The sequence below is a fragment of the Peromyscus californicus genome, unplaced genomic scaffold, assembly GCF_007827085.1.
Source record: "Peromyscus californicus insignis strain IS unplaced genomic scaffold, ASM782708v3 Scaffold_18__1_contigs__length_77618521, whole genome shotgun sequence".
Taxonomy (NCBI): Eukaryota; Metazoa; Chordata; class Mammalia; order Rodentia; family Cricetidae; genus Peromyscus; species Peromyscus californicus.
Window position 1 is genome coordinate 67,680,881 of NW_026294480.1, and position 288,358 is coordinate 67,969,238.

At 37.8% G+C, this 288,358-nt stretch overlaps 4 protein-coding genes across 8 annotated transcripts; 2 read left to right on the forward strand and 2 right to left on the reverse strand.

Moving 5' to 3' along the window:
- Positions 1-7,229: 7,229 nt before the first annotated feature.
- LOC128113191 (basic proline-rich protein-like) lies at positions 7,230-35,669 on the reverse strand. Its single transcript, XM_052742783.1, has 3 exons — positions 34,415-35,669; positions 10,924-11,077; positions 7,230-9,516 (listed from the first exon to the last, which is right to left on the reverse strand). Exon 1 carries the CDS (start codon positions 35,667-35,669, stop codon positions 34,791-34,793), a length of 879 nt encoding a protein of 292 aa, XP_052598743.1. The 3' UTR covers positions 7,230-9,516; positions 10,924-11,077; positions 34,415-34,790.
- Positions 35,050-119,569, forward strand: Rasa1 (RAS p21 protein activator 1). 2 transcript variants are annotated; one of them, XM_052743647.1, is made up of 25 exons: positions 35,198-36,209; positions 71,577-71,729; positions 73,048-73,187; positions 74,108-74,174; positions 76,579-76,696; positions 79,542-79,573; positions 83,390-83,442; positions 86,150-86,300; positions 91,243-91,321; positions 98,256-98,376; positions 99,767-99,923; positions 103,794-103,881; positions 104,549-104,626; positions 106,048-106,205; positions 106,580-106,656; positions 107,775-107,947; positions 108,252-108,411; positions 108,884-109,026; positions 110,198-110,313; positions 111,332-111,418; positions 113,059-113,126; positions 114,924-115,012; positions 116,022-116,099; positions 117,523-117,657; positions 118,426-119,569. In XM_052743647.1, exons 1-25 carry the CDS (start codon positions 35,668-35,670, stop codon positions 118,507-118,509), a joined length of 3,147 nt encoding a protein of 1,048 aa, XP_052599607.1. In that variant the 5' UTR covers positions 35,198-35,667; the 3' UTR covers positions 118,510-119,569. The 2 variants fall into 2 exon arrangements, with proteins under 2 accessions (XP_052599606.1, XP_052599607.1); XM_052743646.1 differs by having other exon boundaries at positions 35,050-36,209; positions 117,523-119,569.
- Positions 119,570-119,780: 211 nt separating this feature from the next.
- Ccnh (cyclin H) lies at positions 119,781-145,061 on the reverse strand. Of its 4 annotated transcripts, none has more exons than XR_008219613.1 (11): positions 144,813-145,061; positions 143,481-143,603; positions 140,861-140,934; positions 140,566-140,634; positions 139,618-139,828; positions 132,180-132,343; positions 129,367-129,437; positions 126,368-126,479; positions 122,838-122,898; positions 121,882-121,995; positions 119,781-120,631 (listed from the first exon to the last, which is right to left on the reverse strand). XR_008219613.1 is itself a non-coding variant. In XM_052743649.1 (11 exons), exons 1-10 carry the CDS (start codon positions 144,927-144,929, stop codon positions 121,957-121,959), a joined length of 1,041 nt encoding a protein of 346 aa, XP_052599609.1. In that variant the 5' UTR covers positions 144,930-145,061; the 3' UTR covers positions 119,781-120,631; positions 121,916-121,956. The 4 variants fall into 4 exon arrangements, 3 of the variants coding, with proteins under 3 accessions (XP_052599609.1, XP_052599608.1, XP_052599610.1); XM_052743649.1 differs by having other exon boundaries at positions 121,916-121,995; XM_052743648.1 differs by lacking the exon at positions 119,781-120,631 and having other exon boundaries at positions 121,845-121,995.
- A 43,139-nt stretch (positions 145,062-188,200) lies between these two features.
- LOC128113288 (speckle-type POZ protein-like) lies at positions 188,201-189,564 on the forward strand. The gene has a single exon (XM_052742851.1). It carries the CDS (start codon positions 188,375-188,377, stop codon positions 189,455-189,457), a length of 1,083 nt encoding a protein of 360 aa, XP_052598811.1. The 5' UTR covers positions 188,201-188,374; the 3' UTR covers positions 189,458-189,564.
- The last annotated feature ends 98,794 nt before the right edge of the window (positions 189,565-288,358 follow it).

The window sequence follows — 288,358 nt, forward strand, 5'->3', positions numbered from 1 at the left end:
TAGTATACACAGGGTTGAAACTGAGAGCTGAATGATGAAAATGAGATAGCTAGGCAAAATGTTGAGTAAAGAGGTTTGTACATGAAGAGAACAGGAGGTACAAATGCCATGACATCAGAAAATACTTGCTGTTCTGTCATCTGAGTTGCTCACTGTGTCCAGCTACATCACTCCCTCTTCCTGTCCAGCTCTGTCACTTTCTGTCTGTCTGTACAGACCTCCATGGTTAACTAGTGTTGGAATTTAAGGCATGTGCCACCACACCTGGCACTGTTCCCAGTGTGGCCTTGAACTCACAGAGATCCAGACAGATCCCTGTGCTTGCCGAGTGATAGGATTAAAGGTGTGTGCTACGATTGTCTGATTTGTATATAGTGGCTGGCTTTTTCCTCTGCTCTTCAGGCAAGTTTTATTTTATTGGGAGACAAAATACATCACCACATTCCCATAAGAGAAATAAACAAAGAGAAAGAAATAACCCACCATGAGCCTTCATTAGCAGGCAGCCAGTGCCCAGCCACGCTGTGGTGGTCAGTCGGTGATTTGCACCAGTAGTAGTAGCTGCCAGGAATATGTTCTTCCCTCCTGAATGTGGGGACTGTAAGAACAGTGAACTGCAGAAACTGGGCCATGACACCAACACTCAGGGTCAGCTACACCATGTACAGAAAAACAACCAGAATAGAGCAAGCGGTGGAGACAGTGGCCGAGAGTAGAGTAAGAGCCTGAAGGTAAGACATGTCATCCATGTCTCCATGGACACCCTGGAGATAATCAATGCAGATGGCAACATCATTACCCCTGCCTTGGTGAGCAGGAATACAGAAACATGCTGGGTAAGTAGGGACTGCCTCCTGACTTGAGCATATCAAAGAGGTGCCTTATAGGCAAAGGTAAATGGTCAATGAGTCTTCTACACTCACTCAAAGTCTCAGTCACAGAAAACCCCTCAAGTTGAAAGAATGGGAAGAATAGTTCCTCCAAACACCATAGACAAAGTTCCACTTGGCATATGGAAAGTCTCTGACAAGGAATTCTAGCAAAAAGAGAAGTCCCACAAAGAAATCCCTCTCAGCTAGGGCACACTGGCATAAAATGTTTGAATTGCTGAGGTTATCAGTTTTTCCAACACCTACAGAGATTTCTACAAAAGACAATCAAGGTAGGAAGAGTCCCATAATATCTCAATTAGGAATAAGTCCTGAGTAAGGTCATAACATGTATTTCCATTTGTATGTGTTTAAAATTTTTACTTTCATTTTTTACTTAAACATGTGTACTTTATTTGTTCACTTGTTTTGTTTTAGCTGCGTCTCACCTGAGACGACTTCTATGACAACATCAGGACTACTGTACGGTTGCTGTATCCATCTCTGCAGCTGCGGCACCCGTCACTGCAGTTGGCTTCACCGCTAAGTAGAACTAAGTAAGGAAACCCAAGAGAAGACTCGTTAGCAAGACTCACAAAATTAAATAAAAAGAGGCAGTAAAGGGGAAGAATGAAAACTGAATGGCCCATTCATCACAACAGATGCACAAAACACAACAGGCACACATAAAATGAGATTATAAGCAACTATGATATCTCCATAAGCCCACAAATTCCTTAATACCAGAAAGCAAAGACAATGATATAACCAAACTGTACAAAGACTTCAAAGACATACTTTTTAAAGGCTCAATGATGTCATAGAGGACTTAAACTAATAAATGAAGCAAAGAAATCCAGTCAGTGCCAAGAAAATTAGAGAAATACATGAAATTGTCAGAAATTTGAGGAAAAATTCAAAAACATGGATGTGTATTTAGCAAAGAAGTTGATATTTTCAAAAGGAATCAAAAAAGATCAAAATAGATCAATCAATAAAGTAAGAACAAGCCGGGCGGTGGTGGCGCACGCCTTTAATCCCAGCACTCGGGAGGCAGAGCCAGGCGGATCTCTGTGAGTTCGAGGCCAGCCTGGGCTACCAAGTGAGTTCCAGGAAAAGGCGCAAAGCTACACAGAGAAACCCTGTCTCGAAAAAACAAAAAAACAAAAAAACAAAAAAAATAAAGTAAGAACACATTGGAAAACATCATCAACAGATTAGACCAAATAGAAAAACAAACTTCAAATGACCATATCTCAGAATCCACAGAACAGAAGAAGGGGCTGAAATAAATTTCATTGAAATACCTTATTCAACGAAATTATATGGGAGATTTTCCTACATGTAATGAAGGAAATGGACATCCAAACACAATAGTTAGTTAGGACTCCAAATATTCATTACAGAGGAAAACCTCTTCCACTAAGTCAAGACACCAAAAACACAAAGCATAGAAACAATACTAACGGGTACATAGTGACAAAGACAACATGGCATTTGCACAAAAACATACATGTAGTCCGATGGAATACAGTGGAAGACTCAGAAATGGACCCACACAGCTACAGCAACTCAGTGTTTGACAAACATACATTGAAAAAAATGTTTTCTCAACAAATGTTGGTGGGGAAACAGAATATCTACAGGCAGAAGTTTAAAATTAGATTATCTTTTATCCTACACCAAAAGCAACTGACAGTGGGTCAAGTGCCTTAATATAAGACCCAAAAATGTTTAAAGTGTAAGAGAGAAGCACTTTAAGATACAGACATACACAAGAACTTGCTGCAAAGGAAGGAGATCGCACAGGAAACAACCCCAATGTCACTATGAGAAATTTTAAGCCTGCACAGAAAGGAAATAACCACCAGTGAAGAGACAAACTACAGAATTCAAAAACACTGTGGCCAGCTAAACATCAGACAGGAGGTTAATGTCTCTAGACAACAGCAAGAACCGCAACAATTAAAAACAAAAAACAAAATCCAGTTTCCAATCAATAAATGAATTAATGAACTGAGCAGACAGTTCTCAAAAGAATAAACAAAAATGGTCAAGTAAATATTTCTGAAAGTGGTCTATTCTTATCCATCAGAAAATATGAATTAAAACTGCCTTAAGAAGTTAGGGAGAAGACTCCGGCAGAAAAGTGCTTGGTGTGCAAGTGCAATGAACTCATTTTGGATCCCTTGTACCCATATAAAGAGCTGAAATACTGGTACACACATGTAATCTTAGTAAAAGCAAGTTGGAGAAACAAGAGGCTTGCTGAGCAGCTAGTAACACCAAATAGTGAGCTCTAGGCTCCGTGAGAAATCTTATCTCTAAAAATTAGGTGACAAGTGATTAGAACATCCCACTCTGACCTCCATATGTGTGTACACACCTACATACACATATAAACACCAAACACCTACACACACATATAAATGTGCACACATGTTCATGTGTATACACACACGCAACTTTATTTTCATTTCCCTTATTGAAAATATTCTTTTCTCATACAATATATCCTGATTATGCTTTCCCTTTCCTCTACTCCCAGTTCCTCCTCACCTCCCTTCCCCTCCAGGTCCACTCCCTTTCTGTCTCTGTCTCTCTCTCTCTTTTTAAGATTTATTTATTTTGTATACAGTGCTCTGTCCGCATGTATGCCTTCATGTCAGAGGGAGCCAGATCTCATTACAGATGGTTGTGAGCCACCATGTGGTTGCTGGGAATTGAACTTAGGACCTCTGGAAGAGCAGCCTGTGCTCTTAACCTCTGAGCCATCTCTCCAGCCCTCTGTCTCTTATTAGAAAAGAACATGTTCCTAAGAGATAACAACCAAACATGACACAATAAAATATAATAAGATGAAGCAAAAACTATCATATTGAAGTTGGACACAACAACCCAACAGGTGGAAAAGAGTTCCAAGAGATGGCAGAAGAGTCAGAGACCCACTCATCTCACATTCAGGAGCCCTATTAAAACTAAACGAACAGCTATAATATATATGTCCTTGTAGTAGTATGAATTGTACTTTGGGTATATGCCCAGGAATGGTATAGCTGGATCTGTTTGTTTGTTTGTTTGTTTTTGAGACAGGGTTTCTCTGTGTAGTTTTGGAGCCTGTCCTGAAACTCTATCTGTAGAACAGGCTGGCCTCGAACTCAGAGATCCGCCTGCCTCTGCCTCCCGAGTTTAAAGGGATTAAAGGTGTACACCACCACCGCCCGGCCCTAGCTGGATCTTAAGGTAGATTGATTTCCAATTTTCCAAGGAACTGCCATATTGATTTCCAAAGTGGCTATACAAGTTTGCACTCCTACCAGTAATGGGGTGTTACCTTATACCACATCGTCTCCACCATGAGATGTCACTTATGTTATTGATCTTAGCCATTCTTACGGGTGTTAAGATGGAATCTCAGAGTCATTTGGATTTGCCTTTCCCTGATGGCTAAGAATGTTGAACATTTCATTAAGTGTTTCTAAACCATTGGAATTTCCTCTATTGAGAATACTCTGTTGAGTTGGTAAAAAAAAATCTTTTCCAATTCCGTAGGCTGCTGCTTTGTCCTATTGACAGTGTCCTTTGCCTTACAGAAGCTTTTCAGTTTCATATAGTCCCATTTATTAATTGTTGGTCTTATTGCCTGTGCTATTGGTATTCTGTTCAGAAAGTTATCTCCTGTCCTAATGAATTCAAGGCTATTTTCTAGTTTCTCTTCTATCACACTCAGTGTAATTATGTTGAGGTTTTTGGTATACTTGGACTTGACTTTTGCACAGGGTGATAAATATGGATCTATTTGCATCTTTCTATACACAGTCATCCATTTGACCAGCACCATTTGTTGAAGATGCTTTTATCCAGTGTATATTTCTGGCTTCTTCATCAAAAATATTAGTAACTTAATAGCACATCTGAAAAAAGCTCTAGATCAAAAAGAAGTAAGCATACATAAAAGGAGTAGATAAGGCCGGGAGGTGGTGGCGCACGCCTTTAATCCCAGCACTCGGGAGGCAGAGGCAGGCGGATCTCTGTGAGTTCGAGGCCAGCCTGGACTACCAAGTAAGTTCTAGAACAGCAAGGACTGTTACACAGAGAAACCCTGTCTCGAAAAATTTAAAAAAAAAAAGGAGTAGATAGCAAGAAATAATCAAACTGAGAGCTGAAGTCAATAAAATAGAAACAAAGAGAACAATACAAAAACTCAGTGAAACAAAAAGTTGCTTATTTGAGAAATTCAATAGATAGACAAACCCTTATCCAAATTAACTAAAAGACAACACAGAGAGACTATCCAAATTAACAAAATCAGAAATGAAAAGGGGGGCATAACAACAGACACTGAGGAAATCCAGAGAATCATAAGGACATACTTTAAAAACCTGTACTCCACCAAAGTGGAAATCTAAAAGAAATGGACAATTTTCTCAATAGGCACCACTTACCAATATTGAATCAATATCAGATAAGCCATTTAAATAAACCTGTAACCCCTAGTGAAATGGAAGCAGTCATTAAAAGTCCAAGCCAATAAAAGACCTCTCCAATTTTTTTTATGTAGACATTCAATGCTATGAACTTTCCTCTTAACACCTCTTTCATAAGTTTGGATATGCTGTGCATTTGCTTTCATTGAATTATAGAAAGTGTTTCATTTATTTCCTTATTTCTGTTTTGATTCATTTTTCATTCAGTAGAGTTTTTCAGTTTCCATCAGTTTGTAAAGCTTTCTGGTTTTTCTGTTGTTGATGTCTAGTTTTAATCTGCGGTGGTCTGATAGGATGCAGGGATTTATTTCACCTTTCTTGAATCTATTGAGACTTGCTTTGTGACCAAGTACATTTTCAGTTTTGGAGAAAGTTCCATGAGGAGCAGAGAAAAAGGTATATTCTTTTGTGTTTGGGTAAAAAGTTCTTTAAATATCTGTTAGGCTTATAACATCTGCTAACTCTAGTATTTCTCTGTTTAGTTTTTGTCTCAATGACTTGTTGATTGATGAGAGTAAGGTGTTGAAGTCTCCCACTCACAGTAATTTAAATCACAATATGTGATTTAAGGTGTAGTAGTGTTCCTTTTCCAAACTTGAGTGTCCTTATATTTGAGGAATAAATGTTAACAATTGAAATGTCAACTTGGTGGAATTTCCTTTGATGAGTATGGAGTATCCTTCCCTAACTCTTTTGATTAGTTTTGAAGGCTATTTTGCTAGATATTAGAATGGCTACACCAGCTTGCTTATTGGGACCATTTGCTCAGAATATCTTTTTCATACCCTTTACCCTAATGTCTATCCTTGATGTTAAGGGGTGTTTCTTGGAGGCAGCAGAAGTGGATCCTGTTTTCCCATCCATTCTGTTAGTCTGTGTCTTTTTGTTGGGGAATTGAGACCATTGATATTGATATATATCAATGAGCAATGATTGCTAAACCCTATTATTTTCTTGCTGGTGGCAGTGGTGGTGATGAGGGTGGTGGTGGTAGTGTGTGCATGCAAGTGTGCGTGTTTCCCTTTTTCGATTTTGTTAGTGTGAGATTATTTATTCCTGTATTTCCATGGGTATAGTTAACCTCCTTCTTTTGGAGTTTTCCTTCTTGTACTTTCTATTTGGCTGGATGTATTGATAAATATTGTTCAATTTTGATTTTACCATCGAATATTTTATTTTATCCATCTATGGTGATTGAAAGTTTTGCTGGGTATGGTAATTTGAGATCACATCTGTGGTCTCTTAGAGTCTGCATTACATCTATGACCTCTGGCCTTTAGAGTCTCCATTGAGAAGTCAGGTATAATTCTAACAGGTCTGCCTTTATATGCTACTTGGTCTTTTTCTCTTTCAGTTTTTAATATTTTTAATTGTTCTGTATATGTAGTGTTTTATTATTATGTGGTAAGGGAATTTTCTTATCTTGTCCAATCTATTTGGTGTTCTGTATCCTTCTTGCCCTTCTTTAGGTCAGGAAAATTTTCTTCTATGATTTTGTTGAAATATTTTCAGGACCTTTGAGCTGGGGATTTTTCTTCTTCCTCTATTCTTATTATTCATAGGTTTGGTCTTTTAATGGTTTTCCAGATGTTTTGTGTCAGGAAATTAAGTGTTTCCTGTGAGTAATGTATCATTTTCTTCTACCATATCTTTAATGCCCGAGATCCTCTCTTCCATCTCTTGTATTCTGTTGGTGAAGCTTTCCTCTATAGTTACTATTCACATTCCTAAGTTTTTTGTTTACAGGATTTCTTTAGTTTGTGTTTTCTTTGTTGCTTCTATTTCCATTTTCAGTTCTTTAACAGTTTTATTAGTTTCCTTTAACTGTTTGTGGTTTCCTTGATTTTTTTTTTTTTTTTTTTTGGTTTTTCAAGACAAGGATTTTATTCATTTCCTCTACAAGGACCTATTTTGACTTGGTACTGGCTGTTTCAAGGTCTTTTCTTGTGCCTCAGCTACGCTGGAATATTCAGACCTCCTCTGTAGGGTTTCTGGGCTCTGGTAAAGCCTTTGCAACCTCCAAAGGGACAAGACTGCCTCGTTTTAGCAATGAGATGGCTTCTTACAGATGATCCTTTGGTGATATTAGGATGGATACTCATGGGTGTTTAGAGGATTGGAATTTTTAACTATACCCATTAACCTCTGGAAAGGATAAAGGGGCTAAAGCTTGAGTTGATCACAGATGGTCAATTCTGCAACAAGTCATGAATGAATCTTCAATAAAAATTTTTTTTAAAAAAGTAGGCTTAGAAAGAGCCTCCCAATAGCTGATGAGTGGAAGTTCCTGGGGTGCAACTCCCAGCTTCACTCCTGTTCTCCCATACCTTATCCTATGTATCTCTCCCATGCATTTGCTCAGCTCTCCCTTTTTAATAGTTTTTACTAAAAAAAAGTGACTAAATATGAAGTTATTTTCTGAGTTCATTAGGCCAATCTTCTCATAGACTCTCCAGGATGCATAGTATGCTAGTATTGTGTTATCATGGAGCCCAATCCCAGAAAAAATGAGAGAACAAAGGGGTATGACACAAGGTGTGTTAGAATGAATACTTATCAAATTGTAACTGTTAGAATCAAGCCCAACTGATTACTTGTCATAGGGCATCATCCAAAAGGCTGTCTAAATCATTAAAACTCCATGAAATCTGTCAAAAATAAAAAGAGAAGAATTTAAATTCAGTTCTGTTTCCAGTTGGGAAAATTTCTTCCCACAGGAAATGACTGTCTCCTGGGGCTAACTTACCTATGCCTGCATAACAAATGGGTTCTATGGTCTCCCCTGATCAAATGCACCAGGAAGGTACAGACAGGAATGTGAGAGAAAATTGACATAGATATAGCACATGGTACTGTTAGCCCATGGCCCTGGGAATCGGTTGTCTAGGTATAGCAAAGAGCGTCTACGTTAGGTTAATTACAATGGTGGTGGCCAGAGCCGAAGGCGAATGTCTGAGGAAGTATCTGCAATTGACTGATACAGCCAACCACTATATAGCTACGTCTCCTAGCAAGAAAAAAATTAATTTACAAATTAATTCAGGCTCACCATGGAAAAGTTAAATATTTTATAAAGGAAAAATAAAAGATACATTTAACAATTTTAGAAATTATCTTCCAAAGTTTGTTCCAACTTCATTGCTAACATAATGGATATTTTACTTTTTTAGAAATTATTTACCTAAATAATACAAATATAATACCTTTGGAGACTTTTTAAAAATCAGAAAATAAAATTTCAAGTAAAATTCAATCCTTATATCTCAAGCTTTCCTATGCTAAACTTTGATTCTTACTAGAAACCCACATTCCATATGCATATATAGTATGTGTATATGAATAGCATATAAATTTTGTATTTTATTTCTATGTAAGTAAGATTACATATATAAATGTTGTTTGGGGAATTGTGTTATTTATTCAATTATACTTTTGACAAAATTTCCATTTAAAATATGTAGACATATGCAGGCTGATTTTATAAGTCTTCAAGAGTTGATGGCTGCTAGGAGAGGGAGAGTTAGCTTCTGTTAACATCTTATTGATACTTTTTCTTTAACTAGACTATCTACACTTTATCCTACAGCAAAATATCAACACTGTTTAATTTTAGCTCTATATTTGACTATATTTAATACTTGTTAGAAATGTTTGCTATAATTTCCCAATTTTTGAGTTTTACTTTGATTGCTTTTTTTTTTTTTAATTTTACTGAAATTCTAAAGCAAGTAGTTTACTCTCAGGCAGCCCGTGGTCATTCTATCCCATGAGCTCTTACATATATTACTTACATTCAGGTCTCTGGCATTTGTGCTTTAAGTTTGACAGAATTTGATATAGCATTTTCAGACTGTAATTTCTTTTTTTCCAGATATCAGTTCATTATGGAACCCTAGGAGAAAATAGTTCCCAACTGAGATTTTGGAAAAAGTTGAAGGAGCTTTTTATTCTCAAGGTTTTTGTTCTTCTAATTATCTCTTCATTCCTCTTCAAATTGTTAACAGAGGAACATGACTTCATTACACTTCTGAGGATGTTGTCAATTTACCTTCTTTCCCAAATAGACTTAAGAATACTATGAGTAGCATTACAAGTCAGAGGCTCAGGGTATAACTTAGAGTAGAGTGCTTATTCAACACAGGAACGGCCCTGGCTTCAGCCTTGAGAAAAAAAAAATAGATACAATCAGGCTATATTTTCTTCCAAGACCTGGGTTTCACTTACTACCTATGGGATGAGCTTGTCATCCTTTTATCATCTGCCTGTTCTTCTGGTGAATTTCTGTATACTTTAAACTTCAGCATCTTTAATCCAAAAATCTGAAAGTCACAGTGATACTCCAAAGTCCAAAACTTCTTGAACACCACCATAAAACTACAGTGGAAAATTCCTCATCTGACTTCATGTGATAGGTTGCAGTCATAATGCAGGAACAGTAAAATTGCCTCCAGTTACTACTTCTTTGTGGCTGTGATTTTGTACTCATTAAATAAATACAGGTCCGTAAACAACATGGAAGACTTCCATATATATATATATATATATATATATATATATATATATACATACATATTTGTAAATAATATTTTTGTATTTCTAATTTCTAACTATCCTCAAAAATGCAAGAATATATATAGTGAGAACTATATATATCAGACTCTTTGTTCTCTAGAAGAAGGTATGCATACTATATATTTATCTATGTTGGGATATTAGGCACATTCTATTCACTCCCATTTATACACCAATAGTATTATTTATGTCTGTATGTGTGTAGTTGTGTATATATACACATATGTGGAGTTACATGTACACATGTGTGCATGTAGCTGACAGAGGTGAATGTCTGGTGTCTTTCTCAATGTCTCTCCACTTTATTTTTGTTTGTTTTGTGAGACAATGTCTCTCACTGAAACTAGAAGTCTGCGATTGTGTATGCTGCAGTCAACTGTATTGGCTGTTCAGGGACTTCAGGGGATCCACCTGCCTCTGCCTTGTTAGTGCCGAGGTTTTATGGGTGTACTGCTGCACTTGGCTTTTTCCATAGGTGCTGGGAATCTGAACTCCCGTCCTTATGCTTACACAGCAAGCACGTTACTAGCTGAGTCACCTTCTCGCACCCCATATAGAACACTCTGGTTCTGTGACAGAGAAAGAGGTCAGACTCACACAAAACAACTGTGTTTTTAAAATCACAGCTGCACTCTTGGAAAGAGGAGCAGCTTACAGTGCAGCCTCCAGGCTTACTTCCTTTTAATTGCCTTTGCAAATCCTCCTCCTATCTTTTCCCAATTATCTCCAATGTTTGAGGAAGGCATTTTTAGCATCATGAATTCAGTATAGATGATCCATCTTTACAAAGTACCACAGATTCATTATTTCCTGGGTGTAGCTTTTGATTTCAATTGATACAGAGAGACAAAGCTATGGAATTTTTATAAAACTATTCACATTCATCATATTCCAAAAGATACTGAAAACAAAAGTTTCGTTTTGGGGTGGTGGTGGTGGATGCTAGGTGTGTTTGGGATTATAAAATAATAATAATAATACCACCAAACCATTACCTTGTAAAATAAAAGCAGCTTGCTGTGATTAAGAATACATTCAAATTTCATGCTGCATATGCATTAAGATAATGAATGAAAACAAATTTGTTTCTTTGACTAAGTCAGTTGCAACCCTCTTCTGAGTTCTAATCTTCAGTCACAGTGTGCTGGGCTGAAAAAAAAAAAAGAGTCAGTTTTAGTTGCTTCTCAACTGTTTGAATTTTAGCAACCTAATATGTCTATGGTTCACATTTGTTCATCTGGAGACTGGGGATAACAAGAGCTGTTGTGTTCTACTAGTGTACACTGAGATGGAAGTAAATGAAGCATCCAACTCACATCTTTATAAATCACAATACAGGCCATATTTTATACAAACACTAATATCTTAGGGTCAGAGTGACAAAGACCCAGCCCAGGGTGTTTTCTTCTTTCTGAAATTACCTCATGCTCTTGGCCATGGCTGCTGACCTCCAGGGCATTGTGCCAGAGATACCTTTTGTGTTTTTATTCCGTTTCTGGTTTCCTGTTAGCATTTTTTGCCTGTTTCATGCAAAATTCCATTCTTCACCAAATACATTTTAATTAACTATGACTTTTATTTTTATATAGGCAGAGTCCTGTTACTTGTACACCTACATTTATTAAATTTAAAAAGAATTCACAGCAAAATGGTTAAATACTGTCAAGATCAATAGGCCTCAAAAAGTATGGCAAAGACTTGAAAATATACTGGAAGAAACAAAGAAACCTATTGTGCTATCTTAATTATGAAAAAGTTATATTTTAGGCAGAAGTTTGCTTTTATAAAGAAAAACATTGTAATGAAAGAAACAACAAAATTTTATAATAAAATCTACTGGAAAATCTGTATGTAGACCTGGCAGTTCATTGTACTATGAGACATTCAAAGAAAACCCATGCCACTGGTGGCCCTTTTCAGCTCACTGGGGCAGTTAGGGCTTACTCAGACTTTCCCCAGAACAGCCACCATCTGCCTGATTAATCCATTTCCTTGGTATCCTGCCCATTCTTGCTATTTAAGTTTCTGTTCTATTCCAAGAAAGGCACTTGTTAGGGATGGCCACATGTGTTATCACTTGAGAAGTATATGATTCAAAAGAAATGGACATGTACCTTGGTATTTTACTAAGTACAGGCAGGAAAAGACTTTCTCAACTTCCTTTCCCTTAAATGCTAATAAATCATGGCATAATCTTTAATTTTTCCTCCCTACTACCAAACCTGAAATTCCATGAATCTAAAATAAGAAAGAAATGCTCAGTGTAGGCATTTTTGTGACAGACACATTATAAAAACAAACAGAAAAAATGCCATCTGTTAAAAAAATGAAGTTAATTGAATACTAACAAAAAATAACAAATGTAAAACATGTATGGTCTATTCTAATGTCTTAAAAAAAAAAAAAACCTGAAATGGGATGCTGAAAAAAGTGGTATAAATGTTTTTCCCTTCAACTTCCTAGAAAATACACTCCATATAAGTGAGAATTTCTCTCTCTCTCTCTCTCTCTCTCTCTCTCTCTCTCTCTCTTTCTCTCTCTCTCTCTCTCTCTCTCTCTCTCTCTCTCTCTCTCTCTCTCTCTCTTTTCTCTCCATTGAGTGTGTTAGGACACATAGCAAAATGTATTCATACCTCCTTCCACTTGCATATATGCTAACTGTATTATATATTAATGTAATTGGATTTTATAAATGTAATTAATCGCTGAGATCACTGACCTTATGATATAAATATTATTATGATAGATCTGACCCCATTACAAGAATCTTTAAAAACAGTCTTCTCTGATAATGATAAAAGATACCACAAAGAAAAAAATCACTGGCTAGCTAAAAGAAAGCAACAGCATTGTAAATATGGCCCTGTGTAGCAGAGAACAGTGGACAAGATCTGAGAGCAGCCCCCAGTGTACAATCAGCAAGGCATCAGGAAACTTAGTCCTGCAACTAGAGCAAATGAATTCTGCCAACACATAAACAAGCTGGGGCAATAGCCAGAGCCTCAGGTAGTAGAGCCAGCAATACATTCCAGTCTGCTAAGACCCAGAGCAGAGAGTAGCTAGGCAGATCTCTGTGTGTTCAAGGATACAGCCAGCATGGAGACACATACCTTTAATCTCAATACCAATCATAGAAGACCTGGAGGTCTGTATAGATGGGCAGTGACGAGGAGGTCATGTGGTTGGGTTTACAACCAATGAGAAGGCAGAATAGAAAGTCAATAAAAAGGACAAACACACAGGATGTAGGTCTCTTGCTGAGGAGGACAGCAGCGGCAGTAAAGGGTGTTGCTAGAGTTTCCCTGCCTGGCCCACAGTCAGGACAAATCTCTCTCACCCGCCAGTCCCAAGCCGCTCAAACCCGATCAAGTAAACACAGAGACTTATTTTGGTTTCAAACTGTATGGCCGTGGCAGGCTTCTTGCTAACTGTTCTTACAGCTTAAATTAATCCATTTCTATTAATCTATACCTTGCCACGTGGCTTGTGGCTTACCGGTACTTTACATCTTCCTTGTCCTGATGGCGGCTGGCGGTGTCTCTCCCACTCAGCCTTCCACTTCCCAGCTCTATTCTCCTCCTTGTCCCGCCTACACTTCCTGCCTGGCCACGGGCCAATCAGTGATTTATTCATTGACCAATCAGCAACACATTTGACATACAGACCATCCCACAGCAAAAGGGTAAGGTTTTTAGCTCTTAGCTATTGCTCTGACTTCTTGGGCTTTCATCTCTGCATTGGCTCTGTGCTTCTTATTTAACAAGACGGTTACATCTCAGAGAGTTAAATAAAAGCTCCTGTGAGTTTATAAATGTGTCTTCTTTCATGTTGCTGTATTAGTAATGATTTGTGATATAGCAATAAAAATACTATCTTACATCAGATATATAGTAAATAGTTGTGGAATGAATGGATGCATGAATGATATTTTAGTATAATACTTGGTAAAATTAAGATATTTTAAAAACTAGAACGGATCATGAAACTATATGAAAAAACAGATTAGTGCTGACACTAATTCCCAGTACAGGGCAGTGTCAGCACCCCGAGGAGACTGTTCCTTTCTGGGATTTCTTTATCCTTTTGACTAAATGTGTTTCATCAGCTGCTAACTCTACCAAGTATTGTCTATGCCAGGCTCTAATGACGTTATATGCAGCTGTATCCCCACGAATGATGGTTACCACACACAACATTACTGTGGTTTTATGACTAAGTTTTAACAAATACACATATTGTATTCTTCATTTATATTGATTTGATATCAGTATGTTTTTAAATAAAAACAAAATATTGGTGCAATACAAAAGTAAAGGTATATACAAGATATTTATATACTAGTCTCCCAAAACTCATTAGGATTGATCTCAAGATCCCTACAGATATCAAAATTCATAGATGACATAACATGATGTAATATTTACATATAACCTATGCACATACTTCCATATATTTCAAATCATTTCTAGAATACTTATAATATTTTATGCATGATTGTGCTATAAAAACATATGTGGGAGCCTATTCCTCGTGGCTTTACCCAGCAGGTCCGCATAGAGGATGATTAGGACCACGGGCCTGAGTGCAGGTGTCTGGGATGGTCTGCACTTGGCTGTGCTGGGGGAGGAGGTCTTTTGCTCCACCCCTTGGTCTCTATAAAAACCCTGGGGCAGCCGGGTGGTGGTGGCGCACGCCTTTAATCCCAGCACTTGGGAGGCAGAGTCAGGCGGATCTCTGTGAGTTCGAGGCCAGCCTGGGCTACCAAGTGAGTTCCAGGAAAGGCACAAAGCTACACAGAGAAACCCTGTCTCGAAAAACCAAAAAAAAAAAAAAACAAAAAAAAACAAAAAAAAAACAACCCTGGGGCAGAGACAGTCAGGGCCTGTTGGAAAAGGTTCTAGGCCCTCTCGAGGCTATCCTTTATTTTCTGTTTATCTCCGCAATATTCTCCTCAATAAATCTATCTAATATTTCCTGCTGCTCGCACTCAAGAAAATTCTGGGGAACTGTGGGGGTGGTTGGGTAAACGCCCCACAGAATGGCGCCATGAACAGGGACTAAAGAAAAAAGGGGGGACAAAAAAAGGGGGACTAAAGACAAAGTAATAGGGACTAAAGATAAAGGAAAATAATAGTTTTATTAGAGTTTTTGGTGAAAGTGTGAGTCAGCCCTGCCAGTGGAAAGGCATGCCAGTGTTATGGAAAATATATATATATTTTTATATATAAAAAATATATATATATATTTTTTGAGAGGCAGGGGTTTTATCCTTGAGAGAAAAGGAAAGCGGACTGGAAGGATGTCCGATGCTGCAGCGAAATTCTCTTCTGTCAAAATTTTCTATCTTCTATCCCTTTCTCAATTTCTATCTGTGAAAAATATAAGGTATAGCATAGTAATATAGTGTAGGAAAAACTTAGAAGTGTAAGATCGTGTAGAAAAAAATAAGGCAACTAGACAGAAAAACTACAATTTTCTAACTTTGGGGGCTATAAACGCAAACTGGGGAAAAATCTTTCTTTGGGCTTTTGGGGTAGTAAAACTCTTCTTTGAGTTTATGGGGAAGCTTTTGTCCTGGGGACAGCTGAAATGCTAAGTCCAAGCAGCAGGAGAAAGTGTTTTCTCCCTGAGGCAAAAATGGGGGTGTAAAAAGCCAAAAAGTTTGTTGGGAAGTTTTGGGAAAAGTTGGTCTTTCTCTCTTCGGGAAAAAAAAATCTTTCTCTTAAACTAAAAGCTTTTCTTGGAAAATCTGGGGGAAAATCTCTCTAAAAAGCCTTCATCTTTCTCAAAAGCTCTTAAACTTAAAAACTAAAGCCTTTAACTTTCTCTCTCAGAAGGACAAAAATTAGAATCACCTGAAGATATTAGTATGGGGATCACCTGTGATTAGCTCAAAGGGAAAACAACAAACCTCTTAAGACAGCAAAACCTAAGTTCTTTCAAGCTTTAAAAATCCTCCCTGCAATGCAGGAGGCAGGGACAAGTTCCTAAAAACCTCTTCTAAGCTCTGTCTCTTCAAACTAGTAAAAGACAGTGGGTCAGAGCACCCTGAGGGAAACACTTGGGAGAGTGTGGGTAAAGAGCTACAGAGAGCCCAAAAGGGCAGGAAACTTTACCTGAGAAAAGAAAAAAAAGCCAAGCTTATCAATTACAGCCAAGCTGAGGCATCAAGGGTTTTGTTTCTGAGTGAGCGTTTCAGAATGAAAAGATGCTCCTAATCTTCCTAATGCAAAGATCCCCTGAAGCATTGTATCCTTGCTTCTGAGCAAAAACCCAGAGGCGATTGGCCAGCGTCTCTGAGTTGGAGTGCATTTCAGGGATACTAGGGTTCCTGCAGTTGCAAACTTCCTGGAGCACAGAGCTGAGGCAGGAAGGTGCAGGACCCAGGGGAAAACTGCTAATAAACAACCAAAGCTAAAGCCGGTGGGAACGGCACAGTTGTCCACTTTCCTACAAGTCCCGGTTGATAGGTCCACAGCTGCAAAAAATCTGAGAAAAGCTTTCCTATCAGAGAAAGGACCTTTCTGGGAAAACAGTAAAGCTGAACTGTGTCTGAAGCAGTTGTGCTGCTGAGTCAGAACGCTGTCTGGGGGAAAAAGCCCAGCCAGGGCAGAACAGAACTATCCAGGAGTAAAGCTTTCTTTTCTGTCAGAGAAAGTACCTCTTTGAGAAAAGCTTTGTTTTAACTGACTCCCGATGAGATGAGGGAGTGTAGCCCGAAGGGGTGATTGCCTCTGGCCTAAACTCTGTCCTTGAACACCCAGACAAACACAACCCACTGGGGGACTGGACCAGGTGAAGGTCTGATGAAACAAAATGCCTGTCCTAATGAGAGTTTAGAAATGGCAAAAACCTCCCTTGTTAGATTTTCAGTCTGTAGGTAAACCACACAGACCCCGAAAACAGAAACGGACAAAAAAGCCCTACCTTCAGGAGCAGGGAAAGCTGCCACTGTAGTGTCGGAAACTGTTTCTGGGGTAGAGGGGATAAACTGAGACCAAACTGGATACTGTCAGGGAGAAAGACTCTGAAGAAACAGAAGGGACATAATCCTCCCCAGAAAATAGATGACCTGTGAAAAGCTGCTAGAATTTGAGGCGGATTCAGAGGGAGAAAAAAAGCCCCTACTTCCAAAGGCAGCTAGCAGAGGTACAGATCCGCAGACAGATACCTGAAGCTCTGCATCTGGGGGGGGGGGGGGGGGGGGGGGGACAAGCAAAATGAGAATAAAATCAGTGGGAGAAAAATCTCTTCTGAAGGAGCTATGGAAAAGCTGTTGTACATGATCTTGTTTTTCACTGACTAAGGCAAACACAAGCCCCAAGGAAAGTTGCTATCAGAAATTGCCCACCTCAATGCGCACTAACGAGGCAGGTGCAGTTCTGATTTGGGGGCCAGAGTCAAATGAAGGAGAGACACCTGTTAAAGCCAGCTGAGGAGAGAATAGGAATCTCTCAATGTGCCATAATTGAAAATGTAAAATGCTTGTTCAAATCTCCCATTGCAAAAGCAAAAAAACTTTGTACAAACATCCCGGGCAAGAATTTGTAAGCAAGTCTGGTAAAAGAGAACCAGTTGACTCTCAGACCCGAAAAGAACTATGGGAAATGACTGATACAAGGGGTGTGATATAAGGGACTGATATAAGGGACTGATATTATTATGGACTGATATAAGGGAAATGCATTCTGGGAAAGGTAGTTTTTCCACTAAAGATGGCGACATTGCCCTGAAACACTTTTATCAGTTCGAAAATACATTTATGGTAAACTTAAAATACAGCCTTTAAAAGAATAAGGGGGAAAGTCGTCTAAGAGTTTAAGTATCAGTTCCAATGAAAAATTGAAAGGATATGGAACTAGGTGCTTCGCGGTTGGGGGCTCCTTTGGTAAAATGCCTTATTTACCCTAATAGCTGTGCAAAGTTTTTACGGTAGTTGGAAGACAAAAAGCTACCTATAAGAGCAAACAAGCCACTTTAAAATCCTTTAAAAAAGGGAAAGCAGTTTATACACTGAACGTTGTCTTAGATATGAAGAAACTTATGTTGAAATTTAAAAAGCTCTTTGCCTTTTGAACAAACTGCTTGCAATGAGTAATTCTTTTGTAAATCTAATAAGGAGACAAGGAAACAGGCATTCAAAAAAGAAATGACTGCTTTATAGATGGGAAACAAACTTGAGAAAATCTAGCTGTCTTACACAAAAGAGTTGTTTCACCTGAAAGTTCCTTATAAGAAATCAATGCTAAGTATTACAGCTGCTAATAACATCAGGAGTTAAAGCTAATGAAGTGAAGTGAAAATACTAAATCCTGAAAATGTTTTTTCTCAGAGTAAGCTAATGAAGGATATGTTTCATGAAAGAACATCTATGTTCTTGACTCCTTTGAATATTTGGTGAAGATATTGGAACTAACAACAATCAAATCAAAATGTTTCAACAAATTCAAGACGCTATCCACAAAAGAAAGCTGCCATGCTTTGTGGGCCATATTAGAGCTCACTTCAATCTTCCTGGTCCTTTAGCTGAGGGTAATGCAATGGCTGATAAGTTAACAAAGAATAGTAGCAGTATCCCAAGTGGAAATGGCTCAACAGGCACATGTTCTTCATCAAAATAGCAAAAGCTTAAGAGAAAGTAATTCAGTCTTGCCAAAGAAGCAGCTCATCAAATAGTTAAACGATGGTGGGGTATGTCCAAAATATTTTCCTGTTTCTCACTTAGGGGTAAACCCTCGAGGTCTTCTTCTCAATCATCTATGGTAAGTGGATGTTACTCATATTGCAGAATTTGGCAAATTAAAATATGTACATGTGACCATTGACACGTATTCAGGATTTTTAATAGCTAGTGCACAACCTGGGGAAGCTACAAAACATGTAATTATGCACTGCTTGAAGTGTTTTTCGTATATGGGTATACCAAAAATTATTAAAACTGATAATGGTTCCGGATATAGTAGTAAGGCGTTTCAACAATTTTGTACCCAATGGGAAATCATACATAAAACAGGTATTCCTTATAATCCTCAGGGACAAGGTATTGTGGAAAGGGCTCATAGCAGTCTTAAAATACAACTTGAAAAAATAAATATAAAAAAAGGAAGAAATTTACCCTCAATCGCCACATAATGCATTAAATCATGCTCTTTTTGTTCTGAACTTTTTGAATATGGATGTCTATGAACAGTCTGCCGCAGATAGATTTTGGCACAGTGGCACCCAAGCGACTTTTGCTCAAGTGAAATGGAAGGATCCCTGCTCGAGATTATGGAAGGGTCCTGATCCTGTGTTAATATGGGGTTGAGGACATGTTTGTGTTTTTTCACAAGAGGAGAATGAAGCTCGGTGGTTACCGGAGCGTCTGGTAAGGAGCATGGAACTAAGGAAGGGTCAGCTCCAATGACGTTCCTATAAAGGAACCAGAATGAAAGTGGCTCGATTAGTTTTTCTGAGGATTTGTCACTGGTTAATGCAAGCAGTGAGGAAATAGAGTTCAGAGCTGTGCCACTTTTGGCTTTACTAGCTCCTTTAGAAAAATACTTTATATCACCTAATAGCTGTGCAGTATTTGGCGAAGAGCTTTACAGCAGCTAAGTACGGTAATTTCACCCTCAGCGTGAAGTGAAGTTTTTCGGTAGAACAAACCAAAAGTACTGCTGTAATAGAAACATTTGTCTGAATTGAAGCACTTAGGGGAACTACTATGAATTTGGGTGAAGGGACAGTCTCTACGTAAAAACTGTCTACCGCTGACAGTGCATCTCTGCTGGTCCAGAACGGCTGAGAGAACTTGGCAACTTTGGAGTGTGGCATCATCCTGGGAAGGTTACAGTCCCCTAGCAACAAATATCACAATTGTATAACAACACTCACTAAATCCCAGTGCTTTATAACAAAGCTGACTATAAACTCTAAACTTTAGAAATGATGTACGTACTTCCTGTCTAGTTAAGAGAATCTTTCTAATAGAGATAGTGATAATAATTAAGAGTAAGAAATAGAAAAAGATGAAAATAAGATATGTGAGTTTGTGAAAATTCTCTTGTTAGATCTCTGTGTTAAGAAATCTTTAGGTGTTTGCGAAGTTAAATATATGCTAATGGTAGCCCTATATGTTTGTAAAATAGATCTATAGAGTTCCTTTAAGAATATAAGCTTGCAAGAAGTATCTAATGTAGTCTTAAGACATGTAGTAATAAGCTTGTAATAAGAAAAGATGCTAGTTGTAAATGTAAGTTTAAATAAGTACATAAGAAGTAATAAGAAATAAATATATTTGCTAAAGTAGTTCTATAGTTCCCTTAAGGAGTATAAATAAGTAGATGTTAATACGTTATATGTGAGTTTAAAAGTGTAAATATTAAGTGTGAATCTATGCTTAATGTATATGGTGAAAAAACCTGAGACACAGAAGTAGTGTCCTAGCAGACTGCAAAGCAGGCAGTCTGAGCGGTTTTCAAAAGTTCCAGAAGCCACTAAGAAGCTAAGAATGGCGGACGCTAGAACCAGCACAAGGCATCCGCAGCTGAGATCCGTGGAAAATCGACGCAACACAAAAAAACCTGAGCTAACATCAAAAGCGGTGCGGTTTAGAATACTACTGTACCTAAAAAGGTCTCTGTCTGTGAGAACAAAAGTTGCAGAGACGCTTGTTTGAACCGAAATTGTTAACTGCAAAAAGTTTTGGTTGAAAAACATCTCTTCATATTTGGAAGTGAAAGCCTGATACCAGAATTTATTTCTTGTTTGAACTTTTTGAACTTAAAATGAGATAAAATTACAAAAAGATTTTGGTTATGGATTTCTCATATTTGGAAGGCTAGTACCAGAATTCATCATTTGAATTTTAAGACTTAAGAAATGAAATAAACACTAGAGATTTCATTGCAATGCGACAATTTTGAGTTTATTCATAGTAATGACCTAGGAACTGTTTGCTGGAATTGGGTTAAAAATGGAACTGTTTAAATGAAGAAATTTATTTCTACCTAGAATCAAGATGCAGTTTTGTGTATGCATATATGCTTTATTAACTGGTGATTCATGAATTGTTTTGTGGAACTGTTTATGTAAAAATGGAATTACTTATGGAACTGGTTTTGTGTTACAAATGGAACTGTTTAAACAGAAGTTTGGGTTTTATAACTAGGCTTGAGATTTTGCTTAAAAAATTATAAAAGGGAGAGTTAAAATTCCTTAGTCTATTTAATTTAAAAAATTTTCTTTGAGTGGATTAATGTCATGTTTTGTTAGTAAGAAATGCAAATGGGGTATACTAAAAGACTACTTTTAAAGTGTGTAAAGAGTTTTATTAAGAAACTGCTTTTGGATGTTTTGCTAAAAGTTTTCAAAGTGTTAATGGTTAGATTGAAAATATTGCTTTTCAATATGGGTTTGTAGGAATTGTATAAGTTTGGGTTCCTCTAACTAGGTTTGAGATTTTGTTTAAAAAATTATAAAGAAAAGGAGGAGTTATGAGATTGAATTATGTTTGCAGAAACCTATTGATATTAATGCACCCTGGATTTGTGGAGTTAAGGAAATATTTAAGTTTGACGTGAATACACTGAAGTTTTTCCTATGTTCTGTTAGCAAGAAAATTAAATGATTAAGAGTTAAAGTTGTAAGACGGAGAAAATTGTTAACTATATATAGCACCATATATGCTAATTCAAATGGTTCTGTTAAGAGTTTGTTTTGTTGTAAGAGTGAGAGAATTGTGACTATGTATAGCAATATTTATGTTAACCTGTTAATGGTAATGATGAAGCTAAGGGATTCTTTAAGTTTGTAGTCACCTTAAGAGTTTTTGGTTTAGAAAGGGCTTGAGGCAGCTAAGACTGCTGTAGTCAACTTGGACCTAATTCAAAAGAGAAATGTCATCTTTATCATCCTCTACTCCCATATTGGGAGGTGTAACAGCTATGGAGATTGCTGTAAGCCATTAACAGTTATTTTGTTTATATATTAAGAAAGGGGGACCTGTGGGAGCCTGTTCTCGGGTTCCTCGAGGCTTTACCCAGCAGGTCCTCATAGAGGATGATTAGGACCACAGGCCTGAGTGCAGGTGTCTGAGATGGTCTGCACTTGGCTGTGCTGGGGGAGGAGGTCTTTTGCTCCACCCCTTGGCGTCTCTATAAAAACCCTGGGGCAGAGACAGTCGGGGCCTGTTGGAATAGGTTCCAGGCCCTCTTGAGGCTATCCTTTATTTTCTATCTGTTTATCTCTGCAATATTCTCCTCAATAAATCCTTCTATCTAATATTTCCTGCTGCTCACACTCAAGAAAACTCTGGGGAACTGTGGGGGTGGTGGGTAAACGCCCCACACACATATACTGTAATGTTCAGGGAATAAGAAACATTCTTTATGTTCAACATAGATGGAAATTTTAAAGAATATTTCCAACTTACAGCTGCTTAAATATATAGATGCATACATAACCTGTAAGTATTGAAGCTTAACTCTATATCTCCATTTACATTTTTATCTTTCAAAAAAGTAAGTTTAGTGTATATTAGTCCACAATACCACCTCAACTCTATTTTGAATGTAGGTATACATAACATATATACACAAATTTTAGTTGAAGAGACACAGATTACTTCATTTAGAAAAGCTGTACTGTTAAGTGTATGGTTGAATTGCAGCTAATTAACTGAATTAATACTGGATGGTGATGCAGAAAGCTCTGAGAGAAGACCAGAAAACCTGCTAGGAGACTACGTCCTGCTGTGGAATAATCCTTCTGTACACTGTGTGAATTATGTCGCTCTGATGGGTTTAATAAACAGGCCGACTGGCCAATAGCTGAACAGGATAAAGTTAGGCGGGAAAGCCAAACTCAGAAGGATGGGATGTGGAAGGGCGGAGTCAGAAGAGTCGCCAGCCAGAGGGACAATGAGTCAGACACACGAAATGGGATAGAGGTAAACGTCACGAGCCTCGGGACAGCACATAGATTAATAGGAATGGGTAACATTGTAAGAGCTAGTTAGTAATAAACCTGAGCTATTGGCCAAGCATTTATAATTTATATTAAGCCTCAGAGTGATTATTTGGGAGAAGGCGGTAGTGACTGGGAAAACTCCGCCTACAAATGGCGTCCAAAGTCCAGGGCCACTTATATCCACATAAACAAAGCTTGAAAAGGTTCTAAAACCACAAAAAAAAAAAAAGAAAAAAAATCAAACGCAAACATAGATTCTTGGTAACTATCATCTTTCCTTGGGTAGGCCCTGCTTGCCGGTGGCAAACAGAGGCATACATAGCTCTTATAAGACACAGCAGCTGCCGCGGCAACTCTGAGGAAGAACCTGCTGGCGGTTTGCCGCGGCAGGCACCTTTGCCGCAGCACCTAGCTTGTGCTGACGCAGCCAGCCTTTGGGAGGCCCTGCTAGGGAACACTTAAATGTGGTTTATGAGCAACGGGCAGCACACTAATTGGTGACAGCATGGACCCCCGAACTCCCCAGAGCTGGGGCAGTAATCCCATCGCCATGAAGCTAAGCTCTCACAGACCAAGGAGCAAGGCAGAGCCAGCCACCAATGTGCAGCTTTAAAAGGCTCAGGTGCTCAGAAAAACATAGAGATATGCAGTAAAGACAGATTCAGACAAAAACAAAACCTCTCTATGTGCTTTACAGTGTGTTTAAAAATATACACAGGCTTGGGAGAGAGAAAGGAAAGAGCATACACAGCCATAGATTAAAAAATATATTTTTTAAATAATAAAGTCCTTAAGGGGGGGGGTAAAGTAATATCAAAGAAAAAAGACATGTAAAGATGGAAAGTACACAGAGTCTGGATACAGTATGTTATTGTTTTGTCTTTGAATTTTTTAAATGCTGTTAGAGTGAACCATCCTATATATTTTGAAAATGTCTTACCTTCAAAATGGAAGTCAAAAGATATGTTACTTTGGGAAAGAGGTTCTGCTTTTATTTCCATAGGAAATAAAAGATTGTGCATTCATTCAAAATTAAAGATGGTCAGGTTTGACTAAGGAAGAGCCTCTGAAAATTCTGGCTACAAACATAAAGAAATTTAGAAGAGCTAGAAGACACATGAAGTATATTTTACCTGCTCAAACATAAAACAAAAAATCATTTTTGGTTGACTTGTGTACAATGCACAGTCTATACTTGTATTCATGCAGACAGAAAAACAGAGAACAAGTTAGACACACAAAATGGGATAGAGGTAAAAGCCATAAGGCTCACGGCAGCACATAAATGAATAGAAATGGGCTAAGTTGTAAGAGCTAGTTAGTAATAAGCCTGAGCTATTGCTGAACATTTATAATTTATATTAAGCCTGAGTGATTATTTGGGAGCAGGCGGTTGGGGCAGGAAAACTCAATCTACAGTGTTTCCTAGAAATCACAGAGAAGATTGACTCACTATATCTCAACAATATGGCTACCTAAAGAAGACCCCAAAAAGGAAAATACCAATAGCCAACTAATGTGGAGAGAGAAATCTCATAGAACACCGCCCTTAAACCACAAACCATAGGCAGCTAAAGGAAAGTGGAGATGAACTTCCTAATTGGGTTTTTCAATACCAAGTTGTCAGTCCTAAAATCATATACTCACATACAACACTATGTGGACTCAACAGGGATATATATATATGTGTGTGCGTGTGTGTGTGTGTGTGTGTGTGTGTGTGTGTGTGTGTGTGTGTGTAATAATAAATAACAAAAAAGAGGCTATGAATTTAGGAGGGAGTGAGGGGGGACATGGGAGGGGTTGGAGGGAGGAAAAGGAAGGGAGTAATTATGTAATTTTAATTTCTAAAATATTTAAAAGAAAAAAATTAAAATAAACAATATAAATGTGAGTATAAAATATAAATCAACAAATTGGAAAAAAGTGTTCATCCAACAACATCATAATACAATTATTAGGCAAAGTTTTCTTAAGTGGGACATGAAAAGATATTAAAACTAAAACTAGGGAAGGATAAATTGGGTGTGCACTAAAGTTTGTGTGTTTTAGTTTTTTTTCTCATTTGACAATTTCTTACATGTATAGAATGTATTCCAATTCCTCCCCCATACCCTAATAATCTCTACCCCATTCCTATCTGTCCAATATTTATGACTTTTTGTTCTCTGTCCCATTTGTTTAACCTGGACCATCTAAGTGAACATTAGATTAGAACTATCCACTGAAGGCTGGTGGGTCATCAGTGGGTATTTCTTCTCCACACTCTCATCTCCCCTATCCTCCTACCTACTACCTGTTTAAATCTCTATTTGTCTTCATATTACATATGTTCTGTAGATGTAACCAACTGTCTTATTAAATAAGAAACACAGACCCGATTCAAAAACAAAAGCCAAAAGGTCAGAACTAAGAGCCTTATCCTTCCTGCTTCAGCCAAGAGAGCTCTCTGAAAAGGACCTACTTCCTGTGTGTATGTCTTTATATAGTCTAGCTGTTCTGCCTTCTCATTAGTTGTAAACCCAAACACGTGACTGCCTCGTCACTGCCTGTGTGTACAGGTCCTCTATGGTATTCAGATTAAAGGCGTGTGTCTCCAATGTTGACTGTATCCTTGAACACACAGAGATCTACCTAGCTCTGTCTACCAAGTGCTGGGATTAAAGGTGTGCACCACCACCGCCATGCTCTTGCTATGGCTCAAATAGCTCTGACCCCCGGGCAACTTTATTTATTAACATACAATTAAAATCACATTTCAGTACAAATAAAATACCACCACAATGTTCTACTATTTCCAGTTCTTTAAGTCACTCCTCTCCCAATAGCCTCTTTCTAATTTCTAGGCTTCTACAGGCACTCCATATTTGAACACAAAAATTAGAGGTATAAAGCTAGGCTCTACATGAGAAAAATGTTAAGCCGTTTTGTTGTTACCTGGTTTACCTAACTCCATAAAATGTTTTCCTGGTTTTATCCATTCACTGGAAAATAATTTCTTTCTTCATAGAATAAAATTTTATTGTGTATATGTACTTTTTTCATTGTCCTTTGATACAATCAGTGGGTTGACATGTAGACTGATTCCATTCCCTACGTTCTGTGAATAGAGTGGTAATGAACACGGACAAGCAAATTTCTACAGTAAGATATGGAGTCCTTTGGGTATAGGTTCAGGAATAGAAGAGCTTGTTATATGGGGTTTCTATTTCTAGGTTTTTGAGGAATCCTAATCCTGTTTTTCATAGTGGCTACAGCCTCTTGTGTTCTCATCAACACTGAATAAGTGCTTTTTTTTTCTTTTCCTACATCCTCTAAAGCATTGTCTGTTGTTTGATTCCTTGGTGGTAGCCATTATGACTAGCATAAGAAAGAATTTCAAAGTAATTTTAATTTGTATTCCCCTGATGCCTAATGATACCAAGCATTTTATTAAGTGTTGATTGGGCATTCACATTTCTTCTGTTGAGAAATCTCTGTACAAATCTATACCCCATTTTTTACTAGGCTTATTTTCTTGATGTTTTGCTTCCCCCCTCCATTTTTATGTACTTTAGAAACTTATCCTCTGTCAGATGTTTTTCTCTCATTCTGTAGGGCACATCTTCATTTAATTGACTGTTTCTTTTGCTTTTTCAGATGCTTTTTAGTTTTATGAGGTTCTATTTGTTCACTGTTCATTTTATTTCCCCAGTTACCAGTCTTATTTTGAAAGTCTCACTTATGCCTTTACATTATAGCATGTACCCTGCCTTCTCTTCTAGCAGTTCCAGAGTTTCAGGTTTCACATTGAAGTCTTTGATCCATTTTTAGTTGATTTTTGCAAGGTGAGATATAATGTATAGTTTCATTCCTCTATATGTGGAAATTCAGTTTTTCAAATACCTTTTGTTAAAGATGCTGTCTTTCTTTTAATGTATAATTTTGGTGGCTACAAAAATCAGGTTGCTTTAGTTGTAAGAACTGTAATCTGTGTCTTCTATTCCAGTGATCTATGTGTCTCTTTTTGTGCCAGTGCCATAGTGGTTTTGTTACTATAGCTGTGCAGTATAACAAGATCAGATACAATAATGTCTCCAATATTCTTCTTCTTGCTCACAATTGCCTTGGCTGTCTTGGATCATGTCTCTGAAGTGTTTGAAGAATACCTATCTATCTAAAATATATGTTTAAACTTGAAAACATATCTAATATGACTACAAGTTTGATTATTATAGATGACTACCTACTAACCTGTATTTTTTAATTATCTTAAATAGCTTTCAAAGACTAGAACTCTACATTTTTAGGTGAGCTGCATAGGTACAATACCTTAAACAAGAGTAGAAACATATATACATACCAATGTAAAATATTTGAGACTAGTGGTTAAAAGTAGACTGAAGAATTCACCCTTTTATCCCATCATTTCTATACTATATCCTTTTTTTTTCCCTTCAGAAAGAGATCCCTGAATCTAATCTTCTTTGTTAGTTTTTTTCTGACCATTACCAATAACAATTTGTAATCAACCCCCTCAAACAATGACAAACATCTGTAACCCATCGAATGACCAAAAACCACCTACTCACCTCTTGGGAATGTGGGTGTCATGTTCTCTAGACTGTTTTCTGTTGTCCTGGGGTAATGACATTTTTAGGGGACCCTGAGAATATTGGGATAATGGTCAAGTCTTGGGAGAGCTAACTATATTATTTCTTGTTTAGCCTATGTTTGTTGGAAAAATACAGGGGTTCTCTGAAGTTTTGTTTGGTATTCTGTGAGGCTGGACCATCTCAGCTAGCAGCTTTAAAGTTGTTCTGGAGGCAGAATTTTGAGGAAACTGCAACAGAGGCATTTTGAAAGGCTGGATCACCTGGGGGTACTTGTTTTTATTGGTATCTTGTTCTTTTGTTCTGAAAACACACAAACTTTTAAAGGTAACATATATATCTCCATTAACACAAGTATGGAATGTGCAGTGTGCACAAGTTAGTTAGGTATGGTTTTTTTGTTTGTTTGTTTGTTTTATGTTTGAGCAAGTAAAAGGCATCTGTTAACTTTATAAGTTTATTTGGACTGTATAACCAAACCTCTATTCACACCATATGAAAGGATGGCATATAATAATAAGTCATGAGGATTCTATAGCCATCAAGATTTATCATGTCAGCTGGGCGGTGGTGGTGTACGCCTTTAATCCCAGGACTCGGGAGGCAGAGCCAGGCAGATCTCTGTGAGTTCTAGGCCAGCCTGGTCTATAGAGTGAGATACAGGACAGGCACCAAAACTACACAGAGAAACCCTATCTCAAAAAAACCAAAACGAAGAGAAGAAGAAAAGAAGAAGAAGAAGAAGAAGAAGAAGAAGAAGAAGAAGAAGAAGAAGAAGAAGAAGAAGGATTTATCATGTCTCATATAGTCTCAGAGCTGTTCTCATGTAGAGGAATCAGCATATACATCACCTGTCCTGTAGTCTTTCTTGGCTTTTTCTCTCATGTCTATAGCCAAGATGCTCAGGAGGCCTCCCTTGATCAAATCTGATCTTTATTAATTTTGAAGAGAACTGTAATTTTTTGTTTCCTGTGGAAACAAAGACGTGTCCTCTCCTCCAATGTAACGTATTTTCTGACTTCCATGTTGAAGACATTCTTAATATATAAGTTGGTTTTGTTTAGTAGTTTCTATAATCCAATGTCTCTCAGCAGCTATTTTTTTTTTGTATATTAGCATTTAAAAATTCAAAGTCAACAAAGAACCATATAGGATCCTGACAACCTGTGTATTTCCCATCTTTACGTGTCTTATTTTTTTAATATTATTTTACTCTCTCTTTAAAGAGTTTATATTTTTAAACTATTTTTATCTATGACTTCTTTCTCAGCATCTAAGCACATTTTTAAACATACTGTACCTTTTTAGAGGTTTTCTGCATCTGGACCTGGCTTTACTAAGTGCCTGCAGCATTCTCTGACCACATGAGACAAATCTTAAACTACCATGTCAGCTGCCATGGCTCAGCTTAGGGCATGGCACTCTCGAGATTGAGGAACTAGGAAGTCATGTGTGGATCCGGTTTTGGAACCGTTTTTAAAAAGCTTCCTCAGATCATATGTGGAAATACATGTCCCTACACTGGACATTACTTATTTGTTTTTATTGTATAGTTGTGTTAGATTATCAAAACAATACTCACTATGAATTCAGTAGATTTGGAAGTCAAGTAGTTGCACAGCGATGCTCAGGTAGAACAAACAATATAGCCTGAATCAGACACCTTAGCTAGATGACAGAGATGGAAAGGTAAAGCAGAGGTGTATTTTTGAAGGTGCTTCAGGTCATGTTTAAAATGTTGCTTACATACACAAAGAAGGTCAGTGGATGGGAAATGGAGTCCTACCTGCTCTGACACTCCCCTGTTCTTTACTGAAACCATTCACTCCCTTTTACTTTTGCTTCTACCATAATAACATGAAAAGAAGCCAAGACATTGAAAGGACATAGTTCTTGGGCAGAGGGAAATAATTGGCAAAAAAGAAACAATTTAGAAATAATGACAGTGAAAACTTTCTGATAATGAAAAAAAGCCCTGCAAAATACAGAAAAATAGAACATAAAGATAAATAGTAATAGGCATAATATTTTCAAAACAGTATTTTTTATATTTAAAGTTTAGGTTTTACTATAAATAAGTTGAATGTTTTAGATGCTCTTAATTTCTTTGAAGGTTGCTTCATTGCATCAGATATCAAACTATTCTTTTAATTTTTCCATGATATTTATGTTTTATAAATCTTTTTTAATCAGTAAGTTACATATAATAATCTTTGAATGAGAATGACCCTCATAGGCTCACATGTTTGAATACTTGGTCCCCAGTTGGTGGTGCTGTTTGGGAAGGATTAAGTGGAGTGGCCTTGTTAGAGGAGGTGTGTCACTAGGGGAAAGCTTTGAGTTTTCAAAACAGTGGTTCCATTCCCAGTGAGTCTTCTCTCTGCATTCTACTTGCAGCTCCCAGCTGTTCCTGCTGTCATACCTTTGCTCAGACATGGACTCTAACCCTCTAAAACTGTAAGTCCAATTAAATACTTTCTTTTATGCGCTGTCTTGGTCATGGTGTTTTCTCATAGCAATAGAAAAATAACTAAGACAAAAGTTGGTAGTAGGAAGTGGGCTATTGCTGTGATAGATCTGACTGTGTGGTATGGTCCTTTGGAGTAATGTGGAAGAGTTTGGGACTCTGAACAAGGGAAAACATTTGAACTATGTAAGTGCGGCTTAGTAGGCCATCCTAGTAGTATCTTGGAAGACAGTTGTTCTGTGGAGGTCCAGATCAAGAGGTTTTAGAGGGGAACAATATGGCCACTGGGATGCAGACCAATGCTGTGATAATCTGGAAAAGAATGTGACTGCCTTTGGCCCTTATCCTAAGGATTTGTTGGAGGCAGTATTGAAAAGTAGTAGACTAATTTCTTTGGTAGAGGTATATCTTGGTCCACCAGTGAACAGTGCTGAGGAACAGAAGTTAAATTTGAGATTCAACAGGATTAGGGGACTCTAGATCATAGTGCTCAAGAGTCCATTACTGGGCTTTTCTGAAATTTTTATTTCAAGATAGCTAAAGGTTCAAAGCAGGGACAGGGAAGTAATGATAAACATATAGAGAAATTCTCATTACTTTCACGAAGTGTGCTCAGGGGCAGAAAGTCTCACTATACCCTGATTCCTCACCTTTTGAAATGGTAATGCAAATTCTGTGTCATTGCATGTTGGAAAGTATGTAATTTGCTTTTGACTTTACAGGGAGTTACAATTAAGATGTCTCAGAAGAGACTTTGGACTTTTAAACAGTAGTGAGACTGAAAGGCTAAGGGGACTTTTGATGTTGGAATAAAGGTATTTGCATTATGATGTGATGTGGCTACAATCCTATGGAGCCAGGGATTGGAATGTGGTGGTTTGAATAAGAATAGGCTCAAATACTTGAATGCTTGTTTTCTAGCTGGTAGAACTGTTTGGGAAGGAGGGATGGCCTTGCTGGAGGAGGTATGTCACTAGAGTCAGGCTGTGAGGTTTCCAAAGACTCCTGCCATTCTCAGTGTGCTCTCTTCCTGCCTCCGACTTGCAGGTTAAAAGGTGAGCTCTCAGCTGTTTTTGCCATCATAGATTTGTTCCACCATCATGGGCTCTAGCTCTCAAAAACAAAGCCCAATTAAATGCTTTCTTTTATAAACTGCCTTGGTCACAGTGTTTTCTCACAGCGATAGAAAAGTAACTAAGACATTTTCATAGCCTGTATCCCTTCAATGTTATTTTTTCAAAAGACGTTCCTAATTAGGAAATGTGCTCTGAGGAATCATACTGGAGATCAACAAATGCAGTGGGGGATATTAGGTTAGAGACTAGGGCTTCTTCTTCAAATTTGCTGAGCCAATGAAATCTTTTGACATTAGATAAATACAGGAACCAATTGGCATAGCTGAGGATGTGCTTAGACACAAACATACTTTGGAATTCTTAAACACAGTTGTAAGCACTTTATTGCTTCTCACTTAGTCGTTCCATTACCGACTTTTCATATATCTGCTTAAGCACAGTCAGGTTCTCAGCTATGCTCAATGACTGAGTCAGGATTACCTTTTTATCTACTTCATGTATGGCAGATGCAAAAAGAGCCTGGAGTGAATTACATTAATATCTGAGTTGGCAATGAAATGAGAATAAACATACATTGTAAGCTTTCAATATCTCCTCATGAATGCCTTTTCCTAGGTTTTCATTATTTATCATTAAATACATTTACAAATACTAAATGACCCATTTTTTTGTAAAATCACAGATATAATGGATTATTTCACTGAATGCAAAAGCTGTTCTGCCTTCCAGCACCTCTCTAATACTCTCTGTGAATTTAATTAAGACTGTTTACTTCCCTTTGTTAACTGATGTTACATAAGTCCATACCTAACACTAGTTCCTGCAAAATACTTGTCATTTCCTTCTCCAAACAAATAATTCAGTGTTTAAATAAAAAGTGTTCTTCAATTTTTGACTCAGGAAGGTTCAAGAAATTTGTCAGGAAATTTAGGGGCTTATAAAAAAAAAAAAAGACAGAAGTACAACATGAAACAGAAATTAGCAGGAAAAAAAATGAGCCAAGTAGAAAAGGAAAAGAGGCCTAAGACAAAACTAAATCAAGAAGGAACATTAAATAATTTTGGACAAACTAAAAGGTTGTAAAACATAGAAGACAATAGAGATTTAAAAAGTGTAGGGGCTAGAGAGATGGCTCAACAGTTGAAGGCATTGACTGCTCTCCCAGAAGTCCTGGGTTCAATTCCCAGCACCCACATAGCAGCTAACAACCACCTGCAACTCCAGTTTCTGAAGCCCTTTTCTGGCCTCCATGGGAAATGCACAACGCCCTCTTCTGGACTCTGCAGACAACACATACACTTGGTACACAGGCATGCATGCAGGCAAAACACTCATACACATAAATTGAAATATTTTGAAAGTGAGTAAGCAATAGTGAAAGAACAAAGCACAAATTTGCCTGGCACTGCAAATAGGAATGTATATTATACATTTTACATGCACACACACACGTACACACACACACACACACACACACACACACACACACACACACACACACACACAAATTTACAAAGAGACTTACTAGTTCCTTCCTGCTAGTATGAAATTTATTTCCAAAGATGTGCAGTGATGTAATGCAGTGTTTATTTATGCTTTTAAGGATGGAGCTCTGTTAAAAGCAGTGCGCATGTCCAGAACTGAGCTAGGGGAAAAGATAGACAATGGACTGTTTCTGCATCAAAGTCTTCTAGTTACATATACTTAAAAGTAACTGGGGAAATAAAGAAGTGTGTAGGAGGTATTAGTCTGCATTAAATATTGATACTTGGGTGCTAATGGATTTTCAGAAATGGAAGAGGTAAGTTTCTGATTAGGGTATCGAGCCTGACCTGGATTTTCAGAAAGATGGCATTTGAACACATACTACAAAAGTAGAGGTGGTAACAGATAACCTAACAGTGAGTTCAAAACCTGCATCTAAGTCTGGTGGTTGTGATGAGCATTAGAGCTGGGGAGTAGGGTTTAAATACCACAGGTTTCTAACCTCTGGCTGTGAACATAGTTGGTTTTGTGGTTGTGTATTTGTGCTTCATGCACTCAGCAGTAGGCACAGGTGGGATTTTAGTTTACATTTAACAGAAAAATCTGTTCTAAGGAGGCCACTGTAAGAAGCAGTATTTCATTATTATTTTAATGATCATGGATCTGCTTCATTTTGTTCTTATTTGCTAACTGTTTTAGAATAGCACAGACCTTAGCAAACCAATAGCCACACCTTACCCATCCACCTAATAGATGACATATCGCCTCCTTGATTAGCATATTCTAGTATAGCACAGAAGTTCTCAACAATCACTGTCAGGATTCATTTAAACACAAATAGTGCGGTTTCTGATACAGAAAGTCTGAGGTGAACATTTCTTACAAGTTATTGGTCAGAGTTCTACCCTGAGTCATAGGTCCCTTCACTAACTCACTTTCCCTTTGCATAAGTGGCAAGTACCACTGTTTAATTAGGTTAGATTGTTGTTATAGCCAGAGTATACCGGAATATGCAGACTGATGATGGAAATGTCCTGCCTGTACTTTGTCATTTCCTTTAATGGTCCCCCCTCCCCCCCCCCCCCCCCCCCCCAGCTCAGCCTCTTGCCATCCTCGGCATGTTGATTTGGTCAAACTTAATAGAGAAAATATGATCAGTATTCAGCGGCATTCAACATGACACTCTCTCCTGGGAGAACTGAAAAGCTGGTACAATACATGAATCCTGAAGGACAAATTCCTAATACTGATAATTTTAAATAATCAGAATGACCTCTCTATATGAATTCCTATATACTATCTGCTCTCTGTATCAACAAACTATATATTCATGGGTGGCACACTCCTCATATAAAAACATTTAGAAAAAATTGCACCTGTACTGAACGTGTATAGATTTTTTTGCTCTTATTTCCCAACATTAACTACATAAAGGACATTTAAGTTACATTAAGTATTGTAAATTACCTAGAGATGACTTAATGCGTATGGGAAAATGTACACAAAGTATAAAAGGTACTAAGCCATAGTTATAATTTGGAACTCACCAGGGTCCTGGAACTTATTCCAGGGAACACCAAAAGACAATACAAACTCTGTGTGTGTGTGTATGAACTTATACACACACACACACACACACACACACACACACACACACACACACACACAAGGCGGACAAAACCTTTTCCTTGGCTACCTTAAGGGTGACAACGATCTGATGAGTGTAATTTTGGAAAGTTCAGACTTTGATATGTCTTGCAGATTCTTGCACACAATCTAGGACAAAAATACATTGATTTATGCTTTTTGTGGCACTTTTCCTCTTCACACTTCTTTACTATCTGACATGCAAACGTGTGAGAGGGACATTCGGTGAAGGGAACTGAAGTTTATAGTAGTAGAAATCTGGCTTTACCTCTGTTTCCACCTTCCCCAGTTTTCCCATGGCTCCTCCCATCGGTTGCCTTCTTGAGTCCCCGACACTAGGTTTGAATTATTCTACCGTGCGACAGTTACACGGCGATTCATAGCACGCCACGAAAAGGAATACACTACGAGCACGGCTTTGACCTTTGTCGCCGACTGCCTCGGTGGCTGAGGCGGCCATGTCTCTACAAGTTAGAGAGTAGGGGGATGGACCTGACTTCCTGGCACCATCCTTGCCTTCCCTCGGGCCTGGAGAGGAGGGACCTTTCCTCCTCGCCCTGGTAACAAACAAAGCCGGGGAAAGGTAGGCTCGCACGGAGGCCCTCGGCGTGGAGAGAGCCCGCCACGCGTCCCCCGCCCCGGGCTCAGAGGGAAAGAGTGTGCCACGCCTCCGGGCGCGCGCCCGCCCGCCGCCTGCTCGCCCGCTCGCCCGCTCGCCCGCCGCTTCCTGCCGGGGCTGCTCTTCCCTCTCCTCCCTCCAGCCGCGCTCCCGGAAGGCGCCTGCGCAGCAGCAGCAGCCGCCGCCGCCGCCGCCGCCCGCTCCCGGCTCCCCTCCCTTCCTCCCGGGCCCCGCCCTCCTTTCTCTCTCTCTCTTTCCTCTCTCTCTCTCTCTGTCTCTCTGTCTCTCTCTCGGGTTTCGCTCCCGAGCGCCTGCCCTGGTAGCCAGCCGTCGAGTCGGGTTCGGCGCGCCGCCCCCTTTCCCTCCGCCCCTCCCACCGCTCGGGTCTCCAGCCGGCCGGAGATGAGGCTGCGGCGGCCGCGGCTCGGGCTGCCCCGGCGGTGGCTGCGGTGGGGGCGGCCGGAACCCGGGCGTTGAGACGCGGCGGCGGCGGCGGCGGGGCTGCCTCGGCCGCTGCAGCGGGCTTCCCTTCCTCTCGAGCGCAGCCAGGAAGTTTGGCGCCCCGTGCATGTGTGCGCGTGAGTGTGGGTGTGCGCGGTGAGGCTCCGGGCAGTGCTTCTGCAGGCGCTTGGGCTTCGCTTTTATTTTTTCTTTTTCTTTTTTGCCCGCGTCGCTTCCCGTAAGGCAGCCGCTGCCGCCGCGGAGCTTGCTTGGGCTGTGGCCGGAGGAGGGGGCGCGGCGGCGGCGGTAGTGGCGGCGGCGGGCGCCCTCCTTTTGTTGTTGTTTCCTCTGCCTGGAGAGCTGAAGGGGGACGCGCCTGGGTGGGGCGGCTCGCAGCCCGGGCCTGCTGGCCCCCGGGGCTCCCGGGCGGCCGGGGTAGCTCGAGGAGAGCGGGCTTCAACATGATGGCGGCCGAGGCCGGCGGTGAGGAAGGCGGCCCGGCGACCGCGGGGGCCGGAGGCGGCGCGGCCGCGGGCTCCTCCAGCGCCTACCCGGCGGCGTGCCGGGTAAAGTTACCCGCGGCCCTGCCGCCGGTGGCCGCCGCCGCCGCCCCCTGCCCGGGGCTGGCCGACGCCGACCTGGCTGCGGCCCTGGGTGGCGGAACCGGATTGGGGTCCGGGTTCCCGGGGACAGGGCCAGTGGCGGGTGTCCTGGGGGGCGCCGCGCCGAGCGGCGGTGCTGCTGCTGCTGCTGCGGCTGGCGTGGCGGGTGCTGCCGCCGCGGCCGCCGGACCTGCCGGAGATGTTGCTTTCACCAAGGGGACTCTGTCGTTCCCTGCTGAGACCCTCGGGCCCGGTGGCGGATTCCCTCCCCTGCCGCCGCCTCCTCTGCTGCCCCCTTTGGGCTCCGGCCTGGGCACGGTGGATGAAGGTGACTCCCTGGATGGACCAGAATACGAGGAGGAAGAGGTGGCCATACCGCTGACCGCACCTCCAACTAACCAGTAAGTCGGACATGCCGCCTGCTGAGGGATTGTGGAAGAAATGGGCAAGGTGGAGCAAAACATACCATGCTCCCGCGGCTGTAATTGGTTTGGAAAGTTTTGAAGTTTCGGGTTCCATATATAGGGATTTAGTTTGATCAGTCGTCTTCCCTACAGGCACTGTCCCTGGCGTCCTCGTGTATTTATTGCTCTTCTGGGAAGACGTAAAGTTTTTAAGATGGGAAGCATGGGAAACTGTATCCAGTGAGAACCGGATATGGTTCGGCCCCTTCCTAATTGAGATAGTGTCCGGGATTCAGCAGAACTTGGCACTATGCTCCCATGCTCCCTGCTGAAGCTAGACACTTAGTGAGAACCATGAGTACAGGTTTAAATGGGTATTGCGTTAATGTAAGTTGGAAATTCATTGGTCAGAATGCTTTGTTTTTTGCTGCAGTTGCAAATCCCTACTTAAATGTGTACTGGAAGCGTTGTGATTCAGAAAAAAAACTAGATCATTTTAGAGAAGCAGGAGAGAATGGAGAGAAGTTCTGTGAATTACAGGTGTGATTAAGGGCCCACACACTGAACACTAACTTGTTCCTTAGAATTATTTATTAGTATTTGTGTAATACTTCTATACCGAGACATTATAAAAACGTTAAGATAAAACAGATTAATACTGCTCTCCGCACGTTGGTATTGATTGATACCATATTCTGTTTGGAAATTAATTTTGGTAGTTTATTGTGACATAATCAGGGCAAATGGCTTTCCCTTTTAAGTTGTCTCCTTACCCTGTTCTTTTCATGAGTGAAATGTGTATGTATTTGTAAATGTAGGTTGATCTTGATGAGGGGAAAATGTTGAGATGGGAAGCAGTAATAATAGACAAAACATGTTTTATGGAGCCTTCAAATCAGTCATAATTCACCTTTAGAATTTCAAAAACATTGGTGAATATTAGGAAAAAAGATTTGGTTCCTATATTGACACTTTCTGGACACTTGAGAAGTTTTCTTTGGGAGGGTCAGGGAAGCATTTTGTAATAGTAATCCATTTTTGATTGAAGCTACATTAATGCTCTTAAGTGGGTGTTGTGATTTGGAAGAGCACTGGTCAGAATGCTTTGTGTTTGATGCACTTACAAATTTCAATTTAGGTCTGTTTCGATACTTCCTAGCTATGGTGAAAGGATGTTATGTTCCTTTTATGCTATTCAGCACAAAGTGTAATCTCTCTTTCTAATTTTAATCGAATTTATGTCTGTGTATTGCAATCTGTCCCGGGAATGTTCTAGAAGTGTTAAAAAAAATTGCAGCATTGTGTGTATACCTTTTTGCCAAAATCATTTATGTTTTTATTGTAGTAAAATGCAGTTTTTAATACTGAAAGAATGTGGTCTTGTGCCATTTCTGTAATTGAATTGACTTAGGCATATTTAGAATCTTGGTTTTTTGGCACTTGGAGCTTTCGAAATTGTTATTCTGAGTGTTTGCATTGTGTATGTGTGTGCACTGTGACAGTATCCGCTGACAGGCCAGAAGAGGGCATCCATCAGGCTCCCTGGAACTGGAGTTACAGGTGGCTGAGAGCTGCCCTGTGGGCGATGGGAACCAAACACTGCTCCTCTTCAGCAACAGCAAGTGCTTCTAAACTGCTGAGCCAGCTCTCCAGTCCCAGTATATTATTCTTCAATTATTTCCAGTAGATTCATTTATTTTATTTTATTCTTTAAGACGGGCTGTCATTCTAGTGTAGGATGGCTTGGAACCTACCATGTAGCTCAAGCTAAACTTGATTTGTGGTGATCCCACTCAGCCTAAGTGCTGGGATAATGGGCTTAAGCCATCATACTCACTTTCTAGGTTCTAATGGGTTTTTACAGAGGAGTTTAAACCTGAGAGCAAAATTGAGTGGAAAGATACTGATTATTCTCACACTGAATTTTTAAAACTAAACATGATTATTTGGGGAAAATTTTGGTTGTGAGAAATCTATTAGTGATTTTTATTATTTAAAAATTTTTTTAAAAATATAAAATTTGACTGAGTTGTTCATATTCTAAAAAGTCCTCTATACTTCATATATATATATATATATATCTTTGTTATTTTTGAGATTGTAATTTAATTACATTTCTCCCTTCTCTTTCCTCCCTCCAAGCCCTCCCACATACACCTCCCTGACATCCTTCAAATTCATAGCCTCTTCTTCATTGTTACTACATGCATATACATATTTGTATACATGTATATTTCTGAATATAACCTGTTGAGTCATATATAGCTTTCATAATTTTTTTAGTGCTATGAATCAAACCCAAGGCTTTACAGTTGTTAGACAGATTCCTTATCACCAAACCATATCCCTAGGCAAATTTTCTAGTGTGTTTTTAAAATTTACCACTAACTACACAAATTCACCCCTTTCTTTCTTTTTAAAAATAAGATTTCTTCTTCGTGACACAGTCTGAGTGAGTTGTAGGGAAGCTCAGCTCCATGCTTATGTCAGGAGACGAAGTCCCCTCTTGTCTAGTGCAGCACTCAAGATCTTGGAGGTCAAAGACCCTTTTACAGGGGTCGCCTATGACCATCACAAAACACAGCTATTTACATCCCATTTATACCAGTACCAAAATTACAGTTAGGAAGTAGCAACAAAAATAATTTTATGGTTGGGGGTGACCGCACAATAGGAACAGTATTAAAAGGTCTTAGCATTAGAAAGGTTGAGGGCCACTGTACTTATGGTTCCATTATCATCATTTCTGTTGGATGTGTGTGTATGCAAGTATGTGTGTGAGTGTGCTCACGTATATGAGGATGTTTGTGCTTTTGTGTGTGGTACAGAAGAGGCTGTCAGGTGTTCTTTGTAACTTTTCACCTTATTTCTTTTAAGCCAGGTCTCTCCTTAAACCTTGAGATCAAATTTATTTTGGCTAGGCTAGCGGCCAGCACATTTATGTATTGTGTTCCAATAAATAAATAGTTCCCTCAAATAACAATATAACTTTCTTATCGTAAAAGAAAATTCTGCCTACTAATTCTTTTGGTATAGGGATACCCTTATTAGTAACTGGTTATTTTATGATTACTTTTCGGCTTATTTTTTTTAAATCAGGATCTCAAGATGTTGCCCAAGTTGAGCTTGAATTTTTGGTCTTAAGTAATCATCCTGAATGAGCATCCTGAGTAGCTGGGATTATAGGACTGGACACTTCACTGGCTAAAAAAACTATTTTACTTTTTTGTTTATATACTTATTTGAGACAAGCTTTTGTACTGCAGGCTGGTCTAGGGCTAGAATCCTTCTGTTGCAAGTATTGGGATTGTAGGTGTGTATTACATGCTGAGCTCAAATACTGCTTTAGAACAGGATTTCTTTAACTTTTTCTACTCTTGAACCTTTTTGCCCAGTTTTTACAAAGGTGTCAAACATAAAATAAACATATAAATCAAACAGTTACTGATAATAAGTCATAAAGAAATGTATTGTCAACAATTCTTTGATGTATGTATAATTTATTAAAGATGAGCAAATTGCAAATTAAAATAGATTTGTTTATTTTTATCTAAGGAATTAAATCTTGGCTGAATATTTGATACTGGTTTTATAGTTGTCAATGCTGAGCATGTTTCTAGTGGAAGAGTTAGGGTAGGAGAAAAGGCAAGTACAAATTGCATCCATAAGCATAACATGATAAACCACCTTTCAGCTGTACATTCCACAGCAGATTTTTTTAGCTACCATTGTCTGATATGATACTGCATATCAGTGCAGGTTATGGTGCATTGTTTGAATGTGTACTTAGAGGATAAGTGTAGTGCCTTGGAATCGCATGCAATGTGTTTTGTTTTGGAGTAAGTTAAAAACAGTTATTGTAAGGTAACAGCTTAATGATCACCTTTTTGTATGTCTTCACACATTCAACAGGATTTGAGGCATTTAGGTGATTGTATTTTTTTAATGAGTTAAAAATGAACATCAGAGGGCAAAGAGATGAGGGATTGTTCAGAGAAGTAAGATAAAAATTAGTCTATAGAGATATATAGGTAACCTTTTAAGATTCAGAGTGTAGTTGTTGAATTAAAATGCTGCAAGTCAATGGAAGAATGACATTAAAATTTCTTAGCAAGATCTTGTTGGAAAGTTTGATGGTTACCTTTTGTAGTATGGAGGGATGATCATTGTATTCATGATACAATGGTCATATTAATGACAGGGAACCCTTTTCTCAGGTATAGAAGCAGACTCTGAGTAGCTTCTTACGTTCACATAATTAGATAATGGTAGATCTGAGATTCTTACACATTTCCAGATATTTTTAGATTCAGAAAATATTCATAACTGTTGGCTTCATTTTGTTCTTTTGAGGGGTAGTAAGGCAAAGTCTTAGTACCCCGAATTTACATTTGCTAGATACTGGCGCACGCGCGCGCACACAAACACACACACACACACACACACACACACACACACACACACACACGAATGATTCACTCTTTCCTCCTTTCTTGCCATGTAGCTCAGGTTCCTTGGCCTAGAACTCTTATTTCTCTTGCTTCACCTTCTGATTGGGATTACAGGTGCGTACCATCATGCCTGGCTCACAGATGTTCTTACTTAATTTTTATAACTGTACAATGAAAGTTGATGCCACACTAATATGTAATATTGGGAAAACTTGAACGATGGAGAAAACACAGATTGTTTCTTATCCAAAATAATTGGGGCAAGTATTTCAAATTTCAATTTGTCAGAATCTGGAATGTATGTGTATATTTTATCAATCCAATTGAATGTCCTGAATTTGAATCCATTTATAATTTTGGTGTTTAGATTAGGGATAATCAATCTGTACTTTGTAATTGGACTTTTTGTTTGGCTCCCCAATAATGGCTCCCCAATAAAGTCCCCAACAGAGACTTTTTATTGATTATGAAAGCTCGGCTCATAGCTTAGACTTGTTTTTAACTAGTTCTTATAACTTAAATGAGCCTATTTCTATTAATTTCCTTTCTGCCTTGTGGCTTTATTACTTCATCTCCATAGTGCCTATCCTGCTCTCTCTGTACCTCATGGCATCTTCACCCTTCTTCCCAGCATCCTCTGTGCCTGGAAATTCTGCTTAACTGTTGGCCATTCAGCTTTTTATTAAACTAATCAGAGTGACATCTTCAAAGTGTACAAAAAGATTATTCCACAGCAGTACTTTGCTTATTTTTCTTTCTTTTGTCTATGATAGAGAATACACATACATACATGTGGACTATTTAAAAATTAATAATACCTTAAGGCTAGCTGTCATTGTTCTGGATTGAATTATGTCCCTGCCATTGTTCATCTTGAAGCCCTAATCTGTGGTATGACTGTATTTGCATATCGTGCCTTTAAAGTGGTAATTATATTAAAAGAGTTCATAGATGGCATGGTTCACAAATTTAGCAGGACTGCGGTCTTTTACAAAGAGATGCCGGGAGTGCACGTACAGAGGGTAGTTTGTGTCTTGATACTGAGAAGTTCACCATCTGGAGCAAAGGAGAGAAGCCAGCCTTACTAACACCTTGGTCTTTTCGTTTCTGGCTTCCAGGACAGTGCAACAGTAATTACAGTTGTTCAAGCTACTTACACTGTGTTGTTCTTGCTTGTTGTTGTTTTTCTTTTCTTTCTTTTTTTTTTTTTTATGGTAGCTTGAATTAAACCATGGTTAGTTCTGCATACTAAAAACTGAGTAGGATCATTTTTTTGGAGGTGATTAAAGAAACATTACTTTGAGAAGAGTTGTCTTTTTATTCCTTTCTCTCATTGTTGGAAAGAAAAGCTTGTGTTATTTTACCCTTTTTCTTTGTGTGTCAGTAACATTTCTCTTTTGGTTATATCTATGTTTACAAGGCACTTTCAGGGTGGTATGCTAGGAGACTGTCTGTGCTAAAAGATGGAAATATATTTAAATTCATGATTGTTATTGTATGAAAAGAACCTTCACATGATTATGATAGTTACTGAAAATCCTGTGAATGGGGTATTACTGCAGCACATTTTCTGTATTCGGTGTTTATTTTAACATTTGATTAAATTTTTTATTACAGCATTTTTCATCTTCAAGAATTTCATACATGCATACAATGTATTTTGATGCCTTTGACTCCTCCCCTTAACTACTCCTACATCCACCTTCACCCTCCCTTAACTTCTTGCCCTACCCCCACATAACCTGTTGAGTTTGATTTGTGATGCCTGTGTATGCATGAGTGTGAGGCCATCCACGGAGCATAGTTGACATACAGGGACCACATCCGTAAAGAGAACTGACCCTTTCTTCACTAGAAGCTGTCAACTGTCAGTAGTTACTCAGTTAGAGGGGGGTACCTCTACCAGAATGTTGACTGGCTTGGCCTTGTGCAGGCAGCCACAGCTGCTGTGAGTTCTTGAGTGCAGTAGTTCTGTCATGTCCAGAGGAGAACCATTTTGCCGTAGTCTTCCTCTGACCTCTGGCTCTTTCCATCATCCCCTATTCTGAGATATTCCCTGAGCCTTGGAAAGATTTGTGATAGAGATGTCTGGTTTATTGCTGAGTACTTCCTAGACACATATTCTCTGTACTTTGAACAGTGAACAGTTGTAAGTTTCTGCATTAACTGCTGTCCACTGCACAAAGAAATTTCTTGAATGACATCTGAGAGTGGGACTTATCTGGGTATGGCTATATATTTTTTTTAATTAAAAATTTCCCCCCATTTTTGTGTGGATGTATCCATGTGTGGGTGCACACACCACTGCACATGTATGGATCTCAGAGGACAACTTGTGGGAGTTGATTCTCTCCTTCCACCTTGTAAGCCCCGGGCATCAAACGTAGGTCAGCAGGCTTGGTGGCAGGTGTCTTTACTGGCTGAGTCGTCTTACCATCCTCAATCTTACTTTTAACATCCTCTTTCTCTAGTGCATCGGTCTCAAACTAAAGAAAAGGACTTAGAAAGTTTCCTCTTAATGCCTGTAGTTTTTGTAGGTGTAACTTATTAAACTGGGCTTGTGATCAAGAACCTTGTGTTAACAGAACCATGTCTATTCTTTGTCCTGTACTATGAGAATACTGATTTTTCAGTTTTTAAGTTAACATTTCTTTTGAGGTGATTGAACATTTAACATGACACTAAGAAAGCAGTCACAGAGCCAGGTGTGGCCGTGCACACCTTTAATCCCAGCACTCAGGAGGCAGAGGCAGGCAGTCCCCGAGTTTGAGGCCAGTCTGGTTTATATAGTGACTTCTAGCACAGCCAGAGCTACATAGGGAGACCCTGTATCAAAAAGCAAACCAAAACAACAACAACAAAAGAGAACAATCACTCTTTTTACTTCAGTATTATTATTTTTTTCTTTTGGTTCTATACTTTTTGAAAATTAATTTTGGGTTTTTGGAGATTATGATAAAAATATCACTTTCCCTTTCCTCCCTCCAAACACTCCCATGTATCCCCTTGCACTCTTTCAAATCCATGGCCTCTTTTTTTTTTTTATTAATTGTTGTTATATAAATATATATGTATATACATATGTATTTCTAAATACACAAATGTGTCCTGCTCAATTTGTGTCATGTTAGTTGTATGTATACTTGCAGGATTGATTGTTTGGTATGGGGTAAGCAATTGGTGTGCTCTTCCATTTAGGAAGCTTTATTTTCTCCCTCTCAACATTCCATAGTTGCTTGTGTCGCTGATGCTCTCTCAGGCTTACAGTTTCTGCCCCCTCTTCAGCAGTGTGCTCTGAGCCGTAGGTTCAGGAGATGGTTTGTAGATGTATGCGTGGGGTCTGGACTCCACAACTCTGCATTTTGATTGGTTTATGGTTTTCTGTAATGGTCTCTGTCTGTTGCAAAGAAAATTTCCTTGATGAGGTGGTGAGAACTACACTTGCCTGTGGGAATAAGGAAAAATACTTAGAATATAGTTGGGGATTATGTTGATTTATAAAGTGGTTTTTGTAGGTTCTCCTCTAAGATCCATGACTTCAGTAACCCTAGGTAGTTGGCTAGGTTTTGAGTACCAGGCATGATTACTCAGTTGTTGAATGAGTCTTAAGTCCAATTAGAGAGCTGTTGGTTAACCCCATGGTATGCATGCTACTACTGTAGCTTTAGGATTATTGTGCCTTCCTGGTCACTGATGTGGTTCATAGCTGTCATAGATGTGTAGGATCTTGGTTGCTTCCCTTCTTTGGAAGCTGTGTGGTGCCTTCTGGTACCATGAAAGCCAGTCTTCAGGGAAGAGGCATTTCAGGTCAGTTTCAGCTCAGAGGCCCCTGGACCCTACATCTGAAGTGCAAGATGTCTTTAGCTAGAGAGACTTAACCTTCTACCTCTGAGGGGCAAACAGAGGCAACAGCAATAGCTTGTAATGTTTTGGGAGTCTTTTGGACAACTTTGACCAATAGCTCAAAAGAGGGCTTCTCATGCCTACTGTTGAGGTTTTTGTTAGGTCATCTTTAGGACTTGGCACACTGTCAGCCCCGACTAATACACAGACGTTATGTGCATTATAGGCTTTTTAAAAAAGTAGATAGTTAATAGTATGATTCCTTATAACTTTTAAAACATCCATTATTTTACCCTTGTCCTTCCTCCTCCTGTATTTATCTCCCTACCCCCTCCCTAATCAGAGACACCTACCCCACCCCCCAGTTTCCCAGTCAGATCACTTGTACCCAGCTATTCCTCTCTCTCTTGCTCCCCAACCTGGCAATGGTCCCTTTTACTTACTTGGTTTTTATGATTACTCTGGATATATACTCATTTCTGAATATTTGACTCTGGGAACCTCTGGTGAGAAAAAACATGTGACCTAAGCCTTTCTGGATCTGGGTTACCTTACCCAATATAATCTTTTCTAGTTCTGTCTATTTACCTGAAAGTTTATGATTTCATTGTTTTCTTTACAGCTATATAGTATTCCATAGCATATCTGTACTATATTTTCATTATCCCCTTTCAGTTGTAGAACTCGAAGGTTCTTTCCATTTCTTAGTTACTGTGACTAGAGCAGCAGTGAACATGGCTGAGCAGCTGTCTCTAGAGTGTGAAGACTAGTCCTTTGAGCATATTCCAAGGAGTTAGCTGGGTCATTTGGTAGATTAATTTTTAGCCTTTTGAGAATTATCTACACTGATTTCCAATGTCTGGCGGTTTACAATCCCACCAACAATGAATGAGGGTTGCTTTCCCCCACATCCCCTCCAGCTTTTGTTGTTAATTGTTTTGCTGATCTTGGCCATTCTGACTGGGGTAAGATGAACTCTCAAAGGTGTTTTAATTTGCATTTCCGTAATTCCTAGTAATGATGAACATTTTAAAAGATATTTTTTAGCCATTCTGTTACCTTCTTTTGAAAAGTTCTGTTTAGATCCCAGGCCCAATGTTTGAATGGGTCGTTCATTTTTTGGCTTTTGTTTTTTTGAGTTCTTTATGTAGTTTGGATATTAACCCACTCTCAGATGAATATCTGGGAAAGATTCTCTCACAGTCTGTGGGCTTCCTCGTCATGCATTTGATTGTTTCATTAGCTGTGCAGAAGCTTTTTGGTTTCATGATGACCCACTTGTTAATTGTGGGCCTTAATTCTTGGGCAAATGGAGTTCTATTCAGGAAAGCCTTTCCTACACTTGTAGGTACTGCTTATGTTTTCTTGCAGCTATTTCAGGGGTTCAGGTTTGGGGTTTAGGTCTTTGATTTATTTGGAGTTAGTTTTTGTAGATATGGGTTGTATTGGATAGTTTTATGTCAACTTGACACAAGCTAAAGTCATCTGAGAGCAGGAACCTCAATTGGGAAAATGGCTCCGTGAGATTCAGCAGTAGGTAAGCCTGTAGTGCATTTTCTTAATTAGTGATTGATGGGGGAAGGCCCAGCCCATTGTGAGTGGTGCCATCACGGTGGTCCTGGTTTCTGTAAGACCAAAGGCTGAGTAAGCTATGAGGAACAAGCAAGTAAGCTGCACTCCCCCATGGCCTCTGTATCAGCTTCTGCCTCCAGGTTTCTGTCCTGTTTGAGTTCCTGTTCTGACTTTGTTCCTTGATGAGCAGTGCTGTGGAAGTGTAAGCTGAATAGCCCCTTTCCTCCCCAATTTGCTTTGGTCATGGTGTTTCACCATAGCAATAGCAACTTTTTTTTTTTTTTTTTTTGGTTTTTTTTCGAGACAGGGTTTCTCTGTGTAGCTTTGCGCCTCTCCTGGAACTCACTTGGTAGTCCAGGCTGGCCTCGAACTCACAGAGATCCGCCTGGCTCTGCCTCCCGAGTGCTGGGATTAAAGGCGTGCGCCACCACCGCCCGGCGGCAATAGCAACTTTTAATAAAACACAGGTCTAATTGCATTCTTCGGCACATAGACTTCCAGTTTTCCCAGAACTATTTGTTGAACATGCTTTCTTTTTTTCAGAGTTATGTTTTTGGTGGCCTTGTCAAATGTCAAGGGGCTGAAATTATGTGTGCTCATGTTGGGTGTTGGTTTTGTTCCATTGGTCTACATGTCTGTTTTTGTGCCAGTACTGTGTGTGTGTATATACATACATACATACATACATACATACGAATATACACACACATATACATATATATATATACACACATACACACACACACACACACACACACACACACATATATATATATATAATATTATTGCTGTGCCTCTGTAATAAGGCACGGAATTGTAATCATTCCAGCATTATTCTTTTTGCTCAGGATTGTTTTGGCCATTTGGGGTCTTCTATAGTTCCACATAAATTTTAGGATGCTTTTTTTATTTTTCTATTTCTGTGAAGAATGAGTAGCAGATTTTATTTGGGATTCCATTGAATCTGTAAATATCTTTTGATAAGATGGTTATTTTCATTATATTAATTCTACTAATCCATGAGCATTGGTTGTCTTTCCATTTTCTAATGTCATTCTCATCTCCTTCAGAGGTTTAAAGTTTCATTGTAGAGATCTTCCTTGACTAGGTTTATTTCCATTTTCTTTAAGGCTATTGTGAATGGTAGTGGTGCCCATGGTCTCCTATGTGTTTGTTGTTGGTGGATAGAAAAGCCATTGATTTTGCGAGTTGATATGTATACTGCTACATTGTGAATTTACTTTTTAGTGTCTAGAAGTTTTTTGGTAGAATTTTTGGGATCTCTAATGTATAGTATCGTGTCATCTGTTGTAGAATATATTGATTACATTTGTTTAATGATGCAAAGATTTGTTGCATTCTTTTTTTGTTTTGTTTTGTTTTTCAAGACAGTGTTTCTTTGTGTAGCTTTGGTGCCTGTCCTGGATCTCGATCTGTAGACCAGGCTGGCCTCCAACTCACAGAGATCCTCCTGGCTCTGCTTCTTGTGTGCTGGGATTAAAGGTGTGTACCACCACCGCCTGGCTGTTGCATTCTTTTTTTTTGCATTCTTTTATGTTGATTTGTTTTAACTCTGTGCCTGTCTAAAACATCTGATGATCTGATAAAGAGCTGAAAGGCCAATGGCAAGGCAGGAGAAAGGATAGGAAGGGCTGGCAGGCAGAGAGAATTAATAGAGGAGAAATCTGGGAGAAGAAGAAAGATGAAGGAAAGAGCAAGAGGGATCAAAGAGGAGGACTTGGGGGCCAGCCACCCAGCCACACAGCCAGCCATGGAGTAAGAGTGAAAGTAAGATATACAGAAGTAAGAGAAAAGAAAAAGCCCAGAGGCAAAAGGTAGATGGGATATTTTAAGAAAAGCTGGCTAGAAACAAACCAAGCTAAGACCGGCATTCATAAGTAAGAATAAGCCTCTGTGTGTGATTTATTTGGGAGCTGGGTGACGGGCCTCCAAAAGAGTTAACAAACAAACAAACAAACAAACAACAATGATCATCTGTAAATAGGAATACCGTGAATTCTTTCTTTATTTGTATCCCTATAATTTCCATTTGTTGCCTTATTGCTCCAGCTAGAACTTTAAACACAATATTGAAAAGGAATGGATGTAACACAAATCTTAAAAAGTTTTATTAATAAAAAACCTGGAGCCAGATATTGCGGTGAAAGTTGAAAGATCAAATGAATAGAACAAGCTAGCCACAAGTTCTTAGCGCTAGGAAATCCTCAGCCGAAGAGAGAGAGCTACTTCCTGTATACTCACGCCTATATACCCTTCTGTGCCCTGGCATCTTACTTTCTCTCTCCACCCAGCTACATCACTTCCTCCTTCTGCCCAGCTCTATCACTTCCTGTCTGTCTGTACAGACCTCCAGACCTCTATGGTTAACTAGTGCTGGGATTAAAGGCATGTGCCATCACACGTGGCTCTGTTCCCAGTGTGACCTTGAACTCAGAGAACCAGATGAATCTCTGCCTCCTGAACGCTAGAATTAAAGGCGTGTGCTACCACTGCCTGACCTCTATGTTTAATATAGTGGCTGCTTTTTCCTCTGATTCCCCAGGCAAGGCTTATTTGTTAGAGCACAAATGAAATATTTTTTCCTTTTTTTTTGCCTAAAATTAAAAAAAATTATAACTAATATAAGAAAAACTATATACAATAAGTACAATAACTATATATAGTGTATACAGGCAATAAATATATCAACAATGTCTAGTCCATTTGCATTTGACAAATTCAGAGAAAATATTCTGTTATCTATCCTATTTTGGAGAGTCCAAAATATATATAATTCACTTTCTATCCTAACTTGTATTACCAACCCAAAACTATCTTTTGATGTCTTTCAAACTTAACACACTTCACACCTCTTTTTGAATTGGTTAACAAGGAAAACTATACCTATCTAATTTTCAACTCCCTCAGAGACCCAAGAAGGAAATATTATTACCTAGTTAAACAGGAAGTGCAAACAAGCAACTTCCAAAAAATGTGAGGATTGACAGAAAGAACTGGCTGCCTGGACAGTCTCCCGAGATTTCTCTGCAATGTTGGGGCATCCATCTTTGGTCTGCAGGCTTAGCATAACTGACAGACTCATCTGTGAAGCAGGATTTCTAACGAGCTTTCCTACTTTGTCTTGACATGGATCAGCAGTTCTTTCTTTTGTGTACTGCTTGTCCATTTTGGACAGCATACTGTCAGCAGTTGAAGCAAGGCTATTTTGCCCAGTGGCTAACTTTTGTCACAATGAAAGTAAACTCCATATGGAGTTTCTTCAGTGCCCATCATCTTCTCTGAAGTATATTCATGCTGCCAGGAGCAGACATGTCTTATAGCCATTAAAAAAAGAAAGAAAATCTTTGTTATTAAAGCATCTTAAATGCCATACTCTGCAGATCTTTGAAGTGTTTGAAGATGACCTATCTATCTAAAATATATTTCTGCTTGACCTTGAAAACATACCTAATATGACTACAAGTTTGTAATGACTAACTACTAACTTTCATTTTTTTATATCCTAATTAGTTGGTAATAACTTTCAAGGACTAGAAAATTGCACTACATTGTTAAATAAACTGTATAAGTACAATACCTTTATCAAGATTAGAAATATATGTACAGTATTTTCCAACAAAATCAATCTCAAATTTGTATCAATATACATAATTTGTATATAATATACAAAAATCCAATCCAGTGTAAAATATTTGAAATTAGTAGTTGTCTTTTAAAAGTAGATTCAATAATCTACCCTTTTATCTTATCATATCCATATTCTCTCTTTTTTCTTTTCAGAGTAGATTCAGTAATCTACCCTTATCCATCATTTCTATATCTTTTTTTTTTCAGAGTAGATTTAATAATCTACCTTTTATCTTATGTATCCTCTTTTTTTTCCAAACAAGAACCCTAAATCTAATCTCCTTTGTTTAGCCTTTTTCCTGACCATTAACAATAACAACTTGTAACCAACCATCCAAACAATGACAATTATCCATAACCCATTGAAAGACCAAAAACCACCCACCCTACCTCTTGGGAATTGGGGTATCATGTTCTTAAAATGACTTCCTGCTGTCTGGGGGTGATGACATCTTTAGGGGATCCTGAAAAGAAAATTAAGAATTGTGGTCAAGTCCTGACTGAAGTAGTCTGTGAGACTGCATTGTCTGAGCCAGTTGCCTTAAAGTTGTTCTGTATATTGGAACATCTGGAGACCGCTCAGGGGGTCTTCCTTGATCAAACCATATTAGCTTGGAAGCAATCCATAGGTTCTCATCTTCTGTGGAAAGAAAAGCAGAACCTCTTTTCCAAAGCATTGTGTCCTTAGACACAAATTTTGAAGTCAGAATACCTTTAAAATATATATATTGGCCTAACTCAGCAGCCTTTACAGTCAGATATCTTTCTGCAGTTAAAAATCCCAAAGGCAATATAATCCAGACTCTCTGTGTAATTTCTATCTTTATGTGGCTTATTTTTTATATTACTTTTACTGTCTTTTTAAAGACTTTATTTTTAAAACTATTTCTTTATATAACTGTCTATCATCCTTTTCTCTCTTCCAAGCCTTCATGCATTTTTATACATAATGTAAACCATTTAGAGGTTTATTTCATCTGAATCTGTCTTTTTGTGAATCTGTTGCTTTAAACTGCAGCATGGACTGAAATGGCAGCCTTGGCTGCTGGCTCTACCCACCTCAATTTCCCAACGTGGTGTAGGTAATTCACTGCTAGCTCTGGGAACCGTGCTTTCTGCAGACTCTGGGAGGCAGTGTGTCTGTGCCTCTGTCAAGGAGCATGTAGCTCAGAAACTTTTTTTTCTTTTCTTTTCTTTTTTTTTTTTTTGGTCTGTACTTGAAAAAGCTAAATCTACCATGCAGTGCACGGCACGGCTTGGAGACACCTCTGTGTACCACAGTGGGAAAATGCCATGCTGTAGGTCAAGCCCACATGCTGCAAACCTGCCATGCTGTAGCTCTTGGCTTGCCTGAGAGGTACAACTAGGAAGTTGCTTTTGGCTCCATTTTAGAACCCTTTTTTTACAAATTCTCTCAGGTTGTACGTGGAAACTCCTTGCTCCATGTTGGGCAGTCAAATGTAGTTGGAAATTTCTCTGGTCTTGCTTTGCCCAGCAGTCCAGACAAATCTCTCCTAACCTGCGGTCCTGCAGCTGCTCAGACCCAAGTAAACATAGAGAGGCTTAATATATTTACAAACTATATGACCTGTGGCTTTAGCTGCTTGCCAGTTAGCTCTTTCATCTTTTTTTTTTTTACATTATCCTATTTATTTTTTCTTTTTCTTCTTTTTTATTATTATTAAGAGATTTTCTATTCATTTTGCATACCAACCACAGATTCCCCTCTCCTCCCTCCTCCTACTCTTTCATCTGAAATCAACCCATTTCTATAAATCTATGTTGCCATGTAGCTGTGGTGTTACCCATCTGCTGACATCTTGTTGCTCCTTTGGCAGTGGGCTTGCATGTCTCTGCCTCTGCCTTTACCTTTCTTCTTTCCTGTCTCTCTTCTTGGATTTCCCGCCTGCCTCTAAGCTGCTTTGCCATAGGCCAAAGCATCTTATTTATTAACCAATGGGAACAACATATATTCACAGCATACATAAAGACCATCCCACAGCAAATGGAGATAAGACATTCTGTCTTATTCTTAACTTTCAGTGGGATTGTTTCAAACCTTTTCTGTATTTAGGATTATATTGGCTCTAGACTTCCCATATTTGTATAGCTTTTATTATATTGACGTATGTTCTCTCTGGTCCTACATTCCCTAGGACTTTTATATGGCATGTTGGATTTTGTCAGAGACTTTTTCTGCGTCTATTGAGATGGTACGTGAGTTTTATCTTTACGTCCACTTATGTGGTTTATTATATTTTTTGTATATGTTGAACCATCTCTGTATTAGGGATAAAAGCCAATTTGGTCATGGTGTATATGTCTCTATTCTGTTTGCAGGTTTTTTATTGGGCATTTTTGAGTCTGTGTTCATAGGGGATATTGGCCTGCAGATTTCGATTTCTTCTTCTTCTTCTTCTTCTTCTTCTTCTTCTTCTTCTTCTTCTTCTCCTTCTCCTCCTCCTCCTCCTCCTCCTCCTCCTCCTCCTCTCTCTCTCTCTCTCTCTCTCTCTCTCTCTGTGTGTGTGTGTGTGTGTGTGTGTGTGTGTGTGTGTGTGTTTACATGGTTTTGGTATTAGACACTGGTTTCCTAGAAAAAGATTGGGAATGTACCTGCTGCTGCTGCTTCTTTCTTTTCTTTTTTAAATAGTTTAAGAAGCAAGGATTGGACTGGCTGTGGATCTTCTTTAAATGTCTGGTTGAGTTCTGCTATGAATCTGTGTAGTCCTGGATCATCATCATCATTAATATTTTTCTGGAAGGCTTTTTATTACTATTTGAATCTCTTCATTGTTATGAGTCTGTTTACTTCTTGACTTCTTAGTTCAATTTTATGTTTTGGTTGAATCTATTATTCTTACATATTTAACAGCTTAATGGAGTACAGGTACAGGGTTTTCAAGTATTTATAATATTCTGAATTTCTTAGGTCTCTTTGTAATGTTTTTCTGTTACTATGTGATTCTTTTAATTTGGAGCCAAAGGACTGTCAATCTTTATCTTCTCAACAAACCTTGTCTTAGATTCATTTATTTTTTGTATTGTTTTCGTTGTTTCCAGTTCATTAATTTTTATTATTTCTTGCCATGTACTGGGTTTGCATTTGGTTGATTTTGTGTCTCCAAATTTTTGAGTTGTACCATTGAGTCATTTATTTGTGCTCTTTCTGATTTTTTTTTTAATGTAGGGTTATAATTTTCTCTCAAAGGAGTGCTTTCCATATGTCCTAGAAGTTTTGTTGTGTTTTCATTTTAATTTAGTTCCAAGAAGTTTTTTAAATTTATTTCTTAATGATATGTTAATCATTTATTAAAAAACTTTAATCTCCATAAGTTTGTGTATTTACTAGAGATTTTTTAGTGTGTGTTGTCAGTTTTGTTTTATTACATTTTCCTCAGAGAACATACATGGAGTTAATTTAGTCTTTTTGAAGTTGTAAGGATTTGCCTTGTCTCCTAGGGTATGATCTGTTATAGAGAAGCTTCCCTGTGCTGCTGAGGAGAATGTATGTTCTTCAGTGTTTGCGTAGAATAGTTTGTAGGTATCAGTTAAATCCATTTGCTATGATGTCATCTGTTTAAATGTCATCATAATTTTTTGTCCAGATGACCTGTCTTGGATAAAGTGAGCGATTGCAATCACCTGCTATTAATAAATTGATGTTAATGTATGTCTTTAAATCCTGTAGAACACTTTCCTTCCGTGTGTGGGTGTGAGAAATTGAGTGTCCCAGAGTTTGGTGCATGCATGTTTAGGATAGTAATGTCTTGCCTAATTGTTATTTTGATTAGAATACAGTGTTCCCCTTTTCTCTCTCTGATTGGGTTTAATATGAAGTCTATTTGTCAGATACTAGGATAGAAATATCTGCGTGTTTCCTGGTCCCATTTGATTGGAGTACTTTTGTCCATTCTTTATTCTAGGTTGGTGCCTATCTTTAAAGCTAAGTTGTGCTTCTTGTAGACAACAAACAGGTAGATTTTGTTTTTTGGTCCATTCAGTCAGCCTGTGTCTTTTGCTTGGAGAATTGAGGTCATTGCTATTTACAGTTATTGAAATGTGTGTGTTAATTGTGGTCATCCTGTTGTTGGTTTTTAGTGGTAGCATTTTCTCACTGGTATTTTGTGTTTTTATAATTATAGCTTTGTACTTCTTTCCACATTCTCTTGGCTCTGCGCATTCCTCTCTTCAGTTCCGAATATTGCCGTCTATATTTCCTCCAAGTTTGGTTTGTTTGATATAAAGTGTTTTAGGTTGATTGCTTGTATTGTGGAACATTTTTCTTTGTTCTTTAATTGTGGTGGAGGATACTTTATGGGGTGTATTAGTCTGGTCTGGCCATCATAGTCTTGTAGGACTTGGAATGCATTGCTCCAGTTCTGGCTTTCAAAGTTTCCATTGAGAAATCATCTGTTATTATGATGAGTTTTCCTTTATATGTATTTTTTTGTTTTTTCTCTTGTAGCCTTCAATATACTTTCTTTGTTACGCATACTTAGTGTTTTAACTATGATATGCAGTAGGGATTTTATTTTCTGGTCTTGCCTGTTTTGTGTTTTATTTGCAGCTTTTTTCCTGAATTTTTTTTTTTTTTATGATTTTATTGAAGGTTATGGTCTATGACATTAGCTCGGGATTTTTCTCATGCATCTATACCTGTAATTTGAAAATTTGGTCTTTTCATGGTGTCCTGTATTTCCTCTATATTTCTTTCCTGTTTGTTTGTCTTTTTTCTTTTTCTTTTTCTTTTTGTTTCATATCCCTTATTTACTTGGTGTAGGCACTCTCCTTATCTTTCAGGCCTGATATTTTGTCTTCTTCGTGATCCATTCTACTTGTTGGTATTTCCTTAGAGTTTCAATTAAGAAAAATTTTTTTCCAAAGTCAGTTAAGTTTTTTTTTTAATCAAGAAAATACAATAAATGTGATATAATTTATTTTAGTTGGAACTTTGAGAAAGATTGCAGGATAGCTCTAGAGCAGAAAAACAAAGCCCTGAAGAGGCAGCTCATCCTGCATCCCCAGAGTGAGCACACACACAGCACAGTGCTGCAAGGATGGCCACAGCAACATCTGTGAGCACACAAAGGGAGGGTGTGTGTAGAAAATGAGTAAAAGGAGAGACAAGTACACTTCACCAATCTATGAACTTTTTTAGAAAGGACACACTGTATAACATATATAAAAAGTACTTTTAGTTATTAAAAAAGACATCTCAGTCCAGACTTTGTGTAATGCTTTTGGAGTCTACCCAGACATCTCTTAAAAAAAATAGTATTATTTATATAATAGTGAATTTATATTTAGATGGTATTTAGATGATCTTCTGGCTTTCAAAGTTTCCATTGAGAAATCTGTTATTATGATAACAAGACAGTAAGTATTCCCATACAACATACGTGCATCACTTCCTTGCAGAGACAGCTTAGGAGAGTAAGTATGGCCCTGATCCCCACTTTATGATATTTGTACCCATTCTTGAGTATGAGGACCTAAACTGCTACATTTTGCATAAAATGTTACTTGTACTTGACTCCTTCAAGCCTCCATTAATCATCCTTTGAGTTTTCTAGTTGGGTCTCTCTCTTTCTTTGGTGTTTTTTGAGGCAGAGTTTGTGTAGCCCTGTCTGTCCTGGCACTCACTTTGTAGACTAGGCTAGCTTCAAACTCTGGTGGACCCTCCTGCTTGCCTCTGCCTTCTGAGTGTTGAGAGTAAGGGTTTTGGGTTTTTCAATCCCATCTTAATTTCAGCTTGAGCATTCTTCATTGTCTCTATTGAATTATGTTCTCAAGTCTTACACTGTCTTTGTTATTTCTACCAGCCTTCTGTATGTGTTTCCTTGGGCACTGCTCAGGCATTCATTCTCCTTAAGTTCTTTCTCCTGATTTCAATGAGCTGTTTCCCTTCCTCCTTCCTTCCCTCCCTCCCTCTCTCCTTCCCTCCCTCCCTCCCTCCCTCCCTTCCTTCCTTCAATGTGTTTAAGATTCTTGAAATTTTTTGATGAAGTTTATGATTTTTCTTTAAAATTCTGTCTCCTAGGGTTCATCTAGGTCAGCAGTTCCCAACCTGTGAGTCACGACCCCTTTGGGGTCTTGGGTCACATATCAGACAGATATCCTGCATATCAGATATTTACATTATGCTTCATAACAGTAGCAAAAATTACAGTTAAGTAGCAACAAAAATAATTCTATGGTTGGGGTCTCCATAACATGAGGAACTGTATTAAAGGGTTGCAGCATCAGGAAGGTAGAAAACCACTGATCTAGGCATTTCTCTTTGGTAGACATTTCTCCAGGACTGACACAAGACACCCCAAGATCAAGTTCTCAACACAAAGAAGATGTATTTACCCCAGAGGGCTACAGGTCAGGGAATAAGAGACAAGGACAGGAGGAGATAGAGGACACGGGAGGGAGAAGGGGAAGGGAACACATTTGGTGGGGATTGGGGGGGTGGGGTAAAGAACTGCTCCCGGATAGAGAGGAGACAGACATGGCCCATAAGAAAATGGCGGTTTATAAAGGTAAAAGAAGAAACCCTGTGTTAGGATGAGGTGTTTAATTTGATTGGGCATGTTAATTAGGGATCCAAAGGGTGCTTTTGGTTGCTGGATTTTAATACTTTGATAGCTGGACCTTGGTAGCCATCTTCAGGAGGAGGTAGTGGCTAAATAAGGGAATAGACCTTGGTGTCTAGCTTTAGGAATGTAATCTAATGGTTTTTTAGCAAGCAGAGGGAATGGGGGACAAAGGCAAGGCCTGCCAGAGCCCTGTTTGTCATGCTCAGGCTGGCTAGAGTCTCTTCAACTGGTTGTTTTTGGAGAGGAAATACTGGCTTGATCTTTCATATTGTTCCTGTTTTGGGGAGGAGATCTGGGCATGTGAACTTCTTTTATTAGTTCTAAGTCTGATAAGGACAGAGCAGATTGGGAAGAGAGGATGTATGCATGGGTCAGGGATTGGACCTGACCTAGAGGTTGAAATGCTTGGGTGGAATGAAGTTAGATAGACAGAGGGTACTGAGCTGGTGTGCAGGATGTGTATTCTGATCTAAGCCTGGACTGTGGTAGTAGATCTGTCTGGGTAGAAAGGTTGGGTATTGTGTGGAAGTGGACTGTGAATTGCGGAGTGGGCAGGGCCAGTCCTGGTGGAAGTCAAGAGCTTTGTTTTTGAGCAGGCACAGGTGGTCATACTAGGCTGGGGCGATCTGGTAGCTAGATCTGGCAGGGTGCATGGAGGAAAGGGGTCAGAGAGAATCTCTAGGCTAGACCCTGGAGAAGGATGTGCAAGATTTGGCTTGTTTTGCAGTAGTAATATTATGTATAACTCACGTACAGTATCAGAGCAAGAAACTAGTATCCACTTACTTGGGTTTCATTAGCTGTGTATATTATGCGTATTTGGTGCTGTGCAGTTTTGTCACATATGGAGATATATGAAAATATCACCATTCTAAAAGTAGAGAATAGTTTTGTCAACACAGGTTGCCTTGTGTTGTACTTCTATGACTAATTTCTCCCTGCTTCTTCTCATATTTTTTCCTAGCCCCCCAAAACTACTTCCTGCTTTCCATTTTTTTCATTTAAAGGAGGTTATATAAATGGAAGCCTAATATGTCACTTCTTGACATTGGCGTTTGTCACTTAGCAAAATACTGTCCAGCTTCAGCTATGTGGTGGTATAGACTGGTACTTTGTTCCTTTTCCATTGCTCAATAGTATTCATGTTATGTGGTATTCACACATGATGTAGATGTACCTGAGTAACCAGTCATTCGTGAACATTTGAGTCCTTTTAGTTTAGGCTGCCATGAAAAAAGCTGCCGCAAACATTAATGTGTATATTTTTATGTGAATATAAATCCCTTATATTGGATAAATACGCATGAATGCAGTTGCTGGGTTGTATGGTAGCTGCATGTTTGCTTTTGTGAGAGCTGCCTTCTGTTTTCTCACCTTTCTATATATAGTCTTCCTGTCTTATTCCCCTGCAACAGGGTGTCTCACAGAACCTGGAGTCAGGATGGCAGCCAGCAAGCCTGAGTGGTCCTTCTCTGCCCCTCACAGTGTGGGGCTATACATGCTCACAGTCATCCCTGGCTGCTATTATGACTTATGGGATCTGAACTAAAGGCCTCTCCTGCTTGCACAGCAAGTGTCTTACCTACTGAGCCTCTTCAGCTTCTGCTTTGTCTTTTTTATAATCCCACTAGTAATATACAAATAATTCTCTTTCTCTGTATCTCTACCAGTATTTGGTGTCACTGTTTGCTAATTTTAGCCTTTCTAATAAATGTTCATGATAACTCATTAGGACTTGAATTAACTTTTTCCTAATAACTAACAATGTTAAATCTTTTCATGAGCATATTTGCTGCCTGTATATCCTCCCTGTTGAATTACCTCTCTCTTCCTATCTTTTGCCTTCTGCCTCTTTCCAATGTTTTTGTTTTTAAATTCTTTTTAAAAACTCCATTTTTTAAAGTTACATGTCTACTTATTTCATATGTGTAGTTGGAGTTTTCTCTCCGGGTCCCACCAAGCCCCGGCAGTCTGACAGCCCACTTATAAAATAAACACACAGATGCTTATATTATTTAAACTGCTTGGCCATTAGCTCAGGCCTGTCATTGTCTAGCTCTTGTTCTTATGTTCAGCCCATTTCTATTAATCTATACTTTGTCACGTGGCTCGTGGCTTAACGGTACCTTACATCTTCCTTGTCCTGGCTGCGGCTGCAGTGTCTCCCTCCCTCAGCTTTCCACTTCCCAGAATTCTCCTCTCTCCTTGTCCTGCCTATACTTCCTGTCTGGCTACTGGCCAATCAGTGTTTTATTTATACAGAGCAATATCCACAGCACATGTGTATGCATGTTCAGGTCCCATGATGCACATGTAAAGGTCAGAAGACAACCTAACTAGGAGTTTGTTCTCTCTTTTCATGCTGTGGGTCCTGGGGATCACACTCAGATTGTCAGATTTGGTGGCAGATGCCTTTACCTGCTGAGCAATCTTGATGGCCATTTTTTAAAAAATTGTTAAGTCTAGAATTTTTTTATTGTTAAGTTTCAGTAGTTCTGTATGTATTCCAAATATCAGTCATTCATCTTTTGTCTATATGGTTTGCAAAGATCTTCTCTCAGTCTGTAGCTTGTCTTTGCCTCTTCTCAATGGGATCCCTTGAAGAACAAGTACTTTTCTTATCCATGTTAATTATTTTCTGAAAATCTGGGTATGTAGTGATACCCCTTTTTATTCCTCATGTCGGTAATTTGTATATTTCCCTTTGTTAATCTTGCTAAGTGTCAGTTTTATTGATATGAAAGAATTTAATCATGTGCTTCCTTTTGTTCTCTGTCACTGTTTTGAGTCAGGGTCTCATCATCAGTAGGCAGCAGCTTATAGAAATTCTTTGACACATTATTTCACTCAAGTGCTTTTTGTTTCTTTTTGTGTATAAAACAGACCAGTATATAGAGAGATTATTTATTTGCCCCATGTCAGTTACGTTTTAGAGTGAAAACAAAATCATGGATTTAGTTCAGTGTCAGAATTATACAGGAGCTTAGATCACTGTGGAGAAACATTAGCCTTTGGATCAGTTAGCGCTAAGTTTTGTGAACATGTTGTTTTGTGCCTTGTGTACCTTTGAGAGACTCAATAGAAGAAAAATGTAATAATGTAGATGCTTACTGTGTTTTGAAGGCCACAGAAAGGTTTAGATATTGTAATGAAAGTATATTTGGGATCTAGACAATCCTTTTAATTTGTCAAGACAATTTCTTACTTTTGCTGAATGTATTACATTTGTATCTGTCTTTCTGCTTCTTTATCCTAATCTAATCAGTTACTAAGAATGTTCTGTTCTAATTGCTTTAGAATTTGGCCTTTACTTTTTTCTCCTTTTTTTTTTTTGGCTCAAACCCTACTTTTCTTTCTTTCTTCCTTTTGGGATAGTGTGTTAATTTTCTCCTTGATCCTTTCTTTTCATCAACTAAGTGCAATCTCTTGATTATTTATTTCAACCTAGGTAAAAATTAGGGAAACCATTATACATTCTGAAATAACACATGATGTGAGTCTAAAAGGAAAGCCTAAAGTTTAATGAAAAATTCCTTTTAAAGTTATTACTTGTGATGTGTTCTATTCTCATTTTAATTTTGTTCTATTCTACTTAAATATTGGTGGAAATCAGTTAAATCAAATTAAAATCTTCTTTATATGACTTTCCAGAGCTATCTTGTACAGTAAGTCTTACACACTTTCTTGAACCCTTTTGTGAATATCCTTGTCTAGACAGTAGTAGGTTTTAAACCCCATTTTGACAATGACTCAGAAATAGGCTTTCATCAGTGATGTAGCACATGTACATTAACAGACAGATAGATGGAGACAACAGTTTGATAAAGGCCCTTACAAATTGTGATGCATCCTATTTATAGTCCTTTTTTTTTAAATGAAAATGCTGGTCATGTAAGATGATTTCTTGACCCAGTACTTGGGGCTTGCACATTAAGCAAAAAACATTAAAATCACCTTAACCTGTTCTTCAGTATTGTTTCTTCTGTGCTCTACTGCTTAATCCGTAAGTCAGGGAGTTTTATGTCTCTCCATTGTCTGTTTCTCATGTCTGAGATACCCATCTCCTATAGTGATAGTGGGGTGAATCTTTGTTCTTTTGAATGTAACAGAACATGAAGTTGCTGTGATATAATTGAAACAAGCAAAAAACCAATGAAGTTTTGTCCAAAACAATAACTGTAAAAAGTATTTTAGCAGAAAATTAACCTCACATATATCAGTTAAGTTGATGTAAGAACTAGTGGGGGGCATCCCTCACCCCCACATTTCCCCAGAGTACTCTTGAGTAGAAGCAGCAGGAAATATTAGTTAGGAGGATAGAGGGGAGAGAAACAGATAGAAATACAAGGATAGCCTGGATCCTAATCCATCAGCCCCGACTATCTCTGCCCTAGGGTGTTTAAAGGAATGCCAAGGGATGGAGCAAAAGAGGAGGTCTGCACAGCCAAGAGCAGACGATCTCAGACACCTGTACTCAGGCCTGTGGTCCAGTCATCTTTATGTAGACCTGCTGAGTAAAGCCACAAGGAACCTGAAAATGGGCTCCAACAAGTTAGCTTATCAGTGATGTTATTCAAACCTGTGGGCTTCTTCAGTCTAAGAATGAAACCTGTTTCTGGTGCAGCTTTAATATTATTATTATGTTAGTATTTTTATTGTGTACATGAATTATTCATATTCTTTTATGAAGTCTGCATAAGCAAACTCCCCCATAAATTTTTATGTTAAAAAATTTAAAATTTATGCAAAACTTGCAGAAATATTGTAATAAATAATCATATATCCTTTACCTTGATATTTTTGCCTCATTTAATTCTTTTACTTTATATATATATATGTATTTATGCCAAACTAATAATCATGTTCTTTCTTAAATACTTTATGTACTTTTGTAGGAATAAGGAAACTTAGGAAGTTAAACAATCAGTTTTAAAATTAATACAATATTTAGATATTTTTGTTTCGAAAATGTTATTGAAAAATTTTTAGTGTCATGTTCCTTTAGTTTCCTTAAACCTAGAATAGTTTCCTCAGACAAAATTTTCAAAGTAGTCTTGCTGTATCTTACTTTGTAATTGAGTTTAGGTTGCTCATGCCTGACAAATACTCCAAGATCAGGAATTCTCAGTGGGACACATGCAGGGCACCTGCCTGCTGTTAGCTGTTATGCTAATGGATTACATAAATTAGAATTTAGTTGCTGTTGGATAACACTAGATGTTGCCATGACCTCTGTTAGTCTCTGATATTTTTATTGACTCCATGGTTTTGCCTTTTCACAGTGTCATACTGATGAGATCATATAGTTCGTTGCTTTTTAAAATGTGCTTGCTTCTCTTAATGTGCATTTAAAATTTTTCCATGTTGTTATGACTGAATAAGTACATTTTTTTTAAGATTTATTTCTTTATTATGTATACAGTGTTCTTCCTGCATGTATGCCTGCACACCAGGAGAGGGCACCAGATCTCATAGATGGTTGTGATCCACCATGTGGTTGCTGGGAATTGAACTCAGGACCTCTGGAAGAGCAGTCAGTGCTCTTAACCTCTGAGCCATCTCGCCAGTCCGAACATTTCTTTTTAACAGTGACTAGTATTATATTTTCTGGATGTACCATAGTTTAATTATTTATTGAGCTACTGAAAGACATCTTGGTTGCTTCCAAGTTTTGTCAGTTAGAATAAAACAGCTACAGAGTCATGTGCAATTTTTTTTTTGTATATTGTTAAGTTTTCATTTAACTTGGGAAAACACTGTGAAGCTCAGTTGCTATATAGAATATTGTTTTAATTTGTTTTCTGTTGCTGTCACAAAGTATTTGGGGGATGGGTACTTTTTAAAAGACAAGAGGTTTATTTAGGTGCTGGTTTGAGAGCGAAAGCTCAAGATTGGACTGCCCCATCTGTGCACCAGTGGAAATCCCCTTAGCTGTGTCACAGAATGACAGACATGGGAGGGAAATGAATGGGTCAAACACAAACAGTAGCCACACTTTTATAACAATGTACTTAGGAGATAGCTTATAAGACAACAACACTCACATTAATCTCATCCTGGGGAAGTGCCTCCAATGAACAATGAACCCAGTTATCTCCCTATGTTTCACTTCTTAAAGGGTTTACCACTTTCCCCTTTCAGTGCTGGACAATGAACCCAGGGCCTAGTTTATGAACTAGACAATGAACAGGGCAAGCACTGTTCCACTGAGCTAGTATCAACATATGGACATCAAACCTTCACACATATGGACAGAATCCTTAAGGGAATCTGTAGTTGGAAGTTTTCGCTGGTCCTGCCCGGCCCTGCAGTCATGACGAATCTCTCCCACCCATGTTCCACAGCTGCTTACAGAATAATCACCCAGAGGCTTAATATTAATTACCAATTTCATGGCCTATGGCAGGCTTCTTGCTACTAGCTCTTATATCTTAAATTAACCCATTTCTGTTAATCTGTGTTTTGCCATGTATTATGTGGCTTACTGGTCTGTTGGCATGTTGTTCCTTTGGTGGTGGCTGGTGTCTCTCTACCTCTCCTTTCTCTTCCTCCTATCTCTCTTGGATTTTCTCACCTGACTCCATCCTGCCCTGTCATAGGCCAATTCAGCTTTATTTATCAACCAATCAGAGCAACACATATTCACAGCATACAGAAAGACATCCACCACAGGAATCACATCCAAATCACAGTATATAGTCTACTTAATTTTATTGTTGTACAAGTAGATTTTATAGTGAGGGTAGTGTATTTATTCAAAGTATTCTTACACTAACGTTCCTGGTGTTAACTAAAAGATAAGTGTGTAAAAAAAGGTGCATTTTTTTCACAACCTTTTTGTATGTGTATCTTTGTTCATTTCTCCCTTTATTATGAGCAGGTTATAGCCTATAAAAATACTACACAATTATTATCAAAAGTAATGCTACACAACAGTTATTCAAAAGAAACATTCTTAGGCTGATTCTTGATTTTTAGTAATGAAATAGTTTACTACAATGCCCAATGTCCAGTATCAGGGCTTATTTTCTTGACACTATATTTCAAAATATGTGACTACCAAAGAGACTTGCCCTCCACCTTTGCAAAGATATCTTATGATCAACATTGAAATGTTTACTAATCATATTCCATGTATTTTCAGATGTCAAGTTCTGTGTTCTTTTTACCTTTAGAGTTGTAACAGAAACCAGATATTAGACACAGTGTTTGGTGGGTATTAATCATAAATCATTAATATCTGTGTAAATAATATATTATTTTCCTTACATGCTAACTAAAATTTACTGTGAATAATATCTGGGCCAGGTGTATCCAGTTTTGAAAAATTATTAATTATTGATGTAATTTTTCTTAAAAAGCTATATGCATTCAGATTATCTTTTTCTTGCGAGTTTAGGCAGATTATGTATTTCAAAGGATGAGTACACTTCATATAGATTTTTAAATTTGTGAGTAGCAAACTGCAATGATTATAATTTATTATCCTTCTGGAGTTTATGGTTTCTATAATAATACTTCAACTCCTGATATTAGTAATTTTTAGCTTAGCTAAAGGCTTATCAGTTTTTTGGATGGTGAAAGGACCAACTTTAAAATAATACAGGTATTTTTATGTTGTTTTGCATACATGTATCTTCGCACACCACATATGTATAGTGCCCTTAAAGGTCAGAAGAAAGTGGTAAATCCCCCGAAATGGAGTTAGAGATGGTTGTGAGCTTCCATGTGGATGCTGGGAATGGAACCTGGGTCCTCTGCAAGAGCAACAAGTGCTGCTCTTAACTGCTAAATCATCTCTACATCTCCTTTTTTGATGTCTAATGCTTTTTAAATGTTTTCTTAGAAGTTCTGTCTCCTTGCTTATTTATCCATATATTTGAATGTTTTCTACCTCTTTTGTTAGACTGCCCAATATATTATTCACAATTTTTTAAAAGTTTCCAGCCTAAGATTCCAGAAATCTTGACGTGTCTGGTTTTGATACTTGCACTGTCTTTTCAGGATACTTTCACTGTATGTCTATGTCCTGTGACCAGTGTTTTTAGTTATCTACTGTCATCCCCATCCTTAGTTTGGACAGAAAAAGGAGCTGGAGTCCATTATGTCTCTTCCTTTACTGGAAAGCTAAAGGCACTTGAAGTTTTTCACCTACCTACGTAGTTAGGCTTTGGTAAATTACATTTCTTTAAAGGGAGGCATTGTTAGAAGAGCACAAAAACGTAGTACAATATGGTAGTAAATTTGCGTACTCAAAGAATAAAGAATTATAAAGAAAAAAGAAAGAAAGAATAAAATTATTTTTTAAGGGAGAAATCATACCCTGTATAAAAAGTTAGCACATCTTTGGACTATACCGCATATAGAATGTCTAATTTTTAAAAAATTATATCCCTGTGGTAGAATGGGCTACTATATGTCTGGTCCCAGGTTCAATCCCTGATACTGAATAAAAGAAAAATGTTTTAAATTCCTGTTTAAGTTATGTATAATGGTGCACACCTTTAATCCCATCATTCATGTTTCATATTTAAGGTTGTAGGAGAGTTGCGGGTTCTTCACTTTTTGTCCAGTTCATTACTTTTTAAAAGGATGTATTCTTCTCTTTGGATTTTCTTAACATGCTGCACAGGAAACTGGAAGTGTTTTGGAAAGGTGTTCTCCCCCCCACCCCGCCAGCATCTTGCTGTGTTTCCCTAGATGGGCTGATAGTCATTGTGTAGACCAGATAGCCTAGAACGCGTGGTTCTTCTTCTGCCTCAGCCTGCTGAGTGCTAGAGTTACATGCATGTGCCCTATGCCAACTTACTTTTTAATACAGAGATTGGTGTAGCTTGAGTTTTCCTGCCTGACCCACAGTCAGGACAAATCTCTCTCACCTGCCAGTCCCTCACCTGCCAGTCCCACAGCCTCTCAGACCCGACCAAGTAAACACAGAGACTTATATTGGTTACAAACTGTATGGCCGTGGCAGGCTTCTTGCTAACTGTTCTTACAGCTTAAATTAATCCATTTCCATTAATCTATACCTTGCCACATGGCTCGTGGCTTACCGGCATCTTCACATGCTGTTTGTCATCATGGCGGCTGGCAGTGTCTCTCTGACTCAGCCTTCCACTTTCCAGCTTTATTCTCCTCCTTGTCCCGCCTACACTTCCTGCCTAGCCAATGGTCAATCAGTGTTTTATTTATTGACTAATCAGCAACACATTTGCCATACAGAACATCCCACAGCAGATTGGTTTATGGAAACTTGAACATCCTTTAAGAGTATAAGCAAAGAACAATGACTTATATGTACAAAATGTAGCAGTAAAAGAATAAAAATGGGTAGACAAGTTTGTAAAGTGAGTAGTTTTGTTCAAAATAACAAAAAAGATGAAATTTGATTGGTAACTTTTAATCATTCCGAATAATAAACATTCAGCCATTTAGTTGATTTTCTTGTTTTTACCTCTGTACATTTAACAATAAACAATATTATATTTTCAATATTAATGTGTTTAATTAAAACCTAGATATTGTCAGAAGGAAACAGTTTTGAACAAATACAAGGAATTATAGTCAAGTCACTATGTCAGCTGTTTTGTATAAGCATGCATTAACATTTAGTCACTGTGAACTGTGATATTTAGTGTAAGGAACTAGTAATGTTTGACCTTTTAGATAGTTAAATAACTTAGGATCTTGCGCATTTCAGGTATGTGCTTTTTGGAATCCAGCATGAATATTACTGTAGGAATTCCCTTAAGAGTTTAAATTTACTAAACTTCTTTCTTGTCTTAATTCAGTTTTTCCTAAATTTTCATGCTTTGTGATTCTTTGCACAGTTTCAGGAATATAGCAATAGCACCATGGTAATTTTCTGAGCATTTGGTGCTTATAAAGTAATACAGGGGAAGAAAATGCTTTGGAAAACCTGTTCGTGGCTTTAGTTCTCTTCATGAATTATTGTATTGAAAAAGTATATTTAAGTTCCCTTGATTCAGTATTTCTTTTTGAGAATTTGGTAGCATTTGCTTTTTTGATTCATAGTGATACTGATGCTTTATAATTAGCAAAACTCTTTAACGTGATTAATTTAGTATATAAATTTTATATATAGTTCTTTTCTGTATGTACTTGACACCCAATGTTTTTTAGCTACATACTTATTTATTACAGTCATATAAATTAATATTCCCAACATTTCAAAGTTAACAGTGTCAACAACTGGAAGAAATTTGTAGAGAGTGCTGTCCTCAAAGAGGGTCAATGCTAATTTCTGTGCCATTCCAGTTTTTAGTGTATGTGTTACCAAAGTGAGCATTGTATGTATTTATGTGTTCCTGTGGAAGAAGAGAAGTGCCTACCACTGTCTGATACTACTGGAAATTGTAGTGATGCTCCTGTGAACTGCCGCCACAGGACTGGAAACCTGTACAAATGTCAAAAGAATAAATGAATCTCAACTATGCAAGTGAATAATGTTAGCATTATGTTAGAGACAGTGATACCAATAAATTATGCTGTTTGTTTTGTTTTTTGTTTTTTTCTCCTTTGAACATAGGAACTGTTATCAGTAGGACAGTTATAAATACTTTAGTTTTAGAGGAATAAACTGCTGTGTTGGTGAATATTCTTAATTTTAATAGATTAACTTTCCTCTTTATGTTTGATGTGTTTTGAGGGTCACGTGTAAGAAATCCTTGCGTATACTTAACCATATACATATACTTTCCACATTGCTTTCTTTTTCATTAGAAGCTTTATTTTATCTTCCACTTTTTAGATTTGATATACATATGGAATAGTTTTTTGGAACAAGGAAATGATCAAGATTAACTTTAAAAGTAGATATTCTGTTGACTTACTTCCATCAAGTAAGAAACATCTCTTTTTAGTTTATTGTCATAGAGAACCCCATTCTCATGACTGAAATCAATCTTTATTTGTTCAGTCTACAGTTGCTCAGCTACAGTCTATCAGGTTCATTAGTATGAGAACTCAATATTATACTTTCGATTCTGATTTCCTCAATCCCATTCTTCAGTATTTCTTTTCTACCTTCTCAGGTTAACTTTTCCTGAGAAAAGTTTCTTGAGGTAGAAACTTTATTGCTTTCAGCCTTTATTTATTTATTTTTTTAATATTACAGATTTCTCTCTTAGTATCTGTAAGTCAAAATTGATAGACAATCTGCAACTTTTTGATTTGCTTCTTTGCATTAACAAGTTATTAACAAGTACAGAAATACTTAATTTATAAATAATTAGTAACCTTTAAAGTTTTAGGGTAAGAATAGTAATTCTTTAAAAATTGTACATTTACTTTGGCTTATGTCTTAGACTAGAACCAGGTGTATCTTTGACAGTCTCGACTCTGCACCTAAGATCTAAAAGTGGTGAAGGGACTTTCGACACCTCTGCTTAAAGAGACACAGTTATTTACTGTGTATTGGGGGGGGGGGGGGAGGGGAGTTGGTTCTCTCCTTCCACCATGTTGATTGATTGTGGAGATTGATAGCAGTTTGTCAGCCCTGAGCCATCTCACCAGCTTGAAGTTAATTTTCTGGTTGATTACATTTAGGCTGGGTAACGTACTCTGAGCATTTTTGGGTGTTTTTAATGGGGCTTGATTGATTCAGCTTATAGTCAGTTTTAGATAACTGCCTGTAGTCACTTGATGGGATATGGTTGACAGTTTTCTTTGTAGGTTTATTGCACCTTGTAATATTGTCATGGTTTGTATCCTGAGTGCTTTTTAATGTGCTTTTGCTAGCAATTAGGAACTTTCCCATTCCATTGTGGTAGTAGAGTTGTCTTTTTATGGGGTTTAGCTGTTAAAAATTATGTATAGTTGTGTTTATACTTTGCATATTTTAATGTTGGTACCTCTAATAATATTTCCTGTGTTTGTGCACATGTGTACTAGTATAACATATTTACCATTATTTTCAGTATTTCTGTGTCCTGACATTAAAGATTCATCTCTAATTTTATTATTTTACCCAGTATGATAATCTTGTTCTTTTAGTGGTTGTCCTAGAGATTACAATATGCATCATCGGTTTATTACAATCTCATTGAAAACACTTTTACTTTTTTTCTAATAATCCTAAGAACTTAGGACATCTAAACTCAATTTGCTTTTCTCAAGCTTTTTATATTATTTTGCATTTTCATTTACATATGCATTAATACTCACTGGACCTTATCATTACTCATAGGGTTAGTATTTATTTAGATTTGCCCATACGTTTGTCCTTTTAGTATCTCTTGGTTTTATACTGCCTTCCCACCTTTCCTGGTAGGATCATTTTCTTTTTCCCTATGGAACTTTTCTTTTAGTTTTTTTTTTTAAAACATCTGCTGTTAAAATTTTTAATTTCTTTTTGTCTGAAGCAATGGTTGTTCTTATTTCTGAAGGATATTTTCTCCGTGTAAGATTTCTAGGTTCAAAGTAATGAAAAATTTCCTATAAAAATTTGAAGTACTATATTTGTTAATATTTGAAGTTAACAAATATTTTCGCCGTTGTTTCTTGTAAGATAATGCCTTTCATACTCCGCTTTTATAGTTTAATCTTGTTTTGGATTTTAGCAACTTTGTTTGGCTACACCTTAATGTGAGCTAGTCTGCTTTTGTATTTGCCTGATTGCTTTTTCTTATTTGGCATATATGGAATTTGAATTTTTTGTGTTAATGACTTTCTTGGACTGGGAAGTTTTTAGATTTTTCTCTGGATTTTACTTTTTCTTCTGTTTTCTTTCCTGCTTCCTTTTTGGGACTCCTCATGTTTTGGTTTCTTTTTTATTGTTGTGATAAAACACCATGACCAAGGCATCTTATAGAGAAGCTCATTTGGACTGTGGTTCAGAGGCATGAGTCTGCGGCAGTGGGACAAAGGCGTGATGGCACATGCAGGAAGCTCAAAGGAGTGAGAGCAGACTGGGTGTGGCTGGGTCATTTCTCAAAACCAGCCTCCAGTGACACACCTCCTCCAACAAGGCCACACCTCCTCAACTTCCCCACACTGTGCCACCAACTGGGACCAATATGTAAATGCCCAGAGCTCTGGATGACATGTCAGTCAAATCACCTCATCACATGTATGCAAGTTATGTTGTATTCATCATTTACCTTCTCTTCTGTATTTTCTTATTTGATTTTGTTCTTTTGTAAGCAAATTTTCTGTTTTCAAGTTAATCTCTCTCTTAAAAATATGCTTAATTTCCTGGTAATCTCATTTAGCTCTTAATTTGTCAATTTGATTACTTACTTTTAAATGTTTTGATTTTTATGCTTCTATTTTATCCTTATGCTTTTCTGTTTCTTGATTTATTTTATATTTAATAAATTCATTTTCTTAATTTTTTTTGTGGTGCTGGGAGTTGAACCTTGGACATCTAGGTAACTGTTCTACCACTGAGCTATATTCCCACCTTGAATAACTATTATTTAAAAATGTTTCTTTAGAGTTCTAAGGGAAGTGGTGGGGAAATCAGAGGGGTGGGGGAAGGGAATGGTTTGAATTGATGTTAATGACAAGTAATGATAAGGAGCAGAGAGAAAAAGATGTAGAAACGTTAGGCTAGGCCTATAGACCTGTGCCCAGCTACTCTGGAAACTGAGTCAGGAGGATCACAAGTTCATAGCCCACTTAGGCTACAGAGTGAGTTCCAACCCAAACTGAACAATTTAGCCATATCCTGGAGAGGCATGGGGTGGGGTATGAGGTGATCTTCTTCTCCTTTTTCTCCTCCTCCTCCTCCTCCTCCTCCTCCTCCTCCTCCTCCTCCTCCTCCTCTTCCTCCTCCTCCTTCTTCTTTTTCATCATCAACTTGCTTGGATTGACTTGTTGGTTCAGATGGAAAGATCCAGCAAATGTTTTGTCTCAAAAATGGATGGGAGAGTTAGGAATGATTAATAAAATACTTTTAATCATAACACTGGACAAGTATGGCAAATGACCAAGGGCATATGTGTTCTACTTTTTTTTCCTCAAGTTTTATTTGAAATCCTAAGCAAAACCCTCCTTTTTTTTATTTCTCTTTGTTGAGATGACATCTCATATTGTTTGTGCTGACCTTAAACTTGCTATGCAGCCAGTGAGAATCTTGAACTCCTGATCCCCCTGCTTCTACCTCCCATGTACATGAAAACTGAGGTTGAATGAAACACCCTGTCTGGTTAAAACTTTCTCTGTGAGAGAAAGCTTTTCCTTTTGAGATTTTTAAAAAACGAGACAGAGGTAGATTAATATCCCTATGTAGTATAGTTTAAAAGAAGAACATAATGTATCCAGCTGTAGATTTATAAATGGGTTTACATTTGATAAGATCTTGACACATTTTGATAAGCAGAAGCAGGATGATGAGATTTTATGTGAAAGGATGTGTGTTAAACATTATCTGTGATACAACAAACATTCTAGTTTGGCTGAGAGGAAGATTGGAGTCTTTCGCAGTGGCCTTTGAATTGTTTGTACTTCATTTGCTTTGACGGTTTATAGTTTGAGCAAATAGTAAACTTAACACCAGCCTGAAATAACCAATTTTAGAAGAGACAGGCGTTGTGTAAGACAATTTGGCTAACATTTTGAAAGTTCCAGAAGAGTTCTGAACTAGTATGATCAGCTACACAACCATATAATTCAGGTAACAAAGAGTTCCCTGGCAATTGAATTTCTACATAAAAACATTTGTGTTTTCCCTCTGAGAAGAGTTGAGCTTAAATATATGGTCATGATATAGGTTGTCTTAAAATCCAGGGCAATGATCAATTTCCTATTAAAACAGGAAATTCAAATAGCAGTCTTTTAAATAGTTAAATAGTTTAAATAGGGTAGTAAGATTAAAATTAGGTAAATATTATTTTCTACTTGATTCCAAGTACTTTGTTATGTCAGATGGATTCCTTAATATATAGAGTTGTTGTAAATTATTTCTAATCACTCATCTTACTGAGTCCAGGAAAGAATTTAATACAATAAATGTTTCTATTTTGAGCAAATATAGGTAAACCTGGAGCCAAGGGGGTTGAGGAAAAGAAGATATTCGTTAATGAGATACAGGGTTTGACTGTGCAGAACAGATTAAAAAACCTTGTGAATCAGTGTTCTTAGGGAAATTGAGAGCAGGTGAAAAATGGAGTTAAAATTGAATTGTTCAGACTAAACAAATGTTTAAATTACATGTGAATGTTTAAAAGAGTATTATGTCTTTCAATCTGCACAGAAATTTTATGGTGACTGTTTTATTTTAGTTATTTGTGTTTCTCCCCTAGGTGGTATCATGGAAAACTCGATAGAACCATAGCAGAAGAGCGTCTCAGGCAGGCAGGAAAATCTGGAAGCTACCTTATAAGAGAGAGTGATCGGAGGCCGGGGTCCTTTGTGCTTTCATTTCTTAGCCAAACAAATGTTGTCAACCATTTTAGGTAAGTCTTTGTTCCTAGTTTAAGGTATTAATATGGCACTTTGGTATTGAATCTGACACATATTTATAAATATCTCCACTTTTACAAAAGTGAATGATATTGGTATAATAAACTTGATTTCAATTAAGTTATTTAATCAGTGATTTAGAGTAAATATTTTTGAAATGCTTAAACTTTTTGTTTAAAGATAGTAATATTAATCTTTACAATGCCAGTTTTGAAATATATTCCTCATAGGAATATATTATTACAGGTACATTTTGAAAAAAATGAAGGCTAAAATGAAAGAAATATAGACTAGACTATAGTAATAGTAATAGAAAATATAGAAAACACTGTATAGAGGTTGAAATTGTCCTTAGTTCCTTTAGCTTCACTATCTTGAAATTCTGTACATGTTCACTTTTGTGAGATAGACAGGTATGTATATTTTTCAAGTAAGGTGTCATATCTATATACAAATATATTTACAGATACTATATTTTTATTGTAGATAATAGAACACAAATCATCTACAGCCAGTATTAACTGATAAAATGTTCTTATGCCTTTGACTTTTAAATTTTAGAGTAAGTTTTAAGAATACTGTCATTCTTAACTACATATATAACTTTTTCACAAAGTTAATAAATTAAGAAATATAATTTCATAATGATAATATTTGATCATAGCTTTTAAGTAGCATTTTTATTACATTTTACATGAATTTCAAGAGATTTGTAAGCTACTTCTAGCCAGAGAAGTAAAATTGCTGAGTCTTAAATATAGAAGTGAGGGGAGATATCTGAGGGTAAATTTTAAAGTATTTGGTTCAGTTACATAATCGAGACTTGTAAATACGATGTCATATTAAATTTATAAATACTTAAAAAATAATACTAAGTTACTAGTGATGATATGAATAAGTGTTTTTTTGAAGTACAGGAATGTATGTTAATGGAAAAGAGTATGAAATTGACAAAATTATTGTCTTTATAAAACTTGGTTTTAAAAATTGGACATAGAAACTGGGCGGTGGGGGCTCATGCCTTTCATCCCAGCACTTGGGAGGCAGAGGCAGGTGGATCTCAGTGAGTTCAAGGCCAGCCTGGTCTACAAAGCGAGTTTCAGGACAGCAAGGACTGTTACACAGAGAAACCCTGTCTCGAAAAACCAAAATAAATAAATAAATAAATAAAAATAATAAAAAATTGAACATAGGTACTAGAGGGACATAGCCCCCAAGATAGAGAACCTGGGTTTAATTTCCACTCAAAAAAGAGACTGAGAAAGACTGAAATTATGTTTTGTTGTTGTTTTTTTTTTCCTTTACAATTAGGATTATTGCTATGTGTGGAGATTACTACATTGGTGGAAGGCGTTTTTCTTCACTCTCAGACCTAATAGGTTATTACAGTCATGTTTCTTGTTTACTTAAAGGAGAAAAATTACTCTATCCCGTTGCACCACCAGAGGCAAGTAAACTTGAATGAAATATCATGAAATTTATTTTCCAAAATCAGATAAATTTTGATCTAATTAAATTTCTTATTCTATTATAATTTTATAAGTATTTGTTTTATTTCTGGTTATAATGCTAGAACAAAAATCATAGTTTCCTTATTAAAATAGTTTTGTATTTAAGTAACTAGATTTTTAAGATAATTCTGTGCATTTATAGCTTACCGTAATTGCTAGGTAAGTTAAAATTATAAATTTTATACATTATATTATAAAATGAAGATTAATTTCCATGCCTTGTGTAGCTTATTTAATGATTGTTCAGATTAACTGAAAAAATCTGTTATATTTTTACAGTAATTTCTGTAAAAATAACAAGCAAGAGTAGTAAACATTTCTAGGTTCTCTATAGAGGCTCAGTAAAGATTAATTTGAATGATCCTATGGAGTTTATAATATGCAGTTGGCTTTAAGCTTTGTGTGGATATATCTTTTTTGACTTGGATACAGAGACAATCTTCCTTTGATTGTGTGCATAAGTTATGTATATGTGTGTGACTGTGTATGCAGCTCATATATGTGTAGGGCATGTGTGTCAGGGTTGCATGTGCATACTCATGACTGGTGGCTAGAAGTTGACATCAGATGTCTTCCTTGGTTGTTCTGTACTTGATTAATTGAAGCAAAGTCTCTAGATGAACCCAGGGCTTTTCAGTTTGGTTAGTTTGTCTTGATAGTTTGCCTCAGATAGGCCCTGGTCCTGCCTCCTAAATGCTGCGATTACAGGCAGCAGCTGCCACACCTGTCACCTGTAATGATTTTTATGTGGGTTCTGTGGCTCTAGCTTGGGTTTTCAGGCTGTGGGATAGGGGCTTTAGCTACAAAGACATGAACCATCTCCCAGCCCCTAAGTATTATTTTTAATGGTTTTCAGCCAGTAGAAGATAGAAGGCGTGTTCGAGCCATTCTACCCTACACGAAAGTACCAGACACTGATGAAATAAGGTATTTTATACTATTTCTTATAAGCATTTGAAAGAGCTAGACAATGAAGATTTATTGCTCTTAAACTAGGAAAGGTTTTGAATTTGAGGAAATAGGATAGCTATTGCCTTTAGTATTTGATCTGTTGTGTTCCCATGGGATGTCCTGTCTCTTCAGACTGAAGATACGAATCAGGGTGGCCACAGTGAAAATGACAGGAGAAATAACAGCTTTTTTTTTTTTAAATAAAAAAAATTCTGAGAAAGTAGAGTTCTTTCATAGTTTGTGAGTGGTTTATTTCTTTATTTATTTGTTTATTTTCTGGTTTTTATTACCCATAACATTTATACCTTAGCTATAAATGATACTGAAATAATTTTTGATTTTTGCATAGTGGGCAAATAATTTTAAATTTCAAGACTATTGTGTAACTAGAGCAACATAGTTTTTGTTTGTATTTGTATTTAATATGATTATAAATTAATTATAAAACTTGATAAATTATCCTTTTCTAAAAGCTATTTAATCATTCAGTAGAAATCTTGCTTCTTAACTATGAAATGGTTTGCTGCTTCTGAATAGTTATTGACTATATAGTTTCTCTTTGAAATAACAGTATGATAAAATATAAAAACTTTTTTTTCTGGTACTAAAAGTTTTGGAAATTATTAGAAAACACTTAGTTTGCATCTCAAAGGTTCCATTTTTACATAGTTATCGTCAATCTAATGACTTCTCATTTAATTCTTATTGATACACTTATTTGTGAGTTAATGTGAGAAAATGAATAAAAGCAACTAAGAGGAAGAAAGTCACTTAAGTAAGTAGTATTGAAATATAAGTTCTAGAAAATTTGTAAAGTTCCAGTCTGATCATCTAAGGCTGTAGTTCTCATAGTATATTCCATCTAATTGTTGATCTGAGACTCGAGAGTCCATGTGTATTCTGGGCTTCTCCAGAGAAGATTTACTTCAAGAATTGGAGGTAGATTCAGGAGACCAATGCTATAATTGCACTAAGTCCCGAGGCCCGAGGAGACCATGGGAGTCAGTGTAAGTCCGAGTCTGAGGACAGAACAGAGAGCAGCACTGGAGTGTGCTGTTTGGCTGAACAAAAAGAGCATCATCTGATCTTCTGACTGAGGAAGCAAAGTGCTGATCTCTTGTGTTTTGACCTTTGGTGGACATCTTTCTAGTATTTCTTGTAGTAAATGAGAAAACACTTCCATGTAGATGTAATGGTATGTGTCTGTTATCCCAGCAACTGGAAAAGTGGTTCTAGAAGGACTTTATTTATTTAGTTAAGTTGTAAAATCTGCTGCCATTTATCTCGGAAAATACTGGACACCATTAAGGAGGACTTAAGAGTCAAGATAGTATTATTCTGTGGCTCTTGAAATGAGAATGTTATGTGTAAGTTCTGCTTTGTACAAGCTTTGTTTTCTGAAATTTGAGAAATAATAAAGGTTATGATCATTTAGAGAAAACAAAACTGTCAAATATATCAGAAAAATTCATTTAGTAGAACTAAAATTTATGAGTATTAAGACAGAGAAAATTACTGAAAAATATATGAAGATATCTTATAGAAATATGGTCAATGGCAGCATCTAACCAGAAGAATGTTTTAGAGACATTTTTTAAGCCTGGAAGAAAAATTGCAAGGAATTCCTGATGGTTTTGTTTTATACTGATGACACACATCAATCAACAACTGACATCTGCTCATGGTGTAGAGCTTAAAAACATCTAGGTAGTAAAGAGGAAGCTAAGCTGTGTGCATCCATCTACTGTGAAATATGTAGTAGGGAAAGAAGCATGGATGGCTACTGACACATGTCTGGGTGCCATGCTTAGACAAAGAACACTGGACTCTGCACAGTAGGCATTTGAATGAAATAAGGTGTGATTATCAATGCTAAGTAATACTAGTGTCTGCATAATAAAATCAAGTGTGACTATCTAAAGGAAATTTTCTGAATTTACTTTCTCATATTTTGTTAATTATATATCGTTTTTTTATTACATTTGTCATACATACGAAAGAATAACAACATTGAAATTTAAATTGTAAAATTCAGTTTTCTTGGAACTACTTCTAATGCTTATATAATTGTTTATTATTTAGAGGAATTCTAATTTCAATCTAATCTAACAAAGTAGATAGTAGATAGAGGAACTCTAATTTGAATGTAATCCAGCAAACTAGACACCCTTATCAAACCTATAATGAAGTTGTACATATAATGAAATTAGGATTCAGATTATTAACTTTCTTTATTTTCACAAAAGATGTCAGAAACAGCTTAGAACTTTTAAATTTTATAAGTGTTTTTGCATTTTTCTAATAGCATAATATCCAGTGTGGTGGTTTAGGAATACTTCGATGTCCGTTTTTAAAATTTTAATGTCATTTGCTATTTTAGTTTCTTAAAAGGAGATATGTTCATTGTTCACAATGAATTAGAAGATGGATGGATGTGGGTTACAAATCTAAGAACAGATGAGCAAGGCCTTATTGTTGAAGACCTAGTAGAAGAGGTGGTGAGTTTCATATTTTCCTAAATTTCAGATCCTGAGTCTTTTATAAAAGTTTAGAACTTATCCATTTTCTGGGTTATTAGATACGGACAAATTTCTCGTGAAAGCTTTTAATTCATAAGCACAAAGAAATTTTAAGATGTATTTGGTGTTAGTAAATAATATTTATTTATAAGGAAATAAACAGTATATTAGTATGTTATAATATATAGCTGCCTTTGCAGAAAGTACTTCTCTACTTCTTAACTATCACTTGTACTTATTTTGTTATATTTTTGTGTTCCTATTCTTCATTACGTATATTTGAATCAGAGGAATTTTAAATGGTTTCAAATGTGTGTATAATTTCTAATAATCTAGGAAAATTTTAATTATATTACACATAAATAATCCCAAATTCATACAGTTTGAATATTCCCCTTGTTTTCTTTCCTATCATATTATATATTATTATTTATCTTAGTACATAATATAAATTGCCCCATATATTTTTAGATGCAGATCAGCATTCAAGCAGTGTTTGTGCTTTATAGACAATACTCACAGTACCACCAAAATGTATTAAACATTGTGATTTTGGAATTTACCTTTCCCTTTTAGATTTTGTGGTAGGAATGGCTTTCTGTGATCTTTAATGTCCCATTTCCCCTACCCCCTCCTCCCCCAAGAGTCTATGGACGATGGCAGAGTTTTGTTTTGTTTTTATTTTTGGCTACTGATTCTTTTGTCTGCCTATTCTGGCAACTAGATCTTGATTCACAAGCATAAAACATGCTGAGGAAAGTTAGAAGGAGTTATGGAAGTTATATGTGATACATCTTGTATTCATAGTTACATACAAAGCGAAAGATTTTGGATTATAATTTACAGTTCTTTAAATAGCGTTCAGAATTCTAGAGGCACACAGGCAGAGCATTCAGACTGAAGCACCTTATTGTCTGTATTAGTTCTCTTATAAACTTTTAGGTTTTGTTTATGTTAGGCTTCCTTTTGCCTATTATACTACCCTTCTCTATTCTGATTATGAAAGGGAGTGAAAATATAGTTGTACTTTAACTGAAGTATTGAATTTCTGGATCAAAATTAACAAAATAAACTTTAGTAAGAACAAATGAAGGTTAGCAAGTGTCTGCAGAAGAATAATAAAGAATAGTCCAGTATAGGATAAGGGGACATTACCTAACATGAACACAGAGAATGAAACAAAAAAGTTAATTCATTATAAAAGAACAGTGTGGTATGGTAGCTAAAAAGGAATATAGTCATAATGCAAATTATTCATTCTAAGAAATATAAGTGGTTTTTACTGTGATATTTAGTATAATTTTACACAGTGGGTTTATTGGAAGTTAGTGAATTCTTTGCAGATTGAAAAGCCGCTTGGACAATGTCTAGATAATGAAGATGTGACTGGTATTCTCCTCTCTGAAATTCTAACTAGGATTCTCTAAGCACATTCACATTTTTAAGTCTTACCTGTGAGTTGTATGCTCCAGGAAAAGGCATCTTTTTCTTGTTGGTGTTGTTCTGACTCACTGATAGATCCCCATTGCCTAGATTACTCTGGCATCTGTAAATTTGGGTAGATGAGTGTAATGTCTCCATGCCTATAAGGGTTCCTCTTCTTCACACTCTAGGCCTGTTGGGTTGCCTTGCAAAACTTAATTCATTGTTACTAGCTCACTTCAATTGTCACCCTCTTTTTTTTTTTTCAGAGATTTTTTTTCTAGGTCAAATTGTTTCTACCTTTATTTTCATAGTACTCATTGGTTCTATATTCCATTGTACTTAAAACATTTAGACCACTTTTTAAAAAGAGGGTAGTTATAATGCTCATTTTGTAGTTCCTATAGTAAGCATTCATTGACTTTGATTTTAGTCTGACTAAATACTTAGTAAGGAACTAATTAAGAGAAGTCCTTGTTAATATTTTTTTCTTTCATTATCAGTTCATTGAAAACTCACTGTAAGCTGCTACAACTATAGTTCAGTATATACTCAGTGTTTGGGGTGGTGGTGATGTTATAGAGAATAGCTTAGAATTTAATAAGATAGTCACTATTTTGGAATGAATAGTGTTAAAATAGCTTTAAATCCCAGAGTACAGACTAGAGTAAGATAAGGTTTAAAAGATGGCAGAAAGAGAGAGGATGTATTTTATATTCCACAGAAAAGAAAGTGCTCACATTTTAGTGTCAAATATTTGACTGTCAGGAGGTAGGATTTGAGGTAGTTTTGCTTAATGGCTTGCTTTTTTAAAACAGGTAGGTAGCAGTAGTTGAGAGGACATTCTGACAGCACTTATCACATCAAACGCAAGCTACAGAAGAGAGGTGAAATAGATTAGCAAAGGCGTAGTTACGTGTGACCATGACATTGACACCTAGAAAGTGGGTAGTATGAGGCAGGAAATATATACTTGAGGCCTATGGTTAAGGGCGTTTCTTGTAAAATAAATCTGTAGGCAGGAAAGAGGGTAGTAAAGTAAAGGTTTGCTTTAAAGGTGTGTGTCCATTTGGTTTGTTTATTCTTAAGTGCACATCTACAGTTGACACTAGGAATTCAGAGAGGTTGGAGGGGGTAATTATACTGTAGTTGGGACTACTACCTTAATAGTTTATAAGAAAAGAAGAAAGGGTCTGATTTAAACTGATGACAACATGGAGAGGAGAGAACAGAGAACTACATAGTGACAGTTCTTGAACGGAAACATCTTTTCTCCTAACAACTATGAAAAGTATTCTGGAGATAGTTTTGAAGATCGAATTCTTAGGAATTTTCATGAAATTAGATTAAGATTTAATTTCATAAAATTAAAAATTATGCTGTCTTAATCTCTTCCCTTTAGGGCCGGGAAGAAGATCCACACGAAGGCAAAATGTGAGTTTGTATTAATTATTAAAAGGAAAAACAATAATGTAAAACTGTAAATTAGAAAAATAGTCAAAAATACTTAATGAATTTTAGACTGATATATTTTTTAAATTTGGTTCAGAGAATTGATATATAAATACTTCTTAAGAATCTAATACTAAATTCTTAGTTTTAAACAAACAGTAGCCTATACCTGTATATGAATCTCGTATCCCCAAACTAAAGCCTTGTCAGTAAAGATTATGTTGCATCTTAATGACCAGTACAGCTCCTCCTATTTCCTCATTTTCTTACTAATTGTAGTAGTTCTTATTTTTGTGACCAAATCATTAATGAAATTTTAAACTCAGTTTTTAGTATGCATATGTGAGAGAACTTCTGACAATCTTAGTATAAACAAGCAAGGTCTTTTAAAGTAAGCCTTTTCGACTCCTTTTATGTGTACAGGATTCCTTCTAAAATCTTAGCCTTCAATCATATTCTATTTTATTCATATTATTTCAATAGAGTGTTCATCTATTATCTTTTCAGTGCATTTTTTTCTTAATCAACCTGTCAGCATTTATAGATGGTATTTAAAGCTTGCCACAAATGTTTTGTTTTCTTGTTCTCTAGCCATTAGAAGAGGAAGTACATTAAATTGAACATTCAACATGTAGTTCTTTTATTATCTTTTTATTAATAGACTATATTATATCTTATGAGTACATTCCTTTTTTTTTTTTGGTTTTTCGAGACAGGGTTTCTCTGTGTAGCTTTGCGCCTTTCCTGGAACTTGGTTTGGAGACCAGGCTGGCCTGGAACTCAGAGATCCGCCTGCCTCTGCCTCCCAAGTACTGGGATTAAAGGCGTGTGCCACCACCACCCGGCAGAGTACATTCTTATATTACTACTCCATATGGATACAAGTGCCTCCATTGCTCAACTCAACCTAGTTGATTGTGTTTGAAGTCTGTATCAGCAGTTTCAAATTCTAGTTAATGCTTGAAGGAATCAGATTCACAACAAAAGTAGATTGGAATGTGTGTGTGTGTATGTGTATGTGTGTGAATGAATGTGTGCATGTACGTACGTACGTACATACATACATATATTCCCATTTTTCTCCAAACACAATAATCCTGATCTTGATAGAGATCATAGTGCAAAGAATCATGTCTTTCCCTCTTGTCAGAGGACAGCAGCCTGAGTGGTAGCAAATGGCAATTGACATTAATTGTTTAATATTACCGATTATGAGAAGTAGAAAACTTGCAAGTTTTTTGCATGTCTTAAGGTGACCACTCTGTCTAGTTAATATGTGCAAGAATGTGAATTCATGGGGCATGTAAGATGGCTCAGAAGGTAAAGGCATTCACACACACACACACACACACACACACACACACACACACACACACTAAATGAATCTGAGTTCAATATTATGAAATCCTTTAGATTTTCAAGAGAAAGTGTAAATTCCTCGTATCCCTGTTTTAAGAGTACAGATCTACAGATGCCAGTAAATGTTTAAAACTTCACTCATTTTTCAATGTCAAGTATAAGACTTCACTGGGAAGTTTTCTGTTAATACGTTAGTCTTATATTTTTCTGAACTTTATGTGGTATTTAGCATAAGTTAAATTTTATGTTGATTTATTTTATGTATGTGCTTACTCTCTTTAGTATTTAAAGTAGAGACTCTGGCAGTGAAGTATTGGAAATCTTTTAAAGTATCCTTTAGGCACAATGAATCCCCTTTGAGATTAAATAGCTAGTATGACTAACTTAGTTTCTTTATACTCCACATTTTCTGTGTAGGCAATACTAAGTTCTAATAATTATTTTCTTCTAAAATATTTATTGACTATGTGCCTTCTTTTCAGTCATAAATAACTTTATTATATTCATTCTTAGTAGTATCTGGTATAACAGCCAACTTCTGCTGGGCACTCCAAATCATTAGTCTCCTCACATTCTCTGTTCTAATACTTAGAGTACCTGTCTCCTGTACCTTTTATTAGTCTTATTACCTCACTCTGCCCTTTGTAAACTTTTCTGGTGCATGGCTTTATTTTTTATCTTTATGTTTTACTAAGCTGCTTCCCAGGCGAGGATTACCCTTCAGTTGTTTATGTAGTTATCTAACTTAGTAAATTTACATTCAGTGAATCTTAATGTTCCTTACATATGCTGAAGACTTGTGCCTTTCTCCATTACTCTCCAAACTCCCCAGCACGTACTCATCACTGTACTTACTGTAGTTTTACACTGTTTTATCCTAACCAGAGTCTGAACTTCTTAAGAGCAAGGACTATTATGTTGAGTACAAATCATGTACTTTATAAATTATATCAGTTTTATACAAGAATAACTCCAAGAAATAATATTGCCCCTTTGCCTCAAGGTTATTTTCTTAAAGTTCAAAATATTATTCATCTTTAAAACTTAACTCTTAAGAGTTTTAAAACTCTCTGGGTTTTATTTTTACTGGATAGAAAACTCTAGGGTTGGTCTTGGATGCCATCTAGCCAGCTCTCCAAGAATATAGAAATCCACTCTAGCATGTGTAGTAAATGGTAGTTTAGCATTTACTTGAATGCAGTGTATAGTCTCATACATTTTAGAGCATTCTAGACTGTATTGTTTATTTCCTCTTCATTATTCATGTCTGCTCAGAGAGCATCAGGAAATTTGAATTAATAACTTAATGATTGGAATAATTTCTTTAAAGATTAATTTTTCATTTACTTGAAAATTAAGTAGTATTTTAACTTTCCCTAGTAATAGAATGATTAATGAAACAGAATGAATGCTCTTTAAGCCTGTTGCATTGCATCTTAGAGCACTCATGTTTTCTGTCTTGTAGTATGTCCTATACAGCTGGAACTTAACTCATTACTCCAAGTCATTGTAGACTTGAAGAAGATGCAGCAGAGTGGTAGAGAAGTGATCTGAGATTACCAGTGAGAGACAGTGGGATTTCACCTAAATAAGAGGGAAAACTTCAGGACTTTGACTTTTAAATGATTGGATTTATTTTATTTTTGAGACAAGGTCTTATTGTATGGTCCCAGCTGGCCTGGATCTCACTGTGTAAACCAAGCTGGCCTAAATTTATAGTGATCTTTTCCTCCCAAGTTCTCAGATTAAAGGGATGCACCACCACTCCTGATCCTTAAGTAATTTTTTTTAACATGTCATTTTATGTAAAGGTAAATACTAAGTACTTGAAATTTTATTGTGCCATATTTTCAGCTGTTACAGTTCATAATAATTTCTAAATGCTTAATTCCAGAATACAGATTATAAAATTCTTTAGCAGTCCAGTTTGATAGACTATTAGCTCAGAATTAAAAATAGGTTAAGTTCTTTCTGTTGGTATGGACTTGTTCTTTAACATTTTAATTTTATTGGGAGAGATCTTATGTTAAAAGAAAATTAATTTTGAGAGAGACAAGAAAAATAATTTGGTTCTGTCTTTATTATCTCCCCTATCCCCTACAAGCCATCCAAGGGAAAATGGAGCTGTGATATAAGCATGTAACAGATACTACTAGAACTCAAACCCTAGAACTAAAACCAGTATTTTAAAAAATATTACAGTTAATATGGAAATTGTAGTTTAAAATTTTACTTGACAGTTTCTAGTTTTTTGGTACTTTGTTGAAATAAAGCACAGTAAGTTTCTAAAACACAATAGAAATGTAATGGATGAAGTGTCATTTCGATCACGTTTATTTCATGTCAGTGTGAATTATGAAAACTTTGCTTACTTTGGAGTATATGAAAGCATCAGCATGTGGACTTTTGATTTACATGTCATGTTTGTTCTCTTTAAAGATGGTTCCATGGGAAGATTTCCAAACAAGAAGCTTATAATTTATTAATGACAGGTACCTTTGTATTCTTCAGTGTCTCTATTTATAAAGTATAAAATTGAAACAACTTTTTCTCATGTGCTGTGCTTTCCTTTACCATTTGATTAATACTTATGCATATTGTATTTTCTTTGCAATGCTTGGAAACCGATATTTTTCTGGTTTTTTTTTTTTTTTTTTTAGGTTAAAACGTACATGTCTAATAAACCCTGTGAAGTATATTTTTCTTCTTCCCTAGCCACTGTCCCTGTTTCCTTCCCCATGTGTTACAGCTTATGATCTTGTGATACATAAGTTTTATGTAGCTCAGGGCTATCCTACATATAATATACTTAGAAGAATACATAATATACTTTTTAATGTTAAGAAATGTTTTAAGAAAACATTTCATATTTACAAATACAAATTTTGTCATTCTTTTTATTGGTCATGTAAGTTCTAGTCTACAAATACCATATAACATGCAATGTATCAGTAGAGGAATTCCATGTTATCATTCTTTTTCCATTTATTTATATTGTACTTTTTTTTTTTTTTTTTTTTTTTTTTCCCCTCAAGACAGGGTTTTTCTGTGTAGTTCTGGCTGTCCTGGAACTCGCTCTGTAGATCAGGTTGGCCTCGAACTCACAAAGATCCACCTGCCTTTGCCTCCTGAGTGCTGGGATTAAAGGCATGCACCAATATACATTCTTGTATTATTTGTGTGCAGGGTGGAATTACATAATTGAGCCTTATTTAAAATGCATTCCTAATTTTTCTGATTGTTAGAGGAAGATGCCAATTAAGTTTACTTACATTAAGGGTTTATTATTTAAAGCAACAGTTCTCAACCTGTGGGTCATGACCCCTTTAACAAACCTCTATCACCAAAAATATTCATTACAATTGCTAACATTAGCACAGTTACAGTTATGAAATAGGAATAAACTAACTTTATAGTTGGGATGGGTCACCAAAACATGAGGAACTATATTAAAGGTTGCAGCATTAGGAAGGTTGAGGACCAGTGATTTAAAGTAACAACTATGTTACTTTGCTCTTTATTATTTACTGTTCATTGTGAGGTTAATTTAACTATCAGATATTTAATAGTAAACTATATTTGACAAAGATTGATGACAAGAACAATCTATTATATATATTTTAGATGTTGTGGTTCTTGAAAAATTGGTAGTTCCTGTATTTTATAGGGTACCCTGAAATAGGTAACTATAGTAAATAAATAGTAATTGTTAAATATGTGGCCTTAGTTGTTTTAAGATATATCATTACATCTTAAATCAATGATTTATTCACATATAGGATTTGAGGCAGTTTTTGAAGTGCTTAATGTTTTAACCTGTACTTAGTAGGTTCAGAAACAGTTTAAAATATGCCAATGCTAGATATAGAGATCAAGTTTAAACCAGAGTGCTATGTCATCAGCTTTTCAGGTAGAACCAAAAATACTAATTTTAGTGAGCTGTTAGTGTAGGTTTATATTTAGATATTGAATCACCAAGTACTTGAAGTATCCATTATTTTTTAGATGTCAAAACATGAAAAGAGCCAGGCGGTGGTGGCACACGCCTTTAATCCCAGCACTCGGGAGGCAGAGGCAGGCAAATCTCTGTGAGTTCAAGGCCAGCCTGGTCTACAAAGCGAGTTCCAGGAAAGGTGCAAAGCTACACAGAGAAACCTTGTCTCAAAAAAATCAAAAAAAAAAAAAAAAGAAAAAGAAAAGAATCTAAACATTTCTCACGTTAGTTTGTATTTTTGTTCATTCCTACACTCTTTTAGAAAGAGTGGACACTTTACCGAAACTACACAAGCACATTCATGTATAAATTTGCACATGATTCCTATTTTACATTGAAGAAGAAACAGAGTATCAGCATTGTCACCAAGAAATTTCTTTATCATATATTAAATTGCACAGTTTGTACAGGTTTTTATTATTTACTTATATATTAAGCTGAACTTTGAAAACTCAATATAAGAAGATTTTCTTTTTACTTCTTTGTATCGAACACCAATACAATTGATAGCAAGAGCCTAAGCTAGATGATTGGAGCTATTACTCATTTATACAAGAATTACATGTGATATTGTGTTAGTTATGCTGTCTTACAAGAGTCAATTCCTAATCTTTCTGTTAACCAGTATTTAACCACAAAGGAAACATTATGGTATTAGGAGTTATTGCTAATTGAAGATAGTCTTTTGTGTGCACCTTTTCAGGATGATACCTAGTGAGTAAATTATCTGATGTATTTATTGACTATGATAATATACTCAGATACTTAAGTTATTTTGAACCTACCTTTGTAAGCACTGATACCGTTATATAACCATTTGCTTTTTAATCATTAATTGGAAATCCAGAGAAAGTATAGACTATTGGGCAAAATGAGTTTAATTTTGAAGACTTTCTTTAGGAGATTACCATATGATGTAATAGTTCGAGTTACTGGCACTGTCAGGTGGTTCTTTCTGCCTTACTCCAGAAGTTACTGTTGCAGACTTTCAGTTCCATAGGTTTAGGAAATAAAACTAGTTAAGATAAATTAGGAACAATATGAGTGGTTGTAAATCATAAAATTAAAATAGGAAACGCTGTCCTAAAGTTTTATGATAAAAATTTACATGTGGTTATGACTTTGAATATACTTCCTAATTAGATTACTTAACATATTTTCTTTTTATTTGATAGAGTATAAAGCTAACAACTTAATTTTTACAGTTGGCCAAGTCTGCAGCTTTCTTGTGAGGCCTTCAGATAATACTCCTGGTGATTATTCCTTGTATTTTCGGACCAATGAAAATATTCAGCGGTTTAAAATTTGCCCAACACCTAACAACCAGTTTATGATGGGAGGTCGATATTACAACAGGTAAATCATGAAACAGATTAAATTATCTTTTATTTGTGGCAAAAATAGTTGGACTCAAAATATATTAAACTTCCTCAGTTTCTAATATAATAGCTGTAGTCTTATCTGAGAGTGCTTTAAACAGTATCAAACATGAATATTAATACTTGTCAATTCCCAAATATCTTGTTTAATAAAATATTTATGTATAAGCTATTTGTAGGTAATTCCCTGATTTATACAAATGTCATGTAATTGGCTTATTCAAGAAGTTGATACTTTTTGTGTGTCGTGATTTGTTTTTACCTCTCAACTAATGAGAAACTTTGTCTTTCTCTTAAAACGCATAATGAATTTTAGAAATTAGTAGAGGAAACTGTGATACAGAGCGGCAGTATTCTTCTGGAAAAGAAAAGATAATAGAGAGTACTATTGTTTCCTCTTTGGTGGGCTTGCATAATCTTGTTTTTAAAATAAATTTACCTGCTTAGCTTGTTAATACTGCTCTAGTATTCCCCATCTCAATTAGAATTCCCTAAATTCCAGTCTGAGTTTTAAATTCATAAAGCTTCAACAGCTGACTTATCTTGAAAAAACAAAAATCTAGTGGTAAGACCTTTTGCTTATCAGAAGTTTAGTGGACGGTTAAAAAAGATTGAAAGATATAATTTTAGATGTTTGCACACCTCATCTTATTAAGCTACTGAGTACCTTGGTTTTAGACATCTTCACCTAGAATCTAGTTTGCTAGAGTTTTAATTTGTCTTAAATTAGATTTTACCATTATCAAGGTTTTGGGAGACTTGGAACATACATTTGAAAGTATACATATGCAACTAAATTACTAAACATCAAGATTGAGATTTTTTTCCCCCTTTAAAGATTGTCTTAGTTAGGGTTTCATTGCTGTGCAGAGACACTATGACATTTAACTCGGGCATGCTTACAGTTCAGAAGTTTGGTCTGTTACCATGTCAGAAAGCTTGGTGGTATGTAGGCAGATGTGGTATTGGAGAGGTAGCTGAGAGTTCTGTATTTTGATCCACAGGCAGCAGAAGAGAGAGTGACGGCCTGGCTTGAGCTTCTGAAACCTCAAAGCCCACCCCCAGTGACACACTTTTCTCCAGCAAGGCCACACCTCGTAATAGTGCCGTGCTCTGAGTCTTTGGGAGCCATTTTCATTCAGGGATGGTACTACAGGATGATTTCATTTACACAGGATTAGTTACTTTGAAGGTTGTTTTAATCCAAACTTCTTTATCTCTGCAAACATGGAAAATCTTTTTAGGAACTGTGGGCTCTTGGTAAGATTTATAAAGGTAGTCTTTATAATTAGAGACCACAATGGAACAAGAAGAAATAATTCAGGGACTTTTTACAATTTTTACAAAATTATTAGTGTGCTTACAAAATGGTATTCAATCTGGTCTCTACCACTCCCCAAATTCGACTTCTTGACTTTTTTCCCTATGGATATATTAACCTTAAAATGCTCAGGTACCTTGTTTCTAGTTTTGTTTGTTTGCTTAATTCTTGGAATGAAATTGAAGGCTGACAAGATAGTTCAGAGTCAAAAACCAGATTCTTTGCAAGTCTGACACCATGGGTTTGATTCCTGGAACCCACGGTGAGAGGAGATAAACTCATTCTCAAAAGCTGCCCCCGACCTCTAGACACATGCCATGGTACACACATGCTTTCACGCACCTAGAATATAAAAATAAAAAGAAGGCCCAAATTAAACACAGAAAAAAGCATTATTAGTAATTTTTCCTAGGAAGTAATTGAAAAGAAAACACATTTTCTGTTACTTAGATGTGAATATCTGATACAATATTCATGAAATCTAACAGGCATACTATGATATTCTGTTTTCCCTTTAAATTTTTGCTGTTTCCTAAGTAATATTGAGCTACAGCTTTGACACAACTTTAGAAAAGGAGAGGCATTTAACACCAAACTGAATTCAGCATACACAAATTGACTAATCTATTTAGTGACATTTGCTGAATAAAAATTAAAGGACAAAAAAAATACCATTTCTACATTATTAGCGCCCTGAACTGTTAGAAAAGATGGTGTTCAGGTTGTAATAAATAGAAAGAAAAAACAAACAGGCATGGGAATCACTAAAAAGAGTATAATTTAGGTAATGGTAAAAAGGTAGTGGGATTTTAGTAAGACACTGAAGATTAACACTTGTGTAGTTTAGGAAGAGATGTACACAGTTTTATGTAATAGGTACTAAATTAAAGTACGTGATGTGTCTTTAGAAATTCGTTTTATAAATAAGTACTCTCCCAGTGGCTGCAGTAACTGAAGAAAATAACTTTCTCTTACGTGGCCACTATTGACTGCCTGTTGACCCCCAGCAAGGGGTGTCCCTCATGAGCCCTCCCTTCTCCATTTCAGGGTGTTTGAGTCTTAGCAGTGGTGTGCAGTTAATAGTTGATGATGGTTCACGAATGCAGTGGTCATGCCATCTCTGGACGACAGTCTTCAGCACTGCACCCTTCAATCAGTTCTTATATGCTTTCTGCCCCCTCTTCCACAATGTTCCCTGAGTTTTGCAGGGGAGATAAGATGTCAGATTATAGCTGAATGTTCAGCAGACAGTGTTGTGATTCTCAGCAGGATCTGTTTTGCACTATAAAAAGAACCTTCTTTGACAGATCTGGCAACAGCACTAGCCTGTGGGGATGAACATAGTTATTTAGAAGCCTTTGCTGTCCTGGTACTGTATAGACCAGTCTTACTTTGCTTGAACTTAAAAAATCCACCCGCCTCTGCTTCCCAGAGCTAGTTTCAAGGTGTGCTGCTGTGTTTGGCTTGGAAATGCATCATGTCCACTCCCCAGAACAGCAGCTGTACTATCTTCCCTGCTAGAGCCTATGTGGATGTGCATCATGTCCACTCCCCAGAACAGCAGCTGTACTATCTTCCCTGCTAGAGCCTATGTGGATGTGCGTCATGTCCACTCCCCAGAACAGCAGCTGTGGTATCTTCCCTGCTAGAGCCTATGTGGATGTGCATCATGTCCACTCCCCAGAACAGCAGCTGTACTATCTTCCCTGCTAGAGCCTATGTGGATGTGCGTCATGTCCACTTCCCAGAACAGCAGCTGTGGTATCTTCCCTGCTAGAGCCTGTGATGCTGCAGCCATGGGCTCGGTCAGCTTTTCAGTACCAGATGTGTTTCCCATGGAAAATGGTTGGTTACCCCTGTAAGAATAGTTGCCTGATAGGTTGACAGTGTGGCACAGGGGTCCATAACTAAGAATAGTTGCCTGATAGGTTGGCAGTGTGGCACAGGGGTCCATAACTGAAACTTGACAATTCTCTGCATCCACTTGCATAGCAATTTCTAGAACTGTGACAGGGAAGAAGCTTCCGGATTTGTTTCCATTTTATTTCTCAGTGTTGAAGGTGTGGCAGTTTCAGAACTAGAAGCTTCTTTCTCAGGTAGTTGTCACGGTCAGTCAGCAGTAGAGGTGATAGCCTGTATTGTTGGGGCCTGCCTCTAAGGGAAGCAGCCCCCTGCTGGCACTGTAGTTTTCATTTCATAACCTGCAGTTTCTGACGGCAGTTTTTTCCGCCCACACCGGGTGCTTCCATTTAAGATGTTTAAAATTTAATTTTAAACTTTCTTACCAAGAATCATTTATATAATCTGAAAACATTTTAATTGTACAAATGATTGAGTTTCACTGTGAAATTTCCATACCTGCATTTATCATGACCTGATTACATCTACCTTCCCATGCATCCATAGATAAGATACTTTTTACCTTAAAACAGTCAGCTTTGTGACCATGTCCAGCTGCTTCTTGTTCTTCCTGATTTTCATTTCTCTTTAAATAATTTTAGATTTACCCTATTTTCAAAATTTATTATTTTCCATATCTTCCTAAAAAAAATCTTGTTTTCATTCCACCTTTCTACTGTGTGTTAATATTTAGCTGTATTTATAGTTATTTTTATTGATCTTCATATTTTACTTTTGAATATTATATTTAATTTAAATTTTGTAGTATAGGAAAGATACTTGAAACTGTATCACACACACACACACACACACACACACACACACACACCAAAAAAAAAATACGACAGTTACTCTGTCATTCTGAAGAACTCTGGGAAGAATAAATCAAGAGGCAGGTTAACAAAGTCTTTTTGGAGACATATTTCTTGTGTATCTTAAAAATACTCCTCCATTTAGTATATAAAATGAAAGTTTAAAATTCTAGAAATTAAATATCTAGACATTAATTTGACCTACTAATTATAGAATATACTTTTATGTTTTACAAAAAATATTTGATGGCATCCTAAGCTGTGTTATATTATGTCATTTTTACTTTCAGTTTCATTAGTAACATTTCCCAAATACATAGAAACATTGTTGGTACTTTTTAATCCAAGTCTTTAATCCTTCCCTGCCACAGTGACAACTCTACAGGCAGAGGTCTGCTCCTTTCCCTTTTTCTTCTTTGACTTGTATCTTCACCTAACTACTCACGTGTTAGGACATAATGACAGTATAAGCAAAAGCAAGCATATGTGTGATTTGATGACAGAAGTTCTTAGTTTATCATTCGCTAAATAAATGCCATGTCTGTTAGTTCCTCATATGTCGGAAAGATTGTTTTTTCAGAAAACCAAAAGCCATAACTTGTAATCATTTTCTCAATGAATGTCGTCACTTTCTGAGTATGGAGTGTAGTATCATGGACTTGGCTGTGTGTTTGATATGGAACCACAATCTTTAGCTTACATATTCCAACCTGCAAACCTGTATTCGGAATATCTTATTTTTTTATAAAATAATGTGACTATTATGATAGTGTATTCTATTAATTATTCAGAGTATATGCTTTCAAAGACTACTTATGAATAGATAATCCTTGGTAACATGGTTTACTTGTATTCTAAGAAATTTATACAGTTATTTATTTTAACAGTATTGGGGACATCATAGATCACTATCGGAAAGAACAGATTGTTGAAGGCTATTATCTTAAGGAACCTGTACCAATGCAGGTCAGTGTTATTTTTTTCTTGCTTGAAATAATTAGCATCTTGTTTTAAACATGATTTTTGTGATGGTTATATAAATACTGATTCTGCTCAAACTAGATAAAATTTAAAGCTATGGATAATTTAGATTTCTTTAGGAAATGAATTCTAAGAGAATTTCTTATTTTTCAATTATGTTCACTTTAGATAATTTAGATAATTAATAGATACCAAGTAAGTCCTGGTAGCTTATTTCTCTGTCTTTGGTTTTTATTTTTATTACATTTGTTCTTAGACAGTTTTACACATGTGTGCATGCCTGCTGACTACTCTTATTTCTCACCTCTTGTCTGCCCTACCTCGTCCCCAAAAATACCTCTCATTCAGTCTGTTAATTTTGTTTTGTGACCCACAGAGTTTAACCAGGGCTGTCTGTATAACCATGTGTTTGGAGCTGTCCCTTGGAGTCATGCTGTGCTTAGGAGTGGTATCACAAGTAAAGACAGTGATTCTCACTTCTCCCAGAATCTGTCAATAGATCAGAGGTATAGAGTAGTACCTAGTGAGTCCCTCCACATTCTGTGATTGATTGTTGATAGGACCAGTCTAATATGGACCCAACATCGATAATTGCAGTTGTGGTGAATTGATAATTGCAGTGGTTGTACTGAGTCTAGAGGATGGCATTTGTTGCCTTCATCCCAGGGGCCAGGGCTCTCACATCTTCTCTGCTTCTGCATAGTAATGACTCCTGAGTGTTAGAGTGGGTGGTATAGTTCTGTGTGTGTCCCCCTCCCCCTTCCCCACAGACCTGGCTTGTTTGCCAGGCTTATAGTACTTGGTACCTTCTTGAGGGATGATAGCAATGGTGAAGACAGAATAACACTAGGGAAAGGAGTGAATTCTTTTTAGGAAAAATGGAGATGGCATGGTTTTCACAGCCAGTTTTATATAGGTTAAAAAAAATGGATGGAAGAGCCAGGTGGTGGTGGCGCACACCTTTAATCCCAGCACTTCTGAGGCAGAGCCAGGCAGATCTCTGTGAGTTTGAGGTCAGCCTGGTCTACAGAGCGAGATCCAGGACAGGCATCAAAACTACACAGAGAAACCCTGTCTCGGAAAAAACAAACAAACAAACAAACAAACAGGCAAACAAACAAAATTGATGGAAGAATATTAAGGCCAAGAGAAGTTTAAATTTTTTATTACTTCATTTGCCTATAGTTTTTGTTGTTTGAATCTTGGATGGTCTTATAATAAAATACCCAGAGCCAGATATTGAGGTGAAAGATGAAAGATCAGAGCAGCAGAGCAAGCCACAGCCAGAATCTATTACCTCACCAGCTCCACAAATCCTCTGACTAAAATCCTGAGTCCTCACACGAAAGGATCTCAGCTGAACTGCTTTAGTTCCTGTTTGCTCACGCCTTATATACCTTTCTTTGCCCAGCCATGTCACTTCCTGGGATTAAAGGCATGTGTGCTTCTCAATACTGGTATTAAAGGTGTGTGCCACCACTACCTGGCTCTGTTTCCAATGTGGCCCTGAACTCACAGAGATCCAGATCCTTCCTATATCCCTGTCAGTATTCTGTCTATCTAGATCTAACTAGTTTAAATCAGCTTTGAGTTTCTATTCTTTCTTGACAATCTTCTATTAATTGATCAACACAGACACTCACTTCTGTTAGCAGATCTGAGAGACCTTGACTGCTAACTGCTCTAGGTACTGCTATATAAGACAGTCACTTCTAAAACACAACCTTGTGTGGTGTATGTTTTTCTAGAAACTCCTGCTGAGATCTTTTATTAGGGGTTAGTAACCCAGATCGTGCATGTTATATCCTTAGTTCTCCTTGGCTAGTTGAGTTAGAAATGATTCTAGTTTGTCTCATAAATTCACAAGTTTTGTGTAGAAATTAAGTAATAAAATATTCCATCCTCAATTGGTACTTCTAATTTAATTTTTTTATAGTTAGACGTGTAAACCTGTAACATCATTTAGTATATATGATTTGTTTCATATATTTAGTGTGCTTAACTCTTATAATAACCAAAGAAACCTAAAGTTGCTATGCTTTGCATAAATTTCTACAAAGAGTTGAATGCCTCGAAAATTGTTACTATGAAACAAATGTATTTCTATAAAAGCAGTTAAATGTTAGTCATAGTCTTGGAATGAATTTAGGTTTCAGCAGAAGTTTGAAGAGTCAAAACATACACCTACCTGTCCTTTTATTGGCAGTCTACTAGAAGATACAAAGGCTAATAATACCCTTTTTCTAATGAACAATCTGACCAGCTGGCAGAATCAGTTCAGTCCTCACCTCAGTGGTACCCTGTATACCCAGACATTAGCTAAAATAGAAACAAGCAAGTCCTAGAACTGCTTCCTGGAGAAGACACTAGAAGGAAGGAGCTGGAAAGATGGCTCAGTGCGCAAGATACTTGTCCTTGAGCCTGACTCTCTGAGTTCAGTCCCAGGCAGACTCCAAATTGTCCTCAGACCTCTACATGTGCACTGTGCCATGGGAACAACCTCTTGGTCCTAAACAGAAAATAAATAAAAGCATTAAAAAATATAAAATTATAAGCCAGAACCTGGAAACAACCTAGATGCCCATCAACTGAAGAATGGATTAAGAAAATGTGATACATATACACGATGGAGTACTACTCAGCAGAGAAAAACAATGACAGCATGAAATTTGCAGGCAAATGGGTAGAACTAGAAAATATCATCCTGAGTGAGGTAACTCAGACTCAGAAATACAACATGGTATGTACTCACTCATAAGTGGATACTAGATATAAAGCAAAAAAACAATCAGACTGCAACTCACAGAACCAGGGGAGCTATATAGGAGGGGGGGACCCTAGGATGACTGTGGCTTATAATAAGTTTTGATTTTACTCAATTACTAGGCAAGCCTCAATGAAACATTTCACTATTAGGATAAGAATTTATACTGTATCAAACTGATAATAGAAAAATAAAAAAAATATAAAATTAAAAAAACAGTACGTTTTAGGTATTTTTCTATGCATACTAATGAATTATTCCAACAGTTTGGTCAAGTTGACACTATAATCATGCCTGTTTTATAAATAACAGAACTTAAACTTGAAAGGCTAAGTATATTTCTCAAGGCACTGAGTCATCCTTGGTTCTCTTTTCCCCATTCACTGTGTCAGGTCTGTTGGGAACATCTTCTTACTCTGACTTCAGAATATATTCAGAATATGAACACCACGAAAAATAGTGATTTATTTCATTGTGAGTGCCTTTTCCCCCTTAAAACATATAACAGTTGGAGTTATCCATTTAAAATGTGAGTTAGAGCTGGGCGGCGGTGGCATACGCCTTTAATCCCAGCACTTCTGAGGCAGAGCCAGGCGGATCTCTGTGAGTTCGAGGCCAGCCTGGTCTACAGAGCGAGATCCAGGACAGGCACCAAAACTACATGGAGAAACCGTCTCGAAAAACCCCCCAAAAATAAAAAATTTTAAAAAAATGTAACTTGGGTCCATTCTTATGTTTAGTACTTCAAGATGTTCACTATTTCAGAATAAAAGATAAAATCCCTTTTATGGCAGACAAGAAAATTCTATACTGATGTTTCCGTATTTCTGACCTACCTTATTCTACTGTCCTCATCTGTTCCTGAATTCATATTTTGGTCCTGTTTGAGATTTATAAATACAGTAGGATCTTTACTTCCTTTAGATCTTTGAGCTGGCTTTTCTCTCGGAAATCTACTTACCTTTAGTTACTCAAAATTTTACTAAAAAATTAGCTTCACAGTGAGATTTATTTAGAGACCAACACCACAGCTACTTCTGTTCTGCAAAGCACTCTACTTATTTTAACATACAGTGATTATGTATTGACTTTCTCTAATTAGAACCTACATTACTGACCTATGATTAATTTAGTGTTTTGAATTGGATTGTTGAATGGTGTTTTCTTAGCCATTGAGTAACAGAGTCAGAATTGAAGTCTGGCTACGGTAGCCTGTAGGTTCTGTTTTATCAACTCTCAGGGAGGACTATGTAAGATGAGATCTCTTTGTTCAGAACTGTGTAGAAAGTGAGCCAAGATAAGGAAACAGGCCTTGCTATCTATCATTCAGTGATTTATTACAACCTGCAAGTGAAGCTGCATTCTTACTCATGCCTTAGAAGATACCAGAGTCCTTTATGATTTGTAGGTCAGTATACCTTAATTTAACTTTTACACAAGCTGGAGAGATGATTCAGTTAGTAAAGTGCTTGCTATTGCAAACATGAGAACAGTTCGATTCCCCAGAGTCCACTTCAGCCAAAGCTGGATGCAGTGGTGCACACCTATAATCCCAACATGGAGACAGTGCAGAAGGATCTTGGGAGCTCTCTGGCCTACCAGTCTTGCTTAATTGTCAAGCTCTAAATTCAGGGAGAGACAGTGTGAGAGACTGTGAAGGGCCAGTACCTTGTCCTCAAGCCTCCTTACCCACACACACCTACATAACATAGAAATATACAACACTTATAGATTCCCTTGGAGTCATGTGTTTAAAGCTAAGCATGGATGTGGTATGTCTCAAATGATAAGTGTACCCCATTATACAGCTAACACACAGACTGTCACCATTGAAATAAAAATAGATGAGTACAAATTTGTATTAATACTAATTATCATCTGAGTATTTTAATGTTTAGGTTATTTATGTATGTAAGTAATTTAGTATATAATATATACAAGAAATGAAAAAAAAACCAAATAAGTTTTAAAGAAAATGTTAGGAGTGCTTAAATGTAGCAAGTTTTATTTCCCTCATGTATAGTCACAGCTTTCTTAAGTGAGCAAGTCTTTGGAGTACAGCTACTTGCTCTTCAGCTTTTCTGTGTGCAGACGAACAAGCTGTCTTGTATATTCTGATAAGTTCTGCTTATAATTACTCTGGTTTTTATAAATACAATGCGGACCGCAAACTATAAATATTACTAATGGGGTTTATCTTTTCAAAACTGATACTTTTGAAAGCACTGAAGACCATTTTTATGAAAGTAGTATTTATTGTTCTCTAATTGTAAAATGTTTTTATACTTAGAAATACCAACTTAGAATATTTCAGTGAGTTTTTTTTAATTCTATATTATAACTTTTACTTTAACAACCCTGTTATATAACTTGTTTTCAGCATTAATTCACAACCCTCATGAGTAAATTTGATATAAAAAATTTAAGGAACATTAACAATTTGTATATATCATAGTAAGAGATTTGGTTATCAAAATCAGTTTCCTCACAATAGAGTCCAGAGTATAGCTATTTTTCAAAATTCATTCATTGTTCTGGTAAATGTCAATATTTTCCTTTCATTTCCCCCTTACCATTCATAGCAGAAAATTAAAAAGTCTGAAGTTTTAATTAGCTGTTTTTAATGAATAATAACAAAAGGCAAAAAAATGTCCTCCTATCCCTTTTAAAGATGCTGTAATACCTGGCAATGCATTAAAAGTCAAGGGTGGTACAACACAGAGACTTATTTCACTATTGCATCCTTGTATCTTTACCAGGGATTGATTGGCAAAGCTTTTCTATAAAGGGCCAGGTAGTAACTTGTTAGGTTTTATGTCCAGTATATTTCAAATACCTAACTCTATCCTGGTAATGGAAATTTCAGCTACAGACAGTATATAAACTAATAAACATGTCTGTGGTCCAGTAAAAGTTTCTGTACAAAAACGGAGGACTGGGCTTGGAGCTGGGTCACTTGATGATATAACTGAGTAGTAGAGCACTTTCCTAGCATGCAGAATTCCCTAGGTTTAAACCACAATACCACAAAACAACAACCAAGTAAGAGAGATAATGGGCTGAATTTAGCATGCATGCCATAGTTTGTCACCTCTATCTGAGGTAACTGATGCTTCTGTTTCTTACCATCTTAGTACCCAGGCATAATTGCTGAGTAAGGAAATGAGACAGCAGAATGTCCCAAATAGAATAGAAAGGCAATCGTGAAAAATCACTTAATGTTCTCTATTTACAAGAAGTTGTATAGACTTTACAGAGCCTCCAAAAAATAGCTAAGTACCACAAAATAGTAGTCTTTCAAAAATAAAAGAACTACTAATAAAGAAATGGGAAGACTAAAATTTAGTTTAACATACCTTGATACAATTGAAAATTAATTTGTCTGGGAAGATCATGATTTTCTGTATTCTTTGGGACGTAATTCTGTAGGCAATGTAGTGATTAATGTCAGCTGTCTTATATGCATTACTAATGCCTGTTATGTAAAATCGAGCAGTGAAAATCTAGGGCTTATAGGAAAAATGGAGTTCAAAGTATACCATTTCATCTTTGACACAATAGAATAGGAACTGAAAAATGTGGTCTTGTTTTAAATATCCTTAATGAAAAAGAAATATGTAAAGGTTATAATAAATGCAGTACTTTAGTGTGAAAAAAGATGTGAGGCCATCAAAGGTATTGAAGCAAGAGAAAGCTGTGAAGTAGTGGAAAGAAAATTATCTTAATTCAGATAGCTTATAAATACCAGGTGTGGATATAACTAACTATGTACTGTATCATGTGTGCTGAGCTGAGGGTTAAGGTGGGGATGTGTCCTCATTCAACTGGTTAGTTTTCTAGTCTCACTTGGTATTTCTCGGAGATAAAGAACATTCACCAACATGAGTTTGCTCTAATTCACTTTGCCTCCTGATTTGCCAGTTAATTCTGGAATAACTTTCAAAACAGTTTCATTTGATTTAAAATACAACAAGCTGACTGAGGTTTTGAAATTGCAGTTGTCCATGAGACATATTCTTGAGAAATGACAAACCTTTCTGAGAATTTCTTTGTGAGATTTACATTTAGATTTTAGTTATTAGAAATATTTTACCTGCTTTTTCATTAGTGATTTATTTTCATAAATAATTTTAATAATGTTTCTTTACAATTCAGGATCAAGAACAAGTACTCAATGATACTGTGGATGGCAAGGAAATCTATAATACAATTCGTCGTAAAACAAAGGATGCCTTTTATAAAAACATAGTTAAGAAAGGTTACCTTCTGAAGAAGGGTAAGTCAACTTTTAGGACTAATAATTTAGGATTTTAGTGCTCACCATATGATAAGAGTCATAAATGTATTTTTTTAAATAAAAAAAAGTTTTTCTTCTTTTTACGTACCAATCCCAGTTTCCCCTCCCTCCCTTTCTCCCATCTCCCTGATCCTACCTCTTATCTATTCCTCAGAGACAGTAAGGCCTCCCTTGGGGAGTCAACAAAGTCTGGCATACTAAGTTGAAGCAGGACCAAGCCCCTCCCCGCTGTGTCAAGGCTGAGCAATGTATCCCACCCTAGGGAATGTGTTCCAAAAAGCCATTTCATACACCCAGGATAAGTCCTGGTCCCACTGCCAGGGGCTCCCCAAACATATCTAGCCACACAACTGTCACCCACATTCAGAGGGACTAGTTCAGTCCTATGTATGTTCCTAAGGTGACAGGCCAGAGTCCATGAGCTCCCACCAACTTGGATCAGCTTTCTCTGGTTTCCCCCATTATGATCTTGAACTTACTTGCTCCTGTGAAACCTCCTGCCTCTCTTCCACTGAAGTCTAGGAGCTCAGCCCAGTGCTTGGTTGTGGGTCACTGAATCTGCTTCCATCAGTTACAGGATGTAGGTTTTATAATGACAGTTAGGGTACTCACTAATCTGATTATAGGGGAAGGCTAGTTCAGGCACCCTCTCCACCATTGCTAGGAGTCTCAGCTGCTGTCATCCTTGTGGATTCCTGGGGATTTCCCTAGCACCACGTTTCTCCCTAACACCATAATGGTTCCCTCTACCAAGATATCTCTTTCATTGGAGAGTCATAAATATCCATAAAACTTACTGTAAGATATAGTCAGTTGTCTTGTCATTGATTATTAGTAACAGATACTTGTTTAGAGCTTACACATAGCATGTTTCAAACTTTAGAGATCAGTTTAAGTCCACATTTCTAAACAGGGTTTTAGAATAAGCTTGTATTCCAAGTGTGTCATTAAATCCTGTCTTACTTTCAGGCTCTCTCTATGGTTTCTTAGAGAAATTCCTTGTGGCACTTAGCCTTCAGGGTACTAACATTTTTATTTTATAGATCTACCTCAGTTTGACATTAAGATATTGAGGGGTAGGGTAGGTGCTGGTTGAAAACAATTACTCTAAGACAGGAATTTTGAGGATTTTATCATAATACAATTTCTGAAGACACAGTTAAAAGTATTCTGATGAATTCCACCATTCATTAATTCATTAAACAAGCAATAATAACAAGAAGCAATTTTGTATACAGGTTATAGGTATTTTGTAATTATATATGGATCTATTCTTAGAATGAAAATTGAAATATTCTTAATTTTTTTTTTGTATTCTGAAAATACTATGTCTTAGCTCCTAAAGACATTTTTTTTTTTTTTTAAACAGGCAAAGGAAAACGCTGGAAAAATTTATATTTTATCTTAGAGGGCAGTGATGCCCAACTTATTTATTTTGAAAGTGAAAAACGAGCTACAAAACCAAAAGGGTTAATAGATCTCAGTGTATGTTCCGTCTATGTTGTCCATGATAGTCTCTTTGGCAGGTAAGACACTGGTTTTCTTAAAGTGTTTTAATAATAAAAATAGTGGATATTTTCAGACCATTTGATGTATAAATCTATTTTAAGAGCATAAAATTATCTAAAATTGATTGATTTTAAGGTTTTTTCCTCAATTTTTGCCTAAGTTCTGTGTAAAATTTGACTCTGTTAGGCAGACATCTTTGGAATAGCATTTCAGTAGTAGGACTAGCTACTGAACTAATTCATAAATTCACTTGACCATGTTATTCCTTGTCTGTAGACTTGAATACATATTAAACAGTTTTACTTTTAAAAATATGAAGGCTGTAAGAAAATCCAGGGTACTTCAGCCACATGTGTTTTGTTTTTATATGAAGAAAACCGATCAGACTGTGACTGTTAGATATCAAAGAATATTAGCTGGCCAAAAGAAGACTTACGTTAAAAATATAAGTCTGGTAGGAAATATCCTCTTGGTGGGAATAACTCTAACTTCATTTATTTATTGAATAAATAGTGAACTTCTTCAGAAATAATGTAGAACAAAGAAGATGTGTTCTGACTGTTGGAAAACAATAAATATACATGTACCATCACTGTATTGTCATTTCTTGCTTCTAATGCAGAAATTGACTGTTAAGAGTATGACATTCTAAAGGTATCTTAGTTATGAATACCTAATGATACCAGGTCTGAAACCTGATATGAAAAGTTATGTCTATGAAAAAAAAAGGTAAAATCTCTCCTTTGAGAATTCAGATCTCTGTTCCTGAAATAGGCCAGTTAGTATAAACTTTTTATTGTATGTACCTTTATTAGGAAGTGCCTAGGAGATCAGCAAAATGTATTTCCTTTCATGAAAGTAAAGATACCCCATCACATAACAGGACAAATGAAATTAAGTTGATACCAATTGTATGTTATTATAAAGTACGAATATCAGAGCACAAAAGGGCAAATTTGTGAATGAGTACTGTTATATTTTAGCATGCTTTGCATATTCATGCTTTGTGTGAGAACATAGAACCTAATATATAGACTGTGCCATTCAGGTAAAGTCTAGTTTGAAAGAAAGTAGTAACTTTCTTTGAAAGGTGACTTAACTAAATATGCATGCTCTGTCTTCTGATGAAGAAATGTTGGGATAACACTGCTTGTGTACATGTTTGCCTGCATGGTTGTGCAATCTTCCTAGTTAGTTTGTTCAGTTTCTGTCTGTTTCTTCATATTAAACTTCAGATTTTTAATAATGCTGTATGTTATATAGGAAACATTTTACGAGCTTAAGTTGAAAGTTGTTTCAGTGATAATTATTCTGATGACCACTGTTGACAGAGTTATTACCCTTTTATTTTTCCACAGACTGACTCATTTACTCTGGCTTTTTTTTTTGGTTTTTCGAGACAGGGTTTCTCTGTGTAGTTTTGCGCCTTAAAAGGAAAGCTATTACATTAGATATTAAATTGTTTGGCAGTTTTCTGTAAACATTAAATTTTTTTTAACCTGCTGAGTCCAATTAATGCTGCCCATATGAACTTGAGCATGGACTCATCCACTTGAGCATATACCACCTTTTAGTGGCCACACTCCTAACCCTTCCCTAATACCATCAACTGCCAGTAGCTCCTCAGCTAGAAGTGGAGCTTTTGGAGCCCTCACTACTCCATGCTGGAATCTTTAACTGGTTTGATCTTGTGCAGGTTTTAAGTAGATAACTACTGTTGCTTGGGCTATATGCAACTGCTATGCCATGTCAAGAGGCCAGCATTTTACAACACTACTCCCCATTCTCTTATTATATTCTTTCTACCTACTCTTTATGATATTCCCTAAGCATTGGTAGAGAGAATTGATAACATGTCTCATCTAAGGCCGAGCAAGCATTCAGTTGCTTCTTCCCAGCACTCTGAACAGTAATGTGTCTGCATTAACCACTACCCACACATTGAGAAGCTTCTCTAACCGAGTTAACCATATTGATTGCCTTCCATCCTTTTCATTGTAACTTCATTTGTGTGTGTGTGTGTGTGTGTGTGTGTGTGTGTGTCTGTCTGTCTATCTATCTATCTATCTATCTATCTATCTATCTATCTATCTATCTATCTATCTATCTATCAGGGCTAATGAACCTAAACTTTTTCTGGATGCTTTGAAGTTTTTTCCTATAGAAAAACCGAAATGTGTCTACTGTTATATATTTTTTAAAAATTCTAATGATTATAGTTTCTTAAATGAGACCTGCTGTCTTTTATCAGCTTTAGAAAATCTCTGTTAGCATGCTTTTACAGTGCTTCTGTACCATTCCCTATCTTCTAGGATCTGCAATAAACATGTTGTACCATGTCCCATGCATCTAAATAGATGAGTTTCTGTGTTTTACATCTTCTCTTGCCATCCCTTCTTCAAGCTAAATATTTACTTTGATGGCTCACTATCTATTGATCTTCAGTTAAGTCTACTTACTAATTTTATTCCTCCCATTTTTCAGTTTAGAAATAGCTCTCATTTTTAATTTTTTTAATAGCTCTCATTCTCCATCTGTACTTACTTGAAAACTTTATTTGGCTGTGTTTGTCCTGTGTTGTTTTCCTCTTGGTTTTTTCATTCATTTGGTTTTGGCTCTATAATATCTGCTAATGTTTGAATGAATGATGTGTGTGAAAAGCTATGAGTAATATTACTGCTTCCAGAAGATATTGTTCTTAAAGCCTTTGGGGGGATCAAGTGAAGATTGAGTTCAAGGTTGGGAAGGCAACCTCACTTTGCTTTGCCCTCCTTATGTGAAGACACAGTCAGCTTCAGATGTCTAACATGACAGCCTGATCTTTGAAGGACCTGGGGTCCATTTTCCCCTCCAGTCACTGAATCTCCCGGATTGGGGCTACTGTCTCAACAGTGCTGCTCTTGGTTTAGCACATCAGCCTCACAGTCTATGGCCTTAGGGTTGAAAAGGAAGCAGTATGGGGAAAGTCAGACTCTCAAAATGAGCTTTACTTCTCAGGTTTCCCAGTATCGGTTGTTCTGTGTATCTTCAAATTGCTATTTGTTATTCCTATACTGTTTTCTGTCTGGAGGATTAATCTCAGACTATATTCAGATCAGAAATTCTTAGTTCATATTTTCCACTATTTTATGATCTTCCCAAAGCATGAAAAATGTTTTAAATTTTTAAACAAGTGTATATGATAAAATCTTTGGCTAAAATAATATAGAAGTAATATTTCTAAAATAATATAGAAGTAATATTTACTGACTTCTGAAAACTTACAGGTCCTTCCTTATTTTTATTAAGATTTATCCAGTTTAACTGTAGAGTCAGCACATTTCCAAAACAGATGCAAATTATTAAGTATTATAGAATTGTCTTACTTTTGTATTATAAAATTGTCTTACAAATGATTTGTAGTAGTTCATACTGAGGAAGACATGAACAAATGTTGTATACTACCTGCTATGCCATTAAACTTTAGAATAAGTGGTGTAGGAGAGATTGTGTTTTTGAATAAAGAACATTCAAACTACCTTCAGTCTGCTTAGAGACAAGCATTAACATTTTTCCAGTAAGACCATTCCTTTTTACTTTCCAGTGCATGTCCACAGTTTCTGCATATAAGTTATGTGTAGTCCTAGAAATTCTACTTCAATTTTTATTGCTTTTCTCTTTGATATATTTTAATATTAATTTATATATCTTTATTTTAAACCATGAAAGTACTAAAATTTAAATTTTGTAATATTTATGCACATGACATCAATCTGGCTGAACGAAATACCTGCTTCTCTAAATTAAAAATTATGACAATCTTAAATTATACTTTGTATTTTTAAAGTTGGTATAAATACTTTAATATTTTTTAAGTTTCTTAATACCTTTTTTGTTTGTGTTCCAAGGCCAAACTGTTTTCAGATAGTAGTTCAGCACTTTAGTGAAGAACATTACATCTTTTACTTTGCAGGAGAAACTCCAGAACAAGCAGAGGTAAGATCACTCTTTCCTAAACTATTGCAATCTTTGTGCTAGCCTAACTTTATTAACTAGGGTAGAAAACTACTGTGGTACAGCATTATGAAAGTATGTCTGAACTCTTAGTATTTTATTTAACAAGTGAGAAACTGTCCAAGTTTTTGTTTCTTTTTAACAAACACAGTGAAGGGTTATTAGGGATAAAAAGTGACGTTTAAAATTGACCATTAAATGCTCTACGAATTCAGTTGAGGCTAATCATTTAAAATCATTATATTTCCATAAGTTAGAGATGGTCGTCATATAATCCAAAATCAAGCAGCTAGTTGTAATATTTCTGGAGGGTTTAACTATATTTTGTACAAATATGACTTTTCTGAGGAGACTCTGTGAGAAACAAATGGGATGAAAAGTGAATGAAAGTGCCTTTGTTGGCAATACCAGATGACCGTGTGTGTCACTGTGGACCCTAGAGAGGTCCCTGGACTTAAGTATGACAGTGAGAAAACTACTATTGTTTTGTTTCTTGTTTCATTTTGCTGGGACAGAAAATTACAGTATAGTATATTGAGACTAGAAATGGAAGTCTAGGGATGGGAATGATAATTAAATATAAAGAAAGTAAATTGATAATTGGATAAACTCATGTATGTTTCTTTGCAATACTGTTGTTTTTTTGTAGGATTGGATGAAAGGTCTGCAAGCATTTTGCAGTTTACGAAAAAGTAGCCCAGGGACATCTAGTAAACGCCTTCGTCAGGTGAAACTTCATTGTGTCTGACTTGTAACAGTCCTATTTTCATATCACTTTGCTCTTTTTTTCCCTATACATGTACATGCTATTTTTGCCAACATTTCTTAAGAGTAGAAAAGTTTAGTCTTTCAGGAATTTTACAGCCTTGCTGTCACTTGACTTGGTAGCAGATTACTTTGTGAAAGAAGAGTTCTTTATATATGTATTCTGCTTCCTAGTCTATTGTGCCAACTTTTAAATAGATTATTTTTCGCTTAACAAAACAATTCAAAGCAAGTAAAAGAAACCCCTGTCTTGTGCTGCACCTCTTTCTCAGATGGAAGAAGGAAAGGTACTTCTGATCAGTTAATCACATGCACAGCAATAGCCTTGAAAACTTGTTTTTCATGATATAGCTGTTTATGAGACTGACTAGCCAGTCTTAACTAAAACCTAAATCTTGTGTATACTTTTATTTTTAGGAAGTTAAGCTAAGTTTCTTTTTCTAGATATGTACTATGTTATTACCTTTTCTTAATTGTTTTTATCATTAGAGATAAGGGTTTTATCCGTAGCCTAGGCTGGGTTTAGACTTGCAGTAATCCTCCTGCACTAGTGTCCTGAACACTAGTATTACAAGTGTGAGCCACCATAACTGGCTTATCCCTTATTTCTTGGCCTCACGTCTTTCTTTCGTTGTTTCATTAAAGTGGTCCCTAGATAATTGGAAGTAGCCATCTATCTAATGTGGTTGGAATTTTGAAGAAAGTTAAGATAGTATGTATTTATAGAGAAAAGTGACCTGTATTAATGGGTATTTCCAGTAAGCTTGTTGAATTTAAGACTTTTATTGGAAGTTTAAAAACAGTTATTATGAAGTAACTAAACCCTAGCCTTTGTCCCAAGGACATTTTGTGTGTGTGTGTGTACATATATATAAATATTTAATATACAGAAGTTGTCACATACCTTTGTACACATATAATAATAGCCAATATCTCGAGCTCTTTTGATGTGTCATTTAATCTGCTGTGGGTTGAAGGCTTGTTTCCAGTCCTTAACACAGCATGTAGTCTTCTACATTTTATAGATGAGTCAGAGTCTGCTTGTTGAGGATAGCACAACTGATGGTAGAAAGAGTGTCTAATAGTCGGAGGTAGATGTATGGTTATGGCCCCCATACTGATAATATATTAGCTCCTTGGAATGCATGTCTTTTCTGTAGCATCAGATCATAAAATTTGTGTCTTATAAACATCTTACCATGGACTCTTAAGTAGTAAAATCTCCATGACAAGCATACTACGATATTTGGAGTTTTGAAATGAGTAGTGATAGTTGATTAGCAAAGCTTATATTTTTCAGAATACTAAGAAAAACAAGTCACTATTTTTGGCTTTATATACAGGTCTTGAAATGTTGGGTATGAATTTCTGTGTTCTCTTTAGGTCAGCAGCCTTGTTTTACATATTGAAGAAGCCCACAAACTCCCAGTAAAACACTTTACTAATCCATATTGTAACATCTACCTGAATAGCGTCCAAGTAGCGAAAACTCATGCAAGGGAGGGGCAAAACCCAGTATGGTCAGAGGAGTTTGTCTTTGAGTAAGTCGTATTTTATCATATTCAATCTGTTTTTAGAGTCATTTTCCTCCTGCTGTTTACACATAAACTATCTGTTTCTGTTGTTTTAATAGTATTTTTTGTTGGATTTGTTCATCTTTATTAACAAAATGCCTTTGGACTACTGAAAAGTAATGACAAAATGTTTTCTATATTTTCTAGATCTGGTTTTAATGGGTTATTAGTGGTTTAGGAAGTTTAAGATTACTGGGAAAATGTTTAGTTATCAATATTCTTGTGTAACAAATAATATAAACCTGGTTTTATATTTATATAACACACTGCATTTTTTAAATGGAAATAAGGTAGTTTGATACTAGAACATTTTTTTCCAATTTTTCTCCTTGCTTCTTTAGTGATCTTCCTCCTGACATCAATAGATTTGAAATCACACTTAGTAATAAAACAAAGAAAAGCAAAGATCCAGATATCTGTAAGTTGATTACACTACTTTCTAAAGTAATGAATGCATGTTTTATTTATTTTATATATATTATAATATATAGTTAGAATTTATATATGAAATTTATCTAAGATGGAGATGAAACATATGCTATGTAGTCTGCTACTAAACGTTGACTGTCCAGAGGTGACGATTAAGTAAAGAACAAAATGGCCAAAGTGTATGTACTGTAGTCCTTACAATTTAAAATATACAATGTACTCTCCCTACAAGAAAATGGTAATGGTAATCATTTTTTGTACTCTTTCCTTTTTTAGCTTCCCCTCATTTTTCCTACATTTCAAATATTAAAAGTTCTGTTACAGACTGGAGATACAGCTCAATGGTAGAGTATTTGTCTAGCATGCAGTGGCCTGGGGATTAGTTCTCAGCCCTACAAAGAAAAAGATCGAGAATGTTCAGGTGTACTGGTTATTTGTTGTGATATTCAGTGCTCTGGATAGCCTATTCCGAGCAGCACACTTCTTCCCGTCCTGTTGGTAGGACAGATGGCGTGGGATTTAGTGATTCATACCAGGGTGAATTAGGTTAATACCTTCTTTTACAACTCAGGCTTTTAGGGTAAGCAGTGATCTGTACTGACAGACAGATCAAAACCTGAAGTCCTCTGAATAAAACGTGTATTCTGTAACTGTTTACATTCTTAAGTGTTTCTCGATTACTTGTATGATAAAATCCCAGTAATGGCACAGAAAGAAGCAATACTTTGTATTTGGAGTGTAGTCTTTACTGCTCTACCTTTTTACCTACCTAGCTAACTCAAATTATGTTCATGTTTGGAGTGGATTTTTAATTCCCCTAGGCTGTTATGCATCCTTGTGTGCAAGTATTGCTCACTGTTGTAGCACTTACACTGCATCCTCTTTTATAGCTTAAGACTTTTCCACGTACATCAAACACCATGTCTTAATCATTTCTTAATCCCATATCCCGAGCCTACCACAAAATGTCACATAGCAGGCCTTTAGTAAATGAAAAAAGTAACCAAATAAGCATTGGCTTTGTGATGTTATTGAAAACTTGCTTAATGGAGAGCATTTAAAACTGTAGAGAAAATGCATATGACCATAGTGGTTTTTCTTTTGTAGTATTTATGCGTTGCCAGTTGAGCAGGTTACAGAAAGGACATGCCACAGATGAATGGTTTCTGCTCAGCTCCCATATACCATTAAAAGGTATTGAACCAGGATCCCTGCGTGTTCGAGCACGATACTCTATGGAAAAAATCATGCCAGAAGAAGAATACAGTGAATTTAAAGAGGTATTATTTAGTAGTGTAATGCTTTTAATGGCATTACACATGAATATTAACTACTTAATAAAAATGCATTAAGCTAAATAGTAATGTCCTAGATCAGTAGTACACTAGTAGCCAGAGGTAAAAAACATGTTGTATGATTTTGTCCTTATAAAGCTTGAAACATATAGGCTACAAACTCACTCCATTTTTAACAACTGTATTCAATGTATGTGTTCTGCCACTTAACCTTATATATATTTCCCATTGGTCTCCAAGGATACATAATGCTATATACTTTCAGCAATCTTTTTTAATGTCATTTTAGCTCATACTACAAAAGGAACTTCATGTAGTCTATGCTTTATCACATGTATGTGGACAAGACCGAACACTACTGGCCAGCATCCTACTGAAGATTTTTCTTCATGAAAAGCTGGAATCATTGTTGTTATGCACACTAAATGACAGAGAGATAAGTATGGAAGGTAATATATGGATATGTAATATTTTTAAAAACATAAAAGTACATATGATTTTATATATCAAACTAAATGTATTAAACTGTTAAATCATTTACAAAGTATCTGAGATTCTTTGTTTAATATGGGAATGGGTTGCTATTTCTAATTCTGTCATGGCAGATTAAGTATTAGAAGCTGTAAGAAGATGATTTCTTTGTCCAGACTCAGTGTGTGATTATCAACAATAGCATAGTATTTATCACTTAGCAGTTTATAGGTAGAAATCAGATGTCACCTGTATTTTATTTCTAGATTTTATAGCAGTTCCAAGGCTAAGGTACATATCACTGTGCTTTTCACAGTTTACTAATGTTTTTATTTTCTCCTCATCAATATTCATGTAAAAAGTTCATTACTGAAGAAAAATAATTTAATTTCCAACTTAGTTGTATTAGTACAGTTCTGTGAATGTAATCTAACATCCATTTTTGTGTAGATGAAGCCACTACCCTCTTTCGAGCTACAACACTTGCTAGTACCTTGATGGAGCAGTATATGAAAGCCACTGCCACACAATTTGTTCATCATGCTTTGAAAGACTCAATTTTAAAGATAATGGAAAGCAAGCAGTCATGTGAGGTAATATTTCATTGTTTTAATCTTTGCAGCAAATAGTACATTTTAGTGAGAACGTTTAACAAATTACAGTTTTGGGAAAGTACATCATTTCTAAATTTGCCAATGCAGTTATGTCCTCTATAATAGATTTATTAACCACCCCCCCCACACACACACACACATCACATGCACATTCGTGCACTCACAGTTCTTTTGGTATTTCTCCTAATTTCTACTAATGATCAGGTGTACCTTACTTTAAGAATGTGTGTAACATAAATTGAACATTTTTCCAGGGACTTTGTTGTTCATGTTGAGTATCTGTTATTAAAAAAAAAAGTATTTTGAAATTTTGGGCCTATTTCATATACACAATAAGGTATCTTGAGGATGGAACCTAAGTCTAAGCATGAAATTTGTTTATGACTGAAGTTTATTTTACATGAGTTCTAGGAGGCTTGTGCTATGATTTTGGCCCATCATGTGAAGCCAGATGTGGATTTCCCATTTGTAGTACTATGTTGGCACCCAAAGTCAAACATATAACATCTTTTCTTTAGAGAGTTCTATGGGTTATTTTGTGGAAGATCAGGATTAAAAGAAAATGAAATAATCTTTTAAAGATGATTAAGGTTTCAGTGTGAGTTTATAAGTAGAATCCTGCTTACATAACTATTGTATTGCATGGATGCTACAGAGCAGTTACAAAAAAAGATAGTGTAAATCCTCAGGCTTGCTTGATACAGTGTCAGTAAAATAAGGAAATACTTTTTAACACTTGGAGCTGTCAAATGTTAATTCTGCCATAAAATGAGTGATCTATTGTTAGAAGTTGAGGGTAATCCCATAATTACTATTAAAGTTGACAAAAGTCAGATCTGTAGGTCCATCTGGCAGAATCAGATCATGTAGATTGGGGGTGGAAGTTGTACTTAAAGTTCTGAGAAGGGTTCATGATTCTACTTATACATTTTGGTTATCTTCCTTAGCTACTACTTTGAACCTCATTAAAAACAGTTGTTTTTTTTTTTTTTTTTTTCTCAGATAAATAGAACTGAGTGGTTTAATGTTCAGTTGAGTAACTGGGAATGAATAATAGCAAACGTATTGAATTTGCATATGTGGAACAGTGAACAGTGTTGAGAAAAATAATCTCTCACCACCATAATGATTGGTTTGTTCCTTCTCCTAGTTAAGTCCATCAAAGTTAGAGAAGAATGAAGATGTGAACACTAATTTAGCACACCTATTGAACATACTTTCAGAGCTTGTGGAGAAAATATTCATGGCTTCAGAAATACTCCCACCGTAAGTTGTCAAATTGTTTGCAAAATTTGATTAATTTGTGGTTTGTAAATTTTCTTTTAATGAATGCTTTCTAATGGCATTATTCTCAGATTTTTAATTCATAAACGATGGATTATGAACCATGCAAGGTGGCATGCACCTTTAATCCCAGCACTTGGGAGGCAGAGGCAGGTGAACCTCTGAGTTCAAGGCCAGCCTGTTCAATAGAGTTCCAGGACAGCCAGCGCAGTTGCACAGAGAAACCCTGTCTCAACTAACCCCAACCCCAAACCAAAAAAAAAAAAAAGATGGATTATGTTTAAGAAAAAAAGTAAATGAATAATAACTGTTAAAGAAGCCATAGTAAAATATACATTGTGGCACCTGCCTATATTCCCAGTATTGGAGTGGTTGAGGCAAGATGATGAGTTTGGGCCAGCCTGGGCTACATAGCAAGATCCTGTCTCACAAAAAAGAAAAATAGACACACATACGTTAATAAATTAAACTATATTTATATGGGGACCAAGTAAGTCAGGCTTGTATTGTAGCTTAGGGAGTGAATAACATGTCTCAGATCTGAGGACAGTATCTGTAAATCTGGTTTCTAGTTCTTGCCTAGCATTACATTACCAGGAAACAAAAACCAAAGTCAAGTATGTACATAAGATACCAGTGTCATGTCTGCTTACAATTCAGTGTGAGTAGACTCACTTGTTTAGATGGAAGAAGTCAAAATAATGGAACATGTGCCACAATAATTCCTCTGTATTCTCATGTCTAATAACTTATTTCATACTTTTCATAAACACAGAAATTAAAATCAGTGGAGCCAAACTTACTGCATTATGTTTCTACACCTGTTACTAAATGTGCTTCTCATTACCTTTGACAAAATACCTTTTTTAGATGAGAAGGTCAAATGCATAAAAACATGATATACTGGTTGGGTAAATAAAAATTTTGGCTGCCACTAGATTATCATATGATGATGATAATATTTACTTTCTGAATCGAATTGTTTATGTTATTTTGGCAGGACACTGAGATATATTTATGGGTGTTTACAGAAATCTGTTCAGCGTAAATGGCCTGCAAATAACACCATGAGAACAAGAGTTGTTAGGTAAGAGTCGCTCCTTCATTTGTCATAGTCACTGTGTGCAGTACACACTGATTCAGGTATGTGGGCAGAGAGGGAGGAAAGTGGTGCTTGAATCACCAATGGTGCGGTAGTTGAACCATTAGATTTTAATTGGTTTGTACCATCTGTGATTCCAACCATGCCTTCGAGTTCTGAAGCTCTCATTTACGACAGCTTTGACATCTGATGAAATTTGAGAGCTCATATATAGACTTAATAAAACTGTTTGCTTAAGTTATAAACTGTTAGCAACCAAACAGAACTAAAGCAAAATTCCTACGACCACCTAATATCAATATTGTTTGAGGATTTTGTTAAGAAATTTATAGAAATGCATCAAGTATAGTTTTCTAGTAATTATGGAAAATACACATTGCCAGTCACATTATATGTAAAATATGAATTTTAAAGACATTTCTGATATAAATTTTGTCAGGAGGCTTCTACTTTCTTGCAGACAGAATTTCCATTAGTGCCCTAAGGGCATAGCTCTGAGGTAAGGCACTGAATTAACACTAAGTGGTCCTGGATTTGATTCCTACCCCTGAATAAAACAGACCAACCAAAATGTCTCTCAGTTAGCTACACTAAGACACACTGAAGAATTGTAGGAAGAAAGAAAAATGACAAGCATGTTATTTGAGCAGTTGTGTGATGGACATTAAACTGTTCTGGGATACTGCACATTTTAAATGTATAACTGTTAAACTAGTACAGCAGGGAATCCTCTAACTTAATTTAATATGTCAGAGTGCTTTAGGGGTTTTTCATGCCTAAGGTGATTTCTCTTCCTAGCAATAAGCTTTTAAATTGCATAGTACTCATGTATTATTTAATTTAAAATCACCTTAAAATCACTATTAATAAATTTCAGTGAAAAAATATTTTGAATAGTTCAGTGTTATCAATTCAAGTTTCTAGTTAAGTATCAAAATATTTTCAGTAAACCTTATACAGGAACCTTCTTTAAGAAGAAGTATCAAAATGTGAAGTTATTAATTGCTGTAAATAATTATAGAAGGAATTTTATAAACTATGGGGACTAATGCTTGTCAAGGTTAATTATTACCGTGGATTCTTTTTAAAAAAATGTAAAAACTGATCTTATATGACAACAATATACTTAATACTACTGACTAAAGGAGGCAGAGTATCTAAGTTTACATTAACTGCAGATCTTTCAAGTGTTTATTGTATGCATTTTATAAATTTGTCAAGGACTCATTGATACAGTGTATTCCAATGTTTATATATCTTAATTCACACTCACAGACTTTTCTGTTTAAATAAATTTTAAAAGACAAAGTGGGTAATTTGGAACCTTACAGAACTGTTATTTATCTATAAAAGGTTTATACTATTTCAGCAGTTCTCGATGTTTTAATACACTGCTTCCTCTAGTAAAAAACTAATTACTAATCTCTAAATAGCTAAGAGAATAAGTGCAAACTTATTTCCAGAGTTAATTTGAAGTTATGTTTGTCTTACAGTTTTCTTAATTTTTAAGGCCCAACTTTATTTGGGCTTCCTCAAAAGTAAAAGTTATGATTCTAAGTTTAAATTTTTTATGTTTATATTTTAAACATATATGGTTTCTAAAAAAAAATTTTCCTTCCAATTAGTGGTTTTGTTTTTCTTCGGCTTATCTGTCCTGCTATCCTGAGTCCACGGATGTTTAATATAATTTCAGGTAATTACCTTTTAATAAACTTTGAAATGGGAAAAGATTCACTTTATGGGAAATACTTACACTTTAAATCAAAATTTAAAGATCTAAAACAAAGCAAACCAAAACACTATTCCCTGCCTTCTTTATTTTATTATCGAAGATGTTAGATTTTTTTTCTGTTCCTGTGACTGTTATTTAAAAAGTTTGCATTAAATTTATTTTAAGCACATGAGTGTATGTGTACAGGCATTTGCTTGCCATGGTGCATGTACAGGGATCAAAGGACAACTTCTGGATGGTGATTAATTAGCTCGATCCCATTTTGTTTTTTATTCATTGTCCATTAATGGAAGTTTGTAGATTTGTAAACTTAAGGAAGGAAAAGTGTTAATAAAACTTCAATGTTGTAATGAGCCAATCAATATTAATGGAGTGAAACAAACATTTTCATACTAATAATTTGAAGCTCAAAGCTGTATTAAAAATTATTTGAGCTGTAAATGCATTCTGTAATCACAGAACTTAAGAGGCTAAGGCACAAAAAAAGGTCAAGGCCAGGCTGGACTATATAGCTAGACCATGTCACTTAGCACATTGGTATGTACCTACCATGCCCACATGAAGAAAATTGAGTCTGAAAGAATTCCCTGGATCTTAAAAACATTGGAGAAATTATTTTAATTTTACTTTCATACTCATCACATTCTTGTAATTACTTTTCATTACTACTGAAGTGATTGAATACATGCATATTAAGAATAAAAGACTGGGGCTGGTGAGATGGTTCCGTGTTTAAGACCAAATACTGCTCTTCTTACTGAATTCAGAGGACCTTGAATTCAATTCCCAACACCCATGTCAGGTGACTCACAACCACCAAAACTCCAGCTCCAAGGGATCAGACACCCTTGTCTTGCTTCTGTGGGCAACAGCACTCATTTGCACATATCCATACACAAATACACATAATTTTTAAAATATTGAAATGAAAGACTTAGAATTCTGAGAGTTCTGTCCAAACACTGGCTTTAAACTGCCACTTCAACAATATTTAAACTTGAGTTAAATTTTTACAATACAATCTAAAACAATGGGTCAGAATATAATCTTAGACTGGGGATATAACTCAGTTGGTAGAATGCTGGCAGAGCATACATGAGGCCCTGGGTTCAATCCCTAGTACCCAATAAAACTCAGGAAGGAGAAAAGGCAGGAGGAGGTTAGAAATTCAAGGTTGTCCTTAAGAGTGAATTTGAGACACAGAACACTAGAGGAAAAGGTGGGGGGGGGGGCTTAATTTTCAGTTTCTATTTGGTAGCTACAAATACTTTTCATTTACATTCCATTTTCTATGTTCTACAGGGAAGTTTTTCATGAGTTTAAAAACTGATCTTTCAAGTGAACTATTTGCAGTGACTAGCCTGCAAATAATGTGGAGCAGGGAATTGCTAAGATTGCAAAATGTTCGTTCCCCTTAGTGAGTTGAAATTAGCTTTGTGAATTGTCCTGAAAGGTTTGTAGATTGACAATCTTCTTAGCAATAAAGCAGCTTTTTGAGGTATTCTGAAATATTATCAGTTAGTTGGGAATTACTCAAGTTTGTATGTTGTTGTTCACAAAACAAGAAGCATTTATAAATGTGTTCAATTTTTTCCCTTTTTAACTCAAGTTCTTTGGAATTAGGTCATACATTTTTGAGGATTATTCTGAATATATCCTAAGTAAAGGATTGTTAGTGTTTAACAGTACAGAAAAACTAAAAGTGCTAAATTTATAATGATTTATCTGAGTCATTGGTTGTACCCAATTCTCTTCTAGATTCCCCATCTCCTATTGCTGCAAGAACACTGACGTTAGTGGCTAAGTCTGTGCAAAATTTAGCAAATCTTGTGGAATTTGGAGCCAAGGTAAAAATATTTTGATACTTAAAATCATTGATCACATTTTAAATGGTTATTTTATTTCACAATCAACATATTCTTCAAAACATAGTGTACTTTTGTAACTTAGTTTGTACCAAACTCACAAGTATGTACTGCTCTTTTACCAACCACTAGTTAGTTAGTATGCTGTCCTCTGTCAGATATGTAATGTATTCTCTCCATAGTTCCTTTCAGACTCATCCTAAACTTTGGGGTGTGATTAATAATTAAATACACATTTTAGGCTTTTGCCTAAATAGGCAATTGCCTATTATTATTTCTTGCCAAATTCAGTAATTTTTCTTACCCCGCCCCCCTCGAAAAAGACTTATGCATGCAGGCAAAACAGTCTGCATAAGTACATGGGTGCCTGTTGCCATCTATGCCAGAACAGACAGTTATGAGCCATCATATGGGTGCTGGGAACCAAACCCCTGGTCCTTTGCAAGAGCAGGAAGTGCTCTTAATGCTCTTAAACCCATCTGTCCAACCTCATAGATAATCCTCTTTATGTTTCATTATTTTTCTTAGAAATTTCATGTCTGCATCTTTGGAATTACGATCGAATCTTATCACATTTGAGGTTTATTGTTGATACTGTGCTAACCATAAATTATAACAAATTATAGTGGGTTAGGATTTTAGTTAACATTTATGGGTTATCTTTTGAATTTACCTGAAACCCAAGGCATATTTTATCCTACTGCAATCATAGGGAATTTTTGGTTTTGCTGTATTTTAACTCCCTACAATATGTTGGATTCTTCATAATTTATCAGTAATAAATTCTAAATGTACATATTAAAAAATACATTTGTGTCTGCCAAGCTATATGTCAAATGATTTTTAATTTGTAACTTCTTTTTATTTAAATATCTCCACCATATAGCTGTTTACATTAGGAAAATTTCATATAGTAATTCTTGCTACATGTCTAGTTTTTGTTGTAAAAGTTTTTGTAAGGCATATGAGGCCTATATTTTTAATTTTTTAGGAACCTTATATGGAAGGTGTCAATCCATTCATCAAAAGCAATAAACATCGCATGATCATGTTTTTAGATGAACTTGGGGTATGTACATAATTTTCACATTCAGCCATATAAGCAACAACCCTTAGATTTTAAAAACAGAACTTTAAAATAAAATCTTTTCTATGCAAAATGTTCTTTTCCTTTATTCTTGCATAAATGGCTTATGTCAGGCATCCAAAATTGTGGCTTTCAACCAGTCATATTTTAAATTCATTATCCTTTAGATATTGTTGTATTTAGTCTTTTAAGTTGTAGCTAAAATAAGATTTGAAGTCAGTTAGGTTGGAACCTAAAGTTAGAACCAGATGAAGTATTGTAATGCCTCATTTGAGCTTTTATAAATAAAATTGTGACACAAAATTAAATACATTTATAATTTCTAAGACCCTAAATAGGAAAGTTAAATTTTCTGTATCATTTCAAATATATATATATTTCAAGGACTGAATGAATTTTAAAGTAAATATAGTCATAATGTATTGTGTGTACCCAGAGGAAGAAAGCCTAAAATAACATGTATGTGTGAGCTGAGCCAGGTGTTTGAGGCTGAGTTGTCTATGTTCTAGAATGTATTTCAGTTCAAAGCACCTATCAATCACCACTACAACACTTTGCCCCCCACCCCCCACCCCCAAAAAAAAGAAAGAAAGAAATGGGGTTGTAAGTAAGCCCAAAAATCCTAAGTAAACTCCTGTGAAGTTTCCATTTCTAATAAAAAATACAGTTGGTCAGTTTTTCTTGGATTTTGCCCTTTCTACTAACCTTCAAGCTCTGTGAAGGCAAGCAAGATTGTAATGTTTTTTATCTTGTAATCTTATTCATCAAGTCACTTAGCAAATAAATGATCCAGTTAAAATGAATGTATTAGAGTTATTTCTTTACTCCCAAAAACTAAAATGCCCTTCAACTTTTAGGAATGTGTAACAATCACTACCACTAAAAAGTGGAATACATCTAAGATTCAACAAGTTAACTTTAAGGCCTGAATATAGACATTTAATATAATATAGTAATATACATTTATTATGATAGTTAAGTTACTCCATGAACCTTAAACACTATAATGTCCAGTGATTCCACATTTTTATCTTGAGCAGTCTACAGAAACTACAAAGTAAATCTTTTATTATATTTTCATAATGTAGTTCTCTTTAGATGCTGGTCAATTTAGATAGTGTCCTAATGGTATTCGGTCTAGGCATTTAGGTTGTAGTAATCCAAATCAGCAACTGACAGTAATACTATTAATTTGACATGCTCTAAATTTAAAAAGAAAAAAAATCAACTCATGATACTGTCATCCTATGGAAGAGTATGGAAACTGGTTCTAAAACCTATGTTTAGCAGAATTATTTGAATAAAAATTCTTAGACAAATTAATGTTTTATACCTAGTTAGGATAATTTTAGAAGTGACTACAAGGATTTTCATTTCTAAATGCAGTTTTATGATTCCCTTAAAGAATGTACCTGAACTTCCGGACACTACAGAACATTCTAGAACTGACTTGTCTCGTGACTTAGCAGCCCTGCATGAGATCTGTGTAGCTCATTCAGATGAACTGAGAACACTCAGTAATGAGCGCGGCGCACAGCAGGTAGGTCTTTTCAAAATGTATAAATGGTACATGAGTTATTGTCAGGAGGGAGGCATGTTACTCTTTCAGTCACTCACATCAAGTACATGAGCGAAGTTACTTGTGAAACAAAGAAGTATATGGGAAATTTGAAAAATGTCTACAGATGATACCTCATAGTGATTCAAGTCAGTGTGTATCATAGCTCCACACCTTAAAAAAACACTAGTCCATATTAGATTTCTGATGTCCATACCAACAGATATGGGGGTCTATTCAAAAGGACTAGAACTAGAAAGGTTTTTAATTGACCTAGTGTTGAAGTTAAATGGGGAGAAAGGCATAGGGGAAGTATAAATCAAGACACACACATTCTAAATCTGATTAATTTCTTCATGGTTCAGAGGCAGTAAATGCTAACACTGCACTGCTTTCCTGTCTGGCAGAGATTTCACAAAAGAAATTAAAACAGCCATATGGATTCTCATTAGCCTGAAAATCCTCACTTTTTTTTTCTTAAGTTTAAAAAACAGCTTAAATAATAGCTCTCCAATTGAAAACCATTACAGTAGTTTATTACCAAGGTTTATAATGATAAATTTAGTGTGGTAAGATCTTAAATACTCAGTTGAAATAATGAGAACTCAGTTTCATGTAATGAGTAGAAATACTAGTACCTTCAGAATCCCATTGCTTTACTGTAGTTTTTATTAAATCCAAATTTCTATCTTGAAATTTTAGATTCTTTGCTTAGTGATTTCTCCCTCCACTGTTTCTCCTTGTGTCTAGCATGTACTGAAAAAGCTTTTGGCTATAACTGAACTGCTTCAACAAAAACAAAACCAGTATACAAAAACAAATGATGTCAGGTAGCAGCCTGGTGTTCTGCATGGATTCAGCACGTCCATCATGGTAATTCACATCACTATGTCTCCTTTGCTCTTGCCAAAAAAAAAAAGAAAAAGAAAAGAAAAAAGAAAAAGAAGAGAGAGAGAAAGTAGCACAACTTTCCACATTCCAGTGATGTGTGAGCTATGCAAACAAAAAACCAAGATTCTGCTGGCAAGTAACTGCCAGCACCTTTGTAAGCTATCTGTGCAGAATATTTGCACTTTTTCCACATGGAATCTTTACCAAACTCTGAGCCTTGGTGTACAGATCAACTTTCACAAAAGAAAAAAAAAAAGCTATGTCTTGAAACTTTGAAAGTATATTTTCAGTATATCCAATTGCCAAAGTTTTACTGTCTCTTGGAAAACGAACTATGAAATCAACTGACAAGAAAAACGCATCCTATTGACAACAGAATTTAACTGGATTGCAGACTGTTCTTACTGTAATTTTGTCCTTCTTACGATTATGACCATTTGACTGTTCACTGAATTTATTTGTATTTACAGTTTCCAGAGTTTGACATTGTAATAGGAACAATCTTGCTGTATACTTTCTAAAAATACTGTGCTATTCCTGGAACTGTAAAAGACAATATATAGAATGAATGAATCTATGCTCATCAGCTTTATTTTTTAAACATACCACTTATTTTGTTGGAATTGTCAAAGACTGTATTTAGATCTCATGGTTTTGTTAAAATGTTTACAAAAGTAAATAGTTTAAATTCAATAAATATTATTGGTCATTGTACCAATCAATGCATGTTACCCATTTGACCATTTTATAGGTTACTGATGTCTTTTATGTTTAAACAAACTGCTAGAATACTTGTGTCTGTCCTAAGATGACTTTTTGTTACTGCTTTAATTATGCAGACAACCTCCTCAGCTACTTAACAACTTACACATCTTTGAACTTGTACTTGTTTTTTCTGTTGGATAATTTAGTTTGTATAGTTTCATCTGATCCTGTGTTTGTATTTTTGTGAAGTATTCCCAAGGGTTAAGTTAAAATAAACAGGGATAGCTTGCATAATTAATCAGCTTACTATTTAACTTCATTATAATTTTCTTCCACTTTTAGGGATAGTTCAAGCTTTAATACCAGAACAAGGCCCAGGAGGATTTTTATTATTTCTTTCATAAAGGATTTCATTTATTCACTCGTACAACTTGTTAAGCAGCATGTCTTATGCTGAAAACAAGACTTAAAAACGTGTAGCAGAGTATCCTTAGTAATCAAAAAGAGGGGTTTGTTTGTTTAAAAAGAACCAAGGAAGGTATTAATTAAAAAAAAAAAAAAGAATTCCCTCAATAAGATGTTTTTCTGAAGGCCTAGATTCTAAAAACAGTTGGTTGCACTCCTCAGAGATATTGTATACAGTGAAAGATGTTAAGTACTCAAGGGTTTATTTCTCTTTGCTGAGGAACAAACTGAAGAGGCCTCAATGTATTCTTTAGAAAGATGCTTGATGTTACCATTGAGAGATATCCCCAGCTTAAATATAGGGCTGAATGCAGCCATACAGGTAATTTACTGTCCTTAACATAGCTTCAATCAGGTTAACTGTGATAACAAAAACAAAACAAAGTTTTGTTCTCAATGTAATCCCTTTCTCTCTGGAACCCATTACAGTTCCTGTTCCTGTTCCTATTCCTGGCTGTACTATGATAGTAACTCATCTCATTTCCTTGGTTTATAAGGTGGAAGGGCTACTAACTGGTTAATGTAGATAAGAACTTTCAAAAGCAGCCCGAGGTCCAATCTCTAAGCCATTTTAGTTTATCCTCATTAATTGTACTTGAGTGTCAGCCATGATGGCCTATCTGCCATTCCTTGGCCAGACATGACTCTCCTTTTTTACCATTTATTTTAAAAGAAAGACTTATCTCCATTTTTGTGTTTTACTGACGTTTGTGTTTTAAATTTTAGTGGGAAACTTGTTACTTACCTTCATTGGCCCTGCAGTAGTAGGTAGGTGTTTAGTGGTGAAATAAATAAAATCTTTGAAACATTTTTTTTTTAATGGGGCTGGGTAGAAAATTTTCAGAGGTACATGTGAGACCTTGCTCTGATGCCAAACTTTAGTGATTTTAGTGATCTGAAAGAAAAACAGGAGACACTCTGTGAGCATTTGCAATTCTGTCTATAGTTGCTTAACTTGAACTACACTGGGGCATATAAGCTTTGGTTTTCATTCTATTATAAAGCATTACACTTTATAAGTTTAATTCCAGAACAAGAAAGAAAGAAAACAAACCAGAAACTCAAGCCATAAAAATAATTATTCGAGATGAACATACATATGGAGATAAACATTAACATAAATGTCACCGCATTTTTAAGACAGAACTAAAATGCTACCTACCCTCCTAGGAAATGTATCCTCGAGTATGTAAAGTTGGGTAGATTTACATTTGAGGTAGTAGAGTTTCTCAGAATTTCTTCAAGCCAGTTTTCCAGGGGGAAAAAAAAAAAAGAAAAAAAAAATCCAAAAGCACCAAAACAAAACACTGGCCTAATATACATACCTACCTGCAATTTGGTCCTAACTGTACTATCTACTACTTATCACATTAAGACAGTTATTAATACACAGCAAGTACATATTAGCATGTCAAGCACTGCTGGGAATAATTCTACCAAGAGTAGGCATCATCATTTTCCCCATTCTCTACTTGGGAAAGTAGCACACTGAGGTACAGTTTACTAAAGTCGTAAAAAAACAGAGGCATACCTAAGTAATTCCATGTTGTGAGTTTTTATACTAATTTCATTTTTAAACTTTATGACCATAATGCCTATTTTATATGGATTCACTTAGAGATGATCATTTAATGATAAAACGGACTATAATTTGCTACCAGTTATCTTTAGTAATTTAAGATTTTTCTCTAGACTCAAAAATTATATTTTATTTGAACCCAGATGTCAGTAACTGCTTAAAATAAAATTTAGTGCCTCAGCACTAACTAACTGCCCAATACACTCTACAGCTCATAGTAATTCATCCATAGTTCAGTCTATTGAAGAAACATTTTTGCAAAGCCATTTGTAAGACCTTCTGGAGAATAAAACTATTTCCTTAGCACTTCTAAAGTTTACTATTACTAAGTTTTGTTTTTCTGTATTTCTTCTAAATGGATAGACTTCTTTAATTACATTTTGTTCAAAATAATATGAGTGCACTGTAGTTTGAATTTGGCCACCATAGGAGGACAAGGTTTGCTACTAATCTTAGTGAGTTACAAATATCCAAAGTAGGTGGCATTCAGCCTCTTTTGAAGTTATATAAAGCAGTCACAAAGAAAAAATATAATTAGAAACGTTTAATATATTTTGATGTTTTACATTGTACTACTTAAATGTCAGACATGCTTCCTACTTCTGTTGCTTCATTAGCACTGCCGTTGTGACTTCAAAAGGTTAGAGAGAGTCTACCAGGTCATCATCAGTCCATTCCTCCTAGGGGGAAAAAGTGGTAAGGAAACAATGAAGCAGTGAGCAAGTTGTTTGTACCTTGCTTTAAGAAAATGCTGACTGACAACTGTCTACTGTAGATCTGCTTTTTTGAGATGTCTCCTGTGGCTGCAGCCAGCCTTGGATCCTCCTGCCTCCCAAGTACTAGGACTACAGGAGTGTGCTACTAAGTCCAGCACTTGATTGGGATGACATGTTCTCAGCCGCTTACTCCATGCAGTAATATGAAGGCTAACCTTCGGCCTCTGTTTATTTATCTTGGACTTGTAGAGACAATTTTAAAGCCTGGGATAAGGCAAGGGAAGAATCCTTGGAGAATAGGAGATTAAATTTTGCACCACTGCTTTCTAATATAGGAAGGATTCTTCCAGGTTTTAGAATTGGCTCATACAGTAGTATAAAAAAACAAATCCTTTAAGAAACAATGTACTCCGTTTCCTGGTCAACACCATGTGTAACAAGCAACTGCCCCACATGCTCCTGCCCTCTGCCATGTCTTCCTCTCCATGGATTCTAATCACCCTCAACTGTTACCCAAAATAAATCCTTCAATTAAAGTTTGTTTTTAATTCAGACTGTGCATAAAGGGGTGAGTAAAAAATGATTTCAGACTTCAGAGGTACTTGTAGTCCCAGCACTTGGAGGGCTGAGGTAAGAAGATTGGGAGTTCAAGGCCAATTTGGGCTACATAGCAGGACACTTTTTAAACCACTCATGGCCCCACCTGACTGGAATGCTTATAATAATACTCCAGAACAGTACATCTTAAGTCATGCCAGAAAATGGAAAATAAATTATATAAACTATACATTTAGGAGTAAACATACCTCTTCTTGTTTGGGTTTCTTTGATACATAGTCATCATCTTCATAGCCTTTCCTCTTCTTCCTATAATTAAGCAATTAGCAATCAGCAAAACTGATAGTGGCAACAAAACTATAAACCAGGAACTAGCAAGGCTATGTGAGCTACAACCCAAATCTTCAAAACCAAAAGAAATAGATCTCTATTGAAGAATAGGGACTAAATAAATAACTGGAAAGGGATTGTGACTATGAAAGCAATACTCAATCCAGTGTAGCAAGAACCTGCAAAAATTATGAAAAGAAGAGGCTGAGCATAGCTATAAAACTCAGTACTAGTGACTCTAATGAGATTTTGGGATAATTCTGGGCCACACAGTGAGTGATCTTGCCTCAAGTAAACATAGCAAAGAGAATCTAGAGGGGAAAGGTGTTAGTTATCATCAACACATACTAAAGTGGAGCCCAGTGGTGGTCCACACCTGCAATGTGAATACTTGGGTGGGGAAGGCAGGAGGATTCAGAGCTGGAGGCCCACTAGGTCTTATAACAAGACCTTGCCTAGGAACAATAAATGGCACACTAGAAAAGCTATGGTTAAGAGTGTGGTGTCATACATACATCAGTGATTAAAGCAGACAGACAAAAGTGGCTCCACACTTAGGCGACAGGTTCAGTGGGTTTAGATACTGAGACAGATGACCTGTTTGTTCCCCCAAGCCATATGGAAAAAGAAAAGTGACGCTTGCCTACTGTCCTGTCCTACATACAGGTACCCACTTCCATCTGTACTTAAACACAATAAGTAAGTAAGTAAATAAATAAATGGGATTTAAAAACTGGTCTCGCCTTGAGTTTATCTGTGATAAAAAATTGTCATCTAAGAAAACCATGAAATATTCAAAAGCAAACTAGGCAAAATTACTAATATTAGGGGGAAAAACCCTTCATAAGCATTTCTTTATTTAAAAAAAGTACAATATAAGAAAAAATTATATATAAAAAAACTAGGATAACTATCAAAAAAACTTTAAAGATGAGAATATAGAAAGTACTATAAGAATAAAATACCAGAACCAATGCAGAAAAAAATTCAGATGGCTATCAAACCTAGAAACATAATATTCACAGTAATTGGTGAAATACAAATGATCAAGGTGACACCTTTTTTTTTTTTTTCACTTAAACTGGCAGGAGTAAAAGATTAGTAATGCATTTATACACAGAAAAAGTTGGCAGAGGGTAGACCCATCTGGTAAGTTATTCTGGAGTCATGATTGAGATTTGCAGTTTGATTAAAGGGAACTTTGGCTTTTATTCAACGAGTGACAGAAGAATACAGTTACTGTATAGTGAAAACTAAAGGCAAACATTTTAATGATCAAGGAAAACAAATGCTTTTTGTGCTGAGGTCATGCTACTTGGTGCTGTTCATGAACTGTTCCAGCCTGCACTGAGATGAGCAGAACAGACACTGTGTACTTAGAAACTAACTATACAGCAATTTGATAGACTAACTGACCACTGAATCTAATAAAATTTGAACTTGTATTTTTAAGTCTGTTTTACTTTGTAGAAACTTTGGTTGTATTTTATAAAAATCTATGTCTGTAATTTTTTTTTAAAAGTCCTTCCTACACAAAGAAATGTATTCAAGACACTTTCACAGGAATGTAGACTTTCCTTGGCAGAATGCAAAGCAAATGGCAGCTTGGAATAAAATATAAACTGTCAGTTAGGAATTTTGGATTATGACCTATTCCATTATTAACCAGAACAGACTTAATAGTTGAGTGGTCCAACTAGGAGGACAAATTAGTAAGTACTTCAGGGTTTGCAGTCCACACATGGTGGAGTACCCTGAACGTATGGCTGCAGTCCACCATGTCCAGATACCTCTCTGGGCTCGGCGCAAAATGGAGGACTCCCTTTCCAGCAGGGCTTCCTCCTTCCCTGGATAGTCTCTAGACTTAGCCTGGCCCATCTCAAAGTGACCGCTGACACAGATCCCTGCAGACACTCTCTGCCTGCTGCCCATAAGATAACTGGGTATGTTACTGCTGTTTGATAGGAGCATGCTGCCAAACACAAATGAGGTGATGCCCCAGCTGCACTTCCCATCCTCTCTCCCCCTACTCTGGAATAAAGGTGAGCTGTAACCCTGAAGGCTACTTCGGTTCATGTTCACAGCCATCTGAACCCTGCTCCCTGCTTCTGTTCCCTCCTCCCTCGTGGACTGGTGGCCAAGGATGCCCGAGGAGGAGGGAGACCCACACACTGAGTTTCTGCCACAGCTACTTAACTTTTCTGCCATAGAATGAAACAGACACAATAAGTACATAAATAATGGGCATTCTATGTTCTAGTAACTACTTCTAGACAAAACAGGTAGGGGCTAGATTGGTGGGTGTAGGGCCTCGTTTGCACATTTCAGAATCAACGTAAGAACACAGTTAAGTGCTACAAAACTTTTATTCACTAATAGGTTAACTTCCTCTATAGCTTTCTGATATTGGTTACTACTGAAACCTACCAATTTCAAGACTTACACAAAGCCATGCTTTGAAGCCACAGCTTCAAAACAACAGTCTGACAATTTGCACTTTGTACAGCCATTGAGCAGTTCTCTACTACAACTACAGTTAAGGAATTAAGGCATAGCGGCCTTGCGCTGAAGGCCTCGGTATACTCTTCAGTTTTCCATACATGCTTGTTATTATTTCTTCACTAATCATAGATATCAAAATACCACATACATACATACATACATATATGCCATATCTAATTCTCATTACATGTTAATAAATAATAGAACTGTAGAGTCAGTCCACAGAAAACAAATTCTTTTACTTCCATTACATCTTAAAAATTAAGTTTCGGTAGATCTTTTATACAGAGCATAACATAGATTTTTTAGGGTGAAGTCCACATTAGCCTATAAATTAAGAGACATTAAATATGCTCTTATATTTACACAAAGCAACCTAAGAGTACATTTTATCGTTCTCTGATACAGTGTTTCATCAAACAGAAGTGAGCCAAGTTTCCTTACTAGTTTATAGAAATTAAGTCTAAAACAGTATACTTGTTTCTCAAACCAAGTATCAGGTTGGTAAAGAAACAAAAGTTTAAGGATCTCATAGGAAGACTGACTCTCAGTAATTCCATAAAGAGAAAAGCAAGCCAGGATCCACGGGAATGATCAGAATCAGAACTGTGGGAGGAAAGCCAAACATTTCTTCCTTGTGTGTGCTCCCACTAGAAATGAACACACGGGCCAGGCTGCACATGTAGGACAGGCAGAACACTGGCCTATGGACAAGGCCCTGGCTTCAACTCCCAACACAAGGAAAACCAGTATATTCAATTGAAATATCAACTTGCAACACAAGTAAAAACTACACTCAACTGATTATAATTTAGGTCCTAAGATTAACACACTTTGTACCAGTAAAGTAATTTAAATAACAGTTGAACTCAATGACTCTGTGAACATAACTTTTAGGTCATGAAACCAGTAGAAACTATGAAAGTAGTAGAACATAACTACTTACGTCACCACATTAAGCGCAAGGTCAGCAGAATGGCATCGCTCCAACTTCTGTTTCAGAACAGCAACTTCTTCAGACCTGGGTGGTTCATACTTTTTTACTAGGTTTCTCATGCCTACATGGAGATACAAAAGTATTTAATAATGTCTGCTTTCATCTGGGTGTGGTGGTACACGTCTTCATCTCTGCACCCTGGAGAGAGTTAGGTGGATCTCTTGAGTTTAAGGCCACCCTGGTCTATTGAGCGAGTTCCAGGACAGCCAGGGCTACACCTGTCTCAAATAAATAAATAAATAAATAAAGTAAAGTATGCTTTCATATAAAGAAAGCAAACTAAACTAACTTGCTTTAGGAAACAAAACATTGGTGGTGATGTATTCTTACCAGGATGTGTACTCCACATTAACATTCTATATTAAAATGAGGCACCAGCCTTCTAAGTTCAAGTGATAGGTATCTGCTGTTCATTTCATTACCTATGGCACAAATGTAAGCATGTCATATACTACAGTATTTATTTCTAAGTACCCAGTGTTTACATTTTGCTCAATTTAAGGCTTGTGAAGTAATCTCTATGTGATTTAGTAAATATTCCTTATTCTCTACCACCAGCCATATTCATTAACAGACGGTGGTCCAAGAATATACCTCTTGTTTACACAAAAAAAAAAAAAAAAAAAAAAAAAAACATATAAAAGAAGGGATGCCTCTGTAACAAAACACAGCTGCTATAAAAACATATCCTTTTACTAAGGTTAAAAACAAATTATAGCCGGGCGGTGGTGGCACACACCTTTAATCCCACCACTCCGGAGCCACAGGCAGGCGGGTCTCTGTGAGTTCGAGGCCAGCCTGGACTACAGAGTGAGTTCCTGGAAAGGCACAAAGCTACACAGAGAAACCCTGTCTCAGGGGGTAAAAACTTATAGATCAATAATTGTAAGGTAATAAAATATGCTCTGACTTATGTTTTTATTCAACATAATAAACAAAATAAAAATCTCAAGATTTTTTAGAAACATGATGAGTAAGTCCAGGGACTTATTGTGTGGTCATGTGCTTCGGACTGGTAACTAAACCTGAAATTGGTACTTATGATTCAGTATCTTTAGAGTAATATTTGTCTCCCCCCACCATATATATAATATATATATATATAATATATATATATATTATATATATATACACACACACATACATACTCACACACACACACCTTCATATTAAAACTGAGTATTTTCTGAAGCACTATCCTTGTGTCATATTAAAAGTGGAACAAAATAAGGATAATGAGAAATCAGGAATTAAACATTAAGCTTCAAATAACATATTGTTATCCTTATGTACCTTCTACTACCAGATTGTTAGGAACGATTACCAGATCACAATTAGCATTGGAAGTGAGCCCTCTAGTGGTAAATATGAAGACCTACAGCTTATGCAAAGAAAAAAAGCATCTGCTCCATTATGCTCAGAGGAAATTCAAAATTACTTCAAGCAAAGAATCACATCACAGCATAAGAACCACATGCCTTGAATCCCAGTTTTTAAAATAAACAAACACTAAAATATATACACATTTACTATCACCTGAGTAAAGGTCTGCTATCCGGTATTTTACTGGTTTATTCGCCCTGACCTCTAATGTACATCTCAGTAGCTATGAAAATAATCGCCCAGACAACTTATGAAGAACTGAGTGTGCTGGCACACCCTACAATCTCAGCACTACCAAAGCTGAGGCAAGAGATTGCAAGTTTATGTCTAGCCTGGGCTACATTCTCAAAAACACATATTAGTGATATAGATGTCACATATGTCTCTCTGTGTGTGTGTGTTATGCACCAATCAACCAAGCAGAAATTCTAATCAGAATTTCTAAAGACGATTTCTCAATACCAGCACTAATAAGTTTTTAATAAGTGTTTATGAAAGTCTTTCTAAGTTTCCCAAGGCTACTATTAAAATTATCACTGAGTTGGTGTTTCAAAGCAACCAAATGTATTCTCTCACACTTTAGAGTCCAGGAATCTGAAATCTGTTTCCCTGGGCCAAAAATCAAAGTATTGGCAGAAAGCCAGACTCTGTCTGGAGGGTCTAATGAAATCCACTCTGCCTGTTCATTTCTGATGACTGCCAGCTTTGGTTTTTTGTTAGACTGCTCCAATTTTTAAGGCCAAGACTGCACATCTCTTTTGCTGTCCTGACACTGTTTTTATGGCTGTCTGAAATTTCTCTCTACCTTTTGTTCACAAGGACCCTTGTGACTACATGTACTCTTACTTCAGTAACTCAAGTCACCATCAGCATCTTATCATGAACTAACCCACACAACTCCAACTTCTGCAGTCTCAGGTAACAGACACGGGTCCCACAGATGGACATGAACCTCCTTTTAGGGGCCATTTTTTTTTTTTTAGCAGCATTCTTCACAGTTTTTGTTGTGGTGGGTTTTTTGTTTTGTTGCTAGGGTCTGAACCAAGAACTGGCACGTGCTAGACAAGAGCTCTACCACCAAGTCCCAATCCAGGCCCAGCTGACAAGCTACATTTTTATCAAACACCAAGTTGTAACAGTCAATATGACTTCGGAAATTGACACTTCATCCCTATCAACCCCACTTGACAATTACTGGCTTTGTATCAGTAACAAAACGACCAGCAAATGACATATATTAATAATTAAAATTATTTACTAAACAGTGATTGCAAAGCTAAGCCTTACCTTGAAGTTCGTTCCCTTAGGTCTAAATGTCTATCACATATTTGTGGATACTTTTAAAAGAACCTTGCTTTGACTCAGCCTTTTCTAAATCTGATATCCATATTCCCTTTTACATATAACAACTATTTCCTTCCATATACCTTTTATTTAATCTCACCAATGTATCTTCAATGCATTCTGACACAGTAATTCAATAAAGGTAAATTTAAAGAAATCTACCACTGCACATTAAATACCAAAACATTTATTCAGAAAGCAGCTTTGTTAATAGCACTTACTTTTCATTATATCCAGTAACTGTGACAGGCAAGTTCTATTTTCTCTCAGCATTAGACTCTCTGATAAATAGCTATTGAAGGGGGGAAAAAAGGCATTTTAACTCATTGAAAGCACACAGCACATTGAAAAGACAAGACATAAATTATTCACCTCCATGTTTATTTCATCAAGTACAGTTTTTAAATTACTTATTTAAAAACATTACATAATATTAGAAAACTCCACAACACTAAAACCTACAGCTATTATAGTCTAAAAGATTTACTACCATTTTTGCTAGCTTAAGAGATGTGTAGTCTTCAAAGTTTATTTAAATTTCATTATATATAGCCTTTCAGAGATAAACAACAGTAACAACAGTACGAAGGACCAATATTTATCATTTTATATTAAATGTTTGATATAGATATTCCATAAGCCTAACTTCATGTGATTGATTCATGAAGAGTCTGAGCTGTAGACAGGCTAACTAAACTCAAAGGTGGAAGATATGGAATAGGGCACCTGCCAGCTTTCCCCTCAGTAAAAACTACCTACAGCCATCCTACCTGTTGATGTACTTGAGCATTAACAAGCAGTCTACCAACAAGATCTCATCTCATGCTTTGTAAATCTATCACATCTTATCAAGTCCAAAGCAAATATGTTAATACTTTTCTATGAATGTTTTATAAACCCTAATTACACTTTGTTTAAATTTTAGTTCCCCTGAAATTTTATACACCAATACATGGTGTATAGGTGCTATAACCCCAAATGAAGATTCTTAAATCCTAGGTCTTTCAAACATAAATATAAAAAGTAATTTTTCTCTCAGGTAAATTAGTTATAAATGAAGAGTTTTAAGAACTATTGTTGCAGTATTTTAAACTACCTAGATTAAACTTTATACAAAACTTTGATAACTATGTTACATATTAACTAGTTTCCTTATTCCCATCTTGTTATACCTTTGTCATCTCCCTTACATTCCTTTTTTTTTTTTTTTTGAAACAGGGTCTCATGTAGCCCAATGAGAACTCAGTATAGCTGTTGAGGATGACCTTTAACTCCCGACATTCCTGCTTCCATCTCCTATGTGCTAGAATTACAGATATGCTATCTCTTACAGAGGCTCCACACCTAAACTCCAGACAAGTAATTATTCACATGGATGTCTTTCCTACTTAGTGCAAGGTTTCATTCCTATATTCCTTAAGTGTAATATAGCAGAAACTCACTAAATGTTTGCTTAGTAAATAGATGGGATAAAAATCACAATAGGATTAAACCTACATAGAGTTGTGTGTGAACAAAAAAGGTGTACTGGACTGCAGAGACGTCTCAAGGGTTACCAGCACATCCTACTCTTGTAGAAGACCCAAGTTCGGTTTCTAGAGCCTGTGTCTGGTAGCTCATGACTACTGAACTAACTCTGGGAACCTGACATCCTCTGCTGGTCTTCGTGGGCACTATATACATGGCATACATTTACATGTACACAGAGAAAAAAGTAAGTAGGAGAAAAGAGGTATACATATCATAAATAAAAAAGCCTAAGGTCACAGTCCCTTACCCTGGATGCAAATGTGTTTCAAAATTTGTTTTTTTTTTTTTTGGTTTTTGGAGACAGGGTTTCTCTGTGTAGCTTTGCGCCTTTTCCTGGAACTCACTTGGTAGCCCAGGCTGGCCTCGAACTCACAGAGATCCGCCTGGCTCTGCCTCCCGAGTGCTGGGATTAAAGGCATGAGCCACCACCGCCCGGCGTGTTTCAAAATTTGTAACTGTTCATAGTGTAAAAAGCTAGCTCGGTCTTTCACATACTGCCTTATGTGAAATATGGTATCTAAGAGTCAGGAATATTGGTACTTCTGTAGTAATAAAAAATATTCCCAATGAAAGAGGACAAAAACTAAATCACATCTGTTCATGTTTGTTACTGTCTTATCACTGTACTTAGAAACTGTAGGTATATAAACTAGTTTAAGCTTAGAAAATTTTTTCTTCAGCTATTTATAAAAATAAAATAAAAGAATCTCAAGCCATAAGAGAAATTAATTATAAACAATAAAAGTAGTATAATTTAGAAAATAACTGGAGTATAATAAATATTTCTTACTTGCTGTTCTTCCAGCTCCCTGATAATATACATATAGTACTGTTACAAGGGTAAGAATTAATGTGTGCATAAGATAATATTTAAAAAATCAAGTGGATTTAATTCACATAAAGTACTCATTGTAATGTCTGAATCTCTACGTATGCAGTAAGTATTATTTATGGCTCAACTTCCACTTCCACTTAGTGGATATTCCCTAAAGCATTACATCTACACACCATTGCTGTACAACATGAATGATACAACAGAGCAGATTTGCTGCATTTGACAGATTCACAAGCTGATGACCTTGTAAATATCATATAGCTATAGTTGTCTTCCAAAACTACCTGTTCCACTTCTACGTAAGTCAGAAATGTAGCTCAGCAATACTTGATGAAATACTTTTATAAAGGCAATTTCATTTCTTCAGTAACGAAACTTATCTGACATAAGGCATTATAAATACAAAGACGCCGGGCGGTGGTGGCGCACGCCTTTAATCCCAGCACTCGGGAGGCAGAGCCAGGCGGATCTCTGTGAGTTCGAGGCCAGCCTGGTCTCCAAAGCGAGTTCCAGGAAAGGCGCAAAGCTACACAGAGAAACCCTGTCTCGAAAAACCAAAAAAAAAAAAAAAAAAAATACAAAGACAATCATCTAATAGACCTTACTTAAAAATTCAGACTCTACTAAGAAGTAAAACTTGAACTTGAACTAAAGTAAACAAATCGATACCTTTCCATAGTAATTCCAGCCCTAGAGGCACTTGATAAAATAGCTGTCAGGGCAATTTGTGAAGGTGTGTACAAAAGATAAGCATCTGTCAACGCAATTCTACTAAGAAAATCATCAGCTGTTTTCCTCAAAATCTCTGGATTCTCCAACATGGGGTATCGAGTCTAGAAAGAAAGTTTACAGATGTTACCATTTCTGAGAGTTTATTGAAGATCAATAACCATTAAAAATATACAGTAACTAGTAGGGGCTTAATAAAGAACAATTTTTAAAAAGTAACTCCTTTTCTATGTTCCAAAAACTAATCTTTCAATGTTAGATTGTTTGGTATGTATTAATAGAACGTAGCTAAATTATAGACATCAAATTCTGAACATTTCATTGATTTCGCTGATATGGCTTTCAAACGTTTTTGGAACCAGAACCATAATTAGAAATATATGCTTATATGAACAAAACAGGAACACATGCTTTAAGACAGTAATACTTAATATTATTCTCAGTTTAGTCTTTTTCAACGTTAGAAAGGTAGGCTCCTAGAGTTTCTACTGGAGTCAAGGCAGACCCAAGATGTATTGGACATATACTCTCAGGTAAAGACTAACCAGGCAATCCAGGCAATTTTAAGGTCAAATTAGGAGCTGTTGTATATAGCGTAAATCCTAATTGGTCTTAATAATTAAAAACCTGGAGCCAGATATCAGGGTAAATGCTGAAAGATCAGAGAGACAAAGGAGCAAACCACAGCCACCTCTTACCTCCCCAACTCCTCAGCCTGAAAAGGGGCCGAGCTCCTGTCTCCACCTTGCCTTATCACTTCCTCTCTCTGCCCAGCCATATCAATTTCTGTTTCCTCCTCCTAGTACTGAGATTAAAGGTGTGTGCCACCACTGCCTGACCTATGGTTAACTAGTGGCTAGATCTACCCTCTGATCTTCAGGCAAGCTTTATTTAGAGCACAAACAAAATTTCATCATTATTTCCCCTTTTTGTCTAAAATTTAAAAAAGGTTATAACTAATATAAGAAAAACTATAGAGAATAAGTACAATAATTATATATAATATATACAGGCAATAATTACATCAACAATGTCTAGTCCATAAACATTTGACAAATTCAGAGAAAATACTCCATTATCTATCCTATTTGGTGAGTCCAAAAGGGTGTATCTAATTCACTTACTATTTTAACTTGCATCACCAAAACTCTCTTTTAATGTCTCTCTACCATATATACTTTACACCTCTTTAGTGCATTTCTTTCTGAATCTGGTAACAAGGAAAACTATAACTATAAAGTCTTCAACTCCATCAGAGACCCAAGAAGGTGATCCAACATCCACAAAAGCTTCAAGGCTACTGGCTGAGATGGACCAACCACACAAAATACCCCAGTCAGGACTTGACCGTAATTCTAAATTTTCTCAGGATCCCCATAAGATCACCAGTGCCCCCAATCAGCAGGAAGTAGTATAGAAAACTATGTTCAAATTCCCAAAATACTGTTTATGAATGTTTGTTTTCATTTAAAGGGGGTTGGTTATAAATGGTTAATGGTCATAGTCTCTTTCTAAAGAAAAAAGGGGGATAAGATATATAAATGACGGGGAAAAGGCTAAATTATTATGATAATAAAAAAAGGTAGATTACTGAATCAACTTTAATCCAAAAAACAACTATTAATCTCAAAATACTTTACACTGATATGGATTTTAGTTTATTGATACAAATTTAAGGTCAATTTTGTTATATTATATGTGTATTTCTACTCTTATTTAAGGTATGTTTATGCAGCTCATTTAAAAATGTAATGTATAGTTAAGAAATACAAATTAATAGTCATCTATAATAATCAAACTTATAGCCATGTTACATTTTCTAGATATGCAAAGATATATTTATATTAGGCAAATAATCTTCAAACACTTCGAAGACATATAGAACACGGCATTTAAAATGTTCTAAAAACTTAGACTTTTCTGGACAGTGAGACATGTCTGCTCCTGGCAGTACCAATTACATCAGAGAAGATGAAGGGCATCAAAGACACTCCACACGTAGTCTGCTTTCATTACGGCAAAAGTTAGCCATTTGGGCAAGAAATTGCTCTTGCCTGGACTGCTTGAAAGTATGCTGTATAAACTGAACATACAGGACCCACAGGAAAATGACTGCTAAACTTGCCAAAACAAGGTGGGACGGTCCTTCAGGGTTCCTGCTTCGTGAAAGAATCTGTCAGACGTTCTGCAGGACACAGAAGAAAGCCACTGATGAATTTTGCCAAAATAGGCACGACGGTCCTTCAAATTTCCTGCTTCACTGAGAAATCTGCCAGAGACTCTAGGCCTGTAGGCTGAAGATGGATGTCCCAATTTTTACAGAACTTTGGGTGACTGTCCAGGCAGCCAGATGTCTCTGTCATTTCTAGAGTTTTGGAAGTTGCTTATAATGCACTTCCTGTTTACTCAGGTAATATTACATCCTTCTGGGGTCTTTGATGGAGGTGAAGACTAGATAGTTATAATTATAGTTTTCCTTAGTTATGATATAAAATAAATTAGATATGAAACTTTAGACTCACAAAGATAGGATAGAGTATTTTAATTTTGTCAAATACAAATGACTAAATATTGTAACTGTAATTCTTGCTTGATACCTGTTTTATTATATGTAATTTTACTATGTTAAAGTTAAAACCTTCTTTTTGATTAAACAGAAAAGGAGAAATGATGTGGTATGTCCTTCTGTACGCTGTGAATGTGTGTCGTTCCCGTTAGTTCATAAATGAAGCTGCTTTGGCCTATGGCAAGGCAGGATGGAGCCAGGCAAGGAATCCAAGCAGAGATACAGGGAGAAATCAGGAGAGATACCAGCAACTGCCAGAGGGGTAAGATGCCAGAGCATTATCAGTAAGCCACAGGTCACATGGCAATACATAGATCAATAGAAATGGGTTTATTTAGAAGTAAGAGCTAGTTAGTAGTAAGCCTGAGCAATAGGCCAAACAGTTTATAATTAATATTAAGCCTGTGAGTGATTATTTACAAGCGGCCGGGGGATGGGAGCAGGACAGAGAAAAGCCTCTGGCTACAACTGTACATCACTGTTATAGGGGATTTGTTCTCATGTATATTGTGGGGGAAAATAAATGGAAATGAATCAATCAATCAGCCTTCTGAAATACCTACAGAAATGTTTTTAAACTATGCCCATGAAACCAGGAAGACCTCACACTGCCTGTCAATTACTTGTCTCAATCCCTCAGACTGACTTCAGATACTTCTAGTCAAGTCCTGAAGCAGTAAGACAATCTATAAATATTCTGAAACAAAATATCAGGTTCAAATGTGGAGCCACATATAGGCCTAGTCATTGTCCCCAAATGTCTGACCCTGAAATAATAAATGTAACCATTCATTCTGACTGCAGATGTCTCCCTTTCTCAGGACTTTGCTTAATTTTTTCATGCTTTTCTTGTAAATCTTAGACCATTTGGTTATGAATCCTTCTACCTGACCCCACTTAGCAAAGTCTTCAATCATTTCTTTCCTGTACTTTTTAAGATTTTTATTTATGTATATGTGTTTGTGTTAGTGTACGTCATGTGCACAGTACCCAAAGAAACAGAAGAGCGTTGGATCTCCTGCAGCTGGATTTACATGCAATTTTGAACCAGCAGATGTGGGTGCCAGGAACCGAGCTCAGTTCCTCTGGAAGGACAGCAAGTACTTTTAACTGATGATCAATCTCTCCAGCCCCAATTTCAACAGTATCTGAATCTAATTTCAATACTTTCAATTTCTGGGCACTGCCAGAAAAATCTACAAAAGAGGTCTTGAGATACTACTATAAATTCAAATTCACTCATCTTGGTATGTCTCTCAGCTCTGTCTACCACTTACATAATGTTTTCCTAGAAAATTTGTTCTTCCATTTGTCAGTGATGACAGTCAATATTTTCTACCTTTATGTCTTTACTAAGCCTCAAACTATCATTCTGTGGAACATTATCTCTGCACTTAAGAAGGAAAAGCACCATCTCCACCAAATCTCCAGATACAACAGCTTCTCCATCCAGACACTCCCTCTGTCTTGGGTCAGCACAAGAGCTTGTCCTCTCTCTAAGGCCAAATGTACCTATTTCAAACCCCATGCTAACCTGCTGTATATTGTTCATAGAGAATCCATAGCTATGCTGTATGGTCTGTTTCCCCTTTAATCTCTTTCTCATTACCAGCTCCTTGGGCCAGTATTTAAACTTGTGACTCTCTCTCCTGCAAAACTGAACACTTCTACATTCTGCACTTCCTCCATCTTACCTCTTTCCACTTCAGAGAAACTGTTTAAGTTATGTATATAAGTTCTATGCTACAAAACAATTTTTCTACCAGTAATAAATAACAGACATGAGTTCTACAAGGTTCTAATGTAGCTGAACATTTCCCATCATTTAGTGATTTCACAACCATCACAAGTATGCTTGTATTGATACTTGTGCAAACAAGCCTATGGTTCAGCTTAAGAGACAAGTATGTACACTGCAGAATTTTGAAAAATGATAAGCAACTATGTTACTGCTGCACTATATATTTTTTAATTATTATTTTGGAGCATATTTCTTGTACTTAACTAACAAAAAGTTTGATTATAAAACCTTAGGTGGGTCCATAATCGACTAACAGAGCCACTGTTATGAGAACATATGACAGTTCCATGCATGGTAACACTTAGCCAAGGACAATATATAAAGATGGAAGATGGTGATATAATTCACACAATGTCAAATTCATCTACTATCTCTGAATGTATCCACTCACTAAGGAAAAATTATAAGAAACACACTTGATTTTCCCCCTCTTTCTGGACAGGATCTTACTATGTAGCCCAAGTTGGCCAGATACAATTCTGAATTCTGGGGCTCTCCTTCCTTTCTTTTGTTTATTTATTTATTTTTTTAATTTTATTTACTTTTATGTACAGGATGTATATGGGTATGCCTGCATATATGCATGTATGTCTGTACAGTACATGCATGCCTGGTGCTCAAAAGGGACAGAAGGCACTGGATCCCTTGGAACTGGACTTACAGGCAATCATGAGCTGCCATGTGAGTGCTGGGAACTGAACCCTGTTAAGTCTGGAAGAGTAGTCAGCACTATTAACTCGTGAGCCATCTCTAAAGCCTGTTCTCTTTCAATTTATTCCTCCAAAACCACCAATCTTTTTTTTTTTCCGTCTTCTACATTTCAAAGACAAATTTCAACAAAATCATAAATGACCTTTCTGGCACTAAATTCAGCAAATATTATTAATCTACTTTTTCTTTACCTGATCCGAGCAGAATTAGAAAGTTGTTATGCTTTCTTACAAAAGAGTACTCTACTCCCTTTTGTTTTCCCAACAAATCCTACAACTCTGGATCAATGAGTCCCCTTACAAGTTTCTCCATTGCTCAACTACCCTTTTAATGTTTCTCATGGCCAGTCCTCACCATTATCCCTTTGCCCATTCTGATCCACTCTCTTCATAATGTAGGACATATACAGATGTTCAATCTCATCTGATGCTGTGATGGCTATTTTGGTTGTCAATTTGACTACATCTGGAATTAACTGAAACCCAAAAATGGCTGGGCACACCTGTGAGGAATTTTTGCTTAATTAAAATCATTTGAAGTGGGAAGATCCCCTTCTAATCCAGATCTTTGAGGTAGGAAGACTACACCTTTAATCCAGATCTTTTAAGGTGGAAAAATCCACCTTTAACCTGTGTCACACCTGCTGGAAGCCTATAAGGACATGGAATAAGGAAGCCTCTCTTTTTCCCTGCTTGCCCGTCTTGCTAACAAGTCCATTCCTTCACTGGCATTAGAGCCTACTTCGTTGGCATTCTGGCATATACTGAGGATCAGCTGAGACATCCAGCTTCATGGACTGAACAACTACTGGATTCTTGAACCTTCTGTTCATAGGCAGCCATTGTTGGATTAGCTGGACCACACAGCCTGCAGGTCATTCTAATAAACCCCTTTTTCTCTCTAGAGAAAGGTTCTGTTACTGTTGAGAACCCTGACTAATACAGATGCACATTAACCTGTGAGGCGGTCAACACACCACTTTCTTCACATTGCAAACCCAATCACACCTGATTCTCTAAACACGACTTTCACTCTCTTCTTTATCCTTTGTTCAAAGTCTTCAACACTACCTATATAGTCTAGACTTCTGCTTTTCATTTAAACCACAACACTCTCCCCCTCTATCCTCAGCTCTTCACTTCTTATGTCAGCTGTGGATCTGAGCTCTCAACTAGGAAGGTCTCTGGGTGGGATGTTCTTTGTGTATCTAATTCCTACTCTTGATTTGAATTTCACTTCAAGTGATGCTTTCTAAGTTATGTCTTCCTTGCCTTTCAATCTGCCATCTTCATATATAGTATATTTCCCTCTATAAAATTTAGCACACTAATAAGTAGTTATCAAAAAAACATTAAACTGCAAGGTCTCTGAAAGTTGTCATGTCCTGTCTCGTTTTTAGGCTGCACCCTCAAACGTGTTTAGCATAAACCAAATACCCATAGCTGCTTAACTGAGATGAATCAGTTCTTGACTTCTCTTCCACTTTACTTAGACTATTCAACAACTTAACTTGACGATGTCAATACTTACATATGTATCAATGTTGCACATGTAAATACATAAATATACATGTACATATTTGTGTTACATGTTTTGTGATGCAGTATCACTATATTGCTACACTAGTCTCAAATTTCCAGGTTCAAGTGATCCTTCAGCCTAAACTTCCTGAGGACCTAAGACTACAGGTGTCAGCCATTTACTTATAATTTTGGTTATATTTGTGACCTGAGTTCATAAAACATTAAAAATAGAAGCCATTTATCTTTTAGTTTAATATTAAGAACTTTATAAGGTTCTGTAAATCTCTAGGCCCAGATCTATGACAATATATATCAATTAGAAGAGTTACCATAATTATTTAAGAGCATTACTATAAACTCACAATCTACTACTAAACCAGAAACCTGGAAATTCTTATCTAACAATCTAAGATAACAAACTCCTCAGGTGGACTCTAATGCACATTAAAGTTTGAAAACTATTACCTTAGAAGAGCCAGCACAGACTCTCAGGTTGCACCTATGTTGTACCATTTCGGATATTACTGGTTGGTTATAGAGTTTTCAATTCTTTTAAGCAAACAAAAACAAAGGAGTATAATTTCTTTTTTTTTTTTTTTGGTTTTTCGAGACAGGGTTTCTCTGTGTAGCTTTGCGCCTTTCCTGGAACTCGCTTTGGAGACCAGGCTGGCCTCGAACTCACAGAGATCCGCCTGGCTCTGCCTCCCGAGTGCTGGGATTAAAGGCGTGCGCCACCACTGCCCGGCTTATTAACTAATTTCTTATCAGGAAGTTTACCTTTATATCAATGAGAAAGCCTTCAAATGGTCGATAAGGATTGTGGACGATAAGGTGAAAATTAAGCTGCTGTATAAGTAGTAGTTCATATTCCAAAATCTGTTCCAGTGCCTTCTCCTGTCCAAGGGGACTCTCTCGAAGATTTCCAACAAACTGAGGACTAGACACATTGAATTCATCTACTTTGCAGGCTAGAAATGCACAAGTGAGCCTACATGAAGAAATAACAGAGGGCAGAAAAACCTAAGTCTTCTTTAAAGTACTTTGTAAATTGCTTAATATTTACACGTGACTATGATAGACACTGCAGTGAATTTAAAAAAACGAATATAAATTAAAATGAGCTCCTCTTCAAACTTTTGTCCATTGGGAGACTTAGGTAGAGCCATCACCTAATGCTGCTACAGCATTTAGCCATCATTAACTTACTGGTAGCTTCATATAGTCCAGCTAGAAACTTGGAAAAAAAAATAACTAAGGAATAAAAGTAGTGTGTATCAATATAAAATTAAAAACAGAGTAGTAGAAATGTATGTACCTTGTGACCAAAGAAGACAGGCAAAGATAATTAAGATTGCAGGTCATCAGTAGAAGTCTCAAGTTACTTGAGTAGAGTTACCAGCTTATGGACAAGCAGGAAATTCACCTGAGTACTAAATTAAGTTCAGAGAGGGAACTAGTAGGAAGGCTACTGCTCATAGCTTTTAGAAGCTGAAGTCATAATAAAGGCCTAACCCTGACTGGTGAGAATGGAATGGGAAAAACAGAAACAGAAACAAGAATGACAGCAAACTCTGTGATGAGTCCTATATTAATTCTGTCCTCATCTTTAACAATAAGCGTAATGCTTAGCAAAGAGGAAAACAACAAAATACACCTTTGTTTAACCAAAATTAATACAAAGCTACAGGATTTGTAAACTGATGGGAGTAGAGAGAAAGTAATTACCACAAATGGTTGTTAGTCTGAGGAATTGGGAGAATAAAGATGTCACTGACGGCGGTATTGGTAAAATACCTAGGTTTAAGGAAAACTTTGTGAATGGCAGACAAGTTGCAGCTCAGATGCCATTATCAATATAGAAGATAACGGCAAGTAAGGAAATCTTATACTCAAATAGGGAAAAAAAATTCAAGTCTAAATTGTTCTTAATTAAGAAGTCAATAACATATACATCCCACGGACAAATGTCCACACATTATAAACATCTTCAATGTAAACGAAAAGACAAACTTATACTCACATTATTATCCGGGGGTGATATTCCATTACTGAATTATTAAGATAAAAACGCTTGAAATACATACAAGCTGTACCCTAAGATTAAAAGAAAAAAATACACATCTATAAAAGCAGGATCTACTTGCATGTTACATGTTACATTTTGAAAAAAATAACTTATTCATGCACAGTTTTCCTTGAAAAGGTTCTCCATACCAATACTTTTGAATTTTGCATAAGTCAAAATAAACTGTGATAAAGTACAACAAAAACACCATAATCAAAAAAGCCTCTTTCATTTTTCAGCTATTTGTCTCCAGTCTACATGGAGTAATACTTTCTGCAGTCACTGAATTTAACAGTGTTTATTTATGTTAGAATTCAGAACAACATGAATACTTAAAATCTAAAAAATTTAAGGATTAAAATAACAGTGATCACAGGTTACCCAATCTTGGAAAAATGCTAACACAATAAGACGATTGGAGCAAAAAGCCTTTTCTCTGTCAACTCCAGATCTGTGATGTACCATGATGAGGGCTGCCAAACTGCAGCACCTCACATTACCTGAATACATCCCATTCAATAAATAAGCCTCACTGTGCCAAGCTCTAAAGTATCAATCTATTCCAATCCTTATAATACATTAGTAAACTATTGCTATCTCCATGGAAAAAGAAAAAGTATCACAAGTTCTCTGATTTATTCAGACAACTGTCAAGGGTCAGAGGCTATACTCGACTAAGAACTACCTGTAGTTTCAACTGTTATATCATTTGACGAAACAATAAAATAACCATTTATTATTTGATAACAGGAAAAATCCTTCATTTAAATGCTTAAAAATTTGCTGTCAATTTATGTTAAACAACAAAATTGTATCTATTGTATAGATAAATTCCATAAAAGTTCATTCAAGAATTGCTTGACCCAAAGAGATAATTTAATCCTACCACCTCATTCTAGAGCACCTATAATGAAAAAGACAAACTCAAATTTCATCATAGAAACTAATCAACTGTATCTGATACTGTTTATGACTGTTTCATCTCTCAGATAAGTCTGCAACTTAAAAATGATCCATAAACACATGTGTATTTAATATTTTCAATGTTCTTCCACCTACACAGTTCTTCTCTATTGGGTCATAAATCACTAACTTTAAAAACAGCCTTTCATTCTTGACCTTTACAGCTAACCAGCCATGAGAATAATAAGCAAGGTAAAGGTGCTTTACATAGCCTTAACACCAGCTTTTTTCTTTGCTGTTCAGCTTTTTAATACCAGTTACCTATTCCTTCTCACCACTGTCCACCCCTAGTGGAAACACAACACTAAGAACATATGAACTAATCCTGAGACATTTAAGCCTGGGATATTGCTCAGTTAATAGTGTTCCTGCCAGGGATGCATGCACCCTTGGGTTTGAGCCCCAGTACTAAACCAGATTTGCAGTGCCTACAATCCCAGCATTAGATGTTGAGGCATTAGAATCACAAGTTCAAGGTCATCGTCTGGAACATAAGGAACTCAAGGCCAACGTGACTTGTAGGCCATCTCCAAGAAAACAAAACAAACAAACAGAACCACCAAGAAAACACTAATAAAACCAAAGATAAACCTCAAACAACTTCTAATAGAAGTTTCAAAAGATCTTATGGCAGGAGTTGCAGCTAGAACATAATGGATGATTTCAAACAGGAACTGAGTTTAGCAGAATTGAAAAAGCACCTGTTTATACTTTAGTCCCAATTCTGCTGTTCTCTAGTAAAGAATGTGAGAAGAAAAATGATTTTTCTTTTTCCAAAAAATGAAGATGTCACAAACTGTACAGCAGACTATGAAATGACATCGGAGATGCCCTTATTCACAAAATATAGCAACTTGTGATTTAAGGCCTTTATTTAAAAATCTCAAAGATTAGTTTTTCTCACTCATATTGATACATGTATGACTATATCAATATTTCAAAAAAACCTACAGCTGATTCCTATACAACTCTCATTGAAGATCCTTGTAGTAGCTAACTATCCACTAGAATTCATGCTTTGACACGGGGAGTAGTAGCTAACTATCCACTAGAATTCATGCTTTGACACAGGGAAATAAGCATCTAGGCAAAAGCCACATTTCTCAGCCTTACTTCCGTCTGTTGTGGTTGACAGAATGAGTGGAATGTCTGTCATTTTTGAGCCCAGGGTTCAAACAGTGGATATGCCTTCTCCACAGTTCACTCTTGTCCACCCAGAAGCAGAGGATTGCTAGGTGAGGCGACGCTAGAGTCACAAGAGGCGGGTGCCTGAGATTCCAGTCACGACTAAAGAGCCACTTTCTGATGAGATGAGATGGCCCGTACTGGACCACACTATGAGAAGAAATAAACTACTAGAGTTTTTTGGTTTTTTTTTTTTTTCCTGTTATGTAGTTTGGGGCCTATTTAGATCTATAGTTAAGACTATTCTAACCTAAAGGATAGCTCCAACATAAATAAAATTTTGCTCTTTGAAAAAAATGTGACAAAAATAAACTAATACAACTAAGGTGAGTCTTCTAGATTGAAGAGAGAATTTAGTTAGAAATTTTGAAGAGTTCAGCTCTCACAAGCCTGCTGAAAGGCATTATACTTCACTAGCATGACTTACCACAACAGAGCGTGGCATTGCTGGCTTAAACACCGAACAGAATTCCAATAATCTTTTCTCATAGTATTTGCAAAGTGTCATTTCTTCATAAGGCTCAAGAAACACTGGATCATTTGGAAGAACCTTTAAACAGAGCGAACATTTCAATGTAAGTTCGGTGAATTAAAACTGTTTTCTCCATCCTGCTTAAATTTGATTTATATCTTCAACAAAGGGAAAATATCTCACATCATTTTCTCTTTGTAGGTTTTTTAAGCATTACACAAAATATCTTAGAAAATAAGCAAAATAAATAAACTGAATCTAAATCATCATCTCTCAGTTGGACATTTTGTTTGTTTTTCCGAAACAAGGTTTCTCTGTGTAGTCCTGGCTGTCCTGGAACTCACTCTGTAGACCAGGCTGGTCTCGAGCTCACAGAGATCCGCCTGCCTCAGCCTCCCTAGCAGCGGCGCCGCCACCGCCGCCGCCGCCGCCCAGCAAGTTGGACATTTTTAAACAATCATGACAGAGCATGTGCCAATATGCTCCCAGGTTTGATACCATTATTTGTAAATCGATACTATTTTTCACTGGTTGGAAATACCCCAAATTCCCTTTCTCAGTGAATCACTGGGTCACCCAAATTTAAGAAAACAGCATCAAATGACTCAAAATATTTGGTACTTCGTTGTTTCGAAAAGTGCAAAGAGGCAAGTATAAAGTCGCCACAGGTCCGTACAACAGAAATGGGTGGTGGAGCTGTAAGAAGACCTGGAGAGAGGGCCACCGACCAAACCATGCTCAAACTGGCTTGTGTCAACCTTCCACGTGAAGGCTGTTTATGGAAAGTAGATCCAACAGGCCACCATTTCCCCATTTCAAGTCCTGGAAAAAGCTCCCTTCAGTTTCGTCGTGAGCTGCAGCCCTACGCTTCCGTTTCCAAGTCCCTCGCCTACCGACGTTCTTCAACCACTGCTGCACAGGCACAGCTTCGCCCACCAACGACCACGGGCACTCCCCGAACCTGCCTGTGATGCTGACCGCCCCCTTGGCCCCGGCGGCTGTCTGCCATCCTCTGCCCCTCTTGCCAACCGCCGAGAAAGGTTTGCCCTGACATCCTGCAGGACAAGAGACCAGTTCGAGTCCCGCACTGACTCCGCACCCCACCGAAGGCTTTTTGGCCCTTGCCCAGGATGTTACTCGTGCCTCCGTCACGGCCAGTCCCGCGTCGGTCTGCACCGACCCCAGCCGGGTGCAAGCTCCGCGCTGCCCGCCCGCCCGCAGGCAGAGCGGGGACTTCAGGAGAGCCCACCCCGGGCGGGCGCGGGGGCCGGCCCGCGGGGCCCTCACCTTCCCGTTAGCCACCGCTTTGCACTTGAATTTGCGGTTGGCGTCGGCCCGCAGGCGCGCCAGCTGCTCCTCGCTCGCAAAGGTCCAGTGCCGCTTCTGGCTGCTGCTGTGGTACATGGTGCAGCCCGGGAGGCTGGCACGGCCCGAGACAGCGACGACAGCGACAGCGACAGGCCAGGAGACCGCGGCCACGCGCGACCGCGACCCCGAGGAGCCCGCGGCCCAGACCGGAGGCGCGCGCGTGACGTCGCGATCACGTGCCGGCGTCCGCTGAGGCGTTTCCGGAGCGTTTCCGTGGGAGGGGTTCCGCGGCGTCGGAGGGCGGAGCCTCGGGGCTCCGGGGCCTTGGAAAGGGGCGGGGAGTCTGAGGGGGCGTGGCCCGGCAGAGTCAGGAGGTGGGCGTGGCCGCGGGGACCCGGGGGGCGCAGAGAAGGTGAAAAAAGGTTCCAGAGCGCTGACAGGAACCATCCTCAGAAGATCTGTGTGCACACCCAAGGCCTAAGACCTTCCGGCTAAAGCCGACGCCGCGGAAGGGCTTGGGGGAGGGGTTTGGTCGGAAGAGCACTAGAGGCATATTCGTGTTGCTGCTAACACGACCTTTCTCTGGGCGGTTTTCAGTTCCTCCCGGTATTCCCATCTCTGAAGCCCAAGTAGATGATAGTTTTACAGTTCTTGGTATTCCCATCGCCATTATTGCTTTCATGGATCTTACAATACACTATCATAATGCTTAAGAGGTTTATCTTTTGTTTTTTATTACTAGAGTTTTCAAAATTGCATTTGAGATGGCCAAATTTACATTGTTTCCAAAAGCCCTCACTATTTTGCTTTTACCCTTTTTCTTTTTTTGAGGCAGAGCGTAAAGCAGCCCCCCCCACACACACACACACACACACGCACACTGACCTAAATTGTGCAGTCGTGTTTTCCACCCTCCCTTCCTGCCCCCTTCTCCCATTTACTTGACTCACGGTGTACTAGAAGTCACTGTGTAGTTCAGGGTGGTTTCAAACCTCTGATCCTCCTGTCTAAGCCTCTCAAGTTCTGAGACCACAGGCATGCATAGCCACACTCCCCTCACGTCATCTTCAGATCACATTTCACTGCTTCTAATGGAGGTTATTCAAACAAAATACACTCTAGTGTTCCTAGAAGAGGAACGTGTAAATTCACAACTTGATGGCAAAGATACCACTAATGATGTCTAATGAAAATTAGACAGCACCACATTAACAGGAAAATTTTCAGTGTTTAAAAATAAATACAATTGTCTTTGTGCAGCAGTTCTTAAATTGTGCTTTGTATTATTTGTAGACAGATTGTAAGTATTTTGAGTACCAATGTTACCTGCAATCCAAGACTTGCCATCAGAGATTTGGCTTTACAGAGAGCACTGTTACCTGTTGGTCTCCAAAGAAAGTCTCTTTACACTTTGCTAACGGGACTTGCAAGAGCACAGTATTGAGAATTCCTTCCTTGCTTTGGGGAAATCTTCCTACTTTTCAAAGCCTTATTTATCCTAGTGACTCTAATGCTGTGAGAAAATGAAAGAATTGAGACTGTGTGTTCTTACCACGAAAGGAAGAAAAGGAACCAGAAGAATAAGGTATCAATTTTTTTTTTTACAAGTAGGGATCAGTTTTTGCATGTGTTTGTGTGTATGCTGTGATTGCATGTTTGTATGCATGTTTACAAGTGTGACATGCATGTAATAGCCCAAAGTTGATGGTAGGTGTCTTCCTCAATCTCTCCCCAGTGCATTTATTGAAACATCATCCCCAGTTCCTGCTAGGCTAGCTAGCCAGCATACCCTGGAGATCCCCATCTCTGTCTTTAGAGTCTGGGCAGGGTTACAGGTGCCCAACAGGCATGTTAGGTTTTCTCTTGAGTTCTGGGCATCCTGATTCTGGTCCTCACATTTGAGAGGCAAATGCTTAATCTACTGGGTCATTCCCCATCCCCAACTTAGAGTATTTTTAAATCCAATCTTGTATACATTTCTTTAACTTATTGCCTTTATTTCATCAATACATTTGATTTCAGAGACACACAACAAAGGGAGGTTATAGAAATAAGAACAAAGCCAGGAGTGGTGGTGAATGCCTATAATCTCAGCACTGAGGAGTCGGTGGCAGAGGATAAAGAGTTAAAAGCCAACTATATAATGAGTTCCAGGGCTATCTGGGCTACATGACACTCTTATCTGAATTTTTTGTTTTTAAGGAAAAGAGTGGATTACATTTAAGCTTACAGAAATAATATACTTTGAAGTATGGCATGTTACTGTATTCCTTTAGTTATTGACATGAGTTTCTAATGTTTTAAGTACAGACTTACATATTATATTGTAAAACCATTAAATCCATTACATTCTATTTTTTTCTGCCATACAATTAATATTGGTTCTAAAATCCTTTTGTAACTTTGTCCCTAGTCTTTGAAGTTAACACTAAGAGAAAAGGAGGTATCTATAGCAAATGCTTACTGTAGATGAATTTCTAAACAGTCTTATTAAATAAGAAACACAGAGCCAAATATAGGGGTGAAAGCCTTAGAGATCAGGGAAATATTGATAGCCACCAACCTTACCTCTCTAGCTCTGCATCTACCAGAAAAGGGACTACTTCCTGTCTTACCCATGCCTTTATTCCCTTGCTGTTCCACCCTTTCATTGGCTTTTAGCCCAGCTACCTCACTTCCTTGTCATTGCCTGTCTGTACAGACCTCCAGGTCTCTATGGTTGATACTGGGATTAAAGTGTGTGTCACCATGCTTGGCTGTTCCCTAGTGTGTCCTTGACACACTGCCATGTTATCGGATTAAGGGCATGTGCTACCATCACCTGACTTCTATGTTTACTTAAGAATAGCTGGCCATTTCCTCTGATCTCCAGGCATGCTTTATTTATTAACATACAAATAAAATATCACCACAGCTTACTTTCTCCAAAACAGACCAAAACTAAGGGTAAAGAAAATATCTCCAATCTAATGGGGTCTAAGTGGCACAGCCTGTGATGCCCTGCTACCCAGAAGGCTGAGGCAGGAAGGTGAAAGTTCAAGCTCAGCCTGGGTAACTTGGTGAGATTCTGTGTCAAAACAAGTGAAAGGAGAGCCGAGGTTAGAGTACTCGGGTATATTGAACAAGAGGTGTAGCACCTGCCTGATGTGGAAAATCCTGGGTTCAGACCCCAGCACTACAATAACATATGCTAATTAATAAAAAATAATAAAATCCTTTATTTTGATTCGCTTGCCCAAAATTGATACCTTGTTCTGTTTTAGGACTACTTAAAATATAGGTGCAAAGAAGTCTTCACAACATTTTATATAGTAAATTATACAAATCCATATTCAATTCATCATGTACTTACTGAATCACCACTGTAAACCTGATGCTAAGAGTTAGGGGTAGTGATAGGAACACAAGTATGACTATTTTTTAATTCCTGTTTCAAGGTCCCTAGAACATGGTAGCATCCTCAGGACGTGTACAAATATAGTCCCAAGGTGAGTAACCTTGGGTTTTGTGTGACCAAAACTTTATTCAGTCTCTTTTGTATTTTTTTTAATTTTTTTGGGATTATGATATAATTTCTCTCCTCTCTTTCCTCCCTTGAAACCATCCTATATCCCTTCTCTGTCCTCATTTAAGTTCATGGCCACTTTTTTTCACTAATTGTTAGTGTACACATGTAGGAATACACATACATATTCCTAAATATAATCTGTTCAGTCCAGATGATGTTACTTGAGTATTTTCAGGGCTGCTCGTTTGGCACTGGACAGCAGTGTGCTCTTTCCTGGTCTTTCAAGATCACCTGTCTTGTTTCTAGCTTTCCTCGGTTGCCCATAGTTCGTTGTGTAGGGTTGAGACCTCGTGGACTTTTCCCTGCCTAGTTTGACATGTCCATTGGTGTCATCCTTGTCCCACTCACTTTTGGGCGGTCATCTTGGTGAGTCATTATGGTATAGCTTCTGATGTTACCGAGGAGACATACTGTCACAGAAAACTCCCTGATCTTCTGGCTCTTATCATCTTTCCACCCCATCTTCTCCAATACTCCCTGAGCCTTATATGTGGATTGTTTTGTAGATGGATTCATTGGTGCTGGGCCCTACAATTTGGCATTTTGATTGGTTATGGTTTTCTGTGGTGGACTCCATCTGTTGCCAAAAGAAGTTTTGCTGATCGGGGTGAAACCACACATACACATGGGTATCAAGCTAAATGTTTATAAATTGTTGTTAGGTATTCATGCTGGTTTAACAAATTAGTGGTTGTAGATTCTTCTCCAATAACCATGATTTCATTAGCACTAGCTAGGTGTCCAGTACCGGAATGGTTTTCCTTTTGTTGGATGGGATTTGTATCCTTTTTGTAAGTATTAGAGCTTGGATAGAAGGGAACAGTTAGCTCCTGGCAGTCAGGAGCCAAGGAATACCACAAAGTCACACCACATAAATGTAGGGTAAAAGGGCCAGCTAAAGAAACACACACGTGACTCTGAAACCAGAGCCAAAAGGCTAAAAAGGGCCAGTGAAAGAAATGTACTTTGGCCCTGAAACCAGAGCCAAAGAAACACACTCTGGCCCTGACCAAATCAGCAAGAAAATCAACCAATCCCTGAGCAGGAAAACCAATGAATCCCTGAGCACGAAATCCAGCCAATTTCTGAGCTTGACCAAACTCAGGGATTGAAATCTGACCAATTCCCACCCTGAAAACCTCACCCTGGAAAAACTCCACCCCTAAGAAACCCTATATAAGCCCTGTGCCTGTTCAGTTAGGAACTGCCTCTCCACCCTGGCAGAGGCAGCCACCCTCCTGGATTCTTCTCTCCCAATAAATCTCTTGAATGAGGTTTTGGGTGAGACCTTCTTTCGCTGGAATGGAGCAGAGCAGAGAAGTAACAACTTTTGCCAGAGCAGAACTATAACACTTTTGCTGTGAAAACCTTCCTCTGCTGGAGCAGAGCTGTTACATTGGGGAAACCTTTCTCTGGAGCAGGGCTATAAGCTGCTATGTTTACAGGGATTTTATGGTATTCCTTGGCGCCTGATTGCCAGGATCCCTTTCCATCAAGCTGCAATGCTTATAACAGCAAACCTCACACAAGAGATTTACTGGGAGGGAAAAAACCAGAAAGGTGGCTGCCTCTGCTCAGGTGAGAAACAGCAGCAAACTCAACAGGACAGAGGGCTTATATAGAGTTTCTTGGAAAGGGAGTGGGAACTTTTCAGGGTGGAACTTTCCAGGGTGGAGATTGGTGGGACTTCACATCCAGAGACAGGGCTTTTTACTATGTAGGGTGGGGGGTTGGGTTCAGCAATTAGGGTATTTAGAGTATTCTGTGGGTGTAACCTGGCAGTTAGAAGTCCTTTGGGGAGGGGCCTGGCCACTTCTGTGACTCAAGGGGCTTACATTTTTGACTAGGGGCTTCTGACTCTGTCACTGTAGAACCTTGGGTTAAATTTATGTCATTGTAGAATCCATGATGAGCAAGAATCCTAGTAATTCAATTTATTGACAATTTCATGCACTTTATGAGTTGCTATTCTTAATATACAAAGAGAAACACAGTACAAGACATATCTGAAGATTAGCTTAGAAATAAGGTGAGTTACCTGAAATATTGCTTACTAAAGTAAGAAGGTTACCAAAGGGCTTTGAGCAAGTTGTTCATATGAACAACATTTTCTTTTTGAGACAGGAGTATATGAGACTTAGGTCTCAAACTCACTGTGTAGTTGAGAATGGTGTATTCCTGATACTACAGCCTCCACTGTCTAAGGCTTGTGTTATAGAAAGCCTGAGACACAATGCTGTTTAGTCAAATGCTGATGGGTTAAGGCTTCTGCCCATTGTTATTGTTACAGTACCTTAGAAGCTGCTGGATTTTGTTTCCCCTAAGTCCCTCCAAGAAACATAATGAACCAACCAAAGCCATGAGTTACTTTGACTCACTGATTTTATATGCTGTGGAGAAAAGTATGCTTACTGAATTAGTAAAGTGTCTACCAGAGGCATTCCAGATACCATTTTGTTTTGAGCATGCATGCATATGGACATGAGCTGTGCATGATCAGAACTGTGCCTGCCTCTCCGTGTGTGAATGAATGTTTCCAACATTAATGTGTGCAAATTTTTCTAATAAATGCTTTTTCATGTTTTGGAAGAAGATAGTGCTTTGTGAATTATCTACAATGTGCTGTTGTGCTTCTTTTGGTGGGAGTCTTCCTCTCTATTTCTATCTCTGTCTGTCTCTGTCTCTCTTTCTCTTGGTTTTTCAAGACAGAGTTTCCCTCTGTAGCTCTGACTGTCCTGGAACTTGCTCTGTAGACCAGGCTGGCTTCATACTCATATGCCTGCCTGCCTCTGCCTCCCCAGTATTAGGATTAAAGGCATACCACACCACACCTGACTCTCCTTGTGTTTTTTTTGAGGTAGGATCACATTATCTAGCTCAGACTGGCCCAGACTCAGACTGGCCCAGACTCAGGATGGCCTCAATCCTTCTGCCCCAGTCTACTAAATGACAAGATTACAGGCATGTTCCACCACATTCATCTTTAACATTGATTTCCCTGTTGTTTATTTTCTTTCAAGACAAAGTCTACTGTAGTCCAGGTTGGCCAGGGATTACCTTGAATTTCTGATCTTCCTGCTATCACCTCCCTGAATGTCGGAATTACAGGTGTGTATCCCTCCCCCCAGATGGCTTATGCAGTGCTGAAGATTGAACCCAGGATTTCATGCATGCCAAGCAAGTACTCTGTCAACTGAGTTCCATCTACAACACTGTGGTATGTTTCTCCCTTCCTTTAAGTAATAAAAAGGAATTAAAAAAAATTACTCACTTTCATTTTGTGTATTTGGCCTGCATGTATATAAGTTTACTTCATACATGCCTGATGCCTACAGAGATCTGAATAGGGCACTGGTTCCCCTGGAACCAGAGTGATAGGGTTGTAGTCCCCATGTGGGTGCTGGGAACCAAACCCAGGTCCTCTCTAAGAGTAAAAGGTGCTTGCTCTTAACTGCTGACCCATCTCTTCAGACCAATAAGCCTGACTTTACTTTTATCAATCTGTTTGAACTTACTGGCTCTGCACTCACCAACTGGTGGATGCATTGTGTTTGGTTACAAAATTGGAGACTCCATTTCAAAAGACCTGAAGAGCCTGGGTGAGAGGACCGAGCAGATGCCATAACAGGCTGCTCAGTCTTCTGTCAGAAATTAGGCCTCAATTTCAGTTTCCTGAGACTGAGCAGGCAGTTTCTGAGGAAGAGCCATGAGCAAAAGACAATCAATCTCCAACTCCCCCAACAGCAAGGATGAGGAGGCCTGATATGTGTGGTCCAGGCCTGAGCCAGCCCCCACAGTCAGCACGTATAGGCCAGCCAGCCTCCACAGTCAATAAGCTCAAGGTAATAACCAAATAAGGGCAAAGCCTGGGACTTGTCCAGGCCTGCCTCCAAGTGGAAAAACTGTAGTCCCAATCAGTCCCTAACTAAACCTAGCCAATTAGAATGCACTAATATGATTGCCACTTGCTAAAGCCAATCATATCTGAGGTGACCTAACTGTCCTAGGAACTCCCCTTAGCTGTGCTTAAAAGGACCCCAAAGGTCCCTCTTGGATCATCACCATTTTGCCTTTGTGTAGGATGCCCAGCCCCAGCATGCTGGAATCTTTCCTGAGATAATAAATGCTCTTACTGATTGCATACATGGATGGTAGTCTTTTGTGGGACCCTAACACTGGGATTATGAATTCTTAGCAAAAATTCTCTTATTATATACTTTTCTAAATCTCTCTCTCTCTCTCTCTCTCTCTCTCTCTCTCTCTCTCTCTGTGTGTGTGTGTGTGTGTGTGTGTGTGTGTGTGTGTGTGTGTGTGTGTATGAATATGCCTGTGAGGCCAGTGGTAGAAATGTCTTCCTTGATTTCTCTGAAGAGTATATGTACTAATTTTATATATTTAGACAGAGTCTTTCACTTGATCATTGAGCTCACTGATTTATCTAGTTGAGGTAGTCAGCTTGCTCTGAAGATCCATCTTCATTTCCTGAGCACTGGGATTACAGGCAGGCCACCACACCTATCCAGCATCTATGTGGGTTCCAGGGATCCAACCTCTGATCTTCATGCTTGAGCAAGTACTATATCTATTCATCCATCTTCCCAACTATGAGGTGCTACTTTTCACACATATAATTACTGAAAACCCCCCTTTTGTAAAGCTGGAACCTATATATGTTTTAATAAACAATACTAATTTTCAAGTAAACATAATGAGATGTTGCAACCCCACTTAACAAAATAGATCTATACCATGTCCAAGTAAACATGCACTATTCTCTTCCCCAAAAGAAGAGACAAAGTCTTTGAAAAAGAAAAGTCATGCTTGCTTTTCTTGTTCCCATAACTGAAGTACTGTCATGTAAAATTAAAAAGACTTAAATATTATTTTAATATTAGTATAAATAAATGCACCTTTTGTTATATAATAATGGAATATATGAAAGAAGAAAATAAAGATATATGTGTATTATTGGAAGTGTATATTTGAGTGTATGTACTGACACAAGTATGCATAGCAAAAACAAATGTTTAAAATTCATTACTACAATTGGTCACATGATTGTAGATTATATTTATAACTGCATTCTTCCATGATCCATTCTGTGTTCCCTTTGCCTGTAACAAACGCTTCAGCTGATTACTTACCTGTGGAGTGAACTAAACCTTTATCTCAGGGAGGTCTAGATCAGTGGTTCTCAACCTTCTGAATGCTATAACCCTTTAATGCAGTTCCTCATGTTGTGGTGATCCCCAAGCATAAAACTATTTCATTGCAACTTCATAACTGGGATTTTGCTATAGTTATAATTGTAATGTAAATATCTGATATACAGGATATCTGATATGTGACCCCAAGGAGTCATGACCCGCAGGTTAAAAACTGTTGCTAGAACATTAGTAGTTCTAGCTGGATTGAGTTGTTGTCATTTTCCATTTGTTTTAGTTCCTAATCTTGTAATACTAGATACTCTGAAGAATCCCTTTATACCACACTCACCCTTTATTACCACCCTTGATGGTAAGAAAACTAGTCCAATTTCTCACAGGTAGTAGTGATCAGTCATCTCATTCATCTCAAGCAGAGTTACTCTTTGTTCATTCAGAGACCTGAAGACTACAAAGTAACTTCTAGATCAGTGTTATCATTGTTGTGTCTCTTCAAGGTAACATTCCTGTCTTTGGAGTCAAGACTTTAGGCCAGGAAAGCATAAGGTCATAGGAACAGAAAGCACAAATCTTGCTAAGTGGTTATCGAGAATAATAGTGATTGACACACCCATTTTCATTCTGATTCCTTGAGCCATTATACATTGCTAAGGAAGAAACACCTGCATGCTGATTCAGAGTGTGCAAGACCTTCTGGGACCTGTGCTCCAGCCCTACAAAGTATTGCTATAAAGTTGATGTTATAAATGAATCTGCAAAATGCCATTTTAAGCTTTTATCAAATCTACTGCTCTAGGATGGTGAAAAATGTGGCAAGATCTACCTCATACATTACACGAGTATGAAGCCCATTGCCATAATTATTGCACTGGGAAGTGAGTTGCCACAAAGTTGTGACAATAGACCAGGCACAGTGTAGAAGCATTGAATGCAGGAAAAGCAAATCCACATCCAGAGTAAATGATTATAGCTCCCACTGCAAAGTCTATCCAGGGCTATCCAATTTTATGTTCCTTCTGCCATTATTGCTCACTCTTACCATCCATTCCCAAATATGGTTTCTTCTTTATATGTGTATGAAATAGAAGTCTCATTATGTGTCATTATTTAGGAGCTGGTGGTCCAAAGAAACTACAGACTGTTGCTCCCCCCACCCCAACTGGTCACACTTTGTATTTCATTTACGGGCTTCTAGGACTTGAGTCTAATTACATGTCTAAAAGCAAAGAAGAGAGAAATAGGATGTGTGGGTGGTCTTGAAGGGAATCCACAGAGGCAACCATTACAGCTGTTCAGACAGTGCCAGCCTAGTGCTCTCACTCTGTAACACTGAGGTTGATACTGTGGGAGAAGAGTGCTCTTCCATTAGCAAAGACTGGAATTTAGGAGCTCAGCTTTACCAATTTCTTCCTGATTTTTTCATACTTCCCCATCCCATGTTATAGGATCTCTTTCTTTCCTAATCAGTGCCTTTACTTTGACATAAACATCCCATGAAGCAGGAAATTGAATTTGAGTTATTAATTTCATCAGACACAAAATGAAATTCTGCATTTTATTTTCAATGATTTTAGTCTACAGGTCTTCTTCAAGACACACATGTGATACTCAAGAGATTTACCCTCTAACTCATCATTCTCACTGATTACTTTCTTAAGTCACAGTGGAACAACCAGAAAATTTCATTACATTTTTTAGTTTTTGTCCTCCTTTGCTTTCTATTGCTGTGACAAACACTATGACTAAAATCAACTTTGAGAGGAAAGAGTTTATTTCATCCTACAGCTTATAGTACATCATGAAGAAAAATCAGGGCAGGAACTCAAAGTAGACATCTGGAGACAGGCACAGAAGCAGAAACCGTAGAGAAATGCTGCTTGCTGGCTTGCTTTCCCCATGACTCCCTCAGACTTCTTTCTTATACTACCTAGGCCCACCTGTCTAGGAGCCTTGGAAGCCATTAGAAGGTCTCACAGTGGACTAGACCTCCCAAATTCAGAAAATGCCCCTTACACTTGCCTACAGGCCAATCTGATGGAGACATTTTCTCAGTTTAGGTTTCCTTTTCCAAGACGACCTTAGTTTGTGTTGACAAAAACCTACCAGCACAGTTTCCAAAAGAAATTCTATAGTGTATCCAGAGCTACCCAGCTCCCAGCTTCTTGTAATTGACTGACTGTCAGTATCCAATGCAGATCTTTTATATATCTCTATTACCACTTCACATCATGGACCATTATTGTGTTTGTGCATGTGTTTATATAAAGAATTGATTAACACAACTATGGAGGCTGAGAAATCCTATACCCCAATCTCCTTTCTGTAAGCTCAAGCCCAGGAGATAGTTCCAGTGAGAATCTGAAGGGCTAGAAAACATGAGAAGCAGTCATGGAAATTGTAGTTTGAATACAACAGAATTCGTCAGACAGGAAGAGGGAGTTCTCACTTAGACGTTCCTCCCTCCCCTGATGCAGCATCATTTGCTTGCTGTCATCCAGCACTGCTTCCAGGCTGCAGCAGTGGAGATGGAGCACATGACCTGCAAGGCCTAAAATATTTACTCTCTGGCCCATTAGGTAGCACACTTTATTCAACCTTGTCCCAAGACAGTGGTTTTAAGAGTTTAATATGCATACAAGTCATCTGGGAGATCTTGTTAAAATGTTGACTTTGATCCAGAAGGTCAGGACCCAGTTTCATTTCCGTCTTGATCCTCAGGGAGGCTATGCTGCTGGACTACAGACTGCTTCTGTTTCCCAGTTTTCACTCTTGTCACAGCTCCTGACTGAAATGTCTCAAACATATGCCTGTATCAGTTTCTTTAGGTCCATTGAACTTAAATCTCATTACTTCTGTGTGCTATCCAAATTGTACCAGTGGTAAGAATCATATGTCTTCCAGTACAGAAGTAGTGCTAAATAAAATCCAAATCTTTGGATTGATATATTAAGTCAGACTGTAGTGTTGAAATTTAAATGATGCAAGCCCTTACATTAAAAACTACACCTCAATTATGAACTGAAAAGCTGCTTACTGTGCAAATTGCCTGGTGACTGCAGAACTAAAAATGTGATGTTAATTTCCCATCTTGATAGTTTCAGAGTTTGCTTGAGGAGATGTTGATAAATTGTAACAGCCAATCCTGTATGAAAGTTTACAGACTATGAAATGGTTTATTTTGCAATTAAGAATCATGTATCCCAGCCTTTGTAAAGAATTATTTGAATAGTTAAGTAAGATGAGGAACTTCTGCGGTCAAAAATTAGTCAATTTGTTTTGCTTTTCTCCTAATCAAGAGAAATTTCTACCTGAACTATTTCTGTATATCCTGAGAATAAACATGACGTGATTATGGGCTGCTGAAAAGGCATCCTAGAGACATAAAAGGCAGCTTTAAGTGTTTGGCATTTCAAAAATCCTCATAGCAACTCTATCTCTACCTAAAATTATATATAACCATTTCACTATCTAATACATTTAGACATAATAAATGCCAATAAATACCCTTTTCATAAATGTGCACAAAGAAATAGTATAAAGAAATTATGTACATAACATTATTTCAGATCTTAATAAATTATTTTAGAACTAAATATTTTTAAGAGCCAATGTATTTTTTCCTTTAATCAATGTAGTATTGTTGGCTTTTAAATTTGTTTCTATTAATATTTGAATGTTAAAAGAACAAGGATCAGGAAGAAAAAAAGCCATCAGCCACCTCGGTACATCCCAATTTATCCACATGGTGGAGCCCTGTGGCTAGATCCTGGAGACTTTAGCTTTATTATACTCATTGTGAAACAAGTAACAGGGAGGCCAACCCGCCAAAATTCCTCCATGCGGTTCTCTCTGGCGATCCCTCTCTTTAACATAGTGCGGTCTCATTGCTGCCCAGCCTGCTTCCTGTAGCAGCAGGTCTGCAGCCTTGGCTCTGCACTAGCATCACCTGGGCAGTTTTTCAAAGCCCTATACCGAGGTTCCTCAGCCCGAGTGAACAGAATCCTTCCACGGTGCTAAACGGACAGCGACCAATTTTAAGGATCCACAAATAGATCTACAATAAAATTGATGTTGCACACTTTATTACTGTAAATACGTTAAAAAAAATTGAATCTAATTGCATCATATTGTTGGTATAACCATTCGTTGTTTCCCCCATGTACTCTATGATAAAATCACGTGATGAACAAACTCATGAGAACACCTGACCGTTCCCCTTCTACTGGCATCAGCACCGTCTCCTATCCCAATCTGGGCAGGCTCAGGGAGTCGCTTTCAGATTTCTAAACTCACCAGGCTTTTCTACACTTTTAAGCGTGTGCTTATATGCCCAACAATGAATATAGTAGGTAACAATTAATATTTATTGAACGACAAAATGAATAATGTAAATTGGCTTCCTCCTATTTAGGATGGGAATATTTATTCTGTGAAACACTTCACAAGTGTTTGCTTACATTCTAGTAGGTTGGAGCACAAAATGTGGCATCTGATCAGCAGCAAATCTGGCATATATTTTAAAGACTCTGTGTTCTGCCAACTGACTCAGTTTAGATGCGACATTTGAGACTTTCTTGGCAACAGCTGCTTCTCTTTTGTCTCTTTTCTCTAAACTTCTCAGCCCTAGCATTAGTGTTTAAAGCAACAGAATGGTTACTTGCGTGTGAGTTATGCTCCAGGCATGCTTTCTGAATGTGTGGGGCTTTGGAAAGCCATTCACAATTTTGCTCTGATAATAGTTCTCATCCTAGAAATGTTACTGAACTTTATCATTAAGGCCAGATTATCTTCCCTGCAAATCACACATAATGAGGACTGACATCAAACACAAGGTAACATGCTGGACAAGTGCTCTAACGCTGTCCTTCACACTCTACCCTGTAAAAACATTTAAATGCTCTGTAAATCGGAGACATAAACTAGTACATTAAGGAAAAATGCTAATATAAAATACTAATGTATCTTCTTGCCGACACAGTGATTAAAAGGCAATAATTACTTTTTTCTTGAATAACCAGTTTGTGAAGGTAAAACGGCCTAAGGCCCAGAAAACTCATGTGGCCCTCGTTTCAGGGAAACAAGATATAGTAGGATTCTCTAAAGATAGGAAATTGATACAATGAAATGTATGTATACACATATACATATATATTCTATTCCATCAGTTCTGTTTATATATATATATATATATATATATATATATATATAATATGTATTTCATTCTATCAGTATCATATATACTGGTGTGTGTGTGTGTTTATATGGGACTTATTAGAGTACCTTACAGGCTGCAGCCCAGATTGTCCAACAATGGCTGTCTCCTGACTGACAGGTCAAGGATTCAGTAGTTGTTTTGTCAACAGCACTGAAAGTCTCATCTGTCTCATTCTGGTGCTGAAGTCCCAGGAAGGTCCTAGGAAGCTGCTGGTTCTCAGTCAACATTGGAATCCCAAAGAAGTAGGTTCTAACACGGGTAAAAGAATGGCTCAGGGACAAGATAGATGAACTTGCCAGTGAGGTGTGGGCAAGGAAGCAAGAAGCAAAAACTTCCTTTTTCCATGTCCTTTAATGTGGGCTGCCACCAGAAGGTATGGCGCAGATTGACGGTGGGTCCTCTGACCTCAAATAATCCAACCAAGAAAAATCTCTGACAGGTGTACCCAGCTGCTTGGGTTTTGGTTGATTCCAGATGTTGTCAAGTTGACCACAATGATTAGCCATCGAATAAGGGAAAAGCCTTCCAGCCCTGTGGTGGTTTGAATGACAATGGCCCCCATGGGCTCACATGTATGAATGCTTGGTCCCTAGTGACTGGAATTCTTTTGGGAAGGATTAGGGGCTATGGTCTTGTAGGAGAAAGTATGTCATTGTGGGGTGGGGGAGCTTTGACATTTCAAAAACCCATGCCAGGCCCTGTCTTTGGCTCTCTGCCTCCAACTTGCCAATGAGATTTAACCTCTCAGCTATTGCTCCGGCACCATGCCTGCCTGCTTGCTGCCATGCTCCTACCCATGATAGTCATGGGCTCACAATTGGAAACTGTAAGCAAGTCTTCAATTAAATGTTTCTGCTGTAAGTTACCTTGGTCATGGTGTCTCTTCCCAGCAATAGAACAGTGACTAAGACACAGCCCTAAAAAAGGCTTCTTATATTGTAATTGTCAGAAGACATAAAAGTGGAAGCAGCTGCTTATAATATCTTGGTCTTTATTTTCAGACCATCAATCAAAGTTGCTTGCTTGCTTCCTCCTCCTGCTCCTCTTCCTCCTCCTCCTCTTTCAGATTTCCAGGAGAAGCTGAGTGAGTTGAGGACTCAGACATCAAACACTGTAAAATGTATGTCTAAACACCACTCCAAACTGATGCTTTAATGTGGTACATTTCTCTTACATATACCAGTGAGTTGTTTGGCATGGAAAGGCTACCTTTTAATGCAAGCATATCTTGACATTGTTTGAATAAAAAGATGTAAATATTAGAACAAAGTAATAATGTTCTGTTATGTACACACATGTAGTCTTCAGAATAAGTCTTGTATAATGTCTTCTGGTGAATGAGTTACTGAAGTTATCAAGTTCTTGAAAATACACGTTTCTGAAAATGTTAATCATTGTTAAGAATTCAGATTTATATGAACATCTGTGATGCTTAAATCCATGATTAGAATATGGACAACATTAATGTGCAGTAATAATCAAGGCGTTTTGCTTTTCTAATGTAAATTCAAGCATGCTGCTGAATCAATTAGCGTTTCTGTGACATTGAGTAGGCTTAATATTATTCTTTATTAAAGACAATAAATACTAATGAATCCTATTTACTTGTTCATTTTAATTTTTATTTTTTGAGATAGGTTTTCATGAAGTTTAAGCTGACTTTAAACTCACTGTGTGGCTGATGAAGACCTTGAACTACTGATCCTTCTGCCTACAGCTTTCAGGTGCTGGAAACTTTATTTCTTTTATTGACTGTATTAGGAAATTCATACTTGGTGATAAGAATATTTTATGGTTGATGATCCTTGAAAATTGGGATGTGCACAGGATACATTTTGGCTCTACAGAACAAGTATATATGTATTTAAACCCCAGTGTCATGCTCAGAAAAAGACAGGGGCTTTTAGCTATGTGGGTTCTGGCTCCCTAGTTGGCATTCAAATTGCATACTTGGACAACAGTTCACCTTCTTTCTTTATAAAATATAAACTAAAAATACGGATACTGCTACTGAATAACTTCAAATGGAAAGGGGCTTACAATTGTCTCATATACTATTGTCAATAGTTTTTGCTTTTTGTTTTCTTTGTGGTGCCTTTTCTTTCTTCTGGGATTAACATTCTGCCTTTAGTAATGGTTGCTGATCATAGCACACATTAAAGTGGTTTTAGAGTGTCAGCTCTACTTGCAATCTGTCGAGGTTGTTAGTACTTCCAGAATGTTAGAGGATGATAGGAGACTCCGAGGTCAAAGACAAAGGACTTACTTTCTCACAGCACAGCAGTGAGCACCAGCATACACTATTCTCCTCGTCAAGTCTCTGAGACAGGCCAAACAGATACCTACACATGAGGTGATCTGCCGGAGAGGATCCAGAGACAAGGGCTCAGTGACTAGCTACAAAAACGACTTGACATCAGGGTTTATATAAGTTTTACAATCTGGCATACAGAGCACAACCCTGCAGGACATGGCAGACATTCCCAAGAGTGCCCAGGAATTGCTATTTCGTCTTCATTCCAGGAATCATCTCTTCATAATCTTTTTTTAAATTAAATGCATCATTTCTGGTGAATTTTTCATTTGTCATTGAAATAAGAAGGCATTAACCAAGGCGATTACTTGCAATATATGGCTTGCTAGAGTCTGCATATACTGAAAATGTAGATCTGACCTTTGAAGTTTGCTTGTTTAATTCTTGCTATACATTTTCTCATGACTTTACATTGTCCATAGTTCCTCCATGATTACTGGTGTCCAAAGACTCCCTTAACATTGCAGCTATTCTTTCTTGTTAAACATAAATCTAAGATTTACCTACTCCAGTGCAGGAAATATGAACATCTAATTTTCTACTCTTATTAAATTTACCATTTGGAATTAAACAGCACTAACACAGGACTACATCCCTTCAATCCTATCTTTTCCTTTTTTTAAATGCAGGGTCTTATTTAGAATCTCTTATATAACTGTTGTATTTGCATCATTTCCATCCCTTCCTCTCCCCAATGCCAACTCCTACCCAGTTCCTTCCACTCCTCAAATTCATGACCTCTTCTTTAATTATTTATGACTATCACACACACACACACACACACACACACACACACACACACACACACACACACACACACACAATTATATGTGTGTATCATGTATGTATGTATCAACTTACCAAGTCCATTTGGTATTGCCCATATGTACATGTGTTTAGGACTGACTACTTGGAATTGGATAACCTATCAGGGAGCTCAGCCCTGGAGAGAACTGATCCTCCTTCTCTCAGCAGCCAGTATTGCCTGTAGCTCTTCATCTAGAGGTGGTGCCTTGTGAGAATTTCTCCCATCCATGTTGGCATGTCAACTGGTGTTGTCATAACACAGGTCTTGTTTGGGCCCAGGATTTGTTGTTTCATGTTCATTCAAGGAATAATCTCTTTATATTCTTAAATGACTGTCGAGATTTCATTGGTGCAGCTTTGCTGTGATGTCTAGAACATATTATCTGGCAGCAGGCATCCTGATCTTCTGACTTTTACAAACTTTCTGCCCCATCTTCTGTGATGCTGACTGAGCCTTAGATGTAAGTGTTGCATTGTAGATGTACCAGTTGGGGTTAGGCACCCAACGATCTCATATTTCAAGCCATTGGGGGTTTCTGTAATGCTCTCCATCTTCTTCGATGAGGGATGACAGCTACACTTTATCTGTAAGTGCAAGGAAAATATGTTAAATACAATTAGAAATGATGCTGGTTTGGAAAATGGCAGTTATAGGTTCTTCTTAAGGGTCTATGACCTCTACAGTCATTGGTAATTGGCTAGGTTTACAGTCCCAGGCACAAATTCACTCCTATTCAGTAGGGCTTAAGTCCAGTTAGACTGCTGTTAGTTGTCCTAAAGATAAAAGTTCCACTATTGTGCTATTGGGGGTATCTTGCCAAGCCACTCATGGTTGTGATTCATAGGCTGTGCAGATGGATAGGACCATTGATTGCTTTTCTCCCTTGGCAACTTGCATAGCACCCTCAGACACTGTGAGAACTAGTTCTCAAGAAGGAGGCTTCCAGATACAGTCCAGCTTGATTCCTCCAAGTCCTGCGTCCAAAGTGTATGGTATTTTCAGCAATAGGGTCTTACCTTTAAGTTCTGAGAGGCAACCAATAGCAAAGGTGTGATGGCTATTCTTGGTTGTCAACTTGACTACATCTGGAAATAACTGAAATCGAAAACTGAAGTGACACACCTGTGAGGGATTTTTGCTTACTTTGAAGTAGGAAGATCTACTTCTAATCTGTATCTTTGAGGTAGGAAGACCAATCTTTAATCTGGATCTAGAGATGGGAAGATATATCATTAATCCAGGTTTTCTGAAATGGTAAAATCCACCTCTAATCTGGACCTGCTTTATGCTGAAAATCCTATATAAGGACATTGAAGAAGGAAGATTTTCCTCTTTGCTTATTTGCTTTCATCTTGCTTACAAGTCCATTTCTTCACTGGCATTATAACCTACTTCTTTGGCATTCTGACATATACTGAAGACCGGCTGAGACATCCAGTCTCATGAACAACTACTGGATTCTTGAAACTTACATTCATAGGCAGCCATTGTTGGATTAGCTGGACCACAGCTTGTAGGTCATTCTAATAAATCTCATATATATATATATATATATATATATATATATATATATATATATATATATTCATAATATGATACGCTTATATGTATACACACACATACACACACACACACACACACACACACACACACACACACATATATATATATATATATATATAAAATGGTTTTTTAATTTATCATTTTTTTTTAAGACTTATTTATTATGTATACAGTGTTCTGTCTGCATATACACCTGCAGGTCAGAAGAGGGCGCCAGATCTCATTATGGATGGTTGTGAGCCACCATGTGGTTGCTGGGAATTGAACTCATGACCTCTGGAAGAACAGCCAGTGCTCTTAACCTCTGAGCCATCTCTCCAGCCCTAAAATGGTTTTTTTACTCTCCTGTGCTTGGCACTAAGATTTTTGTTAGTCTATGGCTCCTAGTAGAGCATTATCACCGTGTGTCACAACTCCATTTATACTCACATATATAAATATTTTTACTTATAAAATGTTTATCTCACTGTAGCTTTTTCAAACACCTCTAGTGTTGCTTATCTTTTCTTCCTTCTTCTCCTTTGGTATTACTCTCCCCCATTCCCAGTTAAACTCTCACCTCTCATCTTTGGTCACATTTTCCCATTCATAGTACCTGCTATCCCCCTCTCTAAAGCTCCTTCATCCCATGGTACCTTTTATTTTGCTGGCTCCTGTGGTTACTTCAGATTATATAATCAAATCTAAACAAGAGAGAATATGTAGTGTGTGTCTATCTAGGCCTGGGCTACCTCACGCAGTACAATATATTTTTAGGACAAAAATCACTATATTTCTATATATTTTTTAAACTATGAATGTCTTTCTTCTACATGTTGCCACCATAAAAAATAGGGAATACATTTAGGCTATAGTCCTAAAGGAGGAAAAAATGATCAAATGATCAATGTGTGTGAATAGTCTCTTTCAGAAAACCATTGCATCAGGTTAATCAAGGCAAGAGTGGGTATCAGTGCAAAACCCTTAGACTATATGAGTGTGACCACACCCAGAGGACCACTTGATACATAGTATGGAGACTGTAGAAGGCTAGGTAATTGTCCTAAGGGTCAATAGCTAAGAATACATGGACTAAAGTCCTCTAGACCAAAGGTAAAACTGTGATCAGCACTGAGATGAATGAGAGAGGTACACATAAATCAAGTCCAGTGTCTAGAAGGAGAGTCTTTATACCTCAGAGTTCTAAATATCTTATAGCAATGACAGTCAACCCATCTATTGGTTGTTAGTGTCATTCTGGAATTCCAGTCTTCTGCTCTCTACAAATGGAAATGGTATGCTAACCACCAGAAGTTACCTACTCGCCAGTCTCTTCTCTTTGAACAGAAAATCAGCGAGTACATTACAGAACGACATTTCATCAACATGAGTCCTACAGTCTATTATGCAGTGGACTGGGCTTGGGCCCTGGAGAGAGCATGGAAGACTTCACCTAAGTGGAGAAATGGACAACAAAGCAAAGAGCTGATTAGAACTTTGAGACATAAGCTTTTACACTAAACTCTGCTTCTCCTTTCAAACCTCATTCCACTTGGAGTTACAGAGTAATTGAAAAAGTTTCTTTCAAACTCCTAATATTTGCCCAATAGTTTGATACTATATTTTATCCAAGGAAACAAAGTATCTCCTGTGGTTGAGATGAGAACTGACATGTGGTTCAACTCAATACAAAGTGTCTTAGAGTTTCTAGTGCCATGAAGAGGCTTCATGACCATTGCAGCTCTTATAAAGGATAGCATGTTATTGGGCTGGCTCACATTTCAGAGGTTCAGGCCATTGTCATCATGATAAGGAGCATGGTGGCATGCAGACAGACATGGTGCTGGCTACAGTTTGATCAGGAAGTGGACTGAGACACTCGGTGGTATTGAACATATAGGACACCTCAAAGCCTGCCTCCACAGTGATACACTTCCTCTAATAACAGGACATTTATGCCAACAAGGCCACACCTCCTAATAGTGCCACTCCCTTTGGGGGCCATTTTCTTTTACATCACCACAGGAAGTGTTCCAGTTTCCACTCATGTTTAAATTCATGTATTTCTTCAATTTTCCAGCTTTGGATGTAGAATACAGATAATCTGCAGTTATTAACTAAAATAGTGTTTGTTCCTATAATTCTTTTTATTGGGGGTAAGAGGGTAGGGTTGAGACAGGGTTCCTCCATGTAGCCCTGGATGTCCCAGAACTCACTCTTTAGACTGGACTAGTCTGGAACTCAGAGATCCGCCTGCCTCTGCCTCCAGAGTGCTGGGATTAAAGGTGTGTGCCATCACTGTCTGGCTTACAATTCTTATTCTGCTAAACTATTAGATCAATGTATATTTTTAACGTAGGTTTTTTTTTTTTTTTTTTTTTTTGTGTGTGTGTGTGTGTGTGTGTGTGTGTGTGTGTGTGTGTGATAGTGTTGTTTTATTTTCTCATCCTAAAAAGCTTAGGAAAACTGAATATAGGACATACAAATACGTAGTGTAGATTGAGGAAACTAAGATGAATAACTGAAGGTTATGAACAGAACCAAGATCAATGGATTCCTTATCTGATGCTTTTATGCTTTGGTTACTACCCTGTGCTTTCCCCAAGCACACCTGTCATGATAAAGATAGTATTTATTCTGGGTCTCTTTCCATATTCACATGTCAGGAAAGATAACATGTCATTTTTCTTTCTTTCCTGATGCCTCTACTGCTTCAAGGGAATATAACTTTAATATTCAATTGCGAATATTAAATACATCTATTAAACATGATATATGACAAGAAATCTATATCCTGCATTCAAATTTATACTGTTATTCAACATCCTGATGTATGTGTCAATTCAGAGAACACAATGGATCACCTTTTAACTACCCAAGTTTCATAGTTCTTAGGACTGCAGACAGAAAGCTCCTGCAGCATGTCAAACTTGATGGCCCCCATGCCCCCTTCTTAATCTTGAGCAGAGAACAAAAGGTACTACTGCCCTTATATGGTTGGTAACTGATAAGCAGATGTCTGCTCCACAGTTTCAGAAGAACTGATGCTGTCACAACCTGCCCCCAGGGTTCCAGCAGGGATTCCTGACATTCTACATGAGACTCCCATAAAGTGATAGGTTTATTATGATCTCTCAGATGTGCAGGCGGACTTTATGCAGTTAGGGGAACAGCACTGAGCAGTGAATCCTGGAGTTTGGGAAAATTATGCTGATTCTTTTTGCCCATCATTAAGTGCATGGTGTTAGGAAACCACTTGCTTATGCTCATTTGTACTCAAATCAACTTTTGTTCTTTAGAAAAAATGCAAATAAAAACTCACTCACCTTTTTCTTGATATAACTTAAAGCATTGGTTTTTCTGGGATATATATTGTAAAAAATCTCTAAGACGGTAACAACAATTTTTGTGATTATTTCTATTTATCTATAGAGGACTGATAGAAAAACTAGGAACAGAAATTGAGCTTCATGCACTATTTTTTTCTAATTCTTCTCCTCTTTCATTTTCTCATTATAACAGGTCAAGTTTAAAAATGTTTTCATAGTATCTAATGTGGCACAAAGATGAAGATAAAAGGAAGGGATTGTCATACGTTAGAAAAGTATAGCGGTAAGGCCTTGGGCTTGCGAGATGACTCAGTGTGTAAAAGTGCTTGCCAATGCAAATTCAATGACCTGTGTTCAATTTCTGGAACCCTCATAAATGTGGAAGGAGAGAATTGATATCACAAAGTTGTCTTATGACCACCACATGCATGCCATGGCACACACACACCCTCCACACACACCCGGCACACACACCCTCCACACACACTCACCACGTACACACACTACACACACATCACATGCACACACTACACACACATATCACATACACACCCTACACACACACTCATCACAAACACACCCTACACATATACTCATCACAGACACACCCTACATACACACTCATCACATACACTCCCACCCAACACATTCATCACATACACAAAGAGACAACAAAACTTTAATAGAAAGCAAAACCTAAACCCACAAACAAACTAAAGGCAAGACCTTGTGTTTTTTTAATTGTTATTTAATGCATTTTAGACTCATTCAGGGAAATGGTGATACCTATAAAATTCCTCTGGTTATGGTGTGTTTGATAGTGTTGCAGGCCCAATATGGTCATACTCCTTACTGTGGCAGCAAAACCATTAAAAACAATTAAAAACTGGCATCAAAGAAGTTAAGAAAATTGAAAGAAGTCGAGAGTGAATTTCCAGTGTGTACAGTAGGTATGATTTTCCACTGTGCTAAGGGAAGGCACCCTAGAGTTTCTACAGAGCATGAATAGTCCGGTGGGAAATGGTTCATTTCCTTTTGTCCTTCTTTTTGAAACTGTCACATATAAGTAAAATATCTGTAAGGACAAAAAATGCCCAGACAAAGCATGTGAGACAAAAATATCTCCCCAAATCCTGTTGAATTTACTTTCTGTTGGCCATCTACTATTTGTATATCCAGTAAGACTCTGTTGGAGAAAACTATTTTTTCCTTTGCAAGTAGTTATCAATTGGAGAGAGTTTCTGGGTTAGAGGTGGGGGCTTGTGTTCACTTCTCTCAGCACTGAGACCCCATCTGGCTTATACCTATGCAGGCCCCATGCTTGTTGACACAATCTCTCTGAGTTCAAATGTGCATCAGTCTGGTTGTGTCTAGAAGGCCTCATTTCCTTGGTGTCTTCCATGCCCACTGGCTCTTACAATCTTTCTGCCTCCTGTTCTGCAAATTTCCCTGAGCCCTGAGGGGAGGGATTTGATAGAGACATTCCATTTAGGAATGAGTATTTCAAGGTCTCTTTCTGCACATTGTCTAGCTATGGGTCTCTGTATTTGTTCCCATCTGCTGTAGGAGGAAGCTTCTCTAATGAGTAAAGAGCAAGATACTGATCTATGGATATAATAGAATGTTGTGAGGAGTCATTTTATTTGTACATTCCTTTAGCGGAAGAGGAGTATTTGGTTTTCTCCTAAGACCTATTTAGTCTCAGGTTCTTGACTACCTGGACAATGTCCGTCTCACGAGGGCCTAAATTTCAATCAGTAGTTGGCGACTCCCACAGCATTTTACCACTTTTGCACCAGTGTATATTTCAAGCAGGTCAGCATTATAGATCAAAAGGTTTGTAGAAGGCTTGGCTTTTACCTTTCTCCTTTGGTAGGTAGAGTACTGTTTTTGTACCATGAACACTTGTCAGTAGGGGTGAAGGCTATAGGCAGGCACCATCTTGACTTCTCCACATTCAGTGAGTCATGTAGGTACTGTCATCAGCAATTGGGTTATACCATCAATTTGTGGAGTGCAACCAGTAGCCTTGGCAATAGGTTGGTTGTTTGGGGGTTTCTTTTCTCCCCATTCTATTAAAAATAGATCCTTTCCTCATACAATATATCCCCTCATACAGTTTCCCATCCTTTTTCTCCTTCCAGTTCCTCCCCATCTCCCCTTCCATCCAGACCCCCTCCCTTTCTGTCTCTCATTAGAAAAGGATGGGCTTCTCAGAGGTAATGACAAAACGTAACAAAATAAAACAGCACATTGAAGTTGAGCAAGGCAAATCAACAAAAGGAAAGGAGCCACAAGAGAAGGCACATGAATCAGAGAGCCACTCCTCTGCACACTCACAAGTTACATAAAAATACTAAAAAGAGCTATAATATACATCCAGACGATCTAATGCCGACCCATGTTAGCCCTGTGCTTACTGCTTCAGTCTCTGTGAGTTCATATGACCTTTGCTCAGTTGATTTAGAGGGCTTACACTCCTGGTGTCCTTTATCTTCTCTGGCTTTTACACTCTTTCTGCTTCCTCTTCCCTGGGATTCCCTGAGCTCTGAGGGGTGGGACTTGATCAAGACATCTTTAGAGCTATGTGTTCTAAGGTCTCTCTCTCTCTCTCTCTCTCTCTCTCTCTCTCTCTCTCTCTCTCTCTCCTGTGGGTTTCTGAATTTGTTCCCATCTGCTGCAGGAGGAAGCATCTCAGATGGTGACTGAATAAGGCACTGATCTATGAGTACAGCAGAATATTATTAGGAATCATTTTATTGTTACTTTTCTTTTTTAGATCAGTAGTATTTGGCTTTTCCATAGGTCTCTGGGCTGTCTAATCTCTGGTTCTTGGCCACCCAGCTAGTGCTGGGTATGGATTCCATCTTTTGGAGTGGGCCTTAAGTCAAATCAGATATTGGTTGGTCACTCCCACAAGCTTTGTACACCATTGTCCTAGCATATTTTGTAGGCATGACAGATTGTACATCAAAGGTTTTGTGGTTGGGTTGGTGTTTATGTTTCTAGTTTGGTGGCCTGCAGAGTACCTTCCCAACCAAAGGCACTAGAGCATAGGGATAAAAGTTCTATGTAGGACCAGATTGACCTCTCCACGTTCAATGAGTTGTGTTGAGTGTTGTCTTCTGCAATAGGGCCTTGCTGTCCATTTGTGGAAATCAATTTATTTATTTATTTATTTATTTGGCAGCAGCCTGGATTGTTGGTGAATTTCCATGGGACTTCCTTGGTCAATCACTCAATTGTATGAACCCAGTCACAGTAATGGAAGTTCTGATTGGTGATAAGAGATGACCAGTTGGGACCTCCCTTATTATTTGGATATTTTATTAGGATTGCCTTTGTGTATTTTAGGAAGTTTCTACTACAGTAGGTTTCCATACCACCCCTCAAATGCCCTCAATTCTAGCTGTTTCTCCCTGAATTCCCTCCATCAATCCCATCTCACAATCTGCTCCCCATCTGACCCTCCCATTCTCATGAGTTGACCCCTGTCCACTGAAAAAATGTTTGTCCCTGCTGGGGAGATCTATGTCCCTTCCTCTGTGGGAGTTTGTATGGGGGCCCTGTGGCCAACAACTTGTTTAGATATAACTCATTCCTGGCAATGGATGCTTCATTTGGTGGTGAAAGATGTCTAGTAGGGGCTTGTCTCCCCACTATTTGTTGATTTGAGTTTAGATTTCTTTCATATATGTATTTATTTTAAGAAGCTTCTACTCAATTAGGTTTGTATATGACCCCTCAACTGGCTATTTGGTTTAGTGGTCCTTCCCCATGAATATTACCCCCTCCATTACCCCCTCCACATTTGATGGTCCCACTTACATGCCCCACATCCATCCATATCTATGTATGTCACTTTCCTAGGGATAGCCTTCCCTCCTCCCTAGTCCCTTACTCTATATCTAACCTCTGTAGCTTACTTATCATTGACTTAATAGTTAACATCCACTTATAAGCAAATAAATACCATATTTGTCTTTTGGGATGTAGGTTAACTCACTTGGGATGAATTTTTTTCTAGATATATCCATTTACCTGAAAATTTCATGGTTTTCTTTTTAATAACTAAGTAGTATTCCATTGTGTAAATGTAGGACATTTTCTTTATTCATTTATCATTGATGGACATCTAGGTTGTTTCCAATTTCTGGCTATTATGAATAAAGTAGCAATGAACATGCTTGAGCACACATCTCTACTAGTATATGCCCAAGAGTGGTGTAGTATAGCTGGATATTAAGGAAGCTCTATTCCTAGTTTCCTGAGGAATGATTATAGTTTCTTTCTTTGTCTCTCTTTCTCTTTGCTTTTTTTTTTTGTTTCTTTGTTTTTTTTTTTTTTTTTTTTTTTGAGACAGGGTTTCTCTATGTATCTCTGGTTTCTAACCATGATCTATCTGAAGATTGCAAATCTTTGTTTCTCTTTGTCAATAATCATAAATGATATTAAAATATCTCTTTTTTTAATCTACAAATGTTACCCTTACTTTAGACTCTATATTCCTCCCTCACAGGAAATATATTCTGTCAAGAGTAATTAGAAGAGTTCTTTAGAGGTTCAAGAAGAATATGTACAACTTAACATTCGTGTGTACATCTTATATAAAATGTAGAATGAATGTGGTCTTAGCAATCCTGATCTCCAAAAGTATCCTTCCCAATGATGTGTGTTTATTATAAGTGTTCATTGATTAGAGTAGCTCCTCCCAACACCCAAACCTGGGCAAATAATATTCAAAGTTAAAAAGTAATAAATCTCTAAGGAAGAAGAGAACTGATTTCCTTTCTTACAATTTTGAAAGCAATCATTATCAAAGAGTTTCCCAGTTGTATTAATTCTATTTATTTACTCCCTCACTTTTATATTGAGTTCCCCAAACTATAGGATATTGTTCTGACTTAAATTCCATTGCCATGATAAACATCACAATCAAAAGCAATTTGAGGAAGAAAAGATTTATTTGCCCTATACTTCCAGATCACAATCCATCACTAAGGGACCCCAGGGCAGTAACTCAAGGCAGGAACAGAAGCAGAATCACACAAGAGTGCTGTTTCCTGTCTTGCTCTTCAGGCTCACATTCAGCTACCTTCCTTATATGGACTATTTGTCCAGGGGTGGCACTTCCCATAGTAGCCCCCCCATCAATCATTAATCAAGAAAATTCCCTCCAAAGGTTTTCCCACATGCCAATCTAATGGAGGTATTGTCTCAATTGAGGTTCCCTCTTCCTCTTCTTAGATGGCCCTAGTTGGTATCAAGCTGACAAAAAATTAAGCAGCGCAGTTTTAAATAAAAAAAACAAAACAGTTGTTTCTTTCGCTATAGACAATCAAACCAAAGTGTGGACTGTATTGCTATTAAATGTCACTGTCTTCTTTTCTGGTTATGGAAATGGAGTGGGAGAAAGGTTTAATTCTTCTAGTTAACAATTGTAAACCTTTCCTTTTTTAAAAAGCTAATGTATATATGGGGATAATACTGGGAGTATTAGCCAAATAAAATGTAGGAATATTAGAAAATAAAGCCTTCCTGTGTGCTTAATTAAGAGCATAAACTATGCATTAGGCTTTATATTGAATTTCAGATATGAAACAAGCACTCTCTAAATACAACTGTAGCAAAAGGGTAGCGCAATTATATCAATTTATTAAACACTGAACTTCTGTTTAATTTTTGAAAAAATAAGAACAAAGAAGTAATACGTTGTTTGAGACTTAAAAAGCCCAAGTTGTCTGAAAGTCTCTGAAGTTGAAGAGTACTTATTTTTCTATTCTTTCTGTACCCTTACTTTTTATAGAAATATTACCCTTTAATTTATTTAATTTTTGACATGCAAAACATGGAAAGAGCAAGAACACTGACTAGCTGACAAATGTCAGGGCAAAAATAAGATGTAATTATAGCTTCACATGATGTCTAAATTTCCCATAGCAAGTAACACAAGTCTCTGAAATCAGGGCCAAATAAAAACCTAAATTTTATACTCGCATAAAAAGATGGAGAATAACTTTGGTGTTATATCACAAATCACACTTTTGAGAATTTAAGAAAAATACAACTAAATGTGAGGTTTTCATCATTTTTTTTAAATTCTAGAAGGAGATAAAAGGTGAAGTATAAAATTTTCACTAAGCTACTAATTTTAGAAAAGTATATTTCAGTCACTCTATCAGTGCTTGGGGTAACTGTACATATTTTATCATCTCTTTTCTTTCATTAATGTGCTATTGGTATGAAAAACTCTTGCCCTTTCAGGGATTGATACTATGACTAAATTTACTCCTGAGTGTTTTTTACACAAGTTTCTAAAAAATTTTAACTTTCTGACCTAGTATTTTTCATATCTACAGAGTTTCTCTTTTAAATGGTCAGGGCTTACTTATTAGTTTTGGGTTTCTGGTACGAGGTAAATTATAAGCATACCTTGGAAAAATAATTCAAAGACTAAAATCAAATATCTATTTAAACTTCTAAGCTGTTTATTAATGTGGGCAATTAGTATATGTCAGTTGCCTAAAAAAATGTTGCCATATAATGATAATTTCAAGAACTACTATCTTTGATTAGTGATTTCTGCTCCAAATATACATGTGAAATAATAATGTTCAATCCAAGCATTATCTAAGCAAAGACCCCATGGTTAGGCTACACCTCTAGGCAATCTAGGGACATGAGGGGGTGAGACTTAAGCACTGTTTTGTTTTTTTCTTAAAATTTTATTTTGAAAAAAAAAAAAAACCCAATAGACTATACCTAGAATAGCAAACCAACCCTGATGCCTCTTGCAACATTTGGATTAGCTGTTAACATAAATATTAATGTTTCATTATTCTGGGGCATTTGCAAAATTTATTCTCAAATCAAACTGTGAAATTTTATTCTCTACTATTCCTGAATTTATCTCTTAAGTAGCAAAGGCATCCTTCTGCATGAAAAAGTCTGATTATCTCAGGAAATGTAACAATGGTAATACATTATTGGGAAGGGTACAGTCTGTATTCCAGACCCCCCCCCCCCCCCCCCCCCCCCCCCCCGCCCTCCGTACATCCTTCATAGATGTGCATTTAAAAATCAGGATCCGGTCAAAGATCCTGCAATGTGTAAGCCAGCCTTCTTTTTTATTTTCCTTTAATTACAAAAGTATTTGTAGATGTAACCAACCATCTTTTTAAATAAGAAACACAGAACCAATGCAAAGAAGAAAGCCAAGAGGTCAGAGCTAAGAGCTAAAACCTTACCCTTCCTCCTGTGGTGGTCCTACCTTTCCAAACCAGAGCTACTGCTGTGTTAAAGTCTTTATTTAGAGTTTCTGTTCTACCTTCTCATTGGTTGTAAACCCAACCACATGACCACCTCGTCACTGCCTGTCTGTATAGACCTCCAGGTCTTCTATGGTTGGTATTGAGATTAAAGGCATGTGTATCCAATGCTGGCTGTATCCCTGAACACACAGAGACTTACCTAGCTCTGCCTACCAAGTGCTGGGATTATAAGCGTACGCCACCACTGCCCTGCTTTCCTATGGCTTGCTAATAGCTCTGACCCCAGGCAACTTTATTTATTAACATACAAATAACATTTTAATACAAATAAAATATCACCATATTTCCCCTTTTCTATTTTAATAAAAAGAAAAAAGGAAAAAGCTTATAACTAACATAAGAAAAACTATATACAAAAGTACAATAACTGTATACAATATATACAAGTAATAAATACCTAAACAATGTCTAGTTCATTTGTATTTGACAAATTCAGAGAAAATAATTCCATTATCTATCTTATTGTATCTAATTCACTTTCTATCCTAATTAATCTTCAACTATAACTAACTAATCTTCAACTTCCTCAGAGACCCAAGAAGGAAATAATATTAGCTAACAAAAATAAAAACAGGAAGTACATGCAAGCAACTTCCAAAAAATTGTGAGTTGACAGAAACAGCCAACTGCCTGGACAGTCATCTGAGGTTTCTCCACAGTGTTGGGGCATCATCTTCAGCCTATAGGCTTAGTGTATCTGACAGACTCATTTGTGAAGTAGGATGTACACAAGGTCAACAGTTCAACTTCACATTGGGTGAGAGCAGTCTATATACCAGAAACTCCTGAATTCCACTAGTGTCATGTCATGATTCAGTATTTTAAATTCTGGAAATTATTGATGGTTTTTTAATTCAGCTGTCTATTCTTCTTGGCTATGTGTGTATGTGGCTTCATCTCAGCATCCCGTTCTTCTCCACATCCCTCTATTAAATGCCATTCCACTACTGAGAGGCATGAGCTTAATTACTCTTCAGGAATAACTGTTTCAGCTACTGTCCCATTGCACATCAGAAGCCATCAGCCCACTGCCTGTTCAGCTGCCTTCAAAGAAAAGGGCACTGTACCTTTTCTGGATTGCAAAGGCCACTTCAGGGATGGTGCCATATTGTCCTGGCCTCAGAAGATGCTTTTTGATAAAGCCATAACCACACTTGTTTTGACAAGAATCAGTAGTCCTTTGTTTCGTGTCCTGTCTGTCCTGTTTGTCAGCAGTTGATTTGAGGATACTTTGTTGTCCAATGGCTAACTTTTGCCACAATGAAAGTTAACTCCAATTGCAGTTTTTTCAATGCCCATATTTTCTCTGAAGTAGATTGGTACTGCCAGGAGCCGACATGTCTCATAGTCATAACAAAAAAGAAAAATTTTCTAAGTTATTAAAACATTTTAAATGCCATATTCTGTAGATCTCTGAAGGGTTTGAAGATAACCTGTCTATCTAAAATCTATCTACTCAATCTTGAAAACATACCTAATATGACTACAAGTTCTATTATAATGTCTAACTACTAACTTTCATTTCTTTATATCTTAATAGTTGGTAATAACTATTTCAAGGATCAGAAAATTGCATTACATTGTTAAATGAACAGTATAAGTACAATTAGAAATATACATATAGCATTTTCTAATAATATCAATTTCAATATATATAATTTGTATACAATATAAAACAATCCAATCAAATGTAAAGTATTTACAAGTATTTCTTGCTCTATTTATAGATACAGAATTCTACAAGGAGTTTCCTTTACTTTTAGTTTCAAAATTAAAATTTGTCACCTTTAATTTGACCTTGCCATCATTACTACTCTGTGATGCATATTAATTATAGGTTAAAATATTTACTATTTTATTTTTTGGATTTCTATTTCACTTCTAAAAATATTGAGAAAATTTGTTTGTAATATACAACATATTTTGGAATCTGTATATAGTATTGAAGACTCAATAGATCCAGTTGACATGCCATACATTACATACTTATCATTTTTCCTTTTATTGAAAATAGATTTTTTTCATACAATATATTTTGATTATGGTTTTCCCTCCTGCTACTCCTCCCAGTTCCTTCCCAACTCTCTACCCATTTAGATCCACTTCCATGTCTCTCATTAGAACACAAACAAGCATCTAAGGGGTACTAATAAAATAAAAGTATAATAAGATAAAATAAAAACAAACAAATTGGAAAAGAAAAAAAACAAACAAAGAAAAGAGCCTAAGAAAAGACACAAGAACAGATATAGATGCAGAGAAACACTCAGGAATCCCACAAAAACATAAAACCAGAAGCCAAACATATATGCACAGGAACTGTGGGGTAAACTAATTAATTAATTAATAAGTTTAAATTAAAAAAGGGAGAGATAAAACAAAACAAAACAAAATCCTGGCACTACCTTATGATACAAGGAACCTCCAAATATGCTATTGAGTTCATTTTCCATTGGCCATCTACTGCTGGGCATGTAGCCTACCCTTAAGAGTAGTTTGGGATTGGACCAAGAGGTGAGTCACTTTTCTCCTAGCTGGTCACTTCAGCCTCTAGGCCTTAGGCCCTGCGACATAACCCTTATCCCCATACCCCACCCAGTTGCAGGCCTATGGTGATATTTTATTTGTACTGAAATGTGATTTTATTTATATGTTAATAAATAAAGTTGCCTGGGGGTAAGAGCTAATAGCAAGCCATAGCAGAAGTCTGGCAGTGGTAGCAAACATCCTTAATCCTGATCACATGACAGGCAGATCTCTGTGTGTTCAAGGATACCACCAGCATGGAGACACATGCCTTTAATCTCAATACCAACCATAGAAGACCTGGAGGTCATCTACTGTTCTATGCAGACTTGGTAAGTCAATTAAGATATCAGATAGTTTAAAGGAAACTATTTAAAAGAGAATTTTTTTTCCACATTAAAAAAATGGGTTTTATGTGTACATTGGAAGAAAATTGGGCTTTGTTTGAAATTTTAGGCAGTCTGACAATGGAACAACTATATGAGAAGATTAATGTTGATTGAATTATGCACATTATTTTTTTTTATCCTTATTTTACTATTTAAAAAGATAGTCAATTTAAGTGCCAGGATAAAAGTTTTAGAAAAACCTGTTAAACTTGTTAAAATGAATTATAGAGAAATTCAGATTCAGACAGAAGAAATTAACAGTGAAGTTGTTTCAAGATTGGATTATAAGGTTACAGAAAGAAAGCCTGTTTTCACACAATCACCCTTAATTTATCTGGTAACCATACAGCAGCTACCTGGTCAAGAGAATGCACAAAATTTTTGGACTCCAACTGAAATGTTAGATTTACGAAGGTTTAAGGAGGCAATAGTATCTTATGGCATGCATTCCCCATATGTAAAGCAAATGTTAAACTCCTGGTCAACTTATAATAGGATTATACCACAGGACTGGCAGGAGCTGGCACATGCTGTTCTGGAACCTGGACAATAGCTGCAGTGGCAAATGTGGTTCAAAGAGGAAGCTAAAAATATAGCAAAACAATGTAGGGATTAAGGTATACAAGTCTTCCAGGATCAGCTTGTTGGAGAAGGCCAATATGCTGCAATACAAACACAATGTTTATATCATATCCAAACCCTAATTCTATGTCGAATGGCAGCCTTGAATGCATGGGACAGAGTTGAGGAACCAGGAAAGAAAACTGAGTCATTTACAAAGGTTATACAGGGCCCAAAAGAATCTTTCCCAGATTTCTTACAAAGACTGACTTCAGCTGTAAAGAGAATGGTCCCGGATTCAGAAGCTAGTCAGATAAAAATCGAATCTTTGGCTTTTGAGAACGTGAATGCAGCATGTATGAGAATAATCAGGCCATTAAAGGCAAGATCTGCACCCTTGGAAGATTGGATTAGAGACACGGTTAATGTTGAGGCTCATGACCAAGATGATATGTGGATAGGAGAAGCAATTTCAAGAAGTTTGAGGACTGTCAGATGTTTTGGATGTGGAAAGCAAGGACATTTGAAAAGGGACTGTAAACAGGGCATGCCTAGAAATAATGTTTCTTCAAGGAACAATGGCAACAGAATGCCCCTTCCTTCTAGAGTATGCAGAAGGTGTGGTAAGGGAAAACACTGGACCAACGAATGTAGATCAACAAGGGACAGGCAAGATAATCCTTTGCCTCGGGCTTCAGGAAACTCCCAGAGGGGCTTCAGGTAGGCCCCCACAGCAAATCCAGTTCAGACCTTTCCTGCAATCGTAGAGGAAACCCCAACTCAGAGCAATTAATAAACAAATGCCTATTGGAATAAATCATGCTGGTCGGGATTATGAAACAGAGAGAATAGAAAATTCAGGAGAAAACATAAAGAATTTTTTTTGACAAACTTCTATAAATGAACAAAGACCAAAATTAACAATAAGAATAAATGGTGTTTTGTTGTCTGGTCTGGTAGACACAGGTGCTGACATTACCATAATTGCACCAGAATTTTGGCATCCAACTTGGCCTCTTCAGGAGGTAAATGTTCAACTGTTAGGAATTGGAACATTATTTCATGTGAAACAGAGTGCAAGATGGCTCGAATGTATAGGTCCAGAAGGACAGGGAGGAAAATTAAAACCATATGTGGCTAACATAGCTATGAACTTGTGGGGTCGAGACCTGTTGCAACAATGGAATACTCACATTAACATCCCTCCAACCTCAAAAACAAATCATAAACTAGCAGGTTTCTGAGAGAAATATTAGAAGATATTATTCTATTGAGTGGTCACCAGCCATCCATATGATACAAGAACAGGGCACAACAACTGATGATCTTCCAAAGACATCGACAGCTCTACCTTTAAAATGGTTAACAGACAAGCCTGTATGGGTTCAGCAATGGCCTTTAACAACAGAGAAACTTCAGGCTTTAGAAGAGCTGGTAGAAGAACAGTTAAATGCTCAGCATATTGAAGAATCAACCAGTCCTTGGAATTCTCCTGTATTTGTTATTAAAAAGAAATCTGGTAAATGGAGAATGGTAACAGACCTTAGAGCAATTAACAAAGTAATTCAGCCAATGGGCTCTCCACAATCTGGAATTCCTTTGCCTACTCTGTTACCTAAAGGATGGCCTCTCATAGTTATTGATTTAAAAGACTGTTTCTTTTCAATACCTTTACAAGAAAAAGACAGAGAAAAATTTACTTCCACAGTACCTACTTACAATAATTCTCAACCGGTTAAAAGATTTCAGTGGAGAGTCCTCCCACATAGAATGTTAAATAGCCCAACTCTGTGCCAATATTTTGTACAACAGCCATTGGAAGTGATACGTAAAAAATTTCCTAAATCTATAATTTATCATTGTATGGATGCTATTTTACTAGCTGACTCAAATGCAGATAATTTACAAAGAATGTTTGAAGAAGTAAAGAAAATTTTGCCTTGCTGGGGATTATAAATTGCTCCTGAAAAGATACAAAGAGGAGATTCTATTAATTATTTAGGATATAAAATAGAGCTACAAAAAATTAGACCCCAAAAGGTGCAAATTAGGAGAGATCGACTACAGACTCTTAATGACTTTCAAATATTATTTGGAAACATTTCTCATCTACAAACTATTGTTGGGGTAAAAAATGATGAGCGGAATAATTTATTCAAAACCTTAGAAGGTGACAAGGACTTAAGTAGTCCAAGAGAATTATCACCTGAAGCTGAGAAAGAATTGGCCTTGGTAGAAAAGAAAGTACATGAAGGACATGTGGATCATATTGATCCAAAGCTGGATTGCATTTTGGTTATTTTACCTTCTAGGCATTCTCCTATAGGAATATTAATGCAGAGGGAAGATATTATATTGGAATGGATATTTTTACCAAATAAACCAAATAAAAAATTAAAAACTTATGTGGAAAAAATCTCTGACTTGATTTGGAAAGGAAAATTGAGACTTCGTCAATTAGCAGGAATAGACCTTGAAGAAAGTCAAGAAAACCAAGAAAAAGCAATCAAACAAGTGAAGGAAACAGTTTAAGACTTGAAAATTGAAATAGAGGCAATGAAGAAGACACAAACCAAGGGAATACTGGAAATGGAAATCTGAGTAAACGAACAGGAACTACAAAGGTGAGAATAACCAACAGCATGCAAGAGATGGAAGAAAGAATCTCTGGCATTGAAGATATGATAGAGGAAATAGATTTGTCAGTCAAAGAAAACATTAAAACCAACAAAGTCATAACACAAAGTTTCCAGGAAATCTGGGACATCATGAGAAGACCAAACTTTGAGGCAAGTAAGGCCAAAGCACTGGGCCATACCTTAAGCATATGATGAGTTGTGACATGCACAGAAAGCACTCTAGTCAGATGAAACCTGACTTATAAGCTCTAAACCATAAGATGATGATGTGCAGCCTAGAGCAGACCAATAAACACCACAGCAGCTAGGAACAAAGCCCACCAAAAGCCACACATTTAAACCTGAGCCCTTTGTTTAATAAATGAGAGATTGCTTGCAAACCTCCTGGAGTCTGTGTTATTGACTCTGCATCTACTCTACTCCTTCCCCCAGGTATCAGAGACAGTGAGACCCCAGCTGTAGAGGCAGCAAAAAAAAAAACCTAATAGGGATAGAAGAAGGAGAAGAATACCAGCACAAAGGCACAGAAAATATATTGAACAAAATCATAGAAGAAAAATTACCCAACCTAAACAAGGAAATGCCTATGAAGATATAAGAAGCTTACAGAACAAGATAGACTGGACCCTCACAAAAGTCCCATATCCACACAATAATCAAACCACTAAACATACAGATTAAAGAAAGAATATTAAGAGCTGCAAAGGCCAAATGCCAAATAACATATAAAGGAAGACCCATCAGAATAACACCTGACTTCTCAATGGACACTCTGAAAGCCAGAAGGTCTTGGACAAATGTTATACAAACACTAAGAGACCATGGATGCCAGCCAAGACTATTATACCCAGCAAAACTCTCTATCATCATAGATGGTGCAAACAAGATATTCCATGACAAATCAAGGTTAAAACAATGCCTAACCACAAATCCAGCCCTACAGAAAGCACTAGAAGGAAAAATCCAACATAAAGAAGTTAGATGCACTGACAAAAACACAGGCAAAAGATAACCCCACAGCAGCAAATACCAAAGAAGGGAAACATATAACACTACCAACAAAAAAATAACAGGAATTAACATTCACTAGTCACTAATATCCATTAATATCAATGGACTCAATTTGCCTATAAAAAGACTCAGGCTAACAGAATGGATATTGAAACAGGATCCATCCTTCAACTGCATACAAGAAACATATCTCAGCTTCAAAGACAGACACTACCTCAGAGTAAAGGGTTGGGAAAAAGACTTTCTGATCAAATGGACCTAAGAAACAAGCTGGTGTAGTTATCCTAATATCCAACAAAATAGACATCAAACTAAAATTAATCAAAGGAGATTAAGAAGGACATTACATATTCATCACAGGAAAAAATCCATCAACATGAAATCTCAATTCCAAACATTTATGCCCCAAATACAAAAGCATCCACATTTGTAAAAGAAATATTACCAAAGCTTAAATCACACATCAAACTCCACACACTAGCACTGGGAGACTTTAACACCCTACTCTCACCAATGGACAGGTCTGTCAGACAGAAACTTAACAGAGAAATAAGGGAACTTACAGATGTTATGACTCAAATGAACTTAATAGGCATCTGCAGAACATTTCACCACAAAACAAAAGAATATACCTTCTTCTCAGCACGTAATGAAATCTTCTCTAAAACTGACCACATACTCAATCACAAAGCAAATCTTAACAGATACAAAAAATTGGAATAACCTCCTGTATGTTATCGGACCACCATGGCTTAAAGTTAGAATTCAACAGCAACATAAATTACAGGAAGCCTACAAACTCATGGAAACTGAATAATGTTCAACTGAGTCACCACTGGGTCAAGGAAGAAATAAAGAAATTAAAGACTTCATAGAATTCAATGAAAATGAATGTACATACCCAAACTTATGGGACACTATGAAAGCAGTACTAAGAGGAAAGTTCATAGCTCTCAATGCCTACATAAAGAAGTTGGAGAAATATCGCACTAGCAACTTAGCAGCATACCTGAAAGGTCTAGAAAAAAAAGAAGAAGCAAACTCACCCATGTCGAGTGGAAACCCGGAAATAATCAAACTGAGGGCTGAAATCAATAAGATAGAAACAAAGAGAACAGGACAAAAAAATCAATGAAACAAAAAATTGGTTCTTTGAGAAAATCAACAAGATAGACAAGCCCTTATCCAAATTAACCAAAAGACAGAGAGAGAGAATGTCCAAATCAACAAAATGAGAAACTAAAAAGAGGCATAACAGACAATAAGGAAATCCAGAGAATCATCAGGTCATACTTCAAAAACCTGTACTCCACAAAATTGGAAAATCTAAAAGAAATGGACAATTTTCTGGATAGGTACCACATGCCCAAATTAAATCAAGACCAGATCAACAATTTAAATAGACCTACAACCCCTATGGAAATAGAAGGCATCATTAAAAGTCTTCCAACAAAAAAAGCCCAGGGCCAGATGGTTTCAGTACAGAATTCTACCAAAATCTTGAAGAACTAATACCAATACTCTTCAAACTGTTCCACAAAATAGAAACAGAAGGAACATTGCCAACTTCTTTTTACAAGGCTTCAGTTACCTTGATACACAAGCCACACAAAGATGCAACAAAGAAAGAGAATTACAGACCAATTTCCCTCATGAACATTGATGCAAAAATAGTCAATAAAATACTGGCAAACTGAATCCAAGAACACATAAAAAAAATCATCCACCATAACCAAGTAGGCTTCATTCTAGAGATGCAGGTATGGTTCAACATACAAAAATCTGTCAATGTAATACATCATGTAAACAAACTGAAAGAAAAAAAACCCCACATGATCATCTCATTAGATGCTGAAAAAGCCTTTGACAAAATCCAACACCCCTTCATGATAAAGATCTTGGAAGATCAGGATATAAGGAACATACCTAAACATAATGAAGGCAATTTACAACAAGCCAACATCCAGCATCAAATTAAATGGAGAGAAACTCAAAGAGATCCTACTAAAATCAGGAACAAGACAAGTCTGTCCACTCTCTCCATACCTATCCAATATAGTACTCAAAGTTCTAGCTACAGCAATAAGACAACAAAAGCAGATCAAGGGGATATAAATTGGAAAGGAAGAAGTCAAACTTTCACTATTTGCAAATGATATGATAATCTACATAAGTCACAACACAAATTCAACCAGGGAAGGAAACTCCTACAGCTGATAAACATATTTAGTAAGGTGGCAGGATACAAGATTAACCAAAAAAAAAAAAAATCAGTGGCCCTCCTATAGGAAATAGGATAAATGATAAACAGGTTGAGAAAGAAATAAGAGAACCATCACCCTTTACAATAACCACAAGTAATAAAAATTATCTTGGAATAACTCTAACCAAACAAGTGAAAGATCTGTATGACAAGAACTTTAAGTCATTGAAGAACAGAATTAAAGAAGATTTGAAAAAAATGTAAATATCTCCCATGTTCATGGATAGATAGAACCAACATAATAAAAATGGCAATCTTACCAAAATCAATCTACAGATTCAATGCAATCTCCCTCAAAATTCCAAAACAATTCTTCACAGGCCTCAAAAGAACAATACTCAACTTCATATGGAAAAACAAAAGACATAGGATAGCTGAAACGATCTTTTACAGTAAAGCAACTTCTGGAGGCATCACCATCCTTGACTTCCAGCTCTACTATAGAGCTGTAGTAATAAAAACAACTTGGTATTGGCATAAAAACCTACATGTGGACCAATGGAATTGAACTGAAGATGCTGACATTAATCCACACACCTATGAACACCTGATTTTTGATGAAGAAGCCAAAATTGTACAATGGGAAAAAAAGCATCTTCAACAGATGGTGATGGCATAACTGGATGTCAACATGTAGTGGATTGCTAATAGATGAATATCTATTGCCATGCACAAAACTGAAGTCCAAGTGGATCAAAGACCTCAACATAAATATAGCTATACTGAACCTGATAGAAGAGCAAGTAGGAAGTAACCTAGAATGCACTGGTTCAGGAAAACACTTCCTAAATATAATACCAGTCACACAGACACTGAGAGCAACAATTAATAAAGGAGACTTTCTGAAACTGAGAAGCTTCTGTAAGGCAAAGACATGGTAAATTAGACAAAATGACTGCTCACAGAATGGAAAAAGATCTTCACCAATCTCATATCTGACAGAGGATTGATTTCCAAAATATAGAAAGAATTCAAGAAACTAGACATCAAAATACCAAATAAGCCTATTATAAAATGAGCTACAAATCTAAACAGAGAAATCTCAACAGAAGAGTCTCAAATAGCCAAAAGACGTTTAAGGAATTGCTCAACATCCTCAGTCATCGGGGAAATGGAAATCAAAATGACATTGATATTCCATCTTATACCTGTCAGAATGGCTATGATCAAAAACTCTGATGACAGGTTATGTTGGAGAGGATGAAGAGCAAGGGGAACACTCCTCCACTGCTGAGAGGAGTGCAAACTTGTACAGCCACTTTGGAAATCGGTATGGCGGTTTCTCAGAAAATTGGGAATCAATCTACCTCAAGATCCAGAAATACCACTCTTGGGTGTAGCATGAATCTTAAAGTATTTACTAATAAAATCAAACCTGAGCCAGGTATTGGGGTGAATTCTGGAAGATCACAGAAGCAGAACAAGCCTCACCTTGCCAGTTCTTCAGCTGATCCTGTTTCCTCAGACTGGAAGCCACTGGGTCCTCATCCAGAATGAATCTCTGCTGAACTGCTTGCTGCTCGAAAGCCTGAAAGCTCAACCAGCCAAATGCTTAACCAGCCAAATGCTTCTAGTTTCTGGTCTTCACGCCTTATATATCTTTCTGTTTTCATATAATGAAAGGATGCTCAATCATACCACAAGGACACTTGCTCAACTGTGTTTATAGCAGCATTATTCATAATAGTTAGAACCTGGAAATAACCTAGATGTCCCTCAAGCAAAGAACAGATAAAGGGAATGTGGTATATTTGCACAATGGAGTATTACTCAGTGATAAAATAAACAAAACAAAACAAAAAACAATGACATCGTGAAATATGTAGGCAAATGGTTGGAACTAGAAAAAAGTCATCTTGTGTGAGGTAACACAGACTCAGAAAGACAAACACATTATGTACTCAGTCTTCATTGGAGAGTATATGTAAAACAAAGGATAACCAGGCTACAACCCACAGCCCTAGGGATAACATGGAGGACCCTAAGAGGCATGCATGGATCACTGTGGGAAGGGGAAAAAGATGAGGTATTCTGGGTTAACTGAGGGAGGAGGTGTAGGGGAGGAGATCAAGATGATCAAGTTGGGGAAGGACAGAGAGGGTGAGTGACAAGGGAGATATCTTGATAGAGAAGACCAGAATGGGATTGGAGAGAAGTTGGTGCTGGGGAGGCTCCTGGGAATCTATGAAGATGACGCCAGCTAGGACTCCCGGCTGTAGTAGAGAGAGTGCCTGAACTGGTCTTCTCCTGTAGTCAGATAGGTGAGCACCCGAATTGTCATCATAGAACCTTTGTCCAATGACTGATGGAAGCAGATGTAGAGATCCAAGGCCTGGCACTCTTGGAATCCAGCTGAAGAGAGGGAGGAGAGATTATATAAGCAAGGGCAGTCGAGATCATGAGGGAGGGGGAAAGTCACAAAGACAGTTGGCCTGAGTTCGTGGGAGCTCAGGACTCTAGACCAACTCTAGGGAGCATACATGGGATTGATCTAGGTCCTCTGAATGTGGGTTACAGTTGTGTAGCTTAGTCTGTTTGTGGGGCTCCTAGCAGTGGGACAAGGACCTGTCCCCGGCATGTGAGCTGGCATTTTGGAACCTACTCCCTATGGTGGCATACCTCGATGCAGGGGGTAGGAGCTTGGTCCTGCCTCAACTTGATATGTCATGCTTTGTTGACTCCCATAAAAGAACTTACCCTTTCTGAGGAGTGGATGAGGAGGGTATATTGGAGTTGTGAGGAGGGAACGGGAGAAGAGGAGGAAGAGAAAACTGTGGTTGATATGTAAAATAAATATAAATAAATTAAAAAAAGACCTATGATTGAAATCATGATTACCTCTTGAATACTTGCTAAAATATTTCAGAATGCCAAAGCTTTAGAGAACGAACTAGTCTTTCAGAGCTCTCCCATCATCTTCAAGAAAGTAACTGTGATGGGATGTAGAAATGGTTCAGCAGTAAAAGGTGCTGGATACCTTTCCAGAAGACTGGCATCCAATTCAAGCATTCACACAGCAGTTGACAACTGTAGCCAAATTTCTATGTGGTTTTATTAAATAAAAAACACAGAGCCAAACATAGGGGTGAAAGCCTAGAGATCAGGGAAATAGTGATATCTCTCCAGCTCTGCAGCTACCAAAAGTGAGTTACTCCCTGTCTACCCATGCCTTTACTGACTTGCTATTCTGCCCTCTCATTAGTTCTTAGCCCAGCTACCTCACTTCCTTGTCACTGCGTGTCTGGACAGACCTCCAGGTCTCTATGGTTGTTACTGGAATTAAAGGTGTGTGTTAGCATGCTTGGCTGTTCCCTAGTGTGCCCCTGAACACACAGAGACCCTGCCTGCCACATGATCGGATTAAGGGCGTGTGCTACCACTCCCTGACTTCTATGTTTACTTAAAAATGGCTGGCCTTTTCCTCCTTGATCTCCAGGCATGCTTTATTTATTAACATACAAGTAAAATATCACCACATTTCAGCACAAATAAAGTATCACCATAGATAACATTCAGTAACTTCAGTTATCCAGGGGATTCAATGGTCTCTTCTGGCCTCTGTCTACATCATAGACTCATGGTGCACAGACCCACCTGTGTAACTGCATAATGAAAATATCATTCTAGGTATAAAACCCAGTACTTGTGTAAAAAAACAAAACAAAACAAAAAAACAGCTATCCTTGTCACAACTAAAACAAAGGCTTAATCTACCAAATTCCATAGTTCTGGGAATATCTCTAAATGTTCAAACCTTTCTCAAAATATACTAACATTTTGGCTTCTGTCCTGCCACTTCTGGCTAACTGTTCTTGTTAACTGAAGTGTGTCAATCCAGAATATGGCTTTTGTGCTTAAAAGCTCACCCTGAGAAAGGCTAGTTGCTGCACTGGAATCTGGAGCACCCCAGGTACTTGCCAGAGAGCTAATAAAGACTTTCTAATGACTTAAATCCATGTTCAAAGATTAAAGAGGACAGAACTCCCCAGGGAAGGATGAATACTATGAGGTATTGAGAAACTGAAGCCCTTAGGACCTTCTCATAGCATGTCCTTAAGTGGATCTGGAAGAATGTTTCCAAGGAGAATTATCTGAGGGGGAGGGGCAAGACGACCAATGAAAGTTGATGGAGTCATATTGGAGACTATTAGTCTGGATGGAATAAAGGCAGGAAAACGACAGCTACTTTCAGAGGTTCCTGCCTGGCTCTGCTTCTTGCCTACCATATATGAATTTTTCCACCCTGACCTCCAAGTTGTGAACGCTGAGATCTGACAAGGTAAGGAAAACACCTCTTCCTGGATCATGTTTATGGGAGGGATTAGTGTAAAACCCCAAGAAGATTAAATAACAGCTGTGTAGGAATGGACAACACCCCTTACTTTGTGGAAGATGAAGCACAGTAAGCAAAATACACTTGTCATGGTTGTTCTTGGTTCCCAATTTAACTAGACATGGATTAACTACAGTCTAAAACGGAGGGCACAACTGTGAGACATGTTTTGCTTAAGTAGGTAGATTCACTTCAAGTACAGACTTTGGAGGTTAAAAAGACACAGACACTTAACCAGGATCTCAAGACCTGAGGACACACGCCTTTAATCCAGATCTTGAGGCTGGAAGCCACACCCTAAATTGAGCCACGCCTTCTGCTGGAAGCCCTATAAGAAGACATGGAAGAAGGAATCCATCGCTCTTTGCCTGCTTGCCCTCACCTTGCCACAAGTCCGTTCCTTCACTGGCATTAGAGAACACTTCAGAATTCCAGCATATACTGAAGACCAGCCGACTCATCCAACCTCCTGGATGAGGTGAAGAGAAAATAATCCCTGGTTCTTAATTTTGGATCCAGTTTAACCTTCAAACTACCTCCAGAAGAAATGTCAGGGGATGGGATAGCCCAGAGCTGGGGCTACACGCAGATCAGCGTCCAGAATTTCTCCTACAAGTGGACCATCAGCAACTTCAGTTTTATTCTGGAGGGAATGCGGGGACACATTAGAAGCCCAAGTTTCTCACTAGGAGCCAATGAGAAATGGTGTTTGAGAATACACCGGGACGAGATCAATGAAGAAAGGACAACCTACCTGTCAGTTTACCTGGTGTTGCTCAGCTGTCCAAAGAATCACGTTTGGGCAAAGTTCCAGTTCTGGATCGAAAGCGCCGAAGGAGAGGAAACCCGAACTACGAAGAGCCCAAGAGCCTTTGTGTTTGTGCCACGCTACAGCTGGGGATTCAAAAAGTTCGTTCGTAGAGATTTCCTCTTGTCCCATGCCGACTGGCTTCTCCCAGATGACAAGTTCACCCTCCACTGCAAGGTGAGCGTCGTCCAGGACGCCTTCAGCATCTCTGACCAGAACAGGAAGCCAGGGATCCAGGTTCCCAAGTGCACATTGGCAGATGAGCTAGGAGAGCTGTGGAAGAATTCCTGCTTCACAGACTGCTGCCTGTTGGTAGGTGGCCAGGAATTCCGGGCTCACAAGGCCATTTTAGCAGCTCGCTCTCCAGTTTTCAGAGCCATGTTTGAACATGACATGAAGGAGAGCAAAAGGAACCGCCTTGAGATCCATGACCTGGAGCCACGAGTCTTCAAGGCAATGATGGACTTCATTTACACCGGAACAGCACCAGACCTGGATAGCATGGCAGCTGCTGTGCTGGCAGCTGCTGACAGGTATGGCCTGGGGCGTTTGAAGGTCATGTGTGAGGATGCCCTCTGCAGGGACCTCTCTGTGGAGAATGCTGCCCACACTCTCTTCCTGGCTGACTTGCACAGCGCGGAGCAGCTGAAAACCCAGGCACTGGATTTCATTACAGCTCATGCCTCTGAGGTCTCTGAGACCTCAGGCTGGAAGGCAATGGTGGGCTCATATCCCAACTTAGTGGCTGAAGCATACCGCTCCCTGGCTTCTGCTAACCGCCCTTTCCTGGAGCCCCCTCTCAAAAGCCTGAAGCAATCCTAGGACCTGGGCAGCTGTGACCTACATGTGTCTCTCAGAAGCAGCAGCCAGGGTTGTTGCCAATGACACCTGGGTAAACTATATGGAATGTGTGGAGCATTTACTGTGAATGTGGGGAAAGACAGCATGGTGGTTCGGGCTTTAATACAGCTGTAAATGAGTTGAACGGCAGGTCGGGGGAGGAGGAGCGTAGACTCTGGTATACTCTGCTCTGTTGCTGTCCCGGTTTAATTATTGTCCAATGAACTGGAACCTGGGATTCAGTGTTGATGCCGGTCCCAAGCATGTCCCAACAGGGTTTCTTTGGAGAAACCTGTCTGGATTGGACTGAGCAGAGCACATATATGATCAAAGGCTCAGCAAAGGAGAAAATAAACATGAATGTTTGCTTACAAGAGACGGGGAAGAGAAAGAAGACATTCTCTTTCCCTACAAACTCCGTTTGTGGGGCCTGGAGAGATGACTCCATTGGTGAAAGCAAGTGTTGCTCTTGCAGAGGACCCTTGTTCAGTCCTCCTCTGGTCTCCATGGGCTCATCCGTCTCTGTAGACCCTACCTTACCCCAAAAATATAAAATGAATAAAAATTTTAAAATAAAAAATTCCTTTTTTTTCTGTTATGGGTCATGTTGTAGCTTTTTTATTCTCTTAAAGTCCATCCACGACTACCTCCCCCAGACTCCCTCTGGTGCCTCCACTTCGTCTCCTTCCCAACTTCATGCTGTCTTTTTTATTTTCATTCTTCCTTGGTGACGTGGCCACTGGTAGGTTACTTATGCCCCAGTGGATGGTCACATACCATGGACCCATTTGCAGCACTAGCCGGATTTAGGGGTCTTTAATACCAAGAAACTGCCAAAAATTCTTTTTTGGGGGGGGCGGGGTTTCAAGACAGGGTTTCTCTGTGTAGTTTTGGTGTCTGTGCTGGATCTCGCTCTGTAGACCAGGCTGGCTTTGAACTCACAAAGATCCACACGGCTCTGCTTCTCTAGTGCTGGGATTAAAGGCGTGTGCTGCTGCCGCCGCCCCCCCCCCGCCCCCCCCCGCCCCCCCCCCGCCCCCCCCCCCCCCCCCCCCCCCCCCCCCCCCGCCGCCACTACCTAGCTGCTGTCAAAAATTTTTAACAAGTAGAATTTTGTATTATTGCCAGCTTCCATTCATTTCTATCAAAGGAGGCTTCTCATTTCTTTGTTTGCTTGCTTGAGACAGGGTCTCACTCTGTAGCCCAGGTTGACATAGAACTCACAATGTAGCCCAAGCAAGCCTGATAACGAACCTGCCCCAACCTTCTGAATGCATACATACAGGCAGGAGTGACTAGGCCTAGTTCAAGGCAAGTTAAGAGACTTGTCATGAATGAATACTTCTTTTTTAAACATTTATTTATGTATTTGTGAAGTGGTGTGTGTATATGTTAAGGTCAAAGAATAACTCTGGAGGAGTCAGGACAGGAATCCAGAGGCAGGAGCTGACTCAGAGACCTCGGAGGAGTCAGACGACAGGAATCCAGAGGCAGGAGCTGACTCAGAGACCTCGGAGGAGTCAGACGACAGGAATCCAGAGGCAGGAGCTGACTCAGAGACCTCGGAGGAGTCAGACGACAGGAATCCAGAGGCAGGAGCTGACTCAGAGACTTCGGAGGAGTCAGACGACAGGAATCCAGAGGCAGGAGCTGACTCAGAGACCTCGGAGGAGTCAGACGACAGGAATCCAGAGGCAGGAGCTGACTCAGAGACCTTGGAGGAGTCAGACGACAGGAATCTAGAGGCAGGAGCTGACTTAGAGACCAAGGAGGAATGCTGCTTACTGTGTTGCTCTTTACAGCTTGCTCAACCTGTTTTCTTATAAAAGGCAAGCTCACTGGTCCAGACGTGGCCCCACTCGCAATATACTGGGCCCTCCGACATCAATCACTAATTTAAAAAGTTGCCCTCCAGGCTTGCCTATAGTTCAGTTTTATGGAGGCATTTTCTCAGCCTGTGTTGATTTAAAAACTAGCCAGAACATAGAGTAAACCCACACAGTTGTTTACATATATACATATATGTATTATTGATTAGGATTTACATATGAGGGAGAACATGAGGTGACCTCAATTAATATTATACATACTGAGTCCACCCACTTTCCTGCAAATTTTGTGGTTTCAGTTTTCTTTAGAGCTGAATAATATTTCATTTTCATATATACCAGATTTTGACTATCTATTGCTGAACCTGTAGATGGCTTCTATGTCCTTACTATTATACACAGAGGGGCAATAGACATGGATGTTTAAATATCTCTATGGTAGGCTATGGAGTTCTTTGGACATATGTCAGGAGTGGAATAGCTGAGTCATATAGTAGTTCTCTTTTTAATTTTTGATGAAATTCAAAACTGATTTCCATAATGCCTATATTAACTTGCAACCCCACCAGCCCTGAAGAAGGGTTGGTTCCTCTTTCCCACAGCCTTTCCAATATTTGTTGACAGATTTATTGATGACAGCCATTCTGACTGGATGAAGTGGTATCTCAACAGAGTCCACGGCCCACAGAATGGGAGAACATGTTCATTATACTTCAGATTGTTGCACCCTGTTTCACAAAACCCCCAGAGACCACCAAGGAGCCAGTTTACAATGCAAGCCCATAAGGGTCCTTTTATTGTCAGGTTCAACCTGGGCCACCACAGGGCAGATGGAAGGAAATGTGGCAGTGGCCTTGAGCCCAGGTACAGAGAGTTTTTATAAGGAAAAAACTGCAAGCTAGGAATTGGCAACTTGGGATTGGGTAGAAGGGATATGGGACAAGGTGATTTTTTGAAACTATTGGTCTAGACTTTGGGCTCAAAACCACATTTGAAACCATTGGGTTAGACTTTTGGCGGGGAACCACAACCTGCTGAATAGGATTGTCTGGACTGCTCAGCAGTATTATCTAGATAACTTCAAGGGCCATAAACCGCAGACAGGATGTCTTCAGGAGGATACTGCTCTGTATCTGTTCCAGTTGTCATGGCACATTCCTGAGGTCCTTCCTGGAACTGAGTACAGCAGGTGGTCTAAGATGGTAGCCCTACCCTAAGATGGAGTCTGTATTGCCTTCACAATATAAGGAACTAATATACAGAATTTACAAAGTATTCCAGAAATTAAATACTAAGGAAATAAAACTGCCAATTAGCAAATGGACTAATGAATTTTATAAACAGTTTTCAAAAGAAGATATACAATAACTATTTTTAATTCTTCTTTTGGGGAGTGGAGTGTTTCAAGACAGTGTCTTCCTGTAGCCTTGGCTGTCCTGGAACTAGCTCTGAAGATCAGGCTGGCCTGGAACTCAGAAATCCACTTGTTTCTGCCTCCCGAGTGCAGGGAAGAGTCTCAATCAAGGATTGTTTGGGTTAGGTTGGCTCCTGGGCACATCTGTAGGTGATTATCTTGATTATGTTAATTGAGGTGGGAGGTCTGCCTACTGTGGGTGGCACCATGGGGAGACAGGGGACCTTGGATTGCATCAGGGTAGAGAAAGAGAGCTAAACATTAGCGTCCATGCATTGATTCACTATTCCCTGCCCTTGGCTGTGTAAATATTGTGAACAGCTGCTACAAGTTCCTGCCACCTTAACTTCCCACAGTGATGGACTGTAACCGGGACCTCTGAGTCAAATAAGCCCTTTCTCCTCTAAGTTGTCAGGATATTTTACCTAACCCCAGGTGATGCTCCCATCCTGCTTCTCCCACTGTCCTTCTCATTTTCTAAGTAGGAGCTTCATTTTAGCAGCTGCTCAGATGGAAAACTTTAGGGGTAATTTTGACTCTTACCTTTGTCTTATACCTCAGGCAACTGATCAGACACTCCATTGGCTCTGACCTTAAAATGTGTTTATCTTTCTACTACTTTTTTGCTCACCTCCTCTGCTACAAATCCTGTCCGAACAGCCGCTATCTCTTATTTGCTCAATTACAGTAATCTCCCAGGGAGTCTTAGTCTTGCTTTGCTTCCAGTCTTGGTCTGAATGCAGCCTTCAAAGCGACCCACTGAGCCTTAGCAAAGGCCTGAAACCCAAGCTGTACAGCTCTTGTCCTCCCTATTAGGCTGCCTCTGCCTCTCTGGCCTTACTGAACTTCTCTTCTCTTAAACTCCATCCACACTTAGGGCTTTGCTTTCTTGAAATCATGATATATATATATATATATATATATATATATATATATATATATATATATATATATATATATTGTCATTAAGTTTTTTGCACTTGCTCTTTATTTTGAATCCTCTCTCTCTCAAGTCCTTCCTAGGTATTTAACCCAAAGTAACCACAACACAGTTAACACTCTCTAAAACGGTGACTCTCCCTTTCAACAAATTTCCCACCTCACTTTACTTTTGTAATTATGAGTTTTTATCCAAACATGACAGTAAGTTTGTCATTTGTCTTACTTAGTATGTGTCTCTCCTGTGGGAATGAATGTTGTCTGTGGTTGGGAACGTCTCATTTGTTTTGTGCTTTAGTACCTGGAACAAAGCCTAAAGCAGAGGAGGTTCTCCCAGCATGCAGAAAAACAGGACAGCTGAAGGCCCTGCTTCACCATTTTTAAATTGCAGATATATTAACAGCATTCTTTTTTATGTTTCTTTCAAAAAGTAAAGGCTATTTTGAAAATGACTTGTGTTCTTTCCAGCTCTGCATTTTCAATTAAAGAAAGGAAAAGTTGCACAGTTGTAAGAGTATAGGCTATGAACTTTGGCTGTTTGAGTTAAAATCACAGATGAGCCCCCTCTGACTACACCACCTGAACCTTGATAGAGACAAAACACCGAATGTCATGGCAGGCACTGCCTGTGTCCTTGCTGTCAGATGGACCGGGTCCACGTTTGAAAACAGGAGGTCGGATTCATCATCAAAGGGGGGATACAGACAAGCTCCCTCCGGCTAGTCCAAAGCACATTTTGCTTTGAAATAAGTGAAGTGGGGCTTGAACGTGCAGCTCCGTGACAGAACACTTGCCCGCTATGAACAAGGACCTGGATTTGATCCTCTTCGTTAAAAAAAAAATGAACTTAAAGATTGAAGTTACATAAGAAGTGAATCAAGAGTCTCAAATCCAAGATATGTACTGGTTATTAGGATCTGATGACCTATGAAAGAGTGACATGGTTTATCTGTCTCAGCTGAGATTCAAGATAGGAGTCAATGTCCTGAGAAGTTGGGATCTCCTCTGAGGTGTATGCTCATACATTTACGTACATACAGAATTTAACAGTCCTGGCAAGATAAGTTATGAGGCCTGAAAGAACTCACAGGGAAATATAACAGATTTCATGTTATGCTATTGTGGCAGGGATTTCTCTTCTCTGATTTGTTCAATATTTTTTGACAGCTATCAATGTGTCAGTCAATTTATGTCTCTATGAAAGGAAAATGAAGGGTAGCATGTGTGGAGAGTGATCACTTCCCTGGCCCATTTCTCCACTTTACTTCATCTGCATTTCCTGACCTGTGGGTTGGAATCTCATTTCTTCATATCCCGATACTCATTTTAGTCATGTGACTTGCTTCGGCCAACCAGATGCTAACAGTTTGATTGGACACCAGCAAATGCTTCTCTCCTTTGCATGAGGTTGCAGTCAAGTTACCTTGTTGAAAACTGAGATGTGGAAAACATAAACGACTCGTTCTGGTTGTTCCTTGTGATCATCAATCAATAGCCTGCCAGCCAATGGCAAGTGAGCCACTTCACATCAGCTCCACAGCCAACTAGCCATATACGTGTCAAGTTACTGTTTTTTTAATGTCATTTTCTTGTTATAGTGATCATCATTGGTATGTGGGTGCACAGGCATTCACATGTGTGCTGTCATGTGCTTGTGATGATCATAGGACAAATTTTCAGGTTTTTAGGATTAGGTCATCAGGTTCATATGGCTAGCCAACTCTACAAAATTTGGAGAAAAATCAAGAATTCATTACATACATCTCAACCTTCTATATAATAGAGCACACATCCTTAAAAGTTCTTGTCATTTTTTTTGCCCACTGAGACGTAAATTTAAAGATGGCAAAATTTTTACTTCATTTCTATCATTTTTGCTAGTTGTTTAAATCAACTTTAAAAATTAATCAATCAATGGGACCTCTTGAAACTGAGAAGCTTTTGTAGAGCAAAGGATACGGTCAACAAGGCAAAGCGACAGCCTACAGAATGGGAAAAGATCTTCACCAACCCCATATCTGACAGAGAACTGATATCCAGAATATATAAGGAACTCAAGAACTTAGACATCAAAATGCCCAACAGTCCAATTAAGAAATGGGCTATAGAACTAAATAGAGAATTCTCAACAGAGGAAACTCAAATGGCTGAAAGACATTTAAGGAATTGCTCAACATCCCTAATCATCAGGGAAATGCAAATCAAAACAGCTCTGAGATACCACCTTACGCCTGTCAGAATGGCTGTCAGAATGGCTAAGATCACAAAAACTGAAGACACCTTATGCTGGAGAGGATGTGGAGCTAGGGGAACTCTCCTCCACTGCTGGTGGGAATGCAAGCTTGTACAACCACTTTGGAAATCAATATGGCACTTTCTTAGAAAATTGGGAATCCATCTCCCCCAAGATCCAGCTATACCACTCTTGGGCATATACCCAAGGAATGCTCAACCACACCACAAGAGCGCTTGTTCAGCTATGTTCATATCAGCATTGTTTGTAATAGCCAGAAAATGGAAACAACCTAGATGCCCTTCAACTGAAGTATGGATAAACAAAATGTGGTACATATACACAATGGAATACTACTCAGCAGAGAAGAACAATGACATCATGAGGTTTGTAGGCAAATGGATGGATCTAGAAAAAATCATCCTGAGTGAGGTAACCCAGACTCAGAAAGACAAACATGGTATGTACTCACTCATAGCAGGATACTAGATGTGGAACAAGGATGACTGTACTGCTACTCACATCACCAGGGAGGCTACCTGGAAAACAGGACCCCAAGAAAGACACGGGGATTGCCCAATGACAGAGAAATGGAATGAGATCTACATGAACAGCCTGGACATGAGTGGGGGTAGTGAAGGGCGAGGGTCGAGGGAAAGAGAGCTTGGGGGAGCGGGAGATCCCAGCTGGATCAACAACAGAGAGGGAGAACAAGGAATAGGAGACCATGGTAAATGAAGACCATATGAGAATAGGAAGAAGCAAAGTGCTAGAGAGGCCCACAGAAATCCACAAAGATACCCACACAACAGACTGATGGCAATGGTCAAGATACAGCCCGAACTGTGATGGGATGGCCAAACACCCTAATGGTCATGCTAGAAACCTCATCCAACTACTGAGGGAACTGGATGCAGAGATCCATGGCTAGGCCCCGGGTGGATCTCTGGGAGTCCAATTAGCGAGAATGAGGAGGGTTTATATGAGCAAGAATTGTTGAGACCAAGGTTGGATAAAGCACAGGGACAATTAGCCAAACGAATGGAAACACATGAACTATGAACCAATGGCTGAGGGGTCACCAACTGGATCAGGCCCTCTGAGTGGGTGAGACAGTTGATTGGCCTGATCTGTTTGGGAGGCATCCAGGCAGTGGGACCGGGTCCTGTGCTCATTGCATGAGTTGGCTGTTTGAAACCTGGGGCCTATGCAGGATCACTTGGCTCGGCCTGGGAGGAGGGGACTGGACCTACCTGGACTGAGTCTACCAGATTGATCTCAGTCTGTGGGGAAGGCTTTGCCCTGGAGGAGATGGGAATGGGGGGCAGGCTGGGGGTAAGGTGAGGGGAGCGGGAGGGGGGAGAACAAGGGAATCCGTGGCTGATATGTAGAACTGAATTGTATTGCAAAATAATAATAATAATAATAATAATAATAATAATAATAATAATAATAAATTAACTATATTGTAAAGTTATAAAGTACACACATTATTTTGTAGCTTAGAAACCTGGACTTCCCTCTACACCCACAAGAAATTACATAGCATAATACTTGCATTACTTTGATTAAAATAGGTAAGCACTGAATATTCTTATTCAAATAGTTTCAGATCTGTCGATCTGCAGAAGAGAATTATAGTTAAAGGGAAGCACATGAACTGTATGACAGTGTCAGCCTAACCTTCTGACCTTCAAATGAGCTTCTATCAGCTATGCATTGGTGTGTTTTTTCATCCTTTGCAGTATTTTACACAATACATGACATTTACACACACACACACACACACACACCACTGAAAGCTATAACATAAGGCATTATTTTCAGTTGGAACTACAATTAGCATAAATTGTCAGATTAGAGATTATTTAAATGTAGAAAACACTATGTAATATAGACAATTTAGGTAAATGCTGAAAAAATTGTTAAAGTTTTAGCAGGTCCTTGGGCATTAATGCTAAAAACAAGTATATTCTTTTCTTAACTATTTAAATTCTACTTCATGAGATAAAGAAGTAAAAATAACTGCCCTAATTATTTCACTTAATAACAAAGTAAGGAAACTTTGTAGAAAAGTTTTTGTGTGATACTAGACTAGATAGAAGCATGTTATATGATTTATTTTTGTCATAGAAATTAGAGCTATGCTCTATTTGGGAGGAGGAACTATATACACAAATCACTGTTACATGCATAAAGATAACCTGCAAGATACAAAGTTGAATAGGAAATCGACATGGAAACTTAATGGTTGCTCTACACTATGGTACAGTAAATGATGTGTGCATGTCAATAATGTCCCAAGACACTGTCACTATAACTAACAATAAAGATGAGGTCAGGTTTGTTAAATGATCAAAAACCATCATTATCTAAATAAATTGCCCTAACAGACTTCCCAAGCCCTGTTTGTTTATAAAAAGAAATATTTGGTGTAGTTCATGAAAGAGGCTAGTGCATTATGCAGAGTAGAGAGTAATTACAGCAGTGTATTTATACTGTCTTTGTAAGACTGCCTGTGACTTTGCTCATGCTGGGCCTGCCTATTCCTGTCTCTGGTGGCTTTTGGTGTGTCTAAATGGAAGTGCAGTTACCCACATAGTAGAGACATATAACATATCATGATTGGGGCATGCAAAAGGCTTATGCTGCACTTCGTGGGTTCTATAGACTACTGGTTTGCTGGTACCCCCTACTTAATGAGAAGGTACTGTTCTGAAAAAAAGGAGGGCACTTTGACCCTTTCTGGGTCAAACTACATTTCTGGGAAAATTTAAGGAAGGTGAAGATATTGGGACTATTTCACAACCCAACATAAGGAAGCTCGATGCACTGACAAAACACAGGCAATAGATAACCCCACAGCAGCAAATACCAAAGAAGGGAAACACACAACACTGCCAACCAAAAATTATAGGAATTAACATTTGCTAGTCATTAATTTCCATTAATATCAATGGACTCAATTCACCTATAAAAAGACTCAGGCTAACAGAATGGATATTGAAACAGGATCCATCCTTCTGCTGCATACAAGAAACATATCTCAGCTTCAAAGACAGACACTACCTCAGAGTAAAGGGTTGGGAAAAGACTTTCTGATCAAATGGACCTAAGAAACAAGCTGGTGTAGCTATCCTAATATCCAACAAAATAGACATCAAACTAAAATTAATCAAAGGAGATTAAGAAGGACGTTACATATTCATCACAGGAAAAAAATCTATCAACATGAAATCTCAATTCCAAACATTTATGCCCCAAATATAAGGGCACCCACATTTGTAAAAGAAACATTACCAAAGCTTAAATCACACATTAAACTCTACACACTAGCACTGGGAGACTTTAACACCCTACTCTCACCAATGGACAGGTCTGCCAGACAGAAACTTAACAGAGAAATAAGGGAACTTACAGATGTTATGACTCAAATGAACTTAATAGGCACCTGCAGAACATTTCACCACAAAACAAAAGAATATACCTTCTTCTCAGCACGTAATGAAATCTTCTCTAAAACTGACCACATACTCAATCACAAAGCAAATCTTAACAGATACAAAAAATTGGAATAACCTCCTGTATGTTATCGGACCACCATGGCTTAAAGTTAGAATTCAACAACAACATAAATTACAGAAATCCTACAGATTCATGGAAACTGAATAATGTTCAACTGAGTCACCACTGGGTCAAGGAAGAAATAAAGAAATTAAAGACTTCCTAGAATTCAATGAAAATGAATGTACAACATACCCAAATTTATGGGACACTATGAAAGCAGTACTAAGAGGAAAGTTCATAGCTTTCAATGCCTACATAAAGAAGTTGGAGAAATATCGCACTAGCAACTTAACAGCATACCTGAAAGGTCTAGGAAGAAAAAGAAGCAAACTCACCAAGGTGGAGTAGAAACCAGAAAATAATCAAACTGAGGGCTGAAATCAACAAGATAGAAACAAAGAGAACAGGACAAAAAAATCAATGAAACGAAGAGTTGGTTCTTTGAGAAAATCAACAAGATAGACAAACCCTTATCCAAATTAACCAAAAGACAGAGAGAAAATATCCAAATTAACAAAATGAGAAACTAAAAAGAGGCATAACAGCAGACAAACAAGGAAATCCAGAGAATCATCAGGTCATACTTCAAAAACCTGTACTCCACAAAATTGGAAAATCTAAAAGAAATGGACAATTTTCTGGATAGGTACCACATGCCCAAATTAAATCAAGACCAGATCAACAATTTAAATAGACCTATAACTCCTATGGAAATAGAAGGCATCATTAAAAGTCTTTCAACAAAAAAGCCCAGGGCCAGATGGTTTCAGTGCAGAATTCTACCAAAATCTTGAAGAACTAATACCAATACTCTTCAAACTGTTCCACAAAATAGAAACAGAAGGAACATTGCCAACTTCTTTTTACAAGGCTTCAGTTACCTTGATACACAAGCCACACAAAGATGCAACAAAGAAAGAGAATTACAGACCAATTTCCTTCATGAATATTGATGCAAAAATACTTAATAAAATACTGGCAAACTGAATCCAAGAACACATAAAAAAAATCATCCACCATAACCAAGTAGGCTTCATTCTAGAGATGCAGGGATGGTTCAACATACAAAAATCTGTCAATGTAATACATCATGTAAACAAACTGAAAAAAACCCCACATGATCATCTCATTAGATGCTGAAAAAGCCTTTGACAAAATCCAACACCCCTTCATGATAAAGATCTTGGAAGATCAGGATATAAGGAACATACCTAAACATAATGAATGCAATTTTCAGCAAGCCAACATCCAGCATCAAATTAAATGGAGAGAAACTCAAAGAGATCCTACTAAAATCAGGAACAAGACAAGTATGTCCACTCTTTCCATACCTATCCAATCTAGTACTCAAATTTCTAGCACAGCAATAAGACAACAAAAGCAGATCAAGGGCATACAAATTGGAAAGGAAGAAGTCAAACTTTCACTATTTGCAGATGACATAATAATCTACATAAGTGATGCCAAAAATTCAACCAGGGAAGGAAACTCCTACAACTGATAAACATCTTCAGTATGGTAGCAGGATACAAGATTAACCAAAAAAAAAATCAGTGGCCCTCCTATAGGAAATAGGATAAATGATAAACAGGTTGAGAAAGAAATAAGAGAACCATCACCCTTTACAATAACCACAAGTAATAAAACTTATCTTGGAATAACTCTAACCAAACAAGTGAAAGATCTGTATGACAAGAACTTTAAGTCATTGAAGAAAGAAATTGAAGAAGATATGAAAAAAATGGAAATATCTCCCATGTTCATGGATAGATAGAACCAACATAATAAAAATGGCAATCTTACCAAAATCAATCTACAGATCAATGCAATCTCCCTCAAAATTCCAAAACAATTCTTCACAGGCCTCAAAAGAACAATACTCAACTTCATATGGAAAAACAAAAGACATAGGATAGCTGAAACAATCTTTTACAGTAAAGCAACTTCTAGAGGCATCACCATCCTTGACTTCCAGCTCTACTATAGAGCTATAGTAATAAAAACAACTTGGTATTGGCATAAAAACCTACATGTGGACCAATGGAATTGAACTGAAGATGCTGACATTAATCCACACACCTATGAACACCTGATTTTTGATGAAGAAGCCAAAATTGTACAATGGGAAAAAAAGCATCTTCAGCAGATGTTGATGGCATAACTGGATGTCAACATGTAGTAGATTGCTAATAGATGCATATCTATTGCCATTCACAAAACTGAGGTCCAAGTGGATCAAAGACCTCAACATAAATATAGCTACACTGAACCTGATAGAAGAGCAAGTAGGAAGTAGCCTAGAGTGCACTGTTTCAGGAAAATACTTCCTAAATATAACACCAGTCACACAGACACTGAGAGCAACAATTAATAAAGGAGACTTTCTGAAACTGAGAAGCTTCTGTAAGGCAAAGGGCATGGTAAATAAGACAAAATGACAGCTCACAGAATGGGAAAAGATCTTCACCAATCCCATATCTGACAGAGGGCTGATTTCCAAAATATATAAAGAATTCAAGAAACTAGACAACAAAATGCCAAACAATCCAATTATAAAATGAGCTACAAATCTAAACAGAGAAATCTCAACAGAAGAATCTCAAAAGGCCAAAAGACATTCAAGGACTTGCTCAACATTCTCAGTCATCAGGGAAATGGAAATCAAAGCAACTCTGAGATACCATCTTACACCTGTTAGAATGACTAAGATCAAAAATACTGATGACAGGTTATATTGGAGAGGATGAAGAGCAAGGGGAACACTCCTCCACTGTTGGTGGGCATGCAAACTTGTAAAGCCATTTGGGAAATCAGTACAGCGACTTCTCAGAAAATTGAGAATCAATCTACTTCAAGACCTAATGATACTACTCTTGGGCATATACCCAGGGGTTCCCAATCATACCAGAAGGACACTTGATAAACTATGATCATAGCAGCAGTATTCATAACAGCCAGAACCTGGAAACAACCTAGATGCCTCTCAATGGAAGAATGGATAAAGGAAATGAGGTACATATACACAATGGAGAACTACTCAGCTGTAAAAAATATGATACCATGAAATTTCCTGGCAAATGGATGAAACTAGAAATACCATCTTGAGTGAGGTAACCCAGACTCAGAAGGACAAACATGGTATGTATTTACTCATAAGTGGATAGTAGATGTAAATCAAAGGGTAATCAGACTACAATTCACAGCTCCAGAGAAGCTAGGAAATAAGGAGGACCTTAAGAGGGACTCATGGATCACCCTGAAAAGGGGAAACAGATGAGATATCTATTAGTAAACTGGGTATCAGGGGTGACAATGGAGGGTAGGTGATTGGTGATAAGAACATGAGGGAATAGGATGGTCAAGCTGATGGTGGGATGGAGTGGGAGAGCATGAAAGTGATATCTTGATAGAGGGAGACATCATGGGGATATGGAGAAATCTGGTGCTAGGGAAATTCCCAGGAATCCACAAGGATGACCCCAAATTAGATTACTGGCAGTAATGGAGAGGGTGCCTGAACATGCCTACACTGGTAATCAGATCAATAAATACCCTGTCATCATAGAGCCTTCATCCAGTAACTAATGGAAGTAGATGCAGAGATTCACAACCAAGCACCAGGCCAAGCTCCAGGAATCCAGTCAAAGAGATGGAAGAGGGATTATATGAACAAGGGGTCAAGATCATGATGGGGAAGTCTACAGAGACAACTGAACCAACTTGTAGGAACTCACAAACTTTCGACCGACAGCTGTGGAACCTGCATGGGACCAGACTAGGCCCTCTGTATATGGGAGACAGTTGTGTAGCTTGGTCTGTTTGAAGAGTCCCTGGCAGTGGGATCAGGATCTATCCTTGGTGTATGAGCTGGCTTTCTGGAGCCCATTACCAATTGTTGTATGCCTTGCTTACCCTTGATGCAAAGGGGGTGCTTGGTCCTGCCTCAACTGAATGTACCAGGCTTTGCTGACTCCCCATGGGAGGCCTTACCCTTTTGGAGGAGGGGATGGGGCATATGGGGGTGGTGGTAGAAGGATGGATGAGAGGGGTATCTGTGGTTGGTATGTAAAATATAGAAATATAAATAAAAATTAAGAAAATTAAGAATACAGACATCTATCAGTGGCTATAACAAAAATGTAAATATGAAAAATAAAGTAATACAAATATACTAAGCCGTGTAAAGATGGAAAATACCCAGAGAGTCTGGATACTGTGTATTATTGTGTTGTCTTTTGGATTTTTACCTGCAGAGAGACATTTGATTTTAGGAACTGCTAAGTTAAACTAACATATATATCTTAAAGGTATCTCGACTTCAAAATTTGGATCTAAGGATATGTTGTTTTGGAAAACAAGTTCTGCTTTTGTTTCCACAGAGGATGAGAACCTTTGGGTTGCTTCCAGGCTAATATGGTTTGATCAACCAAGACCCCCCTGAAGGTCTCAGATGACAGCCATGGCCCAGATGATCCATTATCCAGAACAGCTTTAAGGCAACTGGCTGAGATGATACAGCCTCACAGCCAAGATTTACTATAATTTAACTATAATTTTAAATTTTCTCAGGATGCCCATAAGATTGCCAGCAATCCTAATCAGCAGGTAGTAGTATGAAAAGCTATGCCCAAATTCCCAGAATATTGTTTATGAATGTTTGTTTTTATTTAAAGGGGATTGATTATAAATTCAATCTCTTCCTAAAGAAAAAAGAGAAATATGATATAGAAATGATAAAAAAGATATTATTGAATATACTTTGGTCCAAAAACAACTGTTAATCTTAAAACATTTTACATTGATATGGATTTGGTTTATTGATACAAATTTAAGGTCAATTTTTTATACTGTTTGTTATTTCTACTCTTGTTTAAGGTATTATGTTTATGCAACTCATTTAAAATTGTAATGTATAATTAAGAAATACAGAATAATAGTCATCTATGATAATCAAACTTATAGTCATGTTTGTTAAGTTTTTAGGTGTACAAAGTTATATTTCAATTAGATAGATAATATTCAAACATTTCAAAGAACTACAGAATGTGGCTTTTAAAATGTTTTGAGAACTTAGACTTTTCTGGATGTGAGACACATCTGCTCCTGATAGTACCAATTACTTCAAAGAGGATGATGGGCATCAAAGAAACTCATTATGGAGTTTGATTATAGTATGGAAAAAGCTAGCCATTTTGGTAAGAAACTATTTTACCTGGACTGCTTGACAATATGTTGTATAAAATGGACATGCTGGACCCACAGGAAGGTGACCACTGAGCTTTGCCCAAACAAGACGAGATGGTCCTTTAGGTTCCTGCTTCACAGAAGAAACTGACAGGCTGAAGATAGATTCCCCAATGTTATAAAGGAATGTCTCTGCCATTTCTAGAATCATGGAAGTTTCTTCCAATGTATTCTGTTTACTCAGACAATGTTATATACTTCTGGGGTCTTTGATGGAGTTGAAGACTTGATAGTTAAAATTTTCCTTGGTCATGATAAAAGGTAAGTTAGATATGAAAATTTAGACTCACAAATATAGGATAGATGATAGAGTATTTTCTTTAATTTTGCCAAATACAAATAGACTAGATATTGTAATTCTTGCTTGATTACTGTTTTGTTATACATAATTTTACTATGTTCAAGTTAAAACCATCCTTTTTGATAGACAGAAAAAGGGAAGTGCTGTGGGTTGGTCTTTCTGTATACTGTGAATGTGTGTTGCTACCATTGGTTAATAAAGAAGCTACTTTGGCTTATGGTAAGACAGGTTGTAGCCAGGTGTGAAATTCAAGCAGAGAGACAGGGAGAATAAGGATGGAGTCAGAGCAGATGCCATCCAGATGTCCAAGGAACAAGATGCCAGCAGACTGGTAACACCATGGCCATGTGGCAAAATATAGATTAATATAAATGGGTTAATTTAAGATGTCAGAGCTAGCTAGCAATAAGCCCGAGCCATAGACCAAACAGCTTGTGATTTAAAACAAAAGAGTAGTTCATTTGGCAAGTGAGTCTCCCTTGGGAAAAACTAAATTTTCATTTGCAAGTGGTTTTTAACTGGAGATAGCTTCTGGGTTAAGGATGGGGGCATGTGTCCACTTATCCTTTCAGCTCTAGGACCCCATCTGGTGCAGCCTGTCCAGGCCCTGAGCATGCTGTGTCAGTCTCTCTGAATGCATATGTGTGTCAACCTTGTTGATTTAGAGGACCTTTTTTCCCTCTGTGTCCTCTATCCCATCTGGCTCTTAAACTCTCTATCTCCTCTTCATCAGAGTTCCCTGAGCCCTGAGTACAGTGATATGATTGAGGTGTATATGATAGAGGCTCTGTCTTCTCTGTGATTTGGTGATTTTATTTAGATTGCCTCCATATATGAATATATTTGGGACACATCTACTGTATTTGGTTTCCACACTACCTCTCAAGTGTTCCTTACTTTTAGCTGTGCTCCCTCCATATTACCTCCCTCATTCCCCTTTTTCCTCCCCCTGCTTGACCCTCTCATTTCACCTCTGCATCCCATCCCTTTATAACTATCTATTATATTTCCCTCTCCTACGGAGCCCTATCCCTACCCCTAGACCTTTCCACTATATGTAACCTCTGTGGTTCTATGGATTGTAGTTTGGTTATTGTAGCTTAGAGTTAATAGCTAATATTCATATATAAGAGAATACATCCTATATTTTTCTTTCTGGTTCTGAGTTTCCTCACTCAGGATGGTATTTTTCTAGTTCTACCCATTTTCCTGTGAATTTCATAATTTCATTTGTTTAACTGTTGAGTAATATTCCATTGTGACAATGCACTACATTTTCTTTGTTCATTCATTTGTTGATGGGTATACATTGTTTCCAATTTCTGGCAATTGTGAATAGAAGAGCAGCAACAAACATGGGTGAGCAAACATCTCAGTGGTAGGATGGAGCATCCTTTAGATCTATGCCCAAGAGTGGTATAGCTGGATCTTGAGGTAGATCTAGTACCAGCTTTCTGAGAAATCACCATATGATTTCCATAGCAGCTATAAAAGTTTGCACTCCCATGAGCAATGGATGAGTGTTTCTCCTACTCTGCATCTTTGCCAGCATGAGCTGTCATTTGTTTTATTTATCTTGGCCATTTTTACTGGTATAAGATGAAATCTCAAAGTAGTTTTAATTTGCATTTTCCTGATAACTAAGGATGTTGAACATTTCTTTATTTTCTTTTCATCCATTTGAGTTCCCTCTTTTGAGAATTCTGTTTGAATCTGTATCCATTTTTAAATTAGGTTATTTGTTTTCTTGAAATAAAAAAATTTAAGTTCTTTATATACTTTGGATATTAGTCCTCTATCAGATGTATGTGTAGTTGGTAAAAATCTTTTCCAATTCTGTAGGCTCCCACTTTGTTTGAATGATGGTATTCTTTACCATGCAGAAGCTTCTCAGTTTCACGAGGTCCCATTTATTAATTGTTGATCTTTGTGCCCATGCAATGACATTCTGTTCAGAAAGTCTTTTCCCATGCCAGTGAGTTTAAAACTATTCACCACTTTCTCTTCAATCAGGTTCATTGTATCTAGTTTTATGTTGAGGTCATTGATCCATTATAGAGTCGGGTTTTGTTGACCATGATGAGTATGAATCTACTTGGATTTTTGTACATGTAGCAGTCCAGTTTGACTAGCACCATCTGTTGAAGATGTGCTCTTTTTTCCAGTAATATAGCTAGCTTCTTTACCAAAAGTCACATATCCATATGTGTGTGGATTTATATCTAGATCTTCAATTTGATTCCATTCATCAACATATCTGGTATTGTGCCAATAACATGCTGTTTTTATTACTATAGCTTTGCAGTATAATTTTAGATTAGGAATGGTGATATCTCAAGGAGTTCTTATATCATGCAGGATTGTTTTATCTGTCCTGGGCTTTTCCTATTGCCACATGAAGCTGAAAATTTGTCCTTTAAAAATCTTTAAAAAATTATGTTGGAATTTTGATGGCAATTGCAATGAATCTGTAGATTGCTTTTGGTAGGATCATTTTTACCATATTAATCCATATTACCACAAGCATGGAAGATCTTTCCATCTTATGATATTGTTTTCAGTTTCTTTCTTTAAAGATTTGAAGTTTTTAATCATACACATCATTCACTTGCTTGGTAAGAGTTACCTTGAGATATTTTATATTATTTGAAGCTATTTGAAAGGTGTCATTTCCCTGATTTCTTTCTCATTCCATTTGACATTTGTATATAAGAGGGCTACTGATTTTTGTGAGTTAGTCTTATATACAGCTACTTTGCTGAAAGTGTTTGTCAGCTGTAAGATATCTCCTAGTGGACTTTGTAGGGTCACTTATGTGTACTATCATATCATCTGCAAATATTCTTTGACTTCTTCCCTTCCTATTGGTACCCTCTAGATCTTTGCATGTTTCATTGCTTTAGCCAAGACTTCAGGTACTATATTGAATAAGTATGAAGAAAGCAGACAACATTTCTTGTTCTTGATTTTAGTGAAAATGGTTTGAATTTCTCACCATTTAAGTTGATGTTGTCTATGGGTTTGCTATAAAATTCCTTTATTCTTTTGAAGTATATTCCTTTTATCTGTAATCTTTTCGGGTTTTTATAATGAAGGGGTGTTGGATTTTTTCAAAGGCCTTTTCTGTGTCTAATATGATGATCATGTGTTTTTTGTCTTTCAATTTGTTTATATGGTGGGATTATATATATTTATTTATGTAACTTGAAGTATGCCGCATCTCTGGAATGAAGCATACTTGGTTAAGATGGATGATGTTTTTGATGTGTCCTTGGACTTGATTTGCAAGTACTTTATTGAGAATTTTTGCATGTATGTTGATAAGGGAAGCTGGTCTATAATTCTCTTTCTTTTTTGGGTCTTTATGTGGTTTGAGTATCAGGTTAACTATAGCCTCATAAAATTGATTGGCAATGTTCCTTTGTTTCTATTTTGTGGAATAATTTGAGGAGTATTGCCCTTAACTCTTCTTTGAAAGTCTGGTAGAATTCTATGCTAAAACCATCCAGCCCTGGGATTTTATTTTTTTTTGGTTGGGAAATTTTTAATGGTAACTGAAGCATTTATCTAATTATTCTTTATCAATTAAAAACTTGGGAGTCAGATATCAGGGTAAGAACCTAGTTTATCAGAGAGTTGGCAGAGAAGTGACCAGTGACCTCTTCTTTCTCTCCTTCCTTGATTCAAAAGGGCTGAGCATTTGTATAAACCCCTCCCTACTACTTCCTGTGTTTCTCTATATGTCCTCAGTCCTGCAAAACCTCTATGGCTAATTTTGGTCAGTTAGTAGGTAGCTCTACCCTCTGATTCAAAGAACACTTTATTAGTAGTCTTTGGAGTGTCAGAGAGTGACACTTTTTGTCTAAATAAAGAGGGAAAGATTTAACTCTAAGAGAGTAAAGCTATATACAATAAGAATAAGTATCAGGTAAGAACTACATTCACAATATCCCATCCATTTTTATTTGGCAAATTCAGAGAAAATACTCCATTATCTATTCTATCTTGGTGAGTCCAATGTCTTGTACATAATTCACTTTCTATCCTAACTGATATTACTAACCCAAAACTGTCTTTTTAGACGTCAAAACATTTTCTTAGATAAACAATTTAAGCTTTTATGTCTCTCAACATTATACACTTTAAAATTCTTTTATGAGTTTCTTTTCTGAATTTGGTAACAAAGAAAACTATAACTACTATCTAGTATTCAGTTCCATCAGAGGGCATAACACTACTTGAGTTAAACAGGAAGTAGAGAGCAAACAATTTCCAAAACTATAAGAATGACAGAAACAGCTGGCTGTCTAGACAGTCACCCAAGGTTCCTCTGCAGCCTTGGGGCATTCATCTTCACCCTATAGGCCTAGAATACCCAACAGACTTGTTTTTGTGAAGCAGGAATGTTTGAAGGACTGACCTACCTTATCTTGGCAAAATTTGACAGTCATCTTTTTTGGTGTCCTGCTTGTCCAATTTGCACAGCATATTGTCAACAGTCAAGGCAAAAGCAGTTTCTTGCACAGTGGTTAACTTTGCCACAATGAAAGCAAACTCCATGTGGAGGTTCTTTGATGCCCATCATCTATTTTTGGAGTAAATTGTTGCTGCCAGGAGCAGACATGTCCCACTGTCATGAAAAGCCTTATGCTATTAAAACATCTTAAATGCCATAATCTTAGATATTTGAAGTGTTTAAAGACCACCTACCTATCTAAACTATATCTCTGTTTAAACTTGAGGACATATCTAACATGACTACAAGTTTGATTATTATAGATGACTAACTACTAACCTGTATTTCTTAATTATGCATTACATATTTAAATGAGTTGCCTAGCTACAATACCTTAAGCAAGAGTAGAAACAATTATACAGTATAGCAAAAGTAAATTTAAATTTGTATCAATATACAAAAATATCTTAAACAAGAGCCAAAACATATATAGAGTATGTTCTAACAAAAATAACCTTAAATTTGTATCAATACACAAAAATCCATGCCAATAAAAATATTTGAGACTAATAGTTGCATTTTAGTCTAAGAGTTGATTCAAAAATCTACCCTTTTACATAAAAAATCCTTAATCAAGAATAGAAACATATATACAAAATATTGTAACAAAAATAACCTTAAATTTGTATCAATATACAAAAATCAATACCAATGTAAAGTATTTAAGACTAGTAGTTGCTTTTTAGTCTAAAAATAGATTCAATAATCTACCCCTTTATCCTATCCTTCTCATCTCCCCCTATTTTCTTTTCAGAATTAGATCCCTGAATCTAATCTCCTTTGCTTAGTTTCCTCCCTGACTATGACCAACAACTTGCAACCAACCCCCCTAAATGATGACAAGTATCCATAATCCATCAAATAACCAAAAACCACCCACCCCACCTCTTGGGAATATGAGCATCAAGTTCTTAAAATGACTTCCTGTTGTCTGGGAGTGACAGTACCTTTAGGAGACACTGAGAAAACTGGGATAATGGTCAAGTCCGAGGAGAGCTAGTTGTTCTTTATTCTCCATGTGACTGGAAAGTGCAGAGCTTATCTGAAGTCCTGGCTGGAGTAGTCTATGAGGCTGGACCATCTTAGCTAACTGCCTTGAAATTGTCCTGTGCAGTTTGTAGTCCAAAGCTTATCTTTGTGTGGTGTTTGTCAGCTTAGTGGCATTACCACAATCCAGGTGGAATTGTCATTATGGGTCCTCATCATCCTTTTGGAGACTTTAGGATTGACCATGGTTCACTGCAGAAAACTTAAAACATTTTAAATGTCATATGCAGCAGAGGTTAAAGGACCACAATTTGTTAAGTACATTAAGTACAAACTTAATTCCTAGGTACCTGTTTCAGACTCTAACCCAAAATCACGAACAGGAAGCTAGATGAATCCTATTTTCAGAATTAGTTAGTGCTCTATATGACCATTAATATCATGACAGAATGTTTAAATATTAATCTTATAAATTTTGAGATAATATTTATACCTCAGTAAAAGTTTTAAAAAGTCAAAATAAAACCAAAGAATTATGAGATCTGTGTCAATAGAAGAGTCCCTTAATTTTGGTTTTTCTTCTGTCTCATTCCAGATGGCTCTTCTGACATGAGACAAGAAATTCTGAATTTTCCTTTACCAAGAATGGCTGAGTTTCGAGAAAGAGAGAGTCCAACTCCAAAGCCAGCTTCACTTTTTAATTGAATTGGGACTACATAAAGACCATTTGTGTTATGTGCCTGTAGAGAACAGCAGAAACAAACATTTGGGAAGCTTTATGAAATGTTATCCTGTTGGAAATGAGCTGTACCATTAGGCCAATTTACTCTTTTTCTTGGAACATTTTCTCTAGATGATTCATCCTTTTTCTTCAGATGTTTCATTTGTCCAATGGTCTTCAGATTCCTTAGTTGGATGCTTTTATTCTCCTGGAGAGACAAAAACAAAACCCTTCCCAAACCCTAACTTTGGGGAGTTTCTCTTTTTGGTAGTTATATCAGATCAAATGAAAGGCATTTGTTAGTTTTGTCAGTTGTGTTAGGGTCAATATGTGATTTAAGCTGTAGTAGTGTTTCTTTAATTAACTTGGACATCCTTGTGTTTGGTAATAGATGTTAAGGATTGCAATGTCCTCTTGGTGGATTTGGTAAGTACCTACATATTTATCTTCTCCCCCATTTTTCCTTTTATTGAAGATATATACTTTTCTCACACAATATATCCTGCTTAATTTCCCTTCCCTCTACCCCTCTCAGTTCCTTCCAACCTTCCCTCCCTTCTCAATTCACTCCCATTCTGTCTTTCATTGGGAAATATCAGGCTTCTGATAAAGTAAAATATAATAAGATGAAGCAAAAACTGTCATATCCAAGTCAGACTCAGCAAACCAACAGGAGGAAAGAGTCTCAAGAGTAAAGAGACCCACTTGTTCTCACAGCTATAGTATGTATGTACAGGACTTTGTGAAGCCCCATGAAGGCCCTATGCTTGCTGTTTCAGTCTCTGTGAGGTCATATGTATCTTGCTCAGTTGATTCAGAGGACTTTGTTCTCCTGGCGTTCTCCATCGCCTCTGGGTCTTATAATCTTTTTGCTTCCTCTTCCCTAAGATTCCCTGAGCTGTGAGGGGGGGGATTTGATGAAGACCCCCTATTTAGACTCTCTCCACAATACTGTCTGTCTGTGGGTCTCTGCATTTGTTCATATCTGCTGCCAGAGGAAGCCGCTCTGATGATGACTGATTTATGAGTGTAGCAGAATATCAACAGGGTTCACTCATTTTTTATTTTTATTTTTTTAGACTGGTAGTATTTGTTTTTTATCCCAGGTCTCTGGGCTATCTAGTTTCTGGTTCTTGGTTACCCAAGCAGTGTCAGGTATGGGTTCCTTCTCATGGAGTGGGCTTTAAGTCAAATCAGACATTGGTTGGCTACTCTCATAATGGAATTTTCCCAGGGGCCTGACCTGAGAAGATTCCTCTCAGAGTCTTGGGGGAGATGCTACATCCAGCGTGGGGTTATCTGAGGGAAAAGAATTTATGTACACCATGCTCTTTTGTCTGTTTACTTTATTTCTCTATGACAAAATTCTATCTATACAGCTTCAGCTCCATCCTTACATTCAGCTCCTCTCTGTACCCACTTTTCCTGTCCTCATAGTTTTAGTAAGCTTCTATGCTTTTGACCTCATTTTCATCCTCTGTTCCTTCATTCTCCATCTTTTCTTTCTTGCTCCTTACCCTGGCCCTGAAAAACTCTGCCTTCTTCTCTTCTCTCCAGACACAGCTCTGCCTCACCAGGAATTCCACTCCAGTCTTTACTGCACTTGGTTATGCAAAAAGCCCTACTGTCCTGAGTCAGTAGCTCTGCAATACTTCTAGGCCTGAAGGAAGGGGATGGTCTGTGCTTCATTTGCACAAGAAACAAAGCTATGCATCTACTGCCACCTATTTCCTAGGCTCTGCAGGGGTGTTAGTTACCTAGTGGATCAGCAGTAGGTCTGAGAAGCTTAACTGTTTGCGATATGGCCTAGTAGTATATGAGCACACAAGAATTCCATAGCAGAAGACAGCTGATACAGTAAAAACTGGATAGCACCAAATATTCCTTGATAAATGGCTTCCTCTAGAATAATGCCTTGACTTTTCTAGGTATAGCTTTAATATACAGCTGAATCTCTATAATTTATTCTTGCGGCCCACCGCACTCTCACAAATTCTGTGCCACCATTGCCCTAGATATTTTGCAGGCAGGACAGAATGTAGGTCAAAGGTTTTGTGGCTGGGTTGGTAACCATGTTTCTCTTTTTAACTGGGCTCTTTCCAAGTGGGGAGATCAGCTCCCCTAGAGCAGGGCTCCATATGGGTAGATTGTGCAAGAGAGACCTCCAGTGGTTCAAGGCCCCCTCATCAGAGCTTGGACCAGACTTATATTTATCTTTTTTAAAAAGATTAATTTTTAAATTTTATAGATATGAGTGTTTGCTGGCATGTAAGTCTGTACATCGTGTGTGTGCAGTGCCTATCAGAAATCAGAAGAAGACATTGGATGCCCTGGAACTTAAGTTAGAGGCAAATGTGAGTTGCTGTATGGGTGCTGGGAACAGAACCTAGGTTTTCTGCAAGAGCAACAAGTGTTCTTAACCTCTGAGCCATCTCTTCCACCCTTATATTTACCATTTTAAAATAAAAGCAGTAACAATGTACTTTTAGACATTTTCAATAATACCATGCATTATTGCTAACAGAAATAATCATAATGTGTAATCTCTTGAATTTATTCTTTTTTCAACTTTTTTCTACTTTTATTGATTCTTTGCAGCTTTCATATCATGTATCCCACCCATCTCCTCCCCCACCCTCCACATCCAACTAGGCCCTTGCAACCCTGTGCCAAACAAAATAAAATTTAAAGGAAAAATAAAAAAAACAAACAAAGCAAAACAAACCAAAACCAAAATCAAAGCAACAAAAACAAAAACCTAAACAAAAACCCAACCAACCAACAACCCCCACCCCCAAAAAAGAACAGACTCTCATTATGGATGCTCTAGTGTGCCCATTCACTTGCAAGTGTTGATTGCCATGAGTCATAGGTCAGGTTCAAGGCCTCTGGCTTCTGCTGCACTGTTGATAATGGGCTCTCACTGGGGCTCCTCTTGGATATCCTGTTGTTGTCCTGTGTCTTGGAGATCCTGTGGTTTTAGATCTGTAGTTTCATCCCCTTCTCATGCTCAACAGTTCATAGATAAAGTGGATGTTGGGGTGGGCCAACTTGTAGCCTTGGTTCTGGGCCTAGGTGGTATCCAGGTTGGTCAGCCTGAAAGCTTTCCCCCATTGTCACCACCTGAGTGAGCTCTCCAGCACTGTCTCAGCTAGCCCACTCAATGCAGCCTGCAGCAAGGAGTAGGACCAGTTCTTTTGCACTGAGGCCCTTGGGTCCAGCTTATATTCACTCACACCACTAGGTCCAGCTTCAATGTCTTGCCCAGGCAAGGTGTAGGGCCCTCTCTCTCAATTGCTGTAGAGGGAATACAGAGAGGGGCAGGATCAGCTCTCCCACTCTCATTCCCTCAGGACTGATTCACCTGGGGTGCCAAAAAACATGATCAACTCTAGTGTGCTGCCAAGGTGGTGTGGAGGGTCCCTTCTCCTGTGTGCTGCAGCTGGTGTATGGCAAGGCTAGTTCTCCCACTCTTGTGACCTCAGGGCCAGCAAGTGGGTGGAGGAGGGCATCTTCCCCTCACCCATGCTACCACATGGCAGATGAGGAAGAGCAGGGTCATATCTCCTGCTCTCATTCACTCAGGACCTGCTCACTTGCATCATCACCAACAGGGGTAGCTCTAGTGTACTGCCCAGGTGGGGTGCAGGGCCTGCTCTCCCATGTGCTGCAGCCTATGAAGGGCAAGGCTAGTTCTCTAACTCTCATGATCCCAGGGTAGGTTTGCCCAAATCCCCCAAAACAGGCTCAGTTCTAGTGTGCTGCCCAGGTGTGTTGCATGCCCGTGGTGAGGAGTGGGGCCATCGTTCCCAATTGCAGGGGCCAGCTCTCCTGCTGCAGTATACAGTGAGGGGCAGGGCCAGCTAACCCAGGGCCAATAATGGGTGGGGCCAGCTCAGCACAGCCCTCTGATTTCAACCTGCTTGGTTCCTATGTCCCCAGTGATAACACAGGTCATGGAGATCAACATAGACCCTAGCCACAGCAGGACTACAGACTAAGATATGGCCCTCTTCAGCAGCCCTGGTCTAGACAACACCATGGCCCCAGGTGACAAACAGCACAGGCAACTCAGACCAGCATGGCCCTGGTGGCAGCATGGCTCCTGGACAGAATTTATTCTTTCTGTGTAAAAAGTTTTGGATTTTTTGACTAACACTTTCCAAACTTTTACTCTTTGTTTATCATGAAGTTTCTGGTAAAGGATGTTGTTCTACTTTCTGTTTCTGAGTTTTACTTTTATAAATTTCACACATAAGTAAGCTTATTGTAGCTGAAAGTTTTCCTGTGTCCTGCCTGGTCCGCAGGCTCCACACAGAGACTTATATAATTAAAACTGCTCGGCCATTAGCTCAGGCTAACCACTAACTAGTTCTTACACTTAAACTCAGCCCATTTCTGTTAATCTATGTGTTGCCACATGTTCCGTGGCTTTACCTGTGTGTCATTACATGCTGCTCCCTGGACAGTGGGCTGGTGTCTCCTAACTCAGCCTTCCTCTTCCCAGAATTCTCCTGCTTATACCTCCTGCCTGGCTACTGAGCATTTTATTAAACCAGTGTACAAAAGCATTATTCCACAGCAGCTTATACAGCATTTTTGTCTTCTTGTGCCTTGCTTATTTCACTTAACATCCTCCACATTAATCCAGCTCTTGCATGATAAGATATTATTTAGTTAGAGGTAAATACTACTACATTGTGCATTCTCTTTTGGTTATTCATGTTGTGATGGCCACTCAGGTTGCTTTCATGTTTTGGCTGTTAATAGTGTTGCAGAGAATATGAAAGAGCAGGTACCTCTTTCATAGACTCAGGTTTTTTTTTCCTTTGATATATACCTAGCAGTGGGATTGTTGGATTACGTGATAGCTTTGTTTACAGTTTTTCAAGAATGATTCACCACTGTTCTCCATAAATACTGGCATAATTACCATACTGCTTTTGTTTGTTTGTTTGTTCTTTGTCTCTTTGTTGCCTCTTCCTCCTCCTCCTCTTCTTCAATAACCATTCTGAAAAGTGTGAGGCTTCATTTTGTTGTGGTTTCCATGTGAATTTTTCTGATGATTTGTTTTGTTGAGTACTTTTGTCATAATGTACTAATGTCAGGATTCTCTAGAGAACCATTAAAATGAGTGTGTGTGTGTGTGTGTGTGTGTGTGTGTGTGTGTGTGTGTGTGTGTAAAATGGGTATTTATTTGACTGACTTAGGTATACCAATAGTGGCATCTTCACAGTGAAACAACTGAGAATCAGTAGCTGTTCAGTGAAAAGGGCTGGATACCTCAGCAGTCCCAATCTGGCCCTGAAGACCTAGAGGATGCCTGGGAAGCCACTGTTCTGTAGTCCATGTTGGACAGCTGAAGAGTCTGGGTCCTCATAGCAGTCAAGGAAGATAGCAGCAGCAACACAGGAGCAGAGTTCAGGAACAGGGTGGATGCAAAGGAATGCAGACAAATGCTGAAGCTTTTCCTCTGGACCTCCTTATAACTGGGCTGCCACCACAGGGTGCTACCCATATTTAGGGTAGTCCTTCCCACTTTAACCTAACCAAGACAATTCTTACAAGTGTTCCCAGGGCCTACCTTCTTTATTCCAGATCCAGGTAAGTTGACAACCAAGGTCTCTACAACTCTTTGTCTGCACTTTTTAGGACTCAGTCTGCAAGCAAGCTCTAGGAGCTGAGACAACAGGAGGGTTATTACCTAGGTGTCTTCCCACACTCTACTAGAGCAGCAGGTTTCAAAGTAGTAGGCTTGAGCTAATGCAGCTGTGGTAGGTTTGCTCAATACGGGAGCTAAAGAATTTGAACTTGGCCTTGTGGGTTTCAAACAGTTTGCCTTGAGAGTAGGGAAAACCACAGATAACAGCATCTATTAGTCATTTAAATAATTTAAATTTAGTATATGTGTGTGAATATGATCAAAACACACATGGAACCTGAAAATCAAAGAATACATTTTTTTTAGATATTTATATTTTGAAAATATCATGCAATATACTTTGATCATTTTCTTTCCTCTCTCCTAACTCCTCACAGATGCTTGCCACATCCTTACCCATTCCACTTCAGGTTTTCTCTCTTAGAAAAGCCCAAGCCCTAAACCAAACCGAAGCAACAATAACAAAAAAAGTACATACATGCAAAAAGCCAAGGAGTCTGATTTTTGTCCGCCAATTATTCCTGAGTCTGGGGCCTGCTCTGGAGTGTGGTTGATGTAGCCTGTGTCACCCCATTGAAGAAAAGTGATATTTTCCTCCCTAGAAGATATCAGTTGCAAACAGCTTCTTATCTAGGGGTGGGACTTTGTTTCCACTTCCCCTTCTTTATGCTGGGAGTTTGTCTGTTTTGAACTTGTTTGCATCACCCTGCTGAGTCTCGAAAAGAAGTTGGAGAGATTGTAAGAACCAGAGGTGGCTGATAAATAATAAAATGTTTTAAATTTACTTTTAGTAGTTTAAATTTTGTCATATCATATTTCTAAATGCTCCTGGAGTAAAGTAAAATATTTTGATACATGAATACTGTGTGCAATGATCCAATCAATCATGATGACTAACATAGCTATCAGAGTTTACCATTTCCAGTTTTCTTTGTGTATTTTTAAACCATGTTACTTCTCTACATTTTTTTCTATTGAGTTGTAGAGGTTCATTATGTATTTTGAGATAGTAATCATTTATATGTATTGTTTGAATATATTTCTTTTGATTCCATGGGCTTTCATTTCACTTTGCTTATTTTTTCCTTTACTATGTAGAAGCTTTTTAGTTCAATGTCATCCCTTTAGTATATTTGACACAAGTTAGAGTATCTGAGAGGAAGGAACTTCGATTGAAAAACTGTTTCCTTAAGATTGGGGTTAAGAAAAGTCTGTAATACATTTTCTTAATTAGTGATGTAGGAGGGCCCAGCCCATTGTGAGTGGTGCCACTACTGGCCGGTGGTCCTGGATTCTATAAGAAAGCAAACTGAGTAAGCCATGGAGAGCAAGCCAGTAAATAGCACCCTTCCATGCCCTCTGCATCAGCTCCTGCCTCCAGGCTCCTCCTCTGTTTGCGTTCCTATTCTGACTTCTTTGGGTGAATGAATATGGACTTATAAGCCAAATAAACTCTTTCATTCCCATATTGCTTTGGGTATTTTTTTTTTATCACAGCAATAGAAAACCCAACTAACACAGTTGCCTATGTTTTGGGAGACAAATTAAAAAAAAAACCACTGCCAATTCTGATCGCCTAAAGCTTTCCCCCTTTGTTTTCTTTGGGTAGTTTGACAGTTTAAGGTCTTGGGTTTGATTCTTTATTCTACACTTCTGTGATTTTTGCATGATATACAATAAGGATCAATTTTCAATATTCTCTACTTGAATATTCAGTTTGACCAATACCATATGTTGAAGAGACTGTTCTTTCTTTATTGTGTGTTCTTGGTACCTTTGACAAAATCAGTTAATGATAAATGTATGAATTTATTTCTGGGCTCTATTCTGTTTCATTGGTCTATGTATATATATTTTTATAACAATATGATGCAATTTTGACATTATACCTACTACAACATTATTACTACAACATTTTGAAGTCAGGTGGTGTGACATCTTTAGTGTTATTATTATTATTTTACTTAAAATTCCTTACACTGTTTGACCAATTTTTTTCTAATTCCATATTTTAAATTTGTTTTTCTTTTGTGAAAAAGTTACTGACATTTAAAAGAAATTATATTGAATTTAAAAGTTGTTTTCAGCAATGTGGCCATTTAAAGAATTTTTAGTTTTCTGGTCCATGAACATGGGCTATCTTTCTATTTATTTGTGTCTTCTTCAATTTCTTTCACTAGTACTTTATACTTTACAGTAAACAGGTCTTCACCTCCTTGACTATTTTTATTCCTAAATTATGAATTTGTCTGTTTTCTTGATTACTTTTTCAGATAGTTGTTTGCCACTATATGGAAATACTGAATTTTTACATGGTGATTTTACATTCTTCAAATTCATTGAGTTTGCTTATGAGTTCAAAAAGTTATCTGGAATATTTGTTTTTTTTTATGGGTAATATAATGTTATTTGCAAACATGAATCATTTCACTTCTTTCTTCACAGTTTAGATGACTTTTCTTTCTTTTCATGCTTTGTTTCTCTGGCTAGAAGTTCTAGCATTTAAAGAATTTTTTATTCCATTTTTCTTATTGTGTGTGTTGGGGGGGTACACATATGAAAGTCAGAGGACAACTGTAGGATTCGGTTCTTTCCTTCCACTGTATAGGTCCAGGGGATTGAACTCAGGTCTTGATGTGTGGTAGCAAATATATTCACTTACCTCACCAGCCCTAGTACTATGGTTAAAAGAAATGATGATAGATAGCATATACTTTTTAATCCTACAGGAAAGTTTTTAACTTTTCATTTTTAAGAATCATCTTACCTTTGGGCACATTATATATGGCCTTTATACTATTTTCTTTTTCCTATTGAAAATAGTTTTTCAATGGTTGGAAGCCTGGCTTCCCAAGACCAGTCAGTTGTAGCTGGTTTTTGTTGGAAGGGAATGGATAGGTGGACTGGAAGGAGGGTAGAGAGACCCTGTTCTCCTGTGGTCTTGGGTAAAGAAGACAAACTGAACTTCACAGAACCTGGGGTACTGCTGGAAGGGATGAGGGAGGAACAGTGATCTGGGGCTATGGGAACCATCTCTTTCTAGCTGATTTCTCTTCTAAGGATTCCCTACTTGTGGCATTCTCTGTGGTCTTGGAGGCCTTCCTTTTCTTCTTCTTTGTCTTCTCCTTCTTCTCCTTCTCCCCCCTCCTCCTCCTTTTACTTGAGAGACTGCAGAGAAAAGTCTTTGGTCTGCATCCTGGACACCCACCTTATACTGGTGAAACCATACTCAAAGGGACCACTGGTTATCTGCATGAGGCCACTGGGAATGAGGAGAATCATAAATTCCAATTGAACAAGAAGTTCACTCTCCTCAGAGAAAACTTTAAAACATTGTAGCAGCAAGTTTCGCACACTTTGCCACAGCCATCTGAACCTTCTTATCTTCAAATGCACCTGAAGTAAATGGCAAGGAATCAACATGCCTTTCCACAGTACTGAAAAAAAGTGCCAAGTTTCTAACACACTAGGAAATATTCAGCTTTGAGAGTCAGGTCATTATATTGCTTGAGTTCTTATTTTGAAAGAACATATATTGAAAATATTTTGAAATACACTAGTTTATGCCACTTCTATGAAGTATATTTTGGTAGTGTAAACTTGGACAGTTCACTTGACATGGCCTTGCCTCAATTTCCTACTCCAAGTGTGGAGATAAAAATAGGTGGTCTCACAAAATTATTGTAAAGAACCAATCCTTTAGGAAAGCATGTAAAGCAGTGTCTGATGTGCATTAAATCCTCTATTGGGAAAACTGCTAAATTTAGTAAATGTGTTAAGAAGATTTTCATTAAATAAATTTAAAAAGACCCCTGCACAGTAGGTTGAGGGAACATCAAGGAAGAGTGGGCTAAAAGATTGTAAGAGTCAACGGATTATGATGTTGGCTGTGAGATTGGCCTTCTAGCTAGGACAGGACACTCTCATTTGTAGCTGGAGAGTTTTCTCTCCAGGTCCCACTAAGCCCCAGCAGTCTGACAGCCCACTTATAAAATAAACACACAGACGCTTATATTATTTAAACTGTTTGGCCTAATGGCTCAGGCTTCTAGCTATCTAGTTCTTATATCTTAAATTAATCCATTTCTAATCTATACCTTGCCACATGGCTCTTGGCTTACTGGCATCTTCATATGCTGCTTGTCATGATAGTGGCTGGCAGTGTCTCCCTCCGCCTTCCTGTTCTCTCAATTCTCCTCTCTGTTAGTCCTGCCTATACTTCCTGCCTGGCTACTGGCCAATCAGTGTTTTATTTATTGACCAATCAGAGCAACACATTTGACATACAGACCATCCCACAGCACTCATTGACATGGCTCACCATGACCTCTCATTGACACAGCTGCCTAAACAGGACCTGAACTATTACAATACTATTTGGCATCTCATCATACAAGGCAGGTAATTGAACAGGACCCCACTCACAGATGAATTGCTACAAGCAACTAACTGCTGAGATAGGGAGAATTGGTCTCCAACCATGAACTCCTGATTGGTTATCTAATACCAATTGATCAGCAACACATAGGCAATTCTGAATGGACTCCCCAGGTTGTATTTACATGTTTATTTGTTTATATACATATGAAACAACAATCAAGAAGAGGAAAGCACACTGTGAATTTGGGAGGGGTAATGGGAGGGGCAGGAGGGAGGAGAGTAACAACAAACTGATGTAAGTATATTTTAATTAAATAAAATGCATTTTGAACAATTTGGCCAATAGCTGATTTTGACATTCATAAATTATTTAGGGGTTTTTGACAATGATGCAAGTATTACTATGTAGCTGAGGCTGATCTCAAAACCCACCATGTAGCCCAGCATAGCCTGAAACTAGTAATGCTCCTACCTTAGCACCTTGAGTACTTGGATTATTGATATGTCAATACCCAGCTTAACTTGGTTGTTTGTATTAGTTTGATTTTATGTGTATTTATTTCTGTGGTTTTGTTGATGATCATTCTCTGTTTAAACATTTATTATTTGTAGCTTGGTTTAAATTTTTGTTTCTCCAAAATTCAAGGCATAGATACGGTACACGATCCAATAGACAATTACTATTTTGGAGGTCAATGTTTACTATAATATTTTTAAAACCCTGATATTTAGTACAAATATAACTAGAAATAGGGTTCATCAACTAACCAGAGAAAATTCCTATTATATTTTGAACCCCTAGCTGAAAAAATAAGTATTAAGAGTACAGCTACATTATTTCAGTACAAGAGATAATGTCTCAAGAATCAATGTGGAAACTACAAGCTGTAAGTGAAATGTAGGAGTAGTTGAAAAAGCACAAGCCATGAGTGTACAGAATGATCACACAGTCACAAAAAAACACCTTTGTGCAGTGCTGTGCTATGTAATGCTCTCTGATTGTGTTTAATGGAAAGCTTTTAACAGATCACATTGAAACTGGGAAATAAGAATAAAAAATTGTCTGCCCTATTGGCTTCCTTGCTAATCCACTAAAGACTGGCTGTTGCTGAATAGTAATGGCTGACCAATTCAAGTAACCTATTTTCTATCCAAAAAATATTCTTAAAGATGGGAAGTCATAATGAGGGCACTAAGCTGTAAATCCACAGGTTCTGCTGATCCTGAATCACAGGACTTTTAGCTTTGCAAAGGGCTCTGTAAATCTTCTAGTCCAAACCTTCAATTGAGGCTACTTAAGGGAATTTTTTTAGAGACTTCAAAGGCTTCATAAGACCATGTATTTGCTAGGACTACTTATTACAGCTAAATCCTCTGAGGCTTTTGAATGTACCCGTGTACTGAGAAATTATTCAGCTTGTTGAAGGTCACTTATTAAAACGTGGCTGTGGGCTAGTTGGACAGAAAGAATAGGAGAAAAGGCAGAAGCGGCTGGAGGGTGTTATGTGTTAGTAACTTTGGTTATTACCGAACTGTGGATTGAGTGTGTAGGGATGATCTTATACACGCTAAACAGGTGCCAATGACCGGAAATAAGACAAATTTGTTACACACAAGCATGATACTATTAAATCATTCCAAGTTATAGATTTTTTTTGGTGAATTTTTCTTTATGTTCTCCTTTTTTTACAAAGAAGAAATAGTGTTTGATGGGTTTAATAGATATTTACTGTCAACATGTAGTGCTTATAAACCTGAGATGCAGGAGGTCTAGATTTGTATTCTTATATAATTTGAGAAGGAGCACGCCCAGGGAGACCCCAGTCTTATCTGTCATATTGTTCTCTTTCCTCTATGCTCCCTGAATCCTTTCTATGTCATGCTGCACTTTCCCACATGGAGTCTTCCAGACACTTCATTTCACCACCTTGGTCTCCTTTACTTAAAGATTTACTTATGGGTTTAGCAACTCTGCTCTCCAGAGCTGGAGATTCAAAAGGGATATCCCAGAGGCACTTTCAATAGGTGTCTTAGCCAGTGTTCTATTGCCCTGAAGAGATGCCATGACCATGGCAACACTTTTAAAAGAAAGCATTTAATTGGAGTTTGCTTATAATTTCAAAGGTTTAGTCCAATACAGCAGGGAACATGGTGGCACCCAGGCAGATGTGGTGCTGGAGAGGTAGCTGGGAGTTCTACATCCAGACTTGCAGAAAGCAGGAAGAAAAAAAGTGACACTAGGCTTGGCTTGGGCTCTCAAAACCCCAAAGACCACTCCCAGTGACACGATTCCTCCAACAGAGACATGCCTAGTCCAATAAGGTCACACATCCTAATCCTTCTAAATGAGTGCCACTTCCTGATGAGTAAGCATTCAAATATATAAGCCTTTGGGGATTGTTCTTACACAAACAACCACAATGGAAAATGAGCATGAGGCTTAATGATAGTGAAGGCAAGGTTATGTATTCCACATAAAAATTCTTGTCATGCTAACCCATAGCATATCAAACATTACTGTATTTATGCATTCCTATCAAATAGTGCCATTACCCGTGCATCAGTGACTGATACCAAACCAACCAATTAAACTGCAAGTTAATTCAACAATTTGTGACTCATAAATGCCCTGGTTGGTCAAACACATGGTTGATACTCCACAATGACTATTAGCTATAAGTTACTGAGTTGTACCTGTAGTTCATGTTTAATTATAAAATGATAAGGTCAGAGTCTTGTAGGAGATGTTATCAGAAAAATAAAGGGCTGTGTAATAATCCACTTGTACACTGTAAAGATTTGTCACTGGAATTGGTTTAATAAGATATTGATTGGCCAGTAACCAGGCAGGGCAACCAAACTAAGGATGACAGCAAGGAGAAAAGCAAGGTCACAAGTTTCCAGCCAGACACAGAGAAAGCAGGAGATGAACATGCTATGCTAACAAAGGTACCTCCTGTGGCAGAGCATAAATAAGGAATATGGGTTAACTTAAAACATAAGAGCTAGTTAGTAATAAGCCTGAGCTATTGGCTGAGCATTTATAATTAATATAAGCCTCTGTGTGGTAATTTGGGAACTAGCTGTCATGTATTTGGGACTGGGCAGTCAGGACAGGAAACGTCCATTTGCATATGGCATCCAATGTTTGGCAAGAATTTCTACATAAAACCTGAGAAAGCTTTAAAAAGAATTCTAAACATACAAAAATAAAGTCAAACTTGGCTTCTTGGTAACTGCCTTTTCTCCAGTGGACTCTGTTTGCAGAGGCATGGCTCCTGTAAGAGATGGCTTCCTACCTCATTGCAAGTAGCAAAAACAGATAGCTCTTTTAAGAGGTCCTGCTCCCAAACACTTAATTGGTGTTTGTGAACAGCTGGGGGGCATGCAATGCAGTGGCAGCATGGACTCAGAAACTTCCCAGAGTTGGGGCAGTAAACATGTCTCCCAGAGCTGGTGGTAAACTAACCTCCAACCTAAGACTATACTCTCAGGGAACTGAGGGGGAGGAGTCAGCCACCAGTATGCCATGATCTAAGTTAAGCAGTTTAAGTTTTGCTCATGCAGACAGAAAAGGTTACAGATGGTCAGTAAAGGACAGATTCAGATAAAAAAAAACCCACCTGTAAATGTGTTACAGTGTATTTAAAAGGATGCATAGGCTTGGAAGAGAAAAGAAAAATGGTAGAGAAAATCCTTTAAAAAAGAATAGAGTGATATATATATATATATATAATTTACTCCCTCTCTCTATATATATGTAAATAAAATAAGCCACACAAAGATGAAAAATACACAGTCTGGATACTGTATGTTATTGTGTTGTCTTTAAAGTTTTTGACTACTAATGAACAAATGATAACTGCTAAGAGACATTTGGTTATGAAAGCTGCTAGATTAAACAAACATATATATTTTAAAAATACCTTGACTTCAAAATTTAAGTCAAAAGATATGTTACTCTGGAAAAGAGTCCCTGCTTTTATTGCCACAGGAAATGAGAGGCTCTGGATTCATTCTGGGTTAAGAAAAATCAAGTATGATTGAGGAAGACCCCCTGAAAAAAACCTCCAATGGGGACTAATGCCCAGATGTTTGTTCCAACATTTCAGAGCACCTCTGTTGCAGTTTCCTCTGAGTTCTGCATCCAGAAAGGCTTCAAGGCTGCTGGCTGAGATGATCTAGCCTCACAGACTACTCCAGTCAGGATTTAAGCATAATTCTAAAGTTTCTCAGGGTCCCCCAATCAGCTGGAAGTAGTCTAGAGAACTATGCCCACATTTCCAAAAGGTGACTTATGGATATTTATTGTCATTTAAGGGGGGGTTAGTTACAAATTGTTATGAATGATGGTCAGGAAAAAGCTAAACAAAAGAGATTAAATTCAGGGATCTTTCTCTGAAAATAAAAAGAGGGATATAGAAAAAATAGGCTAAAAGAGTAGATTATTGAATCTACTTTAATCCAAAAAACAGCTATTAATCTTACATATTTTACATTTGTATGAGTTTTGGTTTATTGATACAAATTTAGAGTTAATTTTGTTATACTATATGTATATTTCTACTTTTTTTTCTGGAATGCAAAAGCAAGGTTTAATTCTGGGATATCCAAATACAAGCCTAGGCAGGGACTTCATCCAATACATCCAACGCAGTGGAGGCTGGAGGAAGCGCCTGCCTGTCTGCAAGCTCAGTTTTTAAAGGGAAAAATCATAAGGTTACATCGTTTAGGGGTGCTAGTATGGGTACAATTCTGATTGGCTCGCTTCTAGGGGCTTTCTAGAAATCATGGCTTAATCTTACTTCTAAGGGAGTGGTTACCCACCACCATTTCTCATTGGCTGCCCTCAGGTGGGGGCATTTTTATGGTCAGTTACCCTGGAAACCAGGGAGAGGACATTCCATAGTACGGCAGGCATTACCTCGTGACTACCTTGTGACTCTGTACTTTTACATTTCCTGGTTTCTGGAATCTGGACTGACTTGGTTCAGTAACTATTGGCCTATTCCTAAAAGGAGAAATCTTAGGCCTTAGTTTTAGGGTGAAAGCATTTTGGTCTTCTTTCTTTCTTTTTTTTTTTTTTTTTCCGAGACAGGGTTTCTCTGTGTAGCTTTGCACCTTTCCTGGAACTTGCTTGGTAGCCCAGGCTGGCCTCGAACTCACAGAGATCCACCTGGCTCTGCCTCCCGAGTCCTGGGATTAAAGGCGTGAGCCACCACCGCCCGGCTTTGGTCTTATTTCTAAGATGGCTCAATTTGGTCTCACATTTCCCCCTTCTCATGTGCCTAATGGAACCCAATCATGGGTTTTGGGTAGTTAGCTTGTAAGTGTCTAATAATGACCATGTATAGTTAGCCATCTTGTCTCTATGCCAGGGTGTTTTCTTTTGACCCAGCATTTCAGCCTTTTCTGAACAGGAAACATGGGACGATATATTCTCTTCTGGAACTGCTTCGAGTTGGCATTGGGGCACTGTTGTCAGGGCCCCCAAAAGGCTAAAAAGCTAGTCAAAGACTGGGCAAGGGGGCATTTGTCAGAAGCATGTAGCTGCCTGACCCCATAGGGACAGGGAAGAATCATGTTAAATGGGCTGGTCCACGTCAGCTTTTACACTGCTCACAGTCTGGAGCAGTGTAGTCAGCAACTGAAGCTTGGAGGTGACTGCCAGCCAAGTGGAAATCTGTTGAGACAAATTTAAACTAGGAACAGAAGTTAAAATTTATGAACTTACTTGGAACCCTTAGATCCATACCCCTAGTAATGGGAAAAGCAGTAGTCCCAAGACCAGGAGAGAGGAAAAATAAGAATACTTATCTGGGGTCCTTTCGACCTCTGTGAAGTGGGTCTAGGTTTTTTATGACTCTTTTGATCCTTTGAGGACTACTTACAAAATGGCATACAAGTTTTAGATACATTAGTATTACCAATCTGTACTGAAATCCATATTGTAAACAAAGCAGGTAACAGGTATCTCGGGTAAGGAGAAACATTTTTTTAAATCATTGTTTTTTAACAGTAAAAACTGTTCTTAAAAGATTAAGATCTCTCAAATGTCTTTTGTAATATCAACAATAAAGTATCTTCTTTTACTTTAAGGGGTAGGAAACATGGCATAATCATAATCTATATAAAGTAAAACCAAGCTCCAGAGTGCAAACAATCCCAAAGTTCAATATCTGGGATTCATTTATAATCCTTTTGGTTCTTTTACTTAGAGGCTTGGGTGATTTCTTTGACCCTGTCTTTGGCAGCACATACATAGCCTGCCTGCTCCATTTTATTATGGCTGGTGCTTCCGGTGATCATCACCTGACACTGGCATTTTTTTAAAAAACTGCTAAGGTCTACCACTGCAACTAGACTCTTTTTGGAACTCTAGTCCTGCCATACATTTGCAAACCTCAGCTGTTTCCTATGATTCCTTTATGTTACAAAGTTTAGCTGCCAAAGCAAGGTATATTCCTGAGTATAAAAGCATTGATGTGCAGCTTTAATATTTATTAAGTATCTTATTTATTAAAAATATGTTATCTATTTAAATTCTCTAGAAACTTGCTGTTGAACACTTGGTAAAGACATAAGTACTTAGGTATTAGCCTGAGTAGATCTTTATAACCTTAGTAAAAGATGGCTGCCAGCCACATGGCTGCCCATGAGGTCACCAGCCAAGATGGAGAAAGCCACGTGGTTGCTGTTTAAAGCTCGTTTTTCTAAATAATTACTTGCACACATACACACAGTTGGATCCAAGTTACACACATACATATGTACAGTTAAAGCTTGCTTACATTTTTAAGTCACATACCTGTATACATACACATATAAGCAGTTTGCAGAATCATTAGCCATTCTTAAGATGAAAACCAACCAGAATTAACTTTTAAATTCAGTATTTGCAGGTATAAGAAACCATAACAAACAGTTTACATCACATCCCCTCTGACTTTCTACAATCTTCCATGTACCCTCAGTCTGTTCCTTTGATCCCTCAGACATTTACTCTAGACAAATTCCGCTTTTTCTTTTCTTTTAAACCACAAACTCTTACCAAAGTCTTTCTTGTGATTTCTCTCAGTAATCTAGAATATATTGTAAAGTTACAATATTTTAAACAAGAACAGAAATACATGCATATACCATAATAAGAATAACTCTAAATTTGCATCAGCACTGTACCACAGACAAGAAACTGTTGGTGACATTCCATTCTTGGAGCCAGACCTTGATCAGGTTTTAGCTCCAGGGCAGGTCTTGGGAGCCCCACTCAACAGCATGGAAAAGGAAGAGGACGGGAAAGCATGTACCATGGGGACAAAAGGTTGCTGTTAACCTCAGATTTTCAAGAACATGAGAATGGCAGACTGAAAGTGACTCCATGCCCTGGCTGGGCCCACAGACTTGTAGGCCATTCCTCAGCTGTGACCCTGGAGGGGCAGTTAGTTCTCCACCAGCCCCCACACTGAGCTCCTTGAGGCTCCTGCTGGCTCCCGCCAGCTCTGCCCTTTGTCCACACAGGAGCCCAGCCAGAACCTGCCAGCCATATCTGGACCCCACAGTGCTTATAGCCTGCCCTAGCACACAGCCATGCCTAGTTCCCATGCGGCGTCTGGGCCAATCTGGCTGCTGCCCCGCACTGTGCTGTAAAGTCTCTACTCCAAAGCTCTCTGAGTGAGCTGGGGCCCCGAACCCACTGCATCTAGGCCCCGTGATGCTAATGGGCCACCTAGCCTCTCAGCGGTGCCCTGGGTCCCCGAAGTAGCAGCTGTGCAGCCGCTGCCTGCCAGACTCATTGCAAGCTTTCTGCTGCCTGTGCTCTAGTCAGAGAGAGAGAGCAAAGAAGCAATGGGGGAGTTTGGTTAGTCCATGCCAGTTCAACCACCAAAGGGGCCTCCATCCCTTCCGCTGGCAATCTGGCCCACAAGTCCCAACGCATACACAAGCTCAGGCATAAAACTTTCACACATGTGGCCACAGTTTTCACACATTTATACATTTATATAGGTATAACAAATCACACTGATGAACAAGATAGGCAGACAAAAAGGAAGAACAAGGGCCCTACAGATGGTCCAGGCAGACGAGAGTCCAGAGAGGGAGCCTTGATTATGCCAAAGACCGAACGGATGGGACAGGGACAATTCAACAGAGTCTCCTGATCCCCAGAGTTCACAAAACAGACGGACCCCTCACAGGTGTCCAAACAGACGGACTCCTCACAGGCATCCTATGATGGGGGGACCTGTGGGGACCCCGCATCCTGATGAGGGATTGGGATGTCTCCCAACTCCTCCAGGATCACCTTACAGGCAAGGTGAGAGTCTGTCAGATTCAACCACCGGCGGATAAGAAAATGAAAGTAAAAGGAAAGCAAAGACAAGAAAATGGAGCGCTCTTACCGATCAGTGCAGATGGACCTCTGGAGCTCTTAGGGGTCCCAGCGGGGGTCTCTGGGGATCCCAGAGAGTCCCCAAATGTTGTACCCAGATCGTGATCCCCAGAGAGACCACCAAAGATGAGCATGCCGGAATGCAAAAGCAAGGTTTAATTCTGGGATATCCAAATACAAGCCTAGGCAGGGACTTCATCCAATACATCCAACACAGTGGAGGCTGGAGGAAGCATATTTCTACTCTTGTTTAGGGTATTATGCTTGTGCATCTCATTTAAAATTGCAATGTGTAATTAAGAAATACAGATTAATAGTCATCTATAGTAGTCAAACTTATAGTCATGTTAGGTATGTTTTCAAGGTCATACACAGATATATTTAGATAGATAGATGATCTTCAAACACTTCAAAGACCTAAAGAATATGGCATTTAATTTGTTTAATAACCTAAGGCTTTTCATGACAGGGAGACATGTCTGCTCCTGGCAGCACCAATTTATTTCAGAGAAGATAATGGGCATTGAAGAAACTCCATATGGAGTTTACTTTCTTTGTGGCAAAAGTTAGCCACTGAAAAAGAAACTGCCCTTGCCTTGACTACTGACAATATGCTGTCCAAACTGGACAAGCAGGACACAAAAGAAAGTGACTGTTGAAAGATAAGGTGGGACAGTCTTTTAGAATTCCATGCTTCACAGGAAAGTCAGTAAGATATACTAGGCCTGTAGGCCAGAGTGAGTGCCCCAACATTACAGAAAAACTCTGGGTGACTGTCTAGGCAGCCTGATGTCCCTGTCATTAGGTAACATTTCACTCTTCTGGGGTCATTGATGGAATTGAAGACTAGGTAGTTATAGTTATATGCTGTGGATATCGCTCTGTATAAATAAAATGCTGATTGGCCAGTAGCCAGGCAGGAAGTATAGGCGGAACAAGCAGAGAAGAGAATTCTGGGAACAGGAAGGCTGAGTCAGAGAGACACTGTTAGCCACCACCATGAAAATGAAGATGTAAGGTACCAGAAGGCCATGAGCCATGTGGCTACTTATAGATTAATAGAAATGGGTTAATTTAAGATAAAAGAACAGCTAGCAAGAAGCCTGAGCCATTAGGCCAAACAGTTTAAACAATAAGCATCTGTGTGTTTATTTTATAAGTGGGCTGTCGGACTTCATGGCTTGGCGGGCCCTGGAGAGAAAACTCCAGCTACAGTTATAGTTATAGTTTTCTTTAGTTATGATAAAAGATAAATTAGGTACACAACTTTGAACTCACAAAGTTACAATAAAGAATAGAGTATTTTCTCTAATTTTGACAAGTACAAATAGACTGGATATTGTAACTGTAATTCTTACTTGATAACTGCTTTTGTTGTATATAGTCTTACTAAGTTAAAGTTAAAACCTTCCTTTTTAATTAGACAAAAAGGGGGAAATGCTGTGGAATAATTCTCTTATATACTGTAAAGATTTGTCACTGGAATTGGTTTAATAAAATACTGATTGGCCAGTAACCAGGCAGGAAGTATAGGTGGGCAACCAAACTAAGGATGATGGGAAGGAGAAGGGCATGGTCAGGAGTTTCCAGCCAGACACAGAGGAAGCAGGTGATGAGCATGTCACACTAATAAAGGAACTGCCATGTGGCAGAGCATAAATAAGGAATATGGGTTAATTTAAAATGTAAGAGCTAGTTAGTAATAAGCCTAAGCTATTGGCCAAGCATTTGTAATTAATATAAGCCTCTGTTTGGTAATTTGGGAAGTGACTGTTGGATATTTGGAACTGGACAGTCAGGACAGGAAATGTCTGTTTACAATAAAGACAGCACTATCAAGGGCTGTAACTTTAAAAGCAGTTATGAAGTAAAGAAAAAGCAGAAAAATTTAAGAGGCTGAAGCTTGTCTTACATATATCCCCTTTTTGGTACTAGATGGAGTCCAAAAGTTGCATTAGTAGAGCATCTATGACTTACTCATGGACTTCTTTGAACATTATCTACCTGTTTTTGACATTCTCTCTCTTCCTCTCCCTTCCATTAAAAGTAGTTGCAAAGTTTTCTTTTTAGGAGACTGAATATTGATTGTATTGACAGTTACCCTCTCAAATTTTCAGAAAGGGAACTATATATTAGTTTTTGATCACTGCCAACAATAAAATTTATTTTTAAAAATGAATTGAAATAAGTATGATCCACAGTAAGTTGTTACTTTCTTCTATATACCCTTTGTAATAGCTGGGATTCTCTAAAGTAACAAAACTTAAAGAATGAATTGCTTATTTATATAGAAAGGAGATTTGTTAGTGTGAACTACAGTCCATGGTCCAATTAAACCAACAATGGCTGGATATAGGAGGAAAGTCCAAGAATCCAGTTGTCTCTCAGTCTATGAGGTTAAATGTCCCAGCTGGTCTTCAATAGCCTCTGGAATCCCCAAGAAGAAGGCTTTAATACCAGCGAAGAAATGAATTTGCTAGCTTGGCAAGAGAAATGGGAAAATAGCAAAAGCTTTCTTCTGTGTCCTTATACAGGTTTATAGCATAAGGAGTGGCCCATATTAGAGGTGGATTAAAGGTGTGTCTTTCTCCCTCAAAGATCCAGATTAAAAGTGGATCTTCCCACTGCAAATTAAGCAAGAGTCCCTCACAGATGTGAGATTCCATTTTTGGGTTTTAGATAATTCCAGATGTAGTCAAGTTGACAACCAAGAACGGCCATCACACCCTCTTAAAATCAAACTTGAGTTTCTTTCTCAGAAACCTTAGGTGTATCTCTGAGTCTAAAATGTGATGATATAAACATACAAAAGGAATTTTGGGGAGGTAGTTTGAGTATATTTGTAGAAGAAGAACTTGGAGACATCTTCCCATTTTGTGCCATCACTGCTAAATTTGTTAATAGGAAATGATGTTTGGATTTTGGGTTCTGGTTAAACAGAACTTGAGATTTCTGTTTTCCTGTATTTGATAGATAGATTGATATAATATTTTGATGAATTCCTGATGGTTGTATTGTGGGATTTCACAGAATGTCACTCTTAAGGGTCTAAAAACAACAGCAACCTTTAAATTAGTATGGTTATCAGAGGAGATCTTCATTGGCAAACTTTGTAGAAATATTAAAAGGCCACTCCCTTACTATTTAAGAATATTCAATTTCTATCCTTCTCAAGGAAGTAGTTCAGCATATACATGCATAAAGGAAACAGATTGTCTCTGAATATAGTCTTTGAACATGATCTCATTACTACAACTAGGTCAAAAAAAAGTGTCTTTGGGACTATGGTCCTTTCAGATCAGTTTAGTCTATTTTTTTCTTATTTCTTTTATTTTTTTGAGATTAATATAATTACATGATTTCCCCCTTCTCTTTTCTCCTTCACCCTCCCATATACCCCTCCTTCTTCTCTTTCAAATTTTTTACTTTTTTCATTAATTATTATTCTCTGTGTGTGTATTCCTAAATACATAAAGACAACTCACTCAGTTTGTATAATGTAACATGTATGTATGTATGTTTTAGTTTAGTCTATTTTCTTTTACTTTATTTTTCTGGCCTTTTATAGTTGAATTAGTTAATGAGCATCTCCTGTAGCGGTATCTTTTTCTATCAGTGATTTCAGAATTAGGTGAGCAGTCGCTCTTTGCTCTACTCTCTCCATCGTCAGTTAAATTCAATCAATGTTTATATAACGCATGTGTAATACAACTTAGAAAAGAACAAAACAGAAGTCAGTAGCCAACTGATTATTTGATGACCCCTATAAAGACAATGGTAAAATTATGCTTTTAACTGCGTTTGTTCAATTAGTTACTGTGTGTTGTCACTTTCCAAGATTTTGTGTGTTTGGTAGAACCAGTGTGGACCTTTTAGTGTGTTGCTAACACCATCCAGGAGGGAAACAATATCATTTTTTTTCAATAGTTGGCTTTGTGGGCTCTGGCTCTTTGACAGCACATGCCAGCTCTCTCTTTCATTTGTGATGATGCTTATGTGTTTAGCTGTCTGTTTTATTCCTCTGCCTGATCCCCATGCCTAGAGGATCTCTTTTCTTATACAGATGCGCAGATTCTCTTCTTACATAAGTCAGTTTACTGATCTTTTTGCTAGCCAGTAACTCTGCCTCTCAGAAAGATCACATGGTTCCATTACTGACCCAGCATGCCCTGGGACACTGATCTGCCAAGGCCTGTCCTGTCTAAGCGTGACATTATATTATTTTCTGCAGTCACCAGTGTGGCTCAGAAATTGGTGGGTTTTTTTGTGTACTTGTATGTGTGAACACAGTACTGTGTAGCCCCTAGTGCAGAAAGCAGTTTTCAGGGGGACCAGCTCTCCTGTTGTTTCCCTGAAAGCACTATCATGTGATTTTCTGTGAAACCTGTGTGCAGCAGGATGACGTACTGGGTTTTGTCCTTTTGTTTCCTCTCCTTTGGCAATGCCTCAATGTTGTCCTCATGAAGAGACAATAATGCTAGAGAGTGGATGGACAGGCTGAACACAATGATTAGAAGGAAGTGGTTTCCCTAGCAACAATAACTATGCAAAGGAAGCCACACTACTTATCCACTGCTTATGTCTGCTTTCCTCAGGTTTGAATAACACAGACAGAGGATCTGAATTCTAAGTGTCTGATTCTAAATCATTTCTAGGGGATAGAATTACAGCAAACAATTACTATCCAGAAAGGATTTAGGAATTCAACCAGTGTGTAATATACTTTTACATGTCTGCATCTTCCAAACCATGCTTTCCAATTATTATATTAGTGTATTTGAATGTTCATTGGATGCTGCTAAGAAATTGTTAATTATCTCAAAGGCAAAGGAAGTAAATAACTTATACAAGGCCAATTAAAAAAATACATACGCCCATTATATTTTTAGCATTGGAAAAATATTCTTTCTACTACACTGGCTTAATGATCTGCAGATTAAGTGATATGATGAGAAAGGCAGGAATACCTCTGCCTTTTAAAAAAGGTATTATAGTTTCTTATAGTATTTTATTTTAAAGACTATTCTTTTCTGAGTCTCTCACTGGTTTGCTATTTGAATATTAATGCTTTGATGTGATTATTAACCACTGTTTTATAGGTGTGAAATAGCATAGTGACATGACTTTCTGAATCTTCTGATGAACATTTTACATTATTTATATGCATTTCAAATCATATGACTGGGCATCATTTTGATGCTAAGTAGTTCATGCAGAGTAGAGAAACCTGTCATGGTAAATGAAAACAAGTATTGATTAAAGAAAAACCATGTGACAAACTAATACCTCTCCCCACCAACCCATCCTTGGAAAAAACCTGTCATTGTCCATTACTATCTCAAACATCATGACTTACTCATATTTGGGAAATATTACTGAATATATAGTTGCAAATTCCCAAAAAGAAAAACATTTCTTGTTGGAGTAAAACTAAGTAAGATATAGAGAAATTCTATCCAATAGACATTTAATATCAAGGCTGGCCAAATGATTCAGCCAGTGGAGATGCTTGCTACTCCTCAGCATTTATTCTCTGAACAGTCAGGCTCCCATGTCATGTGCATATAAAATATGCACAAAATAAATACAATTAGTTAATTTTAAAATACGGCATATCCAGAAACAAACAGTTTTAAAAAGAAATACAGGCCTGCCAGAAAACCAGATAGCCTGCCTGCAGATCTGCTCTTCTCCCTCTGTTCAATCAGATCCAATCCCTCAGTCTCATCCCCAGTTCTGCAGCAGAACACCTATGGCAGCCTTGCCTGCCACCTTGTTCCCATTTCCTGTGGATCCCACAGATATACCAAGCAAACGGACCGAAGAAACAAGCTGGTATAGCCATTTTAATATCTAGTGAAATAAACTTCAAACTAAAACTAGTTCAAAGAAGGACACTACATACTCATCACAGGAAAACTCCATCAAGAGGACATTTTAATTCTTAACATCTATGCCCCAAATATAGGAACGCCCATGTTTGTAAAATAAATACTACTATAGATCAAATCACATATTGACCCTCACACACTGGTAGTGGGAGACTTCAATACTTCAGTGAACAGGTCATCCAGACAAAATCTAAACTGAGAAATACTGGAGCTAACAGATGTTATGAACCAAATGGCCCTAACAGATATTGCAGAGCATTTCTCCCAGACACAAGAACAAACCTCTGCATCTCATGAAACTTGCTTCAAAATTGATCACATATGTAGATCCAAGGCAAGTCTCCATACACAAGAAACTTAAAATAACTCCCTGTATACTATTCCACCACAGTGGATCAGTGCTGGATATCAACAAAAACAGAAACAACAGAAAGCTTACAAACTCATGAAAACTGAATAACTGTCAACTGAATGAAGTATGAGTCAAGAAAGAAGTAAATAAGAAATTAAACACTTTCCAGAATACAATGAAAATGAGTACACAGCATACCCAAACTTATGGGACACAATGAAAATAGTTCTTTTTTTTTTTTTTTTTAGTGGTGAAAACCTGAGAGAGATCAGAGGAATAGGAACAGCCACATGCTAACCTCACCTCATCAGCTCTGCAGCTTCCAAAAGTGAGATACTTCCTGTCTACCCATACATATATGCCTTGCTGTTCTGCCATCTGATTTACTCTCTCTGTCCAGCTACATCACTTCCTCTTCCTGCCCAGCTCTGTCACTTCCTCTCTGTCTGTACAGACCTCCAGACCTCCATGGTTAACTAGTGTTGGAATTTAAGGCGTGTGCCACCACACCTGGCTCTGTTCCCAGTGTAGCCTTGAACTCATATAGATCCAGACAGATCCTTGCCTCCTAAGTGATAGGATTAAAGGCATGTGCTAACATTGCATGGCTTTTGTGTTTACTTATAATGGCTGGCTTTTTCCTCTGATCTCTAGGCAAGCTTTATTTATTAGAGCACAAATAAAATATCACCACATTTCCACTTTTTTTGTCTAATAAAAGATGAAAAAATAAAAAAGTTATAATTAATACAAGAAAACTATATACAATAAGTACAATAACTATATATAATATATACAAGCAATAAATACATCAACAATGTCTAGTCCATTTGCATTTGATAAATTCAACAAAAATATTCCATTATCTATCCTATTTTGGTGAGTCCAAAATGTACCTAATTCACTTTCTATCCTAACTTATATTACCAACAGAAAACTATTTATGTCTTTCAATCTTACATACTTAATACCTCTTAGTGAGTTTCCTTTCTGAATTTCTTAACAAGGAAAATTGTAACTACAACTATGTAATCTTGAACTCCCTCAGAGACCCAAGAAGGAAATAATATTACCTAGTAAAATAGGAAGTACAAACAAGTGACTTCCAAAAAATGTGAGTTGACAGAAACAGCCAGCTGCCTGGACAGTCACCCGAGGTTTCCCTTCAACGCTGGGGCATCATCTTCAGCCTACAGGCTTAGCATGTCTGACAGACTCATTTGTGAAACAGGATGTACACAAGGCCTACAGCTCGACCCCCCATTCAGTGTGAGTATTCCATGTACCAGATAAACTTGAATTCCACCAGTGTCATGTCAATATTCAGAATTTTAAATTCTTGAAATTGCTGGTGTTTTAGGAATTCGGCTTCCCATTCTTCTCGGCTTGTGGGTGGCTTCATCTCCTTTATTAAATGCCAGTCTACCATTGAGAGGTTAGACTCTGTCAGCCTAGTTACTCCCCAAAAAATAACTGCTCCAGATACTGTTCCACTGCACACCAGGAGCCATAGGTCCACTGCCTATTCAGCTGCTTTTGAAGGAAGAGGCACTGTACCTTTTCCAGATTGCAAAGCCACTTCAGTGATGGTGTCATATTGTCCTGGCCTCAGAGGATGCCTGTTGCCAAAGCTGCAACCACACTTGTCTTGGCAAGGATTGGTAGTCCTTTGTTTTGTATCCTGCTTGTCCATTTTGGACAGCATACTTTCAACAGTCAATGTGAAGGCACTTTCTTGCCCAGTGGCTAACTTTTTCCATAGTGAACGTAAACTCCATGTGGAAGTTCTTCAATGCCCATATCTTCTCTGATGTAGATTGGTGCTACCAGGAGCAGACATGTCTCATAGTCATTAAAAAAAAAAGAAAAAGAAATCTATGTTACTAAAACATCTTAAATGCCATATTCTGTAGATCTCTGAAAGGTTTGAAGATGACCTGTCTATCTAAAATATATCTCTGCTTGACCTTGAAAACATACCTAATATGCTACGAGTTCGATTGTAATGACTAACTAATAACTTTCGTTTCTTCATATCCTAATAGTTGGTAATAATAACTTTCAAGGATTAGCAAATTGCATTACTTTGTTAAATGAACGGTATTGGTACAATATCCTGAACAAGATTAGAAATATACATTCAGCATTTTCTAACAAAATCAATCTCAAATTTATATCAATATATATAATTTGTATACAATATACAAAAATCCAATCCAATGTAAGATATTTAAAACTAGTAGTTGCTTTCTAAAAATAGATTCAATAATCTACCTTTTTATCTTATCATATCTATATAAATCAATCTCAAATATGTAGCAATATACATAATTTATATACAATATACAAAAATCTAAGCCAATGTAAAATATTTAAAACTAGTAGTTGCCTTTTAAAAGTAGATTCAATAATCTACCTTTTTATCTATATCATATCTATATCCTCTCTTTTTTCTTTTCAGAGTAGATTCAATAATCTACCTCTTATCTATATCCTCTTTTTTCTTTTTCTTTTATATTTCAAACAAGATCCTTAAATCTAATTTCCTTTGTTTAGTCTTTTTCTTGACCATTAACAATAACAATTTGTTTTTTTTATTAAGAAAAAATTTTCATTCATTTTATACACCAATCAAAGATCCCCCTCTTCCCTCCTTCCGTGCCCCCAGTCTCCCCCTCCCAGCCCACCCCCACTTCCCACCACAAGAAGGTAAGGTCTCCCATGGGGAGGCATATCCAGTGGAGACAAGTCCAAGCCCTTCCCCCTGCCTCAAGGTTGCACAAGGTGTCCCATCATAGGTAGTGGGCTCCAAAAAGCCTGCTCATGCACCAGGGGTGGATTCTGATCCTAATGCTAGGGGGCCCTCAAGCAGATCAAGCTACACAACTGTCTCTCCATGCAGAGGGCCTAGTCCAGTCCCATGTAGTCTCCACAGCCATTGACCCAACTTTCATGAGTTCCCACTAGTTTGGTTTGATCATCTCTTCAGGTTTCCCCATTATGCACTTGCTCATAGAATCCCTCATGAGGCAAAGTCTCGAGAGATATCATACACAGCACACCTGAAAGCTCTAGAACAAAAAGAAGTAACCACACCCAAGAGAAGTACACAACAAGAAAAAAATCAAAAAGAGGACTGAAATAATAAAAGAAACAAAGCAAACACTACAAAGAATTAAGAGTTGGTCCTTTGAGGAAATCGATAAGACAAATGCTTATCAAAATTAACTCAAAGGCAGAGAGAGAATATCCAAATTAACAAAATCAGAAATGAAAAGGAGGATATAACAACAGATACCAAGGAAAGCCAGCAAATCATAAAACCATATTTTAAAAACCTGCACACCACCAAATTAGAAAATCTAAAAGAGAGGAAAGAGAGGATGGGGATTTAGCTCAGTGGTAGAGTGCTTGCCTAGCAAGTGCAAGGCCCTGGATTCAACCCTCAGCTCCAAAAAAAGAAAAAAAACCAAAAACTAAAAGAAATGGGTAATTTTCTCAACAGGTACCACTTACCAAAGTTAAATCAAGATCAGATAAGCAATTTAAATAGAATAGTAACCCCTAGTGAAATAGAAGGAGTGATCAAAATCACCCAATTAACAAAAGGCCAAATTCTACCAAACTTTCAAAGAAGAGTTAATACCAATACTCCTCAAATTATTCCACACAGTAGAAACAGAACGGACATTGGCCAATTATTTTTTAAGAGGCTGCAGATACCCAGATACTCAAACCACATAAAGACCCAATAAAGATTGAGAATTACACACCAATTTTCCTTATGAACATAGATGCAAAAAATACTTTCAAATATAATCCAAACACACATCAAAAAATCCACCCACCATGATCAAGTAGGCTTCATCCCAGAGATTCAGAAATGGTTCAACATACAAAAATCTGTCACTGTAATCGACCATATAAACAAACTGAAAGAAAAAAAAAAACCCACATGATCATTTCATTAGATACAGTAAAGGCCTTTGACAAAATCCAACAGGCCTTCATGATAAAAGTCCTGGAGAGATTAGGAATACAAGAGACATACATAAACACAATAAAGGCAGTTTACAGAAAGTCTATAGGCAACGTGAAATTAAATGGAGAGAAACTCAAAGCAATTCCACTAAAATCAGAAAGAGGACAAGGTTGTCCACTCTCTCCATATCTATTCAGCTTAGTACTTGAAATCTTAGTTAGAGATAAGACAACTGAAGGAGCTTGAGGGGCACAAATTGGAAAGGAAGACACCAAAATATCTTTATCCATAGATGATATGATAATAAACATAAGTGACCCTAAAAATCCCATCAGGGAACCAGGGAACTCCTACAGCTGTCATAGATTTTTAGCAAAGTATCTAGACACAAGAATAGCTAAAAAAATTGACAAAAGACAAAAACATTTCAGAAAAATATTTATGCTATTAGGATGAGAGAACATTTTATATATATATAAATAATATATAAAAATGTTCATGAACAAATGGTTCAAGTACAGTAAAAGTAATTCCTGAAAATGAAAAAATGTGCAAAGAAAGCATAAAAATAATATAAAGTGTTGCTGTTGGAAGATACTTGCAACACATATAAGAAAAGTACTGTTACTAAAATAAAATAAAAATACAAGTTCAGAAGAAGATTTCCCCTGAAAAGACAAAAAACTCAGTAGAAAACCATGAAGAAATAAGACAGAAAGTGTGCATATCATAATGAAAAGCATGGATGGCTAATATAAGCAAAAATAATAATAAAGCACATAAGCAATTATCAGTTGTCAAAAATGTAAATTTTAGAAATGCAGTTTGACATCTCTTAGCACCTATTGTATCGGCATAAATTTACCAACAATACAAGATTGCCATGCTCTCCTTATCTATTCAATATATTCAAATTCAAAACTCGAAGTCTTAGCTAATGCAATAAGACCTGTGATAAAGATCAAGGCAGTACATGTATGATATAATAGTACAGATAAGTGACCTTAAAAATCCCACCAGAGAATTTGTACAGCTGATAAACCTTTTCAGCAAAATAGCTGGAAGCAAAATTTGTTCACAAACATCAGTAGTCCTCCCACATACAAATGACAAACAGACTGAGAAAGACATCAGGGAAACTACATCTTTGACAATAGCCTGAAATAATATGAAATATCTTGAAGTAACTCTAATTATGCAAGTGAAAGACTTATTTGATTAAAAGCCTCAAGTCTTTGAAGAATGTTATTGAAGAAGACATTAGAAGATGGAAAGACCTCCCGTGGTCATGGATTGGTAGAATTAACATAGTAAAAATGACCATCTTAACAAAAGAAATCTACAGATTCAATGCAATCCCCATCAAAATTCCAAAACAATTTTGCACAGACCTCCAAAGGATAATTCTCAACTTCATATAAAAGCACACAAACCCAGGATAGATGAAACAATCCTGAACAACAAAAGAACAGCTGGAGGTCTTACCATTCCCAATTTCAAGTTGTACTATAGAACTGTAGTAATAAAAATCACATGATATTGGCATAAAAGAGACATATGGATCAACTGAAGATGCAGACATAAATCCACATATCTATGAACACATGATTTTTGATAAAATACAGCATCTTCAATAAATAGTTCTAGTCAATGTGGATATCTGCATGTAGAAAAATGAAAATAGATCTATACTTACTACCCTGCACAAAACTCAACTCCAGATGGATCAAAGACCTCAACACAAAACCAGAGACACTTAACCTGATAGAAGAGAAAGTGGGTAATAGCCTTGAGCTCATTGGCAAGGGAGAAGATTTTCTGAACAGAACACCAATAGTGTGGGCACTAAGATCCACAATTAATAAATAGGACCTCATGTAACTGAAAAAGCAAAGGAAGCTGTCATTAGGACAAAGAGGAAGCCTACAGAATGGGAAAAAATTTTCACCTACTATACATCTGATAGAGGACTGATATCCAAAATATGTAAAGAACTCAGGAAACTAGGTATCAAAATAACAAAATAATTTAATTAAAAATGGGTTACTGATCTAAGCAGCGAATTCTCTATAGGCGAAACTCAAATGGCAGAAAAACACTTTAAAAAATGTTAAAGATCCTTATCCATCAGGGAAACGTAAATGGAAACTTCTTTGAAATTCCATCCCACTCCTGTCAGAATGGCTAAGATCAATAACACAAGTGACAGCTCATGCTGGTAAGGATGTGGAATAAGGGGACACTCCTCCATTGCTAGTGGGAGTGCAAACTTGTACAGCCACTATGGAAATCAGCATGGAGGTTCCTCAGAAAGTTGTGAATGGATCTAACTCAAGATCCAGCTATACAACTCTTGGGCATGTACCCAAAGGATGCTTCATTCTACCACAAGGACACTTGCTCTACCATGTTCATTAATGCTCTACTCACTATAGCCAGAAACTGGAAACAACCTAGGTGTCCCTAAACAGAAGAATGAATAAAGAAAATGTGGTACATTTACACAATGGAGTATTACTCAGCTGTTAGAAAAATGACACTATGAAAATTACAGTCAAGTGGATAAAACTAGAAAAAATCATCCTGAGTGGGGTACGTATGTATTCATTTGTATCTGGATATTAGCCATTGAATAAATGATAACCAAGTTACAATCCTTAAACCTAGAGAGGACAGACATAGAGAAAGGAAGGGACTGGGTGCACACATGTATCTCCCTGAGAGGGAGAAATAGAATATATTTCATATGTCAAGTGGGGGCAGGTGGGGATGGGAATTGGAGTATTAGGTGAGAAGTGCCAGGGAAGATAGGGTTGATGGAGCGAATGAAGGGAGAGGCAACTGGAACTGACAGGCATTTGAAGGATTGAGGAAACCTAGAGCAGCCTAAGCTCCCTAATACATGTGAAGGTGATTCGAATGAGGCCTCCTACCAATGGAGGAGACAGAGTTTTAATTGGCCCTCTCTTGAGGGCCAAAGGAGGCTTCCAATAGGGAGACTGGGTTGCATTCAACTGAGTTGTTTAGCCGAGGGGGTCTGATGGTAATCCCCAAACAACCCAAGCTGTTGCTAAGACAAAGGGTTGCTCTCTGCACTCTGAGAGCAGGGCCCTGTTGCTAAGGACAACACCAACATAACTCATTGAACATGGAGAAGTCTCGCTGGTGCCCACTCGGAGCTTTCACCCCTACATTCTAGTGTCTTTGGTGTAGGAAGATACTCTGCAGGTCATCAAGGGAGAAACATAAAAAACAACCCAACCACAAAACCTTTGACCTACCATCTATACTCTCTGAAGGATATGCTAGGGCAGTAGTGGCACAGAACTTGTGGGAGTAGCCAAGCAGTGTCTGATTTGACTTAAGGCCCACTCCACTGTGTGGAACCTATACCTGACACTGCTTGGATGATCAAACACCAGAGACTAGATAGCCATAGATTTAGAGTAAAACCAAACACTACGGGTCTTGGAAAAATAAAGGTATCAATTAAATGACTCCTAATGATATTTTACTATACTTATTCATTCATAATCTGAGAAGCTTCATCCTGCAGCAGAAGGGAATACATTTTAGATACTTAGAGATTCAAATATGATTCATTTTTCGGTTTCTGCTGCATGAAGAAGCCTCCTAGGGCAGGAGTTCTGTGCATGAGTGGGTATGTGGTGGCCAAACTGGGTCAACATCAGCTGTCATTCTTTTTGCCCTCTACATTTTTTTTCAGCAAAAATCTCTGAATCTGCTCAGCTGGCTGGGAGCAAGCCTCAGAGATCTGCTGTCTGCACCTCCCCAGAGCTGGAACTAAAAATGCAGACTTCCAAAGGAGGGAAGCAACCAACAGGTTGACCCCACTATGATGTCTATAAACCACAACAATGACCTGCTGGCAAGACAACCCTAAGGGTTCAGTAGCAGCATGAATACCCTGGTGGTAGCCATTGGTTCTCTAATTGGACTTAAGATCCACTCAGCAAGAGGGAAATTATATCTGGTATCGGAAACCTAACCAACTCCCCAGGGCTAGTGATCTCCCCAGGGATCTTGGAGGAGAACATGCAATCACCACTTTATTAAACCAATATAATACCTAATTACACTCTAAATATTTGTCCTTATGCCCACAGATAAGATTAGTCTCCACCATTCATCAAGGAAATGGTTTTTTTTCTTTTTGCAATGGAAGGAGACCATAAAAGAAAACCACCACTAATCAAATTTCAGAGTTCCAGAGCTCAGTCCCAGTCAATGCACCTGTAAAACAACTCCTGCATTTAAGGCTCAGGGAACATTGTAGAAGAGAAGTAGAAAGATTGTAAGAGCCAGAAGCTTGAGGAATTTGCTTTGAGATTGTGTCTTCTAGTAATGTCAGAAACCATAAGTCTCACCAACATGATTGCTTAAACATGGGCTAAACAAGAACAATACCAATAGGCATTCCTCACAAAGTGAATATGAGGAAGATCCATGAGACCTCAACCCTACTCAAAACACTACAGGAAAACTAAGGAATGCTGAGAAGAAGAGCATGCCAATTGGTCTTCTAATCAATTGGTCAGTCCTCCAAGCATACATACAAGTAATATTATATTGACTGAGCAGGATTTATTTAAGAATATATATATATATATGTATACACATATAGGAATGTATATGTCTATGTGTGTATGTATTAAATATGTGTACGTTGTGTGTTTGTGTGTGTGTGTGTGTGTGTGTGTGTGTGTGTGTGTGTGTGTGTGTGTGTAATAGGCTCTGGAGTCAGGAACTCAGGTCCTAGTGCTCAATCAGTTAAGAGTGATGTTTTTCTGGTAGCAGCACACATTACATGTTGCTACTTGCTTCTGCATCTTATAACCTATATCCTTACACATTAGAAATCTACTTCTTAGATTAGTGTGATCCGTTTTATAACTTTGATTTGTAAATCCATTATTGTTAAGCCTTGACAATTAGGAATTGCTTGGGTTACACACTGATAAAATTCTCTGAAGATTTGACTTTAATCATTGATAGGATTAATGAATGATAAGGTGAGGCATCTCCAAATGAAATACCTTACTTTTTTTGAGACTAAAAAGCTTATGAGTTTGTAATCACACATAAAAAATTATTATTTATTTACTATAGAAATCTTTGTAAGTATTATATCTTTATCTATTATTTAAAAGTTAATTGTGATTCTTACAGGTCAGCCTTTCTGAAAATGATTTCTAAACAGGAAATTGGTAGAAAAAATTCTTAACAGGCAATTTTGAAGAGAAAACACACTGATTCTCCTTTTTTTCCTGTTGCTTCTCTGTAATGTCATTCAAAGCAGGTGCATGTCCTCTGTAATCAAGAGGCCTAGAATACAGCCTACTTTTGAAAACATGTGGTTTCCTCATTTAGTCATGCTGAATCCATGGAATATACATTTACATCTAAAACACGATGGGGATAAGGAACATCAGCTGAGTGCTGGTCCATGTAGGATATTTGCCATTCTACAATGACAGAACTGTTGCACAAGCTAAAGAAGTAATGGAAGCTTTTCATGAATATTTGTTCTGAGCAGAACTCACAGTCATGGGTTTCTAGTCTGTATATCCAAATTAATGCCATCTTTATTGTGATCAACAGTAAGAAATTAGGGGAAGATTTTTTTAATAAACATTTTCTCAAGAGGACCAAATACTGGATCTAGAAAAACCACCAGCTTTTACAAACAGCTCAAAAGAAGGTTTTTAAAACTTTCTAAAAAAAAATACTCTAAAGGTTAATAGCTTAACCTTTTATGAAACAAAATCAAATGCTTTGGTGATATTTTATGTACTAGAATAATGTTGCTCATTGCGGTAGCCACTAGCCATATGTGGCTCTGGAGCATTTGGAATCGGGCTGCTACAAATACCAGCTGCTTAGATATGAAGCAGGAGTCAGATAGTGATGACTATTTTGAAACTATTAGTTTCAAAAATGCAAAAGACATCATGAACAATTTTGAATAATTATAGAAACGCTCATCTTTTAGGCATGCTCATTGAAATATATTACTTTCACCTATTACATTTTTCTTTCAGGAATTTGGCAAGTTTTCATTATATCTGTGACTAATTTCTGTGGTTAACATTGTATTTTATTTTTTTCCTTTTATTGAAAATAGATTATTTTCTCATACAATATATATATCCTGATTACAGTTTTCCCTCCCCCTACTCCTTCCAGTACCTCCCTTCCCCTCTGATGCACTTTCTGTCTCTCATAGAATAAAAAACAGGCTCCTAAGAGATAGCAACCCAACATGACAAAATAAAACATAATAAGATAAAGCAAAAATAACCACATTGATTCTGGACAAGGCAACCCAAGAGAAGGCACAAGAATCAGAGACCCACTTGTTCACACACTCAGGAGGCCCATAAAAATACTGAGCTAAGAGCTGTAATATATACACAGAGGTATGTATGTATTGCAGACCTGTACAGACACAGTGCTTGCTGCTTCTTGTCTCTGTGAGTTCATATGAGCCTTGCTCAGTTGATTCAGACGGCCTTGCTCTCCTGGAGTCTATTCCCTTTGGCTCTTACAATCTTTTTGTTTGTTTGTTTGTTTGGCTTTTTGTTTTGTTTTGTTTTTGTTTTTGTTTTTTGAGACAGGGTTTCTCTGTGTAGTGTTGGTGCCTGTCCCAGATCTTGCTCTGTAGACTAGGCTGGCCTCGAACTCACAGAGATCCTCCTGGCCCTGCCTCCCAAGTGCTGGGATTAAAGGCATGGGCTTCTGCTGCCCAGAAGCTCTTATTCTCTTGCTGTCTCCTCTGGTACGAGATTCCCTGACCTCTGATGGCAGGGGTTTGGTAAAGACATCCCATTTAGAGCTCTGTGTTTCCAGGACTATCTCTGCATAATGTCTGGCTGTGGGTCTTTTCATCTGTTCCCACCTGGAGAAGAAAATCCAAAATTTAGAGTCGATTGGAGATCATAAATGAAATGAATGAAAGTTCCAGAGACTTGAGATATCCGAGGAAGGGAAACTTTGTTCTAAGGGGAGAAACTGCAGGAATCTGGAAAGGAGACAAAGGAACTCCCCAGAGGAAAGTTCCCTAATGAATGGGAGGTTTCTGCCTCACAGAACAGGAGAGGGAATTTAGATAGGAAACACTAATAAAAGCAATGCTCTTTGAGGACCACAGGAAAACTTTGAATTAGAAGTGGTAATAGATGCTTGTGAGTTCCTGAATGATTACATTCGAAGTGGAGAGAAGCTTTACAGCATTAAATGCGGTGATTTTGTCTAGTTTCCCAGCACTGGTTCAGTCTTGACAACTACTAAAGGAGACTCTTGATTGCTATTTGCAACAAATAAGTTGTGTTTGCAATGTATGTTCCTATTTCTCAGGTCCTGCACTGTAATGGGGACTTGGATTCATTGACCTACTCACTGTTTTTGTCAATATTATCAATACTGGCATCACATTTTAACCAGCAAAAAGAAAAATGAGCATGTCACAGGAAAAGAGAAGTTAGTTAAAGTCTCACTGTAATTTGCTGTGACTGTCAGAGAAAGCACAGAGTACTGTTCATTTGTGTTTCATATCTGATACTTTATTTGAGTGCTTTTTATATCATCTCTATGGACACATATTACAATTTCATAAAAAACATACAACTTCAGCTGGGATTCTCTCCATCTCTGCATAAATTTGATAAATTATTCAAATGACTTCATTCTGATTATTTTAAGGCATGGTTATATATAATTTGTAATGTAACCTTTTAGTGTTTATGTTGAGCCAAAGCTGGAACGTGGCCAAGTAGATACTGATCTCTCTAAATTTTTCCTTTCTGATGCTATGATGCTAATATTTGGAATTCTTCTTTATTCATTCAATATTGTCATTTTTTTCCCTGCAACAGATATCAAAAGGCACTCCATGCTAAAACGCTGTGAACAGCAGACATTATTGTGGACTGGTGCAATACATATCGGCAGAAGGTACTTCTTATTGCTTTGCATTTGCCCATGTCACTTCCTTGCAGCATGCCACTGATTTTAACAAAAAGCTCGAGTGGGAAATTACAATAACCAGTTTTTGGTCCTGCCTCAAAGGCCAGCAATTTTCTCTGCTTGTGTATTTTAGGCTCTTTGCAACTATAGGACCACTTAGGGCAGTTTGGAGTTTGGAGAGTCAGTACCTCTGGAAGGGTCCCCATCTCCCAAACCTGCCTTCAAATATATGTGTACATACTATTTATTTTCTTGTGGCTAGAGGGTTTTATTTTTTTTTTCTGGAAACTTTCCTTCCTTCTTTCTTTCTCTCTTCCTCTCTCCCTTTCTTTATTCTTTCCTGCTTTTCTTGCTCGTGTGTCAGTGAGACGTTCCATACCCAGGTTGGAAATTGCTAATTGCAGGGAGTGTGACTGTCTAGAAATTTGCAATTCATGATTTGTTTTTCAAAGCAGTGGTGTAAATGCCCACCCACTCCCATTCACAGGGACTAAAATTCTTCCATGATTTGTACTGTAGCCAATGCTTGGTATTGTCAGCATATTGCCTATCTATCTATCTATCTATCTATCTATCTATCTATCTATCTATCTATCTATCTATCATCTATCTATCTATCTATCTATCTATCTATCTATCTATCTATCTATTCATCTATTTTATTTCCTCTTAGATTCTTTTCTCATGGAATATTGTCTGAATACAGTTTCCCCTCGACTCCTCCTAGTTCCTCCCTACCTCTTCTCTCATTCAGATGTCTCTCACTAGAAAAGAACAGGTACATGGCCTGTGCTGTCATCAAGGGCCTTGATGGAGTTCGTGTTCCATGTAGCAGCTATGTTGATGTCCATGGCCTATACTACCCCCAGAATTCAGATTAAAGTCTATGATCTGTGCTGCCACTGACTGTAAAGGGCAAGGAGGATTCTTTTGCAGTGGTCCTGACTTCAGACACAGAGCTGAGAATGAGACATAGAAGGTTTCTGGGACAACTTGTCTCCACCACCCAAAACCCAACCCCCAAAAGAAACAGTTCAGACAGGAAGCTATTGAAGAGAATTCTTAAAGTTCTGATAGGATCCTGAAGTGTAGCTCTTCATAGATGATGGCTTCTAGCAGGGTTGGGGGTAGAAAAGGACTCGGGTTAATTTAAGGGGCTGGCCACTGGGAGTTTGGCCATGTTCCAGTAAGTATATGAGCAACATAAATTGGACTTGGTATTTTTTCCTTTTCTTCTTTTCTTTGGAGGAAGTCACAAGGTGGGGGTCGACCTAAGAAAAGTGAGAAGTGAATGTGATCAGGGTGCATTATGTGAAACTCCTAAATGAGCAATAAAATATTAGGTTGGAAAAAATAAAAGTAAAAGAAAAAAAAACAGGTTTCTAAGAGATAATGATAAAATAAAATACAATAAGATAAAACAAAAACCTTCATATTGAATTTGGACAAGCCAAGCCAACAGAAAAATAAAAGAGCCCCAAGAGCAGGCACAAGAATCAGAGGCCCACTCATTCACACACTGAGGAATCCCATGGAAGTTTTACACTGAAAGCAAGAGTATTCATGCAGGAAACCTGGTGCAGACCATATAGGCCCTGGGCTTGCTGCTTCAGTCTGTGAGTTCTTGTGAGCCTTGCTCAGTTGTTTTAGAGAGTCTTGTTCTCCTGGTGTCCTCCATTCCCTCTGTTCCCACTGTTCTTCTACCTCCTCTTCCATGGGTACCCTGAGCTCTGAGGGGAGGGATTTGATGGAGACATCTGGTTTAGAGCTATGTATTCCAAGGTCTCCTTCTCTCTCTCTCTCTCTCTCTCTCTCTCTCTCTCTCTCTCTCTCTCTCTCTCCCCCTCTCCCTCTCTCTCTCCATAATATCTGGCTGTGAATCTCTGTATTTGTTTCCATCTGCTGCAGGAAGAAGTCGCTCTGATGATGGCTGAATAAGGCACTGATCTATGAGTATAATAGAATACCATCAAGAGTCATTTTTTTTTTCCGAGACAGGGTTTCTCTGTGTAGTTTTGGTGCTTGTCCTGGATCTCGCTCTGTAGACCAGGCCGGCTTCAAACTCACAGAGATCTGTCTGCCTCTGCCTCCCGAGTGCTGGGATTAAAGGTGTGTGCCACCACATTTTATTTGTTACTTGCTACTGCAATGGGGTTCCCTGCTGCCTCTCAAATGACATTCAATTCTATCTGTCTCTCTCATCATTTCTTCCCTCAATTCCATCTCCCCTTCCCCTTCCCACATGATCCCCCTGCCCCTGTTCCATTTCACCCATAAAATTTATTCTATTTTCCACTCACAGGGAGATATATGTGCCTCTCTCACCCCCAATTACCTCCTGTATTCCTATCCTCTCTGGGTCTATAAATCATAACTCTGTTATCATTTATTTAAAGGCTAATATCCAGACACAAATGAATACTATATCTTTCTGGTTTTGGTTACCCCACTTGGGATGATTTTTTTTTTCTAGTTCAATCCATTTGACTGTAAATTTCATAATGTCATTTTTCTAACAGCTGAGTAATACTCCATTGTGTAAAATGTACCACATTTTCTTTATTCATTCTTCTGTTTAGGGACACCTAGTGTTTCCAGTTTCTGGCTATAGTGAGTAGAGCAGTAATGAACATGGTAGAGCAAGTGTCCTTGTGGTAGGATGAAGCATCCTTTGGGTACATGCCCAAGAGTTGTATAGCTGGATCTTGAGTTAGATCCATTCACAATTTTCTGAGGAACCTCCATGTTGATTTCTATAGTGGCTGTACAAGTTTGCACTCTCAACAGCAATGGAGGAGTGTCCCCTTATTCCACATCCTTACCAGCCTGAGCTGCCACTTGTGTTATTGATCTTAGCCATTCTGATAGGTGTGAGATGGAATTTCAAAGAAGTTTCCCTTTGCATTTCCCTGATGGATAAGGATGTTTAACATTTCCTTAAGTGTTTTCCTGTCATTTGAGTCTCATCTGTTGAAAATTGTCTGCTCAGATCTGTAATCATTTTTAATTGACTTATTGTTTTTTTTATATCTAATACCCTAAGTCCTTCATATATTTCAGATCATAGTCCTTCATCAGATGTGTAGTAGATGAAAATCTTTTCCTGTTCTGTAGCCTTCTCTTTTGTCCTAATGACAATGTCCTTTGTCTTACAGAAGCTTTTCAGTTTAATGAGGTCCCATTTATCAATTGTGGATCTTTGTGCCTGTGCTATTGGTGTTCTGTTCAAAAAGTCTTCTTCTCCTTGGCCAATGCATTCAAGCTTATTCCACATTTACTCTTCTATCAGCTTCAGTATACCTTGTTTATATAGAGGTCTTTGATCCACTTGGAGTTGAGGTTTTTTCAGGGTGATAGGTACAGACTTATTTGCATTCTTTTACATGCAGACATCCACATTGACTAGCAGCATTTGTTGAAGATGCTGTATTTTATCAAAAATCACGTGTTCATAGGTGTGTGGATTTATGTCTGCGTCTTCAGTTGCTCCATGTGTCTCTTTCACATCAATACCATGTGGTTTTTATTACTACAGCTCTATAGCACAACTTGAAATCGGGAATGGTGAGACCTCCAGCTGTTCTTTTGCTGTTCAGGATTGTTTTATCTATCCTGGGTTTTTGTGTTTCTAAATGAAGTGGAGATTTTCCCTTTGAAGATCTGTGCAAAATTGTTTTGGAATTTTGATGGGGATTGTATTGAATCTGTAGATTCATTTTGTTAAGATGGTCATTTTTACTATGTTAATCCTATCAATCCATGAGCATGGGAGGTCTTTCCATCTTCTGATATCTTCTTCAGTATCTTTCTTTAAAGACTTGACATTTTAAATCATAATTCTTTCAGTTGCATAATTAGAGTTACCGCAAGATATTTCATATTTCTTGAGGCTATTGTCAAAAATGTTGTTTCTCTGATGTCTTTCTAAGTCTGTTTGTCAATTGTATGTGGGAGGACTACTGATGTTTGTGAACAAATTTTGCTTCCAGCTATTTTGCTGAAAGGGTTTATCAGCTGTACAAATTCTCTGGTGGGATTTTTAGGTTAACTTATGTGAACTATCATACTATCATATCTTCTGTATATCAAATAAAGATACTTTGGCTTCTTCTTTCCTTTCTAATTTGTATTGCCTTGATCTCCTTCACAGGTCTTATTTCACTCGTTAAGACTTCAAGTTTTGAATTTGAATATACTGAATACGGATGGAGAGAGTGGCCAATCTTTTCTTCTTCCTGGTTTTAGTGAACTGCTTTGAGTTTCTCTCCATTTAATTTGATGTTGTCTATAGGCTTTCTGTAAATTGCCTTTATTATGTTTATGTATATCCCTTGTATTCCTAATCAAGGACTTTCTATCATGAAGGAGTGTTGGACTTTGTCAAAGGTCTTTTATGCTTCTAATTAGATGATCATGTTTTTTTTTTCTTACAGTATGTTTATATGATTGATCACATTTATTGATTTTTACATATTGAACCATTCCTGCGTTTGTGGGATGGAGCTTGCTTGATCATGGTGGGCGATCTTTTTGATGTATTTTTGAATTAGGTTTGCAAGTATTTTATTGAGTATCTGTGCATGTGTACATAGGGGAAATTAGTCTGTAATTCTCTTTCTTTGTTGCTTCTTTATGTAGTTTGAATCTCAGGGTAATTGTGGCCTCATAAAATGAATTAAACAATGTCCCTTCTGTTTCTATTTTGTGGAATAATTTGAGGAGTATTGGCATTGACTCTTCTTTGAAAGTCTGGTAGAATTCTGCACTTAAACCTTCTAGTACTGGGCTTTTTTTTTGGTTGGGAGATTTTGATGATTGCTTCTATTTCACTGGGGTTTATAGGTCTATTTAAATTGTTTATCTGATCTTGATTTAACTTTTGTAAGTGTTACCTATTAAGAAAATTGTCCGTTTCTTTTAGATTTTCCAATTTTGTGGAGCACAGGATTTTAAAGTATGACCTAATTAATGATTTTTTGGATTTCCTTGGTGTCTGATGTTATGACCCCTTTTTCATTTTTGATTTTGTTAACTTAGATAGTCTCTCTCTGCCTTTTAGCTAGTGTGGATAAAGGTTTGTCTATCTTGTTGATTTTTCTCAAAGAACCAAATCTCTGCTTCACAAATTCTTTGTATTGTTCTCTTTGTTTCTATTTTATTGATTTCAGTCCTTAGTTTATTTCTTGGCATCTACTCAAGTTGGGTTTGCTTACTTATTTTTGTTCCAGAGTTTTCAGGTGTGCTGTTAAGATGCTAGTTCAAGATCTCTGCAGATTTTTTTTTAATGTGTGTACTTAGTGTTATGAACTTGCCTCTTAGAACTGCTTTTTCACATTTATATTTACATTTCTTTGACAATAGACTTTGGGTATGGTAGGAACTTCATTTCTATTCCACATTTAAAAAAAAAAGACAATTGTTTCATCAATGTTAGCATAAATTTACCACTCTGTTTTTAGATGTAATAAATACTCCCATTAAACCTAAAGCTGTGAAAAGCAGTATATGTATGCATAGCTTGGTTGATTGAGTAAGACTCCCTCATCAAGGGTCTGTTATTTTCTCTAAGGAAAAAAAGTGCTCTTAGTGTTCTCATCACTGAACCAAGAGGGTGGTTTCCATTGCTCAGAAAAATACCTTTAAACGCAGCATTGAAAAAGAGAAGGCAGATGAAACAAGAAAAAAATGTGCCCAGTTATGGTTAGCACAGTAAGATTTTTCCTAAATTGGAATGACAGATAATATATGACACAAACCTAAATATAGAATTAGATACCAGCTGTTCTTTTGTATCTCCCTGTTTGAAAATTTCTTTATTTTCATTTTATTGTATGGATGTTTTGCCTGTATGGATGTCTGTGTACTACATGTGTGCTGCACTGTGTCTGTGGAAACCAGAAGAGTACTTTGGATTACTTGCAACAAGAGTTATAAACAGCTGTGAGCCACCATGTGGGCACTGTGAACTGAATCCAAGTCCTCTGCAAGAGCAACAAGGACTGTTAGCCACTGAGCCATCTTTCCAGTCCCACACTCCCTATTTTAAAGAAGACTTTAGGTACTGTCCAATTTAATTCCATTATCTTGTTAGATAGTCATTAATGGAAAGAAAAGAAGAAACTCCCCAAGGCTAATGGTGATTTGGGTTAGAGTTATGGTTCTAACTCAGATTGAAATTGAGAGTGTTGTAAGTCTATAACAAAATTAAAATGTCAAGGACTCACTCCTTAGATAATGGATCGATGTGGTCTGAAATGTGAACTACTAACATGTGATCCAATGAATGCACTGTGAAAATCTGATTCTATGTGTCTATGCCAGGGAGGAAGGTTAAGCTAATTCCTTCAATCATATTCCTAGCATGAGTGGATTTTCTCTTTTAAAGTTAATCAGCTTGTCTCAGTGAGAAAAGCATAAGCAATAAAATCTTTCTCTCTTGATAAACAAGCTGAACATTCTCACCTCAAATTAGCATGAACAGTTTTGTTTGGCTGCTGGCAGATAATAGTTGGAGGCTAGCATAGCATAAAGGAGTAACTGACCCCTCCCCACCAAAAGCAAACCTTAGCTTCAATAGTCTTCTTTGACAGTTGACGAAATGTTCTGGCACTGACAAGCTGAGATGCACATGTTTATCACTTGAGCCCCTATAACTTTATTTTCTCTTGTAGGAAAAAAGACAATAGGTATAATAATTCGTCTTAGAGAAGAAACTTTCATTATTTTACAAGATGTTGCATATTACATGTAGATAATAGTATTTGGTTGCTGGGAAATTATTTCTTAGTTTGTCTTCAAAAGCAACTTTTTCTTTATAGATATGTACCAATATCTTGGAACTCTGAAAGGAGTTTCTTCCTTTCTTCTTTATAAAATATTACTATATAATAACTATGAAGTCTTCAAATTCTTAGATTTATGAAGCTTTGGTAAAATGTTTTCTTAATTATTTGTATTTCTTAAGCTTATTCTATCTGAACATTATTGATGTGTTGGGAGATGAACCCACACTACCAAGTGAGGAGCAATATCTTCATGGAGAAGTTAATAACAGGAGGGAAAAAGGAATGTTATTGGAAATATTTTATTTACTTAATTTTATTTATTTATTTTTCTTTGGGCACAGCATCTCATGTTGTCATCTAAGCTGTCCTCAAACTCATGATCTGCCTGTCTTGACTGATGTGTGTCACTATACCTAGCAAGTATAAAGTAAAAATCATAACGCACATTACATAAAAGTTTAAGAAAGTCTTGTAATCATAGTTTGTGCATGTGTATCACGTGAACCAGAGGCCAACCTCAGGTACTGTTGTTCCATAGAAGCTGTTCATCTTCTGTTTTTGAGGCAGAATCTCTTGCTGGGAACTCCCCTCTCTCCTGCATCCTTGGATACTGGGGTCACAAGCAAATGCTTCCAACATGGCCAGTGATTTATGCTGCTGCTGAAGATCAAACTCAGGTCTTATTGTGATTTTGCTGAGCTATTTCTTCAGCTCCTAATATCCTACTTAAAAAATTCTTTCATTCAAACTAATTAGAAATTTCCCCAGGTTTGTTGAAGTAGCATTTATAGATAATGAGTTCATTCATTTAAAAGAGAAATTTGATAAGCATTGACATGTGTGTATACCCATATAACCAACACAACCAAGACTTACCACAGATTCCCTGTTTTTCCTATTCAGTTGCTATCCTAGTCTCTGCCTCCAAATAATTGATGTTATTTTTGCTAGCATAGATTAAATTTGCCCTTCCAAGAATTATTGGTGAATAATTGACTAAAATGTATATGCCCCTTTGAATCTAAATTTTTCACTCTGCATATTTTGATATTCTGGTAGATTAGGAGTTTGAAGTTTATCTCAGTTTATTACTAGGATATTTAATTATTTAGATATCGTAGTGGTTTGAATAAGAATGGCTCCTATAGGCTTATATGTTTGAATGCTTTGTCCCAGTTAGTGGAACTATTTGGAAAGGATTAAGAGGTGTAGCCTTGTTGGAGGAAGTCTGACTTTGTTGGAGGAGATGTGACACTGGATGTGGGCAGGAATGTTTCAAACCATACTAGGTTTAGTGTTTCTCTTTTTGACTGCTTCCTGCAGGTCAGTATGCAAAGTTCTTAGATATTCCTATAGTGCCATACTCCTCACCATAATGGTCATAGACTAACACTCTGAAACTATAAGGAAGCCCCCAATTAAATATTTTCTTTTATAAGTTGCCTTGATCATGGTGTCTCATCATAGCAATAGAATAGTTAGACAGATATCAAAATCTATGTATTCATTAACCTGATGATGAATGCTATACTGGATTGGGTAGATTTCAAAAGATCTGCTAGGAAATTACTGTATATTTTAGTTGTTTGGGCTTAAGAATGGAGCTGCTGGATTGGCTAATAAACCAATCTAACTGTGGCTTACTCTCCAGTAATGTACAAAAATTCCATATTCATGTTTACATTCTTAGTATTAAGTTTTAAGGATTCTACTACCTTCTATGCTATGGCTTCTAACCTCATGAAGTGGGACTTAGTTGAAAGTCTTGTAGTTTTCCTGGATGTATTCTTAGAACTGACTGTGCGATGCTCTCTCTGGCCCCTTACTTCCTGGAAGTCATGAGGTGAGGGATTTCCTCTGCCACATGCTCCCATGATGAAGTACTGTTTCACCACAAGCCAAATAAGAAAGCAATGCACTGAAACCTTTAAAACTGTGAGGCAAAATGTTACTTATCTTTGTTTCCTTTGGTTAGAGTAGTAAAAGGAAAACTAACACAGACATTCTGATTGCAAATGATTTCCTTCACTTTGTAGCTGAGACACCATCTTAAGCATCTTAAGTGCTTTTGCTCATGAAAGGAGATTTTTACACTTGGTCACATCCAACTTATCTTTTTTTTAAAGGACTGTGGTGATTTGTACATCTTGTTGTGGTTAAGAAATTTTTACTTCTTTCAAATTCATAAATATTTTTTCTATTTTTGCTTTCAGAAATTTAATGTTAAGATTTCATGTTTGCATTTGTCAAATGATAAAATTTCAAGAAACCCAGTTGGAAACTTGAATTAAGGAACATCCCATCTAAATAAGAGACAAATGTTCTACTCAAATGGGCAGACTGCTCGCTTTTTAGGCTGAATGGGTTGAAAAAAGAAAACATAGAAATGTGTAGCTGGAGAGCTTCTCTCCAGGTCCCACCAAGCCCCCCGCAGTCCCACAACCCACATATAAAATAATCATTCAGACCCTTATATTACTTATAAACTGTATGGCCATGACAGGCTTCTTGTTATCTACTTCTTTTATCTTAAATTAATCCATTTTTATAAATCTATAAGTCACGTGGCTCGTGACTTACCGGCATCTTCACATGCTGCTTGTCATGGCAGCAGCTGGCAGTGTCTCCCTGCCTCAGCCTTCCACTTTCCAGAATTCTCCTCTCTCCTTGTCCTGCCTATACTTCCTGCCTGGCTACTGGCCAATCAGTGTTTTATTTATACAGAACGATATCCACAGCAGAAATGGCAAGTGGGTTGGCCATTTCAAAATGACTTTCCTCATAGGTTTATAACAAAGGGGACTTCCTTATGATAGCAGTTCAGAAAAACCAGACTTTCTCTCTCTCTCTATACACACACACACACACACACACACACACACACACACACACACACACACACACACATATATGTATATATACATATAATCTTGACTCATGATCTTGTCTCCTCCTTCTTGAGTCCTGGGATTATAGGTATGTGCTACTTTCTCAGCTAAATTTTATAATTAGGCAATTAAAAATTACATAGCACATCATTATTATTTAAAGTTATGAGGGGCAGTGGCATAGCATTGCAGACCCTCATACTCGCATTTGATTTTCTGAAAACTTTCATTTTTAATTAGCATACATATATTTAATGTTCATTATAGCATTTTTCAAAGGAAAGTTTATCTTCCCCCCTCTCCTTTCACATCCTCTCCACCCCCCCTTGTGCTCTTCTCCAATCCCCGTAAACTGCTAACTTTCCTGTGTAGTGTGTGCTGTTGCTCAGCCCCTTTCCAGCGTCTCCTTTTCTCTTCTCACTGTCTCCTTCATAGTTTTGTGGTGTATTCCCAAATCCATGTCACTTACACGTCTAAAGCAAGCACAAGCCAGGGTCTGCATAAACGTGCAGCGTCTTTCTGTTCAATTTCCATGTTTAACTTAATACATTTTAGTTTTTCTGCAAATTTTACTTTTTCTTGTGGATGAACAAAGTTCCATTGTTTTATATAGCACGTTTTAGTTGTCCGTTCATCTTTTGATGGACACAAGGCTATAGAACTCCTTACTCTTATTTAAGTATAACTGAGTATATATTGATCAATACTTCCAGTCCTTCCTTCTCCCTGGTCTCTTCAGTATCCAGAACCACCACTGAAGTCTCAAGTTCTATGAGATTGACTTAAAATGCTTTATTACACTCATTCCTTTTGTGTGTGTGTATGTGTGATCATGTGTGTATGTTTAGTGTGTGTGTGTGTGTGTGTGTGTGTGTGTGTGTGTGTGTGTGTGTGTATGTTTAGTGTGTGTGTGTGATCCTGTGTGTATATAGATCAGAGGAAATCTTGTGGCAGTAAGTTCTTTTCAGAGATTTAATTTAGACCATTGGGCTTGGGAGCTCCCTGGCCCCCAGATCTTCCTTTTGCATTTCAACTATGAGTTTGGTCATGCTTTTCTTACTTCCTGTGCCTTACTTATTTCACTTAACATAATGAACTTTAGTTCCATCCATGTTATCACAAATGGCAGGATTTCATCCTTTTTTATTGCTGAATAGTAATGAATGTACATACATACCACATTTTCTTTATCCATTTATCTGATGTACAGGTCTGTAATCCTAGTACTCAGAGGGTGAGGAATGATGATTGCTGTGGGTTTGAGGCCATCCAGGGATACAGAGTGAGTTCCAGGCCAGGTGGCTACATAGTAAGACCTCATCTCAATAAATAAAGACTGATAAGGTACTATCTGGAATATATAGGTAATATTCAAATGCGTAGAAATTATTAACATACTTCTGCAAAACATATTAACAAAAAGATTGTTTAAAAATTACAACTGTGGTATTTCAACTTCCTGGCTATTGTGAATAATGCTACAGAAAATATCGCTGTGCACATGTCTCTGTGACTTATAGATTTCATTTCCTTTGGATATGTCCCAATCTGGTTGCCAGATTACATGGAGTTTGTACATCCTTATCAACAATGTGCAAGCATCCCTCTTCTGCACATCCTCATCTGTACTTGTTACGACTTGTCTTTGCTGACAGTGACTCATACTGGAATCTATGCAGCCATATCTCATGGTGGTTTAGATTTGCAATTCCCTTATGATTTGTGGTGCCAATAATTTTTTTCTTATAATGTTGGCCATTTATGTATCTACTCTTGAGAAATGAGTATTTGGGCATCTATCCTATTTTTAATTTGGTTATTTGTGGGGTTTTGATATTAGAATTTTGGAAGATTATTTTTTTCATCTGCAATAAACATATTTTTGTTTATTTTGTTTTGAAATTTTGCACAAATTAAAACCTCCAATATCACATAAAATTTAGGAAGTGTGAATTGCTTGCTCCTATTATTAAAAGGACAATATTTGGTCATTTATGATTTAAGTATAAAGATATCTCCAGATTTTTTTAGGTATCTCTTATTAGACAGGTAATTTTTAACGTGCTAGTATTTCTTTTTTATTTTTGAAATTATAATATAATTACTCATTTCTTCCTGCCCTTTCCTCTCTCCAATCCCTCCCATGACTCTACCTTGCTCTCTTTAAAATTCATGGCCTCTTTTTCTTTGTTTACATGTAAGTGTATGTGCAGGCACATTCCTAAATATATAACTACAACCTGCTCAGTAGATATAATGTTCCTTGTACATACATAATTTCAGGGCTGAGTACTTGGTACTGGATAACCAATAGGGGGCTTTTCCCTGAGGAAGATTATTTCCTCTACTCTCAGAAATTCTTACTTGCCTGTACTTCATTGTCTAGGACTGAGGACACCTGAGAGTTCCCCCTCCCTTGTTAGCAAATCTATTGATGTTGTTATTGTTCAGGTCTTCTTTTTATAAGAGCTAGTTAGAAACAAGCCTAAGCTGTTGGCTGAGTTTTCATAATTAATAATAAGCCTCCATGTTGTGATTTGGGAGCTGGCAGGCAGGACAGAGAAAAATCTGCCTACAAATGGCACCAAACGTTTGGCCACATATATCCACACAAGACCTGAGAAAGCTTACAAAAAGGTTCTATACACACAAAAACAGAGCCAAATGTGGCTTCCTAGTCTCATGTCTCGCATCCTGCCACAGTACAGAGATACAGCTCCCAGCAACTGCCTGCATACCTGAGCCACCAGTGCTCCAGGAGCTAAGCCACATGGCTGGTTTAAGGTTTTGCTTATGAAGATAGAAAAGGCTACAGATACGTAGTAAAACAGGTTCAGATGGAACAAAAAAAAAAACTCTAAACAGGTTATAGTGTGTTTAACAATGTGCATAGGCTTAAAAATAAATAAGAAAGAAAAAGGGTATAGTCATAATGTGGAACCAAAATAAGACCAAAATGCTTTTACCCTAAAACTAAGGCCTAAGATTTCTCCTTTTAGGTACAGGCCACGAGTTACTGGAATAGGCCATGAGTTACTAGAATAGACCAGGAGTTACTGAAACCAGTCAGTCCAGATTCCAGAAACCAGGAAGTATAAAAGTACAGAGTCACAAGGTAGTCAGGAGGTAATGACTGCCGGACTATGGAATGTCCTCTCCCTGGTTCCCTAGGTAACTGTTTGACCATAGAATGTCCCAACCCTAGTTTCCATAGTGACTATGTAATCACCAGATGCCCCCATCTGGGAGCAGCCAATGAGAAATGGTGACAGGCAACCACCTCCTTAGAAGGAAAATTGAATTGTGATTTCTGGAATTCCTAGACACAAGCCAATCAGAATTGTATCCATACTAGCACCCCTAAATGATGTAACCTTGTGATTTTTGCCTTTAAAAACTGAGCTTGCAGAGAGGTGGGCACTTCCTCCAGCCTCCACTGTGTTGGATCTGTTGGATGAAAATCCCTGCCTAGGCCTGTATTGCTTTTGGATATCCCAAACTAAACCTTGCTTTTGCATTCTGGTATGCTAGTCCTAGGTGGCCTCTCTGGGGGTCACGATCTGGGCACAACAATAAAAATAAATAAATAGTTTAAAACTAATAAAGTCTTCAAAGGAAGAGTAAGGTAAAAAGGGGGTGATACACTGGAGTCTGGATCCTGTATGTTATTGTGTTGTCTTTCAACTTTTTTGATGCCGATGAACAAACAATAGCTGCTGAGAGACATGGATTATGGAAACAGCTAAATTAAACCAACCTACATGTTTTAATAATGTCTTAACTTCAAAATGGAAGTAAAACAATATGTTGTGTTGGACAAGAGGTTGTGCTTTTGTCTCCACAGGAAATGAAAGCTGTGGATTCATTCAAGATTAAAGAGGATCAGGCTTGATTAGGAGAGAGCCCCTGGAAATCCTGGCTACAGTTAAAAAGAACTAAACCTAGAAAAACTACAGGACAGGCAATGTAATTTTAACTTGTTCAAACACAAAACAAAAAAATCATCTTTGGCTGGCTTGTGTACAACACAATTACTTGTGCTAATACAGATATGTATGTTACCTTTGAAAGTTTATGTGTTTTCAGAGCAAAGAGACCAGACACAAATGAAAATTGGTGCCCCAGCTGATCCAGTCTTCCAGAGTGCCTCTGTTGCAGTTTCCTCAGAGTTCTGCATCCAGAACAGCTTCAAGGCTGCTGGGTGAGATGGTCCAACTTCATAGACTGTTCTAGCCAGGACTTCACCATTATCCTAATTTTCTCAGGGTCCTCCAAAGATTCCAGCACCTCCAGACAACAGCAAACAGTCTAGAGAACACAACACCCACATTCCAAAGAGAAGGGTGGGGGTTTTTGGTCATTCAGTGGGTTATGGATGTTTGTTATTGTTTAGGGGGATTGGTTACAAATTGCTATTGGTAATGGTCAGGAAGAAAACTAAACAAAGAAAATTAGATGCAGGGATCTTGTTCTGAAGAGGAAAAGGGGGGATATAATATAGAAATGATGAGATAAAAGAATCCTGTACAATAACACAACCTCTGGAGGCATCACGATCCCTGACTTCAAGCTCTACTATAGAGCTACAGTAATAAAAACAGCTTGGTACTGGCATAAAAACAGACATGTGGACCAATGGAATCGAATTGAAGACCCTGACATTAATCCGCATACCTGTGAACATATAATTTTTGACAAAGAAGCCAAAAGTGCACAATGGAAAAAAAGAAAGCATCTTCAACAAATGGTGCTGGCATAACTGGATATCAACATGTGGAAGGTTGCAAATAGATCCATATCTATCACCGTGCACAAAACTTAAGTCCAAGTGGATCAAAGACATCAACATAAATCCAGCTACTCTGAACCTGCTAGAAGAGAAAGTAGGAAGTAGTCTTGAATGCATTGGCATAGGAGACCACTTCCTAAATAGAACACCAGTAGCACAGACACTGAGAGAAACAATCAATCAATGGGACCTCTTGAAACTAAGAAGCTTTTGTAGAGCAAAGGATATGGTCAGTAAGGCAAAGTGACAGCCTACAGAATGGGAAAAGATCTTCACCAACCCCACATCTGACAGAGGACTGATATCCAGAATATATAAGGAACTCAAGAAATTAGACATCAAAATGCCCAACAGTCCAATTAAGAAATGGGCTATAGATCTAAACAGAGAATTCTCAACAGAGGAAACTCAAATGGCTGAAAGACATTTAAGGAATTGCTCAACATCCCTAATCATCAGGGAAATGCAAATCAAAACAACTCTGAGATACCACCTTATGCCTGTCAGAATGGCTAAGATCAAAAACACTGAAGACACCTTATGCTGGAGAGGATGTGGAGCCAGGGGAACTCTCCTCCACTGCTGGTGGGAATGCAAGCTTGTACAACCACTTTGGAATTCAATATGGCGCTTAGAAAATTGGGAATCCATCTCCCCCAAGATCCAGCTATACCACTCTTGGGCACATACCCAAGGAATGCTCAACCACACCACAAGAGCACTTGTTCAGCTATGTTCATATCAGCATTGTTTATAATAGCCAGAACATGGAAACAACCTAGATGCCCTTCAACTGAAGAATGGATAAACAAAATGTGGTACATATACACAATGGAATACTACTCAGCAGAGAAAAACAATGACATCATGAGGTTTGCAGACAAATGGATGGATCTAGAAAAAATCATCCTGAGTGAGGTAACTCAGAAAGACAAACATGGTATGTACTCACTCATAGCAGGATACTAGATGTGGAACAAGGATGACTGGACTGCTACTCACATCACCAGGGAGGCTACCTGGAAAACAGGACCCCAAGAAAGACACGGGGATTGCCCAATGACAGAGAAATGGAATGAGATCTACATGAACAGCCTGGACATGAGTGGGGGTAGTGAAGGGCGAGGATCGAGGGAAAGAGAGCTTGGGGGAGCGGGAGATCCCAGCTGGATCAACAACAGAGAGGGAGAACAAGGAATAGGAGACCATGGTAAATGAAGACCACATGAGAACAGGAAGAAGCAAAGTGCTAGAGAGGCCCACAGAAATCCACAAAGATACCCCCACAACAGACTGCTGGCAATGGTCGAGATACAGTCCGAACTGACCTACTCTGGTGATGGGATGGCCAAACACCCTAATGGTCGTGCTAGAAACCTCATCCAACTACTGAGGGATCTGGATGCAGAGATCCATGGCTAGGCCCCGGGTGGATCTCTGGGAGTCCAATTAGTGAGAATGAGGAGGGTTTACATGAGTGAGAATTGTTGAGACCAAGGTTGGATAAAGCACAGGGACAAATAGCCAAACGAATGGAAACACATGAACTATGAACCAATGGCTGAGGGGTCACCAACTGGATCAGGCCCTCTGAATGGATGAGACAGTTGATTGGCTTGATCTGTTTGGGAGGCATCCAGGCAGTGGGACTGGGTCCTGTGCTCATTGCATGAGTTGGCTGTTTGAAACCTGGGGCCTATGCAGGATCGCTTGGCTCAGCCTGGGAAGAGGGGACTGAATCTACCTGGACTGAGTCTACCAGGTTGATCTCAGTCCACGGGGGAGGCTTTGCCTTGGAGGAGGTGGGAATGGGGGGTGGGCTGGGGGGAAGGTAAGGGGGGCCGGAGGGGGGAGAACAAGGGAATCTGTGGCTGATATGTAGAACTGAATTGTATTGCAAAATAAAAATTAAAAAAAAAATTAAAAAAAAAAGAAATGATGAGATAAAGGGGTGGATTGTTGAATCTACTTATAAACAACTATTACTCTCAAATATTTTACATTGGTATGGATTTTTTTATATTGACACAAATTTAAGGTTATTTTTGTTATACTGTATATATGTTTCTATTCTTGTTTAAGGTATAATACCTATACAGCTCATTAAAAATGTAGTGTATAGTTTTAGTCCTAAAAGCTATTTAGGATAATAAAGAAAAATAGATTAATAGTCATCTATAACAATCAAACTTATAGTCATATTAGGTATGTTTTCAAAGTTAAACAGTTATATTTTGGGTAGATAGATGGTTTTCAAACACTTTAAATACCTATAGAATATGACATTTTAAATGTTTCATTAACATGGGGATTTTCATGACCATGAAACATGTCTGCTCCTGGCAGCACCAATTTACTTCAGAAAGGATGATGGGCATGGAAGAAGCTCCATATGGAGTTTGCTTTCAGTGTGTTAAAACTAGACATTTGGGCAAAAAAAATCCCTGCTTTTGCCTTGACTGCTAAGAGTATGCTGTATGAACTGGACAGTCAGGACAGAAAGAAAAAAAGACTGTTGAACTTTGCCAAGATAAGGTGGGATGGTCCTTGAAAACTCCTGCTTCATAGAAAAGTCTGCCAGACATTCTTCAGGATACACAGGAAAGTTAGTATTGAACTTTGCCAAAGGAAGGCAGGACAGTCCTTCAAAATTCCTGCTTCATGAAAAAGTCTGCCAGATATTCTGAAGTACACACAGGAAAGCAACTGCTGAACATTGTCATGACTAGGCAGAACAGTCCTTCAAAATTTCTGCTTCATCAAAGTGTCTGCCAGATGCTCTATGCCTGTAGGCTGAAGATTGGATGCCCCAACATTGTAGAGAAACCTTGGATGACAGTCCAAGTAGCCAGATGTCTGTCATTTCTATAGGTTTGGAAGTGGCTTACACTGTACTTCCTGTTTACTTAGGTAATGTTATATCCTTCTGGGGTCTATGATAGAGTTGAAGACTAGGTAGTCATAGCTGAAGTTCTCCTTAGTTATGATAGAAGGTAAATAAGGTACAGAGATTTGGACTCATCAAGATAGAATAAATAATGGACTACTTTCTCCAAATATGCCAAATACAAATGGACTGGACATTGTAAATGTAATTCTTACCTGATAATTGTTCTTACTGTATATAGTTTTACTATGTTAGAGTTAAAATTTTTCCTTTTTATTAAGACAAAAGAGGGAAATGTTGTGGAATAATCTTTTGTACACTGTGGATATGTGTCACTCAGATTGGTTTAATAAAAAGCTGAGTGGCCAATAGCTAGGCAAGGTTTTCAGGGTAGAGAAGACACTGGGAATAAGAAGAAGAGAGTCTCCAGCCAGAGATGGAGGAAGCAGAAAAGTAGCATGGGTAGTACAGAGCAAAGGTAATAAAGCCACGAGGCAAAAAACAAATTAATAGAAATGGATTAATTTAACTTATAAGAGCTTGTTAGAAACATGCCTAACTTACTGGCTGAGCTTTCAAAATTAATAGTAAGTCTCTGTGTTGTGATTTGGGAGCTGGCAGGTGGGACAGAGAAAAATTCACCTAAACTTTTATTAAATATTAAATATTTCTAGGAGACACAACCTCACAGAAACATCTTGTTGCTCTGTGCCTTACTATCTTTCTTCCCTCTTTTCTCTATGATTCCAAAGCTTTAGGAGCCGGAGTTGCATTGTAGATCTATCAGCTGGAACTGGGCACCAAATAGTTGCTTGTTCTCTACATTTTTATTGGTTGCAGTTTTCTGTCATGGTCTCTGTCTGCTGAGAAGAGAAATTTCTTTGATGAAGAGTGAGAACTACACTTAGCAGCAAATATAAGGACAATTATTGAGAACGTAATTAAGGATTACGCTGGGTTCTCTTTTAAGATCCATGACTTCACTGGATAGCTAACTAAGTTTCCAGTATCGGGTACAGTTTTACCTTATTTAGCCAGTCTTAAGTCCAATGAGAAAGCTGTTGGTTACTGCCAAGTTATGCATGCCACTTTTGAACCCCCAAGTTTACCATGCATTCTGGTTGTTGTTGTGTACTCTATCCATGACTACTTTTTTTTTTTCTGGGTCTTGGATATTACTTTAAAAAATATGCTTTAACTGAAATAGAATCATAACAGTTTTTCTTCTCCTCCACCTTCCAGACCCTCCCCACTGTCTTTCCTAAAATGCCTCTCTCAAAGATCCCCCCTCTCAAGTTGATAGCCTCTTGTTATTTGAATAGTAATGTTAGACACATATATGTGCATGCATGTGTATGCACAAATGTATACACATAACCTACTGAGGCTGTTACTGTTGTTTATGTGTGTATGGTTTCAAGGCTTACTGCTCTGCACTGGACAACCAATAAACAGCTTTATCCCTGGGAGGGGCTAATTCTTTCTCTCCCAGTAGCCATTAGTTGCCCATAGTTCTTTGTCTAGGGATGGGGCCGAGTGAAGTTTTTTCACTTCGATGTTGACGTGTCCATTGATATTGCATTGTTCTGTTCTTGTTTTAGCAGCTGTTTCTAGGAGATACAGTTTCACAGCAGATGTCTTGATATTCTGACTCTTATACTCCTTTGACAACTTCTCCTGCAATGTTCCCTGAAGTGTAGACACACAAGCTATGCTGTAAATTTGTCCATTAGGCCTGGGCTCCCTATGATCCATTGATCACTGTATTGGGTCCATTTGCAATTTTTCTGTTGTGTTCTCTGTTTTTTATTCTTTTGCATTTGTTTGTTTGTTTGTTTATTTATTTATTTTACATCCTGACCACAGTTTCCCCTCCCTCCTCTCCTCTCAGTACTTCTGCCCCATCTCCCCTCTTTCCTACCCCCCATTCAATCCTTCTCCACCATTTCTCTTCAGAAAATGGCAGGCCTCCCATGGATATCAACCAGTCATGGTATATCAAGTTGCAATGAGACTGGGTACCTCCTATCCTACTAAGGCTGGGCAAGGCAATCCAGTAGGAGGAAAGGGCCCAAAAGCAGGCAACAGCTCTTTATCCAACTGTTAAGAGTGCTACAAGAGGACCAAGCTGCACAACTATAATATATGTGCAGAGGGCCTAGATCAGTCCCATGCAGGCTCTCTGGTTGTTGGTTCAGTCTCTGGCCCCCATGAGCCCAGGTTAGTTGATTCTGTAGGTTTTCTTGTGGTGGCCTTGACCCCTCTGGCTCCTATAATCCTTCCTCCCCTCTTCTGCAGGATTCCCTGAGCTCTGCCTAATGTTTGGCTGTGGATCTCTGCATCTGTTTCTATCTGTTGCTGATGAAGCTTCTCTGATGACCATTGGGCTAGGCATCAATCTGTGAGTATAGCCGAATATCATTAGGAATCATTTAATTGATTTTTTTTTTTTGCCAGTCCTATTTGGTTCTATCCTAGGACTCTAGGATATCTTGCTTCTGGGTTCTGGCCCTCCAGGCAGTGTCAGTGGTGAGCTCCCTCTCATGATTTGGGTCTCAAGCTGGACCAGTCATTGGGTGGTCACTCCCACAATTTCTGTGCTACCTTTACCATAGCACATTTTGTAGGCAGCACAAATTGTAGGCTGAAGTTTATGTGGCTGGGCTGGCATCCCAATCCCTCTACTGGAAGTCTTGTCTGGTTACAGGAACCAGCCGTGGTTCAGGCTCCATATCCCCCATTGCTAGGAGTCTAAGCTAGGGTCATCCTCATAGTTTGATTGAGTTTCCACTGCACTAGTTTTCTAGCTCTTCCCAGAGATGCCTCCCCCATTCCAGTTGCCTCTTCCAGTACTCTCTTCCTCCATCCTCTCCCACCTGATCCCTCCTGTTCCCACATCTACCCACTCCATCCAGATTTCCCTCCTGTCCACCTGTTATTTCTATTCTATTTCCTCTTCACAATGAGATTCATGAATTCCCCCTTTGAGCCCTACTTAGCTTCCTTGGGTCTACATATTGTAGCATGGTTATCCTTTTCTTTATAGCTAATATCCACTTATAAGTGAGTACATACCACGTTTGTCTTTCTGGGTCTGGGTTACCTCATATTTTCTGCGATGATATTTTCTAGTCCCTTCTATTTGCCAGCAAATTTCATGACATCATTGTTTTTAACAGTGGAGTAAAACTTTATTGTGTAACATATATTCTTTATCCATTCTTCAGTTGAGGGGCATCTGGATTGTTTCCAGTTTCTGGCTATTATGAATAAAGCTGCTATGAACATAGTTGAGCAAGAGTCCTTATAGTAAGATGGAGCATCCTTTGGGTATATGCACAAGAGTGGTATAGCTTGGTCTATATCCCAATATTCTGAGAACGTGCCATTTTGATTTCCATAGTGGCTGTACAAGTTTGCACTCCCACCAGCAATGGAGGAGTGTTCACCTTGCTCCACACCCTTACCAGCATGAGCTGTCACTTGTGTTTTTGACCTTAGCTATTCTGACAGGTGGAATCTCAAAGTAGTTTTGATTACATTTCTCTGATGGCTAAAGATGTTGAACATTTCTGTAAGTGTTTTTCAGCTATTCAGGTTTCCTCTATTGAGAATTCTCTGTTCATATCTGTAGCCCGTTTTTAAGTTGTACTGTTTGGTTTGTTGATGTCTAGTTTCTTGAGTCCTTTATATATTTTGGATATTAGCACTCTGTCAGACGTAGAGTTGGTGAAAATCTGTCGCCATTCTATAGGCTGCTGTTTTGTTCTATTGATGGTGTCCTTTGCGTTACAGAAGCTTTTCAGTTACATGAGGTCCATTCTATTAGTTGTCCATCTTAGTGCCTGTGCCATTGTTGTTCTGTTCAGAAAGTCTTCTCCTGTGCCAATAGGTTCAAGGCTATTCCCCACTTTCTTTTCTATAAGGTTCAGTATGTCTGATTATATGTTGAAGTCTTTGATCCACTTGAACTTGAGTATTGTTCAGGATGACAAATATGGATCTATTTGCATTCTTCTACATGCAGCCATACAGTTAGACCAGCACAACTTGTTGAAGATGCTTTCTTTTTTCCAGTGTGTATTTCTGGCTTCTTTACCAAAAATCAAGTGTCCATATGTGTTGGATTTATGTCTGTGTCTTCAATCCATTAATCAATCTGTCTGGTTTTATGTTAATAGCATCCAGTATTTATTGCTATAGCTCTGTGGAAGAACTTGAAATCAGGAATGATGAGACCTCCAGAAGTTATTTCATTGTTCAGGATTCTTTTAACTCACCTGTTTTTTTTTCCACATGAAGTAGAGATTTTTTTCAAAGTCTGTAAAAATTATGTAGGAATTTTGATGGCAATTGTGTTAAATCTGTGCATTGCTTTTGGTAGGATGGCCATGTTTACTATGTTATTTCTATCAAACCATTAACATAGGAGATCTTTCCATCTTCTGATATCTTCTCCAGTTTCTTTCAAACTTAATCCAAGAACAAATCAAGAAGATCATATACCATTATCAAGTAGACTTCATCCCACAGATGCAGTTATGGTTCAATATGTGAAAATCAGCCAATGTAATCTACCATATAAACAATTGTAAGGAAAAAAACATGACTATCTCATTACATGCCAAAAAGGCCTTTGACAAAATCCAACACCCCTTCATGATAAAAGTCTTGGAGAAATTAGGGATACAGGAGGCACACCTAAGCATAATAAAGGCAATTGACAGCAAGTCTATAAGCAACATCAAATTAAATGGAGAGAAACTCAGAGCAATTGCAGTAAAATCAGGAACAAGACAAGGCTCTCCACTCTCTCCATATCTATTCACTATGGTTCTTGAAATTTTAGCTAGAGCAATAAGACAACCAAAGGAGCTCAAGGGGATGCAACTTGAAAAGGAAGACGTCAACATATCATTATTTTCACATAATATGATCGTATACGTAAAGGACCCTATCAATTCTATTAGAAAACTCCTACAGCTGATAAACATTCAGCAAAGTGGCTAGTGAACTAGGCACTATTCCTTTTGTTTCTCCTTTATGGAATAATTTGAGGAGTATTGGAATTAACTCTTCTTTGAAAGTCTGGTAGAATTCTGCATTAAAACTGTCTAGCCCTGGGCTGGTTTTGGTTGGGAGATTTCGATGACTACTGCTACTTCACTTGGGGTTATAGATATATTTAAATTGTTTATCTGATATTGATTTAACTTTGTGGTACCTATGGAGAAAATTATCAATTTCTTTTAGATTTTTCCGATTTGGGGGGTACAGGTTTTTAAAGTATGACCTAATGATTCTTTCAGTTTCCTGGGTGCCTGTTGTTATGTCCCCCTTTTTTGTTCTAGAGCTTTCCGGTATGCATCTGGTCATAAGTATGAGAAATCTCCATTTTTTTTTTTTTTTTTTTTTTTTTTAGGGAGGCTCTTAGGACTATGAACTTTCCTCTTGGCACCACTTCCATTGTGTCTCATAAGTTTGGGTATGCTGTGTATTCATTTTCATTCTATTCTAGAACATCTTTAATTTTTTTCTTTATTTCTGTCTTGAATCACTTTTCATTCAATAGAGAATTTTCCATGACTTTCTACTTTAACCCAGGGTGGTCTGATAAGACGCAGGGAGTTATTTCAATGTTTTTGTATCTATTAGGACTTGCTTTGTGTCTGAGTATGTTGTCAATTTTGGAAAAAGTTCCATGAGGTGCTGAAAAAAGGTATATTCTTTTGTGTTTGGGTGGAATGTTCTGTAAATATGTTAGGTTAATTTGTGTATAACATCAGTTAAATCCAGCATTTCTCTGTTTAGTTTTTGTCTGGATGACCTGTCCATTTTTGAGAGTGGAGTATTGAAGTTTCTCACTATCAATGTGTGAGAGTCAGTGTGTGATTTAAGCTGTAGTAGTGTTTCTTTTACAAAGGTGGGTGCTCTTATGTTTGGGGTATAGATGTTAAGAATTGAAATGTCATCTTGGTGGGATTTCCCATGAATAAAGATGTATTTCCCTTCCCCATCTCTTTTATTAATTTTGGTTTGAAGTTTATTTTGTTAAATATTAAAATGTCTACAATAGCTTGCTTCTTAGGTTCATTTGCTTAGAATATCTTTTCCAACCCTTTACCCTGAGTACCCTGAGGCAATGTCTATCCTTGATGTTGAAGTGTGTTTCTTGTAAGCAGCAAAAACTGCTGGTCCTATTTTCACATCTGTTCTCTTAATTTGTGTTTTTCTTTAATTGTGAGATTGAGGTCATTGATATTGAGAGATAACAATGAACAATGGTTGTGGATTACTGTTATTTTGTTGTTGGTGGTGGTGGTGGTAGTGTGTGTGTGTGTGTGTGTGTGTGAGTGTGTGTGTGTGTGTGTGAGTGTGTGTGTGTGTGTGTGTGTGTGTGTGTGTGTGTGTGTGTGTGTGTGCTTTCCTTCTTTTGTTTTGCTGGTGTATGATTATTTATTTCCTGTGTTTTCATGGGTATAGATAACCTTCTTGGTGTGGAGTTTTCCCTATAGTACCTTCTGTAGGACTAGATTTGTAAATAATGTTTAAATTTGACTTTATCATGGAATATCTTATTTCTCCACTTATGATGGTTGAAAATTTAGCTAGGTATAGTAATCTGGGCTGGCATCTGTGGTCTCTTAAAGTCTGCAGCACATTTTTTCAAGCCCTTTTGGCTTTTAGAATCTCCATTGAGAAGTTGGGTGTCATTATAATATTTCTGTCTTTATGTTACTTGGCCTTTTTCCTTTGCAGCTTGTAGCTGAAGGTCTCCTGTGTCCACCCAGCTCCTGCAGCCGCTCAGACCCAAGTAAACACACAGAGACTTATATTACTTGTAAACTGTATGGCTGTGGCAGACTTCTTGCTGTCTAGTTCTTATATCTTAAATTAACCCATTTCTATTAATCTATAAATTGCCACATGGATTGCAGCTTACTGGTACTTTACATCTTGATTCTCCTGGTAGTTGTGGCTGGCAGTATCTCCTGACTCAGCCTTCCCTTCCCAGCTTTCTTCTCTCTCTTTATCCCACCTATACTATCCTTGGCTACTAGTCTATCAGCATTTTATTTATCAATCAATCAATCAATCAATCAATCAGAGCAACACATTCACAGCATACAAAAAGACATCCCTAGCAGCAGCTTTTAATATTCTTTCTTTATTCTGTATGTTTAGTATTTTGATTATTCCATGGTATGAGGACTTTTTTTTCTGGTCCAATCTATTTGTTGCTCTGTGTGTTTCTTGTACCTTTATAGGCATCTCTTTCTTTAGGTTAGGGAAATTTTTTTTCTGTGATTTTGTTGAAAATATTTTCTGGCCTTTTGAGCTGGGATTCTTCTCTTTCTTCTATTCCTATTATTCCTAGGTTTGGTCTTTTCATAGTGTCCCAGATTTCCTGGATATTTTGTGTCAGGAAGTTTTTAGATTTAACATTTTCTTTGACTAATGAATCCATTTATTCTATCATATCTTCCATGCCTGAGATTCTTTCTTCCATTTCTTGTGTTCTGTTAGCAAAGCTTGCCTTTGTAGTTCCTGATTGTATTCCTAAATTTTTCTTTTCCAGGATTCCCTCAGTTTGTGTTTTCTTTATTCATTATGTTTCCATTTTAAGGTTTTGAACAGTTCTGAAGTTCATCTGTGCAATTCTCATTGGTGAACATTTTTAAAAGTCTTTGGAATTAGAGGGTGAGGAAATCCTTTCTTGATTTCTGATATTGTTGGTATTTTGTAATGAGACATGGGCTTGTGGAACATCTTTGTTAGTTTTGTCTCTGTTAAGGACAGAGTGGGTTGGGGCAGAACATATGATGTGCAGGCCCAGTTGTGCCTAAATGTTGGATACAGCTTTTGTGGAATAAAGGCCAGGTGGACACAGGTGTTGTTGGCATGAAGAATATACACCTTAGTCCAAGTGTGGAGTTTATAAGCAGTTCTGGAGGTTGAGAGAGTATGTGAGGGGAGGATCAGTTGGACTCACCTAGCCAGGGTGTATAGGATCTAGCTGGGTAGAGATGTTGGATGTGGTGCTGTAGGGGGCTGTAGGTTGGGGTTAGGCAGGGGAGGTCATAGTGGAGCCTGAAAGTTGAGGGTAGTCCAGGAAGGTGTGGACAGACTAAGCTGGGGTTCTGGATATGGGACCTGGACTAGATATGGGATTACAGGGAGGGTGCACAGATAGATGAGACTCTGAAGAAGAGGAATATACAGAATCTGGATGGGTGTAAAGGTTGGATTGAAGATATTTTTTCCTGCAACCAACATAATTTATTCTTTTTTACATAACATGATTTCTTTATTGATTCTTTGAGAATTTCAAATCATATACCCTAATTCTGCTCACATCCTTCCCCTCACTCCTGAAGCAAATAATCAAAACAAAACAAAACAAAGCAAGCAAGCATACAAAAACAAAAACAAAGCAAATAAAAAATAAACAAAAAAACCCCCCAAAACCTCTGCGGTTCTCCATCTTTCCTGCTTCTCCAATACTGCTTCATTAGTCCTGGTGGCATTGGGAGTGGTGTGTCACATAGTACATACTTTTGTCCAATTAGCTTTACTAGCAAATGTTCATTAAAATGAATCACTGGTCTGGTTCAATTCTGGTACACCACTATCACTGGATCCTCATCGAAACTGCAAGGATTTTTTAAACCCTGTTTCCTCAGGTATTTTTAAAAGATAAACTGGTATTTAATTTTGTCAAATGATTTATGAAGTGATCTTAAAATTTTCACATTTTATTGTTTCAATATATTAAAATTTTTTGCTAGTTTTCTAACATCAAACAACTTGAGTAGCAAATAGCTCACTTAGTCATGGTATACAACTTTTTCATATTTGGTAGATAATTTTAGTTACTATATTCTTTAAGGTCAGTTGAGGGAGTTCTATTTTCAGGAGAGATAGGGGTATGCTAATTTCTTTTCCAGTGATGCCTTTATTTCCCTTTTCCCTCTCAATTAATGATCGCTTCAACATACTGGTTAGGAAGCATTCCTGAGGTTAAATATGGTTGATACTTTTTTCCTAATGTTTGGTAGAATTGACCAATGAAATAGTCTGAGTGTGGAGTTTTTAATTTAAATTTTATGCTGTAATTAAAAAATACTAATTTAGACCCTTTAATAAGCAAAGAATTATTAGGGCTATTTCTTGTTGAGGAAAATTTGGAAGCCTGTATGTTTTAGTAAAGCTATTATTTCCAGGTTGTTGGATTTATTAGTATAAATATATTCACAGGATTCTATTAGAATCTTCCTACTTTAGTTACAATGTGTAATGGAATGCTTTATATTTTAGTGCTTATAAAGTTTATAGTAATGTTCACTCTCAATATTTTGATCAATTGTGTTTCGCTTTTTCATTTCTTGATAATTTTAAACAGAAATTTAGTAGTTTTATTGATAATTTCAAAGAATCAAATTTTGATTTCATTACTTTTCCTTGTTTTGAGGTTTTGAATTAAGGTCTCCCTGTATAGCCTATGCCAGCTATTAACTAACAGTCCTGCTATCTCAGCCTTAAGTGTTGGCATCACAGGTGTGAGCCACCATACCTTCTTTTTTAATTGTTTTCTATATTTTATAAATATATAAATGCATTATATATTTATTACTTTAATCTGTCTAGTTACCTTGGTTTTCACTTGTTCTTTCTTTTCTTGTACCTTTCATTGAGTTGGTATTGATGATTTTAGAACTTTCTGTTTTTCTAATATGGGCATTGAAATACATAAATTTACATTTGAGAATTGCTTCAAATATCATGCTTTCAGGTTGGATCCATGATTTCTTCAAAATCTAAAATCTATAGATGGTCAAGTTCCTTACATAAAATAGCATACTATTTTCATATCTATTCACATCTCATATGCTTTAAATCATCTCTAGTTTTATTATGCCCAATGCGATATAAATGCTATGCAAGCAGATGTACTGTATTTCCAGTATGTAATAATGACACAAATGTCTGCACATGTACAGTACAGACACACTTTTCTTTAAAATAGTTTTTGATCCATAATTGTCTGAATCCCTGGAAATAGAACCCACAGATATAGAAGGTTAACTCTCTTATGACTTTATTTTCATCAAGTTCAAAATATTTAATAATTTATTTAGTCACTGTTTCTTTAGTTATTTATTACATAGAAGTGTGTCATTAATTTCGACATAATTGAATGTTATCTGTATATTCCAGATAGACTCTTATCAGGATTTTAGTTTTGCTTATTTTACTTATTTATTTATTTATTTATTTATTTATTTATTTATTTATTTATTTATTTATAGATAATGTCTTACAATGTAGCCTAGGCTGACCTGGAACTCATTCTGTAGCACTGGCTGGCCTCAGACTCATGCAATTCTCCTGCCCCAGATTCTGAGCCCTAGGGTTAAAGTCCTGTATCTCCATACCTAATTGTTACTAGTTTTTAACTGAACTCCATCATTGTCACAATATATTATCAAATTTCTATCCTTTTAAATTAGTCTAACATATGACCTATATTCATAAAATCTCCATATCCATTTAACAAAAACATGTGTTCTGTCACTGTTGTCTATACTGTCGCACTTAAACCAATTAAGTGAAGTTTTAAAAATGGTACCATTTAACTCTGACTTCTTGGTTCATCAACTACCGAGAGGGTAGGTGGTAAGATAACCAAATACAATTGTGGATTTGTCTGTTCCTTCTTTTGAGTCTATTATTCTTGGATCATGTATTTTAATGTTCTTTATTAGATGTGCACATGCTGCGTGTGACATTCCTGGAGACATGAGCAATTAAGTCAGATAGACCACTGATAACAGACCCAAGTAGCGATACCACTAAAGTACAACTTAGTGAATCAGAGTTACAGAGTTCTAAGAGTAAGACTGAGAGGTCACTTACAAAAGCAGGGCTATCTTTTATTCATTTGTTATTAAATTTATTTGTTTTATATACCAACCACAGTTTCCCCTCCCTCCTCTCCTCCTATTCCTTCCCCCATCTCCCTTCTATCACTCCCACATTCACTACTCAGAAAGGGTTTTATGGTGACAATTAGGGTAGTCACCAATCAAGCAAGGATATCTTAATGGCAGCAGTATCACCATAAGCCCACCATGGGTGACAAGGCACAAAGTTGAAACCCTTCAGCACTCTATATTTCTTGCTCATCTATTTGGAGAGGCTCCTCTTCTCAGCTATTGTATAAACTTGGGGAAGGAGGGAACCTTGTGTATCTGCTAAGTTTTAGAGACTTCCTGAGATTTCTGAGTTGTTTATTTCTGCATATTAAGGAGCTTTTTATAAAAAAAACTTTCTAGGTCTTAACAAGCTATGCAGGAAATTACTACACAATATATGAATTTAAGAATGCACAGCTGGGAGTGGTAGCTCACAACTTTAATCTTTGCATTGGGAGGCAGAAGCAGGTGGATTTCTATGAATCTGAGACTGGCCTAGCCTGCATAGTGAATTCAAGAATAGTCAGAGATACGTAAAGAGACCCTGTTAAAAATAAAAATAAAAAGTAAAAAAGACTGCTCTACATACTGTTTAAATTAGTTGTGGTATGTCTTTCTTAGTTAGGGTTTCTATTGCTGTGAAGAGACACCATGACCACCTCAATTCTTGTAAAGGAAAACATCAAATTGGGGCTGACTTACAGTTTCAGAGGTTTAGTCCATTATCATCCTGGTGGGACATGGCAGTATATAGGCAGACATGGTGATGGAGAAGGAGCTGAGAGTTCTACATCTTGATCTGCAGGCAACAGGGAATGAACTGTCTTCTTCACTGGGCATAGCTTGAGCATAAATCTCAAAGCTTACATCCACAGTGGCACACTTCCTGCAACAAGGCCACACCTTCTAATAGTGCCACATCCTGTGGGCCAGGCATTCAAACTCATGAGACTATGGGGGCCATTCCTTTTCAAACCACCGCCATGTCCGTTACCAGAAGTAGATATTTTGGATTTGAAGTTCTGTTTACCTGGTATGTAGCAGCCCCAGATTTTGATGATTAGCATGTTGTGGTATATTTCACATCCTTGTATTTTCAGTTATTTACTTCTTTATATTTAAAGTGGACTTTCTCTAGCCTACACGAATAGTGACTTTTTTCAGTACTACAGCCTGTCTTTTATTAGTGTGTTTAAACCATTTATGTCAATTTAATTACCAGCATGTTTCGGTTTTGGTCTACCATCTTGTCATTCTTTGTCCTATTTGTTCTTGACTCGGTTTCCATTTTTTTTATTGTTTTAGCAAAATACTTTTAGGTTTCTAGTTTTCTCTCTTTTTGGCTTATTAGATTCATGACCTCATTTTACTAGTGGTTGTATTGGGGGTTGTAACATCTAACTATCATTTATCACTATCTACTTTCATGTCTCATTTGTCATATACAAGTATTAAGACAATATCATTATTTTTTGTTGCACATTACTTCTAAATATGTCAAAAAACCCATTATACACATTAATCACTCTTTAAGAAAAGTGTTTTACTACATGTATTTGTATGTGTGTATGTATTTGTATGTGTGTATGTATTTGTATGTGTGTATGTGTGTGTGTGTGTGTGTGTGTGTGTGTGTGTTCATGTTTATGTAGGTGCACATGTCTATGGAGCTGTGTGAACACATATGTATGCATGTATACAGAGGCCAGAGGGTAAGCTTGATTGCCATTCCTTAAGAACTATCTACCTTACTTTTAGAGACAGTCTCCCATTGTCCTAGAGGTCACCATGATTGGGTAGTCAGTCATCTCCAGGGATCTGCCTGCCTCCACTTCCCTAGCGGAGTAATTAAAAGCTCCTCCCCACCCTGACCTTTTATTAGCTACCTAATCTCTGTGATCATTCTGATTAGAACAGACATATATCAATTTCAACAGCTAACATCCACATAGGAGAGAAAATGACAATTTGTCTTTTTAGATCTTGGTTACCTCACTCAGGATAATTTATTCTAGTTCTATCCATTTACCTAAAAACTTCATAATTTTATTTTTTTAACAGCTGAATAATATCCCACTATATAAATGTGCTAAATAGTCATCATTCTTTCATGTTTTTTTCCAACATAATATTTTATTGATTATTTGAGATTTTCATACAATGCATCCTGATCACACTCACTTCTCACTCCTCCTAGGTATACCCTCCCACCCTTTCCACCCCCTCCCCCCAAAATACACCAAATCCAATTTGTGTTTTCCATATACTCATTGGAGCATGATCAAACTCCTAATGGCCAGCCCTTTAAAGAAACCTGAGCCCCACAATGTTGGCATTCAGACCCGCCCCTTGGGGATCCACCCAGTATCCTGACATCATCTTATGTAATGCCCGATGATAGATTCATAACACGTCCCCATGGTTGGGCATGTCCGGCGGACCTAGACACTTCCACCTAGCCAGTTCCAGGTCAAAATAGCCATTTCCAGGTCAAGGCATCTCACCTGACCAGGACCCCGTGGCTTTGCATGGTTGCGTAAGAGCGCGCAATGCAACCATGTGATCTACATGCATGTGTGGAGTAGCCACATGGACCTTTGTACACCTGTGCCACCCAGCCTTTATAAGCCGGCACCATATTCCCGGATTCCTTCTTCTTCTCCACACACGTGTCTTTTCCGCAGGCCTGAGCATTTGTCTGTCTCTCTTATCTTAATAAAACTCTTGTTAGTGGATTCTGTCATGTTTCGTGACATTTCCTCACAGGGTAAGAGCGCCACCAAATAACTAACATCTGGTGTCATGACCAAGCGGGCGCTTCTGGGCTCCCTGCGCCTGGTAACCCGTAAACCGGGAACACAAACCAGGGACTCAGCTCCATGCGACAGACCACCTCCATTAGCCTGGCCGCACGAAAACTACATCCAACACCACTTCTTTGATTGGTGAGTCCCCCACTTTTCGGCCAGCGTAAAAGGTTTCCTGAATCTGTGAGAAAGACCTTTGAGCGTCCAGCACCTCACTAGGTATTCTTGAAACCGGGGGAACCCCCAGCCACCGTCTTTATTGGCTAAGGTCGGCCCCTACCGCAGGCCTCAATTTCTAGCCATCTCCCACATCTGCAGACTGAGATATTCCTCACGGTTGGACCCCCTCCATTGGGTGCGTCCTGGGGGCTGTGTGAGGGCAACACGTTCTTCCGGCTTGATGAAGCGGTAGATGCTGTCTGGATTCTTGGGGAATCCTTGCCTCACACGGCGGGGCCCCTGCTTCTTGGCTGAGGAGCCATTTAGCAGCCTGTGCCTGGCATCCGTCCTTGGCCTTGGGGACACCTGGGGCCTTGGCTCTGGATCACATTTGTTTTTTTATTTTTATTTATTTTTTTATTTTTCTGTCTCTCTGCTGCAGACATGGGAAACAAGGCTTCCAACCCTATTAGTCCTTCCTCTCCATTAGGCTGTCTTCTTGAAGCTTTAAAACCTCTCAGCTTATGCCTTACTTAAAGATTCCTAAGCTGATCCATCTCTGTACTAAGAAATGGCCCAAATATGCTTTAAAAAATAACAAAAAATGGTCGTCGAGTGGCTCCTTAGATCCCAATATATTTTACGGGAGTTCTCTAATTACTGTCAGCAAGCAGGCAAATGGAAAGAGTTGCCCTATATAATAGCTTTCTTCTTTCTGAGTGCTAAACTGTCTCTTCTGGATTCCTTCTCTCCTGCTCATATGCTCCTAGCTATGCCTAAACCAGAGGATTCTCTGACTGCAGAATCTCTGACTCTAGATCCTGCTAACGAACCTCCACCTATCGGACCTCCGGCTCCCACCCCTACTCCTTCAGCTCCTCTTCCGGATTCTCCTTTCTCTAAAGCCGATCCTCCTTCGGCAGCAGCTGCTTCTCACTTGGCAGCGGCCATTTCCAAAAGGCCCTGCCCTGGCTCCAACCTTCACTCCTCCGACTACTCATTCTCCAGCTGCTAAATTGCCTGATTCCAGCCATCCAAACCCTTCCACTGCTTCTCTTCAGTCTGACAATGGCCCAGAGTTCACCTCTCAGATTTCTCAGCACTTGTCTGTCTCTTTCATCTTAATAACACTCTTGTTAGTGGATTCTGTCATGTTTCATGACATTTCCTCGCAGGGTAAGAGTGCCGCCAAATAACTAACACCGTCTTAAAGGGGAAAAAAATCCCTCCCCCCTCCTTCTTCCTTCCCTCAGCATGAGGTAGTGCACACCTCCGATTTCTCTCTCTCTCTCTCTCTCTCTCTCTCTCTCTCTCTCTCTCTCTCTCTCTCCCTTTCCTATTTCCTCTCCCCTCCCCCTTTAATATGAAACTTTCCACATGGATGTATAGTGTGAGTAACTTTCCTCCGTGCCCCTTTTTCCGCAGTCCCCAGGGCGTGTCTCCTGGGCTCAAACCCTCCAAGGCCTCTTGCATTCGGTTTCACAACATTGGTACCAGGTCCTCCTGACATTTTCTCCTACCCTCTGGCAGTCTGAGAAATGCTGGGACCTTGTACCTTCTCACACCATCACTTTTCCAACTGGAGGATCCCTGGGATCCTTCTTCCTATCGGTATCCCACCCCTTTACAGAAGCCATCGACTGTGAAGAGCTGCACTTTAGCATCTTTATAAAACATTTTAAGGAGTCTCTTTAGTGGCTTCCTGTCTGTACTGGTTCTCTTTTGGGGGTTGGGGGTAGGGGTGGGTTGTCTCAGAAGCATTCAGTGTTTCTCCATTCTCAATTATGAGTCTGCAGACATTGATACCACTGCAAAAGACGCTTCTTTGACCATAAAAGCCAGAGCAGCATAGACCATGGACCTTAAAATGGCCCCTCTTGGTGGTAGCATGCATATATATATTGCCCTAACAGTTTTACATGCAAATACTTATTGCAACGAGTCATTGGTCTGCTCCAAGGTTTTTGCTTTCTGAAGCACCGTCAATACTGGACTACCACTGAGACTCGTCTCAGATATCTCGTTGTTGTCCAGAGTCAGGGTGATCTTGCAGCTGGGCATTGCGTCTGGGGACGGAATCCACATGAGCCCCAGGCCCCTGCACACCTCCCTGCCCTCAGGCAAGCAGCACAAGTTGCAGTAGTTTCATGCTTCAGGCTAGACCCACTGGCCAGAGCCTCTCAGCCAGCCAAAAACCAGCCCTACTCAGCAAGGACGCAGTCCTTTGGCGGTTGTGGCTGCACTTCCCATACCCATCACTGCTGCATCTCTAGCTTTTCATTCCCACACCTGCCGCCACTGTGCGGCCCAGTTCTGTCATCTCTCTTTCCAGTTTCACGAGATCACTTTTTAAAAGCATCTTCTCATAAGGTCTACCTTTTTAAAACGTTGTTCTGGAGATACTGAGTGCTCTACAGACTCATCCTCTACTGCCATAACTCCCCCTCGAAGCCTCTGTGGGTCTCTCAGGCTCCTCGGAATGGTCCCACAGGTGCTGCCAACCCGTGCCATCTTGAATCAAGTTTCTTGAAAGTATGCATTCGTTTGTTTATGGGTATCTAGGCTGTTGTCAGTTTGAGGCTATTATGAATAGAGTACCAATGAACATCAAGTAACTATAATAAGATGTGAAGTCTTTGGGTATATGCCCAAGAGTTATCAAGATCTTGTGGTAGATCAATCTTCAGCTTTTTAAGGAACCAGCACACTGGCTTCCTTTGTGTTCGTACCAGTTTGCATTCCCACTAACAAGGAATAAGTTCTCTCCATTCCCTGCATCCTTGCCAGGATGTGATGTCAGTTGTTTTGTTGATCTTGGCCATTCTGATTGGGGTAAAGTGAAATCTCAAAGGCACTTTAATTCTAATTTCCCTAATGTCTAAGGCTATTGAACTTTTAAAAAGTGTTCCCCAGTCACTTGTGTTTTACGTTTCATCTTTTGAGAACTCTTGGTTAATTTCTATGCCCCATTTTTAATTGGTTCCCTTAATGTTCATGTGGTTGTTTGGTGGTGGTGGTCTTTGTTTATTCCAGAACTAACCTTCTATTAGATGTATAATTGGTAATTTTTTTTTTTTTTTTTTTTTTTTTTTTTGCATTCTGTAGGCTGCTGCTTTGCTCGGATAATGTTGTCCTTTGCTGTAAAGGAGCTTTTCAGCTTTGCAAGGCCCATGTATTAATTGTTGGTATTGGTGCCTGTGTTGTTGGTGTTCTGTCCAAAAAATCCTTTACTGTGTCAGTGAGTTCAAGATTATTCCCAGCTTTTTTTTCCCTGTCAGATTAAAGATCTGGCCTTACATTGAAGACTGTCTTAGTTAGGATTTTATTTCTGTGAAGAGACACCATGACCACCTTACAAAGGAAAACTTTTAATTGGAGCTGACTTCCAGTTTCAGAGGTTTAGTCCATTATTGTCATGGCAGGAAGCACAGCAACATGCAGGCAGACATGATGCTGGAGAAGGAGCTGAGGGTTCTACATCTGGATCCTCAGGCAGCGAACTGGCTTGAGCTTCTGAGACTTCAAAGCCCAATCTACTCCTCCAACAAAATCACATCTACTCCAACAAGGCCACACCTCCTAATAATACTACCACTCCATGCATTCAAACACATGAGTCTATGGGGGCTATTCCTATTCAAACCACCACAAGGACCTTGATCCACTGGGACCTGAGTTTTGTGTAGGGTGATAGGTATGAATCTATTTTCACTTGTCTACGTACTGCCATTCAATTTGACAGCACTATTTGTGGAAGATTCTGTTTTTTTTTTCTGTAGTGTATTTTTAGCTTATTTGTTAAACCCAGATGCCTATAGGTGTGTAAAATTATAACTAGATCTTCATTACTATTCTACTGATCAATATATCTGTTTTGTACCACTATCAGGCTGTTTTTATGACTATGGCTCTGTAGTAAAACTTGAGATCTGGGATGGTAACATATCTAGCAGTTCTTTTGTATTTCAAAATTGTTTTAGCTGTGATTTTTTTTTTAGTGTATTTCCATATGAAGTCAAAGATTGTGTTTTCAATTTCTGTGAAGAGCTGTGTTGGGAACTGCACTGAATCTGTAGATTGTTTTTGGTAGAATGGCCATTTTCACAATACGAATCCTAGAATTCATGAGCATTTTCTGGTGTCTCCTTCAATTTCTTTCCCAAAGATTCTATTATACAAACCTTTCACTTAATCAGTGATTTGTTAGGGTTTCTATCACTGTGATAAAACACCATGACCAAAAGCAACAAGGGGAGGAAAGGGTTAATTTCGGCTTACAATTGTAGTCCGTTATGTAGGGAAGACAGAAAAAGAATTCAAAGAGGGGGGATCTGGAAGCAGGAACTGATGCCGAGGTCATGAAGAGTCCTGTTCACTGGCGTGCTTTTTATGGTTTGCTCAGCCTTATTCTTTTTTTAAATCTCTTTTTATTTATTTTTTATTCTTTTTGTTGAAAATAGATTTTTCACGCAATATATTCTGATTATCGTTTCCCTCCCCGAACTTCTCCCAGATCCTATCAACCTCTCCACTCACTCAAATCCAGGCCCTTTCTTGCTCTCTCATTAGAAAGTAAGAAAGCATCTAAAAGAGAAAGAAAAATTAAAAAAATAATAAAATAAGATGAAATAAAACAAACAAATGTGAAGAGAACAAAACAAACAAATGAACAACAAAAGGAGCTGAAGGAAACGCAGAAGAAGCACACGTAGAATTCTGTTTTGTCAGACATTGAAACAGTAATTATGCCAGACATTCAAATAAGAACTAATGACAAGACTCAAGTTATTCTGCAGCACAGACTGAAGGAACAACTCCTAATTCTTTTTGCTCAGTAACTATTGCCCTGATATACAAACTGCACAATGATACAGTCAGAAAAGAAAGCTATAGACAAATATACCTTATTAACATAGATATAAAATATCTCAATAAAATACTTGCAAACTGAATTTAAGAATATATTAAAAAGATTATTCACCGTGGTCAAGTTGATTTCACCTGAGAGATATGTGGGGATAGTTCAATATATGTAAATCAATAAATGTTATCTACCAAATAAAACAACTAAAAGACAAAACCCACAGATCATGTCATTAGATGCAGAAAAGGTCTGTGACAGAATCTAACACTCCTTCATGATAAAAGTCCCGGAGAGACTAGGAACGTGAGGGACAGACCTCAATACAATAGCAGCAATTCATAGCAAGTCCAATGCCAACATTAACTTAGAGTTAAGAGAATTTCTACTAAAATCAGGAACGAGACAAGGGTATCCCCTCTCTCCATGTCTCCTCAGTACAGTACTTTAATTCTTAGCTAGAGCAACAAGACAACTGAAGGAGATCGAATGGATACAAAGCAGAAAGGAGGAAGCCAAGATGTCTTTATTTGTAGATGGTACAGTTTATACATTAAAGACCCCAAAGAACTCGTCCAGAAACTTTTATAGTTGATAAGCATGTTCAGAGAAGTAGCAGTTTACAAAATCAACACAAAAAAAAATCAGTAGTCTTCCTATATAAAAATGATCAATGGACTGAGAAAGAAATCACAGAAACAGTACCTTTTACAATAACCTCAAAAAATATCTACCTTGGGATAATTCTAGACAAGTGTTCTGGCTAATTGTACGTCAACTTGAGACAAGCTAGTCACTTGGGAAGAAGGAACCTCAGTTGAGAAAACTTACTACCAGATTGGCCAGTGGCCAAGCCTCTGATGCATTTTCTTAATTATGTGTGGTGTGGAAGGGTCCAGCTCACTGTGGGTAGTACCACTTCCGGGCCGGTCATCCTGGACGCTGTAAGTAAGCAGGAGATGGGCTAGAATGAATGACTAAAAGGGAAGGAATGGTTAAACAGGGAAGAACCAGGAGGAACCCTGGACCTGAGTCTGTACCAAGAGGCCAAGTCCCCAGAGAATGGAGTTGGCTGGAAGGAGGGGCTAATGCCGGCCTACAGCGGCAAGGCCAAGAGCATGTCTGGAGAGGTCATAATGGAGTGGTTGGGGAGAAGAATAAATGTTGCTTATCTGTGTCCCAGTCAAATGTGGCATCTGTAGGGTCCCTAATAGAGAGCTGTCTTAGTTGGAGTTTCTATTGCTGTGATAAAATACCATGACCAAGAGTCACTTGAGGAGGAAAGGGTTTATTCAGATTACACTACCACATCACATTTTATCACCCTAGTAAGTCGAGCTTCAGGAGCCTGGAGTCAGGAGCTGATGCAGAGGCCGTGAGGGGTGCTGCTTACTGGCTTGCTCCTCACGGCTTGCTCAGTTTGTTTTCTTATACACCCGCCCAGGAGTGGTATCACCTACAATAGAAGATGCTCGGGAGCCCATTCTTGTGGAAGAGTCTTTTCAATTATGATTCCTTTTTTTAGATGACCTTACCTTGTGTCAACTTGACATAAAAGCTAGCTAGCACAAGAGCTCTTCTGCAGATAAGTGGGGAGCCATAAGGATTGGAGATGGGCTAGAAGGAATAGCTGAAAGTAGGGTGGAGAAGAACTAGTGGAACTCCTGAACCCTGGGTCTCCAACAAGAGGGCAAGTGGGATTTCTCTCTCTCTCTCTCTCTCTCTCTCTCTCTCTCTCTCTCTCTCTCTCTCTCTCTCTCTCTCCCCTCTCTCTGTCTCTCTCTCTGTCTCTCTGTCTCTGTCTCTCTCTCTCTCTTTCCTTTAGCTCAATGATATTCTGTTCTAGATGGACACTGTTTTTCATACTACATTCATTTCACACTGCATCCATTCATCTACTGATGGAAATTCTTATTTCTTACTTGCTTGAGCTATTATAAATAATGCTACCACAAATAGAGGAGTGTATACTTCTCTTTGGAATCCTGATATCAATTTCTTTCACCATGTACTTAAAATGTGTGTGGGGTAGGATGTAGTTCAGTCCCGCAAAGTTTTAGGGCTTTGAGTATTCTGGGTAAACACTGAGACACCAAGCCTTATCCTTAGCACAAAGGAAAAATGTGAGTTGTTAGGTCTATGGTTGTTATGTGTTTAATTTTTGACAAATATTTATAGTACTTTCTATTATGATTACACTAATTTACATTCCCACTGAAAACATGCAGGATTCTCTTTTCTCGACATACCTATCACCATTCTTTTTGAAAATAACAGACCACTCTGGCTGTTTAAGTTACTATCTCATTTTCAGATTAGCATTTCTCTGATTATTATTGATGTTATTATTATTAGCATGATATAGTGGGGTAGAAGCAGTGATTTAACCAAAATGCTTCAATATAGCATAAGATAAAAATATTTCTAGACACTAGGACTTTGGTGGGCTCCTTTTGCTTACAAAAATTAGTTAGATGGACTCACACGACGAATTAAATAGTTAACCAGTTTTTGTTTAGATTTGGAGATGTAGGAAAAACTATTAAGAAGTGGAAATAGAAGCACTTTAAATTTTATTAAGCAAGCTGCCCTACTTCCCACAATTAGAAAATCCTGCTTATTTCATCAACACACAGATATTTGGGACAAAGACTATTTGAAATATATATATTTCATGTAAACCACACAAGTCATTACATCCTTCATAAGGTAGTCAAATATCCTAGAAATATTTCTCACTCTTCTCTAACAAATTGCCACCAGACCTTATAATGCTTCAATCTTGTTTAGATTTTCATAAAACCCCATATCATTCAAAAAATGTCAACCTGCAGGTTAAAGAATATATGGCTTTGAAGATGAACCCTCAATTTCAAATTCTTTTTGAATTCATATTAGGTTACATAATGTTGTAAGAAAAGAGAAAGGCTGCCATATGTTGTCAAACCTAATGACAAAAATTGCACAGAATTAGCTAATTAAACAGGTCGATTCTGACTCAAGCCAGGTGAATGTCTCAATCTGTCAGTGTGAGTGTCCTTTGACAGAGGTCATAGATCTCTAGGGTTGATATTTTTTTTTTTTTTTTTTTTTTGGTTTTTCGAGACAGGGTTTCTCTGTGTAGCTTTGTGCTTTTCCTGGATCTCACTCTGTAGTCCAGGCTGGCCTCGAACTCACAGAGATCCACCTGGCTCTGCCTCCCGAGTGCTGGGATTAAAGGCGTGCGCCACACCCTTGTAGCATGAATCTTTTTTTTTTTTAGATATAAACCTTTATTTATAAATGAGACATCATCCCTCCTTGCTTTGGGATTTTAATGAAATTTAACAAGATTTCTATTCTTGAAACAAAAATATAGATCTTCAAAAGTGGTGATTTTTTTTTATAAACTAATATCAGTGATAGTTGTATGTATGTGTATTGGTAACGTTGTATAAGAAGAGAGCAAGGTGTTGAAATATTTGTGTATTAACACAAAAATAGACTAATAGACAGAGAACTCCATGTTCCCAGAAAATCTGAAACATTAACCTTTCTCATGTCAATGTTTTTGAAATGGGAATACCTTTAGTTGATTAGTAGAGTTAATGGGGTATGAGTTATTAACTCACTTTTTTATTGTTTTTCCATTGGAAATTCTTTGAAGGAATCTGTGAATTGTACAATTACCAGTAAAAACAAACTTTTGTCAATATATGTGTCTAGACAATTATTTTACATAAAAATTAATTCCATATATTTGTGTTCCTTCACTGCTATCAGATAGAACTTTGCTTGTCAATTTGAAAAGAGAGTTTTGAAGACCTGAGTTCTAAAATCTTAAACTCTTCAGGATACAATTGACAAGTTAAGTGCTTGAAAAAATGTCCACTTGCCCTCTGATAACCTAAAGTACTTTTCATGTTTCAAGAAATGCACTTGATCAAAATATACTTGAGAAGTTGCCAAACGCTGTTAGATATTCACTTACATAAGTTTGTTCCTGAAGACGCTACCAGTCTTAAAGAGACATTCTTTTTTTTTGTTTGTTTGTTTTTCATTTTTCTTTATTAAGAAATTTTCTACTCACTCCACATACTATCCACAACACCCCCTCCTCCCTCCTCCCACCCCAGCCCTCTTTCCCAAGCCACCCCACATCCCTTCATCCCCCAAATTGAGGTCTCCCATGGGGAGTCAGCAAAGCCCAGCACATTGAGCCTCGGCAGGTCCAAGCCCCTTCCCTCTGCACGAAGGTTGTGCAAGGTATCACACCACAGGCACCGGATTCCAGAAGCCTGCCCATAGACCAGGGACAGATCCCGATCCCCCTGCCTGGGTGCCCCCCAAACGGTTCGA

Bases quoted from the DNA above. Each gene is read 5' to 3' on its own strand.
- Rasa1 (XM_052743646.1), top strand. From the start codon at position 35,668: ATGATGGCGGCCGAGGCCGGCGGTGAGGAAGGCGGCCCGGCGACCGCG. The intron at 99,924-103,793 runs GTAAGACACTGG...TTGTGTTCCAAG, and splicing joins CATGATAGTCTCTTTGGCAG to GCCAAACTGTTTTCAGATAG. The intron at 106,657-107,774 runs GTAAGTTGATTA...TTTCTTTTGTAG, and splicing joins AAGCAAAGATCCAGATATCT to TATTTATGCGTTGCCAGTTG.
- LOC128113191 (XM_052742783.1), bottom strand. From the start codon at position 35,669: ATGTTGAAGCCCGCTCTCCTCGAGCTACCCCGGCCGCCCGGGAGCCCC.
- Ccnh (XM_052743649.1), bottom strand. From the start codon at position 144,929: ATGTACCACAGCAGCAGCCAGAAGCGGCACTGGACCTTTGCGAGCGAG. The intron at 143,604-144,812 runs GTGAGGGCCCCG...CTCTGTTTAAAG, and splicing joins AAGCGGTGGCTAACGGGAAG to GTTCTTCCAAATGATCCAGT. The intron at 140,635-140,860 runs GTGAGTATAAGT...CCTTAAACCTAG, and splicing joins TATCACCCCCGGATAATAAT to GTATTTTACCAATACCGCCG.
- LOC128113288 (XM_052742851.1), top strand. From the start codon at position 188,375: ATGTCAGGGGATGGGATAGCCCAGAGCTGGGGCTACACGCAGATCAGC.